The 275,019-nt window shown below is 39.6% G+C and overlaps 21 protein-coding genes and 2 long non-coding RNA genes across 60 annotated transcripts; 6 read left to right on the top strand and 17 right to left on the bottom strand.

Annotated features, from left to right (window-relative positions):
• Positions 1–12,387: 12,387 nt before the first annotated feature.
• On the bottom strand, positions 12,388–21,595 carry LOC103714100 (zinc finger CCCH domain-containing protein 40-like). Its single transcript, XM_008801236.6, has 4 exons — positions 21,454–21,595; positions 19,588–19,857; positions 14,493–14,716; positions 12,388–13,326 (listed from the first exon to the last, which is right to left on the bottom strand). The coding sequence occupies exons 1-4, from the start codon at positions 21,556–21,558 to the stop codon at positions 12,498–12,500; spliced, it is 1,428 nt and encodes a 475-aa protein (XP_008799458.3). The 5' UTR covers positions 21,559–21,595; the 3' UTR covers positions 12,388–12,497.
• Positions 21,596–26,782: 5,187 nt separating this feature from the next.
• LOC148700332 (7-deoxyloganetin glucosyltransferase-like) lies at positions 26,783–29,044 on the bottom strand. Its single transcript, XM_039129842.3, has 2 exons — positions 28,469–29,044; positions 26,783–27,987 (listed from the first exon to the last, which is right to left on the bottom strand). The coding sequence occupies exons 1-2, from the start codon at positions 28,962–28,964 to the stop codon at positions 27,056–27,058; spliced, it is 1,428 nt and encodes a 475-aa protein (XP_038985770.1). The 5' UTR covers positions 28,965–29,044; the 3' UTR covers positions 26,783–27,055.
• A 9,021-nt stretch (positions 29,045–38,065) lies between these two features.
• Positions 38,066–40,102, bottom strand: LOC103699802 (7-deoxyloganetin glucosyltransferase-like). The gene is made up of 2 exons (XM_039129841.3): positions 39,565–40,102; positions 38,066–39,204 (listed from the first exon to the last, which is right to left on the bottom strand). The coding sequence occupies exons 1-2, from the start codon at positions 40,058–40,060 to the stop codon at positions 38,273–38,275; spliced, it is 1,428 nt and encodes a 475-aa protein (XP_038985769.1). The 5' UTR covers positions 40,061–40,102; the 3' UTR covers positions 38,066–38,272.
• Positions 40,103–41,170: 1,068 nt separating this feature from the next.
• LOC103714101 (7-deoxyloganetin glucosyltransferase-like) lies at positions 41,171–43,084 on the bottom strand. Its single transcript, XM_017844497.5, has 2 exons — positions 42,513–43,084; positions 41,171–42,250 (listed from the first exon to the last, which is right to left on the bottom strand). The coding sequence occupies exons 1-2, from the start codon at positions 43,006–43,008 to the stop codon at positions 41,319–41,321; spliced, it is 1,428 nt and encodes a 475-aa protein (XP_017699986.3). The 5' UTR covers positions 43,009–43,084; the 3' UTR covers positions 41,171–41,318.
• Positions 43,085–45,996: 2,912 nt separating this feature from the next.
• LOC103714102 (7-deoxyloganetin glucosyltransferase-like) lies at positions 45,997–48,803 on the bottom strand. Its single transcript, XM_008801238.6, has 2 exons — positions 47,825–48,803; positions 45,997–47,559 (listed from the first exon to the last, which is right to left on the bottom strand). Exons 1-2 carry the CDS (start codon positions 48,318–48,320, stop codon positions 46,628–46,630), a joined length of 1,428 nt encoding a protein of 475 aa, XP_008799460.4. The 5' UTR covers positions 48,321–48,803; the 3' UTR covers positions 45,997–46,627.
• A 9,240-nt stretch (positions 48,804–58,043) lies between these two features.
• Positions 58,044–59,755, top strand: LOC103714103 (large ribosomal subunit protein uL30w-like). Its single transcript, XM_008801239.5, has 7 exons — positions 58,044–58,152; positions 58,249–58,455; positions 58,562–58,659; positions 58,808–58,865; positions 58,973–59,052; positions 59,155–59,257; positions 59,379–59,755. Exons 2-7 carry the CDS (start codon positions 58,276–58,278, stop codon positions 59,592–59,594), a joined length of 735 nt encoding a protein of 244 aa, XP_008799461.4. The 5' UTR covers positions 58,044–58,152; positions 58,249–58,275; the 3' UTR covers positions 59,595–59,755.
• A 4,430-nt stretch (positions 59,756–64,185) lies between these two features.
• Positions 64,186–64,708, bottom strand: LOC148700331 (uncharacterized). Its single transcript, XM_088708255.2, has one exon. It carries the CDS (start codon positions 64,640–64,642, stop codon positions 64,367–64,369), a length of 276 nt encoding a protein of 91 aa, XP_088564381.1. The 5' UTR covers positions 64,643–64,708; the 3' UTR covers positions 64,186–64,366.
• Positions 64,709–66,681: 1,973 nt separating this feature from the next.
• Positions 66,682–76,950, bottom strand: LOC103714105 (metal tolerance protein C4). Of its 3 annotated transcripts, none has more exons than XR_016397981.1 (13): positions 76,373–76,950; positions 76,192–76,243; positions 75,483–75,615; positions 75,255–75,310; positions 74,873–74,987; positions 74,683–74,740; positions 74,491–74,609; positions 74,133–74,252; positions 71,734–71,835; positions 71,582–71,654; positions 70,483–70,550; positions 67,251–67,466; positions 66,682–67,165 (listed from the first exon to the last, which is right to left on the bottom strand). XR_016397981.1 is itself a non-coding variant. In XM_008801241.5 (13 exons), exons 1-13 carry the CDS (start codon positions 76,716–76,718, stop codon positions 67,041–67,043), a joined length of 1,428 nt encoding a protein of 475 aa, XP_008799463.4. In that variant the 5' UTR covers positions 76,719–76,950; the 3' UTR covers positions 66,682–67,040. The 3 variants fall into 3 exon arrangements, 2 of the variants coding, with proteins under 2 accessions (XP_008799463.4, XP_038985767.1); XM_008801241.5 differs by having other exon boundaries at positions 67,251–67,311; XM_039129839.3 differs by having other exon boundaries at positions 67,251–67,311; positions 76,368–76,494.
• Positions 76,951–78,189: 1,239 nt separating this feature from the next.
• On the bottom strand, positions 78,190–78,711 carry LOC148700330 (uncharacterized). The gene is made up of 2 exons (XR_015971818.1): positions 78,574–78,711; positions 78,190–78,414 (listed from the first exon to the last, which is right to left on the bottom strand). It is a non-coding gene; the product is annotated as an uncharacterized LOC148700330 (long non-coding RNA).
• Positions 78,712–78,759: 48 nt separating this feature from the next.
• On the bottom strand, positions 78,760–91,625 carry LOC103714107 (serrate RNA effector molecule). Of its 2 annotated transcripts, XM_008801244.6 has the most exons (13): positions 90,993–91,625; positions 90,728–90,831; positions 87,021–87,075; positions 85,088–85,162; positions 84,822–84,896; positions 84,645–84,692; positions 84,401–84,469; positions 83,506–84,312; positions 83,360–83,408; positions 81,896–82,164; positions 81,623–81,817; positions 78,911–79,020; positions 78,760–78,794 (listed from the first exon to the last, which is right to left on the bottom strand). In XM_008801244.6, exons 1-12 carry the CDS (start codon positions 91,427–91,429, stop codon positions 78,960–78,962), a joined length of 2,244 nt encoding a protein of 747 aa, XP_008799466.4. In that variant the 5' UTR covers positions 91,430–91,625; the 3' UTR covers positions 78,760–78,794; positions 78,911–78,959. The 2 variants fall into 2 exon arrangements, with proteins under 2 accessions (XP_008799466.4, XP_088564291.2); XM_088708165.2 differs by lacking the exon at positions 87,021–87,075 and having other exon boundaries at positions 78,760–79,020.
• Positions 91,626–93,514: 1,889 nt separating this feature from the next.
• LOC103714108 (protein TRANSPARENT TESTA 9-like) lies at positions 93,515–117,326 on the top strand. Of its 23 annotated transcripts, none has more exons than XR_015971812.1 (22): positions 93,515–93,815; positions 97,290–97,341; positions 97,422–97,498; positions 97,577–97,710; positions 97,811–97,907; positions 98,101–98,158; positions 99,547–99,655; positions 99,735–99,858; positions 101,297–101,483; positions 101,587–101,918; positions 103,811–103,899; positions 103,987–104,057; positions 105,530–105,592; positions 106,666–106,776; positions 109,936–110,001; positions 110,405–110,542; positions 112,713–112,818; positions 112,907–112,978; positions 113,118–113,164; positions 114,859–114,936; positions 115,084–115,250; positions 116,728–117,326. XR_015971812.1 is itself a non-coding variant. In XM_088708157.1 (22 exons), the coding sequence occupies exons 1-22, from the start codon at positions 93,763–93,765 to the stop codon at positions 117,034–117,036; spliced, it is 2,619 nt and encodes an 872-aa protein (XP_088564283.1). In that variant the 5' UTR covers positions 93,515–93,762; the 3' UTR covers positions 117,037–117,326. The 23 variants fall into 23 exon arrangements, 13 of the variants coding, with proteins under 13 accessions (XP_088564283.1, XP_088564282.1, XP_088564281.1 ...); XR_015971810.1 differs by having other exon boundaries at positions 113,110–113,164; XR_015971817.1 differs by having other exon boundaries at positions 113,102–113,164; positions 114,777–114,936.
• Positions 117,327–121,937: 4,611 nt separating this feature from the next.
• LOC103714109 (protein SMAX1-LIKE 4-like) lies at positions 121,938–126,231 on the bottom strand. The gene is made up of 3 exons (XM_008801252.6): positions 124,588–126,231; positions 123,670–123,883; positions 121,938–123,578 (listed from the first exon to the last, which is right to left on the bottom strand). The coding sequence occupies exons 1-3, from the start codon at positions 125,859–125,861 to the stop codon at positions 122,058–122,060; spliced, it is 3,009 nt and encodes a 1,002-aa protein (XP_008799474.4). The 5' UTR covers positions 125,862–126,231; the 3' UTR covers positions 121,938–122,057.
• A 20,596-nt stretch (positions 126,232–146,827) lies between these two features.
• On the bottom strand, positions 146,828–174,768 carry LOC103714127 (mannosyl-oligosaccharide 1,2-alpha-mannosidase MNS1). Of its 5 annotated transcripts, none has more exons than XM_089926535.1 (6): positions 173,570–174,768; positions 171,723–171,770; positions 171,355–171,585; positions 171,121–171,257; positions 166,249–166,329; positions 146,828–149,782 (listed from the first exon to the last, which is right to left on the bottom strand). In XM_089926535.1, the coding sequence occupies exons 3-5, from the start codon at positions 171,469–171,471 to the stop codon at positions 166,263–166,265; spliced, it is 321 nt and encodes a 106-aa protein (XP_089782661.1). In that variant the 5' UTR covers positions 171,472–171,585; positions 171,723–171,770; positions 173,570–174,768; the 3' UTR covers positions 146,828–149,782; positions 166,249–166,262. The 5 variants fall into 5 exon arrangements, 4 of the variants coding, with proteins under 4 accessions (XP_089782661.1, XP_089782660.1, XP_089782663.1 ...); XM_089926534.1 differs by having other exon boundaries at positions 171,355–171,543; XM_089926537.1 differs by having other exon boundaries at positions 171,121–171,233; positions 171,355–171,543.
• Positions 174,769–174,921: 153 nt separating this feature from the next.
• LOC103714110 (GATA transcription factor 20) lies at positions 174,922–181,356 on the bottom strand. 2 transcript variants are annotated; one of them, XM_008801253.6, is made up of 7 exons: positions 180,669–181,356; positions 180,447–180,533; positions 180,248–180,360; positions 179,390–179,518; positions 178,405–178,510; positions 176,033–176,104; positions 174,922–175,376 (listed from the first exon to the last, which is right to left on the bottom strand). In XM_008801253.6, the coding sequence occupies exons 1-7, from the start codon at positions 181,077–181,079 to the stop codon at positions 175,302–175,304; spliced, it is 993 nt and encodes a 330-aa protein (XP_008799475.3). In that variant the 5' UTR covers positions 181,080–181,356; the 3' UTR covers positions 174,922–175,301. The 2 variants fall into 2 exon arrangements, with proteins under 2 accessions (XP_008799475.3, XP_008799476.3); XM_008801254.6 differs by having other exon boundaries at positions 180,248–180,342; positions 180,669–181,355.
• A 3,334-nt stretch (positions 181,357–184,690) lies between these two features.
• Positions 184,691–194,386, bottom strand: LOC103714111 (KH domain-containing protein HEN4). 3 transcript variants are annotated; one of them, XM_008801255.5, is made up of 7 exons: positions 193,554–194,386; positions 190,613–191,047; positions 190,250–190,501; positions 187,647–188,015; positions 186,069–186,139; positions 185,856–185,994; positions 184,691–185,310 (listed from the first exon to the last, which is right to left on the bottom strand). In XM_008801255.5, exons 1-7 carry the CDS (start codon positions 194,238–194,240, stop codon positions 185,161–185,163), a joined length of 2,103 nt encoding a protein of 700 aa, XP_008799477.5. In that variant the 5' UTR covers positions 194,241–194,386; the 3' UTR covers positions 184,691–185,160. The 3 variants fall into 3 exon arrangements, with proteins under 3 accessions (XP_008799477.5, XP_038985764.3, XP_038985765.3); XM_039129836.3 differs by having other exon boundaries at positions 187,647–188,018; positions 193,554–194,337; XM_039129837.3 differs by lacking the exon at positions 187,647–188,015 and having other exon boundaries at positions 193,554–194,339.
• A 7,805-nt stretch (positions 194,387–202,191) lies between these two features.
• LOC103714114 (transcription factor bHLH35-like) lies at positions 202,192–206,858 on the top strand. Of its 2 annotated transcripts, XM_008801261.6 has the most exons (5): positions 202,200–202,467; positions 203,047–203,206; positions 203,330–203,551; positions 203,716–203,886; positions 206,566–206,858. In XM_008801261.6, the coding sequence occupies exons 1-5, from the start codon at positions 202,394–202,396 to the stop codon at positions 206,662–206,664; spliced, it is 726 nt and encodes a 241-aa protein (XP_008799483.2). In that variant the 5' UTR covers positions 202,200–202,393; the 3' UTR covers positions 206,665–206,858. The 2 variants fall into 2 exon arrangements, with proteins under 2 accessions (XP_017699987.1, XP_008799483.2); XM_017844498.5 differs by lacking the exon at positions 203,716–203,886 and having other exon boundaries at positions 202,192–202,467.
• A 1,218-nt stretch (positions 206,859–208,076) lies between these two features.
• Positions 208,077–220,338, bottom strand: LOC103714113 (uncharacterized). Of its 4 annotated transcripts, none has more exons than XM_008801259.6 (10): positions 219,908–220,338; positions 217,242–217,442; positions 217,009–217,111; positions 216,847–216,926; positions 216,686–216,763; positions 214,171–214,262; positions 210,943–211,054; positions 210,679–210,796; positions 208,305–208,398; positions 208,077–208,220 (listed from the first exon to the last, which is right to left on the bottom strand). In XM_008801259.6, exons 1-9 carry the CDS (start codon positions 220,172–220,174, stop codon positions 208,337–208,339), a joined length of 1,113 nt encoding a protein of 370 aa, XP_008799481.3. In that variant the 5' UTR covers positions 220,175–220,338; the 3' UTR covers positions 208,077–208,220; positions 208,305–208,336. The 4 variants fall into 4 exon arrangements, with proteins under 4 accessions (XP_008799481.3, XP_038985763.3, XP_008799480.3 ...); XM_039129835.3 differs by having other exon boundaries at positions 210,671–210,796; positions 219,908–220,336; XM_008801258.5 differs by having other exon boundaries at positions 208,077–208,398.
• Positions 220,339–222,878: 2,540 nt separating this feature from the next.
• Positions 222,879–225,817, top strand: LOC149751497 (uncharacterized). The gene is made up of 2 exons (XR_016398113.1): positions 222,879–223,198; positions 223,688–225,817. It is a non-coding gene; the product is annotated as an uncharacterized LOC149751497 (long non-coding RNA).
• A 5,310-nt stretch (positions 225,818–231,127) lies between these two features.
• LOC149751496 (uncharacterized) lies at positions 231,128–234,579 on the bottom strand. Its single transcript, XM_089926588.1, has 5 exons — positions 234,271–234,579; positions 234,064–234,125; positions 232,373–233,714; positions 232,174–232,255; positions 231,128–232,095 (listed from the first exon to the last, which is right to left on the bottom strand). The coding sequence occupies exons 1-5, from the start codon at positions 234,577–234,579 to the stop codon at positions 231,128–231,130; spliced, it is 2,763 nt and encodes a 920-aa protein (XP_089782714.1).
• Positions 234,580–236,477: 1,898 nt separating this feature from the next.
• LOC103714115 (putative sarcosine oxidase) lies at positions 236,478–238,107 on the top strand. Its single transcript, XM_089926776.1, has one exon. The coding sequence runs from the start codon at positions 236,668–236,670 to the stop codon at positions 237,904–237,906; it is 1,239 nt and encodes a 412-aa protein (XP_089782902.1). The 5' UTR covers positions 236,478–236,667; the 3' UTR covers positions 237,907–238,107.
• Positions 238,108–242,415: 4,308 nt separating this feature from the next.
• On the top strand, positions 242,416–246,767 carry LOC103714116 (beta-glucuronosyltransferase GlcAT14A-like). 2 transcript variants are annotated; one of them, XM_008801264.6, is made up of 5 exons: positions 242,416–243,103; positions 243,197–243,935; positions 245,167–245,242; positions 245,337–245,452; positions 245,829–246,767. In XM_008801264.6, the coding sequence occupies exons 2-5, from the start codon at positions 243,434–243,436 to the stop codon at positions 246,365–246,367; spliced, it is 1,233 nt and encodes a 410-aa protein (XP_008799486.4). In that variant the 5' UTR covers positions 242,416–243,103; positions 243,197–243,433; the 3' UTR covers positions 246,368–246,767. The 2 variants fall into 2 exon arrangements, with proteins under 2 accessions (XP_008799486.4, XP_089782961.1); XM_089926835.1 differs by having other exon boundaries at positions 242,416–243,935.
• A 1,434-nt stretch (positions 246,768–248,201) lies between these two features.
• LOC149751495 (B-box zinc finger protein 32-like) lies at positions 248,202–248,639 on the bottom strand. The gene has a single exon (XM_089926587.1). The coding sequence runs from the start codon at positions 248,637–248,639 to the stop codon at positions 248,202–248,204; it is 438 nt and encodes a 145-aa protein (XP_089782713.1).
• A 1,186-nt stretch (positions 248,640–249,825) lies between these two features.
• On the bottom strand, positions 249,826–264,948 carry LOC103714118 (uncharacterized). The gene is made up of 10 exons (XM_088708658.2): positions 264,893–264,948; positions 264,613–264,788; positions 263,901–264,449; positions 258,029–263,764; positions 254,416–255,316; positions 253,603–254,273; positions 253,199–253,331; positions 253,003–253,084; positions 252,800–252,913; positions 249,826–250,312 (listed from the first exon to the last, which is right to left on the bottom strand). The coding sequence occupies exons 2-9, from the start codon at positions 264,661–264,663 to the stop codon at positions 252,814–252,816; spliced, it is 8,223 nt and encodes a 2,740-aa protein (XP_088564784.2). The 5' UTR covers positions 264,664–264,788; positions 264,893–264,948; the 3' UTR covers positions 249,826–250,312; positions 252,800–252,813.
• Positions 264,949–275,019: the final 10,071 nt, after the last annotated feature.

Raw genomic sequence — 275,019 nt, 5'->3', positions numbered from 1 at the left:
TGAATTGACATTTTAGATTTCAATTACAATAATTGATTTGCCAGCACAAAATTAATAATCAATTATTCTAATAAGGTAATAAATATTATAATTCATTGAATTGATAATTTAGATCTCAATTACAATAATTGATTTGCTGGTACAAAATTAGTAATCAATTATTCTAATAAGATAATAAATCTTATAATTCATTGAATTGACATTTTAGATCTCAATTACAATAATTGATTTGCTAGCACAAAATTAGTAATCAATTATTCTAATAAGATAATAAATCTTATAATTCATTGAATTGACATTGTAGATCTCAATTACAATATTTGATTTGCTGGCACAAAATTATTAATCATTTATTACTAATTTAGAAAATTCAAACGGAAAATTTGAAAATTAATTAATTCATAACAACAAATTTAAGTTTGCACTTAGGCTTTTGTAGAAATTGAATTTATTTGATTTCTAATGATTATATCCACTAACTAATAGTGTTTAAAAAAAGCTTGTCAAAAAGACATACGTATCTAAGAAAGGCTGGTACTTAAGTGAGCCTAGTGCTCCACCACCGATCTGAAGCTGATCTGGCTATTATTTTTTGGATATATCAACTGGACATTCAAAATTCAATACAATTTTTGGTGCAATCTTTTAACATATACTTTTTGCCTTCATTCAGGTTTCTGTCCCTTCTCTACAATCTTGAACTTATGGCCTCAAACACTAATGACCACCTTAGTGCCAAACCTAAAAAATTTGATGGCCATAACTTTAGAAGGTGGCAGAACCAAATGCGGTTCTGGCTCACCACATTATGATTGATCTCAACCATAAGTAAAAGCACTACTAAAGTTGATAGCGAGTCCAACCCAATTATTTCATGATATGCTACTCGCCAAAACTTAAATCGGAACTCAACCTCCTGCAACACTGAGCCTTCTGCCTCCATCAGCACACCCTCTAGGACACCTGATTATACAGACTATCATTGCATCCATAGAATCCTAGGTGCCTTTTCTGAGGGGAAGTATGATAACTCTGGGACACTTTAGATAGCAAATATGGTTTTGATGATGCTGGGGTAAAGAGGTTCAAGGCCTCCGACTTCAATAATTTTAGGATGGTGGACTCAAAGCCTATAAATGACCAAATCCATAATTCTGAAATCCTGATCCACCAGCTTAGGGCTAATGGAACCAATTTGGATGAATCATTTCAGGTAGCCTGTCTGATAGATAAACTACCTACTTTCTGGTCTGATTTTACTAAGACTCTGAGCCATACTCAAGGAGGTCTCACCCTAACCCAAGTTTTGAACTCCATTAGAATTGAAGAGTAGCATAGGCTCACGAGTAAAACCAATACTGGACACAAGAATATGCATATAATGTAGAGACCCCACCTAAGAAAAATCATAATCGATCCTTCCGTAAGAATTTCAAAAAGAAACCCTACAACCCTAGAAACCCTAACCACCACTACAATGGGATACTTATTCAATCCCAGGAGCAGAAGAAGAAAAAAGAGGAAGGTGGTGCTCGTTTCTATTATGTGTGTGGTCGGACCAACCATTTGTCTTTCCAGTGCTTCTATAAGAAGACTGCACCTCTTCAATCCAAGAAGAAGGATCTACACACAACTAGCGCTCAAGTCAACATGGTGACTTCTGGTGCTGGATCCTCTAAGACAGTTTTCAGGTCTGTTTTCTTCACTCCTAAAGTTAACATGACTTTACAAGCACTTGATTGGTGGATTAATACCGAAGCTAGTATTCATATTTATTCGGATCGCTCTTGGTTTTCTTTTTACCACGTCTCAAGTGGAGGAGCTATGATCATGGCAAACAGCTCGGAGGCGCGTGTGCTAGGAGTGGGACGAGTGGGCTTAAAGCTTACCTCTGGAAAAGTCCTGTCCCTGTACGGCGTCCAACATATTCCAATTATTAGAAGAAACCTCATTAGTGATTCCTTGCTTGTCCAGCAAGACTATCGTCTTGTTTTTAAGTTCAATAAAGTTGTAATTTCTTATGGTGTAATGTTTATTGAAAAGGGTTCATAAGTGAACGATTGTTTAAGTTGAATGTAATAGCTCCTTCAATGAATGAAAATTCTTTGATTATGAATATAAAACCTCCTTCTATTTGGTATGGTATATTAGGTCATATAAATTATAATTCAATTAAGCAACTTATGAACCTAAATCTAATACCAAAAAGTGATCTTAAGAACCATGAAAAATATCAAATTTGTATAGAAGCTAAACTTCTTAGGAAGCTTTTTAAATCTGTTAATAGGGATTCAGATCTATTAGAGTTGATCTATAGTGATGTTTGTGACTCGGGTAGAACTTCTAGAGAAGGTAACAGATACTTTGTGACCTTCATAAATGATTTATCCAAGTTCTGTTACATCTACCTAATTAAAACCAAGGATGAGGTGCTCAGCAAATTTAAGATTTTTAAGATTGAATCTGAGAACCAATAGAAAAAGAAAATTAAAATTCTTAGATTAGATTGGAGAGGTGAATATACATCTAATGATATAACTCAATTTTGTGAAGATCATGGAATCATTCATGAAGTGACTGCACCCTATTCTTCCCAATCAAATGAAGTAGCAGAAAAGAAGAATAGGACTTTAATGGATATGGTTAACTCAATGCTTATAAGTATAGAGAATTTGTGGGGAGAAGCTCTAGTTTCAGCCTGTTATATCATTAATAGGATTTTCTCTAAAAATAATTATCTAACCCCATATGAAGTTTGGAAATATAGAAAACCTAATCTTAACTACTTAAAAGAAAAAAATAGGACCTAAAACAGTGGATGCGATATTCATAGGATATGCAGCCAATAGTAATGCCAATAGATTTCTGATGATTAATTTAGAAGAAAATGATATTAGTAACAACACCATCATAGAAGCCAGAGATGCAACATATTTTGAAGACACCTCTCCACTTAGGACTAGAGTAGATAGTGGTATAACTAGTAGCTCTAGTAGAATAAAGACAAGTGAAATAGAAGTAGAAGTAGAACTTAGAAGAAATAAGAGATCCAGGGTAGAGAAAATATTTGGAGATGATTTCTATACCTTTCTTATAGAAAACACTCCAACTACTTTTGAGGATGCACTGAAATCTTTGAATTCACCTTTTTAGAGAGAAGTACAATAAAATGCAGTCAATTATCCAAAATCATACTTAGAAATCGACTGATCATCCTCCTAGCTGTAAAACTATAGGGTGCAAATGGATCTTTAAGAAAAAAAACTTAGGCCAGATAGCTCTGTAGATTAATTTAAGGCTAGATTAGTTGCCAAAGATTTTACTCAGAGACCTGGGATAGATTTCTTTGATGTCTATGCACCTGTAGCTAGGATTACAACTATTAGAGTCCTAATAATATTAGCCTTCATCCATAGATTAGTGATTCATCAAATGGATGTGAAAACAACTTTTCTAAATGGAGACTTAAATGAAGAAATTTATATGGACCAACCAGAGAGATTCATAATCCCAGACCAAGAAAATAAAGTTTGCAGACTAGTCAGAACTCTCTATGGCCTTAAACAAGCACCCAAGCAATGGCACTTGAAATTTGATGAAACCATAATGATATTTGGATTTGAAATCAATAGCATAGACGAATGCATATATCATAAGAGAGTTGAATACAAATTTGTGATCTTGTGCCTCTATGTAGATCTCAACCATAAGTAAAAGCACTACTAAAGTTGATAGCGGGTCCAACCCAATTACTTCATGATATGCTACTCGCCAAAACTCAAATCGAAACTCAACCTCCTCCAACACTGAGCCTTCTGCCTCCACCAGCACACCCTTTAAGACACCTGATGAAATAAACTATCATTGCATCTATAGAATCCTAGGTGCCTTTTCTGAGAGGTTGTATGATATCTATTACACAGTCAATAGTGCCAAAGAACTTTAGGACACCCTAGATAGCAAATATAGTCTTGATGATGCTGGGGTAAAGAGGTTCAAGGCCTCTGACTTCAATAATTTTAGGATGGCGGACTCAAAGCCTATGAATGACCAAATCAATGATTCTGAAATCCTGATCCACCAGCTTAGGGCTAGTGGAACCAATTTGGATGAATCATTATAGGTAGCCTGTCTGATAGATAAACTACCTACTTTCTGGTCTGATTTTGCTAAGACTATGAATAAGCATACTCAAGGAGGTCTTACCCTAACCCAAGTTTTGAACTCCATTAGAATTGAAGAAAAGCATAGGCTCAGGAGTAAAACCTCTACTGGACACAAGAATAAAGCATATAATGTAGAGGCCCCACCTAAGAAAAATTAGAGCTGATCCTTCCGTAAGAATTTCAAAAAGAAACCCTACAACCTTAGAAACCCTGGCCACCACTACAATGGGAAACCTATTCAATCCCAGAAGCAGAAGAAGAAGAAAAAGGAAGGTGGTGCTCGTTTCTGTTTTGTGTGTGGTCGGACCAACTATTTGTCTCTCCAGTGCTTGTATAAGAAGACTACACCTCTTCAATCCAAGAAGAAAGGTCCACCCACAACCAGTGCTTAAGTCAACATGGTGACTTCCGACGTTGGTTCCTCTAAGATAGCTTTCATGTATATTTCCTTCCCTCCTGAAGTTAACATGACTTTACAAGCACTTGATTGGTGGATTGATACCAGAGCTGGTATTCATATTTGTTTGGATCGGTCCTGATTTTCTTTTTACCAGGTCTCAAGTGGAGGAGCTGTGATCATGGCAAATAGCTCGAAGGCGTATGTGCTAGAAGTGGGACGAGTGGACTTAAAGGTTACCTCTGAAAAAGTTCCGTCCCTGTACGGCGTCCAACATATTCCAGTTGTTAGAAGAAACCTCATTAGTGGTTCCTTGCTTGTCCAGCAAGGCCATCGTTTTGTTTTTAAGTTCAATAAAGTTGTAATTTCTCATGGTGTAATTTTTATTGAAAAGGGTTCATAAGTGAAGGATTGTTTAAGTTGAATGTAATAGCTCTTTCAATGAATGAAAATCTTTTGATTATGAATATAAAACCTCCTTCTATTTGGCATGGTAGATTAGCTTATGTAAATTATAATTCAATTAAGCAACTTATGAACCTAAATCTAATACCAAAAAGTGATCTTAAGAACCATGAGAAATGTCAAATTTGTGTACAAACCAAACTTCTTAGGAAGCATTTTAAATCTGTTAATAGGGATTCAGATCTATTAGAGTTGATTCATAGTGATGTTTGTGACTCGGATAAAACTTCTAGGGGAGGTAACAGATACTTTGTGACCTTCATAAATGATTTATCCAAGTTCTGTTAAATCTACCTAATTAAAACGAAGGATGAGGTGCTAAGCAAATTTAAGATTTTTAAGATCAAATCTGAGAACCAATAGAAAAAGAAAATTAAAATCCTTAGATCAGATCGGAGAGGTGAATATACATCTAATGATATAACTCAATTTTATGAAGATCATGGAGTTATTCATGAAGTGACTGCACCCTATTCTTCCCAATCAAATGGAGTAGCAGAAAGGAAGAATAGGACTTTAATGGATATGGTTAACTCAATGCTTATAAGCTCAAGAGTATCAGAGAAGAACTTAGGAATTCTTATTCTTCAAAGCCTATATGCTCAAATAATAGGCTCACCAGAATTACTAGCAAACTACACCAGGCCAGACATAGCATATGTTGTAAATAGACTTAGTAGATATACTGTTAATCCAAATAGAGATTACTAGACAGTATTAAAGAGGATCCTTAGGTATCTTAAGGGTACCAAATCCTATAGCTTGCACTTTAGTGGGTTTTCTACTATTCTATAAGGCTATAGTGATGCCAACTGGATCAACGATATCTTAAATGTTAAATCCACCACAGAATATGTTTTTCTTCTATGAGGTGCTGCTGTGTCTTGAAAATCCATCAAACAAACACTGATATCTAGAAGTACCATAGGCTCTGAACTAATTGCCTTAGACACCACTAGCATTGAGACTGAGTGGCTCAGAGATCTACTAATAGACCTTCCTACAGATGAGTCACCTTTACCACCTGTCTCCTTATATTGTGACTGTAAATCCGCAATAGATAAATGCAACCAAGAAAATGCCAATGTAAAAATAAACAGGTACTTAAAAGTGCGTCATAAATCATTAAAATATAAATTAAAGAATAACATTATTGCTCTAAATTTTGTAAAATCAAAAAATAATTTGGCTGATCAGCTTACAAAAGGTTTATCTAGAATAGTGGTTCTAGAGTCGTCGAGGGAGATGGAGCTTAACCCATAAAGATAGATCACTACGGTGGGAACCCAACTTTAAAAGGTTCAATGGATAGAAACAAACCGGAGTGTGACTAAGAGGAGCACTGTTTTATGTTTTCCTCATCCCTATGGCGCTAGTGCTCATAAAAGCAAGTGGTAGGATGAGTTTGTTTGTATAACTCTTAATGAGTCCGAGACCTAAGAGGCATGAGCTTTCTTGCTAGCTTTCTTATTAGGATTCACCTATATGTGCAGTCGTGAGGCCGCGATTATGAGAAAAGAGCTATTTCCTAAAAAGTACATGATAGATACCTGCGCATGCTATATTAGCGCAACCCGCTTAGAACCCAGATCGGGCTATATTATATGTGTTGTTGATTTAATCTGAGCCATGGACCGAGGTTCAAGGTTAAGACCACCTTGGCTCCACAGATGTAATCAATTGTCACTAAATGAAGGTTCAAACCGAAAGGTACCTACACCTATTACATAATATAAGATATCCAGCATTTTGTTTTGATTTTAAAATTATTAAAAAATAATAATTTTTGTGGGGGATTGATTGAAAAATTAAATGCTAACGCAGCCATTCTCAGGCCGCATGCGCAATAGCAAGCGGGCGCCCGCTGCCATTTTTTTTTTCTTTCTTCATTTGAATTTTGCGAAATCACAGTGGGCGCATCAATGGAAAGCGTGGACGCGTCCGCAAAAAGATACATTTGCCCCTGCACAATTACCCCTATAAATACCTCTTGATTTTATCTCTTTCGATATACGAGAAAATAGAAAACAATACTGAAAAAATTCTGGAGAAAAGTTCTTCCTTCTCTTAGCCACTTGTGATTTTTATTTTTGCACTTTTATATTTTATCCTTTTTGCTTTTGTTCTTCGCTGGATCTGCAAGTTCGATTGGGTTCGTTTTGACTTCTTCCGATTAAGGCTGCAAATGGGTCGGGTCGACCCGAGACCCGGCCCGACCCGACCCGACCCGTGTAGACCCGACCCGACCCGAATTTTAGGACCCGCGGGTCCGGGTCGGGTCCTAAAATTGGACCCGAATCATTTTCTGAGTCGGGTCTGGGTTTACCGAAGAGACCCGACCCGACCCGAATGGACCCGAAGAGAGAGAGAGAGAGAGAGAGAGAGAGAGAGAGAGAGAGAGAGGGGGGGGAAGCAAAAGAGATTTTTTTTTTTTTTTTGTGTGTGTGTGTGTGTGTTTGTGGGTTGGGGGGGGGGAGTAGGATTCAAGCGTGGAAGGATAGCAACAAGCATAAAATCCAAAGGAACCTCGGCCCGTTAGGATTCTATCTCCATCTATTACACTGTTGATACCTCTGGTGTCTCGGTAGCTGGCATTTTTTTACTTTCTGTTTTCTGGTTTTTGTTTCTTTTAACTTTTGCAGAGAGGAAGTGAGGGAACACTGAACTGAACTGAATATGGGTCGCGCCAGTTTTCTGCAATGGAAGTGGATTTTGGAAGAAGGTCTGGGATTTTTTTTGTCCTCGTGAGAGGGGAGCTGGAAGACACCAAGTTCCGTCCAATCAGTCATATAGATAAAAAATAGTGTGATATGAAATTTGGCTTGTAGACCGACTTAGTTATAAGTCATGGGTCATCTGTTCTGACCGGAGGTCAATTGCAAGTCATGGGTCACCCAGCATCTCATAATTATGATATGACCAAATTAGATTTGCCCAAATTTTTTTTCTAAAACACAAAAAAATGGACCCGATCGGACCCGAACCCGACCCGACTTGGACCCGAATCCGATCCGGACCCGACTCGGACCCGACCCAACCCGACCCAATTTTCAACCGGGTCGGGTCTGGGTCCAAAATTAGGACCCGAACAAAAAATCGGGTCGGATCGGGGTCACTTAGGACCCGATCCGACCCGACCCATTTGCACCCCTACTTCCGATACGTACCGAAGAAGAAGTTGTAGGGTCGTCGTATCTCAGAGGAGGATTGTCGGAAGACCCGTACATGGGGCAAACACTTCTTTGGGATAGCATCTACGCGCTTCGACCTGCCTTCAATCAGGCTATTTCCTCTAACTTATATTTTTAATTTAATATTAGTAGATATGTAGGATTTGCAATTTTGTGATTTAATTTTATTAAATGAATAGATTTATTTTGTGCTAGAATAGATTTATTTTGTGCTAGAATAGATTTATTTTGATGTCGAATAATATATATATATTATTCTCTATAAAGATTTTCCATTAATTGTAATTTTAGATTCATTTGTTTATTTAGATAATATATTGCTAACACGTATATACGTACGTATGTATGTATATGTATGTATGTATGGATATGTGTGTATATATGTGTGTATGTATGTGTGTGTATATATGTATGTATGTGTATGTATGTATCTATACATATGTATTGGTGTATGTATGTATCTATATGTGCACGCGGATACATACGTACATGCACTCGTGTTTAAATTGAAAGTCAATTGATATAAAGCCAATTAGATATGAGGCCATGTTATTACTAAGTATAATATATATATATATATATATATATATTAGATCAACTGCAGTAACTAAAAAATATGCCAACTTGTATTAATAATTGGAGACTAAATCAAGCATTATGCGAACCTTTAAAAAGAAGAAAAAGAAGAAGAAGAAAAATCCTAATCCTGAGAGAGGTTATTACTTCAAACCTATGATGCACTAGGAGCAATCTCTTGTTATTCCTTACAATGTTAGATGTTGATAGCTTTACATGTGTCTAACATTGAGGCCCACATCAAGGGAAAGCCAATTTGCAGATCCAAGACTTTCATATTCTTTATCATCTGGCTAAGCCAACTCATCTCTTTCCATCTACCATTAATATTTCTCTTCTTGCATAGCATGTGGTGGTACGAAGACTCGTCAATTTGGAGGAGACATGCAACATGCAGAATACAACAGTCAAAGTACACGTGAGATAGAGATTTAGAGATCTGGTTAAAGATTATTGGATTAGACATTATTACATACACATGAATGGGAAACAGAGAAGAAGTTACCAAACAGCTGTATTATGTATGTATGTATGTATGTATATAATATGCGGAGTTAGAATCACTTGCCAGTGGAAGCAAAGTAAGGGTGTATATTTAGGCAACAAATCTAAAATGACAAGAGGTGCTCTCTCTCTCCTCTTTTTTTTTTTTCCCCCTTCCGTGCTGCTGTTGAAGCGGATGTCTCGTATTAATCGGATATAAATACATCTAAAAAAAATCAAAAAATAACAAGTTTCGATGTGCACCGGATAATCTTCTCTCTTGTAGCTCTCTCCAGAAAGCTACATATAAGGCTATCCAATCTACTGCCTTGTTGGCTTTGCTATACAAATGCTTTACCTACGGATTGAGTGCTCTCACCTTTCAATATTCCTTTTCACACTAATGGGTCCAATCTAAGAACTACCCTAGTCTAACTTCATATAATTCAAGTTGTGTATCAAAAAAAAATATAATTCAAGTTGAATCACCGTCTGACAAAGTCTACAGAGTTGGAAATCTCATGCAATGACTCCGCAGTTATATTGTTGCATGCATATTTGTGCTTGGATCATTATAGTGGATTCCAAAATATGTAGGATAAGTGACCGGGGAGCAACTTGGATGGCTATCCTTGGAGTCCATGGAGAAGTGGGCGAAAAAGACGATGAGAACTAGTCTTGTAATTGTGCCCAGTGGAGTTGTACCAAACCTGTGGAATCCTAGCGAATAACACCTCACGGGGGCGTGGTTGGGAACTTGGTGGGGTGCGGCGTGGCATTTATTTATATCGCTGCCCTGCCTCCAGTGCCGTGGCGAGAAAAAACTTGCATCCCGGTCTAAACAGGATTTGATAAGACTGGGCTGAAAAACTACGGCAAAGGTCGTGTCTAGTAATTCTTTTTTTGAACGGAAACATAAAAATAAATAAAAATTATATTTAATTATTTTATTTTTTTATTTTTTATTTTTATTATTTTTTAAAAAAAGAAAAGTTTTGCTTTTATTTTTTTAAAAAATATTTTTTCCAACCTTTTTTCCGTCTAATTTTATCCTCAACTCCGTTTGACTAAGCTATTTTTCCGCCGATGCCAAGCTATCTTTTGTCCCCAACCATGCCACCAATTCATCTTTATTTTTTTTTTGCTGCTTTCTTGACTGCTTTTTCGCTCCAAAAACTCTTATATGCTCGTCTACAACGCTTCATCTTTTCTCTTTTTTTCTCATTGTCGGCCACGCACCGGCCTTTACTGCAATAATAATAACAATAATAATAATAATAATAAAATGTAATTAGAGATATTTTCTATTGTCGGGAATTTGGAAAAGAAATTGTTTCAGTTATTTTTTTTAAAACAAAAAGCGACAGCAAAAAAATATGGTTGCTTGGTCATCATACGTATGCACAAATTTAGCTCTTAGAAAATAATCAGAATTTTTTGGAGGGCCAACAGTCCAGTAGATTTTATCAGAAATATAACAAAATCATAAAAGAATCGAAAGAGAGAGAAAAAAAAAAAAGTAGAAATAAGAGAGAGACAATGAGAAAATGGAGCCAGAAACATCATATTGCCGAGTCTGAGCTTAAAATCATAATTGAGCCCACAATTCACCAGTCCAACTTGGATAGCCAAGAAAGCCTGGCCCACACAAGGGTTCTTCGAAAACAACTGTCAAATTTCAGAAAAAGGTCCACGCAAAGTTGTCTTCCAAGCAAAGCTTTACTATTAATTTCCATGCCTTGAAGGGGAAAAGGTCATCTTGATGATTTGTCAGCTAGTTGGCTTCTTAAAATATATACATACAAGCAGAATTTCAGAGCAGAACTATTTCTTCATTGAGATATTGAATTGTGGCTTTGCATTTCCTTTAACATCAATTAATTAATGATTAAAAATTTCAGGGAATTTGTATAAAAAACTGATACAACACAAGGTGTAGCTATAGGTAATATGATGAAATATACCATGCCAAAAGTTGAAGGAGCCACAAACGAAAACTGCAGAGTACACCATATTGATCTTCGAAGCATAACCTCATCGATTAAATCCCCCCTTCTTCATCCCCAGTGCACCAAAAACTACACTAATTTTTGCATTACTTGGAATTTCACAACTCAAATAATAAAAATTTCTTGCAAAACAACTTCAGTAGGAACATTGAACCACTACTATTCTAGATCTGCTCATCAACCCTAGAACTATACGTATCTAATATCAATGGAGTATGCCACGTAACTTCATGAGAAAAACATCGATTCTACTTTATAATGTAGCTCCCCTAATGTGGCCATGCGTGAGATGCATCGCACCATCCATGCCGTGTGGCTGTTCACTGTAAGATCCAAAAATTAAGTCCTCCAATGAGATTTAGAGGCGGCACCGTACATCCATTCTGCCTCATCCCTAAAAGAGTCCTTGTGCTGTTGGTCTTTTCTCTCGTACCTGGATTTGAAGGTTTAGATTTGGGACTGAATTCGGTGAGGGGATTAGAGGGAACTAGCTGGCAAAGAGACTAGCTTTTGGAAAAGCTAGGCGCCTGCAATGCCGGTGTGACAAATTAGCATCCTACCAAATTCGTTCATTCCTTTTCATTCCCTTGTTTGTCTATAGTTTTGAGGATATTTGATTTGATTCACTATCTATTTGCTTGTTTCTTGATGATCAATGATTTTTATATCATTGTTCTCTAAAATTTTTTCTCCATTTCTCACTTTCAATTGGAAGAAACTGTGTTCCCAGTGGTATTGAGACCTGCTGTCGACATTCTCTGGACATAGCTGAAGATATCCTTCATGATTTTCATCGTGAATAACCTGGGTGACGGGAAACCAAGGATTTTAACGTATCAGAAACCTGGTATCTTGAAAATCCAACCACTGAAATCCACTGCAATTGGCTCAACCACCTCGGAATTGGACGGCAAGTACACCACGGTTCAGATGTATGCTCTTCAAGCTTACTGCACTTCTTCTACTCAAGCGTCTAATGCAGAGAGTTCCTTCAGTCTGGCTGGCAACAGTATATCTCTGGACAGCAAAGATAAACAGCATGCACCATTATCGATTGTAAACCATCCAAGTTCGATCATCTCATAGAGAATCGGCCAGAATTTAGATTTCATCATCCATATATTAACTGAATAATGCAGCAAGCCTGGTTCTATGGGTAGCAAAGAGCACATGAATACAAGGAAAAGAAGAAATTTTGCCAAAAACGATCTCAGCTCTGAGAAGACGACCCAGGCGCACCTGAAGGGTACTGCTGCACTGCAGGAGGCGCAGGTGGAGGCGGGGGCGGAGCCATCATTGACTGGTAAGGAGGATACTGCTGCTGATAAGGTGGCGGTGCTGGGGCCATGTACCCATATGGTGCATAAAACTGTGGGTACTGGCCCTGAAGATGGGGCGGCATAACAGGGTAGGCTTGCCCTGAGCTATTTGGTGCTCGCAGCGGTGGCTGCTTGTCTGATCCCCCCTTGCTGTCGCTGGCTTCCTGAGACGGTACTAGAGCACCCATTCTCTGAGGATCCATTGAGGGGTAGAAGGTTCGCTCCGCTGGGGGCGGCGCTGGAATGTTAAAGTAGTGCAGGGGTGGCTGCTGCTGGTCCTGTGTGCCTGGTGGTTGAGGCTGCTGGTTGCTTTGCTGCTGGGATATAACAGCTCTTGGAAGCATCCCTCCGTGTGCCACGAGCCCTTGCCTTGCAGCCTCATCGTCTGGTACCTCCCCCTCTGGTTTGGAGGCCTGAGGCTTTCCCCACATCAGCTTCAGACGCATCCCTTTAATGACGAGTTTGTTGGCTAGGTCCTCTGCAGCCTTTTCTGCTCCTTCTCTTGTTGTGTATGTCACAAAGGCACATGCTCGTTGGAGCACCATCCTGATTGATTCAATCTCGCCATGGGCATAGAAGTGATCCCTCAGATCCTGCTCGGTGACTCGGGCATCAAGGCCCCCAACGTACAGTGTCCTTATGCCCTCATCTTCTGGGGGCGTCAGAGATGGCATCTCACCTGCCTTGCTTAAGAGCTTCAGAGCGACTGGGTCATTCACCCTACAAACAAGGGATGCCATTATCATGAGAGAACAGCACTTCAATGAAAAAAAATCACAATAAAGAAAAAAAATTCACAAAGTATTCGCAACCAGACAATTAAGAATGATCAGAATGAAGACATGCACAAGACATGCAGATTGAAATGTATCAAAAATCTAGATTCAGATGCAAATGTTAGGTTTTTGTTGAGTCAGTGTTACCTCAACAATATCTAGCCCATTAGAACACTATCCATAAAACCAACTTGCTTTAAACCAAAAACCTTATAGTGGCAATGAGGGAATGACCAGCTAATTAGAGCTTCATCAATACTTATAGTTCATCAATGTCCCCCATGATCCAGATTTGTGCATGAACAGGTCAGGTACAAAATTGCCACTATTCCTAAGTCAGTTCTTTTATTGGGCTCAGGAGGTCCACTCGAAAATGGATTGCAGAAATTTAAGAACTGCTGGACTTGCACGATTTGGTCAATAAGCAACCGATATTCTGGCCAGATGAAACACTTCATATCATCACAGCAAAAGCAATCATCAGGGTAAAATGACTCTAAAAGCATAGCTAGCATCAATTGCGCTGCACTCAAGCTCATAGCAATTAAATTTGAGCTGTATCATTGGCATGCATATATTGCTGGCTAGAAATATAATGTGAATGGAACATACAAGCAAGTACAGTATATGATCTCAAACAAAGATAAGGAACTCTGATTACAATATATTAATACAAATAATACATTCAAGGGGCTATTCCAGGGGTCGCGCCCAGTTTGCTCTCTCTTTTTTCCTTTTTTTCTGAGGAGGTGGTTGTAAGAGCCCTCCAATGCAAGAATTTGATTACAAGCAAATGCTCAAGTTTTGCATACCATCTTAAAACAGTATCCACTATTCATAGGATGTGAGTTAGCACAGCAGTTCTATTGAGCAAAATATAAACAATTCAACAGATACTAAAACATGGCAAATAACCTTAATGGTTTGTGCCAGCAGCTTAATGAAGATTCCAAGGCACCCATTGAAAGAATGCAACTAAGATCAAGCTACCAGCACAAGCCAGAAGGCTTATATGCATCCTATTGATTCCATGTATTTTTTTCTCCCTTCTGTGTACTGAAGTAAACCTACATCCCGAACAAAAAGGTGATGATCAGCTGTCATACATACCCATAATACCGATCTTTTATGTTCTGCTGGGATAACTCCCCAGTAACAGGCATCTCATGCCGATATGGACATTCAGCACCGCGTGTGCATTCACCACGCGCATAAAAGCTACAAACATGTGCCCGATTCCTTTTGTAATATGGTGTTGTCCTTTGAAGCTTTAAAATGGTGTCATTTGGACGCGCCTTTCCATATGAAGACTCATAATCAATGCCAGCTCTAGCCTGTAAAGGAGGTGATATGTCAATAGATGTACATTAGCTGCAGAAGAATGGAAAAGGAGAGATAACACTCTGACTGGATGCTTTAAAAACAAGCATATATGTATACTAGATGAGAGTATATTCTAAATATTAAATCTGTATATGGTACCAGTTAATGTGGTCAATTTTTATTTATTGCCTGGATAAGGTCATAGACACCAGGTCAGTTATAAATTGAACTCAGGATATGTTCCGGCATTCTAGTAAGATCCAGCAGCCACATGGACACACCTCACATCTGCACAAGCTCAGCCCTAAAAACCGTTAGTCTCTCCACATGGAAAATTATATTAGATGTGGGAGGACATGCAGTGGCGTGATTGTTGAGTTGATCAGGGCAACTGGAAAATCTCAGTGTGATCATAAGTAGAGTATATTAAATGAAATCATTGTGCAAGGTATTGTGCCATCAGAATGTATCTCTGCTCCCAAATGGAGGAGCAACACAGACAGAGACTGTTGTCATTAGTGAATCAAATTGAGGTGCTTTTTGTCTTCGTATTCCTTCAAAAAGTAAAGAACTTATTCCTGAACTGCCAGCTATCCCCTAATCTCAAGTTTCCTTTACTTCATAAGCACTTCCCAACTTTTGGCATTGCATATGTGATATGCCTCATTGCAAGGCAGTGCAACAGCTAAAAAGTTTTGAAGTCCTGCCTTAAAATAATTGTTAGGCATTGACTAGCATAGATAATGAAGAGGCTAGAAAGGAAAGATGCATCAGGAAGCCACCACAGGCAGGCTAATCATATCAAGAATGGTACAAATAGGTGACCAGAAAGTGGATGAAATTTGATTTTGAAACCATAAAAGTAACCTTAAGTGAGGTGGATAAGAAGAAACTATCTTACAGATAGCATTTCTAAAATATGAACAGTTGTACAAATTAAATCTTTGACTTGTGACCATACTTATTTTCAGTGGCGACTTCATCAATTCTTGGTGCGAACCTCAAGTAAAAAGTATGAATTTCCATGATATGGGTATTTAAGAAAAGGTGGCGTACGTTGGATTATAAGACAAGACAAATGGTGATGGAATATGAGATGAGACCTTAATAGCTCCCATATTTTCAATTGAGAAAGAGGGTCTTTTTCCCTGACAGATCCGAGTAATTAATTGATGCAGGAGCATCAACAATCAAGGCAAGTAATTGAAAAGACTGCAGTAGAACTAAATTCCAGGGTCAGATTCTCCATCCATCTGGCGCTGCCCTTTTTACTCCACCAACAAAAATACATATATCATTTGCCACTAAGTACAAGCATTCATCAAAGAAAGCAAGCTGACTGTCAATAAATCACAAGAAATATCTACTCCCAATTTAGAACCTAAGATTTTCTTGCTTCTCCAACGAAGTGCAAGATGAAAACAACATCAGAATCCACCAGCTAATCTACATGACCACAAGGGGGCCCCTTCCTCAGTTCTTTGGTGCCCAAAAAAAAAATAAAAAAAACAACTTTGAAAAATGCCACAGCTACCATAGACAATGGTTATCAAGGCAAGCCCAACCAAGAAAATGGATTTTACTATGAGGAAAAAAACAGAGTCAAGGATAATTTGGGATGATGAATAATGTTCTAGTGTTATGGGTTATGTGCCTGTGGCAATTTTTTGGTTAAACATGGATTATAATGTTAGCATCTACTTGAGAGGGTAACAAGGATCAGCAACTTCCACTAGCAGTAGTGCTACAGGCAACTATCATTAATCTTTCATTCATACATGGCATTTTACCTAATTAGTGATCTTTAGGAATGACTGTAAACATAGATTCAGGAGCCGTCAAAATGGAATGGTGCCATCGGTAATGTACCATTCTGATGTAGAATCGATACCAATACTAGTATGTACTAGTATGTACCGGCTCTACCAGTCCATTCTCTATACTGAACATACTGGTTGGTACCAACAGTAGTTTTAATCTTTTTGATGTTTTCAGGTCCGGGACATACTAACGGTTGGTACTGTACTTATACTGTACCATTTTGATGGGAAAAAACATATAAGGTTCAATACTGGTATTTAAAACTTTGATCATAAAGACATAGTGAATTGTCACTAGATATCTTTCTATTAGTCCAAGATAAGACTTTTATGACTTGATTATAGACAAAATCACTAGAGATAAAGGTTTCAATGTGCCGTCTGGAGATTTACACCTATGCATCCCCATCCAAGCAACAACTTTCCTTCTTTAAAGCCTAAGAATATCCTTACCTTCAAAAGAATCATAACAAACTCCTAGGTTTAATATTCATCATGAATGTTCATAGTTTATAATGCACATTGTCCATAAAGATAACCACAGAACACAGGATTATGGTTCATAAAGATAACCACAAAAACCAGGATTTCCTCATATTTTGAATGCAAAATACAGGCGTTGAGGATATACAACACCCCAAATCATTATTCTTCAGTATTTTTCACATGAGTCCAGGATCAGTGAAAGTAACCTCGAACAGTTCTCCATACAAGGGAAGCATGGTAGAGCTACCATCATATTACTTAAAGCATTTGAAAACGCAAGCATTACTTGGACAAGAGGAATTATGGTTGAATAAGGAAAGCATTCACACTAGGCCAAGGAGTAACTTAATTTCACACCAAATAATATTGTAAGGTGAGAAGTTCTCGATAAAAGGGCCGTTATAAATTACGATAAGGCATAACAAAAGGATAGTATGGTAATTGATTCATAGCAACCTTGAGGAATAAGAAAATGATAGATGTTATCATCAACAAGATGCAATACCCGATCCACTTATCAACAATTAGCATGCTTATAAGAAAAAAATCTATGTTAAACTTGGAGAAAAAGACTATAACATCAGAACACTTATTAAGCTTTCCAGTGCTTTTAGTATCCCAATTAAAATCCCAATGACAAAAGTTGTGGTCAACATAATAACAAGTGTTGAAATAGTTATAAGTCCATCCCATCTCCCCCCACCCCTGCAAATTTTGTTTCTTAAAAAAAGTACAAAGAGCTGGAACATTTATCATGGTCTCATGCTAGTCTTAGGAAATGATTTAAGTGTTCGTACACAAGGTGTGCTGGCAAATGGCTGACATGACACGTGACTGGACATGCTGAAACAAATAAAAAGACTTTAAAAACACTTTAATTAAAATAATAAGAAAAACTAAAAGGTACCATGTCAACCTGTTTCAGGTGCCAGGACTGGCCCTGCAATGGCCAATTTTAAGTGGATACCAAATCAAATTTCACTATTTAGGTGTGGATTCAATTTTTCATAGGAAACTTGAAGGCGTTTGATAGACCTTTCAGAAAACCCTCAAACTTTCAATTCAAGAAAGCTAGGATTGGTTAGACTTACAATCAAGCAGTTCTGCCCCATTCTTACACGAAACTCTCTTTCGTAAAAGCTTTAGAACTTTAAACATAGAACTCTGACAACACCAACAGCAGTCAAATATCCCACATCAAAACCCTTCCCTTCGCTATCTACATTACATTTTCCTTCTATATTTTCCTTTCACCAGCTTTGGATGATCAATAAACATCTAAAATACATTAACACATGCTATGATACTCCAAAAATTTTCAGTGTTCATGCAATACTTATCGATAATCATAGGTTTACAATTTTAGAATTTCCTCGAACTAGTACTACAAGTAATGTGCTCTCAGACAAACCTTTCCTTAGCTAATTTTACACTTCAGATGCCACCTTGATTTTTTTTTTTTTTTAAAAAAAATCCTCAAGTATCATTTCTACCTACTATCCTCATACTTCAGCTCTTCTCAAAGTTACCTCAACATAAAGCATGATAGACAAAAGATTGTTTTTTAATCAGCACATAAAATAACTCTGAAGAAGGTGATTGATTTTCAGGATCCTTTAGCACACTCCTGAGTTTTCTTGGCTTTTCTCAACAAATTGTGTATCAACAAAACTTTAGATGTAAATTAGCAGGTTTTGTAATGCTTTGATTCACTTCCATGGGAGGTGTAGATAAGCTTACTTTAAGCCAAACCCGCCAAAAGTATCTTTTCCCAATAATGTGTAGTATTCTAAAAGTTTCATCTTCTTAATCTTTTGGAAGAGAAAAATTTTAGACTCCATAGTCTATCAGGTTTTCACGATCAATGAAATTACATATAGCACCATTGATCATAATGTGCTTTTCTGTAAAGAATATGGAGCAATTAATTGAGACTAGTGATGTTTGCATTGATTGAAAAAACTTTCATCATGCAATTATTCCCAAAGCACCAATTTGGAGTCACTAGAACTAAAAGCTGCTTGTCATGGAGCCCGTTAAGCTACAGACAAATTGCTCTATCAACTAATCCCATTAATGAACTAAAAAAAAAACAATTGATCCCTCTTCTGTTTTAGAGAATATAACCCTTGAATCTAGAAAAGTAATTCTTAGTCTAGCACAGAAGATAGGGAAAAAATCTAAAATTCAATACAATAGTTAAGTCTTTTACAATGTACCTCAAGTACCAAAATTTTCATTTTAGCTTATTAAGTCCTACCTACAGACCTCAATCAATTTTTTTTGAAAAAAAAAGTCTAATTAAACTCTGTTGCATATCTGTGAAAAAACCTACCATGTTCAATACCTACTAGATCCTCTTGCAAGGCACTGATACAAGAAAAACAAATACACACAAAAAAAGCAACACTAAATACCCCAGCAAAACAAAGAGTAAGAAATGACCACAAATTAAAATTGACAAAAAAAGTACCTCTTTAACAGTAAAATGCGGCACAAAAACGTGATACTAGTAAAAAATAAAGTTAAAAAGCAAGTTAAAATAGGAAATAAGTACAGGCTGTTCACCAACACACCCTGCGGTCATGCTCTTCTGCAAAGTACTCCCTATTCACGTCGCTCTTCGGGATTGCATCATTGGAATTGATAGACAAGGCAGTGTCCCGAACCTGAACAGGCAACCCATACTCAAGATCCAGGAGGCAGACCTGGCACACGTTTTTCAGCTTACAGCATGTCTGGCAGATCTCTGTCTTTTTGTATCTTGCATCGCGTCCCGGTCTCCACCTGAAGACTGTAAATGGTCGTGTGCAGATCTTACACTCCTTGTCATAATCTGCCCTTGACTGTGCAATCCAAGCAGAGATACCAGGAAAGTCATTGCCCACTTCCATAATGAAATTTTAATTCAGGATATGAAACAAAAGACCATGACACGAGAACATTGCATATGAAACAAAAGCCATTACCCACCCAAGAGTACAACATTCATATAGACCAAACCATGTGCATGCAATTTGCACATGCAGAAAACTACAATTAGAATTATCTCACTCAAGCTCAAACCAGTTTTGAACATTAAAAGAAGTCAAAGCTATGTTCGATTACTTGTCAAGAATTGTATTCCTATGAAGAAAAATTTTCTAAAGGTTGAAATTTAACTGAAATAAAAGCGCAAACTGCTGAGTTTAATCAGACCAGAGTTTGTAGCCCAAAAAACAAATGCCTTTGCTATTTTAATTAATGAAAATCAACTCTCGACTCTCGTAGTCTTAAGAGAAAATATAAACCTAGGAAGAAATAAAACATTTCATTTGGTGAATGCAGAACTTAATAACTGCTTCTGTTAATTTGTATGACATTTAGGGCTTGCCTCTCTTTTTCCTGCCAAAAAAAGACAGCACAAGTACTAAACCCCTTTATCACCATTCCAATTGGAAAACTTTCCCAGAAAATTTGAACTTTGTATGAAGAAAGGAAAAAAAAATCAACTATATTTAGACGCTATGTTTGGTGAGACCTACTATTACCTAAATCCCTTTATCACCATTCCAATTGGAAAACTCTCCCAGAAAATTTGAACTTCATATAAAGAAAGAAAGAAAAAAAAAAGATCAAATACACTTAGACACTACATTTGTCAAGACATGCAACTCCAGATTCGAAAAGCCAATTTAGCCCCATACTACTCTGACTGACAAAATTCTGGAATGTTAAAAGGTAACCAAACTTATGCAGAAACTAGAACATTTTTTTAAAAAAGAAAGTAAAGTTTCGTATGATTAGCGTTTCAGGTAGTTTAACCTTTGCAGGCAAAGACAGTGGTAGAAAGATCTTCTATCGCAATCGGCAATCCTATTAAAAAACTGGAAGAGATTTCAGTCTTATCCAAGAAAAGAAACAAGACGAATTATACTCCATTGTACCCGACCTAGAATCGTAATCCAGGGAGCAAATCGTTCAAAACGTTCACTTTTCCGGTCATAAGATCATTTCTGGGCGCCAAAAGAAAACCAAACCTAAGCACAAACAACTCTATCGGCATAAAAATCAAGAGAATAAATTTAAGGTTTCTGTTCCTTCGTCCGGAAAGTTCTAGGGTTTCCGCTGGTGTCCTTCTTGAAGAAACACAATCTCGATCACAAATCTAACAGATCAAAGAACTGATCTTTATTTCATAAAAGATATGAACAAAACTCGGTTTATTTCTTAATCCTCCGATGCCTCCTCGATACCTCATTAGAAACTTTCTATTACCTCCCTATAAGAACACCAAACCAAAGATGGAATCAATAAATTGGAAAATAAGACAGGCTGCTGCTCCTTTTGCATCTATGGCTAGGCTTTCTAACTATAAGCTCCTTCGAATCCTCTTTCGAACGAAGGAAGAGAGTTAGGGAGAATAAAGAAAAGAAGAGAAGAAGAGATGGAAGAAGGCGCACCATTCGAACATAGGGGTTGTCGCCAAGGCAGGATTCGCAGATGATGGGGAAGTCGGAGCGCTCCCATCCGTCGGCCTGCGCGTCTCTCAGCAGCCGATGCGCCATTCCCGACGACGAAAGAAAAGGAGAAAGAGGGCAAGCGTTCCACCCGTCGCCGCTTATATAATATCCTATTAGGGCTCCTCGGACGGCCTAACAGGCCTTTGGTCCAACACATGGGCCCTCATGTTCACAGGACTGGCCCATCATAATATGGGCTTCAGGTCCATGTGTTTTTTAGATTTGAATTGTCCCTCCCCCATTCTCTCTCTCTCTCTCTCTCTCTCTCTCTCTCTCTCTGTGTGGTTAGTCTATTTTGCTTGTTTTGTTTCCTGCTTTCTCTCCACTATTGTCCCAATATAGGAGTGCATGTTTGCACAACATAGGACTATAAATTTCTGGATATCCGCCATATCATCCATCTTGAAGATGGACGACAATCGCTTATTTCGAAGGATCTGAACAGTCATTCTCGGTGCCAAACACAAAGAACTCCTGAGATAGTTTGATAGTTGTCCGTCTTCGAGATGGATAACGTGGTGGCTATCTAGTTGTATAATTCTCTATGGTGCAAAACATATACTGCAGAGGATTGCGACTCTCAACTATAATACACATGCTTAAATGTGAATATAAATTGCTCTCTTATTGTACATTGATACACGTTATTTATCTATTTAGAAGCTCATTGTTGGACATCCATGCATATGTATAGGTTAAAAGTCACCTGCACAATGTTGGTTTTGAGGGGCCACTTGAAGAAATAGCCTATGAGGTCCAAACAATTGAGGTTGTATATGTGTGATTCATGGCATATGTGGATGGTTCCAATCTACATACACTCACCCGATAATTAATTATTTTAAAGAAAAGCATTTCACAAGAGTATTGAACTAGACGAATGCAGAACCTTTCATTTTTTTGCTATGGAGTTTTACAATAATTATGTATTCGATCGCTTGCACTCTCATATGGTATCTATCTAGAATATGCATAAAAATGTCCTCCATGCTTGCATATGTTAAACGGACAAAGGCCGGCAGTCGAGAAAAATGATGTTTGGGATGCCGAGCTCCGCCGCTGCTTGCCGTCCGAAGCTCGATATGCCATCCCAAACTGCAAGACTAGCTCGCGAACTCGCCGGCAACAATGCACTCTTAAGCCTGATTATGAGATCATTGATGACAAGAGGCCATCAATGATAACGTATTTCAGAGTGGACAAAGGTGATGAAGCAGCCCTTGCCCCTTGGAATGAAGCATCTTGGCTAGTTGAGGGAGGGTTTTATGTGGTCATGAGCGAGGCAAATGGCATGAGGCCTCTTTGCTTGCCTAGGCTCCATCAGGTAGTAGAAGAGCTCCATGCAATTACCTGAAACTTATAACCGGTTCATGTAGAGTTCCTTTGCTCTTCTCCTCATGTAGCAGGGCAGAGGAGTGTATAACTAAGTATATGGTCTATATTTTGGGCACTTACTGGGAGAAATGTACGCGTTATTAGGTAATAGGTACTGATACACTCACGTGCGAACTGATTTGTGGCTAGGCGGCACGCTCGAGCCGAAGCCTTCTTGGCAGGCTCGGGTCGAAGGTCTTAAACCTACTTGATAAATCGGCCGGGCTCGGACTCAAAGATTTAAGTCCACCATCGACTGATTTTTTTTAATTATTATTTATTTATTATATTCATATATTTAATTGATAATTGGCGTTGGACTTCATTGCTTGTCGTGCTTATATTAGAATTCTATTTTTTTGCTTATCCTAGTTTTCTATTTCAATTTTAGTTGGAATATTTTGTTTTTAGTGCTAATCTATTTTAGTTAATTAGGTTGAACCTTTGGCATGATAAATTTGGATTTGTTTATTTAAGTTGAGATCGGATAGTGATGTTTTTATCTTTTCGTGAGAGTGAGAGTGTGTGGTTTTTATTAAGAGAGTGAGAGAGTTTCGTAAAAAAAAATGGTTAGAAGAGAATTTTTTTCAGTAAAGCTTCTTTGTTAGGAGGGAGCCAAAATCATTATTTCATCTTTTATTTTTTAAAATAATTTATTTTTCTCTCTCTAATTTTCTTTTTCTACAATTATTGCTTAATTTAATTAGTATTTGTTTTGATTCTAAGACGACACGTTTGATCTACCCCGAGTAGTATGCCATTCTACAATGTGAACTTAATAGAATCATAGATATGTTATTATTGAAAATATTTAATTATTCATATTTAATGTTTTGTAAAATATTTTTAAGTATATTTTAATATTTTGTAAAATTTAAAAAATAGTTATGAAACATAGGTCTAGCCTAAAGCTTGCAGCCTGAGTAAGGGCCAGACTTAGGTTTAGAAGATAGGCTTGAAGTCCAGGCTGAGCCTAAGCATAAATTAATTGTGTTAATCTTTGAACAAAGTTTGACTCGGATCCCATATGGCTTGGCCCATGAATAGGTCTAGTTGCATGTTTCATGTGAGTTTGAAACCATGGAGTAATGTCCAATGGATACCATGCAATTCAACCCATAAAAGCTAGCATGTCTTTTTTTCTAAATTTTTTTTTTTTTTGGACAGGCGCGTGTTGGACGTAGTGATTAAATTCGCCACTTGTCAGATGTTGAAAGCCACCGAGAGCAAATTAGCTGTTAAGGTCAGGGTTTCGTTGAACTGCTTCTATAGTTTTGCAGGCGTGGATATAAAAGTAAGTAGGAGATAAGAAAGAAGAAGACTTCAAATTTTAAAAAGCAAAGATAATAATGGTGTCTTTTCCTCCCCATTTGAGCCACTGATGGGAAAGAGATGAGGCTGCGGTTTCGTGTTCCCTGCTGGATACGTAACTCGACCTTCTTCTTTTTTTTTTTCTTTTTTTTTTCTTTTCAATACAACAGAGTCTCAAACAAAGCATGCAGGTGCGAAGACACGCGCCGACATGTGTTTAGTCCCATATCAATTATTTATTGAGTAGATTTTGGATACTTATATAAAATTAAGAAATTCAAATAATACTTTCTGGCTAGTCATTTTGGGTGAAATATTGAATTGTTACAAATGGTATTAGAGCCGATCCAGCCCACAGCCTATATGAATTAAGGGACATTGCAACACGAATCTATTAGAACAGACCACGGACCGATCGTAGTGTTTGTGAATAGATTTGAATGTATTTGAACTCTTAGTCCGACGAGGACGTCAGAACTTGAACGGAGGAAGTATGTGAGGATCCGTACGGGCGTGTGTTTAGTCCCACATCGGTTATTCACTAGGTAGATCTTGGGTACTTATACAGGATCAAGGAACTAGATAATATCTTTCCGCTAGCCATTTTGGATGAGGTCTTGAATTGTTACAGTAGAAGTACAGCTAACAAGAAATGCTATATTATTCCTTTTTTCCTTCAACGCTTCTACGAATCAATTCCACAAGCAGTTGATAGCAAAATATGCAAAGTGTCTTAAGTTAGTGGATTCTTGAGAGATTTGGGTGCAAGATGGCCTGTGACAAGTCAAAGTAATATCATAACAATATAAAATAATGGAAGGATGGAGGACATGGAGGACTAGAAGAATTCTGTTCCCTCCCAGTGACCTTTGGTGTGGATAATTGGGAATAAAGATCATCTTTGGTTCTCATGGAATATGTATTAAAATTGCAAGATGACTCCTCCTAACTTTGCAGCTTGTGAGGGTTTGCAAGTATACAGTGAAGACAGAATATGGATTGATTCACAGTCTAATGGTGATCTGCTGAAACGCTCTTGGCATAATTAAGCCTTCCTATTTTTTGATATTTCCTCTAAAAATTTTAGAGCTTTTGGAAAGAAAGGTTTGTTGCATCTCAGAAAAAAAAAAGAAGAAAAGAAGAAGAAGAAGAAGAAGAAGAAGAAATAACAGAAGTTTAGGAAAATGAGATCATCAACATTAATCTCCATATGGTACTTGACTAATCGGTGAAAAAGAAGTGGCGACATTACTAAATAAGCCCAAGTTGTTATCATTCCCATTTAGTGTTCATGGAAACATATTGAAATCCTCATCATATCTTTTTGCTTATGTATCGGTTTGTGATTCGCATATTCATAGTAGACTCGGTCAAGTAAGACAAGACACTACTCGAAAAATTTATAGAATATTATTAAAGTTACCATCATCCTCTTATTGCAACTTTTAAAATTCTTTTTGACAACCATGTGGTAGGCACTTCACAACAAAGCTGAAATTTTTTGCTTTGATCCAAAAAAAATCAAATAATTATGCATTATTTAAAATATGTTATAAGTTGTGTCCAAGGATGGTAAATGATCTAAATAGCTTGAGCTTGATTTTGAAAAAGCTCAATTCCAGTTCTAAATAAGGCTGCAAATGGGTCGGGCAGGTTGACCTGTGACCCAACTCGAGCCAACGTATTTTGAAGGACCCGTGGGGTCGGGCTGGGTCTTAAAATTGGACCCGTTCCTTTTTCCAGATCGGGTCTGAGTTTACTGAATTCAAACCCGACCCGATCCATTTGAAATTTGGATAATTTTGAGTTTTCAATCCTACCACTCGATCTAATCCGACCTGAATTCATAGAATTATTTGGGCCCATGGGCTGTAGCTCGCAAGGGTGCAAACATAAGTTCTGAAGCCAAGGATAGGTTGAAATCGGATCTGACTCAGACTCGAACCTGATCAGAATTTTTTGAGTTGGGTCCGGATTATACATAAATTCCACCCAACTACGCCCTCGATGTTTTAGATGCCAAATACAAGTTGGGATCCTCTCCTAAGTGGAACTAGAAAGGCCAAATTCAATAACTATGACTACCCATACGTAGAGAAATGGCAATCATCTCTCCCCATTTCTCTTGCCGACAATTTAAGATGAATGCAAGATGAATGGGTCCATAAAATTGATATAAATTAACTGGCATGGTGCACCGGCATGTGGTTCCGATGGTCGAGAATATACTTCCTCCAATGCGTGGCGCCATGGTCATAAAAATCTGGGCTCCGCATTGAGAAATTATATCCTATAAAATGTGCACCACCTGGTCGCGTACGCGGTCAACCACAGCTACTTATTTTAATTAGCGGTGGAACGCGATGATTGGGCCTATGGGTACCAATGGCTGTAATTGGCCGGGTGCAGGGCATGTGGTGCACGCCGTAGAAGATATCGTTTCTCCTGCACATCATTGATTACGTAACTAATGCACGATGTAGGGCCCAAACAATCATGTCATCCCCCGGTACACAGATTGTCAAGATTATATATTTATTTTTTGGTAGATTCCAATTCCACCACACAATAGGAATTAAGGATCTGAAAGCACCAAATACTAGCCAACCATCATGTAACGTGAGATTTAAACGGCATTGTAATGGTCTTGAGGTCCAGAAACCGAACACTCATGCACTCCGCTTGGCACAAGACAGACAAAAGCAAGCAAAGACATAAAAATCACTCCAATTTCTAAAATCCAAAGCAACATGCCAGGTAAAAATTAATCTTCAACAGCGGCTCCAACGCAGGTACATCGATCCAACTCCAAAGGACATGTAATTAGTCTTGAGACTGCAACCATGCTGATGATTGCTCATTGAAGTCCTGAGAATAAGCTATTAAGTAGTAGGTTCATGTTTGAGTAGGAGGTTCCGCCTTCTTTCACAGCCCTCTCCGCCATCTCCTTCAACTTCCCAGCTTTCTTTCTCATATCCTTTGCCTTGGCCCCATCCATCACCTCCTTAATAACGCCCTCTACCTCGTCCCTTTTGACATCGGCACCAATCTCCAGTCCAATACCCCATTTCTTACAAGCAAAGTAACAGTTGGTCGTCTGCTCCGCAAAGGCAGGATAACATAAAACCGGAACTCCGCCACATATGCTTTCCAATGTCGAATTCCACCCACAGTGTGTTAAAAACGCCCCAACCGAGGGGTGCAAGAGAACTTCCTCTTGCGGGCACCAGCTTGCCACCAAACACCTTTCTTTCGTCTCTCTCAGAAAATCTTGCGGCAAAATGGCCTTGGCGCCGGAGACGAGGTCGGATCGGATGACCCACAGGAAGAAATGATTACTATTTGCAAGCCCCCAAGCGAACTCCAGCAAGCGCTCCATCGACAAGTTTATGATGCTTCCAAAGTTCACGTACACCACGGACTTGGGGTCCCTTCGATCCAACCACTCGATGCAACTCGCATCCTCTTTCCACAGATTTGATGGTAGAGACATGGACGAATTATTGGACATCTGTTTGCAAAGCATGGATATCGAACCGACAGTATAAATGGGAGGCAGCATCCGTCCCAAGGCATCTAGAACTTCATGCTCCAAGTCTTCGAAAGTATTGATCATGATTGCAGTGGCCTTGAAGGCATCTTGTGTCTCCCTTATCACGAAGTTAAACAATATATCGTCAGGGTCCGTCGTCCGAAAGAGTGCAGGAAGATCTCTTAGTCGAATGTCCCTCATGCCAGGGATCCAATCCACGGGAGTGTCAAGGAATCCATTGGTGAGATAACTCTCATCTGCACAGTGAAAAAACAAAAAAAACAGCAGGAACATAATATAGTAGTTTATGGAAACGCTTGCATGCAAAAACGCTTATGATGCTGTCCAAGTATGCTAAGGTTGATAAAAAGCCAGGAAAAAAAAATTTGGGCTTGGAAGCCATAGTTATTTGAGCTACAGAGTACATACAGCCAAGAAAAACACTGTTGAAATTAGAAATATCTGTCATCCAGCTTCTCAAGTTCCTTGGCATGATTGCGGAGGACAAATTCACTGTGGTTTATATTAGAGCTAAGAGAGAGGCTTTAGAGCAACTAATTAATGGGGTCAGTAAATACTATAGATTTCAGTTTTCAGATACCTGGGAATTAACTGTTAGGTATAGACTTGTTGTTATTATTAACTTTTTACACAAGCCTCGACCTGGCTTGTTACCACTAATCGTAGGAAATCGATCACCAGGGGAGCGGAGAGCATGCAAGAGAGAGATGATCAGACCTTTCAGTGGCGCCAAGCCCTTGCCAATGAGCTGCGGATAATGGAGGAGGCCCATCAAACCACTAGCACTAGCAGTCCAAAACATGATGTCGGAGATGCCGAGCTCTGCGGCGGCCTTCCGGCCGAAGCACATGAGGCCACCCCAGATGACAAGGCTAACTGGAGGCGCTGATGCAGTACTGTTAAGCCTGATTATGAGATCGCGAAAGGGGACCAACCCGTTCTTGGTGAGGGAATCGCACAGGGTGGGTATGTGCCGGTTGCCGTCGAGATCGGACGGCGGGAGGCCATCAGGGATGGTCTCGAACCGGAAGTCGCCGGAGCCCTTCACGGCATCCGGGCCGCCGGCTTTCATCAGGCGGGCATAGTCGAACTCGGTGTACACAAAGGTGATGAAGAAGCCCTTGGAGTGGAGGATCTTGGCTAGCTTGAGGAAGGGATTTATGTGGCCTTGAGTTGCCATTGGGAGGCAAACTGCATGAGGCCTGGCCGCCATTCTCCCACTCTATGGCTCCCAACTTCCTTCTCTGCAGGCCGTATTATTAACGACTCTGCGTACAGATTATGTAGAGTTATATTATTTTGGGGAATTTCCCGTATTATTTTTCGCGGCAAAGAATTAGAAAAGAAAGTTAATAGTCAAAGGTGATGCCAGGTTGTGGAATAAAGCCCCTCCCCCTAAATCCTTGTCAAACATCCTGCATTCCTGTGGTGGCGGGAGGTACAAGATTTTTTTTTTATCAAACTTATGGATAGATAAAATGGACTGATTGTTATTTCTTTTAATTATCATTTTATCCCTATCCATCCTACAAATATTCAAAGAAGTAAGAAGGCAATTTGATCTTTATAACTTTATGACAAAATTTCAAATTACTGCTAAGTCCAACACATGTTAAACATATTTTTCCTTTTATTTATTTTTTGTGCTAGTTTTAACCAGAAAAAACCAAAATACCTTTTGAAATAGAAGAAATTATACCCAACACCATGTGCACCACTTTGGGCGGTGCACCACGCTAATCACTAGTAGAGGAAAAATTGATCCCAATCTCTCTCTCCCTCGAGAGTGTCTTGCCCATGATATGTAGTCGTGAAACTAAACACAAAAGTCACCTCAAGCTGCTTTTTCTCCCTTGTGAATTTTTGTGAGAAAGTGTTGGTGAAGTTATGATGGGATCCTCCAAATAAATTATAAAGGTTTGATTTAGGAGGATCATCAAATTTAATATGAACTACTTTGGACACTACGAGTATTTAGAAGGACTACTAGACTTGATGTATATTAGTTTGGCCATTATGGATATTCAAATGGATCACTGGACTCAATATGATCCATTTTAATAACTATAGATATTCAGAAGAATCATCAGACTTGATGTGGATTACTTTAACAACTACGAAGACTATGTAGATTACTTAGGCCACTATGGCTAGGGATAGATAGGGTCCAGGAGCAAGATCCATCATATTAGGAAGCCGAATCATGCGCCAGACTTCCGAAGGCCATAACTAAGTCATACGATGCCCAATTGAGATGATTTTTTTTTTTCATATCAGGTTATTTTTCGAAATCTATAACTTCCTAGGAGGTTGAAATGGACCGAAATTTCTTTGGATCCCAAAATAGATTTGTCAAACCAATTTTTTTTTCGCAAAAGACGTTGACCGGATGTTATTTTCCAAACCGACAATTATTAGGTAAAGCAACATAAGTCAAAGTTGATAAAAAGATTTGAGATCTATCTCTTATAGAATTTTACTTTTTTATGATTATTTTTATTAGTCTTAATTACTTTTAGAAATCTACTTCTATTCAAACTTGCAGAAGAATTCAAACTAAATTGTGCAAGAAAGGACCTCACTATTATTATAAATACGCACTATGTATCCCAATTTATGAGGTGTATAAAAATCAATGGAAAAAAAAGACTTAAGCCTACTTTCATGATTCTTCTATTTTCTTCTATTTTTTTGAGAAAGATTTGAGTTCAGCAGGTTGTAAGAATTCTTCCTTCTTTCCGATCAGATTAAGGCTCAATTTTGCACAGGTAGCCTTCCATGATTGGTATAGTGATAGTAATTGGATGATGCCAACATGATACATGAGGCTGGCCCTTCAATTGGCTTGATATCCGGCCAAGCCGGGTCCATGGACCAGCCCAACTCTGAGATGACGCAAACTCATATAAGAAGGGAAGAAATCTATAAAAACCCCTCCCCTATTCCCTCCTCCACATGCCCACACCACCGAACACCAGCACCCTTCCTCTCTTCTTCTCCCTTATGATTTTCGCCGCATTGGATTCATTGTGCAAGCCTTGAAACTTCGCCGGAGCTGAGGCATCATCGCGTCCCACCTCACCGACACCCTCTTTGCTCCGGTTCCTGCCTCCTGTAGCCATCGCCAACTGAGATCTTGCCTTCAATCGTTGGGATTCAACTGGATTCATCTTTCCCTATTTCTATCTTGCTTCCTTTTCTTTCTTTCTTCCGGTCATCGCCGCCCCTGCCATTCACTGTCAGGACCTCCATGTCAATAGGGCGCTGGAATCTCTGCCACCAATGATCAAGCTAAGTATTGAAAGCAGCTCCGAGTTAGGCAGTGAGTCACATGACGCAGGCTAAGGTAAGGTTGCTAAGAATTTCTTTCTTCCTTTCTTTTGGTTCTTGGGCCACCGTTTTTCTTGATTGGAACGAGCGAGCCGTCGAAATCTTAGCGAATAGATGCTCCCCTGTTCGGCTTGAATCCCATGTTTTCTCTCCTGTTTCTTCCATCGTCGACGATCACCGCGTATTGCCGCCCACGAGGTAATGGTCGCCGGCCGGTGAGCCGGTTATGAAAAAGACCACCATTCCCAGTGATGTCGCGGCTGAGAGTCGCCCTTGAGGGTTGCCACCTAGACTGGGCCGCCCTTGGCCGCTGCCACCTAAATGGAAACTCCCCTGCTTTCTTCAATTTTGAGAAGGAGAGAGCTTTCATAGCTTCCTTGTTTCTTGTCTCTTCTCTTTTTCTCTCTGCTCTCTCTACTTTTCTCTCTCTAGTTGATCCAAGGGCTCGTTTGGTTCGCAGGAAAAGGAGGGGGGAAAGTGTGGTCAACGGGAAAGTAATGAAATGCCTCTTATTTAGTTGGAGTTTTCAAAGGAGAGAGATGGGAAAGTTATATTCCCATGGGAATATGATTCCCACATTTCATGGGAAAGTCTTTCCCATGAGAAACATGGGAAAGTTACTTTCCCATGAGGTGGGAATCACTCCTTTTTTATTTTTTCCCAAAAAGACCCTTCAGCATTAAAGAAGCATTAAAGAGGCATTAAAGACCTAATTTCTATTAAGGGCATAATAGGAATTATACATAACTTTCCTAGGAAAGTTGATGGTCAACCAAACATAAGCACTTTGGAAATTTGTCACTTTCCCATGGTTAACCAAACATGCCAAAAGTACTTTCCTAGGTATCCTCTTCCTAGGAATCTAATTCCCAGGAATCATATTCCTAGGAGGAAAAATACTTCCCGCGAACCAAACGAGCCCAAAGTGATTGGTAGAAGCAATTTGAAAGACCCGGTGATGGACTCCTAGTGGATACAACTAGAAGGTTTAGGTTGCTAATATTCATTATGTGATTTTCTTTTAGTGATTAGGTTTGATTCTGTAAGAGCGAAGTCGGCAGCGCAAGAAGAATTTGAGCAGGGTACATAACACCTTGCTTTGTAGATCGTAGTGTCAGATTATACTTACCATGTTGAGTCTGTCACCAGTAAAGATAAGAATCCTTATATATAATTACCATTATATGTTATTTATGAATTTTTATTGTCGGATTTGAATCGCTGGTTTTGTATCATTGAACTTGGATCAATGAATTTGGTTTACATGAGATAATATTGTTTTATATGATTTTCGATATGAGTCTATTTATGTGTATCATACATGGATATCAGCTATTGAAGATATGATTATATGAACTATGATTCTAGTTATCTTAAAATTATAAGAAATATACTGTTAAATTGAAATTGATATGTCAAAAATAATATATAATAATTAGATGGATAAGAAGTGGTCTGTACTAATTTCGTCATAGGGATAGCCTCCACAAGCTTATGCATGGGATAGCCTCCACGGGTGTGTACGTGGGATAGCTTCCGCAGGCTTACATATGAGAATTTTGTTTGAATCATGGACTGGGGCATGATTTTGGTTAATCTAAAGTCGGAAAATAAATTGTTATCAAACATGAAATTGAGATAATGAGAAACGAATGATATAACATATGAAATTGTTGTTGAATTAAATGATTAAATTGGTTGGGATGTGTGACATGTATTTTTTTTTATAAGATGGATATTGATAATATATGTATATGCTATATTGAATGAGTTTTTTGAATAATATTATGGTATTTATTTCTTCCAATATTATTTATTTCATTATCTTTTTCATTAATTTGTTTTATTTATATTGCTGCGATGGTTGGAGATTCTTACTGTGCTGGAAAGTTCATATCCATCTATTGCATTTTATTTAAAGATACAAGATGCATAGTTTCGGATAGGGTGGGTATGGACTTTAAGTATTAGAGATACTAGCTAGTTAGTTTATTTTCTGATACCAATGAACAGTTGAAATTTTGTAATTGAATAAGTTTAGTTATGCGATCATGGTGGATTATTTGACTATTAACTGTTGATTTAAATTTCTAGAGTTATTGAAAATTATTCATCTTGAGCTTTGTATGATCTTTAAGGTACCGCGCGAGGGTTCATATGGCAATATCATGTGGTCGACCCAGCTAGCAGTTTTAGGGCATAATAATTCATGCATGAAGTGGTGTGTTGTCATGACAATGAATCATTAGGTCCACCACCATCCAATAATTTTGCACTCTTAGTGGTCCTATTGTCTACTAGTCCCTAATATGTAATTGACATATCGTACGTAACTTCACAATTAATACTCAAATAGGAGAGAACCCATTGTACCTAGAAGTAACATCAGGGTGCTTCAATTATTGGTAGTTTTTAGAGGAATAAACTGTTAGACTATAATAGGTGAATGAGAAAATAGGCTGCAAAATGACTCACTTGAAATGGTGTTTCTTAGAAGAGGTGTGTCTCTTCAAAAGAGTTGCATCAAAAAAGATGCATCGATTTATTTGAATGGATGCATTTTTACATTGCATCTTTGTATGGATGCATCTTTTCATTTAAAAGACATGACTATTAGCATGAAAAACATGACTATTCACAAGGATGTGTCTATTCATTTGAATAGAAAAGACATGTCTCTTCACTTGGTTTATGTTCTGAAAAATCACCATGAACTCTATAAATAGAGCCTTCCTCCAACCATTCTAGACATCGAATCTTTCCAATTCATCTAGTTTTCATTCTAGAGTTATTAGAGAGCATTAGTGAGTTCATTCAAAGAGAGTACAAAAACTCAGTTTTTAGTTCGCCGAACAAACAAATTGGTGTGCCTTTTGTTTGTAAAGATCATTGTATCCTGGGAGGCAGACGCTCAAGAGATCCAAAGCACCTATGTGGAGGGCGAAATCTATCTTAAGGACATAGTGTCAAACACTAGCCTTGATCTTACATAGTTAAATCTTCATTTGAGATCAGATTTATTTATTCATCTATTTATTATTTAATTTATTTTACAAATTCACAATACACACATCCGACATAAACTAAGCATGAATATTAACAAAATCCCTTTACAACTTTCATAACCAATGTTGTAATATTATAATTATTATTGTTGTAACCTATCAAGTAATGCCTAAGTGGCTGGATACCATGCAACTCAACCCATGGATGCGAACCAAGAGCACCTTCGATCCAGCATCATGATAATTAATAGCCAGTCTAAATATGCAACACTTTTTTCACCCTTTTCTTTGTTGCATGTAGTGCTTGTTGGAAAGTGTTGCTGGAAATTGGACCCGGGGGCCGCCGTGAAGCCGGGGAAGGAGGAGCTCCGCTGCTGCAGGGGGCGGACGGCGGTGCGCCGGCTGGCTGCGTCCTCCGCTGCGGGGGGGTGTGCAAGTCCTGCAAAGAAAACCGGTGGCCGGGCTCCCCGGCGCCGGCCCTCCGATGCCTAAGTCAGAGGGGGCAAGTATGTGGAGAAGAGCAGGGGAGAGAGTATGTGGAGAAGACAAAGAGAATCCCGTGTTCAATTGTGTCTGTGCTGTTTTCTTCCTTTTTCCCCCGGTCTAGGAGGGTTCTCTCCAGCTCCGGGTTTTTTTCTGCTTTTTGGTCCTCTCTCCCTTTTCCCTCCAGGTTTCCTTTTATAGGAGGATTTTTGTTACCTGGGAGGTGACAGGAGGTTTGTCCTGTTTTGTAATAATTGGGCACGATTTGGCCCATTAATGGCGTAATGGAGAACGGGACCGGATCAGACCGGAATCAGGGAGTTGTCACGGTCGATCGGACCTGTTGGAGTGGTTGAACCGCCGGCTGTGGTGGGCCTGGGGTCCGTGGATGGTAAGTGCATTTATTACCGAATGAACCGGCGGTCAGGGAGAGCCATACGTTCTGATGGTTCAGTGATCCGGAGATCGTCTTGGGCCGTGTTCATTAAATGCCTGAGTGCATCGGAGACTTGAGGGAGTCTCATGCATTAATGGCAGGTCGTGCCGAACGCCTGAGGAGATCTTATGCCTTGATGGCTTGGAGATAGTGGCAGGTCGCAAGCCGTAGGAGTTGTCAAGTCCCTTGGACTTTAGGCGGAGGTTGAACATTTGGTTAAGGCATCGGCTCGGCAAGGGTGCCGAGCCGAGCTGATCGCCCAATGGGGCGCCCTGTGGCGGGGCTGCTTTGAGTACTCCTGGTCGGCGCCCTTTAGGCGAGCACCTTCTAGCAGAGCGCCTCGGCGCTGTCTTTGGTCGGCACTTTCTAACCGGGCAGCTTATTTTGGTTGGGCACCTCTTGGCGCGCACTCTGGTCGGCGCCTTCTAGTCGAGCGCCTTCCTGGTCGGCATCCTTTGGCCGAGCAGCTTTCTGGTCGGCGATCTTTGGCCGAGCAGCTCTCCGTTCGGCACTCTTTGGCCGAGCAACTTTCCGGCTGGCGCTCTTCGGCCGACCAGAGAGCTGGTCGGCACTCTCTGACCGAGCAGCTTTCCGGTCGGCGCTCTTTGGCTGAGCGCCTCCGTGGATGTATGACTTGGGGTTTTTTCCCCAACAGAAAGAGTGATCAAACAAACATATGACACATGTTTTAAGTAAGAAAAAGTTGTGTCATCCCTCCCAGACAACTAATTAAGTTGTTGGGTGTTGAAAGCCACCAAGTACAAATTAGCAGTTCAATTTACGGGTTTCATCACATGGCTTCGGTATATACTTTTGCAGGCACTTGCCTTCTACGTGGAACAAGCATGGATGGAAAAGTAGCGTAAATGAGTATTTAAGAGAAGGAACTCGAGGATATACAAGAAAGGAGAAGACTTCAAATCTTATAAGCAAAGATGAGAAGGATATTTTTGCCTCACCATTCTAGCCACTGATGGGATAGGGGTTAGGCTTCGGTTTGGTGTTTTCTGCGGAATACTTAACCAAAGCTTCTTAAGAAACATTCTTTTATTCCCTTTTTCATTCAACACTTTTTGCGAATCAATTCCCCGAGCTGTTGATAGCAAAGTATGCAAAGTGTCGAGTTAGTGGATTCTTGGGGCATTTGGGTGCAAGATAGTCTGGGACAAGTCAACGTAATCATAACAAAGAAGACCCTCCGTAACCATTGTTGTAGATAATTGGGAATAAAGATCATTTTTGGGTCTCATGGAATACGTATTACAAATTGCAAGGTGATTCCTGCAAATATTGCAGCTTGTGAGGGTTTGCAAGTATATATTAAAGATGTGGTCTAAATCAGAATATGGATTGATTCACTGTCCAATGGTGATCTCTTGGAGCGCATGTGGTATAATTTTTTTTTTTCTTTCTGTTTTTGTTTTCAAAAATCTTAGAAGAAAAATGAAGTAGACTTCGGAACATGTATAATTGAACCCTCCTATTTTTTGATATTTTCTCTAAAATTTTTAGAGCTTTTGGAAGCCGGGTTCGTTGCATTTCAGAAAAAGAAAAAAGAGAAAAAAAGAAGGAATAACAAAACTTTTACGAAAATGACGTCATCAACATTAATGTCCATGTTATACTTCACTAATTGGAGAAAAAAAATGATGAAATTATAGAATAAGCCCAAGTTGCTATGATTCCCATTTAGTGTTTATGGAAGCATATTGAAATCCCCATCATTCCTTTTTGCTTATGTATAGTTTCGTGACTCTCACATTCATAGTAGATACGGTCTAGTAGGAGAAAACACTGCTCGAAAAACCTATGGGATATTATTAAAATTACCATCATCCTCTTATTGCAAATTTTAAAATTTTTTTTAACACCAATATAGGGGAGACTTCACAACAAAACTAAAACTTTTTGCTTTGGCGTAAAAAAAAATCAATTAATTATTTGTGGATTACTAAGACATATCATATGTAGCATCCAAAGATAGTAAATGACCAGAATAACTTGAGCTTGGCTCAGAAAAAACACAATTTAAGCTTGGCTAGAAGCTAATGCACCAAGCTTGAACTAACAATCTATGCTTTGAGTTAATTTTTAGCTAGATGGATGGATGAAGGGATGGATGGACAGACATACAGACAGATAGACAAACGGATGGATAGATAGATAAATAGACAAACAGATAAATAGAGAGATAGACAGGCCGACATAAATACAATCTAATGATCCACCCTATTAAGATCATTTCAAAAAATTTAAATATTTAATCAATTTTAAAAATTACAAAATATTAATATAAAATTAAACCAAGCTTAAATGCAAGTATGAATTTATTTTTAGCTCAATTTAATATTTTCAAGCTAATCAATTGGGCATATGTTCAACTCCATCCGAAATCAAGTTCTAATAGAGCTTGAAATAATAGTAAATAAACCAAGTGTGATCTCAATTTCGCCTGAGCTTGAAATTAATTTTAAATCATGCTTGGTTAGATTTAGGCTCAATCAAGCTCGGTTAAATTACATCCCCGGTTGTATGGATGCCAAATACGTGTTGGGACCCTCTCCGAGATATAACTAGAAAGGCTTAGCTCAATAATCATAGTTAAAAAATCATGATTGTCTAGGCTCCACATCATTGATTCCCCATTTAATGTATCACATAGTGCCTATGCAATCATGTCATCCTACTGTAGACAGATAGGTTATGATAATTTAAATATCTGTCGCCTGCCCCACCGCATTATACATGAAATTATATCCTAAATCTTGCGTCGTTTCCATGGATTCCGTAGCATAATGCAGGGCTATGCCGGCGTGCATGGCGTAGGATATAATTTTTCCCTGGCGCCCCATGGCTGCAATCCAAAATATGCACAGAAAAATGCTTTTATACGACAAGGCAGCCTAATTATCTAACCAACTAAGAGTATCAGAAGCCTTTAATATGTGCCACCCGAGCAAGAAAACAAACAGATGAGAATCACTCCTCTATAATCCAAAACAACATGCCAGGTAAAAATTAATCCTCAACATCGGCTCCAACGCAGGTGCATCCAATTCGAAAGGACAAAACCGTCTGGCCTTTATTAGAAAAAAAAAGTTTACATAATTTTTTTTTTTACTAAGATGGATAATTCATACAATACGTGTATGAATACACTCAATAGAAAACAGAATATCACAGAGCTTCCGAAGTAGCTTCCATCTTCTGCCCAAACATGAATTATTTATGTAATTAGTTTGAGACTGCAACGATGTTGATGAATACTCATTCAAGTCCTGAGAATAAGCTATTGAGTAGTAGGTTCATGTTTGAGTAGGAGGTTCCGCCTTCTTTCACAGCATTCTCTGCCATCTCCTTCAACTTCCCAGCCTTCTTTCTCATATCCTTTCCCTTAGCCCCATCCATCACCTCCTTAATAACACCCTCTACCTCATCCCTTTTGACATCGGCACCAATCTCCAGTCCAATACCCCATTTCTTACAAGCAAAGTAACAGTTGGTCGTCTGCTCCGCAAAGGCAGGATAACATAAAACCGGAACTCCGCCACATATGCTTTCCAATGTTGAATTCCACCCACAGTGTGTTAAAAACGCCCCAACAGAAGGGTGCAAGAGAGCTTCCTCTTGCGGGCACCAGCTTGCCACCAAACACCTTTCTTTCGTCTCTCTCAGAAAATCTTGCGGCAAAATGGCCTTGGCGCCGGAGACGAGGTCGGATCGGATGACCCACAGGAAGAAATGATTACTATTTGCAAGCCCCCAAGCGAACTCCAGCAAGCGCTCCATCGACAAGTTAATGACGCTTCCAAAGTTCACGTACACCACGGATTTGGGGTCCCTTCGATCCAACCACTCGATGCAACTCGCATCCTCTTTCCATAGATTCGATGGTAGAGACATGGATGAATTATTGGACATCTGTTTGCAAAGCATGGATATCGAACCGACAGTGTAAATGGGATGCAGCATCTGTCCCATTGCATCTAGAACTTCATGCTCCAAATCTTCGAAAGTATTGATCATGACTGCAGTGGCCTCGAAGGCTTCTTGTGTCTCCTTAGTCAGGAAGTTAAACAAGATATCGTGAGGGTCGGTCGTTCGAAGGAGTGCAGGAAGATCTCTTAGTCGAATGTCCCTCATGCCAGGGATCCAATCCACGGGAGTGTCAAGGAATCCATTGGTGAGATAACACTCATCTGCACAGTGGGGAAAAAAAAGAAAATAGCAGTAAACATAAAATGGGAGCTACAGAGTACATACAACCAAGAAAAATCAAGAAAAGCACTGTTGAAATTAGAATTATCTGTCATCCAGCGTCTCAAGTTCCTTGGCATGAATATAATCGAGAGGACAAGTCCACTGTGGTTTATATTAGAACCAAGAGAAAGGCTTTAGAGCAACTAATTAACGGGGTCGGTAAATATTATAGATTTCAGTTTTCAGATACTTCTTGTTATTATTAACTTTTTACACAAGCCTCGACCTGGCTTGTTACCATGCACTAATCGTAGAAAATTACTAGGGGGGAGGCGAGAGCAAGAGAGAGATGACCAGACCTTTCAGTGGCGCCAAGCCCTTGTCAATGAGCTGCGGATAATGGAGGAAGCCCATCAAACCACAAGCGCTAGCAGTCCAAAACATGATGTCGGAGATGCCGAGCTCTGCGGCGGCCTTCCGGCCGAAGCTCATGAGGGCGCCCCAGATGACAAGGCTAACTGGAGGCGCTGAAGCAGTACTGTTAAGCCTAGTTATGAGATCGCGGAAGGGGACCAACCCGTTCTTGCTGAGGGAATCGCACAGGCTGGGCATGTGCCGGTTGCCGTCGAGATCGGACGGCGGGAGGCCATCAGGGATTGTCTCGAACCGGAAGTCGCCGGAGCCCTTCACGGCATCCAGGCCGCCGGCTTTCAACAGGCGGGCGTAGTCAAACTCGGTGTAGACAAAGGTGATGAAGCAGCCCTTGGAGTGGAGGATCTTGGCTAGCTTGAGGAAGGGATTTATGTGGCCTTGAGTTGCCATTGGGAGGCAAACTGCATGAGGCCTGGCCGCCATTCTCCCACTCCATGGCTTCCAACTGCCTTCGAACCATTTAAAGGCGCACCTAGAAGTGACATCAGGGTGCTTCAATTATTGCTAGTGTTTAGAGGAATAAACTAAGCATGAATATTAACAAAATTCCTTAACAACTTTCATAGCCAATGCTGTAATATTATAATAACTATTGCTGTAAACTCTCGAAAAATGCCCAGGTGGCTTGATACCATGCAACTCAACCCATAGGAGCGGACCAAGAGCACCTTGGGTCCAACATCATGCTAATAGCACGTCTAAATATGCAACAGTTTGTTTTTCTCTTTTTTTTGTTGTATGTGCTTGCTAGAAAGAGTAATCAAACAAACATATGATATGTTTTTGTAAGTGGGTCCAGCCCACTTGAGGAGGCCCAATAGCCCATTAAGGCTTGATCTTTGTTCTTTTTTTTTTTTTTAAGGATCGCATGGGAGAGTGAATGATGAAATAGAAAAAGGGACGCGTGAACCTGAGGCTAGCAGCTGAGAAACAAAAGAAAAAGAAAGGGAGCCAAGGAGTGCTGTGACAAAAGGACAGAGGGCAACTTGCAGCAGCAGTGAATGAGATTTGCACGCCGAACGGAGAAGGAGAAAGGAACTCAAAACATGTTTTTTCTTTCTTTATCTTTTTTGGGTGTGGTTTTTCACACAGTGATTTAACAAATTGGGTTTCTATCTAAGAGTTGTATTTGATGCTATAGGAAGTTGTAGTATTCATTGTTAGGAATCTCATTACATTTTTGGGTTCATCACATTGTGGTGGTTTCGATGAGATCATTGTTACTCTTACAAAAATGATATTGCAGTTTTTCTAATTTATTATGAACTCAAGTTTTGGGTATAAACTTGAGAATTGTAAACTTTATATTTATTATAGTGGATTGATTGGATTTGCCCCATAGTTTTTTACCCTCTACACTGGAGGGTTTTCCATGTAAATTTGGTGTGCTTTCTTTTTGCTCTTCAGGTATTTGATATATTGCCTGTATGAATATTGCTTCTAGTTGGCTTTGGTTTTAGCTTAGTTTATTCCATAATATTCCTGTTTTGCCTGTGTGATATATTTATATGAGCCCACTGAAGGTGCTAATGCTAAGACAGATAAAAATTACTCTGATTTCTGAAATCCAAAACAACATGCCGGGTAAAAATTAATCCACAACAGCGGCTCCAACACAGGTACATCCAATTCCAAAGGACATGTAATAAGTTTTGAGACTCCAAACCATGCTGATGATTGCTCATTCAAGTCGTGAGAATAAGCTATGGAGTAGTAGGTTCATGTTTGAGTAGGAGGTTCCGCCTTCTTTGACAGCCCTCTCCGCCATCTCCTTGAACTTCCCAGCCTTCTTTCTCATATCCTTTCCCTTCGCTCCATCCATCACCTCCTTAATAACGCCCTCTACCTCGTCCCTTTTCAAATCGGCACCAATCTCCATTCCAATACCCCATTTCTTACAAGCAAAGTAACAGTTGGTCGGCTGCTCCGCAAAGGCAGGATAACATAAAACCGGCACTCCACCTCGTATGCTTTCTAATATGGAATTCCACCCACAGTGTGTCAAAAACGCCCCAACCGAAGGGTGCAAGAGAACTTCCTCTTGCGGGCACCAGCTTGCCACCAAACACCTTTCCTTCGTCTCTCTCAAAAAATCTTGCGGCAAAATGGCCTTTTCGCCGAAGACGAGGTCGGATCGGATGACCCACAAGAAGAAATGATTACTATTTGCAAGCCCCCAAGCGAACTCCAGCAAGCGCTCCATCGACAAGTTAATGACGCTACCAAAGTTCACGTACACCACGGATTTGGGGTCCCTTCGATCCAACCACTCGATGCAACTCGCATCCTCTTTCCATAGATTCGATTGCAGAGACATGGACGAATTATTGGATATCTGTTTGCAAAGCATGGATAGGGAACCGACGGTGTAAATGGGAGGCAGCATCCGTCCCAATGCATCTAGAACTTCATGCTCCAAGTCGTCCAAAGTATTGATCATGATTGCAGTGGCGTTGAAGGCATCTTGTGTCTCCTTTATCGCGAAGTTAAACAAGATATCGCCAGGGTCTGTCGTTCGAAGGAGTTCAGGAAGATCTCTTAGTCGAATGTCCCTCATGCCAGGGATCCAATCCACGGGAGTGTCAAGGAATCCATTGGTGAGATAACTCTCATCTGCACAGTGAAAAAAAAATAGCAGCAGTAAACATAAAATGGGAGCTATAAAGTACAAACAACCAAGAAAAATCAAGAAAAACACTGTTGAAATTAGAATTATCTGTCATCCAGCTTCTCAAGTTCCTTGGCATGATTGGAGAGGACAAATCCACTGTGGTTTATATTAGAACCAAGAGAGCCTCAACCTAGCTTGTTACCATGCACTAATCGTAGAAAATTACTAGGGGAAGGCGAGAGAAAGCTAGAGAGACAACCAGACCTTTCAGTGGCGCCAAGCCCTTGTCAATGAGCTGCGGATAATGGAGGAAGCCCATCAAACCACTAGCACTAGCAGTCCAAAACATGATGTTGGAGATGCCGAGCTCTGCGGCGGCCTTCCGGCCGAAGGTCATGATGCCATCCCAGATGACAAGGCTAACTGGAGGCGCTGCAGCAGTATTGTTAAGCCTGGCTAAGAGATCGCGAAAGGGGACCAACCCGTTCTTGCTGAGGGAATCGCACAGGCTGGGTATGTGCCGGTTGCCGTCGAGATCGGACGGCGGGAGGAAATCAGGGATGGTCTCGAACCGGAAGTCGCCGGAGCCCTTCACGGCATCCAGGCCGCCGGCTTTCAACAGGCGGGCGTAGTCAAACTCGGTGTAGACAAAGGTGACGAAGAAGCCCTTGGCGTGGAGGATCTTGGCTAGCTTGAGGAAGGGATTTATGTGGCCTTGAGCTGCCATTGGGAGGCAAACTGCATGAGCCCTGGCCGCCATTCTCCCACTCTCTATGGCTCCCAACCGCCTTTTGTGTACTCGACGCTCGCCAACACTTATCTTCAGTCCAAGTTTCAATTGGGACTGAAGATAAGTTTTGGATTGGAGTATCATTCAATTGTCACCATTCAATGTTTATCCTTTTTAGTATAATAAATAATTTTTTTTAAAAATGTATTTATTTATTTTCAAGCAGAAAAAAAAAAAAGACAAGCCAACTTGCTTTCATTACAACTGCACGTATAAATAATTTTTTGAAATAATTAATTAAAGATTCAAAGATATTGTCGATGCATAGATATGGAATTATTTGACTTTAGAATATTATTTTTTTATTCAAAATCAAGAAATATCCAAAAATATCTATTCAAAATTAAGAAAACAGCTTGGCAGGATAAAAACCTTAGTTACAAGTAAAGTTTTAGATGGTTTACATACATTATCAACAATACATAACTTTAATAATTTCATAATTAAATATTTTCAGAAACTCCTCCAGCCGCTCTCTATCTTGCATGTGTTTCTAATAAAATGAAAATTTTTTGACATGCATTTAGCATGGTTTTACGTTTTCAAAACAAATAATTTTATCAAATTCAACCATTTATCTGTATATTTTACGAGAAGTTCTTAAGACATGGATTGCAGCAGATTTAGATACTAATGTCAGAATTTGTGTTCCACGTGTGAGGAAAGTAAGGATTGCGGTTTCAGACAGGCTCTGAAGTAGAGCTGATCAAAACTCGGGCTGGGCCGGGCTCGGGCCGAGCTCTACAGCAGAAATTAGGCCCGATGGCTATGCCCAGGCCCGGTCCAGCCCGACTGTCAGGCTTAAATTTTTGTCCAGGCCTGATCCTACTTCATAAATCTGGTTCTAGACCTGTCTAGCCCGGCCCGACCCGATAGGCCCGACCCGACAGGTCCGATTTTTTTTATGTTTGAAATCTGGAAATGGGCCAGAATGGCCCGATCAGGCCCAGCCTGATTTTTTTTGGTCAGGCCGCTTTTCTTGCCCAGGCCCGACCCATGGGCCTTTTTTTAATGCCCAAGCCCGAAAAATTTCGGGCCGGGCTGGGCGGGCCAGAAGGCCCGTGATCAGCTCTACTATGAAGGGATACAAACGTATTATTATTAATTAAAGAAAACTTGTGGAGCATCAACACGTAGATGACTAATTTTGTCCCATCTTGGAAATCTCCCATGACAACTACACACTTGACACATTGCCAAATTCGTTACTCCCTCTAATCGAGCATCACGGCATTCCATGTAGTTTATCAGAAGTTGCCACAATAGCCATTTCAAATAGTAGACCAATCAAATTTATCATCGCAATGATGTGGGAGGCAAACTGCATGGGGCCTGCCCTCCATTCTCCCCCTCTATGGCTCCCAACCGCCTTCGAACCATTTAAAGCCGCATCGAGAAGTAACATCAGGGTGCTTCAATTATTGCTAGTGTTTAGAGGAATAAACTAAGCATGGATATTAACAAAATCCCTTTAACAACTTTTATAACCAATGCTGTAATATTATAATTACTATTGCTGTAAACTCTCGAATAATTTCTAAGTAGCTTTATACCATGCAACTCAACCCATAGGAGCGGACCAAGAGCACCTTGGGTCCAACATCATGCTAATAGCACGTCTAAATTAATATGCAACACTTTGTTTTTCTCTTTTTTTGTTGTATGAGAAAGAGTGATCAAACAAACATATGACATATTTTTGTAAGTGGGTCCAGCCCACTTGAGGAGGCCCAATAGCCCATTAGGGCTTGATCTTTGTTTTTTTTAGGATCGCATGGGAGAGCGCATGATGAGATAGAAAAAGGGATGCGTGAACCTGGAGCTGGCAGCTGAGAAACAAAAGAAAAAAAGAGGGAGCCAAGGGGTGCTGTGACAAAAGGACAGAGGGCAACTTGCAGCAGCAGTGAATGAGATTTGCACACCGAACGGAGAAGGAGAAAGGAACTCAAGACAGTTTTTCTTTCTTTGCCTTTCTTGGGTGTGGTTTTTCACACAGTGATTTAACAAATTGGATTTCTATCTAAGAGTTGTATTGGATGCTATAGGAAGTTGTAGTATTCATTGTTAGGGATCTCATTACATTCTTGGATTTATCACATTGTGATGGTTTGGATGAGATCATTATTACTCTTAGAAAGGTGATATTGCAGTTTTTCCAATTTGTTGTGAACTCAAGTTTTGGGCATAAACTTGAGAATTGTAAACTCTATATTTATTATAATGAATTGATTGTATTTGCCCCGTGGTTTTTTTCCTCTACACTGGAGGGTTTTCCATGTAAATTTGGTGTGCTTTCTTTCTGCTCTTCAGGTATTTAATATATTGCCGGTATGAATATTGCTTCTAGTTAGCTTTGGTTTTGGCTTAGTTTATTCCATAATATTCCTGTTTTGCCTATGTGATATATTTATATGAGCCCATTGAAGGTGCTAATGCTAAGACAGATAAAAATTACACCGATTTTTGAAATCCAAAACATCATGCCTGATAAAAATTAATCCACAACAGCGGCTCCAACGCAGGTACATCCAGAGCCGGCCCGAGCCTTAGGCGATCGAGGCGGTTGCTTAAGGCCTCGGGCCAATGGAAGGCCTCCGGGAGGCGAAGGGAGCAAAGAGATTGAGAGAGAGGGAAGTTTTTACGTCGTGACCAAAAGGAAGCAAAGGCCCCATATAAAACGGGAACAAGAGCTGGCTACGAGTCTTCCCCTTGATGGGAGGGAGGTGGAGAGTTTCCTGGCCTGCAGAGGGACAATTTGGGACGTTGGGGACAGTAGTTTTGTTTTGGGTAGAGAGAGGAAGGATTTGGTTGGCTTGATACACGCGTGAAGCCACTCTTATCTTTCATCCCTTCTCTTTTTTGGTTTTCATCTTGGTTTTCCTTCCCTCACATTACTCCTGACCCAGCTGGGCCATCAGGAAGAAAGGGGATTGGAAATGGACTTCTTGGAGGGTGGAGATTCTTTTAATTTTCTCCTATCGGTTTCTTCTCCCCTCTTGGGTGGTACAGAGAGAAAAGGAGGGAGGGGGTTCAATGGCTGCTGTGTGATGTTGCAGTTGCTGCTTGGGTACTCACTTGAAGGGGAGATGGTGGGATGGGACTTTTATTAATTAGATAGAGTGAATTTCCCATAATGCCCCTATTTTTCCCTTATAGGAGGCTTCTTTTTGGACAAATTCTTTTCTTTACCTTGGCTATCAAGTGCCATGGGATGACCCTTTCCTATTCTGCTCTTACTCGACGGGGTAAACAGTCTTGTCAAGCATTATCTCAGTTATTTAATCAGTTTCATGGCCCTTCTTTTAGAGTAATTACTTTTCTGTGCTCCCATTCAAGAATTATATTAAATTAAAAAGATTTTTTTGCCTATTTTTGTTAGATACATGTATCTTGAAATAATGTACTTAATAGCTATCTATTTTCATATCATTTTTTAAGTATTTTATATTTATTAAAAATTTTATTATTAAAAAAAATCTCATTTATTGGATTCGTCTTAGGGCCCCAAATGTATTGGGCCGCCTCTGGTACATCCAATTCCAAAGGACATGTAATAAGTTTTGAGACTGCAAAACATGCTGATGATTGCTCATTCAAGTCCTGAGAATAAGCTATTGAGTAGTAGGTTCATGTTTGAGTAGGAGGTTCCGCCTTCTTTGACAGCCCTCCCCGCCATCTCCTTAAACTTCCCTGCCTTCTTTCTCATATCCCTTCCCTTCGCTCCATCCATCACCTCCTTAATAACGCCCTCTACCTCGTCCCTTTTCAAATCGGCACCAATCTCCATTCCAATACCCCATTTCTTGCAAGCAAAGTAACAGTTGGTCGGCTGCTCCGCAAAGGCAGGATAACATAAAACCGGCACTCCACCTCGTATGCTTTCTAATATGGAATTCCACCCACAGTGTGTCAAAAACGCCCCAACCGAAGGGTGCAAGAGAGCTTCCTCTTGCGGGCACCAGCTTGCCACCAAACACCTTTCTTTCGTCTCTCTCAGAAAATCTTGCGGCAAAATGGCCTTTTCGCCGAAGACGAGGTCGGATCGGATGACCCACAAGAAGAAATGATTACTATTTGCAAGCCCCCAAGCGAACTCCACCAAGCGCTCCATCGACAAGTTAATGACGCTACCAAAGTTCACGTACACCACGGATTTGGGGTCCCTTCGATCCAACCACTCGATGCAACTCGCATCCTCTTTCCATAGATTCGATTGCAGAGACATGGACGAATTATTGGATATCTGTTTGCAAAGCATGGATAGGGAACCGACAGTGTAAATGGGAGGCAGCATCCGTCCCAATGCATCTAGAACTTCATGCTCCAAGTCGTCCAAAGTATTGATCATGATTGCAGTGGCGTTGAAGGCATCTTGTGTCTCCTTTATCGCGAAGTTAAACAAGATATCGTGAGGGTCTGTCGTTCGAAAGAGTTCAGGAAGATCTCTTAGTCGAATGTCCCTCATGCCAGGGATCCAATCCACGGGAGTGTTAAGGAATCCATTGGTGAGATAACTCTCATCTGCACAGTGAAAGAAAAAATAGCAGCAGTAAACATAAAATGGGGCTATAAAGTACAAACAACCAAGAAAAATCAAGAAAAACACCCTTGAAATTAGAATATTTATCTGCCATCCAGCTTTTCGAGTTCCTTGGCATGATTGCAGAGGACAAATCGACTGTGGTTTGTATTAGGACCAAGAGAGCCTCAACCTAGCTTGTTACCATGCACTAATCGTAGAAAATTACTAGGGGGAAGCGAGAGCAAGCTAGAGAGACAACCAGACCTTTCAGTGGCGCCAAGCCCTTGTCAATGAGCTGCGGATAATGGAGGAAGCCCATCAAACCACAAGCGCTAGCAGTCCAAAACATGATGTCGGAGATGCCGAGCTCTGCGGCGGCCTTCCGGCCGAAGCTCATGATGCCATCCCAGATGACAAGGCTAACTGGAGGCGCTGCAGCACTACTGTTAAGCCTGGTTATGAGATCGCGAAAAGGGATCAGCCCTTTCTTGCTGAGGGAATCGCACAGGGTGGGTATGTGCCGGTTGCCGTCGAGATCGGACGGCGGGAGGCCATCAGGGATGGTCTCGAACCGGAAGTCGCCGGAGCCCTTCACGGCATCCGGGCCGCCGGCTTTCAACAGGCGGGCGTAGTCAAACTCGGTGTAGACAAAGGTGACGAAGAAGCCCTTGGCGTGGAGGATCTTGGCTAGCTTGAGGAAGGGATTTATGTGGCCTTGAGCTGCCATTGGGAGGCAAACTGCATGAGCCCTGGCCGCCATTCTCCCTCTCTATGGCTCCCAACTGCCTTCTCTGCAGGCCGTATTATTAACGACTCTGTGTACAGATTATGTAGGGTTAAGAAAACAACTTGGCAGGATAAAAACCTTAGTAACAAGTAAAGCTTTAGATGGTTTATATACATTATCAACAATACATAACTTTAATAATTTCGTAATTAAATATTTTAAGAAACTCCTCCAGCCGCTCTCTATTTTGCATGTGTTTCTAATAAAATGAAAATTTTTTGACATGCATTAAGCATGGTTTTACGTTTTCGAAACAAATAATTTTATCAAATTTAACCATTTATCTGTATATTTTACGAGAAGTTCTTAAGACATGGATTGTAGCAGATTTAGACACTAATGTCAGAGTTTGCGTTCTACGTGTGAGGAAAGTAAGGATTGCGGTCTCAAACAGGCTCTGAAGTGATACAAACGTATTATTATTAATTAAAGAAAACTTGTGGAGCATCAACATGTAGATGACTAATTTTGTCCCATCCTGGAAATCTCCCATTGACAAGCACACACTTGACACACTGACCAAATTCGTTACTACCTCTAATCTAGATTGCTTTAGCATCACGGCATTCCATGTAGTTTCTCAGAAGTTGCCACAATAGCCATTTCAAATTGAAGAGTTTCACATTTGAAACATCTGGCACAAGTGAACAATAATTAGCACGGTGAAGTGTTGGTTACAATAATAGGAAAACAGAGAGGAAGATGAAGATAGAATGAAGGTGAAGATTGCAGAGATTTTTATTCACTGTATTGAGTTGTGATACAGGGTATTTATAGAGGAGAATTGAAGCTTCCAGAATGCAGTTAATAAGCTGTTAGAACACAGCTGCATTAGTTACAAGAAACTGATTCTGGTAGTCAGTTTTAGGGAAGAATGACGTGGCATTCTAACACCCCCCATCAAGCTGAAGGAGGTGTCTGAAGCTTCAGCTTGGAGCAAAGATGACGATGTCTTGGAATGGAGGCCGGTTTGGTGAACAGGTCTGCTGGTTGATCCTGAGTGGCTATATGAGCTAAGTGAATTTTGTCGGAACGGACCTTTTTTCCAGACGAAGTGGTAATCCACTTCGATGTGCTTGGTCCGGGCATGAAAGACTGGATTGTTGGCCAGAGCAATGGCGGATATGTTGTCACAATGTAGAACCGTGGGTGCTAAAGGCAAAACCTGAAATTTGGAGAGAAGTCTTCGAAGCTAGATGAGTTCGGATGCTATGATTGTGAGGTATTGAAGAGAACCGGCTAAGCTCCGATACAGTTCTGGTTTGGAAAACATACCAGATGCATGCTTTGGGACCTCACGCTTGGTGGGTAATGGTGAGGAAACCGGTTTGCAGCCATGTAGTCCAGCCCTCTGAAGAAGTTTGAGAGCATAGTGTTGTTGGCTGAGTGAAACACCATTGCCGGAGAAAGTGGCCTGAAGCCCAAGAAATTGAGAGATATTGCCTAGATCTTTTATATGAAATCTACTCTGTAGCTGTGAGAAAAGAAGGGACATAGCTTGCGAATTGTTCCCGGTGAGTAGTATATCATCCACATGGATGAAAATGTAGAGAACAACTCCATCTTTCTAAAAAATGAACAAAGAGGGATCTGCTGTACTTGACTTGAAACCATGATCCACTAAGAAACTTGAGAAGGTTGCAAACCACTCTCTGGGGGCTTGCTTCAACCCATAAATGGCCTTTTTGAGATGGCAAACATGATTGGGATAGGGAGGATTGATGAACCCCCGTGGTTGTTCCATGAACACAGAGTCCTCCAAACGAACATGGAGAAATGCGTTGGAGACATCAAGCTGTCGAATGCTCCATTTTGAGGTAAGGGCAAGAGCAAGGATAATCTGAATAGTGGGGAATTTAGCTACAGGGCTGAGTGTTTCAGTACAATCTATGCCATATTCTTGCTTGAATCCTTATGCCACAAACCTGGCCTTGTACCGAGCTAGAGAGCCATCAGAGTGATGTTTAAGTCGGTATATCCATCTGCAGCCAAGGACGTGCTGAGAAGGAGGACGAGGGACCAGTTCCGAGGTGTTTTGGACCATCAGGGCGTCAAATTCATGAGACATAGCCCTTCTCCAATTGGAATCTTTAACGGCCGAGGTGTAGCAGGAAGGCTCGGCTGGATCCTCAGTAGTGTGATGCAGAGAAAAAATGCGCTTAGGCCGTAGAGAGCCAGTCTGTAATCTGGTGATCATGTGGTGATGGGGAACAGACGAAGTAGACAAAACGGGTGAAGAAAGAGAGAGCGGGAGTGAAAATTGAGGTGTGAGAGTAGCCGTAGCAGAGGAATGAGCGGATGCATGAGGATCTGTATTGAAATGCAAAGGTAGTGAGGAGGTAGATGATGAAGACGGGAGCATAGATGGTGATGACACATGGTAGTTAGGATCCATTCGGAACCAACAATATTGTGCCGTGTGCCCCCTTTTGTAGCAAATTTGACATTCAACAGGTGATCGTTGATCCCTGCTCCAGGCAGATGGAGTCCAACTCCCTAATCGAGAGAAACCTCTGCCTCTGTTGATATAGGGAAAGCATCCTCGGCCTCTTCCTCTGGTGGCCAGCAGGGCAAAAGCTGAATCACCTGCGGTAGCCTGCTTGTCCTTAACAGCAAGAATAACTTCTTCACTGCATAACAGAGCATAGAGCTCATCTAGAGTAATGGAGGATGAGCGTGTCCGAATAGATGTAGCAAATGAGTCATATGCAGGTGGAAGCCAGTTGAGAATATAAAGGATGATGTCTTCAACATTCGGAATCGAGCCAGCTACAGTCAGAGCATCTACTTTCTCACGAACACCATGGAGATATTGTTGCATGGAAAGTTCATTTTTCCTAATATTATGAAGTTCATTTTTGAGCTGAAGTACATGGGATTTGGTGGTAGAATTCAGACGAACCTCCAAAGTAGACCAGATTTGGTCACAATGATCAAGGTTGATCACAAACGGTAAAACAGTGGAAGTGATGGTACAGTTTAGTGCTGTGGCTAGGAACTGGTCAGTGAAGGACCAAGCTTCAAATTCAATGGATGTGGATTGGGAAGAAGGTTTTGCAGTTCCATCAAGGAAACCAAAAAAGCCACTAGCCTTGAAAATCCTGGTAATCTGAGATTTCCAGGTTAGATAGTTATCCGAAGTGAGATGATTAGATACTAGGGATTGTATTCGTGCGACCAAAAATTTTAGATTGGGAGATACAGCTAAAGTGGAAGAGCTCCTGGCAGCTTCGTCGGACCTGTTGACAGAACCAGGAGATGCCATTGTTTGGCTTCTGAGGGAGGGCAGAACTACTTCGAGGTTGAAGCAATCAGACATAAACTCATACAAAGCTGTAAACCATAGTTCTTATCTCAGCTAAGCAGCATTTGGATCGTGCATGAGATGAAGCGCTAGATCCCTGCTCTGATACCATGAAGAGTTTCACATCTGAAACATCTGGCACAAGTGAACAGTAATCAGCACGGTGAAGTGTTAGTTACAATAATAGGAAAACAGAGAGGAAGATGAAGATAGAATGAAAGTGAAGATTGTAGAGATTTTTATTCACCGTATTGAGTTGTGATACAGGGTATTTATAGAGAGGAATTGAAGCTTCCAGAATGCAGTTAATAAGCTGTTAGAACACAGCTGCATTAGTTGCAAGAAACTGATTCTGGTAGTCAGTTTTAGGGAAGAATGACACGGCATTCTAACACAAATGGTAGACCAATCAAATTTATTATAGCAACGATTTTTTTTTTTCATACCTTATGTTTCAAAAAAACACTCATATAATTATATAATTTTATTATAAATATTTTAGTTTACAAAAATTATATAGCTAAAATAGTTTTTCCAAAAAGTATTTTTCCAAATAAGCTCTATTTTAGAGCTTTCCAAAATAGACATTATTAGTTTTCTAGCAAAATAAAAACAACTTTTATTTTTTTTTACTAAATACTATTATAAATATCTAAAATATTTTTGAAGGGTTAGAAGTACTTTCCGTCGCGAGCGGGCCCGTGCCCACTCGGCCCCTGTCGCGAGCGGGTCCGCGCTCCCTGGAGCGATCGGGTCCGCGCCCTCCGTCGCGAGCGGGCCCGTGCCCACCGCGGCCCCTGTCGCGAGCGGATCTGCGCCCTCCGTCGCGAGCGGGCCCGTGCCCCCCGCGCGCCCTGTCGCGAGCGGGCCCGATGGAGGGGCTGCGGCCTGTGATTGGGGCGCGGGAGCCTCAGCTGTGCAGGGCCCGCCGGCCCATCCTGCAGTGGGGCCGCAGGCCCTGATGCTTCCGGGCCAGGGGGCAGGCCCGCGGGCCCGTGCACCCCAGGCCCAGGCTGGTGGGGGGTCTCAGGACATGACGTGCAGTCCGTGCGCCCAACGAGTCTCTGGCCCAGGGGACAGGCATGAGCCGGATCCTCTGGCCCAGGAGGAGCCGACCTGGGATGGAGGCCCTATGACAGGCCCTTTTCGGTATAGCCCACCCTGTCAGGAGTTGGCGGCTGGTTTGGGGTTCCCTCAGGTCGGAGGTCAGGATCCCCCCACAGTGGGTATGCCGAGTGGGTCTCGGCTATGGGATGCTCATGGGGGTTCCGAGAGCGGGCCGGAGGGGATTTTTCGCTTTGGCCCTCCTGTCCTGACTGCAGGTGTGTTGGAGGATGCTACCCCAGGTAGGTGTTTGGTGGGGGGCCACCCCTCCCCACACTTGGAGGGGAGCATGGCCGCTGCACTGACATCAGGAGTGGGGATGGACCACTCTACCGCTGCCCAGCGGGTCAGGGCAGTTGTTATGGGGCTCGGAGCCGTACCTGGTGGAGTGGAGGAGGAGCGCGGCCACCTGGGCGCCGAGCCTGAGGATGACCACGCGACTCTAGGAGAGGATGAGTCTGAGGCCGACTATGTGGACTGTGATCCATGATGATTCTTTCTTGGAATTGTAGGGGGGCGGCCAAGCCGTCCTTCATGTCTTCGTTTAAACGATTGGTGCAGATCCACTGTCCGGATATCTGTTTCCTTTGTGAGACCCGATTATCTGGTGAGGGGCTTAGCCGATTGAGGCGGCGTATGGAGAGGGATTGGGAGACCTATGCAATTGACTCCCAGGGGTTGTCGGGAGGGATTTTGGTTCTGTGGAGGCGGGGTGTGGCGACGATCGATGTCTTCCACAACTGCTCTCAACAAGTAATCATGGTCATGTCTAGACCCGACGCTGCTCCATGGGTACTCTGCGGTGTATACGCGAGCACGGACCACCGGGTTAGGAGAGTCCTTTGGCAGGAGATCACCAGTCTGATCGCCCAGGGCATCCCGACGGTAGTGATTGGTGACTTCAACTGTATTCTGAGTGAGGATGAGAAGCGAGGGGGCGCTGCTTTTACGGATCGAGTGGACAGGAGGGAGTTCCGTGACTTTGTGTCGCGGAACAGCCTGGTAGACTTAGGCTTTGCCGGTCCACGTTTTACCTGGTGTAATAATCAGCTGGGCGGTGCTAGGGTTTGGGAACGATTGGACAGGGCTTTTGCATCCCCTGATTGGATCATCCGATTTCCCTCTGGTCGGGTCAGCCACCTGCCTCGTATCGCCTCGGACCATTGCCCCTTGCTACTCTCCACCTCATCGGGTCTTACGCATCACAGCCCCTTCCGCTTTGAGAAGATTTGGCTGTCATACCCCCAGTCTTGGGATATTGTCCGCGATGCATGGCGGGTCCCGGTGCATGGCGATGCCATGCAACGGGTCTCACGAAAACTTGAGTTGACTAAAAGGCGTCTTCGCCGGTGGAACCGTGAGGTTGTGGGTAATATTTTTCGGCGATTGGAGGGCGTAGAGGCCTCGATCGTTGAGTTGCAAAGGAAGGAAGACCTAGGGGGTATGCTCCCAGAGGATGATCTGGCGGATCTCCGGGGACTGCTTGCGACTCACCACTCGTTGTTACGTCAGCATGAGATTTTCTGGCGTCAGAAATCCCGGGTGCAGTGGGTAAGCGAGGGGGATCGTAATACTAGGTTCTTCCATCGGACTACGGTTATACGGAGACGGAGGAGCATGATTCACACACTGCGAGATGGGTCCGGACATCGAGTGGAGAGCAAGCCTGCCGTCCGTCAGGTCTTACTCGACTTTTTCCGTACTAGATGGACGGAGGATGAGGAGACCAGTGATGGGGACCGCCCTCTCAGGGTGGATGTGGGTATTCGTGACACTGAGCGTGTATCCTTGATCCGGCCGGTGTCGGCGCTGGAGGTACAGGAGGCAGTCTGGGCCTTGACTCCGGACAAGGCCCCTGGACCTGATGGTTTTCCTCCTTTTTTCTTTCGGCAGTACTGGAGTATTATCCGACCAGCGGTGGTGGAGGCCATCCAGTGCTTCTTTACCCAGGCAGCCATGCCTGTGGCCTGGAAGGCTACCTTCATCACGCTTATTCCTAAGCGTCAGGACACGACCGAGCCCAGTCATTTTCGTCCTATTAGTTTGTGTACAACCTTATATAAGGTTGTGGCAAGAATTATGGTGGGCAGGATGAAGCCCCTCTTACCTGACATCATTAGCCAGGAGCAGGGGGCTTTTGTGGCTGGCAGAAATATTTCTCACAATGTTATGTTGGCCCAGAAAATGATGTGGGATCTTCAGCGGGCTTCGAAGCGGCACAGCCTGATGGCAGTCAAGCTGGATATGGAGCGGGCTTATGACAGGATGAGGTGGCAGTTTTTTCAGCGGGCTTTGGAGGCTTACGGCTTCCCGAGGCAGTGGATTGACTGGGTGATGGGGTGTGTCCGTGGGCCAATATTTTCTATCTTGGTCAACGGCACACAGTCATCCTTCTTTGAGTCCACCTTAGGATTACGACAGGGATGTCCCTTATCCCCTTACTTGTTTATTATCTGTGCTGATATCTTGTCTCGGTCTTTGGAGAGGGTGTGCGCTAGCCGGGAGCTGGAGGCCTATATCCCAGCCCCGGAGGCTCGACCTATCTCCCATTTACTTTTTGCTGATGACTGTCTTCTTTTGACCAGGGCTCGGACTTCAGACGCTCGGGTCCTCCGCAGGGTGGTGGCAGACTATTGCGCAGCATCCGGCCAGAGAGTGAATTTGCTTAAGTCTACCATTTCTTTCAGCCCCAGCACGGTGAGCAGAGTCAGACAGGAGATCAGAGGGATACTGCAGATACCAGAGCAGGAGGGGGCGCTCACCTACCTAGGTGTTCCTATTACTGGCCGGAGACTACGGGTGGCGGAGTGCTCGGGTTTGGTGCAGCGTGTCCAGAGCAGGTTGGAGGGATGGAGAGCGTCCTCCCTATCCATGATGGGGAGAGTGACATTGGTTAGAGCGGTGCTAGGATCCATACCGGTGTATCTCATGGCCAACACAGTGGTTCCGAAGACGATTCTGTTGAGGATCGAGCGCCTTCTTCGGAGCTTCTTGTGGGGGTCATACGATGGAGGTCACGGAGTGCACCTGGTGGCATGGGAGCATGTGTGCCTTCCTACCGGCGAGGGTGGCTTGGGGGTGCAGTCCCTCATAGTAAGGCGCGAGGCGCTCATTGCTCGGCACGCGGCCCGGTTCTTGTTAGAGCCACATGGCCTCTGGAGTCAGGTGATGGCAGCTAGATATGGTCGGGGGGGGGCGTCGAGTCTCCTTCATGTGGCGTGAGATCAGGAGGTACATGCCATCTGTATTGGCGCATACCAGGTATTTGATTGGAGACGGCCAGACTATTGATGTGACCGGCGATTCATGGGTGGACTCCCTTCCCCTGAGTTGCTGGCCGACTATGGTTGACACCGCGGCAGTGGAGGGGCTACGGGTGTGTGACCTCCTAGCCCCAGGAGGGGCAGAGTGGGATGAGGCCAGACTCAGGTTGGTGTTTGGGGCGTACCTAGTTGCGAGGATCCGGTCCCTTCCGTTACCCGGTTGTGGGGGGCCGGACGTCAGGGTGTGGGGCACCTCGAGCCGGGCCAGTGTCAGATTAGGAGATCTCTCCCGCATTATTCAGACGGAGCACGAGCCGGGGCCGGACTGTATCTGGACTTGGAGGTCGGGCCTTCACCCGAGGGTAGCTCTCTTCCTATGGAAGATATGCTGGGACCGCCTTCCGACGAGAGCAGAGCTGAGCAGGCGTGGCTGGGGGGTCCCAGCAGAGTGCGAGACGTGTGGAGCTGAGGAGTCAGTGGACCATGTGCTCTTCCAGTGTACATGGGCGAGGGCGACATGGCAGTGGACTGGGATCCCGCAGGGAGCGCGGAGTGCGCGACTACAGTTTCTCAGGGTGATGCGTCAGTGGTTAGCCAGTTCACAGACTCGCGATGAGGGTATCAGAGCGACTTGCACAGCATATCAGATTTGGTTGGCTAGGAACGCCCGTACTCTTGGCGAGCGCAGGATGTCACCGAGGTTTGTGGCAGAGCTTGCGCGGGCACAGGCCACAGAGATTAGGCCTACCCTACCTACAGATAGACCTTTGATAGCTTGGGACACCTGGGGTTCCCCTCTTGCTTCGGCAGCTCCTCGGATGGTGTTTTTCACCTGGGAGCCCCCACCCCCGAGTTTCCTCAAGGTTAACTTTGATGGGTCGGTTTGGGATGACGGCATGCGTGGCGGTGCAGGTTTTGTCATACGAGACTTGTATGCGAGGGCGGTAGCCGCAGGTGGCTGCCAGTTGTTTGATACATCGGTCCCCGGAGCAGAGCTGCGGGCAGCCTGGGCAGGCCTTCGTCATGCACGGATGGTGTTGCGGGCCAGCTCGATTATATTGGAGGGTGACTCGGCCACTGTCATCGGGTGGATTCAGAGGGGATTAAGGGGTGAGGGCACAGACCACCCCTTGATCCGTGATATCATGGTGATGATGAGAGATGGGATGGCTATCCAGGCCAAGCATGTATTCAGGGAGGCCAACGGGGCGGCGGATTGGGTAGCTGCCTACGTGGCCCACCATTTGGGGTATGCTCTTTGGTCGGGTGAGGGGGAGTTGCCATTGGCACTCCGTGAGTTACTGTATTTTGATCTTATTGGGTGTATTCATACACGTACTGTTTGATGCACCTGTTTTAAGCAAAAAAAAAAAAGCTTAGCCAAATAGGACCAAATCACTGTAGATGGATTTTGAGTAGATTTATTTTATCCTAGATCGACGGTGGACCTGACCCACTTAATAATTTTTGATACAACTATGATCCCAATGTTAGTTACCTCAGCTGCCTCCGCGCATGTGCAGGAATAAGAGTTTTCAAGTTTCAGCTTTGAGATTCCTACACGGCAGACGATCGCACCAACAATTAACCTGCATCATCTGTGGCTTGTGAATCTCAAGGCCGACCAACCGTGGATGTCGTCCCACTCATCTCAGAGCATGAATCATGGCAGATGGACGACCCGATAAGCCATCAAATCTAAACATGCTAGGCCAAGCGGAGCTTTGTTAGGCAACAGTAACCAGGGCCTGGCCCAAAATTATAGGCCCAGAAAACCTTAAGCTGTAACAAGGCCTGGCCCGAAATACTGGCCCAGGACAACCCGGGCTCCGGTACTGTGCTGGGATGCTGTCGTAAGATAGCACGTTGTGATCTTGCACGAGTATTAGCATATTCGGACGGCCAGGATCTGGAGATGGAATCATGGAAGCCGTTGAATACGTTAGCTTATCTGTGTTCCTACGAACACCGCAAACAAATATGGTTCTACGGTCCAGATCTTGTTTGACACCCATGCGGTATCACGACCGTCGGAATCCCTGGGTCTTCGCTCCCAGAAACCCTTAAAACCTCGTCCATCTGCCCCCGCGCCCCTCCTCCCTCGAACCCCGTCGCCATTTCCGATCCAAAGAAGGTAAACGTCCGGATCCGGATCTAGGGTTTTTTTTTTTTTTTTTTTTCCTCCAAGATCTTGCCCCAATTTGATTCTACGATTCCCTTTCTCTGCTAGGGATTCCGCGGAGGGACGAAGAGGGAGATGGCGGAGGGAGAGGCGAAGGCGGTGATACCGGAGTCGGTGCTGAAGAAGAGAAAGAGGGAGGAGGAGTGGGCGCTGGCGAAGAAGACGGCGCTCGAGGCCAGTAAGAAGAAGGACCGCGAAAACCGCAAGGTTATCTTCACCAGAGCGCAGCAATACGCCAAGGATTACGAATCCCAGGTGCTGCAACGCCAAATACTTTTCTTTCTCTTTTATCTCTCAAGCTTCGATTTTTTTTTTGTTTGTTTTTTTGACTGATTGGTGAGAAATGGGTATTGTTTATTAGGAGAAGGAGCTCATCCGCCTGAAACGCGAGGCGAGGTTGAAGGGAGGGTTCTACGTCAGCCCCGAACCCAAGCTTCTCTTTATCATCCGAATCCGTGGGTAAGTCCAAAATTCGATTTTCTCCCTTTTTTCTCTAGTATTTTGGACCCTTAAGTTGCTACTCATCTGTGGTATTTGATCGCTTGGTTGTTTATTTGTTCTTAATTGGATTTTTTACTCTCTGTTTGCTTTTGATCTTATTATGTAGTATCAATGCCATGCACCCGAAAACCCGAAAGATTTTGCAGCTCTTGAGGCTTAGGCAGGCAAGCATGCATTCTATCAATCGTTTCGTTGTTATTTTGTTTAAAGCTTACATTTTGTTTGGCTTTGTTCTGCTTGGTTAATGAAGTGTTGCCCAATTTGTTTGTAGATATTTAACGGTGTGTTCTTGAAAGTTAACAAGGCCACGATAAACATGTTGCGTCGGGTCGAGCCATATGTGACATATGGGTACTAAATCTTGTCATGGTTTTCCACTTAGTTTTTCACTATAAGGATTTGATCATGCATGCGGTAGTGTGCTAAAAACTGGGGAAAATATGATGTTTTTAGGTACCCTAATTTGAAGAGTGTCAGGGAGTTGATATACAAGAGGGGATATGGGAAGTTGAACAAGCAGAGGATTCCTCTGACAGATAACTCAATCATAGAACAGGTATTGTGCTGTTGGAGATTCTTATCTTTTTTTTTTTTGGATGCAAGTGATGTTAATTGTTCAGCTTATGTGCTTTTAGGCTCTTGTTTGTCATTAGTAATTTGTTATTGTTGAATTGCAGGGCCTAGGGAAGTATGGGATTATCTGCATTGAGGATCTCGTTCATGAAATCATGACTGTGGGGCCACACTTCAAGGAAGCAAACAACTTCTTGTGGCCATTCAAGCTTAAGGCACCATTGAGTGGCCTGAAGAAGAAGAGGAAGCACTATGTTGAAGGAGGGGATGCAGGAAACCGCGAGGACTACATTAATGAGCTCATCAGAAGGATGAATTAGACTTTTCACTTCAGAGGTTTTACTGTTGTCTGTTTTTGTTGAAGGCAGGTAACTTAACTTTAGATCCATCTTTTTCATAATTGAAGAAGGCATTTACTTGTAGTGGAGGAATCATGACACTGGTATTTCGGTTTTTTGAAGGATTGAATTTATATTTGACACTTCTCGTCTGCGATTTTATGTTCATTTTGTGATTACACCTGCTGCAAGGTTTCTATTAAATACTACTTGCTGAGTTGGGTGGAATAGCTTGTTGCGGTAGATAATATTTCTTGATCTAAATGTTGTGAACTAGGTGATACCAAGAGGTATGAGGTTCAGGTCTCAGGGTGGTGCATGTCAAAGTACCTGGACCTAGTAATCAAAGACACCTGGTAGTTTTCCCTCCCTGGAAACAAAGGGTGCTTTTAGATGTTGTGATCTCCCCCAGGATAACGGTCACCAATCACAAATGCAATATAGTTTCTTGGAGTAGCATTACCTTATGAGGAACATGTAGTGTGTGGGATAACATGAGGGCTAACATTTTAAAACCAATCAAAAAAGAAAAAAAAAACAATCTGCAGGATGAGGACATTATTGCTCACAACACTAACATTGTAGATCAATGTTTCTAGGCGGTCTAATCCATTCTTTAGTGAGGTAGAATTTAGACATTTCTTCTTGTTGAACATGTTTCGCTTGTTTCTTTGCATGTATGTTTAGATTTGCTTTCCAAGTTTTTGAATGGTCTGTTTTTGTTGAAGGGTTTCAATTATTGATAATCTGGCATAGATGTATTCTCTTTTCCCGTAGATAAAGCATCTATGGCCAGCTTTATAACTTTGTGTTGAACAGGAATTAAAATTGATTAGTTTTGAACAACCTGGTTGGAATCAAGTTTAATGCTATTTAGTTATTTCAAATGCTGTCTTAAGATATATATAGCTTGAATCCAGGGAAAAGGATGGAAAAAATAGAAGTTAATGAATAAGTATTCTTAAATGGTCTTTACTCTTGATGTGAGATCAAAGATCAATTGTGGTTATCCTAACTTCATATAAACTAACCTCTCTTTTCATGGCGACCAATTTGATATGTTACGCCAAGTGTTTATCTTTGTATCATCAATTAGTCTTTTTCATCTATTCTAGTATATAATGCCAACTCTCCTCATGTGATTGTGCATGGGGTTTATCGTTTCCTAGTGGCTCGAGGGATTGACGTGGTAGGGTGGATAGAGTTTGCTATATTGCTTAGAGCAAACTCTAGGCTAATATGAAGTGCATGGATAGAAGTTGTACCTCCCGTTGAGGCATTGGACGACCATAGTCAATGTTGAGGCCCGTGAGGGACTTCGGGTCTACGGTCTTCTTCATCCCAATGGGGCAGGGTGGGATACCATCTGGCTTTGCCAGCTGGTTGGTGATCAGCTCGAGGAGAGGATCCGATCGTTGCCAGTCCCGGGATGTGCCAGTCCACATGTCAGGGTGTGGAGTACGACATGCAGATCCAGGGTCAGGGTGGGTGATGTCTACATCATCCTCTAGAGCGAGCAGCATCTGGGACCGGATTGTAGATCGATTTGGCGGTTCGGCTAGCACTCGAGGTGGCCTTATTCCTCTAGAAGGTCTTGCTTGGAGCTTTCTCCTGATGAGACTTGTGCTGTGTGAGAGGGGATTGGGCAATCACCCACAGTGTCCCGAGTGCCAGTGGATAAGTCTGTGGACCACGCCCTGTTCTAGTGCCAGCATGCGAAGAGGGTTTGGAGGCTTGCTATGATTCCTCTCGAAGTTTGGTGCCATGTGGTGTCTTTCATGCAGGTGCCTAGACAGTGAGGGGAGGTGATGGCTTTATTATTAGAGGTCCGGACTTTAGGATGGTTGCGGCTACGGCCTACTAGATCTTCGACACCTCGGTTCCGAGGGCTAAGCTGAGGGCGGCTTGGGCCGACTTGGGTTATGCTCGGCGGGCACTGCAAGCTAGAACTATCCTGCTTGAGGGTGATTCAGCGATGGTTATTGGGTGGATACAACAGAGCTCGGGCGGTGTGGGCGACTACCACTTGCTGCTTAGAAACATTCGAGCTATGATTTGTAACGGATTAGTCTTTCAGACGAGACATGTATACAGTGAAGTCAATAAAGCTGCAGATTGGGCGGCATCATACTTGGCCAACTACTCTAGGAATATCTTTTGGGTGGAGGAGAGGGAGTCGCCTAGTGCGTTTCAGTATATGTTATTTTTCGCCTTTTTTAGTTGTTTCCATACCTGTACTAGATGATACATCCGGTTTAGCCAAAAAAAAAAAAAAAAACAGAAAAAGACCAGAGGTAATCAGTCGTCCACCCTCACTCCAACGGTTGCATGGTTGCTTCATCAAACTATCTCAAAGGGCTCGCCGGCATCCAAAGGAAGGGAGCAAGAGGGTGGCCGGAAGGAGGAGGTGGATTGCAATCTCGAATGATTTTGGAGCTTGGAAAAGAATATGTTAATATGTAATTAGGGACTTCGATAAAAAAGCCATTGATCAATGATGGTGCGTATTGTTTTTGTTGCAAAACTCAAGCGGTACTGGTGCAAGGGTTGTAACTAGTGAACCAACTAGGATGACCTCACCAAGAGATTTGGCTTGTTTAAGGGTGATAAACAGAGAGAGAGAGGGAGAGAGGGAGGGAGAGAGCGAGGAACTTCATGGTGTTCAGAAGATTTATCTCAAAACGTCAAACACTAAATTCGTGATTCCGTTGAATTTTTGGAGAAGCCAGTTGGATGGGTTAGCAAGGCATGATAAAAGATCAGGATGGAATGTATATTTAAGCCAATTGGATGGGTTAGTAGAATCACGTAATTGTCCCAAGAAGCATTTAACAAAAAGAAAAAAAAACCGAGATAGCAAACGTTGTTTCACAGATGCTAACAGGGGACCATAAGAAATTCCTCTGATGATTAAGTTCATGCTCGTCCGAAACCAGCATGGACCACTTCCTACGAGTATTTATATCGAAATGACACAAGGGACAGAGAGAGAGAGAGAGAGAGAGAGAGAGAGAGAGAGAGAGTACTCTTTTTTTTTTTTGGCACATTAGAGAGAGTACTTTAAAGTCGCAAAATAAAAAGATATCAAGACAAAAAAAAAAAAGCAACAGCTTTTCGTTCAGTTGCAAGCGCACGTACAACCAGCACATCAAATTCAAGACTTTTTTTTCTTCTTTTGGGTAAAAATTCAAGACTCTCTTCGCCATTCAACAGGATCAACTCACACTAATTGCCTTAAGAAAAACGGCATTGTAACGTACCTTAAAGCATTTTTCTTTCTTACTTTTTTATTTTCTAGTTTGTACATAATTATTCTACAAAGATGAAAAATATCGAAATATTTGATGAGACTAATAAAGATGAGCGCTGCTGCAAGTCTAATATGATCCAGCTATGGAAAGGGTTCGCCCGTGTATTAGGAAGCCTGCAGCTTAACAACATGCTGCAAGTTGAGGTGCATGGCCATTGATCATGAGACCAGTTGCAGAGGCAGGAGCTCCATATTCTTCATGTTTCCTTTAACTCGTCCATGATACCATCTCCGAGCACCAGAGATGGCAATGGATCGGACATAGACCGGATAGATCATTATCTATACCTGTCCTATATTTATCTTGGAGTAGGACGGGATGAATAGAGTGCAGAACAAGTAAAGTTACACTATTTTTTCATTTACATTATACAAATTATTATTATTATTATTTTTATCTTGGGAAGGATATTTGGATTTCAGCTTGGGCTGCAGTGCAGCTCTACCACCAACGAGAAATAAACGCTCCCTCCTGCTATCAATTTAGCTCGGACATTTAACCCCTAGGCAGCAGTATAGCCTGTGATTTGACCATGATTTCACTAGTAGAATCACGTAATTGTCCGAAGAAGCATTTAAAAAAAAAAACGAGATAGCTAACGTTGTTTACAGATGCTAACAGGGGACCATAAGAAATTCCTCTGATGATTGATTACTTCATGCTCATCCGAAACCAGCATGGACTACTTCCTATGAGTTTTTATGTCGAATAATGACACAAGGGACAGAGAGAGAGAGAGAGAGAGAGAGAGAGAGAGAGCACCTTTTCTTTTTGGCACATTAGAGAGGGTACTTTAAAGGCACAAAATAAAAAGATATCAAGACAAAAAAAAAAAAAAGCAACAGCTTTTCGTTGTCAGTTGCGAGCGCACGTACAACCAACACATCAAATTCAAGACTCTCTTCGCCATTCAACAAGATCAAATCAAACTAAAAACAAAACAGAGAAATCAATTAATCTAACTATCAGAGATCTCATACCTTTCATTCCTTTTTCTGATGTGAATAAAAATATATAACCGGCTTCAATTCCCTCAATTCATCTTCATATACGGATAAAGAGAAACCAAAGAACACTCTTTTGAGAGAGAAAAAGAGAGAGGAAGAGTTTCCAGAGCCCTCTCCTTGTCGAAACCTTTTTCAGTTTTCTTTTTTTCCCTTCCCTCCGTCATCCAAACAAATCGAAGAACAACAAAATCAAAACCAAATATATATATATATATATATATATATATATATATATATATATATATATATATATATATATATATATATATATATATATATATATATAAACTCATCATGACATAACCATCATACGTTACGACCAACCCAACGAACCAACGGGAAGGTATTCCCATCCTCCATGCTCATAACTGAGATGGTGATTCTTCTTGGAATCATCATCTATCTATCAATCTGAAGCTTCCAGTGCTCCTATAGATTATAGAATCCCAAGGATAGGAGACAGACGTCGATCGCAGAGAGTGCAGTGGAACTTCCTCTTGACCTTGAAGCAGAGGGAAAGGAAGCAGAACCTACACTCGCTCTCGACGTCGGTGGCCGTCACCTTCCCCCCGCAGTAGGGGCAGCTCCCCGGCGCCTGCTGGCTCCCCAACACCCTCTCCTCCTCCTTGCACCCGAACACCAACCACATTCCTCTCTCCCCCTCCTTCCTTTCCTCTTCGCAGCGGTGAGCCCGCGCGGGCCCGGGGCTCATATACGGCGACGGGGAAGCTTCCGGAGTCCTATGGTCCCCATCGGGTTAATTTGGTGCCTTTAAAAAAAAAAGAAAAAAAAAAAAGAAAGGGGAAGCTTCCGCGACCCTGAGGTCCCAAAACCGCCGTTGTTTTGTCCTTTACTACACTTTTCGTGACGACGTGGGCCGAGAGCGGTGGCGCTCTGGTGTTGTCGGCTTCTTATTTTAATTCATTATTTGATCTTGTAATGAATTTTCTCTCTCTGTCCTGAATACGTCATCGGTTTGTGGATTTCGTGTGAGATTTTTGTCGGGTTTTGTCCCGGCTTTGGGATATCTTGTGAAAGCGTCCGGGACCGTTTGAAATTTTTTTAGATTTTTTTACATAAATATCCTCCTAAATACCAAATTTTCAATAAATATTTTTAAAAATTAATATTTGCATGTACTTTTATAATTTTTTTGCTATTTATTATTTTTTAATTTTTATTTTTATATATGTATCCATACTATTTAATGCTGTTAAAAAATTAACAGTTTTAAGTTAAAATGAGTAGATGTGAAAAAAATATTTATAAGCCAATCGTGATGGATAGCAAAAAAAATAATTTCAAAAAATTATTTTATTTTTAAATAAAATAAATATGATTTTTATTAACGTATTAGAAGAATCGTTATATGAGTATTTGTGCAAAAATAATATTTTATGAGGGTACAAAAATCATTATAAATTTTAAAAAAGTATTCACACAAATTTAAATTTTAAAAAGATATTTATATAAATTTTTTTTTATTGATCATTTTCAACTAGAACGAGTCGGTTGCCATAGGGGTTTAAGACGTGGATGCTTGCAACCACTTTACTGAGTTTTTTGGACGTTCCATGTACATGTTATATATGACCTGAGAAATACTGTCGTTCTCAGCAGGGAGAAATGTTGTTGATTTCAATATCAAATTAAAAAATAAAAATTACTAAATTAGATACATAAATTACTAAAAAAACGCCTTACATATATATATATATATATATATATATATATATGATGATGATGATGATGATGATTTCCATGGTAACTACTTATGTATTGATATTTTTTTAAAAAAATATTAAGACTCGATAATCTATAATTTTGTGGAATCATTTATTAAAATTATCATGCATTTCTGATGGCACATAACCTGCTGGTACATAAATTTAATCAGTGCCCACGGATTTCACTCATTCTTTATTATGATTTATTATGACCGAGCCACTTTTGACCGACAACATTTTTAGATAGAAAAGAATGACTTTTTCCGGTTAGCTCTAGGCTCTAATCCAGAAGAATCTAGCGTTTGGAAGAAGAAACCCATGGCATTAGTCATCCATTGTGGCGGCCGCCGCCAGGGTTATCCGGCCGCCGGATCCGGCGGCGAGTAGGGAGGAGGTCAATGAAGATATATAAGCCTGGCGGCGGCCGCCACGATGGATGACGAATGCCATGGCTTCCTTCTACGTGCGTGAAGCAAAAGCCGAGGGAGGAGAGACACTTGGGATGGAGAGACGCAGTGGGTGGGCTTCCCTCACGTTTCCTTCTGAAATAAATTCAAAAAAATAGCGAGAAACAGGGGGAAAGTTAAAAGAACAACGTCAATGAAGATATATAAGCACACTATTATGTGATGTAGATTGCAATTTTCTATAAATATTCGATGAGTCTATGTTGGTTGGACTTTTAAAACTTAACGAACTAAAACATCTGAGTAGCTAAATGATTGGACTTTTCAAACTAAAACATCTAAGTATAAAGAAAGGAAAATCAACCGAGACCCTCCCCGTGAAGAGAAAAAAAAAATGTAATGTAGTTTATTGAAGAATAAGTATTTAATGGAGATGATAGAAAAACTTGCTATGCATTAGTCTGTACATACAGATGATAAATTGTTTAGGTACATCTAAGTTTAGACAGTTTCGATAATGATAGAGTGCAGATTCTTTTTTATTTGGAAGGTGCATCATATATTAGCCATGAAGTAGAATTTAGACGTGAAGCAGATGAATAGAAAAAAGAAAAACATGCAAATGATATCAACCTATATTTCTGATGAAATAATTGGTAAACAGACAGGACATCCAAGTTTGTTTGGTAAAGTATGTTGAGTAAATACATCTCCTCCATGACTCTGAGCTGCTTTATTGCTTGAACTGACTCTGCAATGGCTCCCAAATCCCAAGTACTATTTTCTTTTGTAAATGAACATAGCTTTGTGTGCTCTGCAAAGAACAGTTTTCCTCTGTGATATTCAGCAACCAATGTATCAACATATGGCTCCATAGAAATGAAATTGAAGCCTCTTGAACACGACTTCTGAATAATTTGGCGAACAATCAATCAGATGGAAATGGTCAGTCTACGTGAGCCACACAAACTGGAAACTATATTGACATTCCTTCTGGATTGTGCGCTTCAATATCAACATGCCGGATCCCTGGGACAATCTTCTGAATCTCACTTTCAAGCCGATCCACCTCACTGCCAAGAGCTTCGACAACATCCTCACCTTTCATAAATAAAATATTTATAATCCATATTAGAAAAGCTGCAAAAAAAACCATACAAGCAAAGCATACTCATGTTACACTTACCATAACAAGCCATGACCTTGAGGAGTGCAGAATCATCTTCACTTTTTGCAGCCTCCCGAAACTGATAGTATCAGCGAGTGTAAGTAATTAGTGTACCATTCTCAGTATATCTGTATACTGAATTGAAACTCTTCAAACTCTTCCCAGTGAATGCTCAAGAGATGAATAATGTCTTTCTCAATAATTGTAGCAATGCCAGGTGTTTTGTTTCATGATCTAGCAAAACTAAAATTAAGATGTGCCTGAAAAAGAATTGCATACAATGCATGAAGCAAAAAAATGGTTGGCAAACACTGGTAGTGGCTGTGCCTGGAAGGTCTTTAGCCTGTGAACTGGTAGAGGGATATTCAATTATTCATAGAAGAAACTAGTTGAGTTTCATCCCCCCATAAGTAAAAGTAACTCGATTTACAGATTGTACCGGCAGAATTGAATGCTTAATAACAAGATTCCCAGGAAAATAGAAGAAACAGAAGGAAAGAAATGGTTTTCACATTACATGGATTCATGGTCGTAAGAGTGAAGGATCCAGGTTCAAGCAACAAGTTCAAGAATGAGATGTGATAAGAAAAACGACATGCCAGGAAATCTAGAAGCAAGGCAGCATATTAATAATTAAATGCTGGACAGTTGCCTACTATTTTGTATATCTATGCATTTTCACTCTCTGCTTGGAATAAGGTTCAAAATCTTGGTTTTTTTTTCATTCCAGCAAGATTACAGTCCAGTCTGGTTTTGTTTCACATCGAAAGTTATAGTTTCTGAAAGAAAAATAAATAAACTTAACAAATATATATTCAGATAACAAAAGATCAGCATAGGAAATATATGGTCACAATAGAAGTGTGTCGACAACACTTTTGGTTGTCCTTTCTTGCAATATATTCATAACAAATGAAGAAGATCTTTTTGTATGGGAACAGTCTGCATCGTCTTGCCAAACAACATGCATTTTTGACTATTTTATTCAGATAAAAGCAAACAAATTACCATGTATTTGCTTAAAGTCAAGCCAGCATGAGATCCGATTGGAAATTGCTACCTCAAGCAGACTTTTTGCCCCTTTGGCATTATTCTAATAGGGTTTTCCTTAAAAAAATCACACAGACACATAGGGAGAGAATCTTGCCTCTCCCACATATAAATAGGTAAAATTTTAAAAGAACATATGTTTCAATCAACCACAATCTTCGAATAGACTGTTCTGAAATGCGGGTGTATAAGGCTGCATATGCAGCCACCTATGCATATGTATTCCCTTAAAGTGCACCGTATAACCTATCGGTGGCTATCATATGCGGTCGAGCCGCATATGGATGGAAAAGTTTGTTTGACGCTTTGCATATGCATATACAAGAAGATTAGCATTGTGCCGCCGCATATACAACTTGCTCATCAGCATGCAACTATACACATGGCCTTTTCAGCATTGTGTGACCACATATATCATGCAGGCTCATGTAAACAAGGCAGGTTTAAGCTAATGGTTGGGTTGGATGTGGGCTTCTAGTTGGTCACTGCATGTATATCAACAATGTCAATATGTTAATTATTGCTATTAAGAATCAAGTACTAAATAATAAACACTAGTTGCTAAATGTAATTATTATTGATATCAATGTTATTTATAAAAACTAATTAAATATATTTTATTTATTTAAATATTTAAAATACTAACAGCATATATCCCCACATATGCGGCCGCACAACATATATGCACTGTGCTGTCCCTTGACCTCCTGCATACTGCAGCCACCTTTTAAAACATTGCTTGAATATGACATACAGTCGGACTCTCAGTTGGACTCAGATCCATATAGGTTTGCTCCATAATTGATGATGGTTCCTTGGTTTCATCCATGATAGGTGTTTACGATTAGGCCACTCAACTACAATTGGAGATAGAGATAGAGAGAGAGAGAGAACAGCATTTATATCAGAGCAACATGGCCATGCAAAAAAAAAAGAAATATAGAGGGAGGGATCACTTATAATATAACCTTAGAGAAATTTAGATATGTTAAATTAAAATAGAAGTTAGTCATAATGAAGATAAGTGCCAAATATATTTTCATATACAGATTTTAAGACCTAATTTATCTAACATGCTAACAAATGTAACTTAAAAGCACCTAGACACATTACTTAAAAGAGAGTGCAGCTATAGTTAGTTGCTGCGAATCTGAGCATTGTTGAACAACCATGTGCTAGTACAGACAAAAGAGGCACATGGGTTTGGTATTGTCATCATTACTAGAAAATAAAACCAGATCTTAGATGACATATAGCTCCTAAAATAATGAAATCATAACTGCTGCAAAGCACCATCCCACCTATTTGCAGTCAACCTCAGAATTCCTTAACATTCACAACTTCCAAGTCTATGCAACATTTTACTGTCTCATATGTCATGAGTTATTTTCAGATTATTGTAGGTTATCCCCTCCTCTTCATAACTCTTTTATAGGGCCGTGTGACCCTCTCCTTGACATGCCTGCTATCCTTCTACATGTCCATGTTATAATGGTTCTCTGCCATTTCATCTTGGTGGAACATCAAGGACTCCAGCACATCATCTATTTCATCTCACTGATATTGCAATATTGGAACATTTAGTACATCAATGAATTTTAAATGTACAAGCACTTCATAATGATTTATTCCTTTCACTATCTTCTTTAGCCGCCACTCAACTAGATGAATAGCTTGTACTTCCACTCCGTAGAACTGACCCAGATTCATATGGGACCATGCAGGCAAATGGGTTTGTAGGAAATGTGCTCTGTTATCTTTTCTATATTGCTACAGTTAGCAGTTAATCATCAAGCTCTTCATGCCTTCCAGCCAAGAAGAAATGGGCCTTCTGTATCCCCTGCTACCCCTGATAGTTATGACCACACAGCCAGTTGCATTCTAAAGCATGTGCATCCTATGAGCTTATTATAGTCCAACACTCTATTCCATACAACTCTGAAGACCTCAACATTGTCCTGTAGAAATTCTACTCGAGTCTAAAAGCATGCAGCATGCACAAAACAACCAAAGCCACCCCACTATTGTTATTTTCCTTGCTGCAGTTCTATCATCCAAGGGTTTTACACTTTATGAACCAAAAGATACTAAAACCAGCTCAAATAAATACTGAAAGTAAATCAGCATACTAGCACAAAACCTAGGTACACTATGCAAACTAGAAAAAATGCAGCAATAGTCAACTACAATTATAACATGCCTGTTTTGACCATTCTCCACGTCCAGTTCTTTCCAAATAATTTTGCACCACCATTACACCATTGAAATCTGTTACAATCAAAATCACAAATTAGGTTGACATTCAAGTTCTAAGAAATAAAAAATATTGATGGAAATTAATTGCTAGAATTTTTGGCAAAAAGAGTTTAGAACTGCGTCACTAACAGGACAAAAGTCCAGAAAAAAGGGAATGCCTCTCTTTCAAAGGGGAATTGAACATAAAGCAGGCGCCTCATCCAAACTACAGCAAAAGATGCCTCCAAAGAGTTATACACAAGCAGCTTTATTTTTATTGAAAAATATGAACCCTAAGCTGTGTTTGGTTGCAGGATAAACTGGTATAAGTAACTATGCTCCTTTATTACTAGGAAGCAAAACAGGAGTTGAAAACAAAAATTAACAATTGGGTATTTATCTCTCACAACATGGATAAAATATTCTACCAAAAAGGCAAAACATTTTGCTCTACTTCAACCATCCATTTTTACATCATGTTCTTGCTCATGCCCCCATTAACTCAGACAACTATTCCAACCACATGGGGCCTAAGTTTTGCCATTCATTTGAAAATCCATTCACGTCCCTCCCTCCGTACCCCTTCTCTATTTTCATCTCCTCCAAATATTACAAGAATGAGTTCTGACATGGTTTTGTAGGCACTAAAATAGCCTACGCATCCAATGACTATTAATGAAGGTCCAAAATCTCCTCCAAGCTTACCATCAAAATATGCAAAAAAACACAAAGCTGGTGAACCCTCACTACCTTCAATTTCATGAGAATTTCAGATGCTGTGATCTTACCAGAAAACAAGTTGTGTAAACTCTTCAACCCATTGAATTAAGGGCTTCCAGATCACACTATGAACATAAAAGCATATAACACTATCTAAGGTGTAGAACTTTATAGAAATTATCCATCATTTACCAGCTCCCGGTTTCATGTATCCACTTAAAAGATACATCAGTTGTGGATTTAGACATACAATGATAGTAATCTGGTCTTAGAAAATACCTACAACCTTATCCTTTTAAAATAACACTGTATTACACACAAATTATAAGGGTTGAGAAGATTACCTATTTCTGATTTAAATCTGAAAAATCCAGGCCCAATTACCTCACTTTTGCAATCATACAAAGCATCTACAACCTGTGGCAAATTAACATATAGATTTACAAAGCCCAAAAATGTAAGGAATTATCTAAGACTATTGTAGTATTATCTTCACCGGATCAGATTTCAAAAACTGAAGTACTCTTTCCATGTCATGATCATCAATTGCCCTACCAATTAAAGCATGCCTATTCCTCTGAATGAGAAATATTGCAACCTGCAATAGGAAAATATAACTGTAGTTGCACTACCATGAGGCATGTACTTCAAAGGAATATCAAAATAACTACAACAGATGATAAAAATGATGAAAATCTGTTTTTGTTTAACTAGCACTGTAAAAAAAGCGTCTGCATAGCAATTGATTTGATGCCACTTATCAAAGCTTCTCCATTACATTTACCATTTTAATCTGATTTTCAAGTGTTTATATCACTTTTAAAACAAAATGTTGGCAGTTCATACTTCACATATTATTCCATCAAAATCATACCTTATGCAGCTTAAAATTATATGTTATTCGATAAAAATGGCAAAAAAGTCATGAGTTATATTCAATTTTATTCTTAAGTTTGCTAATACTATCTCGGATCTCCTTTTATCAAACTCTTCATTTATTTTTTTAGCCCCTCCAACCCTCTAATATTTCCCTGACTGACTTCCAGTTACTTATTGGTTTTTCAACCTCATTACTGTATCGTGATATTGCAACTATGCATTACAAGATGTGTTACCTCAGCATACAAAGCATCTGTCAGAGCTCCACCTATAGCCAGCATATCTACCAACTCACTTTGTGAATAAAGAAAGATAATTTGGTAAAGCAAGTTTAATTCCCAACGTAGGAAGCATCAATTAGGTTTTTCTTTTCTTCCTTTTGAGGAGGGGAGTGAGAGATGCACATTAATCCATTTATACTTGCCCATAGCTGTCGTGTTCCTTACAGTTTTACAAGTGCTACCTCTTTAACCATGTCAGTTTTCCTCATAGAGTTAGAAAGGGGAAGGGGGGAATGGAATAAGTTTTATACTAATCCATATTGGCTATTTCAGTACAATTATATCATCCCACCAAATGCAGTTCGGACCTTGAACCAGTTAAAGATCTATGGTTAGTGAATTAGTGGTGATAATTTTCTCAAGGTTTTAAACCTGTAGGATGGGGCAGCCCCTGCTTGCCCACAGAGCAGAATATGCCGCCATCCTGCCCCATCCTGACACTTGGGATAAAAGATGTCCCAAGACATGCTGATCAAGATGCTGAAAAAATAGCAGGACATCCCACCGGAATTTGAGACCATACTTTTTCTAACCTAACCGGGATTGATTAAGTTGGTATAAGCTAAAAGAAACTTTTCATCATTTTAGCATTTCAATAACAAAACCATTAAGAGGTTATATTAGTAATTATAGTTATTATGATTTATGACCTCCTTTTCTTTCTGATTTTCTTGATTTTTCTTATATATTTGCCTCTCGAGCAAGGATTGCTGAATTGGTATCGGGTTCCGTACCAGTCGGCGTTCGGTCCGGTTCGGTATCGGTTCGGACCAAACCGAACCGGTTGGCCTGGCTCACGCATCCACACGCAAAAAAGGCGACGACACGTGCTGTAGCTTTGGGCCAAAGCTCCAAAATAGCCCCGACTCGGTGCGAACCGGTCGAAACCAGACGGTTCCGTCCAGTTCTGTCTGGTACCAGCCGGTGTTATTGTGGTTCCGGCCCCTACCGTTTTCCATAAGCAAACCGACCCAGTCAAAGACTGGGTCGGCTATGTACAGCCCGGTTCGGCAATTCTTACTCTCGATACACCTTACAAAGCTTTTAGTATGCTCAAATCAGGTTCATAGTAAACTTATTGGGCACACCATCCACCTGCTAGCATGACACCTAGAACCAGCATTTGAACCCACAAAAAAGTTCTATCATCTGCCCCTGCAATTAGCCCATGGTTCACTTATTATCATAGATTGACTTCAAAAAGAAACAATCTAGGATTCATATGATATCCTTTAAATCCAAAGTTGATGTACAAGCTCCATAGTCCATATCAAATCACAGTTGTGTTGCTCAATGATGTAAACAAATAAAATTGTGTGGAAATGAACCAAACAAGAAGTGCCAACATCAATACATCAGTAAGTTCTGTTAGCACAACTAAAGCAAACCAGTTTTAAATCTCTGACCTATGAGCTAGGAATAATAGCCAACAGGAGAAAAGAATAAATTTTGGCATATTGCTTAACTTCTCTGGTCATTATATAAAAATTCTTTTGATACTTCAAACAATTCCCTTCACAATAAGAATTTTCATATATACTAACCATCTTAAGTGTCTACTTTTAAAAACCAACAAGTATGTTGTTAGAGATATAATGTAAACAGGTGCTATATAAATCCAAATAGAACAAAAAGTCATTTGTACATAGTTATCATTTGCTAGCATGCACAAGTATATTAACTAACTAAAAATAATTGTCAAGATTCAAATATCGAGGCTAAGAAAAAAACATACCATTCCAAGTAAACTACCGACTATCATGGAACCAATTGGGTCATAAATTGCATTTCCTGTTGTATTAACAGCCACCAATGAAGCTGCAGCAATAGCCAGACCTGTTACTGCAGCACCATCCTGCATAACCAGGACTAGTTGAAAGACCAAAAGATGAACTGCTGAATGAACATATCATGGACAAAGGCATAAAGAACCAAGAACCAACAATCATGAACACTAATTATCTTAGCCGTATGAGAATGATGTGAGTTGTCAAATTGCAAGTAAAAAATGGCTGTGGTAACTAGAATTTTGTGGAAAATATGTATACTTGAAAATAGTAAATATTTTACAGCTATTTCCAACAAAGAATCACCTCTGTCATAACAGCAACTGATGTTGGATCATGACCACGCCAAACATAGTCCCACATTTTCATTCCCTCTGCAGCCGCACCTTTCTTGACAGCATTAATGGCAACAAGTAGAGAAGCACCTGGAAAAGTCATCAAAATTATATTCCTAGACCAAACCAAAAAAACCAAAAATTTGAATGTGCTGAGACATACCTTCAATCAGGAATGATCCACCAATCACAAAAGCAGCATAATGAATATTTTCAGGAGGCTGTTCAAGAAATCCACACTCATAAATGACTGGTGATATTTAAAATTTTGGAAGAGCAATCTTAATCAAAATAAGAGCATTATAAAAGGTTTAAACTTATGCAATCATCTGAGACAGATAAACATGAAATACATGAGAGCTACACAAATTCTGAAATCCATGCACAATTGTTGCCCCAGAGCCCAGGCAAAAGATGCCGACAGCAGATATCAATGACCAGACAAATCTTTCCTTTGAATAACCATAACTGCAGAAGAACAGAGAAGATTTTATTTACAAAGAAAAAATTCAACAGCTCAAAGGATTTAATGATGAAAATTCCTGTACATTTAACTCAGTTAATCTGTTGCTAATCATCAGATCCAAAATAAAATGGCCAGGAAAATGTAAATCTAATGCCTCTCGTTGCTGTTCAGTATTAGCAATGCTTTAAGGCAGATTTTGATCGTGGGGTTGTCAAATAACAGAAAAAACGAATGTTACTGTGTATAGTATGAAGATGGGGTAAACCTACGGGTGCAGAGCATCTGGACCACGCCTCGAGCTATTCAAACCATACGCAAGAAGGACCTGTAGTATCAACAGGAGTCAGTGCTTTGATCTGAATTCTCAAAAGCATAAGTTAGAAGCAAGTTTTGCAGAGACAAATAGGAAGAGAGCTTATAAAATAGTTGCAAGTAATCAAAAGGAAGATGAGAGAAGGAATAACAGATACTGACACCATGTCAAATGTGAAAGATACCTGGTTTGCAAAATCCGCAACTGAGTGCACCAACTCGGCTAACATAACATGGCTGGAAGTTGCAAGCCACACTCCAAACTTCAGAGAGAAGACAAGAAAGTTGCACCATAATGCAGTTGTAACTGCTCGATGGCTGCAATAAGCATCCCATTTCTAGTTAGCCGAGTAACACGAGATACCCTGATGCATGTATAGGTGCTACACCCCATAAATTCCTAAAAACAAAGATATTATGGACTGGAAGATATGAGATTGAAAAGTTGCAAATAGACGTATTGCATCACTCAGAACTTTTGATGGTCTCATTGCTTGATCCTGGTTTGTGAAATTATGATAAAAAAATATAATTTGATCTATTTTTGAAAATAAAAAGTGTTAAAAGGCCGATAGCAAGAGGTACCTCAAAAGCAATTAATCTATTATGTAAAGTTTGTTATAGAATCTATATAAAAAAAAATAAAATCTATACAAAGAAATGATAAATGATGACATCTCTAGCAGTATTTTAGAAGGATGAACTTGGGGAGAGAAGTGCCTTTTTCTGAAGTGTTGCAATCACCAGTGGGGGTTAACGACAGATATATCACACGCAGTTCAACGGCAAGAATTATTTCCACACTGCTAATTCTTTTTTGAGAAAATCTACACTAATAATTCTGACCTAAGAGGATGAAGGTAGAGGAAAAGAAATGTAAGTTTATGGCGTTACCTGCTGTCATCAAATTCGGTCCTTTTAACCTTTGCAACTCTACGAGAATAATCTGCAACAAACCCCAAAATTTAATTTGATTAAAGAAACAGTCCAAGAATACCTATAACTTAGGGGTGGGGGGGCGGGGGTGGAATGATTCTTTTTCCAATGGTAAAAGGTGGGGCGAGGAGAACCCAACTGCGCCCGAAGGAAAGGAGAGCAGCAGAGGAGCTGATCCCAGAAGGCCTCGTTGATGAGGAGAAATCCCTAGAAAAACCTTTCGAGGAAACAGGGAATGAACCGAGAGCCGTAAAGAAGCGAGCGCCGGCGGCGGAGGGGAAGAGGAGAAGAAGCCCACAAGGCGGAGCTTCGTCCTCTCGTCGTGAGGGTGGATGAAGAACGGGAAAAGAGGAGGCGAAGGGCGCAAGGATGGATTCGGATTCGGATTCGGTGGCGGAGGCGGCGCGGGGCGAACAGAGCGATTGTCGGGGAGGGTGGAGGAGGGAGTCGCGTAGGCGGAGCGCCACCCAGCGGGATGCACGCATTAAAGGAATCGCCGCCGCTGCCGCTGCCGACGCAGCGCAGCTTCCATCAAAGTCGCGAACGGACGGGAGGGAGCGGAAGGGGAATAATGCCCGGGAGAGAACTCAGGTCGGAAGGAGTAGAGGGAGAGGAGAAGCGCAGAGGTTTTTCAAGGTCATATCGGCCTGCCCTCGGACCCTCGCTTCTAAAGTCATTATTTCTCTAATAATTAATATCTTTAATTGTATGGTTTTCATAATATTCAAGCGTACATGATGTGAACATTAGCGCGCTTTTACAGAAAGTCCATTGAAATTATCCAGCATCAGGCCAAAAAACAGAAATCCATACTTTATAAATAAGATTATATGCTCCATAATTTAGAAGATAAATTCAAGAAAAGTCAAAATTTTCTTCAAACACGTTATGATATTTTTGTGGGTTTTATAACTTGAATAGTTGTCCACGTATGGTAGGTTGGCTGTGATTTACTCGCCCATACTTACATTACCAGTAGACATATTGGTATCTTCAAAAATGTCGAATGAATCTTGGTCTAAAGTACTAAGCATTGGCTCTAGAAAAGAATTATTGCTCGAGTTTTAAAAAGTTACTTCAAGCCTTCAAGTGAAACATTTTTTTGAAATAATTCAGTTGAAATAGTAATTGCAGTTTACAGGTAGAGACTTAGGATGGCTGTGATTTACTCGCCCATACTTACATTACCAGTAGATATATTGGTATCTTCAAAAATGTCGAATGAATCTTGATCTAAAGTACTAAGCATTGGCTCTAGAAAAGAATTATTGCTTGAGTTTTAAAAAGTTACTTCAAGCCTTCAAGTGAAACATTTTTTTGAAATAATTCAGTTGAAATAGTAATTGCAGTTTACAGGTAGAGAACACCAGAATTCCCCGGGCCAAGAAGATGACACCGTGCTTAAGGTCGAGGAATACCTAGCAGTAGTGCAGTACGCAGGCTGCTATTCTGTTTAAGAACACCAACATTCATCCAAGCCAGATGTAGTGAGCAATATAGCACTTTAAAACGCATAGTATGAATTTTGGAAAGCATTGAGACCCTGCAAGAAGGCTTATATCGCCTCCGGCTGGTTGATGGAAGTATTCATCATAGGCATAGCAGATTCTTTGTACTTCTATTGCCGGTGCATGGTGAAAGATCACATTGATTAACTCTGCTTAAATCCATGGTGGAAATAATAACTGAATTGAGAATGAATGAACTATTAGTTGAATTCTGTCGAATTTCTATGAGAGATCTGCAAAAAATCCTATTCACTTGTGATCTTGGGAGTTGCGGTTAGCATGCTAGTTTTGCACTTGAATTGACCTTTTGTGCCTAAATCTCATGAAACTAGTTTCTGAAGAACTTTAAATCATGCATGCAACAAATGAATATGCCCACAAGCTTTTGAGCTTGTTCATTTAGCTCCTTGAATCAGCTCATCAGCTTTGTGATATATACGCACAAATATACATAAGGCAACCAGCAAGCAAACTGGCTAATACTGTAGCACAAAACAACAAAACCTCCAGTCTGGAACCATCCTTATGACAAGATACCACAGCTCCAGTTGAAAGGGCCATATTATAGAAGATCCAGAGAAGAATTTCCATGAACATATGATTGATTCATCCCTATTAATATCATGCATCCACCCTCATAGATTTATCCGTAGACTAGTACTTGCATTCAAACCTGTTAGTATCAAGATCATTAGCAAACTATCTGAGCTGAAATTCAAGGTGCATGAAATGAGACGGTAGAGGTTTTAAATCGCAACAATATGATTGCTTCACTATGATCTCAAGATTGCAGGTTCAAAATATAGAAACACATGGAAGTACGGCTGCATACATGATATTTCCCGGATCCTGCAATGATGGGCAGCTCTTGCATTGGCCGCCCTTTATGTTACTCAAAACAACAGCATTCAAGTGTTCAGGGTCACAGCCAAGTTGGAAAACTGACTAAAAAGGAAGAAATGGTTATATGATCTGACAATGTACATATTTGGTATTCCATATGCAAACACACCAAGCATCCTGATCAAATTCATTTATTAATGTCACCTCTTCCTGCAACAAACAAGAGCATGACCAAAGGGTCTCATATACCTATGGTACAAACGTGCATCAATTCATTAAACAAAGTCAATTGCAATAAGACTACAGGCATGATTTTGAGCGCATACTCGATTATGGTACAAATATGCTTCCAAAGTATAACAGCAAATGAAAAGTCTACAAGCTCCTGTAGTCTATAACAGTAACTTCATCCTCTGGGGCATCAAGGTCTCGGTAGCTGCAATCAAAAGACAGGATCAGATGAGCATGCATATAGAAAGAAGCAGGTAGTTAAAGAGCACATAGGATTGGAAAAATGCTTTTAAAGTATATAATGCCGATATAAAATATAACAATAGTTAACAAAGAATTGTTCAAACTACATGATAGATGTTATTCAGAAATAAGAAAGCATATTAGTATTTAGGAACACCACCATCTATATTCAAATTAAGTATTAAAATAAATACAACAAAATACAATAACATATTTAATAAATTAGAAACCAGAATTTAGAATAACGGCTGCATCTTATGCACATAAAGCCAAAACCTTAATAAACATATCTTAGATTCAGGTTAAGAATTTGCTGCCGAGAAACAAATATAGCAACATCTTACCATAACCATCTAGCATTGTCACAACTATTTGGTCAGGTTTATAAATCCACATCCACCACGCTGTCCAATTGAGGGCCCCTTTATTGTTACCTTAAGTTTTTATATCCTTCTGACAACTACCAGATGCCGAGGACCACATGACATTTACAAATGCCAAATTTGATTCAACATCAAAGTTTAACATGCTTTTATGATATGTTGTCAACCCTCAACCGTTTTATTCAGGCTCAAGACTCACACTACCAAATTACAAAACACAAGAAATGCATAGAAAGCAATGAAACACTAATATGTGACTTTTGTCCCAAAAAAAAAGGAGAGATATGTATACATGTAGTTAGTAAACCAATTACAACTGCTACTAATTATGAGAGAAAAGTTGGTTCCAGTATTTAGCATCCACTTGCCCAATTGTGACCATACCCATCAAGTCCTTTTTCACCTATTTGCCCAACTGCTACTAATATCTGCTTTAACGATCCACATTTGCTGATCACTCTTAGGCTTCCTCTGAAGTTACTGCAAGCTTTTTCAAACACCTTCGCACAATTGTTCGTCTCCCAAAATTGTTCACATTCTAGTACTCTTCCTTGCTCTAGCCATCTAATTCTTCATTGCACATACTCAAACCATCTCAATGATTACTCCCATTGCTTAGCCCTCGATTGATGCAACTCCCAAGATTTGCTCATTCGGTCGCGGCACAATATATTCATCCTAGATTTACCACAAACAATCGCATTATTCTCGATTTTTGTGACACTATTGTGCACTTTTTACCCTCTTTACTGCCCGACATTCTGAACCAAACAATGTTGTGGATCTCATTGCCATTTTATAGAATCCTTCCCCAAATTGTCAAGGTGTACATCGATTGCAGAATGCCAGAAAATCCAACTCCAATTCTATTACATCCGTCTTCATCTTAATCTCTTTTTGCACAATAGTCCTAGCTACAGAAATCAAACACTGCAACGATTTTTTGTCCATCAATTTTGACTTGAACTTCAATTTTATTTCCCTTTTCACCACAGTTACATCCCATACTCTTATTATCAAATTCTACTGATATTTAAACCCCTGTGGTCAAAGATATCCCTTCAAGGATCCAATTTAGCATTTGATCTTGTCCTCTTCTCTACAAATAGCATACACCATGGTACATCCTCCCAACTATTAGCAGCTGATCCATCTATAACTGGTGTAAAAAGACATGGACTTATAGCCAGTCCACAGTATAAGCCCACAACAAAGACTGCACTAGTTGTGTCACATATACTGCTAACACTCCTCGATAATTTCAATTTATTGTTCACGCACATCTCTCCTAGAGCCCACCAAATTTCAGTTCTTGATACCCCATCATAAGCTTGTCTGAGCCGATGAAGACTGTGAGTCAACCATTATATTTTCTCAATATTTTTTTTGTTTTAATATGTTTGCTCCAATCTTCCCAGATAAATTATTGTTTCAATTTTCAACCATCATGATCTTATTTCTAAGTTTTGCAACATGCAAGAAAGCAGCGAACACCCAGGAGTAACTTAAGCACACCTGATGAGTACAAGTATTCTTATAAATCCTTCCTATTCTAAGAAACCAATACTCAATAAAGCCCTTTATAGATTTCTTTCCTGAGGAAAGTCAAAATAACACACGCATAGACTTGTCCACTTGGAAAACTAGCACACTCTATAATATTGGTACAACTACTACCTACATTAATACCCATCAAGATGTTTTTCTGCAGTTTGTTGTTGGACTGGAAAGAGGACTTGAAGAAACCAATAAACAATGAATAAATAAATGGCTTTTACATCCACACTTTGTGGCCAATACTTGCAAAATACAATCACAAAATCTGCAAACATACAGCAAGAAATGGATGTGCTACAGAGGTTATATTCATTTGTTCATCCGGAGCTCACTACCCTACCAAAACCTATAAAAGACCTAACAATCCTAACTGGAATTTCCCATATCAATTAACTAGTCTTCAAACCTCTATTTATAAACAGTTAATGTTATTACATCCGTATGCTTTCTAGGCATTGACTACATCAAGTTGCAGTCGTACACAACCTATAATCTCGTTTGTCTAGAATAAGCCTGACATATGCAGTCTATATCATTATCAACCCATCACAGGACTCTGTATGTGGTTAATTAAAAGAGCATGATCGATTGCAGGTCGTTATATTTTTATGAAGCAGCAATAACCTTCGAATGCGACGAGGATCGTGTCGAAATGCTGGAGGTGCAGCAAGAATTGGCGCTGAACCACCCACTTGGGGACTAAGCCATCCTTTCCTACCACGAGGGCCACCATTTGCTTCAAATGACGATGGACCACCCTGCTCTCTCAGCATGCGCATAGCAACTTCTGGTGGGGCAGGAACAAAAGGTCCCAATGGACTACAAAAAATACCGGATGATAACAGTGAAGGAAATATCAGGTAGGTGCATATGGAACTCTACAAACTATTGACTTACCCAGCACCAGGTACAGGCATCAATACTGGTGGAGGGGGCACATCGGCAGGAAAAGGACCTCCATGCAGCCCTTGTACACCAAATGCGTCAAACATTGTTTCATCATGGCTCCTCCCTTCCGGCGCACCATTTGCATCATGAGATGGTGAGTGATCAGCCCTATCATATCTGTCATCATCTCTATCAGCCCTGTCATGCTCCCTACGGTTGCCACGTTCATCTCTAAGACGGTTTTCTAAAACTGGTCTGCGTCTTGGTGCCTTGACCTTCTGCAAAAAAGTGCAGTAATACAGCAAGGATAAGTGCACCCAGGCAGAGTCAATTACAAGAAACAGGTATTTTGTACATGCCACGCAAGAGCATGTTACAGTTCTAAGCATTGGTTCCTTTTATTTATATGTATGTGCATACAGGTCACATAAGAGGAAATAATTAAAGGACAAAGCATAGCCACAGATAATTCTGTGAATTATATTTCAGAAGATAATAAAAATAAAAAGAAATAAAGAAATAGAAGGACTAAAAGTCCAAACACCAGACTGGATTAAGAAAACACAAAATGAAAGAAATGTACTGTTGTCAATCATTTCACAAGACTGAAATTTCAACAGGTGATAAAGTTTTACCTATCACACAATATAGGTCCGCTGTTTACCAGATGATAAAGTTCCATGAGAATACAACATTTCTCTCTAATAAAATGACTATGTTCTGCACAAATTGACAGTTTGAAACAAAAGAATGTGGCATCCAATCACAAAGGAGAAAGCAAAACAATCAAAATAGGAAAAACCCGGAGGATATAGAACCTCAATCTTGTAATTTCCAATGGTGAAGAGATATAAAATATCAAAATTCAGAACTCCCAGATAGAACCTTTGAGATACACATCCCATCTCACGAGTGCTTTATAACAGCTGCCAGTCATTGTTGGACAAACTTCTAGATGCTGTTCCATTTCGGCAGACTTTTAACTGCATTATATACTACAAGTTGCTACTTCAGATGCCTAAATATTTTGTTTCTGCATACCATCTTGTAATTTTAATATTGCACTGCTGAGGTCTCTGAACTACAAATGCAGTAACCTCAGACAGCTTGTGCACAGTCAATACAGAGAAAAAGTCCAAACAGCTCAAATTCTGATTACAATATCATTAATATAAAATATGTTAAAAACAAATATAAGCTATTTCAGAAAAATATTCAAAGACCATTTACTGTTATTTGACCTAAAATATAATATGCAACTTGAACAACCAGAGGAAGATATATTTGAAAGTCCTGCACCCAACAAGATGCACCAGAAGTCAAGTTGCAAATGTAACTCGTACTGTTAAGGGCATCCTGAAGGCATCTTAAGGATAGATGTTCAGGATTACTAGAAAAGCATACAAGTGAAGGACTTGTGTGTGCAAGAGTCAAATGCCCAAATAGCATTGTTACTCACAAAAGGAGTCCTACCGGTGCAGATTGCTGCATGACAGGCGTTCCACCAGGTGCGCTTGGATCACTGCAGTGGAGAAAGAGACAAATGACTAGCATATTCTTTTTCAATAATCCAATCATAATTTTCTAGTCCTGTTACAAGATGTTATCGGTTAACATACTTCAAATAATTTTGAAAATACAGATCTTCCCGGACTTTTGAGGTCAGCTCCATCACGAGGTCAGGGTGTTTGAGTCTAAGATGCTTATGAACAAACTCAGCAGCATGGAAAAGCTTTGTGCAGCCCTTGGCTCCACAGCCATACTTCCAACCATATTTTTCATCTCTTATTTTCCGCACATGAGGATCCAGAGCCTCAACTGCTGCTGCATCAATTTTATCCTTGGCTGTCAAAATTTCCAGGGGATCCCGCCCATGCAGTCTTTCCTGCCAGAATGAATCAAGTTTGTTCTCCCAATCAGCTCCACTGGTATTAGATCCATCAAAGCTCTTACTGTCAGCTCTCACATGCCGGAGTCCCTTGGCTTCATTTGTCTCAGACATGCCATAGTAATCTACACCATGGACACGCCACAAATAAGTAATTAGGGTATCCAACAGCTCAAAACCCTCGAGACCCTTGACGGTAGTCAGGCCTCGTATTATTATAATTGGCCCCATAGATCCACCATGGGATTTCTCTCCATCCAATTTATCATGATCACTGCTGGATAGAACATTGTCCTCAATACCCTTCTCAGTGTCAAGTTTACGGACCAGCGCCTGAGCTTGTTCTATGTCAATTTGAATTCTCCGTGGTTCAGAACTAACTGGATGAGCTCTGGGAGCAGCTGAAAGCAGATCATTTTCTTTTGCTGGGCCCCTACCATGCCTTCTCCTTTTGCCACTAGAGTCCATTTCATCCTCAGAGTTTGGATCACTACCATTTCCAGATTTGCTTACTACTGGGGCTGTTAATCCTGGGCCCCTGCATGCCATAGGAGATAAGCACAGAAGGGTCAAACCAAGAAAATGAATGGGCAACCAAAAACTAGGACTGCAAAGAAACATCTTACAGGTCCAATGTTCCACTCTGCAGATCAAGCAAGAATTCCTTTGCAGTTGATCTTGCACGTTCATTCCGCCTGTAAAGATAGCGTTCAAGAAGCATGATTAGCAGGAAAATTACATAAAGAGGATAGAATGCAGTAAGAACTATATAAGTCAGCATACAATATGGCATGGGGTAGAAATCATCTTCCAAATGATCAACAATCCTTATACCAGATTACACCACAGACATGTATACCAACAACTAACCTTTCGATAACCGTCACTAAGTTGGTCGGATGATATTTGTCTTTCAGCCTACACCCAAAGGAGTCAAGATACATTAGGTAACACTTCAAAAGACATGCAACTAGAAAAAAAGAGCACTATAGGTAAAAATCTGCAACCATAATCAGGAAAATATATTATGACCAAAGGTAACAGTACCATTCTTCATCCTTGTGAGTGTCGAAATAAGTACGTTTCTGAGTTGAAATGTACTCTGACCTGTACTCCTCATACCTACACAATCATGACAAATTTCAAGTATATAGTAAATTAAAAGAATACAGCCTTATATCATCAGACCGTGTAGAATAACAGCCAATACCGGCAATAGACTAACTAAAACAATAATGAGAACGTAAATCCAAATGACTGCATGAAATACATCAAATTATTAGATAATATCAGCTGTGCTCTATTTTAGATACCTGCGCTCAGCTTCAGCAGGTAAAATATCATCTTCAAGCTCTTGGATGAACTGCTTGTAGGACATCAATCCTTCCCTGGGAGAAAAATAATAAAAGAACAAATTATATTGATTATAATGTACGCAAGTTGAAGAAAAAAATTGCAAAAGAAAACTCATAGCGAATTTCCCCCTTCAACCAAATTTGAATGACAAGGCCAAATAACCTCCACAAAACCAAACATAGAAATTAGATAGAACAAGGAAAAATAACAAAAAAGAATTTTGATTGAAGTGCATGTATATCCTTGAACAAAGTTCAGCTAAACAAGTAAACAAAGATCCAAATTATTGATGTGATCTTAGGTAGAAGTCATGACTAAGATAAAACTGAGATTCAAAAATCCAAACACATGAAGAGAGAAGGAAAAGTTCTGGGACATCTAGGGACAATACTAAATGATCCTAAGCACATTTGATACCATAGAAACAATATATCAAAAGAGTGGAATGCTAATTTTGAGACAGGTTCACAGAAAATGACAGAGTACCAGCTCCAGGCCTTTCCAGAAAAAATGATGAAGGAAGAGAGGAAACAAAGAACCAGAATAGAAAAATGAGGTAGAAGAAGATTGAAAGAAAAAGGATGGAGAGTGTGAAATCATTTCCAGAGTAAAAATCAGGTTTTGATCAGCAATAATATAACTGATGTTGAAAAAATGAGGTGGAAGAAGATTAAAAGAAGGTTAAGCATGTGATATCATTTCCAGAGTAAAATTCAGGTTTTGATTAGCAACAGTATATCTGATGTTGAAGCAATTAGATGTGGTCATAAAAGCTTGCAAAGGATCACAGATTACCAAAGATCCATGTCCACCGACCAAATGGACACCCAAAGATTATCCCATGTCAATCACCACCTTTTGTGAAGAGTGACAACTTTCATTCGTCTAGCCATCCCAGGCATGGTCAAAGAATCATTTCCACAGAGAGTGAATCGTTGCACTCTTTATCATGAATTCTCTAAAACTTGCTTGTCATCTTCAGGCTTCAAGAACACCAAAATGATCTTCCTCCCATTATAATAAAACATTAAAGGCTCAATGGAAGTTTTTTGTTTGTAGAAAATAAGATGAAACTCCATTTTAACAAATGCTGCTATCTGATAAGATAATGATTTAAGTAGAACGCTTCCTAGTTACTGCCACTTTGGCAAGTGTCTTGAGATGGCAGGGAAATGTTTATAAATTTATTGCCAGAGGAAGATAGAATGGAAAAACCAAAAACAAAAGTCCCAAGTTTATGGCCTCTTGTCGACATCAATAGATTTACGAAAAGAAACTTTGGTGGCAAAGTAAACTTGGAGAAACAAAAAGTTGACAAACCAATTGATTTAATGACAAGAAAAGTTTGTTTTCTTTTAAAGTAGAATACATTAACAAACACTTTCAATAATCCATGTACAAAGTCAAGAAGCATATAAAGGCTAAGACTCAACTAGTTTTGTTTTTTTGTTTTTTAAAAAAAAGATAGAAAGCATAGTGGAACCCTATTTTAATCTTGCTATCTGATTAAATAATGACTTAATCAGCACACTTCCTAGTTACTACCTCTTTGGCAAGTGTCTTCAGATGGCATAGAAATGCCAGAGCAAGAATACAACCAAGGCAGGGAAGAGTTACTGATGTCCTTTCTTCAGCATATAGACTAACCAACACTTGAGACTGATATAGATCTTACATGCTAAGTCAATCATGAAACAAATGCATATGAAAGGAAATTCAAAAGAAAACTAAACAGAGCACCACTAGAAAGGAAAGAGAACATTAAATTAAACAAATAGCTAAGATATTAAACAACTAGCAGAAAGACAAAAAACATTAATAAGATCCCTCATACTGGACTATGATAGAAGCTAAAACAGGTTTCAGTTACATGCATTGCATGTTACAAACCTTTGAATGACCTCTGCTCCATCACCGAAACCACCACGTCCCAAATCAGGCCAATCTGAGGATTGATTTATTTAGGGAAGGAAAAGGATGAGAAAAAGAAATTATTCATATAAGTAGAAATAAGAGAATGCTGATGATGATTCTTGATATAGAGCATTTCTGAAGTTAAAAGAGGAATTCAATTACTTCAATTATTTTATAATATTTCAAAGGAACTTTTACCAGCATAACGGTAGACGACTAAAAAACTGATTATTTTTTTTCCAATTACAAGGGTTGAAAGAGTGACATACAGAAGGCATCAAGAACAATAAAAAAAAAGTAAGAACAACTTTTTCACTAGAACAAAAATTTTCTGCATGAGCAATTCAACAATACGAAACCCAGTGCATTAAAAAAGAAAGGCAGGAAAATAATTGATATAGTTCATTTGCTCCCTAATAATACAGGAGTTTTATCAGCTTCAGATCTCAATCATGAAGGCATGCTACAACTATGCATGCATGCATAGCTTCTTTTTTCCTGTCTAATTCAATACATGAATGATATTTATATTTCAAACTGTTATCAATCTGTATAGTTTAGCAACTCAATTCACCTTCAAAACAGTAATTCCAAAATTTTGAAGTGGGTGCATAGCTGTGCAACTGCCAAAAAAAAAGTAAGTTTAGAATAAAACTGATGTTCCAAATGAAAAGGCACACCAATACAATCAACTTCAGCATTTTTTAATCCAAAAACAGCTATATATGACATCCAAAAATACAATATTCATCACTTGTCTTTTTCAAGGCTAAAGCTATGAGATTATAAGAAGAGTAGTACCAAAGAAATCAGTAGTCTACCAATGAAATGAGCTTAATGGATTGTCAGATTGATACTGTTCATATTTCTAGGTAATTCATACATTCATTTAGTCTTCCTAGTCTCCCCAAGTAAATATGAGCTATCAGTAATGACAAGCAAAGCTAAATGCTGTCTGACAGATTCAAGGGACACTTGGAAAGGGAAATTTACAGTTTTTTTTTTTTTTTGCAATCTGTTGCTTCTCTGAGAATATCAAATGGAAGGGGAGAAGGAAAAAAGCAAAGGCTCTTTAAATCACCAATTCTGGCATGTCTTTTTTATCATAAATTCAGAATTTCATAGAAAGACTCAAGGCAAGACAAGCAAGTGGCCACAGCTGAGTAAATATTTATGTTACTAAAAAAATCATAATTCCATGATGCAATACATCAAAAGCATCAAAGAAGGAAAAGGGGATAAGAAAAAACTGCTAGAGGAAGAAAATATTGACAAAGTACATTAATAGTCAAAAATCTTGACTTCTGGTTTTCTAGTTTCTTTTTACAGTTAATCCAAAAAGCTAGTTGTAACGTATGATTTTCCAAGTCAATAACATCCATAATGCAGTTGAAGAGAAAACTGAGTGTCATTGATGAGAGCTCGTCCCTTTAAATATGCGCTATGCATCTTTAAAAGTCAATCATTTCTAATTAGGACAACATTTTTCTTAAACCTGTTCTATTTGCAGATTTAGGGGTTCTTCACTTTCCTATCCTCTGATCCCTTTTAATACAGGGCAGCAAGATTTCCAGGGTTTGGGTAATGCGGCTCCCTACTTGCTCCTGCCACTTACTTACATCTCGTCTGCATTATTCATTACAATACTTTTCAACTCAGCTAAGATATGAGTTTGTAACACTATACTGGGCAATCACCAATATTACAAAAAAAAAAATATATCCTGGCCAATACTATACTGGCTGTCATATACCAATATGTCCCAATGTATCAGCCAATAGATATCAAAGTATTGGTTGAGATTTCTTAATATCCTTTTAGGATCTTAAATTTTATATTTTAGTTTATTAGAAATTCAAATTAATTTCTTAAGATGAAGGTTAATGGGGGGTTTGCTATATTAATTCAGAGCTCAGAAATATTGATTCCTATAATATCAGCTGAGATCTTGGAAATCTCACTTCTTTCCTATTTCTTTAAAATTTCCTATCAATGTCAAGATAAACGAAGATCTAGGTCCATCTTGGTACTAGACACCTTCCAAGATGGCTGAGATCTTATTAATTGAAAACCTTGATTACAATGCACCATTTATTGCTCATTCTAAAATAGAAATTAATAAGTGCTCTGTCCTTGAGGATGCACTTGTGGGGGTAACAGCCAATGCATCATCAAAAGAAGATACAGCTATTTTACAAGTAATCCAACATTCTAAAAAACGGGACCTGAAGAAGATGTAAAAGGACGACAAATCAAATTTTTGAACCAGATTGGTGTAAGCTGGAGTTGATTTTCTTCTTTTAGTAGGAAAACCACCTAAGAACAAGCTTCCTAGTCCATTAGATGCTTTAATTATTGAGACATCATCCAGTATACTAGAAGAGAGCCACCAAGTTAAACATCAAAGTGAATGATTATAATACATTAGCTAGGAACATGTGGCACCCAATATGTATGATTGTAATCCGGGTGGGCATGTGTTTTGTCCTAGATCTGGTGTACATTGGAGAGGCCTTAGATACTTAGGTGCGGCCAATGGCCCCAGTTAGTAACTTCTAGCTATACCCTTTTAGGCTAGGTCTTGGGTCGTTGCAAATGATATCAAAGCCAACACAATCTGTTACTTATGTGGCTAGCGAATACCAGATCAGTGCTCTTTTGGAGCTAACCACGAGCAGATCATGGTAACTGTGATTGCCCTTTCCTTGACAATGTCGTTGGAGCTTAAATGAGGGAATATGTGAGAACCAAGCATATGTTCAGTTCCACAGTTTGCGTTCAGTTCCACACCATGTGCGTGGGGACAAGTTTTGCATATGTGAGCAAAGCCAACAACCCTGATTAATAACTTTTGTCTAGCCTTTTTTTGGTAAGGTACCAGGCTATAAGAGAACCTTAATTAAGGTTCGCCATTCTGTCACTTTTTGGTTGTGTTTGGTGGCAAAATATGTTATCCTGGACTAAATGGATTGACTAACTTTCTCAACCCACTTTACTTAGAAATAAACTACTTCGTCGCATGGGATGAAATAGTTTACTCCAAGTTAGGTGGAAAGTAGCTTACAAACTTTTTAAAATGTCCATTTTGTCTTTCAAACAAATTGGAAGCTTAGCATTTGGCAGCTTATAATGAACTAAGGATTAAAGTATTCCAACCATCATTCAACCTGCAGCCAAATGCATCCTCAATGTGTATTCTAAGTTTCTAACAGCCACCAATACATGCATTGATGGCTACTATGTCTGGACATAGTGAGTGACATGAGCAGATAATGATGAGTGGGAAATCAGAATGGTGAGTAGAAGATGCTGGCAGTTATGACGATAGAGCACAACTATAGGGAGACAGTAATGAATGTAACAGAGAGGAGCAAGGGAGCAGAGGTGCAAGGCAAACAACAGGCTGGAAGAGGTTACTTATCCAAGACACTTGGAATTTGAAGGAGCACTTCATACGATGTTCAGATACTTAAACACATTCATAAAGCCTTGTTTTGCTCGATTCTTCGTTTTATATTTTAAATATGGTGTACCAAGAAAACATATTAAGGTTGACATGTATGTTATCAAGTGATTCATCAATAGACAACAAAAGTACAGAGGCTGATGGAGGCTAAGATAATTATGCGATTGGTAATAGCATTTGAAGTTAATGTAGTGGACGGAACTGTGTCGATAATTACCTGATGGACGATTTGCGTGACGGCCATAAAGCCTTTCATCAGCATAACCACCTCTGCTTCCCGAGCCACCTCGATCGTACCCTCCACCATAATCGTAGCCATACCTACAAGCAAAAGTAGAGTATCAGCAACAGAAAACAGCATCTCATGGTGAAAACCGGTGACAAGAACATATCTTTAAAAGTGAAATTGGTGTTTTGATACTAAAAAAACCAATTTCCTTACTCGCCAATTTCATACTCAAAGAACCAATTTCTTTACTCACCTTCTGTCGTCTGAGCCATACCCTCCTCTAGGACTACCCCGGCGCCGGTCGTATCCGCCATCATCCCTCCGGGACCGCTTAAAGGGCCCAGGCGGAGGGGACCGGCGGGGAGGTGAGTGCCTGCGGTGACCGTGAGGCGCCGGGCTGGGGCTGTTCCGCCTCCGGTACTCCCGATCCCTCTCCCCCCTCGAAAGCCCGAGCGGCGGAGGTGGCGGGAGCGCAGGCGACCGGTTCCTGACGTCGTGGTAATCGTCCCGCCGGTTCGGAGGCCCGTCGTCCCTCTCGTCCCTCCTCTCCTTCGAATCCCTGTCCCTTCTTCTCAAGGGAGGCGGTGGCGGGGGCGGAGATCCGTTGTCGGTCGGGCTCTCTCGCCTTTCCTGCGGACGGTCCCGCCGGCGATCTAGGGCTTCGGCGGGCATGTCGACAACCTCCGCCATGCGTAAAAGGATTGAAGTCTCAGGAAACCCTAGAGATCGATCGTAGAAGCAAAAACCCTAGAAATCGAATAGGGGCCCGGAGGGAAAAAGAGAGCGGAGCTCCAAGAGCCGACAGGGAGAATAATAGAACCGACGGGCGCTGAGAGATGGGGGAGGTAATGAAATCGGGGAAGGTAGGTAACTATCTAATATCTTCGAGGCGGCAGAAGCCGCCGCATGCAATTCACGAGATGCCGTTGGAGCTGATCAACGGGCCCATGTGCGGTTCGCGGGTTCGCTTGGACCTGCATGCTAAACCGCCTATCGCGAGAAGGTTCACGGATCTAACGGTCGTCGCCGCGTGATATGAGGAGGATGATCGTGAACCGTTGAATTGATTATCTTCGGATGCTTGTTTCGACAGCAGATAGATCGCATGAAGCCCAGATAACAGAAAACTTATCTACAAGTCCCTGATGTAAAATGTAATTTCTTTTGGGCCGGTGGGAGGGGGTCCACCGGCCTTTCAAATTCTCCGATACAAAAAGAAAAGAAAAAAAAATCAAATCAGGTGAGGAGCGCCGAGCTTGAGGAGATTGGTCTGATGACCAACTCCCTGCCGAGACCTCGATGTCCGTCTCGCTTATGGTGGAGAAAACAGAAAAACTCGAAAAAAAATGGAGAAGAAAAAAGATCTGCGCAGCCGAAAGTGGAAATCCACCAAAGATCATCGGGAAGAAATCGGAGAGGGTTCCAGAAGGAGAATCAGAGAACAAGAGCTTCGTTAGGGAAACGCCAAGGAGAGAGCTTGAACTGCTGAGGAGATTGGCAACATAAGCAAGAAGTGCAAAATGAAGAAAGGGGATACCCTTATATAGAGGCTCAAATAGCTTTGATTGAAGCGATGGTTTGGTTTTTCGAGCTGATTCAACCATGTGCCAGTTCAGGATACGATGTGAAAGGCTCATTCGGATTACCACATTAATAGCGCCTCACGACAACACTAACATAAGAATGCTTTGGGGCAACTCCTATATGATGATGCTTCGAAAAAAATCAATCGACGCATTAATACTCGCTTCTAGATGCCCTATTCTCGATCAAGATAACAATACAACTCTCATCGCATGAACTAATATTAAGTTCAGACGGGAAAGTAGGGGCAAATGATGGGAAGAATATTGGACATATCAACTTTGGCTTAAAACGACCTCATTAACTTTAGCTAACCTAGGCAAACTACCTCGGTGAAAATTGAGGTGCAATTTTGCTCAAAATAGTAAAGGTTGATAGTTAAATCAAGGCTGTAGTTAGCGCACATTTGGCGCAGTCATTACCATGCATGGTTTGCGCGGGACGGTTACCATATTGTTAACATGTGACAGATCGTTACTACACGATTAATGCATGTAGCGTTAAACTAGGTAACGAATGCATATTTATCCTATATAAAGGGATAATCCGAGAATACGAGGGTAAGCTCTTGTTTGAAATTCTACTCTATAAATTTTCTCCCTTCCATGCAGTAGTATTCTGACTTAAGCATTGGAGAATTCTCCGCTAGAAACTTTCTAGCAAGTGGACTTCTTATAGATTGGCCTGGGCGGCTACTAGTTTTTCCTCATTTTGGTTTCATCCGACTTCACTTCTCTTCAGTTCTCACCAACTTCAGAGTACGCCGAGTAGCTCTCCGAGCTCAGAATTTAGTGGCAAGAGCATGTATGATATCATAAAATTTCTTTTTTCTTACTGCCCAGTGAAGCTAGCCACGTGCAAATCAAATTAGATTTTATAAGTGAATACCAAGAGGTGTTTTTTTATAGCAACTACCAGCTGGATTTATTCAGATGATCATGGTTCTTCAACCAATACTAAGGAGCAGAACAACGGGTAACCCTCCTAAACGTTTCACGTTTATTTCGATTTCTTGGGTAACCAACCGGTTCACCGGCACCCGGACGGTCTGGCCTATGTGATCCAAACGAACGGACTCGATGCCCTCCAGTGGGCAAGGCGGACGGCAGATCACGAGTCCGCGTGGCCATGCGACACATCGGGACTTTTGTTTTATTTTTATTTAATTTAATTTTAAAAAAGAACATTTTTATCCTCCCATGGGAAGGATCCATCTGTTCCCCTCCGACAGAGAAGCGAGGCGTGGGCGGCGAGGAAAACCAAGATAAGGAAAGAAAACAAGAAAAGAAAAAGGAAAAGAGGAGAGGGGAGAAGAGAGAGAGAGAGAGAGAGAGAGAGGGAAGGAAAGCTAAAGGTCCCGTCTCCGATCGGCGGATGCGATGGTTCTTTGGTTGGATTCGGGCGTCGTGTGATCCGTCGCAGCTCGGATCGCCTTCACGATGTGGTTTTCTTTCTGGCGATCCAGAAATCGCTTCTCCTTGGAAGAGCTCCGGTACGTTGCCGCCCCTCCTCTTTAGGGTTTCTAAGTTGTTAAAGATCCTAGTATGGAATTCCTGAGTCGTTTTCCGATGTTAATTTCGTGCTGTTTGGTTTGGTCTAGAATCTCTTAACCATCAAAGAATTGGGTGTTTCCGGTTCCGTTTATTTTTGTCACAAACTCGTCCTTTGATATCTGGTTCACTGAAATAAGATGGATTATATGCATTTAGGAAAGAAATCCAAGAAGGGTGAAATCTAGATGGCTAAAACAAGTGTGTTAGGCTAACCATAATCCTTATCCGTGCTGTTCGGTCTAGAATCTCATAACATTGAAAGAAGTGCGTGTTCGTTTACAGCTCGTTTTAATTGTTACAAACCCATTCTTCTGTTTGCTACTGCACTGGGATACGGCGGGTTTTATGTATGTTTTTAGGGAAAGAGTGCCTAAAAGGGTGAAATCTTGACGGCTGAAAGAAGAGTTTTGGACTAACCACGATCTTTATTTGTGCTGCTTGGTCTAGAACCTCTTAATTTATGGTTCATCTTAATTGTTAGACCTTGTTTTGTTCCTGCTTTACCTGAATATTGTAGGTTGTATTTCAAGACAATTTTTGTGAAAAAAAGAGCTTAGAGAAAAACCTAAAAAACAACCTTAGAGAGAGGAGCTGGTAGAAGAGATTATTTCATACCTCATTGTTGAGCTCGAGAGCTCTTTGGACTGTGGTACCTCATGAACCTTGGCCTGTTTCCTCTTCTCGATCCTCTTATCATGCTTGAGCTTGGCATGGACGGTGCTTCTCTTCTCCTTGCTCTTTATTATAGATGGAAGCATCTGTAGAGTTTTGGTTTGAGGAGATGGTACAAGGCACCACTAAAATCAGCATCAGTTATAAAATGGTTTACTTTACCCTATGGCCTGGCCTATATTAGAATGGAAGAAAACAAATTTATATGTTAGATTATAATTGTTGTTTTAGAAATTTAATTCAATTCAACGGAATAGAGGAGTATGGTGGAGTCTAAGATTCATGAGGATATTGATTTTATATATTAATGAGAATGATGAAATAGAATTTCATATAATGGCATTGCATATCTATTGCACAAAAAAATATTTAATATCCTTAATGGGATATTATAAAAAGGATTTGAATGGGCTGGGTAATTTTGACATTTACACAAGGATGACCAGGATGGCCAAAGATCCATTCCATTTGCTCTTAGAAGTACTACAGATATGGTGGTGGATTGAATGTATATCTCGAAAACCGAAAAATCCAGTATTGCAGTAGTCAATTAATTCTTCTACCTGTAAAAAAAAGCAAGGAAAAGAACAAGAAGGAAATAGAAAGTCGGCCATGCTATTGTATGTGTGGAGGGTCATCAGAGTAAAGTCAGAAAGAATGGCCAGCTCTCACGTTTCAGAAAATCTCATCATTGGTGATATCTCAGACTACCCTCTTTAGCATCTAGGGACAGCAAAGCCTTCAGAAGGGACTGTCTCCATTCCTGAAGGGTTCCCATTTAATGTGTATTTGCATGTACCTAGATGCCAAATTGGATTGATAACAGAACCACAAGTAGTTTTGGAAAAGAGGATATTATTGAAAATTTAGAATTATTCTTTTGCAGTCAAGATCTAAGTTAGACTTGGATTTGTTTTCCTAGGATTGGAAGGAGGAGGGAGGCTTCCAAAAGGACCTTAGAACTGGTATTGAAGAATGCGAAGATGCTTAGTTAATAAAGATTTCAGATCCATCAGAAAAAGATGCTGTAGAAACCTCATAGTAGATACGTAGGACAAACTCATTCATTGAGAATTCTTTTGTGGTTATTTAATGTAAATTGTTGGATTTAGATTGGATGGTTTTGGAGGTTTGATCCTGAACTTTCTAGCTTGTTCGTAGGCCCTAGAGAATTTCTGCTACAAACAGCAAGCTGCAAACTTTTTTTTTGGGTGATCGCAGGGGTTGCAGCGGGTTTGTGATTTCAGCTTCACAGAGCTGCAAAGCCTCAAACCCTTCCAACACTGACAAAATTCTTGGTCAAGGACAAAATTTATTTTTCTTTTTTAAAAAAATAAGTTCACATTTTTGGATTTATAGTAAACCATAAACTAGTTTTGAATGGCTTGACCTGAAACTTTTGAGACTGTCAATAGGCTTTAAAGATTTTTAACTGGATGATAAGATGTAATTTTTTCTTCTCTTTTCTTTTTTCTTTTTTGAAAGAAAAACTTTTCTAGTGATGATAATGGTTGACATTTGATGGTTCCTATCTCTGCAGAGCTGCAAAGTCTTGAACCCCTTATGCCCTGCCCAAGAATTAAGCATGCAACTGAAACCACGAGAACTGATTTCGGCCTGGTGGTTGTTTGTCATCTAATTATTTCATCAAAAAGTGTGGTTAAACTTCATTAATCTTTAAAATGACAAAATAGTAGATGTTTTCCAAGTAATTCTTTTTATAGCCATTATAATGAAACTGCCCTTGTATGAAAGAAGAAAAGGGTGAAGTGCAGTTTCAACCATTGCTATGAAGTTTGGGTTTAGAATCATTATGCAATAAAACTCATAATGGAGGAAACTTCTAGTAATACATTAATAGAAGATTCATAATCTATTAAGAGGTTGCAAAGTCAACTTCGAAACTACTGTTAAGAGGACTGTAAGATATAAGCTTAAATGGAGGCTTTTTTATTTTGTTGCTATACTTATAGATACCTGTAGTAATAGTAAATGCCAGGGGCACTACTTCTTAGGAAGTAATTTTTCTTTGTTTTTAAATAAAATAAGGCTAATATTGCTTACCTTCTAGTGTTTTAAATCACATCCCATCATGTGGAAGTTTCTTAATGACTAATTATCATATGATGAAAGAATGCTATCATGGCACCATCTTCATCAATGGTCATATCTCTCTGCTAAATTTTTGGAAACCTAACCTGCATGGCCTCTCTTTGTTTCAACGAGCAGAGGAAAGCCCATCTCCGATGATCCGACAAAACCCAGGCATTGGCTATGGTATTCCATGCTTTAAAAGCACCCCTAGGTTGCTTGATATGTATTTGCACTTTGTTAGCTTGCTTCCATAGTCTTGACCACCATATGATCTGTCTAGACATTCTCATATCTGTGCAATATTGTACTGCAAGAACAGCTGCTCAATTGTATAGCTACTTTGCATGCTGGAACCCCTTGATAAATGGCAAAACAACCAGGTTGATCTTTTTTTACTGTATATTGTTGTATGACTTTTGTAGGCATATTTATGGATTGCTAAGCTGGCTCTGATTGCTTGACTTAAAATGTACAAATGTTTCTTCTCAACTTTGAATTAAATGCAACACTGCATGATTTCTATACATGTTTTCTTGCTTCAATGTCTATGTTTCAATATTTCTTTTAGCACTTCCATAACAACACATTACCTCTCTTTCCTTCTATTGTCAAACTTCAGTTAAATAACCTGTATCATGCCAATGCAGATATCTAACAGATCAGCTGCAGAAGATTCAAATCGTGAACGAAGTTAACAAGGTGGATGATCACTTGATATGGTTTCTATTTTTTCGAGCTTTATCTATGGGTCTTTAAATTTCCAATGACTGTTTGTGAAGGATTTTGTGATTGAAGCATTGAGGTCAATCGCGGAATTGGTGACATATGGCGATCAGCATGATCCATCTTTTTTTGAGTGAGTTTCTTTAGTTGCTTCAGTTCTTCCATTTTATTTGTATACATCTATTATCATAATATACTGCCTATTTTTCAGATTCTTCATGGAGGAACAGATCATGAGTGAATTTGCACGCATACTGAGGATTAGCAGGCCAACAAAAGTTGCAGTTCAGTTGCTACAGACAATGAGCATTATGATCCAGAATTTAAGAAATGAACATGCAATTTGTAAGTGAAATAATTGGTCGATTGCTACTATCAACGGGCGGAGATAGTATTCACTATTCTATAGTTTTTGTATGTAATATGATTCTCATGTCTGATGCAGACTATATTTTCAGTAATGAACACTTTAACTTCCTCATAACATATTCCTTTGACTTTCAAAATGAAGAGCTTCTGTCATACTACATATCCTTTTTAAGGTTTGTACATGCCTTTATCTATTCATCATGTTCCTTAATACTATTTTGATTTATGATGTCCACACCCTTCACCCCGTATCCTCCCCCCCCCCCCCCCCCCCCCCCCCCACCCTTCAGAAAAAAAAGAACATTTTTTATCAAATTCATGTCATTCAGTTGCTCATGGAGTTTCGTCGTTTTTAATCTGTTGAAGGGCTATAAGTGGGAAGCTGAACAAGAATACAATCTCATTGCTTGTGAAGACTCAAAATGTATGAACCTGACATCCTGTTGTCTGATCACTCAGAGTGCCATTGTATTCCTGTCTTCCAATTTTTTATCCATCAAGTTGTTAAATCTTGTTTTTTTAAAATTTAGAAAGCAGTATAAAGGGTGCTTTGTAAAATAAAAGAATTAGTATAGTTTTTAAGACACATATTCATGCATACAGAAATACCTATAAGACAGACAGGAAAAGTGATATGAATTATGCATAGATGAGAGACATGTTACAAAATTTATATTTCTGTGTGCTGAATTTCGTTGTGCCTATTTTAGTTATTTATGAAACAAAAAAATACCATGCTTGCTAATATTAGGCTTTGAATGATTGAATTATAAAAAGACACCAAGCCTTGTCAGAGATGTTGCAAGAATGCATAATGATTACTCTCTGAGAAAACTTTCCTTTTCTTTTCGTCCTTTCAAAAGCCGACTACTTCGGGTATGTTATACACATTTGGACTGTATTGGTAATTTGTCTTGAACATCAACTTGGTTAGCCCTTTTAAATGGCCCCTCTTGTTTCTTAGAAAGTTCATTGTACACATGATATACCATATCATCATTAAAAACATATTACCAAGTTCAGAGCACAAAATCAAATTAATAAAACATTGTTAAGATAAGCAAGTCTTAAAAGAAAAGGTTTGGTCAATAAAAATATATTTGTCAACATTCATTGCTACATATTTCTATTTATCATAGGGTTTTTTGCTTATATACCCTTATAAATATTTGAAATTACATGAATACCCTTTCAAATTCATGATTTGCATGTGTACCCTTATAAATTGTTTTTTATTGCAAGTCTATCCTTGATGTCATAGACTGCTTGACAAGGTTAGTTTAACTAGTATTTAATTAAAATATTTTTTGCATGTATACCCTTATAAATATCTGAAATTGCGTGCATACTTACATAAGTTTACTATTTATGTATATACCCTTATAAAACCTTTTGAAGTAGTAATATGGATTTAAAAAAAGCTTTTATTTGGGGACTTAGGTCATCACGTGAAGCATCATTATGAGTTGATGGCTGAGTAGGATAAATCATTGTGACATGAATCACTCTTTATGCATTGTCATAATTTATGGATTTCACTGCATGCACAATTGGCAGTCTCATTATGCTACTGCATGTGTGTCATTTTGTGTCTTTTTTTTTTGTTGTGTTGGCAACAATCCTTTTGCGATTATGATTTTGGTTCATTCAATAATGAGCATGGATATTTGATTTTTCATCGTTTGGCTTCATGAAAACAAAAAGTTTTAATCAAGCAAAACATGTAATGTTGTCTACTTTTCTGGTTAGATGTTGACATGCATTTTTCTTTCTCTTTTTTTATTTAGATAATTCCTTTTTGCTTGTGTTTAGGACGAGGTAGTCTCCTTTCCACTCTATGTTGAGGCCATACGGTTTGCTTTCCATGAAGAAACTATGGTCCGTATTGCAGTACGTGCATTGACCCTTAATGTCTATCATGGTAAGTTCTTTTTCTCTTTCTTCTACATAATGATCACTTATCTAACTGTTTCACTTTTATCTGTTGCTTCCTGTTTCAGTTGGAGATGAATATGTTAACAGATATGTTTCGCGCCCCCCATTGTCAGATTATTTTTTGAATATGGTTAAATATTTCCAGAAGCATTGTGCCAACTTGGATGAATTGATCTCTCAAGCGGCTAGGTGAGTCTAGGGCTTTTAACTTACTAAAATTATTGGGAAAAATTTTTGTTTTTGTATGGAATTAGTATCTTTGTTAATAAAATCAGAAAACCTCAAAATAACACTTGCATAAACTAAAAACTTTTATACAAGAACTGTTATGTCGGAATCGGGGCCTGGACCAGTTGCCTGGCGGCACGGATCGGTACAGCCCCATGCCGTTCCGTGCTGGGCCCGTATCGACACAGTAGAGGGGGCGGGGGAGAAAGAGAACGAGAGAGAGGATAAGAGAAAGAAGGGGTAGAGGGAGGGAGAGAGGAGGGTGCCGGAGGCTAGCGGAGGGCCGAAGGAGGGGCTCTGCCTCCGAGACCCCTATTTCGAACGAAACAAGAGAACTGGAGGCGGAGCCCCTCCTCTGCCTCCTCCGCACAACTCCCTCTCCGTCTCCTCCTCACAGCTGCTTGGCCCTCCGCGGCCCTCCGCCGGCCGGCCTTCACCTTCTTCTCTCTTCCTTCCTCTTCTTCTCCCTCCCTCCCCGCTCTCTCTCACTTTTTCTCTTTCCTTCTCTTTCTCCCCCTCCATCGCTGGTTTCTCATTTTGTTTGCCGAAACCATCCCAGTCCGCCGCCGGTACAGCTCGGTACGCTCTGAACTGGACAGTTTGGGACGATTCCGCCGACTATGCTTTCATGGCTATAGTTACTTTTCATCTCTTCCTTGCACTCTCCCTCCAATCGCGGTATATCCTGTGAGACTGGATGATTTGCACCACTTTCAGCTCCTCCCTCCCACAGTTCCACCTCTCAATTCCTCCATTTTCTCCAAGACAATCTGTTTTAGCAATCCAAGAATGCCCTCCAGAGAGACCATCTCATTTAGCCATTTACTTCTCTGACTATATTTTTATCGATCAACTATTTCCAATTTTCCATCTTCATTAATCAACTATGTCCTCCTATAACTGCATCTTCCTTCAGTCACCAGTATACTGCCTCTGCAACCTCCCACTTATATTCCCACTTTGCTGTTTTTGTCTGACCCTCCTGGAAGACCTGTTCCAACGCCTGTTCCACCTAGTCATCCCTGCTTCATCTTCCACTCCAGCAGGTGGACAAAAATCTCTCATATTGGAAATGCCATGGTGAATGGAGGAGAAGGTGAGGTTAGGGTGGGTGAAAAGGCTGTGACAGAGGAAATGAGGTTGGCAGCTGTAAAGTCTTATGGCCACCGATCATTTTCTCTTACGATTGCACTTTTGATAGGATTTAGAGGGATGCTTATTATCATAAGATGGTAGTGTCACATCTCTGTCATTCAACAAACACAGATGTGCACACAATATTTGAAGATGGATAGTTTTTTTGTTCATAATAGGTCCCATTGTTCATAATATATATATGTCTTGAATATCAATTTTTACAATGTCCTCTTCTAATAAACATTATTGCCTTCTGGGACAGGCACCCATACCCATCTGATTCATCCTCCTCCATTCTTGCTGCAGTGGATGAAATTGAGGACAACTTGTACTATTTTAGTGATGTCATATCAGCTGGGGTTCCTGATCTTGGAATATTAATAACTGATAATATACTGCGACTTTTGGTTTTTCCGTTGCTTCTGCCCTCACTGAAAAAGCAAAGTGGTGTAAGTGCTATTAATTTACTTCCAGACATCAACTTACATTAGTCCTTCTAATGATTTCTGAGAAATGATTTATTTCTTATCATTTGTTACATTGCTGCTCCAGGGTGCACAAATAGGCATCACCACCTCCTTATATTTACTTTGCTGTATATTACATATTTTTAAATCCAAAGATTTGGCAAGTATTATTGCTGCCACACTATTCTACCCACCAGAGGTTTTTGTTATGAAATTTGAATCATCACCCAATGGTTATACCTTCGAGCATAGAGTCTCTCAAGAACACCAGCAGCATGATCCTTTTTCTCTTGATGCTCAAGCAAATACAGAAGACTTGGGAGTTTCTACGCTAGATTGTTCTGGTTCCGCTCAGCATGTTTTGCCAAATCATTGTTCCTCGCGAAGTAATACTTGTGGCTCACAATGTACCTTGAGGTAACTTCATTGATCTTTCCCTCAAAAAAAATTCATTGATCAGATTGCATCTTCAAGTATGATTAATGATGAATAAACTTTTGAGTCATCTTCTGTGTGCATTCAGTTTTGTTGTTTAAAAACTCCTGATTGTGAGATATCTTTATTAAGCAATAAGTGATGTACTTGATGATAAAAGGGTAATCAAAGTGGAAGTGACTCAATGCATTAGTTTGCCAAGTCATTAGCAAATTTAAGTGCATGAAAGAAACTAAGAAACCTTTTGACTATTTGCATCTTTAATTGAAAGATACACTGAATTCTGAAATTTTCTTCACTTCCTTTCTACTGAAGTGATAACATTGTATAATCACCTACAAAAATCTGGCCTTCAAACTTCCTTGGAAGAGTTATTAGTCCTCTTGTCCTGCATTTTTCTTCAAGTTTTGACATCAATTAGGCAAGATATGACAGCATCTTTTCATGTCAATTGTGCATGAATTCCAGTTATGCGTTTTTGATTTAAAACCAAACTTAAAATTCTGTTCTTTCTGGATATGGATTTTTTTTCAGTCAATGAAAACTGTTATTGAGCTAATGGCAGGTTTTCTCCTGATTGTTCTCTATTTTTTTTTAGTTGTCATTATAATAAGCCAAATAGTTTCTTTAAAGTATCGAGAACTAAATATTGTCTTCCTTACATGTTTTCTTGCTTCCTGAATGCCTGTTTAAATACCTTAACTAGTCACTCCCTTGCAGATGCAAAGAAGTTATTAGTTCCCAACTTATCAGTCCCAAAGGTCTACTTGTGTTGATAATACCCACCTGGTCACTGCTGCAAGCGGAACATTTTGTTTAACAAATCATCTTTCTACGATTCTCCCTGTCCTTGATCGGAACACCTATCCATTAAACCATCCTTTCTTCCATAAACACCAGAGCATGATATTAGCGATCATCTAGCCATTTGGGTTATGATGCCTAGCACACCGTTTGTTGTGTCTTCTCACAGCTTGCTATTTTATTGTTCTAACGATATTTACATCATTTTGTAGGATACTTTCTGTACCCTTTTCACTTGCGATTGTTCATTTCTTTCTTGGCTCAGTTTATCCCTTATGAAGGATATGAGGCTTCCATAAGGTTCAAATAAAAATGTAGTGAGAAATTGAACTTCAGCTTCGGCATGTGGATTTCACAGCCTCTTATTGCTATTTGAAAGGATGAAAGAGAATGGTGCCATCACTAGCTATCTTATTGTTGCAGTTTGATATTCTGAATGAAGATTAAGGAGCGAACATAGAGCAGATGTAGGATATACTTACAAATCTTATTCTTAGCAAGATAGCACAATTTGGTAGAATAGTGGCTCAATACATTTATGCTATCATGTGCAGGCTCATACACATAGTAGAAGGATGTGTAAGAAGAAAACACATTAAATATGACCTTATTGCTACTCAAAATAATAAAAAAAGGGGGCTCCACCATTAGATATGGATATACTTTTTATTTCATAATTGTTATAGACATGATTAGCTAGAATTATTTGGAGCCTCATTGAAAACATGGTAGCCTGGTAAAGGGATCTTTTGAATACTACAAACTTAGTCTTTCATTCCCTATATATGCTCCTTGTAACTAGTTATTGGTGTTTGTGTGCTAGTCATACAAGTATACAACTGAGTTCCTTGTTTGGTATAGAGGGTTTTTTTGCTCCTTTTGGATCAGTTGCTGAACTGCCATTTGTATATTTCTCAAGGAGTCGTGAGTAATAATTCTGTTCTAAATTCCTTTCTCATTGTAGAATCTAATTTGTGCCTTTAACAATAGTCATTCTGGACACATCTAGAATTACTTCTCATGTCATTTACTGCCTTTCCTGATCTGGCGGTCATCTTTGTACATTCCAGGGAGGTATTGCTATCATATGTCAGCGGTGGAAATGACTTAGAAGTTTTGGGTTCTTTGAGTTTTCTAGCAACCTTGCTGCAAACAAAAGGTCCGATTAGAACTGTTTCATTTAGTTTCTTGTGCTGCTTAGCTATCTTGATGCATTATTTATTGACATCTATGCCATAATCTAAAGAACTAGATGAATCAATGCTAGATGGACTTGGAATTCTTCCTCAAAGAAAGCAACATAAGAAGCTCTTGCTTGTAAGTCTCCATCATTTTCTGGTAGCTTCCATCATCTCTTGTTTTTTGAATTTTTCTTTTTATCCGATTCTTAGTTGGTTAGATGATATCTTACCAGAAGTTGAAACATCATATTCTGCTTTTACTGCTAGTTGTTAGGCTAATGAGACCAAGGTTTCACACAATGTTCGCTGGACTGGTATTGAGACCTGTACCGATCAGGGTGGTTCGGTACGGTACCAGTTCGGTATGGTATGCTTGGACATACCGGATTCGAACCGGTGTACCCAATTTACGGAACCAGCGCGCCCAAATTTTTTTAAAAGCTTTCTAGCTTTGATTTATTGGTAATTAATTTTTTCAACTTTTTCAATGATTTGAAGTATAATTTAATGTTCTTGATATTTTTTAATATTTCTATGATTCCGGTATAACCTAAATGATGCATCTTCTTGTTTTAAAGTGATACAAAATATAAAATAATTAGTGAGATATTGCATGCTACAAGAAGCAACATGAAATATTCTAAAATTAACTAGTGAGATGAAAAATATAAAATAATTCGATCAATTACATATATTTAAAGTACAGTATACGTACTGATATATAAAATCTAGTTAAGTGGCGATGTTTCTCGTAGATATTCGGATCATTAGCATAGTCAGGAGGCACATTAACCCACCCTTCTAACCAAGCGACGTAGTTCTGTATGTTCATTCCATAAGGAATGCGCTCTAGGTTATAAGTATTCTCGGATCTCTTGTTGAAGTTCTGGCTCTGTGAAACTTCTCAAGTCTTCCTAACTCATCTTTAAAACCAAGAGAAGAGAGAGGGAGAGGGGGACCAGTTCGGAACTGGTCCGACTCGGTGCGAACCGGCCGGTTCGTACTGGTTTCACACAGAACTGGCTAGTTTGGATCGATACCGTGCGGTTGGGACCGGTTCTGAAAAAAAAAGTGGTGAACTGACCCAGTCCCCCGTCGGGTTGGCTCGGTACGGGCCGAACCTCCCGGTTCGACTTGGTTCGGCAAACCATGGTTTCACATGTCAGTGCCAGTACAAGTAATGGTCACCTGGCACATCATGGCACGTGTGCCAATGCACAAAATTTGTGCCAAGCCATGCTGAAACAAAAAAAAAAAATAAAATTACAAAAGTTTCAAAAAGATTTTTTTAACAAATTAAATATGAAAAATGATTTAATGGGTGCCATGACCACGCTTTTCCAGTGTCTGTACCTGCCTTTGGTGCTGAGTGTGGGCTGACATTGGCCAGCCCTTGAAACCTTGAATTAGAATTAGAAGTCACAAAATATCCTGATAACAACAGATATTTTTCTATCTCAAATTGTGTCCTACTTTTGAGAATTTCAAAAGTGAAGCTTAATTGTCAGATGTTGCGACTTGCTGTCTTGGGTTGGCGCATTCCTTTTGTACATTGATTAAGATTTTTTTTTTGTTAACTGAATATATGAAGCATGGACATGTATACAGGAAATGGTTATGACACTATATATGGATATGTTGGTAAGGGAATTATTGAAAAAGTACGATAAGGTACAGCTCTACACACTGTTTTAAAATACAGTGCATAAGGCTGCATATGTGTATGTGGTTCCTAAGCTCGCCACATAACCTATATGTGTCTATTATATGCGATTGGGCCACATATGGGCTCAAAAGAGAGTTTCTTAGCACTTCGCAGGCACATACACAGTAGGATTAGCATTATGTACTCAGTGGCTGTGTATTCAACAGTTATCTTTGTACAAACGTATACATAGCCCTTTTATTATTGTGCTACCAGATATATGGCTGCTCTTATGTAGGCCCATGCAAATAAGGCATGTCCAAGCTGATAGTTGTGGGTTTTAAGCAGGTTGGATATGTGTATTTTAACAATGTCAATATGCTATAATTATTGCTACTAAAAATCTATTACTAAGCAGCAAGCACTAATGACTAGATGCACTAATTACTAGATGATGTTGTTATTAGTATTACTATATTTTTTAAACATATCATTATTATTGTGCATAATATATTTTACTTTTTTAATAATTTATTAACTTCATATGTGCCAGCATATACAAACTGCATAATGCATGTGCTATGCGGACCCTTGACTGTCTGCATGGTGCTGCGACCTGTTAAAACATTGCGCACGCTTGTGTAAAATAGCATCCATAAAGCATAATTAGTTGTTTATGACATATCCTGTACCTTATACAATAGGATTAACAAACCATAGAATCTATCATTTACAGTAGGAATACATCCATAGAATTAAAAATTTGCCTTTTTCCTTATATATCTAAAACTCGAAGTGTGTTTATAAAATAAAAAATGTTTGTGATCTTTTTTAGTGATGATTATGATGAACACTTATCACGGCAATGAACTGGTGTCATCCTGTTCCCAGCTGTTATCATGTGTGTGTGTGTATGTGGCAAATCCAACTTTACAAACTTATGATGTATTCATCAAGGAAAGTCTATTGTTTCTTGTCGTGAAAACAAGCTCCTTTTTTCTGAAGAAGGAAAAATAACTTTGCTTCCAATGCCATTTTCTTCTTATATTTTCCTGAAAGTTGCAATTCTTTCTTTGACTTATTTGTTGTTTGCCTGCAGCAAGCTTTAGTAGGTGAAGACTCAGGTGAGGAGCAGCTGTTTTCTTCAGAGAACAGCATGATGAAAGATAGCATAACTACCGAACTTGATGGATACCTGCACAAACTTGAGGTATTCATGTTGCTTTGATCCAACTTTCTTTTAGATCTTCTTTCTCGAATATTATTTTTGGTTGCAGTGCAGTCTCATCAGATTCTAGCAATCTCTTAATCACTCTTGTTTAGTTCCTTTATAATTTTCAATTACTTGTAGCTTTGCTTATGAATTTCTTCTGCTCTCTAAAGCCAAGTCCATTTTTTTTGCTTTCGCTGTCTTCCATGAAATTGTAAGCTGAGGTTTTGATTTGGTAAATTTATTGGTTGGTGTCAATGTTGAAATTCTTTTGGTTGAGCAAGGATAATAATATTCAGCGGTACCATCTCTGACAGTTGAGGTATTGTTGTAACTAGCAGGCAGCCTGTGTGATGTGCAGTGATTGGATCATGTGGAATGAGCATAAAATGTTATGCTTATAGATCGTTCAAATGGGAGTGCATAAATTACTCATGTATTGGCAAGTTATAGATGTTGTTATCATCATCATCATTATCATAATAATAATAATCATAACAACAACAACAATAATAATAATCAAGGTTTGCTCTTCCGGTTACCAACAATAATAATAATCGTAATGATAGTCATGATGATGATGATGATGATGATGATCATCATCATCATAATAATTATCTTGATATTAACAATAATCATCATGATATTAATAATCATCATCGTCATCATCATCATCATCATAATCATCATCATCATCATCATCATAATAATAATAATAAATAAAAAAGTATAGGCAAGGCATATAGAATCAGGCGAAAAAAATCAGTACAAACAAATACTGTGTTTATGTGGTACTTCATGAATTGCTGAGGACCAACAGCAACCAATAGAAGGGATATTCGAATTTTCAGCATGTTAGGTATCTAGGTGTGCTAATAATTACATATGTCTGGATCCCAAAACAATGGTACGACAATGTAAAGACACTTGCATGCAATGCAAATAAATGAATCTTAATTAAGACCACCCTGAGCAAACCATAATGTACACCCATCATGATAGGATATAAAACTGCACGATGTAAACAAAACAAAGGCAAAGAAGCAAAGAAACCATCCCAAATGATAAATGTATAAAGAAAACAAACATCCTATGTGTCCGATGAACTGATTTCGGTAAACCCCAGTCCAACTCAAGAAAAGCAGTAAAGGTAATCAGTTGATAATCTTTATCAATATTGGATGAAGGGAAGCCCAACATCAGAAGGAGCAATCAATTAATGACCGGAATTCCTTGTTAGTAGCCCAACTTAAAAAATCTACTACACTATTCTTTCAGGTCCACTTTCTTTCCGAATAATTTTTAAATACAACCCTTCTTCCGGTGGAAAAAGGGTGGTGGCGGTTCCGGCATTGACAGTAGCATAGAGGAGTTTGCCGACTTCATTCAGGTGGCCAGTCTGGTTGACCTTCCTCTGGATGGATCTGACCAACAATAGGCAAGGTGAAGCAGTCACCCAGGCTGCTTAGATTGCTCTCTCATATCCCATGATTGGGACATCACCTTTCCCCATCCAAGGAGGTGCCTATCCATCTTTGACCACCCCTGTTATGCTACAAGAACAGCTGACTAAATGTTTCCACTTCTTTAAGATTTTAGATGATGTGGGTCCAGGATCTTAACCTTCTGGGAATGAAGGCCTAATAAGAATCTCTAAGCGAAATCAATAACCAATACAAACATTGCCTTCATTGTACAACAGAAGCAAGCCAATCCAAGATGGTCACAACAGAATAACACCACTTACCATAGCAATTTGAATGTTAGAATGCTTAGGAAAAATTCATCATAGCACTCTGTAGAATCAAAAATGTCCATGACAACAGGAACCTATCATGGAAAAGAACAACACTGCTCAACCATAAAAATCTTAATCCTATAATGCTCAGGGAAAGTTCATCATAGCACTTTGCAGGATCAAAAGTACCCATGGGAAGAAAATGCATTGCTTAGCCAACACTGAGAAAAAACCAGAAGTTTCCTCAGGAAATCATCTCAAAAGAAGCCTGAAGGAAAGAGTAAACTGCTCAACCAAAATAGGTCAAAGCCCAAAGTCTTCTCAGATAATCATCATAACTTCAAAGTTCAAACCAATCCATATCAACATGTCATACAACCAAAGCACAATTATGCTAACCAAAATAACCCAAGCACAATCTATCAAATTTACTTGGTATGCTCACTTTAATTTCCACGCAAGGAAACCCAAACAACAATCAGTAAACACGCAATTAATCAAACATATATGCGCTCAATCCAACTGGCCCAACAGTTTGTGCTGGTAGGGGAGGGTGGCAGAGGTCCAGCTCCAAGCATTAGTGAGGGTACTAGCGGCAAAGGTGCCGGTGAAGGTGGTGGTTGCCGGTGGTGGTGGTGCAGTTGGAATGGATGGTCTGAAGGCAATGGCCTAAGTGTTGGTGGCAGTGAGGATGAATATCCTAAATCAGTTCGAGGATCTGAGGAGAGAAGCTGTGGGAAAGTGAAAGGAGACGATGCACCCAGACCGTGACCATACTGTGGCTAAACCTTGCTAGATGGAGAACATAACCTCAATAGGAGAGGTAAAAAGTGTGAGTTTGCAATGATGGGGACATGTGACCAAGCCTTCTATGCTCAAGGTTCGGCCACCGGCAGAGCCTATGGCTGAATTGAGCCTCAGCACTTCCATTTCTCCTGGTAAAAGCCAGCACCTGTATTTAAGGCACTGATCCAAGGCCCAAACCGAGGGAAAGGACAGGCATGGGATTAAGAGAATGGGAACATGGAAATTCTGTTCATGAAATATTACCAGGTGGATGCTGTCATGGCTTTGATCCGATAGATGTGGATATAGATGACCCCCAAAACCCTAAATCCGAGCTCTAATATTACAAAGGCTTATATCACTACTTGTCTATATAGCAGAGAGGTGTTATTGCAGCCTCATTAGGACCACCAAAACGCATGTTAAAGCAAATTATCTTTGTCACAATCTAATTACAAGATTATTGTGAATATTTTGTTAATTGAGGTATTGTGGTTTGAAATCATGCTCATGCCTCTACCAGGCTCTGAGATACCTGTCAGTTAAAAGTTATTTTCTTTCTGCTGAATTGTTTTGATTTTGGGGCTGACCTGTGTTTAGAGTTTAATCAAGCTTGTTTTGTATTTCTTTTGTAGGATCAGTTTGGGCTATTGAGTCATTGTGCAGAACAAGGGATTAGCTCTCAACTACACAGATCTCAGGTCTTGCTGCTTGACTTTTAGCTTTCTCCTTGGTCTTTCCAACAATAATTTCAATATTGAGAAGCTGTTCTAATGATCTTAAATCAGAAAAAAATATAAATAAAAACTGAGAATTTCACATCTGGTTTTGGAAAAGTCAAACTTAAGTACCTAATATTGGATTGAAGGGTTTTTTTTTTTGTTGCATTAAATGGGCAACCTGTAATGCATAATTTGGGTCAAAGTTGTGTTTGCCTTGGACTACAGATTTATCTGATTAACATCCCCCCTTCCTAGCTATAGTGTTTGAAGCATTTTATTATATTTTACACACTAAACACCATATCATTAGAGTAAAATATAGACCCCGTGCTTTAGGGTGCAAGCAATTGCTATTTACATAGTGGTTATTTTTGTTCTGTAGGTGCTCGATGCATTAGTCAGTCTTTTCTGCAGATCCGATGTATCTGCAGATATACTATGGGCTGGTGGTTGGCTTTTACGGCAGCTGCTCCCACATGGGGAGGAAGAATTCACCTCTCTTCATCTTGAACGACTAAAGGTAAAATCCTAGATTCCTAGTGAGTTGTTTTTTCATTTTTTGTATGTTTCTGGATCACTGTTGATGTTAAATGGCGATGGGATTTAAACACATTTATTTTTGTATGAATGAAAAAGGTTTGCATTTTATGCCATTTTGATAAAATGCTAATAGAGTGAATTGGGAAGCTGTTGCAATTGCTGTTGACTTGTGAAACGTTAAATGTTGCATTCTTCCATCTATGACAATATATCATCTTGCTTCATAAAGTTTTGGTCACTATAACATAAATGTAATTATTCATTACCTTATCAATTTATAAACTGCTTCCACTTGCAATCTGCCTTGTCAATGCCTTCTAATTACATTTGCAATTTTTTAAGGGGCAAGTGTAACATGTTAATGGCTTAATAAGGTGAATAAAGTAGCTAGAGCTTGCATGGTTACTTTTTGGCAATCTGCAAAATGTCTGGCAAGTCTTGCAAGTGATTTTCTATTAAATCAAGTAATTTAAATCAGCAAATAGATGGTTTCATGAAAAAACGATTTCCCCCATTATCAATTTTTGGTGACATAATTATCCACATTATGATTGGGGAAGGGAAGGAATAGCCAAGAGCTTGATATTTTTTTGGAAACTTTGCCAGGTTGAAAAAGGATTCAGGTTATAGCTACTGAGTACTATAAGCTAAACTCTTGTAAGGAACTGCTTAAGAGAGGAGGTATTTCATACCAGAAGACAAATGGTGTGACTAGGTGTCTGTCTTTTGTTGGATTTCTCCAAACAGGTGGTTAATAATCCAATTTGATAGTGTAGGCGATCCAAAAATTGGAATACTGGAGGTTGATTCTGCAATGAGTTCTGTAAAAACTTGGAGTACTGGAGGTTGATTTTCTTTTATGTTGCATCTCATAAATGAGAAAAAATTAGAAAAATTAAAGTATATCGCATTTAAACATCAAAAATTAACTCAAACCTATTTTCCATTGAAAACTAAATAAGGTTAGTTTAAAAACCTTAAAAACAAAAATAAGGAAATCCGTTATTTTTGGTCTACTAGTATGGTTCGTACAATTTGGTACGGTATTGCTACAGTCTGGTCTGGTACGGGTGCTGTACTGCTACTGCACTATACTGGTCTCCTAACGATTCACAATACTGCAATCATTGATATTGTGGATATCAGCTTTCTAGTGGACTACCATATGGGGGAGCTATGAAGGTTGACAATTTCTATATTTTGATGTTAGGAGTGTATAACTGGGTTTAAAAGATGCTGCAAGCTCTAAATTTTCAGATAACCTAACCAACCAGAACATTGGATGTTGAGGGAAAATTACATGGATCTAGAAAAGGGATTTTCTTAGTGGCCCGACCAAAATGTTGAGATGTAAACCTCCTATGGGCAGGGAGGACTCAGGAGAATATAATATTGGGGTTCAACCTCATGCATAATGAGATAATAAATAACAATACTAGACTCTGTGTGCTTTTTGTCGGAATGGGGTTTCACCGGTTTTGATCATAGAAAATTGATGCTGGGAATTGTGATTTGTTTCTTTGTTTTGTGATATAAATTTTAGGTTTTTTTACTTTTTAAAGCTATTAGAGCTATTTTATTGTAAAGTACTTAATTTATATTGGTACTGTTCATGTTGGCATGTCCATGCAGAAAGGTGAATATGGCAACTCATTTTGTGAACTTTTCAGTATTCAAGTGGAAGGAACAACTTAGAGTTTCACTTTAGTTGACTTGACATGCCAACCTCTTTATTTTCAATAAGATTGCATTAAATAAAAGGCCATCTTGGTGGTCCTTTTTCACAAAATGCTAGCATGAAGTTTAGATGTAAAATCAAATGGAAGACATTTTTACATTTTTAAATGTATTAAATAATGTTGGTCAAGAACTAATTCTTCTTATTAAGTTTCTTGATTAACCTTTTTGGTGTCACATAGAACTGTTTCTCCCGTTATTCCATTTCTTTCATGATTAGATTAAAATGTGACAAGATTTCTGTGATTATGTATGCACAGGCATGAATGGATACACAATTTTCAAACTCGTATATCTGTAATACATGCAAATTTGTTTTGTATTACATCTGACATGGAACAGTTTCTGGTTCAGTTGCTGATTCAGTTGTACATGCTTATACATTCATAATATAGAAAGCTTGCTATATACAGGATTCAAACAAGTCCTCCACTGCTTATCTTTTGACGGAAATTAAAGGGATCTGGTGCGATCTGCTTATAACTGTTCTTAAAGATCAATGGAAGAATTGCAAGAGAGGTACTTTTGAATCTTGTTGGGAATTATTGACTGATGCATATTCACATTGTTTTGGCTAATGGTTGTTCTGCCATAACTTTTAAATCAGCAATTGAGGCTTCATCACCTCCAAAAAACCCAAAATCCATTCTTCTTCCATCACAGACACTCTCTTCTGGAGGTTAGATCTATAAAGTCGTTTATGTTTGCTTCTGTTTATGTTTTACATTCTTTCCTGATAATCAGATGTGCTTCACAATTTATTTTAAAGAGAATGCTCACAATGGATGGTTCTTAATATCAGCTTCATAGTATTCCAGGTGAATCCTCTTTTGTTGCTGGTGAAAGAATGCGCGAGATGGTCAAGGTTGGTCACTTTTTATTTGGAGAACTTTCTTTTCCCTATCCAGTGGTGCTAGAAAGCAACATCCAAAATCCTATGGCATATTGTCTTCCCATGATGTGTTATCTTTTAATATAAGTATGGTGCTTTTGGAGTTCTTTCTTTCTTTTTTAGGAAATTTTCTTAAGAATCATGGACACCATGCAAGAGCTTTGTTTTTCGCTCTGCTCAGCATGCTAGAGGAATCACAATCATCCATTCTTCGTTGCATGTGCATCACATTTGCCAAATAGTAGTTGGTATAACCCATGAGAGCAAGTGCATTAAAGCCTTTATTTTTACACAATTGTGAATGTATATGCATGTGTGCATGCATGCTGGTATTTTTCATGGGTAGGTGTTGGAATGTAGAATCATGGCTTGGTAAGCACATACAAAAAACTGTTTGTACCACCATTACCAAACTGTGAAACAGGGAGAAAAAAGAGCCTGGAAATGTCGCAGTTGTCAACATCATAATTAGTAATCCAACAATAGCAGGGAATGAATAAGTAAATGAGAGGAAAATCTGATCAAACATTTTTGAGGTGAAGTCCTCTTTAGTGTTAATAATGGTAACATTTTGACTCATCCTAAGTGTTAACAATGGTAACATTTATATCAGTTTCGTCCCATCTCTTTTGTTCAAGGTTGGGTATCATCCACATAGGAAGTTAGCAAGAATTGGCTGCCACTGATGGTTGGCCTTCTGTGGACCACGGTTCTGTCAGGGAAATGGCTGCCTGGGAAGAGATTGAAAGGGGGAAAGATTTTTTGATAGAAAGAAGAAAGGAAAAGGTGCTAAATTACAATTATAATGGCAAAAAATCTCGTTATAGAATAGAAAGTGTAGCATATAAGGGGTGCATTTGGTCCAAGGTTGGCGAAACCGTCTTGAACCGGACGGTTCCGGTCGTATCGAGCCGTCCCAGTAGCGGACCGGGACGGTTCCGACAATGGAAATGAAACCTGTTAGCGGAGGGGGAGAAGAAAAAGGAAAGAGAGGAAAAGAGAGAGCGAGCGGGGGGGGGGGGGGGGGAGGGAGGAAGGGAGGCCGGCGGAGGGTGGCGAAGGCTGGTGCCCGAGCAGTAGGTGGAGGCCGTGGCCATTCTCCTGTTTCGTCCGACTGCTAAAAAAATTCGTAATTTTTAAGTGAAGTCGGCAAATCGCTTAAAAATCACGAAATTTTTTAGCGACTGGACTCCTGTTTCGTTCGAAAGAGGGGAACAGCTGCAGCCTTTGCCTGCTGCCCCGGCCGCCGGCCTCTGTCCCCTCTGTCGGCCTCCCTCTCTCTCTCCCCCTTCTCTCTCTTTTCCTCTCTCCCGTTTGCCCTCTCCCCCGCCTTCTCTACTGTGTTGGCATAGTCCTGGCCCGGCACGACACGGGCCCGTATTGACCCGTGCCCAGGTAGCCGGTCCAGCACCCGGTACCGGCACAGTAGATCATGATTTGGCTATTATAATTTGTGAAGGTGGACTATTCCCCATCTTTTTAAGCATTTCTGCAGGTACAAACCATTCATAATATACAAACATGTACTTGTTGTCTCTTTTTGATGCATGTGGAATCGATGATTCATTAGTAATGATATTTTCAGGTATTCGTACTTCAACGCCAGCTTCTATTTTTATCATTTGGAGGAACTTTAGCTGACCTACCTCCCATTCATTCTCCCATAGATTCTCCTGTATCTTCCCAAACAAAAACTGTTGGGTTGGATGTTCTAGTACCAAAACCTGGCTGTGAAATTAACTTAGGTAAGCTATATGATTGCTTTCATTTCACAATTCTGCTTAAAATTGGTATTAGTAGTATGAAGTTACCATTACCATGGGATGTCCATATGTTGTTAAATTTTATGTCGAGGTCTTGAATTTGAACCCTTTTTTTTGTTAATTTTGCAGTCAATGCGTTACCTTGTAGAATAGCATTTGAGAGAGGAAAAGAACGCCACTTTCGCTTTTTAGCGCTATCAAGGGGAACATCTGGGTGGATTCTCCTGGCAGAAGAATTACCACTCAATCAGCAATCTGGAATTATTCGTGTCACAGCACCCTTGGCTGGCTCAGATGTATGTATATTTAAGCTTTAATCTTCATGGTTTTTCTTTCTTACCTGAAAATCCATTGTCCTATCAGTTTTGCTGTTGTTTTAGTCCATTTAAATGAGCCTAGGCATTAGCTTTTTGAAACGACCCTCTTGAAAAGACACCCAGGCATAATCCTCAAGACTGGCGGCTTTCTTCATGATTCTTAACTTCATTGACTTGCTGTTTGATTTTTCTCTCCTAATTTAATTAAGGTATACTAATATAGGTAGAGTATATCAGAACTTGGTGGGACACTAATCATTATGTACAGAATAAATGTTTAGGATTTTCATATGCTTCTAATTTAGAACATAGAAAGCACTGCCTCGCTGATGCCTGCATTCCTTAATTTCTGCAGCCCAGTAGCTAATTTCATGTACAAGCAGCGTTATTATATTGTTTACCTTCAAATTTTCAATAATAATGCCTCCTTGGTACTGCTCAATTCATGTCGTAAATTTTTAAAAGTACTGTCCTTACTGTGACATATATTCTTGCATGGCCTTATATCGACTTTTTGACTTGACTTTGCTCCCAGTTTGACCAAATGATTGCTCATGCTGAAGGGATCAGAGAAGCTGACCCCTTCTCTGGAAAAGAAAAAAAAAAACAAAAGCATTCACACCACAAATCTGATGAATTGAAGATCAAACTCCTAAAAAAGCCTGTGCAGAAATGCAATTTGAGATTTGATCAAGTGAACACTCAGTTTCAGGTTATCTCCTGATGCTTTCCATGATTCTACAATAGGTCTCCTAATTGATTATCCCTTTGCCGACTGAAATAATCTCAGATGGTCCAACATATGGAAAAGCTGTTGGGGTTAGAAATTTAATATTCACCCAGCATCCACTGTGAGGTCCCATGTTACAAAATCCACCTACCCATCCTCCATATGCTAAGAACTCAAATTTAACTCACCAAACAACCAATTGTGATACTGTATTTCTCAAACCAATAAATGCCTATGAAACCAAGGAGCCATAACCATTGTAGGATGCACTTTCATGAGCTATTGTTGCATTCGCAAATTGAATAACCTTGGAAACTGTAATGGAGAATAAGCTCTTGAACAAGCATCAAGCCGGAATGTAATCTGAGTCTCATCCCAACCACAATTCAGAGATATCCCTTCAAGTGACATTTTTGATTACCATTTTATCATGATGTAAGGCTCCAGCAACCTTTCAGGTTACAATATGAACTGTGTGTCATCTAGGTACTGCTCCGACTATTTGCTGCATGCAAGTTAACTTCACTGGGATGGTTCCTGACAAATGCTGATTTTCTCAAATCTCTCCCCCTCCTCTCTCCATCCCTTTTTCAACAAATCATGTTCACTGTTGAAATACTTGAGATGAAATATGCAGAAGCATAGTCTTCTTTTGTGTGCCTTTTCAAATCAGAGATGGCAAATAGCGAAATGGTGCTGACTTTCCCTGTTTTCACTATTCATCAGCCGAGGATAGATGAAAAGCATTCAAAGTGGTTGCATTTATGCATTCGCCCATCGACTTTTCCCTTTTTGGACCCTGCGAAGTATGATGCTTTCAGCAAAGGGAAGGCAAAGATTTTGGTTGATGGGAGATGGACGCTAGCTTTCAGGGATGAGCAATCTTGCAAGACAGCCGAGTCTATGGTAATTGAAGAGATAAATCTGCAACGCAGGGAAGTGGAGCAGAGGCTGAAGCCATTGCTTGAACTTGATATACCCGGACTTACTCAAGAACCTTGTACTCTGGAGGCATCAACGGCAGAAGCTGGTTAGTGATTCTTTGTAGGTTCCAAGTGGTGGAATTGTGAAATAATTAGCAGCTTTTCAGCATGGAGAGTTCTGCCTGGTATCTTTTACAAGTACTCACCGGCATCTGTATAATATCAGCAGTGTAGTTCTCCTAAGTCACCATTTTAACACAAAATGTAGAGTTTGAGTGATTTGAGTGCGCGGCGGCTCAATGCCATTCTTTGTACATTAGTTGTATTTACTCTCTTTTGTAATCTGCGTTCCATTATTCATTCTTTAACTAGCCATGAAGCAAAAATCAGCGTATTCACTCAGATCAATTGTATTATGGAGCATTGTGGATGATAGATACTGCAAGCTGGTGGTTGAGTTCTCTTAAGGATTGTCAATCTTGGCTCAGGATCATACAGTATGAATTTGAGCGTGTATGCAAAATTTCAAAAACGAAGAAAAAAAGAGGTTCAGCTGAACATAAGCAAACTATTAGCAGCAAAGCCTTGAATGAATCTATTTGGACTCACTTTTGTGAATCTTAGCCTGTTGCATCAAATATTATATCATTAAGGTAAGCTAGTATTTTTAAATCCTCGACATTTTTTCCATATTTTTGTAAGGTCTTCCTGTTAAGCTTTTGAAATCTTTCTGCACAGCCTTGGACAGGGTTGAACGTGTATGGTGGTTGGAAGAAAAGCCAGTACCTATGCAAGGAAGTGAATTTGATGACTTAAAATGAGAAAAGAAGCAAGTTATTGAAATATTTTGTGGTTGTCAAGAATGCAAACTGTCACCCAAAGCTCAAAAATAATCAACGTGATGATTTTTTTTGTCCCTAAATGACGCCTCTTAGTTCTTATCTTCTGCGTATGTCTAAGTTATGCTTAAATGTTTATGTGCATGGACGGCAGTATGCACGGTAACACTTGCTTGCTGGTCACCTAGCAGGCGTATGTGTAATTTACACTGGTTTTAGGCATATCCATTGTACGTCAGCCCATTGAGCAGATCGAGTATGCGGAAGTTTTCAGTCTCGTTTCAATTAAATGTTGCGTTTGCATTAACGATAGCAGTACTAATAATAGCAATTTAATTTTATAATAAATTTTTAAATAAATTAAATAATTTAAATTAATTTAAAATAAATATATTTGTTGGAGTTAAAAAATAAAATATTGTAAAATTGGATAGAAAGAGGATATCCAAATTCCAAAACTAGATCCGTGTGATTTGCCATGTAAGATCGTACATCAAAAATCTTTGTTGATTTAAATCCTTTGTTTCCTTGTTAGCTGGAGCCTTTCTTCCTTTCTTTTCTTTTTAATACGAAGCCTCACTGGCCAAGTTAAATGCTTCTGGGACCGGGTCTTCCTTTATTATTTTTTGAAGTCTGTGGAGGACGTGACAGAACACGTCGGAGAGAACAACGTCAATGGACAGTGAGTTGATATTAAGACTGTTGCAGCATCAAAAATCAGACTCATGACCCCAAGTTTTCTTTTGATGCCGCTGGAGAGTATAATTGTTAACAATGCAATTGTGGCTTTTAAAGCCGTCTTTTAATTAAAAAAAAAAAAAGTCATGACCCCATGTTTGCACTTCGAGTAGCCCACTTCGGCAAAAACACGAAGTCGAAGATACCTGGACCAACCTAGCACGCAATATCCGATAACTAATATTTGGTTTTCTGTGCAATGCAAATGCTAGGCGTGAACCGCATCATTTTTGAAAGGAACTTAGCCACAGTAATCAAATGGATCTAAAAGTCGGGTCATGAGGCTGGTGGGATGCAGTTAATTCACGACATCCGCAGTCTTTTGAATGAGTGCGTCTTTCATTAGATCACTTATGCCTGCAGAGAGGCTAACAGTATGACAGACTGGGTGACATTCTTTGCGATTTAACATTCTAGAGATTTTATTTGGAACAACCATGTCTCGATTCCATCTCATTTGTATTCTTTTATTCATTTTGACTTTACGGACTGCACTCATATTCGTTGTATGTGAACCGTTGTTTTATTAAAAAAAAGGAACTATCATATTCACGAGGACTTGAAATTTTGTTAGCAATAGTAGACAATTCGGATGCCTCTTAAAAACCATTCCGGACTGCAACACAATCTCGTGAGCTATCATTAATCTAAATATCGCATGAAAAAGATGGATAATTTTTCAGGCCTAAGGGGATAATATTCCATGTGATGCCATTTAAGATCCTTTCGTACCACCTCGAACTCTAATAAAACTGGCAAAACGTCCTTCTCCGACAGCACTTGGACCAACTTTAGAGGTGGAAATCATTCCCTCACAACCATCAGAAGGCTTGCCCTCCTCGTCATTGCTGAGTGTGCAAGGGAATCAGATGCCGCGCGTCTCCTCGCACTTGCGGGGAAATCAAAGATATATCACTCATTGGGTGGCAGCCTTGCTCAACTCAAGTAGCGAGCTTCCCTACTTTTTTTTTTTTTTTCACATCAAAAGAAGAAGAGAGCCTCCCTTCTCTGCCTTTCTCCAAGCTTTATAGCAGGTGGATAGGTCTGAAAAGTGGGAAAACACCACGCCGTTTGGTCCTTGCCATTATTTTATGGGAGCAACGCCCAAGCCTCAAACGTGGCGTGCACTTCCGACTCCCAATCCTACTTCAAAAGTTAGGCTTATATATTACCCTTTCCTGCTAGATTTTTGCCAAACAGGCTGGGTCACAGCGTTTTATTTAGTCCTCTTTTGGATATGCTACTTAGTGGTCAATAATTGGGCCCCATGGTGATGAAATTTGTCATGATAATGATGACCAATTAGCCTAAACTAGAACCTTATCACCAGGAATTCCAGTGGAGAAGAAAGCTAGTTAGAGGATTAAAAAACTAAAAAGATTATTATGAGTCCAATATCTATGAAGGGCCAATGACTGAGCAGACAAAATGCCACAAAATCTAGTGCTTGGAGTTTCATAAAATGCTAAATGCGAAGTTAAATATTGTGCTGTATCTTGGTTACCATAGCCACATGTTCATAACATTATGTACATTTTTTGAAGTAATATCTCTACCATTTTTGGGTGCATCAACTCCATAATCCCACAACTTAGGTTGCTCTTGGTAATATTTGAATCACCATCATTTGATCAGAGTACAAGTCTCTCTTTATCAATGACAAAAAGAACCATGTTTCCATAGAGATGAAGCTAACCAATGGAATGGAAAAGATGGTGATAATAGGTAATAATGACTCTTTATCTTTTGCTAGTAACTCGCCGGAGGAGTAAAAGCTGGGATTAGGACATGGCTGTTCTATTTTTTATCAAGGCATCAAAGTTGGATTATGCTTGCCAGCACTTATGGACAGAAAGCCCCACATCTGCCGTTGGATGCAATGATGTTCTCTCTCTCTCTTATGTCTGTGTGTGTGTGTGATCAATCAAAAGTACTCCTTTGAATGCTCTCTTCATGGATGGGGCTTAGGTCAAAGCAATGATATGAAACATAAAAGCTTCTTTGCCTTTTCTGATGAATAAAGTGTGTGAAGGATCATTGGGCTGATGTAGTGGAGGATTACTCCTGCCTTATCAGCTATAATGACTAGCTTAAAAGTCACCGTATTTTTAAGTCGAAATGGGTGGGGAAAGGTAGGATGGATAAAGCTTGCGAGCGGCTTGTTTTGAGTGAGTTCCACGTCCCTCAAGATTTCCAAAGCCTATATGCTTCTTTTCTTTGGATGATCGTATTGGTTTTGCAAACCATAATTGTTCTCATAATAGATGGTCTATTTATTTATTTATTCGTTTGGTGCAAGATGGTCATCATAAACAATAGATACTACTGTGTGGTGATGGTTGTCTCAAATATGCTCAATAACCTTCTTAACACCATCTTAAGCTTGAAGGAGTTTTCTTCCAATTCTTCCTCCTATGAATAAGAAGAGAAGCCTTTTTTTTTTTTAAATAGCCTTTGTGCCATTCTTCGCCCAGTAATGCTCGAGTTGAAAAGATTGCTTTAGTCTAGTGTTGTAGAATACTCCCTTATATCTTCTTACGAGGATGCGGTATAAAGAGTTGGAGGCACTCATCATTCTAATGCTCCTATTTTTTAAGTTCGAGTGAATAGCTCGACTTCTGTCTTCTATTATTTGCTTTCTTGTTGTCCCGTTAGGCTAGGTATCTTTTTCCTTCGAGAGATGTGAGGATCTGTAAGATCCATTGAAACTCACAAAAATAACCTTTAGAAAACCAGTCCCCTCGCTGCTGAAATACTGTATTTAGAACAGAAGCTCGTTTACTCTACCATTTATACAACTTGTTGATTTTATTTAATATTGGTTGGTTCGATCCATTATCGTTTACAAAAGGGCTGCTGCTTGGGTTGAAAGAAAAGAGCAAGGTAGTTAAGAGCTAACGAAGCAGGAGATGAACTGGAAAAGGACTTCAAAATCACAAACATTCGAACCAATCCAAGCCATTCACCATATAAAATAGATACCTGTATTATAAAAAAAAAGAAGAAATCTATTTGAACCCCAAAAGAAGTACCTCTAACTTCTCATCCTCTAAGTTGAGCTACCTCTTGAAGCCTTAATCATCACACCCATCTCATGGCACTAAACCAGTCAAATAGTAATCAAATGCAACCCACCCAAAGGATCAACAAAGTATGAAGCTCTGTCTAGGAAACATAAGATCCAAATCCATCTGTCACAAAGGTTGAGGTCCGAACTTTAATGGTCATTCCGGCCTTTGCCCCAGGACCATGTCTTTGGCTGCGCTCAAAGACTTTTCCAGCGTGCATGCAAAGCACACCCAAACAGAAGGCATCAAAAGAAGGCTAGGAATTTGTCCCCTGTCATGCCTACTTTCTCACTGACATAAAAAAAAAGGCACTAATAATAATAATAATACTACTACTAATAATAACATTATTAATAATATTAATAATATTAATATTAATGATAAGAGACTAGTCATTTAAAGTGGAAAAAAATGCTAAAGAAAAGTTACAAGATGTCATTTTGGTCATTTCGCTATTTTTACATGGAAGGGGGAGGGACGGATGGGGTTCAGCCAACATGAATTCGGTTGGGGAGGGCCGAACCCTGGAACCCAAACTCCCGCGCGTTTCCCTCTTTGCCCTCCGCACCTAGCCTCACCTTCCCGCCCTTTCTGACCGTTGCCAAGCTCATTTGAAAGACCTCTCCCAGCCACTCGTCGAACAAGCTCTCCAGGAACGAACCAGAGGCCGCCACCAGCTCCTCCACCGCCGTCCGGTCCACGCACAGCCGCCCCATCCCTTCTCCACCTCTCATCACCTCCTCGAACGCCCGGTGGAGCTTCGACAGGAGGTTCTCCGACATCCGGCAGGACCGGTCGGGGCTGGCATCCATGGTGAAGCAAGCTGCGCTCGATTCAAGAAGCTCATACGGGATATTGGGATCGCCACTGTCTGTCTCGTGGGTCAGATCACTGGGGACAGCATCCTCTTCGTCGTCTCTGCGGCCGTCCTCCTCCTCCTCCTCCTCCTCCTCCGCAGCACAGAGGTTCAGGTCAAGACTGCTCTCCTCCGTCCTCAATTTCTTCGATCTGTATGGTAATTCCCTCTCGGACCTTCTTTTGAGATCATGGGGAGCCGCAATCTCAGTCTCTTCAACCCACAGCTTCATCTTCACGACACCATCAGGATTCTCATTGGCGTTGTCGAACTTGGTAGAGCTGGATGTAGTCAGAATGAAGACTCCATGAGCCATGCCAACGTCTCTACCGATTGCGTCCTTGAAAAATCCATTTTTGAGGCCTTCAGCAATCCAATTTATGAAGCTGGCGTGTGCTCGATCAATGTCCTCGATAAGAACAGCGCATCTTTGGTCCGTTTTGCAGGCTTCTGCAAGGATCTCAGCACAGGAGCTGGCTCCTCCAACCAGTTTACTCGTGTTAATGTGGATGAGCCTGTCTGCGGATCCACAAAATATCTCAGCAATTACCCTTGCTACTCTTCTCTTCCCAATGTGATCGGTGCCTCGTATCAGCAGCCAAGTCCCCCTCTTCTCACTTGATCTGCAATCATGCAGTGCTTCAACTATTGAAGGAATGGTTCCAGCTTGCCAAGGGATGTTCTCTTCCAATCTCCGGCTTAACTCTTGCGGGTCTGCCATGGCTCCTCTTCTTTGGTCTTTGGATGTTGCTGAATCCGAGAACAGAGGGCTGCCCAAAGCCAGAGCAGTCCTTACCTCCTGGTTTGCTGGCTTCTTGACAAAAGGTAAACTCACTTCAGAAGGCCAATGCTTTGGAACGACTCTCTCCTGCCAGTTCCCAGTTCCAGTTTTAATCTGGGATGCAAAGCTGGTGCTTCCTCCATTAAGTTTCGGCACAGTCTCGGTGAAGGACATCGGATGTGGCTCGACGAAAAGTTTTTGGTTGTGAGGTAAGCTGCTAGACCACCATGGATGTGATGAAGCTTGGGTGCAGCTCTTTCCAACTGAGCCTTGAGGTAGCAAGGGAGGATGCGGATGAGCCTGTCTATATTTGCCATGATGAAGGCTTAGGCATTGTCTGTTCCATTTCCTCCTCAGCTCAGGCAATGCATCCTGAAATCAATATGATGCAGATGCTACTACACTCAGAAGGTCTGAAGCAACAACATTGTAGTTAGAGGCGAATAATTTTTGAACTTCTTACCTTGTGATGGTTGGCCGGTCTATGTGGCTGCAGCCAAATTGGCAAGTGGCTCGAGCCATTTTCTGACTTGAGAACTGATGCTTCCTTCTCAAAATTGGAAGCGCATTCAGCACAGCATATGAGCTTTTCTTCTTCCTCCTTACATTTAAAAGCTTTCAACTCTAGCATTTGGAAAGGATACTGACCGAGTTTTGTCATCCTTGAATCTAGGCCACTGTAGAGCATGAGAGGAAGAAAAAGGGTACTCAAGTAAGCAAATTAGTCGAGCCTCATGTACTACCTTTCTACTCTCAGATCTACTATTTTCTTCTTTAATATTATTACTGAATGGTTATTCCACAGCATTGCTTTTCTTTGTTTCATTACCTGAATGTAATTTGTTAGGCTCTTTTGAGCCTAACTTTTTCCCAGGAAAACAACAACAACAAAAAAAAATTGCACTATTGGTGAAGAATTTGTTCTCTGGGGGTTTGTTTCACAATCAAGGGACCAGGGTGACTGACCCAAACTGGGGAAAAAGTAAAAAAAACCATGCATGATGCTAGCTAACAACGATTTAATATGTCTCATCTTCGCTCTCACAAGAAGGCCAGGATTGAGAATATCATCAGATTTGAAAAACTATTCTATAGAACTCAGATATATGTCTTTAGGTTTGTAAGAACAGAAGAACTTTGGAACAATGGCTGGTAGTATGTACAGCCAGAGAAAGGAAAAAGAAAAATGACTGTGCCCACGAGCCCTTTCTGAGGTGGTCGTAGTGTAAAACCATGAAAACTAGGTAAGCCAAGAACAAGTAAAAGGAACCAAACAACACCATGCACTGCATCATCTCCCTTCCATAGGAACAACAAAATTGGCACTCGGAAGACAGCACCTAATGATGAAAGACATGAAACTCTGGGTTGGTGGACTAACCTTGGAGCTTGGAGACTCAGTGCAAGCCCACCCGAGGGAACGACCACAGCCTGAAGGGCCCACTGGGTCTCGAGTGATGGCTGCCTCATCTGGCACCTCATGTAAGTCTGGTAGCTGGCAGTGGCCAATAACCACACTTTGTTGTTGTTGTTGGTCACACCCCCACCACCATTGCCGTTGCTGCTCCTAAGCTCAGATAGCAACCTCCCCATCTCTCCAATCATGTGATCCACTGGCCTGAAGCCCTGCCCTTCTTTGGTCTCCTCATCCACAGCCCATCTCAAGTCCCCTACATAGATGATCACACCCTCACCAGCTCTGTCTGATGCTAAGGAGCAAATCTTTCTCCTAAGGTCAGCCACCTTCATGTCCACATCTCCCCTGCTCATGAGCCTGAGGTGAACATAAGATAGCTGGAGTCTGATGAAGCGAGCAGACTGGAGCTCATCAGGGACCTCCCCTCTCTCCACCCTGCCCATAAGCTCGGCTACAAGCCCCTCTGTCATGGAAACAGAGTCCCCCACCACCACAGTGTTGTTCCTCCTCCCCTGTGTCCTGACCATCACCTCCAAGACCACCCGCAGATCCTCTTTCTGGGAGGATGGGGCTGCTGGGTTTAGCTCAGAAGGTGGCTTTAAGAACTGGGACTGCCAGAAATTTCCCTGGCTTAAGATCTCCTTATGGGACTCGAAGAAAAAGGGAGGAGAGGATTGGACTAGAACAGATGTTTCTTCTTCTAAGTTGTTCTTGACACAGGTGCTGGAGAAACCAGCCTCTCTCATCACCCTGCTAACACTTGGGTCATCTAAAATAGAGATGATGAGCTGCTCTAACTCTACTTTGATGGCCAAAAGAGGTTGCTGCTGCTGCTGGGGCTGCTGCTGCTGGAGCTCAATGCAGCCCCTTCTCTGGTGAGCCTGGGCCCTCTTGAGGGCAGCAATGAGGGCATTAGACAGAGAAGGCTGGGAGTGGATCAAGGAGCCAGAGGAGGAGGGGGGAGGGGTTGTGGGGAGCCTGTTGAGTGCCACATTGAAGCAGAGCTCAAGAGCCCTGCACTGAAGTGGGTGGGAGGCAGGGTGGTGGGGATGGGATTTGAGGCAAGCTCTTCTTAGAAGGTTAGAAGAGGAGGAAGAGGAACTCAGGAGGGTGGCGGCAACATGGAGAGGGGTCACCTGGGCATGGCCTCTTCTCTTGGCCAAGGTGAGGGAGAGCTTGAGGACCGAGGCAGCCTCTGCTGTGAGGGCCTGCTGCACTGTGCAAGCTCCTGTGCGCATTACTTAGCCCCCAACACCAACCCCCGCCACCCCAAAGTTGTTGCTCTGTTGAGCTCCTATGGCACTTCTCGCAGAGCTTTCCTCTACTTCTTTGCTAGTTTCTAGCTTCTTTTTCCTCCAACCTCAGAAACACCACTCTCTTCTACTTGGTTTAGGGAAGAACAGTGATTACTACCCTTTGAGGGGATGGAAATGGAAGAGAGTTGGAAGGGAAGGGGTGGGAGAAGTCAGAAGTGGAGGCTTGATGCAGCTAGACTAGCTTCCTTCTTCTTATATCTATTGTTTTTTCTCTCTCCATCTCTGTGTATGTCTCTCTTTCTTTTTTTTCTCCTGCTGTGGATGTTGCTGTTGCTTTCTATTTCCACAGCAGGAGTTGCTCACTTTCTCTTTTTTCTTTGTTAATATTTAATTTCAGTCCCCCCTTTTTTTGGTACAGGTCATTTTTCATTCCCTTGTTGTTTGGTGTCGATATATCGCGATAATTTGAACCCATTGGCTCGAAATTAGTGGCAGGCAATGGAGAGAATGTTTGCTCTGCTACTTTACCACTCCACAGCATAAGCATCCATTCTCTGGATTATTGTGCACCTTTGAGCATTAAAGAAGAGAAGGCCAAAATAGTCAGTAACAAATGAAGAACCCACTCATTGGATGGTTGGGAGCAATGATAGTATCATAGAAGTGACCATTTCCAGTATAGTTCGTTCTTAGAGGAGATCAGTTCGGCAAGATAGTGCCCACTATATATTAAATATTAAGTCATTTTTTGTCTCTCTTTATATATTTTTTTAATATACACGGTCCTTTCGATTTAAAATCTTTGCTTATTCTGAGTTTTAGAAATGTTATCGTGATTTGTGGGCACATTTTCTATCAATTCTAAATGGTGGAAATTATTTTTAAGGAAATTATTGGGACAGGTGACATAAAACATGAAGCATTGTGGGCTAGGATGCCATTGGATAGGATTTCACAATGCTTGCCGAGTCCTCTTCAACACACACACTGTTGTAAGAGGCATCATGCATGGGCTGCTCAATCCCCTTGCAAGCAGCCGAGATGTAGAAAAGCTGTTGAAAGAGATCTTCTCGTCTTACAAGAAGATCATGCAAATATGATACTATTATACTTAGTTATTAGAAATATAAATGTGGTGAGCTTGTTTTTTTTTTTTTTATCGTAGGCGTGCTTTCAGAAAGGTGGCAAAAATGGGACCCACAGTTCAAATGAGTTCAGAGGCCTTCCCTCCTTTACCATGCCAATCTTTGAATGGCCAGACAAAGCCATCAGAAATTCCAAAAGAAAACAAAAGGGAAAGCAGGAAAGAGGTGAAAAAAAAAAAGAAAGGGTGGAAGGGTAGATAAAGCAGCAGGGCATTTTCCTTTAGCTTTATACACATACATATGTCAAGTGTTCTGGTGTCCCACTTCTCTTTTTCATTGGGATGGCCATGAGTGTTATCTCGTTGTCTCAAAAGAAAATGAGTCTCCACCCGCGGGTAGCCCTTTTCTTATGGAAGGTGTTCTGGGATCGCCTTCCGACGAGAGCTGCGCTGAGTAGGCGTGGTTGGGGGATCCCTGCAGAGTGTGGAGCGTGTGGGGCTGTGGAGTCGGTAGACCATGTGCTCTTTCAGTGTGTATGGGCGAGATTGACATGGCAGTGGGCCGGGATCTCGCAGGAGGCCCGGAGTGACAGGCCACAGTTCCTTCACATGATACGACAGGGGCTACCCAGTTCCGGGACGTGTCAGGAGGCTATTAGAGCGACTTGCACAGCGCACCAGATTTGGCTGGCAAGAAATGCTCGTACTCTCGGCGACCGCAGGGTGTCACCGAGGTTTGCTGCGGAGCTTGCTCGTGTTCAGGCCCTTGAGTTTGTACCCACCACCTCTTCAGACAGACCTTTGACAGCTCGGGACACCTGGGGCCCCCCCTCTGCTTCGGCAGCCCACCATATGGTGTTTTTCACCTGGGAGCCCCCACCCCCGAGTTTCCTCAAGGTCAATTTTGACGGGTCGGTGTTGGACGGCGGTGCGCGGGGTGGTGCGGGCTTTGTCATACGAGGCCCGCACTCCAGGGTAGTTGCAGCAGGTGGCTGCCAGCTGTTCGATACGTCGGTTCCGGAGGCAGAGCTTCGAGCAGCCTGGGCGGGCGTGCGCCATGCGAGGATGATCCTGCGAGCCAGGTCGATCATTTTGGAGGGCGACTCCACCACGGTCATCGGATGGATTCGGAGGGGGGCGACGGGTGATGGTACAGACCACCCTTTGATCCGCGACATAGGGAGCATGATGGGAGATGAGCGAGCCTTTCAGGCTCAACATGTATTTAGAGAAGCTAATGGGGCAGCCGATTGGGTGGCGGCCCATGCGGCTCATCACTCAGGGTATACCCTTTGGTCGGGGGAGGAGGAGCTGCCACATGCGCTCCGCGAGTTGCTTTATTTTGATTTTCTTGGATGTATTCGTACACGTATTGTATGAAATATCCGTTTTCAGCAAAAAAAAAAAAAAAAAAAAAAAAAAAAAAAAAAAAAAAAAAGAAAATGAAATCACTCACACCAATCCTCGTAGAGAGACAGTGTTATATTCCTTCTCTCTCCCCTAAGTACCCAAAAAGCATGCCCATGTCTGCTCCTCTTCATTGCATAGCTTGGGTTCTTTTCAGACCTCCAAAAGTCATCTGAATCTCTAAACTCCATCCGTCCTAAACCAATTCCCTCCCCCTAAACCACACACTTGGCTTCCTTACTCATGGTTAATGCAAGAAGGTTTTGCATAGTGAATTAATGAAAAGTGCCGAAAAATTTCACAGCTCTCAGTAGGCTACTTTGAAAAATCAGGGTCAGGAGCTAAGTAATCGCATCGAGGGTGAAGGGAAATACATCTAGTCTGAGGCCTTAAAAGAAGCAGAAGTTTTTAATATGTTGGCTATGGATTAGCTTTAAGTAAGGCATATGCAAAATCTTAGACAGTCTTGACCTTATAATCCTGCTAATACAATGTAAAGTGAGGCTTGAAAGCCAACCAAATGTATCTCTAGATTTTAGAGAAATAATCCTAATGTTTTAGGTTCATTTATCAAGCCGATTGTAAAGAATATTTCCAAAAAAAAAAAATTATTTTGATGTTCATGTTTATTTTTATTTTTTGTTACTATATTGTGAAGTTATTAGCTCACTTGGTGTGACGCCCAATAGTCCCACATCGGAAAGACTTATTTCAGAGCCTGAGCATATGAGACGGATGTCTCCAAATCCTGCAGACACATTTTGGGAGAAAAACAAAACCGGAGAGGGGTGAAGGATGCTTGTATGAAGCTCCAGAACCGAACAATATCTGACAGGGGAGCTCCACGGTCCTCCCTTATGTGGCCCCCATGTGGGCACTGGGTATCAGAGCCGAGGACGGCTCTTATCCGATGGTGGAAACGGTGTGAGGCCCAATAGTCCCACATCGGAAAGACTTGTTTCAAAGTCTAGACATATGAGGCGGGTGTTTCCAAATCCTGCAGACGTATTTTAAGAGGAAAACAAAATCGGAGAGGGATGAAGGACGCTTGCGTGAAGCTGCAGAACCGGACAATATTTGGTAGAGAAGCCCCACGATCCCTCCTCATGTGGCCCCCACGTGGGCATTGGGTACCTCATGTGCCCGGCGCAGGCGGGGGCGCGACACTTGGTTTGCACCTCTTCTAAGGCTTTGCTCTTTTGATAAGTCCAAAATTCAAACCTCGGCAGTAATGCTTTATGATGGATCGATGAAGTGTCATTGGTTATAATGGTAATATACTTACAAATATAGATCTTTTCTTTTGGATATTTTAGTTGGAATTGTTTGCAGTAGTGTTTCCATACCATAAAAAAGGTCAAATTTTCAAAAAATCATCAGTCATGATTCTTCATTTCTATTAAAATATCTTTTCATATAGATTTCTACATCTAATTTTTCCAATTTTTATAGGTTTGTCCATCAAGATGCTGCTGTTCTTTGTCCCTGTGTCATTTCTTGGAAGTTGCTAGCCATGGAGAATACAAAAAGTTTTTATATGCTTAGAACTTAGGCATAGATTGCATACTGCTAAGATATTGAAGAGGAAACATAGTTCAACAAAAAAGAAAAAACTCACCTATTATGTAACCTTTTATTAATACCCGTATTCGTATGCAGGCATGTATCTTATTGCGAATGCATACTTATGATAATTACGACCACTATTTGGATATTCGTCTATCTTCTCCTAATTCTATCATAGTTAATACATATTCATGATATTTTATATTTATAGCAGTATATTGTTGGTTCAAGAATTTTCACGAGGAAATCAAGGATAATAAATCTTTAAAAACCTTCTAAAAAAATCTCTTACCTTGGGAACCCTATTTGTATCAGGACCAATGACATCCAATGCCTCAACTTAGGTGAGAGATGGGTTTATGGGAGACAAGGTAAGAAACCCCCATCCCTTGAGGTGATACCAATAGCATGCATTGGTACTGCCTACCTTTCCAATTAAAAACAAAGAAAAATCACATCTGTCACGGAGTTTACTTGGTGTATGTGAAAAAGTGTAGGAAATAAACGAGCAGCTCATGATGGGATATGGGACTGGGGAAACAAATGGGTATATATTTGTAGTTTGATACCCATTTCTGTTAACGAGGAAAAGGTGAATAGTGTACTTAATTAGTAGATCAATGCGCATGTTTATTAAAGTATGCAGATATGTTTCATATTTCTTCATTCGTTCCTACTCTCCCTCTTTTTTTTTTTCTTATGGTAGCTTTTTGACCAGTCTTTTAAGCTCAGACCGTTCGAAACCCGTGAAAGCGCTCCTCCATGCCCTCTTTTTAGCCTTCCTACAATTGCATGGTACTGAATGGAGTTTGGACTGCCGGGATTGTGGCAGCCTCTCCCTGTTGCCTTCAATGTGAGTGGCCGTAACACACTACAGCAAAGAAAGAAAACAATAAGAATAGGATGTGTGTGTGAGAACTCGTGCAGGCGTGTGTTTAGTCCCATATCAGTTATTCATTGGATAGATTTTGAGTACTTATATAGGATCAAATAACTCAAGTAATACTTTTCGACTAGTCATTTTGGATAAGATTCTGGATTGTTATAGTGTGCAACACGACCTTGAGCAAAGTCTATCTTTAATATTGCAGCCAAGGCTAATTGATTTCTACAAACTTGTAAAAAAATAGCTGCTCACTAAGTCTGTGTTTCCTTAGCTTCATGCATAATGGTGATCTAGAATCATACTATCAGATGCATCTTTCAGAGTGTCGATGGGAACAATACTTGGATGATGCCATATGTATCTGAAAATTCTCTTTTTGATTTTGTTTTTTTTTCCCCGCATTTCTTACTCGGTGACTGAGTGTAAATATTCCTATATTCTGCATTTTTGTTAAGATCTTGCCAATGTTGCTTCCAGCTTGCGAATAACATACAATGTCATTCTTTGGTTCACACCGTAAGTTTTAATGCATTGTCTTCAGGATGTCTTTACAAAAGTGACTTTATGGTAATAGTCACTGTATAATTAATCACAGTTTTTATCTCGAAGAATATATTGATATGATGTTTCTTGAATAGATGGCAGGACTAGTGAATTTGTTAATATTCATCTTTAGTGGTCAATAATTACCTCACAATGAGATTCTAATTATTCCCAAGGGTTTTCTCGCCAGGTTAATGTCACACGAGAGAAAGCAATAATAAGAGAGAATGTTCTCTAATAGCATTAGACGTACAAATCCCATAGCTCCAAATAGTACTATAGCGAATAATGAAAAAAAAAAGTCTCCAACTTGGTAAAATATAGAGTCATGCTTCACTTTTGTAAGTTGGTCAGTGTACTCCCTCTAATCACAACTCACAAGCTGAACATGAATTCTACGAGGCCATGCAACAATTGCACCAGAAACTCTCTCTCTTCATGGCTGACATGCCGCATGGCATGAGAGAGTTGGTGTTGTTCATGATAGAGTTTGCTATGGTAACACAAAAATATCACCATAAAGCTTTCATCTCTCAGATATCATCATTGTGGCACAAGAGCGTTGGTGTAATTCATGGCAGAGAAGTGCTACGGTACGCATAAATCTCACAGGAAAAAAAAGTTGACACAGTTGTGGTGCAACTCTTCTTTGTTGATAGGTTAGAATGAAGAAGTTAGCATAAGCTGTGCAACTTTCTTGTGCAAGCTTAGTTTCTCTTCAAGGCAGGGTTGTGGTACAGAACACCAATCTCCTTGCACCACATGGCACGCCAACTTGGAAGAGATTTGAGTAGAATACAAGAGCTGGTCCAATGGATGGAAGAATAGAGCATAGAGTGAATACTGGTTTTAGTTTTCCCATCTCACAAGAAAGGTATTATTCCTTTTGATCTTTACGGGGCTAAAAGCATTTATTCAAACGGGTGCGAACCGGGAACTTTTGGACATGGCAACTTTTAGGAGCATGTTGGGAAAGTACCTTGAGGTTATTGTTCTCTTTCTTCAGTTCCAACAAAGTGAGAGCACTAGAAAGCAATTGAATAATACTTGAGTGCTTTCACCACAAACACCACAAAAGGGTATATTAACTACAGCTTGCTTTTTGAGCTTGCGAAATCATCATTTAGTTATGCACTCCTCATTAGTTATTGCATAAAGGGCCAAAAAAAGCTGAAGGGTCACCAAAGCTTCACTTTGGATGAACATGCCTATCTGGAAATGGATAGCTGAAGTATATAGACAGGAGTATTCGTTTTTTTATGTTGAGAAATTTATGTTTCTCCCATGAATGAGTCTCTGAAAAAAAAAGAAAAAAAATCCGAGCGTATATCTTTTTTTGTTATCACCATATTTCGATTTTTGAGATCGGTAGGGTTAATTTGCGCCGCCCGACTGTTTGACTGCTGTCTCCAACTGGAATCAAACCTCTGCCCTCTTGTGCAAGTGGCAAAGGGTGCTACCATCAAGAACTTTATATTATCTTAATCCATGTTTAGTTGTCGATTGTGATGATACAATCAATTCTTAAACATGGCCTTACTGATATTAGCATATGAAGACTCTATAGATTTTAGTAAATGTTACATGAACTGACCTTCATAGGTCTCTCAATTGGAAAGAAATCATTTTTTGACATGTGGGAGTGAGAGGAAAGAACCCAGCAGCGGATCTAAATTAAGCTTTGTACCATAGACCCACTTGCTTAGCTTCTTTTGACTCTAGAGCTACATCACCTGCAATTTTTTTTTTCACAACGTACTCCATGTTCATCAAGGACAATTCTGCACATTAATTCTTTTCTCTATCTCTTGGACTCAAAACCAAGATCCTTTCAATCATTTGGGACATGCTACTTGCCAAAGCTTTATTATCATGGTCATGTTTTAACTATCACGAATTGCAAACATTTCTATTATGAAACAGCAAATTAACTTTCATGGGAGGGGCCCATGCACTCCTTATAGACGTGTGCCTCCCTTCAATACTCCTTTATATTAACTCCAAAGCAATTTAGAGAGAAGAAGGATTGTAAAAATTAAATGTTGATATAATGATACCGCTTGGATCAATTTCCAATCCAATGGAAGTGGGAGAAAAGATAAGATAAATTTCTTGTGCAAGGAGAAAGATAACTTTCATTCAAATACTTAGATGCCTTCTCATTACAATTCATGACTATTTATAGGCAAGTCATGGGTAACATGAAAAGACAAAAGAAAATGAAAGATCAAAAGTCACCTTAATATGGGTAACTCACACAATAAAAGACATCAAAACCAACTAAATTCTCTTAGGGAATTTAAAAGGTCAAAAGACACCTGCCTCTTGAAATACCTATAACTTTCCAACCATAACTCGGATTTTAATGTTCTTAGGCTTGTTGGAAAGAAGAGAAAGAGACCTGAAACCTTTATGTTAATAACGTTTCTAAATTCGGCCATTTAATACTCTGAAAATGGCATGCAAGTTGTCTGATGTTCATGCACCTGCATCATACTCCCCCGGTTGAAGCTCAACTCGTCTTCGAGTTGTCCAATGCCTCTTCTTTATCATGATATGGAATTAGATCAGAAATATTGAAGGTAGCAGAAACTCCATAGTCATCAGGAAGTTCAATTTGATAGGCATTTTCTCCAATACGCTTAAGAACTCGAAATGGTCCATCAGCACGATCTTGTAATTTGCTATATCTTCCATGGGGGAATCGTTCTTTATGAAGATGAATCCATACAAGGTCGCCTTCTTTAAATGATGCCGAGCGTCGATACTTATCAGCTCTCTCCTTAAACTTTTGATTGCTCTTCTCAATCTTGGATCGAACTTGCTCATGCATCTTTTTGATTTCATTAGCTCTTGCTTCTGCATCACCGCTAAATCGAACAACATGAGGAAGGGGAGCTAGATCAAGGGGGCCATTAGGATTGCACCCATAGACGATCTCAAAAGGACTAGCACCGGTAGTAGAACTACTTGAGCGGTTGTATGCAAACTCCGCTTGAGGAAGAATTAAGTCCCATTGCTTCTTGTTATTGCCCAAATAACTTCGAATAAGATTGCCAAGGCTTCGATTCACCACTTCCGTTTGACCATCGGTTTGTGGATGATGAGAAGAACTGAACTGAAGTTTGGTGCCCAATTTCGCCCATAAAGTCCGCCAAAAGTGTCCTACAAATTTTGAATCTCGGTCCGAAGTGAAAGTCTTTGGAATGCCATGAAGTTTGACAATCTCTCGAAAATAAAGATCAGCAATTTTAGATGCATCATAGGTCTTCTCGCAAGGTACAAAATGTGCCATTTTAGAGAATCGATCAACAATCACCATGATCGAATCCTTTCCACGTTGAGTGCGAGGAAGACCAAGAACGAAATCAATACTTACATCCTCCCATGGAGCTTGAGGTATAGGAAGAGGAGTATAAAGGCCGGTGTTTTGAGCTCGGCTTTTGGCAATATGGCATGTTCGACATAAGTTGACATGTCTCTCTACATCCTTTCTCATCTTCGGCCAAAAGAAATTTTCTTTGACAAGGATTAAAGTCTTGTCTCGGCCAAAGTGTCCTCCAAGTCCTCCATTATGGGCTTCTTTGATGATTGCTTGGCGAAGAGAGCAATTAGGAATACATAATTGGTTACCTTTAAATAAGTAACCTTCTTGAATTGAATAATCTTCATGAGGAGCATCACTGCATCGAGCCCAAATCTCGCCAAAATAATCATCATTAGAATAGAGATCTTTGATGAAATCAAAACCGATTACCTTAATCTCCAAGGTTGACAACAAAGCATGTCTTCGACTAAGAGCATCCGCAACTTGATTGAGACTTCCGGCTTTATGACGGATGGTGAAGGTAAAAGATTGCAAAAATTCAATCCACTTGGCATGCCTTGCACTAAGCTTGTGTTGAGTATTGAGGAATCGCAAGGCTTCATGATCGGAGTAGAGAACAAATTCCTTAGTCACAAGATAGTGCCGCCAATGACGAAGAGCCTCAACAATAGCATAAAATTCTTTATCACATGTTGAATAGTTCTTTCGCCCATCTCCAAGTTTGGCACTAAAGAAGGCAATAGGGCGTCCTTCTTGACTAAGCACTGCGCCAATGCCCACATTAGAGGCATCACAATCCACCTCGAAAACTTTTTCAAAATCTGGCAAGGCAAGGATAGGGGCCGTTGTCATTAATACCTTAAGCTTCTCAAAACTTTCTTGAGCCTCCATAGTCCATTGATAGGATCCACCTTTCAAACAATTTGTGATGGGGGCCATAATAGAACTAAAATGTCGTATAAACCTTCGATAAAATGTGGCCAACCCATGAAAGCTCCGGATCTCATGAATGGTACGAGGTACCGGCCAACTAGAGATAGCTTCAATCTTCTTAGGATCAACTTTGATGCCGTTGGCGGTGACCATATAACCCAAAAATATTAGGCTATCGGTCAAGAAGTCGCATTTGCGAAGGTTGACATAGAGCTTCTCCTTTCGCAATGTCATAAAAATTTGTCTAAGATGCTCCAAGTGTTGCTCTTGATCCCTGCTATAGACCAAAATGTCGTTAAAGTAAACAACGACAAATTTACCTATATAAGGCTTGAAGATTTGATTCATAAGGCGCATGAATGTGCTTGGTGCATTAGAGAGCCCAAATGGCATCACAAGCCATTCATATAGTCCATCTCTTGTCTTGAATGCCGTCTTCCATTCGTCACCCGGTCTCATGCAAATTTGATGATAGCCACTTCGAAGATCAAGCTTGGAGAAGATGCAAGCGCCGGCAAGTTGATCTAACATGTCGTCTAGCCGAGGGATAGGAAAACGGTATTTGATGGTGATCTTGTTAACAGCTCGGCTATCAATACACATGCGCCATGTTCCATCCTTTTTGGGGACAAGTAAGGCAGGAACCGCATATGGACTCATGCTTTCACGTACCAAGCCTTTGGCCACCAACTCGTTCACTTGTCTTTGCAATTCTTCATGCTCCTTGGGACTCATTCTATATGCCGCCTTGTTTGGTAAAGTTGCACCTGGCATAAGATCAATGCAATGTTGAATTTCTCTCATTGGTGGAAGACCAGAAGGAATTTCATCGGGAGTCACATCTCGGAATTCCTGCAAAAAAGAAGTAATCTTGGGTGGCAATAAATTGTCCTCCGGATTAGATTCCACCACTATAAGAGCATATGCTTGGGAGGCTTCTCGAATTTCAACTTCAAACTCTGCCATGGACAAAAAGGTACTTCCCTCTCCCTTAATGGGTTTGGGTGTGTTGTCCATTTTTGAAGGCCCAAGGGTTATTTTGACACCATCCTTCAAGAATGCATAAGTATTTTTGTATCCATCATGAACAACCCTTCTATCAAATAACCATGGCCTCCCCAAAAGTAAATGGCAAGCATCCATAGGAACCACGTCACACCATATTTCATCACGGTAATTTTTCCCAATTGAAAATTGAACAAGGCAACGTTGGGAAATTTTTACCTCATTTCCTTTCTTGAGCCAAGAAAGAGAATATGGGTGGTGGTGAGGTTTTGTCTTGAGTTTCAACTTTTCCACCATCTCCATTGAGACGCAATTCTCGCAACTTCCTCCATCGATAATAACATTGCAAATTTTGCCATGAGCCGTACATCGAGTATGAAAGATGTTGTGCCGGAGCCACATGTGATCATCTTCGCTTCGTATTGAATTCAGGGTTCGACGGACCACAAGAGCTTCACCATGATCACTATATGTGATGTCTCCTTCAATTTCATCATATATAGAGTCTGACTCATTTTCTTCACTATCACCTTCTTCGGCAAGAGAAACCACTCTTCTATTTGGACACTCAGAAGCAATGTGCCCATAGCCAGAACACTTGAAACATTGAGGTCGAGATGATGTTGGCCGAGAAGAAGATGAAGCATCTTTTTTCACCATCGTGGTTGGCTTAGATGTAGAAGATGAATGAGATTGCGATGCACTCCCCCGGTTAGGAATGCCCTCATGCTTGAAATTTCGGCCTCCAGGAGCATTTGTTAAACCCTTTTCTCGCCGTTGTTGAAGTTGGCATTCCACCTTAGTAGCAAGTTTAATAACATCATTAAGAGAAATAAAAGAATGGAGGTGTACCATATCATGGATGTCACGCCTCAATCCGCTAAGGTAACGAGCTATTGTTTGCTCTTCGGCCTCTGCTACACCACAACGAACCATAAGATTGTCGAACTCTTCAGTGTACTCCTCCACGGTTCGCATCCCTTGAGTGAATTGATACATAGTGAGAAATGCATCTTGAAGGTAATTTTCGGGAAGGTACTTTTTGCGAAGCTCTTTCTTCATTTTCTCCCAAGTACGAATCTTGGTTTTGCCCTCCTTTGCTCTTTGCAACTTGAGGCGCTCCCACCATATTGATGCATGCTTTCGAAGTTTGATGGCTACAATCTTCACTTTAAGCTCATCGGGGACCTCTTTGTAGTCAAAGATCCGCTCAACAGTGTTAAGCCAATCTAGAAAGATGTCGGGTTGCATTTTTCCTTCAAACTCAGGAATGTCTACCCTGATGTCTGAAAATCGAAATTGATGACGATGTTGGTGAGATGAAGAAGAGTTGCTCCTCTCTACCACGACGTAAACTTTGGTCACGGAAGGTGTTGCGATCTTCTTCAGTGGTGCCGCCCTCCTCTTCACTCGGGTTTTGCTCATAACGAGCCAACCTTTCGGTAAGATTTTGGACTTGCCGCCGCAACTCATCATTCTCTATGTCGCGAAGATCTCGCTCTCTACGAGGTTCTTCATCGCTAGAACGACTTTGGTTGCCTCGGCTTGCCATGGTTGGTTGAAGCTTGCGTCAACACCACCACGAGAAATGCGATAGGATTCCTCTCGAAACGTCAAGAGATGATAACCTGACTCTGATACCACTTGATACCGCTTGGATCAATTTGCAATCCAATGGAAGTGGGAGAAAAGATAAGATAAATTTCTTGTGCAAGGAGGAAGATAACTTTCATTCAAATACTTAGATGCCTTCTTATTACAATTCATGACTATTTATAGGCAAGTCATGGGTAACATGAAAGACAAAAGAAAATGAAAGATCAAAAGTCACCTTAATATGGGTAACTCACACAATAAAAGACATCAAAACCAACTAAATTCTCTTAGGGAATTTAAAAGGTCAAAAGACACCTGCCTCTTGAAATACCTATAACTTTCCAACCATAACTCGGATTTTAATGTTCTTAGGCTTGTTGGAAAGAAGAGAAAGAGACCTGAAACCTTTATGTTAATAACTTTTCTAAATTCGGCCATTTAATACTCTGAAAATGGCATGCAAGTTGTCTGATGTTCATGCACCTGCATCATATAATTATCATATGTACTCCATTTAAAATCTCTCTCCGTTTTTTTAATAAAGCAGACGGCTCATACATTCCTGGTATCAATACATCCAACAAAATTCGAAAATAAAATATCATGAAGCATAGTCGGGATAGCTGATATTGTGGTCTATAAAAACTCTCCAAAGTACTCTGCTATATAAAAAGCGACCCCGTTTACTGCTCTATTCGCCTCTTGGTAAATGTGCATCGCTATAGAGCTTAAACACTCCCTCTAGCTCCTCCGGATGTCATGCAGGAGGGGGTGAGGGATCACCATCCCTGTCTAGCCAGAGAGAGAGAGAGAGAGAGAGAGAGAGAGAGAGAGGATTAAGTGAATGTAGCGCATATGCTCAGCCCTCGATCCAAGCTCTACTGGTCGGTCGCTGGTGTCAGTTTTGGTGCAGTTGATGTTAACGGTGTTGTCTTCATATGGTAGGATAAGGGTTTATAGCCTTGCAGTGAAGAGAGGCCAATAGGATGTTTCAGAAGGAAGGGAAGGTTAAATTTGAATCTTAGAAAGTAGATTTGAATCCCAAGTATAACTTGATGGCAGGAGGAGAAGAGTCGGCACAAACCCATGAAAAGCCAACAGGATGAACAGAAAGGCAGACTACTTGTCTACACAAGCATCCCGACTATGCATCATATGCCCATCGTTTTATCCTTTTCATTCTCTTCAAATCTCGGGAAACTAAAAGCTACTAAATTATGATTCCATTTTTGTTTACTTCAAAGAAAATTACAAAAAAAAAAACAAGGAAAAGCTAACCCAAATGACTCCTTTGTATTTCCAAACAATGTTCAAATTTGTGTTCGTAACTAGAGATTATATTCCATGCTTTAGTTTGCTTTGGGCATATTCTAAGAATGGGATACCCATAGGCCATAGAGTAATGCATAGGTAGAATTTGGAAACTTGTTCCTTATTTCGGGTTGTATTTTAGACCGCTAGTTCCTCTTTACTCTTTTTCTTTTTTTCATCCTTGGAAGTGTTTTTTTTAGACTGCTGGATTTTGCATGAATCTCCATGGAAGAAAAAGCGGTTCACTAGCCGCTATATTCAGGGATCCAACAAAATCATTAAACCAGGCAGCTGCTCGCTTGTTGATAAGTGATTCACCGGCTACTAGATTGATGAAGAATCTCTCAAAAATCATCATATGCATTGTTGCATCATATTAAATTATAATTTGTCACTTTTGCACTTTTAGAATACTGTTCGTATGCACCAATTAATGTGATAACGATGGAAAAGATTACACCATAGAAGTTTTTAGATATTTAAGCCTCATATAGTGTTGGTTTATGGCATTGCTCGTATTCACCTCTAAGGTACAACAATAAAAGTTTCGAATATTAGGCTCTGCTTGATAAATTTTTTTTTAACAACAACATGAAAACCGATGTAGAGAATATATTTGTTTATTCTATTTTCTTAACTTTTATTATTTATTGAAAAAATGAAAGTGAAGAAAATTCATTAAAAAGTTGGTTTTCATCCACCTTTTCGACTCTCCTCCTTTCACTCGACCTTGCCTCATTGCCTCTACCCAACTGTATGCTGTCTTCCAACTTCCAAGGCCTCGTCTAGCCCTCTCTCTCTCCTCTTTCTTGGCTGTCTTTTTTTCTGGTGTCGAGCTCTTCCTTAACTTTGGCCACATCACTAGCCTGATTCTCTCTCTCTCTCTCTCATCCTAAAAAAAAAAAAAAATCAAAAATATTTTTTTGTGGTCTTTTTTTAAAAAAAAATCAAATATAAATCCCCAAAGGCAGTCATCGTTGCCTCGGTCCTGCTGCTTTAGATTTTGAGTCCGGTCACAGCTTTTTCCGTGCTTCCACAGCGCATATTATGCTTTGGTCGTGCGCGTGTCGGAAATTCCTTTTCCGTTCCCCCCTTCAAGTCCAAAAGGCGGTTCTGACCTCTCTGACTATACGGTGGGTCCCGGTCAAACACCCAGTCTCCTGATCAATAAGAAAAATACGAATTGAAATTAAAAACAAAGGAAAACAAAAAGCAATATTCCAAAAGCTTGGATCATGTTGGCAATATGCAAGACGCCGGTGAATGATAGATGCCAAGCTACCAAAAAGCATGCTATGATTGCATTCACTCCTGCCGGAAGAACCTTTTTATTCCCCATCGTCACTCATGCCATTTAACTTAATTAGAATATTAACTTGAACTGCCAAAAAAATGCTCATCCATCTATCTCCATGAGAAGAATGGCCGCACCCACCTAATCTATGAAGTATTTTTGATTCAAATTTACCAAATTCTAACAGCAAGCAACTCTAATCTGTGAAGGTAAAAAAGATATAGTGTAAGAACATTTTTGTATATTTTTTAAAATGGTGTTTTTCTTTCATGCAAAAAGATTTTGTTTCCATATTTCGAATCTATAATACTGTGGGATGCCAAGGCTGGCTTGTTTTTTTTTTTTTTTGAGCTGATCTTGTAGCTATGATATGAATGTGCTACCACTTCAAAGCAGAGAAGATGAAGCTTGTATAAGTAATATTAACTTAGAAAAGAGAAATTAGAAAGGAGACGCTTCATGCAAGGACGCGTACTAAAGCTTGATGGTGCGCTCGCAGACATGTCGACACCAGATAAGCCTGAACCTGAGCTGGGCCTGAACAATCAAATTAATTAAGTTTGCCAAATGAAGTGTAATCAGACCTCTAGTCATCTAAAATATCTAGGCAGCGATGCTAAGCCCTCCATGGATAGAATGGCATGCAAGCACTGGGAGGTTCGTACGTGAGAATAAAGTGAGGCTGAGGTGAGAGCGATAAGGCATGGGGTAAAAGCATGCCCCTGGAAACGAGAGCCCTAACCCCTAAAAGCATACATGCAAATATGGCAGCTGCCTTTTGGGCACTTAAAAAAATATAAGAAGACAAACTTTCTTGCCCCGCCCCTCTCTCTCTCTCTCTCTCTCTCTCATACACACACATCTACTCACGTTCCATTCCCAATAGAACCAACTATGCACTGCATGCTGCAACAAAGAGCACAACATGTGACTAGAGCACCATTACAAGGCACAATTCCTTTCCCACACAAGAATAATGATGATAATGATATGTAATAATTGAGTTTGGATACTTTGTGCTGTAACTTTTGTATGACAGTCTTGTATTATCGCGGATAGCCATCACATCATCTATTATGGAGATGGGTAGCTGATGAGATCTAGCTCCTTGGCCCAACCTAGTGCTTGAATGAAGTCTGATCTATTATCCGGCCTCCACTTTGAGATGGACCAAACTTGACCGAGCGGGCATGAGCTTCGTATGAGCTTTGCATAAACGAACTTTTGATGGGAGTCTTCTTGTTTGGTAGACTCCGAGGAGGAGATGGAGTCCTAAGGTTTGTCGAAGGGGCGGAAACCTAGGGTTTATCTATATCAAGAGCCCTTCCCCTTCCTAGGCACCCCTCATTGCCGAATCATCCATCGATGTCCACGGTGAAATCTCTTGGTTTTTGTTGAGATTCATTGTCGTTTATGCCTTGATTTCTCGCCGAAACTGAGGTATTGGACCTCCATCATTAACCATTTCTTCTTCCTCATCTTCCTTGGATCATTATTGTTGGCCAAATTGTCGCCAGATTCCATTGCGATGAACTTCCCCCTATTTCAATTTGTTTCTCCCCTATTTTTGCTTCTAAAGCTACGATTTGAAGCTAGTAACCTTGTCGAAGGTTTGGCCGAGCTTTGGTGACTCCTTGTGACTACCCAAAGGAGCTTTGGCTGTCGGTGAGCAAGCCAAGTTGCTTCGATCCTTTGTTTTAGGTCGATCCATGCATCGGTTCTTCTTTTCTCTTTGTTTCATCTTGCCACTGGTTGTTGTTGCCTCTACCACTATGGTAGCCTTCACTAGAGGCCCAACCTCTAGCAGGCGCGCTTATTGCCGCTATTGTCTTCCCTCCTCCACTCCAGTTCGAGGACTTCAAGCTCTCCCCCTGTTCTCTTTACCTTCTCTTTTCTCTCTCCTTATCTCTCTTGACATCTTCTCTTTTTCTATCTCTACATGGTTCAAAGGAACCAACAAGAGAATCCTAAACTCTTAATGAAACCCTAGTTTACCCCAATAGGGGGATCCTGAACTGATATTGCTATGACCGCCCACCATGTTGATCTCCACCCCGGCTTTCGTAAAACACCCATCATTAACAATCCCTGTCATATCACTTTTGGATTGACTAGTTTCTTGCTTCATGCTCTATTGATCGAGTCCCTCGAATCTGATTCATTCAAGTTGCTAGGCATTCTTATCCAGAGAGCCATGTCCTTCTCTGTCATAATTTTTTCTCCATCGACCATAATCACTTTATGATTTCTTCTGATTATCAGTTTTGGCTATGCATGGATGCAATCAACTAGATGAGAAGATGCTAAGCAAGAGGGTTTTATGTAGGCTCTAAATCAAGGTAAAACCCTAATCCTTTGTTTATTTTAAATAGGGAAATTATGGGTATTTCAAATATTAGGACTTTGAAATTAGGAAATTAGTGAGTAATTGATTTATTGATGTTGGTGGTTGATCACACAAAAGTTAGTTTTATATTAATGTTAAATTAATTGGACTTGTTAGGTGTGCACGTGGACTAGTAAACATTGAGTTTGACATCGGTAGAGGTAAGAATCTCTGTATATGATCACCAGGATATATTTATTTTTAGATTTATGTTGCTGGATTGGAATCGTTGAATTTGTGTCGATGAATTTAGTTTTGCATGAGATGGTATTATTTTATACGATTTTTTGATATGAGTATTATAATATATATATATATATATATATATATATATATATATATATATATATATATATATATATATATATATATATCAATATTGATGATATGACTATATGGATTGTGATATCAGTTATCATGAAATTAAGGAAGATAGTGGTAAATTGGAATTGACTTGATAAGAATTATGTGTAATAATTAGATGGAAACGAAGTGCTTTGGACTAACCTCATCTTGTGGATACCCTCCACGAGCTTATGCATAGGATAGTTTCCATGAGCTTATGTATGGAATAGCTTCCACGGGCTTATACATGGATAGCCTCCATGGCTTTATATGTAGGACAGCCTACACGAGCTTATATACGGATAACCTCTATGGGTTTACGCATGAGATAGCCTCCACGGGCTTATACATGGGAATTATGTTTATCAGTCATGGATTGGAGTAGGATCTTGGTTATTTCAAAGCCTGAAAGTAAATTGTTATCAAATCTGGAATTGTGATAAAGAGGAACAAATGATAAGACACTTGAAATCAATGTTGAATAAAATTATTTACTTGTTAGTATATCGTGATATATCTTTTTTGATAAGATTGATATTTGGTGATATATTTTGATGATATATGTGTATATTGTTTTGAATAAACTATTTGGAAATTTATCTAGTTAATTGAGTTATATTGGAGGTTGATATGAGATTTCATGATTTATGTTTTCACTTTGATATTGCTTATTGCTATTTTCAAATTATATTATTATATTAGTGTAGATGTGTAGAGATTCTTATTGGGTTGTAAAGCTCACACCACCTCTTTCTTTTCTTTTTTTTTTTCTTTAGGGTTGCAGGATGCTTATCACTTAGCTATGGTTGGAATCACGGGCAAAAGAATGAACAAATAGAATATCATTAGTACGATAGGATACTTTAATTTTGCAATTATACAAGTTTGTTATTTGTTATAAATTCGGATCATTATTGTTCACCGATATTGAGGTTGTAACAAATTTTTAGGTCGCATATTCTCATAGGCCTTGCCTTAGAGAGTGTGCGGTTATGTCACATGGTTGATCCGAGTGATGGGATCGGGCTGTGACATGACTCTCATTTATATTTGAAATACGATGAGGCATCGTTAGTGCGATGCATGACATGTCACAGTGATGAAGGAGAGCCGTCCGTCTCCAACATGGATGACACAATGGGTATCCAAGGTGATTAACAACAACAACAAACAGCAGTAGTGGTGATAGTATGTTTCGTTGGAAGTTATCTCACAAAACATTCAAAAGCAAACTACAATAATATAACTTTGGTGGTATGTATAGGTTGGCGGACGCAGTTCCTACGGGACAAACAACTACGAAAGAGAGTCCAACTGAGAAGAGAGAAAGATGTCACATGGCGATGCATGGAGTGGACAGGCCAGGTGGGCCGAGCAAGGTCTTCAATGGAGGCCACGTCTGGTCGGTCCAGCCCGATAAGTCTTCAGACTGCAAATGAGCCAGATAGGGTGGTCCCATCTGGATCTGCTGTGGTCTATAGAATTATAGATATTAGAAATGAGATGAAGCTGCAGAGGGGGCTAATATCAGTTGCCCTGCCCCACCTAATATCAGGTTAGGGTCCTTGATCTAGCATTCAGTATGGCCTTGTAGGTAGACTCTGATGATATCGTGTTGATTTATTAACTCTGCATTCCATGGTTCATAGTTTGATGGGCCTATGCTGAATGTTCTTTCATTGCAGATTTCATTTAAGTTTCTTCATCATGGGATGTGTTCAAAGTATTGAAGCACCCAAGCCCACAATGGTGGCCAAGCCCAAGATGATGAACACAGCATCTATCAGGGAGGATGATCCCAAGAACACAAGCCGACCGAGCTAACTCTTTTTTTTTTATCTTCTCTCTGGTAAGGGACATACTCCAGGTTCAATAATTAGCTGCATGATATGAAGGGACATGAAGCAGAGCAAAAGAGCAAGATACCTATCACACATCTATGTCTTCTGTATTGGGCTCTCTGCACAATGGGGGAAGAGCCCGAGGGGAATGTGATGGAATGTTTTGTAGCCCTGCTCCCTTGAGAAGCACAAAGGCAGGGCCAGGGCACAAGACAAGAGCATGAGCAAAGAGACAAGAGGGAGGGGGTGATGGAGAGACATGAGATTGGGGTTTGTACATTGAGATGTGCTTCTAATGGGAACATGCACGCCAGAGAAGACACTGCAGTTTGATAGATAAATGACATGGGGGGACAAATCAGCTTAGGATGCTAAGGAATGTAGCAAAATGCCAAAGGGAAGGAACCCAAGACCCTGGAATTCCACCACATAAGGTCTTGAGAGGGGGCCCATCCCCTTTTGCAAGCTTGCGCATGCATCTCTCTCTCTCTCTCTCTCTCTCGCTCTAATTGGGCTCTCCTTTTGAAGCACTTTCTACATGGATTCTCTTTTGTCAGTATAAAACCCATCACTCCAATCAAGGGGCTTTCTTGTCTATGGGTCCAAGCCGGTCAAATTCTTTGTAATTATTACTATTATTCTCTTGCACGGTTTAGTTGCATTGCATGGCCATCAAAGCATTTTATAATTCTTTAATTTGTTCTCGCTACCATTCGTTACTTGCAACGATGGTGGGGGCTGATCCTCTCCTTTTTGCTCAACTTTTTTGGTCCAACTATAGGGAATGCTTTCAGCATGGGAATTTTCCATGCGTTTTCTCTCCAGTCCCCTTTTCTTGTCACTGATCTCTCTCTCTCTCTCTCTCTCTCTCTCTCTCTCTCTCTCTCTCTCTCGTGAACCCTATAAGATTCCTGGCTTCTTGAACCTCGTCAAGCCGGCATCCACTGGTAATTTTTGTGTGGGTCCCACCTGCCTAGTCAGCAACAGTACACCAGGGCGCAATTTGACCAGTTTGACCCATGGTCGGATGAGCAAACAAACAATAGCTTGGATGGTTTAGTTCTCTATTCTTGCATGAAGTTGCTTGATCCACTCCAAGAACTATATTGTATGCTTCACATTAGCTCAAGATTTCAAGCAAGCTATAATGTTTTTTGGCAAACCATTGTTTCTTTCGCTTAAATCATCACCGGTATTTGGATTTAATCAACATTCTTCATAGCAATCACTATGTAAAGACCAGCAATAGTAAACATACAGCATTGTCGATCAACATGGATACATGAGATTTCTTTCCTCTTTATTGTCTGCAAAAGCTTCCAGCCTTTTGTACCCATAGCTCCAGACCCAATAAAAAAGGTTGAGCTCAAACGAGAAGAAAAGAAAACAAATGAAAGTATATATCATTTCGATCCTTGTTTTATTTTTGTTTTCTGGTTGGCGGAAAGGTGCAAGAAACCCTCCTTTGCTTTCCCCTCGTACAGACAAAAACAAAAGCATCTCTCTTTCTTTTTCTCTCTTTTTTCCTTTTTTTTTCTCTCTCCTAGAATCAATATTGGCATCATTTCCAACTAAGCTGACGGGCTTCAGGCGGACAACCAGCATTCAATATCTTTACCCCTTAACGAAACCACTCCACAGGCAGCAACTCGGTCAGCTGCAGCATTGCACTCAGAAACTATAGCTTTGGCCTTATAACCAGTGTATTCCAGACTTGGAACATCTACAAAGTTAACTACATAAGTACAATTTGATAAAGGTCATCTTAGGAATACATTGGTAGAGGATGACATATGGGTAAAGGTCTCAGTAAATTAGAAATCATTATAAGTACGTACCTCAAATAAACAGCTCACAAAAGTAATTTTCAGATACATGGTCAGACAGTGAAAACTGTGATGTATTTAACAGTGGAACAAAGGCCAGCTTGTAGCTTCATGTTGCACTACTGTCCTAATCTCTGAAAACGACGAGAACCTCCCTGAGCATGCAAGAAAACAATGATTTTATTCCAGATTTGCATTTTGTTCATCACTATATTAAAAAAATCTTACTTTAGAAATGGGCTAAGAGCTTAGAATTAATCTATTGTGACTAGCAAGTCTTTATTAGATGGGGGACTACCGAAAGAGGTGATATGAATATTATACAACATACAGCCAAAAATTTTGAAGGTCTGGTCATGAGCAGGTATGCCCTGCTTTCTTCCCAAGAAACGAATGGGAGGGCTTTGTTTTGTTTTGCCATCTGATTCATTACTGTTCTCATCTTGACCATTTCAAGGGATGATTCTCAGAGGATGGGCTCTGTGCTGAAAACCCACTCATCAAAGGAGATGAAGGATGGTGGTGAAAATAATAAATAGAGATACGTGAGGGTCTCAGCAAGGAAAAAGCTTTGCATCACGTCATCCTTCACACCTGTTCTAACTGCAGACAAGGAGCATCAAGTCGTACAAGCAGAATCATAAGAAATACAACCAAGTTACGTAATCATTGTCTTGCTTGACCAACAATGTATAATTATCAGATTACCAGATAATTAGAATGATCAAGGGTCATTTAGATACTTTTCTGCCATGAATAGCACCCTCATTGTAATTTTTGAACATTCCTAGAAGCATAAAAGAAGCAACTCATTTTGAATTTTTACAATTAAAATGAAGCAAACGAAAGAAGAAGAAGAAAGGCTAGATCGTGACTCCACCGAGGTTAGCAGTCATGGAAGTTATCCCTCCTCTGCTTTGTTTTTTGCAGGTAAGACCCGCACTCCAGGGTGAGGGCAGCAGGTGGCTGCCAGTTGTTTGACATGTCGGTTTCCAAGGCAGAATTGCGGGCTGCCTAGCCAAGTCTCCCACATGTGCGGCAAGTGTTGCAGGCCAATTCGATTATCCTGGAGGGCGATTCGGCCACGATTATCAGGTGAATTCAGGGGGGGCCGAGGGGTGAGAGCACGGACCATCCCCTGATCTAGGACATAAGGATGATGATGAGGGATGGGGTGGCCTTCCAGGCCAAGCATATATTTAAAGAGGCCAACAGGGCGGCCGACTGGATGGCTGCCTATACGGCCCACCACTCAGAATACACCATGTGGTCAGGAGAGAGGGAGCTGCCATAGGCACTCCGCAAGCTTGTATTTTTTGATTTCATTGGGTGTACTCGTACACGTATTGTATAAAGTATCCGTCAAAAAAAAAAAAAAAAAAAAACCGAAACTTCAGTGGAAAAGTTGATACAAGCATGACAATGCAATACTTGTTATTTCTCTCAAAGACATCACCGGTGATGATGCATTTATTTATTTATTTCATTGTTTTTCAGTGATTGCAGAAAACTTTGAAGTTTTCTCACTTCTCAGCAAATCTTTCCTGCCATATGGAACTAACATTGTGCACGCACTTCATTTCTATAATTTGCAATTCGAAAAGAACTACTACTACTTTGACCATTGAAAAAGCATAAAGAAGTCCTTCGAAATGATACAAATTCTGCAAAGATAACCAGCATCCCACATTCTATATAACAGTTATAGAATGAAAACACACACCATGATGTGTAAACGAGTCAACAGCAGCAGGAGCTGCAGCACATTACATGCATTTTGTCAAGGAACAGAATATTTAGCACCAGAAATGCTACTGGTAATATGGGTCTGGAAGTCATGAAATCAAGGTAAGTCTGGGCAGTAAAGGGCGAACAGGCAAAGTAAAAGAAATTGCCTGACCTAAGTGTGCATTTTGAGGTCCAGGCATGGAGTTATCCTATCAGGGCCCGATCAAGAATTGACCTGACCCCACCACACACTTGGTCTGAACCAGAACTCTATAATAGGCCTAACTGGTGTAGAGCCAAACTATAGAACTAACATGCCTGGTTACAGAACTGATACCAACTTGGTTTAGTAGAGCTTGTACCAAACACAAACAGTTTGGATCAGGTCAAATTCCAAAATGAACTCAATCAGGTCAAGTCAAGGTCATAGCATTAACAGCTGCTAGGATACAAGAAGTACAAAGAGGTATAAAAGAGCATCAGTTTGAGGAATACAGACATCCTTCAGTACAACATAACCAGAACCTCTATGAGAGTTCTTCTCAAATGCTTGGTGTTCCAGCCCCACTCTTGGTATGTTTTTTTCCAGTCAAATGCCAGAGGTACATGAGTAATTCAACAGTCTCCAGCCTCAGTATATTCCATGATGTGTCAACATTCATATCCTGCAGTTGTGTTTAATGAAAATTCAGGCACCCATCATGATATAATCACGAGTTTTTACAGGAATGTAGATGTTATGTCTGGCCTTGATGAAATAAATAATACTCTGCAGCCAATTTTTGAGGAATTGATTGATAGAAATTGTAACAAGTCCAAGCAAGCTGCAATAGCAAACTTCACATTTAAAAAAAAAAAAAGAAGAAGAAAATCAAAACAAGTTACAGAAGACAGGTAATTAAAGAGAAGACATGTACCATGTGCTGCAGTTCAGATATTTACGTGACAGAGCAAAGCATGCACCATAGGATGGTTAATCAATTGCAATAGTTTAGACAGAAAAAGATTTGAGATGCCTGATTAAATGATAATGGGTTGAAACTTTTTCCTTCTGCTGGAAGAGCAATGGAGATGGCACTGGAAGTGTCTTGCATAGACAGTCTGGTCTTGTCAAAAGAATGTCAATAGTCAGTACCATCACATTTTCGACCATTAAGCAATCCTCCACTGGAAAACGATGTGCTTTTGCATCTAATTATACATCACAAACACATCCTTGCTTTTAGGTATCTTACATTCTCAACCAATCAAATTAAGGCCTATGTCTTTTTGATAACTTACACTCTAATCCAATATTTGATCCACAAACCAGAGGCCTCCATCATTTAAGAAGCCAGTGGACTTTCAAAAGAAATCCTAATATCATACTATCTCCGACATCTTGTGTTCATTGGAACTGGAATTTTGACAAGGTGAATGACTAAAATCATTTTCAGTTTCAGAAAATCCAAATTCCTTAAGATTATTCCAAGGATGGCATCAAGATACAGCCCTTGCACCTAAAAAACCCTCATTAAAATCCTTTCATATTATATGGCACAAAAGAAATAGAAAAAGACAATATAAACACCAAAGGATTAAATCACACCACCTCTTTCTCAAAAATGTTAACCATTCCTCCGTTCACTCCACAAATCTATGACATTCTAAACATCTCCCAAGTTCCAATGCAGCTCTCCACAAAGGGCACTTTATCCTGTGTAACCACTTCCAACCCACTCCTGCGAAAATAAAAACTAACCCATATTTAGTTGACTCCAATTTCAATAAAGGTTTTGCTTACAAGTTGAAACAAAGCTACTTCTTTACGCATTCACTTTCTTATAGAATCGTGCATAATTTCCTTAAAGGGGATTCAAAATTTATTAAATCAAATTGCTGAAGCTAGTTCCATCTGAAGGAAATTTTTGTGGCCTAACAAACGAGATGTCCTATGGAACCTTCATCTACTAATGGACTACTAGCTCTTGAAACAAGTTGCATTTGTATTCTTGGAAATAAGTTACAATAAATCGCAACATTGAACTTGCACGCTCAACTTTATAATTAATGCCAATGACATATTTATCGTAATACATTTCATCAAGAAAATCAAATATAAATCTTTTCTGAGAAAGTATTTTTTTTTAAAAAAAAGTTAGGAGAACACATAATATTTCTCTAACTTGGTTGATAAATAACACTATCAATCCATGACCTATAAGAACATACTATCAACATTGTACTAGGACTCAAGGTTTGCCATCTTGGTACCGGACCCCATACTGGTGCCACACTAGCACAGTATCGGTACATTATGGTACGGCATGTTTTTGGCATATTGAGTGTTGGTACGCCTTCCATACTATATACTGGTATGGTACGGTACATCTCGTGCCATCTGGTTCAAGCCGGTATGGTGAACCAAGCCAAGACTTGCTTGAATGGGCTTCATCATTGAAAAGTCAACTCAAATTATTAACTTTGGCATCTTCTAACAATTTAAAGATGCCTCCTAATTTTAAATCATTCCTTTTGACCATCCATAACAACATACACGATTACGCTGCAGAACACAGTTCGTATAATGCGCATGGTCATAAGCAAGAAGGTTTTGTCTACAATTAGGCTGATACACATCAATTTTCTATTATTACATTGCACATAGGCATGATCACCTATCCTGAGTGTAACTATACTTCTGTTTTTAATAAACCTTAACAGACCCTTAATTCTACCACAAACATCTCAAATGGAGGACATGTACTCCTTTCTTATGCTCACCATCCACCACCTATACCACTATCAATTGTCACCAACTGCCAATTAAATCCTTTCCCATCATCTATTGCCTTGGAAAGCCATTCTTTAAAAGCCACCATATGGACAATATGAAATCCCAATTGACAAGCCTTCAGCGATAATTAGAAGTTCAATTGCTTTCCAGTTTCTATTGGTCTATTAGTTGCTACAACTTCAAATGTGAAATTACTATGGTGTCTCTAGCATGATATTTCATCACTCCCCTTTTTCTTTTTGTTTTTCTGAAAAGCTAAGAGACCATTAATGGCAAAAAGAATATATGGAAATCTCTCATATCCTATCACAACGGTGATCTAATAGCTTAGATGGGTGCAGTATTAGGTAGACTTGACAAACTTGATGGCTCATTTTTGTTCACTGGTGCTCACATTCTTGTAAGCTGAGCAAGCAGGTGTGCTCTTGTGTTTGCACTGTCCATATGGAACCATGTAAGGTGACTTGAGCATAAACTTCCATGGCATGTTTCATGTCACTAAAGAAGTAACAAAGTAATATAACTGAAATGATCTTAAAAATTACAAGAAGTACCTCTTCTGCAAGTGATTCTAATCTTTCAGCATTTTCTGAGTCATAATCAGATGACCCTAAAGCCAACATGCCTAGAACAAAGCATGCTAATTCATCCATCTACAGTTTTGTAGAAAATTAGGAAACATGAGATGTCAAAATATCGAACTTATGTTAGGTATTTAAGCAGACCAAGGACCCTGATTAATAACCTTCTAGATAACCCTATAGGGTGAGGTCCTAGGTCATTACACATAGAATATCATAGTTCTTTATTATTGAAAGATATTATATGTTCTAACCTGTAATGTCTCAGTTTCAATCTTGTTCCCTTGTATCCAAGCTGTTGCCCAAGGTGACAAGCCAAGAGGGGGGAGGGGGGGGGGGGGGGTGAATTGGTTTCTTTTAATTTTAACTATCTTACTTGTGTTAAATGAAGAGTTAGTAAACTTAAACAAATCACAATACAAACAACAAGAAGTATAGTGGTTCGGTGCTCTCCTTAGCACCTACGTCCACTCCCCAAGCGACCCCTTGGGAATTCACTATAATCCCGCGGATTACAGTTGGATTGTTTTCCGGGCTCACAATCCAAAAACCTTTACACTTTGGTTTTCCGGGTTCACCAAAAACCTATGTTGGTTTTACGGGCTCACCAACAAACCTATGTTGGTTTTACGGGCTCACCAACGAACCTTTACAATTGGTTTTCCGGGTTCACCAATCAACCTATTCCGTTGGTTTTGCGGGCTAACCAACCAACCTTTACAAGTAGTTTAATAAACAAAGGAAGAAGATTTAAACTCCTAGATGAGCAAATATAACAATATAATCTACAAAGAAGAGTTTAGAGAATATTTATCGCTTGATGTGACTTCTCTCTTCTTTGTCAAGGATGCTTCACTCTTCAAGGGTGGATGGAGCTCTTGATGACTCTTTGAATCTGCTCAACCACTTTCTTTTGACTCTTGAATGAAGCACTTGGATGAAGAAGATTAGGGCACTTTCTCTTTCTTGTGTACTCTTTGATATTCTTTGGAAAGGATGTTCTATCTGATGAATAGTGCCACTTTAAATAGTTTTCTTCATCCATTGGACAAGCCCCAATGGTTAGAATTCAAAAACTAGCCGTTACTCACTGTTGGAAGGACAAAAAGTACTTCTGCAGAACTAGCCGTTATGCTTCTGCCCGTGTTTGGGTCGGCTCAACCTGTCCTTGGGTCGACCCAACTTTCACTTGGGTCGACTCAAACATTCCTTGGGTCGACCCTCTCAGAAACACAGAAACTTGCAATTCAGCCTTCCTTCACTTGGGTCGACCCAACCTTTCCTTGGGTCGACTCAAGGTTCAGTTGGGTCGACTCAACTTCTTCTTGGGTCGACCCTAACAGGGTTTCCAGAGAACCTTTTCTGTCATCTGTTCTGTCTTGCCTTTGGGTCGACCCACTCAGGATTTGGGTCGACTCAAGCTTGGGTCGACTCAACTTCATCTTGGGTCGACCCTCTCAGTATTTCCAGAGAACCATTTTCTGAGTTGTTTGAGAAGCTTGATGTTTGGGTCGACTCATGCTTTCCTTGGGTCGACCCAACTTACTGTTCATCTGTGCCATTTTTGCAGAAGTGTGCCAAATGCTTTCCTGATGTGCCGGGGTCGACCCAATCATCCTTTGGGTCGACTCAATCCACACTTTGCTGCATCTCAAGGTTAGATTCATTCATATAAACAATGAAATGTATCTTTATCAATTTATACAAATATACTGAGAGTAACAGACTTATAAATGAAGTATCGATTTAATTTATAACATACTCTTGATAATTGCTTGTTAATCATCAAAATAACACTATCATCCTCAATCTCCCCCTTTTTGATGATTACAAAATAAAGAGTATGAGCCTATTGATACTTATCTTAAAATTAGTTTTAAAAGGGCTTAACTTGCTGAAATTCAGCTTTTCAAAATATAAGAGTGAAGTCTCCCCCTATATCATTCAAATGTTGCCAATTTGACTTTTTGAATTGCTCCCCCTTTCATTTATAATTCATTAAAGATGAAACTCCAAAAATTTGAGATAAAATATGAGTTTCAGGTTATGTATCGAGATGTGAAAGGGGCGTGCCAAATTCTGAAATTCTATGTGCCAAATTCTGAGATTTGATAGAAATTTTTGATTTGATCATTTTCATTGTTACAAATTGCTCCCCCTTAAATGTATATGCTTTCCTATATGATTTTCAATTTGTTTTACAAGTAATTTCTCTTTTCTTACACAATTTCTTATTTCTCCTTGTTATTTCTCTTTCTTTACTTCAACTTCTTATTACTCTTTCTTTACTTCTCCCCCTTTTTGTTATCATCAAATAGGTGCATGGGAAAAGACACAATAAATAACAAACATTCAAACTTCATTGATCAAAATAGGAACATTTTAGTACATTCATGCCAAAAACAAAAGCAATTACAATGTTCCTTAATCAAAGTTTAAAGATACATGATAAACACAAAATACATATAAGAACTAGATATCTAGCCTAGGCTCTAAACAGAAATGCTAATATCAGCTTAGGGAGTATCTAATGGCTGGGATCTAGTCCTCATCCTCCTAGTGTATGTGGCGAGGGGAGGTCGAGCCTGGTGAGACTGTGTCTGGCGTGGAGCTCGACGAGCTGGATGACTCTGTGCCGAAATCTCTGACTCAGCAGCCTGTGGCACAGATGGTCCATGGGTCTCTCTCTCTCTCCGTAGAGCTCCTATCTGCTGCCTCAGATCACTGATCTCAGCAGACATGATGTCCAGTCGGCTCGTCAGCCCATCACTGACAGTCCTCGCCTGAGCTGACATAACATCTAATCTGCTCGTCAGCCCGTCAGTGATAGTCCTCGCCTGAGCTGTCATAATCTCAGTCATCCTACTTCAGAACTCATCTGTATCTCTCGGAGGAACAGATGACGATGGTCCAGCCTCTGAAGGTGCAGTAGGATGATCCATATGCTCCTCATCCTCAGGGATAGGGTCTCCAATATCTGGTGCATCACCCTCTGGTGCCTCACCCTCTGGTGCCTCACCCTGAATCCCTGCTCCAGTATGAACCCACTGCCCGTTCACTTTCTCATAGCCCATACGTATAAGTGTCCGTGCAGTGTATGTATCAGTATAAAGCAGATACCTGGATACCTCCCCCTCGACAGATATGTCGTGCTGTCGAAAAATCAAAGTGAGTATCATACCATAAGGTAGGGATACTCTGGAGTTGCAGATCACCTTCCTCATCTGCCTCAGTATCATGGCCGGGAGATTCAGGGGAATACCCTGAATAATGTGCTCCATCACTACAAGATCTCGCTCAGTGATGAGATCGAATCTCCCGCTCTTCGGAAATAAAATCCTATTTATAATACTGAGCAGTAATCTCATTTCAGCAGAAAGAGAGCTAGCTATTACCTTCTCGGAAAAGTCGAAGTTTTCATTTTTCATTATCAACTGTAGGGCTCTCAACTTATTTTCAGGCTTTTCTGGAGTGGCTCCTTCGCAGGAAAGATGAAGTAGCTCACTCAAACTCTCCTCGGAAACTCGAACCCTAACTCCTCGAACTTCCGAAATAAGCCCTCCCATTCCAGTTTTAAGGAAGGCATAGAACACCCGAACTAATCCGGGGTAGATCATCACATCTAGGGAGCAAAGATACTCCCAACCTTGCCTTTGGATCCATTCCCTCAAACGGAACCCTTCTTGATCAAAGAACTCGGAATGGATCCTTCTCCCCGTTGTAACTGGTCTTCCCGCAAATCTTGCAAGTATTACTGAGGGGGAAGGAGGAGGAGGTGGCTCGGCACGTGCCTCACGTTGCGGAGACACTGTAGATGGCTCCGTAGCTTGTCTTTCCTCACGTTGGATCCGTGAGACTCTTCCAGATCTCTTGGCTACGGCTCTTTTGGGTCCCATTTCTCCAAGATCTTAAGGTAATCTACTGTTTGGAGATGTTTGGAGGAGTTTGGAGAGTGGGGAATAGAGTATTCAGAAGAGGACAAGGGCAAACAGTGCCCTAACAATGCTCTTGGGTCCCCCTTTTAACAGTGGGGTCCCGACGTTGGGTCGACTCAAGAATTTTCTTGGGTCGACTCAACGTTGGGTCGACCCTATTCTGGGTTGGGTCGACCTAAGTGCAGAATTTTTTCTTTTCTCTTCCTTTTTGCTTCTAAAAATTTTTCTTGCTTCCAATCCTTATAAATTCTTTCTGGGCCAATGATACATGAGTAGGAAATCTATAGATGACAAGTTTGACTCATGTTTCATGGGTTTTTAGAAATTAGATAAATGTATCATGAGACTACTTGCTCCCTTTTATATTTCTTCAATAAAAAGGATCACATATGCCTAATTCTCTCCTTAGCATGCAGAATCTATCTTCACTCAATGGTTTTGTGAATATATCGGCTAATTGTTTTTCAGTGCATATATGTTCAATACATATGTTTCCATTTTGCACATGATCCCTAATAAAATGATACCTTATTTCTATGTATTTGGCTTTAGAATGTTGAACCGGATTTTTAGTAAGATTGATGGCACTCGTATTATCACACTTAATAGGAATATTATCTAGCTTAACTCCATAGTCCTCTAGTTGTTGCTTAAGCCATAGTACTTGAGCACAACAACTACCAGCAGCTATATATTCAGCTTCAGCTGTTGACAGTGCCACTGAATTCTGCTTTTTGCTAAACCATGATACTAAGTTGTTTCCTAAAAATTGACATGTGCCACTAGTGCTCTTCCTATCTAATTTGCATCCAGCAAAATCAGCATCTGAGTATGCAAGCAAATCTAGACAAGAGTCTCTTGAGTACCATAAACCAATGTTCGTAGTTCCTCTTAAATATCTAAGGATTCTCTTAACAGCACTTAAATGTGACTCCTTAGGATCTGATTGGTATCTAGCACATATTCCTACACTAAATACCATGTCTGGTCTACTAGCAGTAAGGTAGAGCAAGGATCCAATTAGTCCTCTATAGAGCTTAATATCAATACTCTTCCCTTTTTCATCTTTGTCTAGCTTACTAGTAGGATTCATTGGAGTGCCTACTCCCTTATGATTTTCATTCCCAAACTTCTTTAGTATTTCCTTTGTATACTTAGTTTGATGAATGAAAATGCCTTCTTTAGTTTGTTTGATTTGTAATCCTAGAAAGAAACTTAGTTCTCCCATCAAACTCATTTCGAATTCTCCATGCATTAAATCATCAAATTCTTTGCAAAAAGTATCATTTGTGGCACCAAAGATTATGTCATCTACATATATTTGTACCACTAATAGATTTTTGTCCTTTCTTTTGAGAAATAGTGTTTTATCTACATTTCCTCTACTAAAGTCATTATTAAGCAGAAATTTGCTTAATCCATCATACCAAGCCCTAGGTGCTTGCTTTAATCCATATAATGCCTTATGTAGTCTAAACACATGATTTGGCAATTCATGATTCTCAAAACCAGGAGGTTGCTCTACATATACTTTCTCCTCAATAAAACCATTTAAGAATGCACTTTTTACATCCATTTGATACAATTTGAAATCCATGAAACATGCAAATGCTAGAAGTAATCTAATAGCCTCTAATCTAGCTACAGGAGCAAATATTTCATCAAAATCTATTCCTTCTTCTTGATTGTATCCCTTAGCTACAAGTCTAGCTTTATTTCTTATAACTAACCCATTTTCATCTAATTTATTTCTAAAGATCCATTTTGTTCCAATTACTGAGTTATGTTTTGGTCTTTCAGTTAATGTCCATACATTACTTCTTTTGAATTGATTTAATTCTTCTTGCATGGCATTTATCCAATTAGTATCTTTTTCAGCTTCTTCATAAGTCTTAGGTTCTAATTGTGAAACAAAAGCAAGATAATCATTTAAATTTCTAAGAGATGATCGAGTTCTTACCCCTTGAGATGGATCACCAATGATTAAGTCTTTAGGGTGTCCATATCCATACCTCCATTCCATTGGCAAGTTTTGAGATTGTGGTGGCACGCAATCATCTTCCTTATCTTGAATTGGCACGTCATCAATATTCAACTTTTCAAAGTCGATAATTCCTGTATCATCATCAAGAATATTTTCTTTCCTAGCAGACTCACTATCAGACTCATCAAATATAATATTAACTGACTCTTCCACTACAAGAGTTCTTTTATTGAATACTCTGTATGCCCTGCTAGATGTGGAGTATCCTAAGAAGATACCTTCATCTGACTTGGCATCAAATTTACTTAGATCCTCCTTGCCATTGTTTAAGATGAAAATCTACATCCAAATACTCTAAGATATTTAGCAGTTGGTTTCTTATTCTTCCAAAGTTCATAAGGAGTTTTCTTGGTTATTGGTCGTATTAAAACTCGATTTAGAATATGGCAAGCAGTGCTTATAGCTTCAGCCCAAAAGTACTTTGGAAAATTTGACTCACACAACATCGTGCGTGCCATTTCTGCCAATGTCCTATTTTTCCTTTCAACAATCCCATTTTGTTGAGGCGTTCTAGGTGCTAAAAATTGATGTGAAATACCATTTTTATTACAAAATTCTTCAAAGTGTTGATTTTCAAATTCAGTACCATGATCACTTCGAATTGCTACTAAGGTGAGCTTCTTTTCATTTATGATGTTATTATATAGTTTCAAGAATTCTGAAAATGCTTCATTCTTATGTGCCAAAAATGAAACCCATGTATATCTTGAAAAATCATCAACAATAACTAGTCCATACTTCTTCCCTCCTAGACTCGCAGTTCTAGTGGGTCCAAATAAATCCATGTGTATGAGTTCAAAAGGCCTAGTTGTTGATACTATATTCTTTGATTTGAAAGATGATTTAGTTTGTTTTCCCAATGAACATGGTCCACAGATTTTGTCCTTTTCAAAAATCAATTTTGGCACATCTTTTATTAACTCCTTCTTGACTAGTTTTGATATTAATTCCATACTAGCATGTCCTAGTCTACGATGCCAAAGCCAACTTGTTTCATTTTTCTTTTCTTCATTAGTAATTAAGCATAATCCATTTTTCTTGCCTAAATCATGAATATCTACCAAGTAAATATTGCTTTGCCTTTGTCCTACAAGTACAATGCTATTATCTTTAGGATTTGTGATTATGCATACTGATGCTTCAAATGTGACTTTAAACCCTTTATCACAAAATTGACTTATGCTAAGCAGGTTATGTTTCAAACCCTTAACTAATAAGACATTTTCTATAAAAATAGATGGAGTAATAAAAATTTTATCCTTTCCAATGATATGCCCTTTACCATTGATTCCATAGGTTACTACTCCACCCTTCTTTGATTCCAAGGTGACAAATTGATCTACGTCGCCGGTCATGTGTCTTGAACAGCCGCTATCTAGATACCATCGTTTTTCCACTTTATCAGCTGCAAGACACCCCTGCAATCAAGATCAAGAAAGAGCTTTAGGTACCCAAACTATGTTGGGTCCTTTAGGGTTAGTACTTGATGTTCCTTTTGGAACCCAAACTTTCTTGAATTTAATCTTTTGATTATTACTTAATTTGTTTTGACTGGACTTTCTATAGTTACATTCATATGCTTTATGTCCTAATTTATTGCAGCAATGACAAGTAATATTTTCATTTTTAGCTTTTACAAAAATGTTCTTTAAGAATTTTTGTTTCCTATTTGTTTTATATCCTAATCCAGCCTTATCATATACAGCTTTTTGACTATCAAGAATCATATTTAATTTGGTAGAACTAAGTGTAAACTTATCTACTAAGGATTTATATTTTTCAGCATCTTCTTTTAACTTGATATTTTCAGCAATTAGATTCTTGATTTTATTTGTAAGTTTCCTACTTAATGTTTCATAGTTATGAGATAGTTTTAACTTATCTTTGATAAGAGATTAATTTTCTTCTTTTAGAACTTTATTTTTATTGATAAGTTTCTTATGTTCTTCCATGAGTTCTAAGAATGCATCATGTAATTCATCAACAGTAAAATCACATTCAAGTTCAGAATCTACCTCATCGTCATTGGCCATATGACACATTTGGGCCGTCTCTTGATGATCTTCCTCTTCCGAACTTGACTCCTCACTTTCACTCCATTCAGCCATGAAGTTCTTCTTTTTCAGTTTTCTTGCCATCCATTTCAAATTTGGGCAATCTATCTTATAATGCCCGGGTTTGTTATACTCATAGCAAATAGGAGTTTCTTTTTCCTTTTCTTTGTCCTTACCCTTTTCTTTGCTTGAGCTACCTTTGAGGAAGGGTTTCTTTTTATAAAATCAATTCTTACCTCTTATAAATTTTCTGAATTTTCTTCCAAGCATAGCCATCCCTTCTTCATCAAATTCATCATCATCATCTGAATCTTCCGATTCAGTTTATTGTTTAGGGGTGGTAGTCTTTAGGGCAATGGGCTTTCTTCTCTTGACCTCATCTTCCGAATTTTGCCTCATTGTCAACTCATGGGTCATGAGTGATCCTACAAGTTCCTCTAATTGTAGTGTGTTGAGGTCCTTAGCTTCCTGAATTGCAGTTACCTTGGCCTCCCAAATTCTTGGTAGAGACCTGAGAATTTTTCGCACTAATTCAGAGTTAGTGTAAGACTTTCCTAAACTCTTAAGCCCATTTATAATTTCAGTAAAACGAGTAAACATATCAGTTATGGACTCAGTAGATTCCATTTTAAACAATTCATACTTGTGTACTAATATGTTTATTTTTGACTCCTTAACTTGATTGGTCCCTTCATGAGTGACCTCAAGTTTGTCCCAAATTTCTTTAGCAGAGATGCAAGTAGATATTCTATTAAATTCACTTACATCTAATGAGCAATAAAGTACATTAATAGCTTTTGAATTTAACTGTGCCAATCTTCTATAACTTTCATTCCAATCCATTTCTGGTTTGGGTATGATAGTGTCCTCTATATTAAGTGTGGGTGTGTGAGATCCTCTAGTAATGATGTACCATAATTCATAGTCTAAAGCTTGAATGAATATCCTCATCCTAGCTTTCCAGTATGTGTAGTTTGTGCCATTAAATAGAGGTGGTCTATTTGTGGATTGCCCCTCACTCATAGAACATCCCACTTGGGTTGTCATGATCTTTAACTCTTGATTGTGAGATCAATGAGTACTATTGGAGCACCTTGCTCTGATACCACTTGTTGCCCAAGGTGACAAGCCAAGAGGGGGGGTGAATTGGTTTCTTTTAATTTTAACTATCTTACTTGTGTTAAATGAAGAGTTAGTAAACTTAAACAAATCACAATACAAACAACAAGAAGTATAGTGGTTCGGTGCTCTCCTTAGCACCTACGTCCACTCTCCAAGCGACCCCTTGGGAATTCACTATAATTCCGCGGATTACAGTTGGATTGTTTTCCGGGCTCACAATCCAAAAATCTTTACACTTTGGTTTTCCGGGTTCACCAAAAACCTATGTTGGTTTTACGGGCTCACCAACGAACCTATGTTGGTTTTACGGGCTCACCAACGAACCTTTACAATTGGTTTCCGGGTTCACCAATCAACCTATTCCGTTGGTTTTGCGGGCTAACCAACCAACCTTTACAAGTAGTTTAATAAACAAAGGAAGAAGATTTAAACTCCTAGATGAGCAAATATAACAATATAATCTACAAAGAAGAGTTTAAAGAATATTTATCGCTTGATGTGACTTCTCTCTTCTTTGTCAAGGATGCTTCACTCTTCAAGGGTGGATGGAGCTCTTGATGACTCTTTGAATCTGCTCAACCACTTTCTTTTGACTCTTGAATGAAGCAATTGGATGAAGAAGATTAGGGCACTTTCTCTTTCTTGTGTACTCTTTGATATTCTTTGGAAAGGATGTTCTATCTGATGAATAGTGCCACTTTAAATAGTTTTCTTCATCCATTGGACAAGCCCCAATGGTTAGAATTCAAAAACTAGCCATTACTCACTGTTGGAAGGACAAAAAGTACTTCTGCAGAACTAGCCGTTATGCTTCTGCCCGTGTTTGGGTCGGCTCAACCTGTCCTTGGGTCGACCCAACTTTCACTTGGGTCGACTCAAACATTTCTTGGGTCGACCCTCTCAGAAACACAGAAACTTGCAATTCAGCCTTCCTTCACTTGGGTCGCCCAACCTTTCCTTGGGTCGACTCAAGGTTCAGTTGGGTCGACTCAACTTCTTCTTGGGTCGACCCTAACAGGGTTTCCAGAGAACCTTTTCTGTCATCTGTTCTGTCTTGCCTTTGGGTCGACCCACTCAGGGTTTGGGTCGACTCAAGCTTAGGTCGACTCAACTTCATCTTGGGTCGACCCTCTCAGTATTTCCAGAGAACCATTTTCTGAGTTGTTTGAGAAGCTTGATGTTTGGGTCGACTCATGCTTTTCTTGGGTCGACCCAACTTACTGTTCATCTGTGCCATTTTTGCAGAAGTGTGCCAAATGCTTTCCTGATGTGCCGGGGTCGACCCAATCATCCTTTGGGTCGACTCAATCCACACTTTGCTGCATCTCAAGGTTAGATTCATTCATATAAACAATGAAATGTATCTTTATCAATTTATACAAATATACTGAGAGTAACAGACTTATAAATGAAGTATCGATTTAACTTATAACATACTCTTGATAATTGCTTGTTAATCATCAAAATAACACTATCATCCTCACAAGCTTTGAGCAAATACTTATAGAAACTGTAATGCATTGACTCTTCACATCAGAACCAATTTGTCAAAGATCAACCATTAAACACTTAACATATGAGCCAATATTTTAAAAAAGAATAGTTCTACCTATCACCCATTGCGCCAAACGTAATTGTCAAGCGCAATGTTGTCTCTGTGAGAGGACTTATGTAAAAGAAAGCAAACCATCGCTAGGAAATGTTTTCTGAAGTTGCATGATAACATTCTCCGCATAAACAAAATAATATGTTTTCAATAAGAAAAGATGATAAAATAAAGAAAATAACAATGATTGAATTAATTCATAGTTTTTTTTATTACATAAGTTTTGAATGAACCTCTTATGTTCACAACATCAATTTGGCAAAAAAGAGGAATTTATAGCATCACTGCCGGTCAAAACATAGATGGTACCATTTGAACACCAAGCACTAGTAGAATTATCAGTTCATGACTTTGCTAACAATCATGATAGCAACCCAGCGCATACATGGGTATCCAGATACCATGCGCCTGCACATCTTAAGGTTAAAATTAATGCAATAGTATAATAAGAGATATCTTTTGCTGGCATTTTGGATCTCCAAGCCTTTGTGACAAATCTATAAATTCAAGCTGCTCAGTGTGCCAGAATCGGCTAGGATGCTACCACCCTGTAGAGAAACATATGGATATTTTTCATTTTATGAATGTTCATGATTGACATCATTTGGATTTAAACAAGGTCACCACCAAAGGTTAAGCATGTTGAGCAGGAATGGTAGAAGTTGCAATATGAATTAAGAAATACAATGTCAGTGGTAGTTGCAGTGATGCAAACTTGGATATCTACCAAGAAATTTTGATGTAATCATTTGTAGATTCTGGACATATTCTACTTATGCTGCAAATAAACACAATGATAATGTCCAGAACTAGCAATTTATGAAGTTCTCCAATAGTGCTATATACTGCAATTATGGCTCATTTCTCTCAGTCACAAAAATTTCCACATTAATTGGTCATTCAAAGCAAATCTCACTTTTTTTTTCCAAAAAAAACTTATGTCTCTTACTACAAAAAAGCAAGACAATGAAATTCAAGAACGTAAGACTTCTGTCAAAAGTATAATCTGATGTGGCTTCCACAACTTAACAGTCGACATGCTCGATAATGTTATAAGTTAAGGCTCTAACTGGATACCTCCGCTCTAATATGACATAAGGACCTGTTCACTAGGATATTCCTGATCATAAATTTTAAAAATTTAGTTATCAAACAGTTTTTATTGCTAAGGAGATAAATATAGCTACAAATTATAATACAAAAGCCACAGTTGCAAGACATCCTATTTCAAGATGCAACAATGCATATGCAATTGGATCATGTCTGGTAGCAGCAGGTGACAGCATAATCATTTAATTTTAACATAAGTGGCACCAAAAATTTGATGTGCAAGGCCTTGAAAAAACCGCCCTTCTTTCTTTTCACCCCATCTCTTTTCATTATTGGGCTGCAGGGATGTGTTTTGGAGGTCCCAAGGTTCTGTAGGAGAAAACAAACTATACCAAATGAATCAAAGCCTCATCCCACCTCTACTATTTTTTGTATTTTTCACAAAGAGTAACTAAAGCTGATTTTTCTTTTTGAAATTTCTAAGTAAATAGCCAAATATAAGATGTTATGATGTAATATGGTTGTAAGTGTAATGGCTTGATATACATTTCCATCCCCTAACAGCTTAAGCTTTTAGCAACAACGTAATTAACACGGTACCAGAGCTGGAGGACATGCATTCAAATCCCCTCCAAGTCAGTTTTTCTTTAATTTGCTCATTTGTTATGTTGAGTCTTATGTTACTTGGACACTTCATTTTTAAGTTGTCTCCAAGTGTTGAAACTTATGGACACTTGGACATGGCACGACACGACACGACGCCATTGGACGCCATTGATGTCAACAAGAAGTTTCTGACGTTTGGCACTTTTTTTAGAGTGTCATGCAAAGCTCTCTTAGTTTTAAGTATTGGACACTTTTAAGTATCCTTAAGGTTTTGTGGGCACTTTGAGCAAAGTGTACTTATGATTTTAATATAAAGTTACCGGTATTGTATGGATACTACAACCGAAGAGTCACTATGTTTTTAATATATAAAGCTATTACAGCTATATGAAACTTTAAGCAAATGCATTTATGTTTTAAATATCAATATATCATGATTAACCATCAATTTAAGTATCTCACACACCTTAAATAACTAAATGAATCTATCAAGTAAATAAAAAATTTGTAAACTCATTTCTGTTTCAATTAAAACATAAATACATGTGTTTATGCAGATAATATAATTATATATTTTATATTGTGTATATATATTCTGTCTCCCTGTGCCGAGAATTTTGGAGGCTGCCGTATCCAACACTTCAGGACACTTGCACACTTGGCATTCGGGAGCCTTGTGTCTACATGACATTGGCTAGGGCATGAATTAAGGATCAAACCTAATGATATTAGGAGGTTTGGGTTCCACTCAAGATCCTTCCCCAAAGCTCCACATATCTTAAAATAACCTGACAAAATGTAATCCATTCATGTTATAGCTTTTGCATATGAAAGTAACATGGATCATTGGTGCACTTTCCCTTGATTTATTAAGTTTTAACACCAACATGTCTTTTATTAGCGATTATTTAGAAATTTTATCAAGTTTGTCTTATATTAACAATACCATTCAGAGACACATTGTTAGTTGTATAAGGTATCTTAATACATGATATCGTAGTTTCCTACCTAATCTAGAATAAAGATTAAAATATTAATTAAAGAAAAAGGAGAGCAACAATTTCTCAAGCTACAGCACATGCTGACATGCCAGGGGCATGCTGGCATGAGCTGGGAATCAGCTCAGCAGAGCACACAGTATGTGCTGTGCCCACCAGTTACCAGCATGTGTAACAACACCAATACTTTGATCGCCAAAATAACAACTGGAACAAGTAAATAAATAGATATTTACCCCTGTCCAACTAGGATTATGTGGATTGCCATGAGCCAAATTGATTCTGTCATAGGGAATTACAGGTGTATCTCAGGCAGGAAGTAATCTATCAGCAATTTCGTTTGCCTTATCAAGGAAAAATGCATCACTGTAGAGATCGTATGCACTCAGGAGTCCATAAGAAAGAATGTCTAGGACTTCTAGCAAGCCATGCCAAACTCCCACCATATAATGATGCAAGCTATTTGGATAAAACTTCTTCCCTTGATAAAGAACATAATAAAGTGCCATAAATTAAACCTTTCAGTGAAACCTTATGGATGTCTCAAAAAAATGCTTGCTACATAATCCTTGTTGAAATTCAAGAAGTTTGCAGCCCACCTGCCAATTGTCATCAAGCAGCAATAAAATTTAAAAAGAATTATGTGAAAAGCTGGAAACCCAAGACATGTGAAACAAAAGCTAGAACTGCATATGAATACGTAAAGAAACACAGTCTTTAGTCTCTGTTCTCTAGCTTGTAGCATGGCATAATCAATAAATAATGCAGATCTTATGGGCAGTCTTTCTCGGTGGAGCAAAAAAAAACAAAGTACTTGGTGCTTAAATGTAATATTATTTTAGAATCCACTATCAGATCATGATAGCAAATCAGATAATTTTATCTCATCATGCAGTAATCAGGCATATGTTGTCTTGTTTCGTAATCCCATGGATGTACCACATTATTTCAAAAAACATTGTCGGTATGTGCTGGTAGTGAGTTAACTCTAATTATGTGATAGGAAGAAGATTAGAGAAGCTATCATGTTAGATCTCACAGCCAGCATGCTGACTTATTTGGTGACAGAGACTCAAGTTTTGCAATAAGAATTATTTTGGTCAACAGATTTACTGAATCCAACACAGTTCTCATTAAACTTTGTTCTCCATTGTTGCAAAGGAGGCAAGAATCTTTAACTGGCTCAGGTCAAGTTGGAGTTTATTGAGCATTAGATGAAGCACATTTTTAATGATAACATCTAGCAAAAAATTCAATTCTTTTGATGAAACAAAGTGAATTCACTTTCTGAGTTTAAAAAAAAAAATAAAAAATATAAACCTGAGCGGTATTCCACTACCATCTCCAAATAGGGCTGGAAATGGGCTCGAGCCAGACCGACTTCGGGCCGGGCTTCAGGCTAGGCCTGAACAAATTCAGACCGAGTTTGGGCTTAAATGTACAGCCCATTTGTTTTTGGGGCCGGGCTCGGGCTATGTCATTGGCCCGGCTTGAGCTCAGGCTATGTCATTGGCCCGGCCCAAGCTCAAATCTGAATAAGGCCCGAAATGAAGCCCAAATTTTGGCCCGAATCACTTTATTTTTATATGTTGTTATTTAGAGAGAATAATAAGGAAGTAAAGGACAAATTAAAATAGGTTTAGCTGAGAATAAAGTATCATGTATCATTTACTTGTGTTATAGGAGAGAGCCTAATTTTTAACTAGCTCATTTACTTATGAAGTAATATTATAAAATTTTAAACTTTAATCGGATTTGGGCCAGACCTATTTTTGGCCCAAATAGGTAATTCGAGCTGGCCCAATCAGGTTTGGCCAGGCTCGGGCCTGGATTATCCAAAAATTTTCGGGCCTAAACTCAGCCGGAAACCTGAAAAAAATCGGGCTAGGTTCAGGTAGGGGCAGGGCCCAGCCCACTTCCAACCCTTTCTCCAAATCTTCAAAAAATTTAGGTTTTGGTTGCTAAAAAAGTGAGAGAAAAGAAAGTTTTTCAATCAAGGATTTTTTCCAGTTGGTAGGCAATGTGGAGAAAAATCAGGGAGAAGAATATGGAGAAAATAAAGGGCTAGAATTTTCTAAATTAGACTATATCTACTAAGAGAAAGTGATGGAGAGAAGACAGCAAAAGGGAAGTGGAAATGGCAAATTGGTCATATCCTTACAACTACTCTGCAATTTTTTTTTAACCAGGCAAGGAAAAATTCTTAAATTTCTTTTCTTACTTTTTCTTACAACTACTCGATTTTCTTTTCTTTTCCCTGCCTTTTCAGCAACCAAACAGAACATCAATAATACGGACCATAGCATTGCATCCATAAACCCATATTGCTACAAACTTATGTGGCTAAACCTATCAAATGAAGTGGTACCAAATCTAAAGATTCCACTTTTCGGCACAAAGATTTGGGATGGTTCATGATGATCTGCTGAACTAATGAAAAAACAAAACGAATAACTGTGTTGTCCTGGAGGGTTGTAAATTCAACATGAGAATAAAACCAATATGTAATCATCAACTCACATGCTTTTCTTTTTCTCCACTTGGAACAAGCTAATTGTTTTGTTGGTTAATACCCAGTATGTGTCATAATACACTGCCTTATTCCTTTACATTGAAATGTCATCATGTACAAAGCAACAGCTTCATCCAAATAAAAAAAGCTTCTTTGCCAAAAATATTTTGTGATCTTATTCGATGATATTCAGAACCTTCTGCGCATCAATTTCACAAACAGCCCATTTTTTAAAATCTTGCACTGAGCATCCAGATATTATTATGTGATTAAAGAATAATAGTTCAAGTACCTCATTTTTATAATAGCAGTCCTTTATGGAGATGAGTTGTATTAACATAGACCTTATTCCTTAGCCCACAAATTGCTGTTAACTTTATATACCCCATCAAGGTTGGCAGATCTAAAGTTGCTGAAATTAATAACATCACTCTCTTGACAATGTGTGTTAGAAGTGGGTCAGGTGGCATAAAACACTTTTGGTGAAATATTATTACAAGTTTTAAGAAAAATCCATCACAACATCCTTCAAGATATGCCAAAAACCATATCAAACATCTGAGCCGAACCTATCTCTGTTTCATTCTATCAATTTCTTGACTATGAAATCCAGGTTAATGTTAGATTGGAAGTTACTTGCAGAAGTTCTCAAACTGCAACTAATCATGCATGCATAGATCAAGGTAATGTAGAAACCAAATTGAAAACTATAATAAGTAATACATGCATACATTATATATATGCAAGCAAGAATGCATGCATTATATATATACATTATACACACACACACACATATACACATCATATATATACATTATATGTATATACATTACATATATATGTTATATGAATACATTATATACATACACATTATATATAAAGTGAGAGGAGAGATGACTTTTGTTCCTCTGGAAAGACGAAGGTATCTACCCCTTTCAAGTTCAAAATCGATAATGGAGTATTCAAATTAAAAATCCATACCATTGATAATGAACTATACCACTAAAAATGCTTAAAAACGAAAAATCAAATATTTTGATAGTTTGTAATCTATACATCAAGTGGATGCAGAAATGAGCATTAAAATGATGCCAGATCATGTTTTGTCATGATCTAAGCAATAAAATATATTGATTTCCAATCTATATATGTTTTAGCATGCATAGATCATGATCAATAAAATGGATTCTCAATTTAAGTGCTTCGTCATCTATTTTAGCTCACTGGCACAGTTGTAACCATCCATTTCCTTGTGCATGTGATCCATAGATTAGAGACCATCAATATATATATATATATATATATATATTTGATTTTTAGATATTTTAGTGATATAGATCATAATACATGGAGTAGATCTTCGATTTAAATATCCCATTATTAATTTTAGATTGGAGAGAAGTACCTCTCCTTTCGAGAGAAGCAAAGTCCATTCCGAAAACATATATCTATATATATGGATACACATATGCATGTATATATATACATATATATATATATATGTATATGTATGTACGTATATATGTACGTATGGATACATAGATGCATGCATGCATCTATGTATATATGTATGTATACGGATGTATGCATATATATATGTATGTATGCATGTATGTATGTATATATGTATACATACATATGTATATGTATGTATACATACATACAAACATATATACACATACATGTATAAGTATGTATATGTACATATGTATATGTGTGTATTTTATATATATATAAAGTTAGGTTGCATGCTTCTAGTTTCTCATGGAAATTGATGAAGGGCCTCCTATAATGCAAATCAACACTATTGGTCATGATCTATGATGTATAAGATGGCCGGAAACCATGGTCTTTGACTCTTACATAAGATGAAAACAAAATTAACAATCTCAATGGTGTGATATCATGTTTTGACTTTATCTATAGCTTAGAAATATCCAAGTTAGCTGAAATTTAATTTTCATATATTTAAAAATATTTAGATTAAGATGAATGGTTTGGAATTGCAAATTAAACAGTTTTATGTTATGTTTTGATCACTAACTATATTGCAACTTTTCATTTTTATTTGCTAGATGAATATACAAGAGATCTTCAAAGTAAATTCTTAAATCATGACTAATGTTGCTCATTTTCATTTCACGAGGCCCTTCGTTGACTTATACTTGGAAGCATTTGGAGGCAAATAATTTCAGAAGCATCATAACCTAACTTTTTCAACAAAAAAAAAGCCCATTACCTAGTTATAGTCCCGGCAATGGTTCACTGTACCAGCCTAATTCGGATAGCATAGGGCATACCGTATTATAACGATTTAATACTGGTATCCGGTACAAGTATCGCACTATATCGGTTCGGTACCGGTATCCGGTACAAGTGGCGTACCAACTTAGTATGTTGAAAAAACTCCATACTATACCGTATCGACATGGTGTTAGTATGGCACAAGTATATGGTCTTGTACCGAGACGGCAAACCTTGGTCCCGGCAATTCAATATCGGGGAGGGCAGGGGGGATAGACTATATCATCCCAAGTCTTTTACCGTTGCATCAAGCAATGGCCCCATAATCACCAATTATTCAAATATAAACGAAAGAGAGGAGCAGATGCAAGGTAGAAATAATAGCAAAAAAGAAAAAAACAAGCTTCTAGCATAATTTCTAAAATATAATTCGTGAAAAGTTCGAAGTTAATTATGACTAACTAAGAACGTTAGTAAGACATTAAGAAAACACATTTTATCAATTTCTGTCAAAACTAGGAAGAAGCTGTGGAAAAAGAGCATAAACATGATGAAACTGCAGAATCACTATAAATATGTGAGCACAAATTGTATATTAAATAAAGCATCCTGACATTTAAAAGCTGCAACTCACTCTCCAGCCTTCTGGAATTGATCCTTCAGGCCCAATATGCAAAGTGTATCAAGAGACTCCACAAGGATAGCTCCAAGACCACCAAAAGTATCGACCCCTTTCATTAATATTGGCTGGTTAAAAAAATCACAAAATTTCTGCAGCATTGAGGGTCAAAATAATTCTATTGAAAAAAAGGATTTTTGGTCAAATAACTTTTTCCAATCTTTGACTGTTACAACATATATAACAAACCTGAAGTTCATCTTGGCCCCCTGCATATTTTTCATAAGAATTCCATGCATGAAGCATAGCCTCTTTCACTTTTTCTCTTCGCTGATTGTCAATAGGATCATGGTTGACAAGATCCATATTGCTCAATTTACCAAGGTTGCCGATTATGCCTTCTCCAGAATTCCATTAATTATCTTCTATTTTCCGCAACTACAGGTAGATGATAAAACTTCAATAGAAGACTATCCCACACTACCAATGCAAATAGAAAGGACTTATAAAGTTTCGATAATGCCACTTTAAAACCTTCTCCATTTATGCTAAAATTTATCAAGAAGCATAAGTTTATTAATTTGGTAGCAAACTTTCTGAGAAAATATATCAAATACCTGATCTTGCAACTGAATCAGTCCCTCATTTATTTTCAAAACTTCTACCTGTACATTTATGGAGTACATCAAACTTGGTTAATCATAAAAAGCATAATATGCTTTTTTTCTTCCAAAATATGGATATTCAGAAAGACAAAATGTAAGAAATTTCATTTGCACCTTAACATAAATAGATAGATATAACACAGTATGCTACTACTGTATAATAAATGTGTTTCAGGAAATTTCTGATTTCTATTTTGGAATATATTTTGTAACTCACGAGATCAACGTTATTTCCTACACAAAACCTTGAATTTTGCATTTAACATCTAGCTTCTCTTGACTCCTCTGGAAGTGCACCAAACCTTCAAGTATTACTCATGATGTAAAGGAGCTTTAAACATGTAACCAACAAGTTAGGTAATTAGAAATGAAAATAGTCTACTGGTATGAAAAATGAAAAGGTTTACTTTTAATGGAAAATGATAAGACACACTAAACCTCATTCCTGTTCCACATGTTGGAAAATAGGATCCTTTGGGTATTGATTTTAACTTTGGGGTATCTGCATAGTTTTAAGCTTTTAAGAACGGTAAGTTATACATGATCAATAGCTATGAACTTAACAAATGTCACGTTCTCATTATTTATTTTATTCATGCTTACTTTCACCGTCAAAATAACTGATCAAGTTTTGAAACTAACATTTAGATTTTATTATACTGAAAGGCAACGAGTCTAAATCGGAATTCTGTTGATCTAGGCCTTCTTAATTGACCAAATCATAAATTCAGAACTATATTTTAACCAAAGAAATACCTCTATTAGAACATTGTTTCCTATAAAATGATAATGCCAATTGCAGCATCTCTATGGCTCCTTTATCAGACAAATCTGCAAATAGTGGATCCAAAAGAGCTCCTAGCGATGCTTGCTTGAGTCAAAGTTCATAGAGAAGGAGGTGATCTCGCAAATAGAATCAGAAGGTGAAGAGTTTTTTTTTTTTTTTAAAGACAATGATTAGCTCCCTCGAGTGCCTTCATTTCCCATAGCCAGTGAATGGTTCTTACATCAGTGTCCGGAATCGCTACTCATTAGAAACATCCTTACCGGTTATAAGCTTGTTAAAAGACAAACAGATGTGGACAAGACGTTTTACATGTGTCTTTCGAAGGACAAGCTTATCTTTTTTGGAACAGTTCTCCACTCTGTCTACAAATAAAACTATAGTTGCTGAATAATTTCAAGAGAAGAAGAATAATATCTCTGATGAGAACATTCTTTCAGCCTTTTATTTGTAGAAGACCAAGAAAGCGAAGCAAACCCTTTTCTCGACAAAACCTTACGTAAAACAAAAACATTCAAAAATTTTCCTTCTATCCAAAAACAAGGAAAGAAAAGAATTCTCTTTTAGGCTTTAATTTTATAGAAGAACGATATTACGACCAAGTCGTTTTCTCAATAACTTTGTCGACAATACATCGGAAAAATAACAATGTCCAAGATTCTTCTTGCATCGTAAAAAAGAAAGAAAACGAACGCTCTCTCCCTGTTATTAGGCTTTTCTTTGTAGAAGAACGAAACAGCGAGCGGATCCTTTCGTCAGTGATTCGTTAATAAGACACAAGTCTCAAAAAATTCGTCATATGGATAGCCGAGAATTAGAAAGAAAAGAACCACATTCTCCAAAAAGAACGCTCTTTTAGGCTTTGTATGTAGAAGAACAACATCTAGATTCTAGAGCAAATCTTTGTTCTCGATATCACCTTACTACGAAAGAAAGAGAGGAAAAGACCACGAATGGAAGCCAAGATCGCAAATTTAGTAAAGAAAAATGGATGGAAAAGATTATCGTTGCCTACCTCGTGTTCCCGGACCATGGATTGCCGATCCCAGAGGCCGATGGTGATGAAGAAGAAAACAATGAGGACCAGCGCCATCTGCCTCGGCCGCTTCAAATAGCAGGAGGGGCGAAGGTTCCACCACCTGCTCGAGGACGACCTCCCCCGGCACATCTCTCCCGCTTCTCACTCCCAGATCTCCTAAACGCCGTTGAAAGAGCTCGGGGGACGAGGACAAGTTTTTTGTTTTTTGTTTTTGTTTTTACTACTACTACATCGGCGACTCATAAAAGACGGGACGAGACGTGATTATTTCAAATAAAACCGCCATGATGAGCCGCCACCCAATCCGCCGACGAGGACAGTTGTTCACCAGTTGAACAATAGTGTTCCAATAGTCAACTTGAGATTGATGTCAACATCCGAATCATCATTTAGTCATTCCTATGATCTAGAAGAGACTCTAAGCATGGATTCATATCTTCGCACTGAACTGTCGCTGCATGGCCTGGGTGCTACAGGACCCGAGAAGCATGAGATTATAGATAGCCAACCACACAACTGGCTGAACCACATCCAATCAAAAGTGGTACTAGAAATGTTAGAACTAGTAAATGAAAAAAAAAAGAAGTAATAAGCAGTGGGCAGTCCGAACCAGAAAACAAAGTTCTATACTTAATGTAAGCATGGATTAAAATTCAGTTGGAAAAGAAAATCCAATTAGACATAAGCTGCCCATATGCATCATGGCATAAGGTAAGCCTCCATTCCTACGCCAAAAGCTTTTGCACCAACCACAGCATGCAAAAGACACCGAACTTCCTATCTACCTGAAATTGCGTAAGATTAGAGGAAATTGCTGCACTACAAGAAGCATTGCAAATCCTGACCATCCTTGAACAGATGATAACTACGTAAACACTTGAATCCCAGAAGTTCTCAGTCATGCACAAATTCGATCCATGCAACTTAGAATGCCTTGAGATGATCAAATACCACAACCATATTGATGTTTCATCCCACCAGATTCACATTCAGGCCATAGACCAAATTCAACAAATGCACTAAAGCAGGGCCAACAATTGAATACTTCGTTTGATGAAGAAAATGGTAACCCTACAAATCCAACGCAGGATTACTTAGTTTTATGAAGAAAACGGGAGCCCCACAAATCTTAAGCAGGATTACAACTTCAGTGCAAGAAGACTGATCTGCAGGGTTCTCAAAGCACAGGATATTTTGACTATGGTGAAAGCAAAATATACCTCCCCAAAAGCTTTCGGCTTAATCTAAATGTACACCTCGCAAGTTAATGTCCAGGTCTGCAGTGAAAATAATCAAGGAATGATAAACGACAATAACAATGTCCAATCTTGATGAGTCAGATAACCATTCCATTTTTTTAATAATTAACTAAAGTGAAGAAGAAAAAAAATCCCTGTCTTGCATTGCAACACAGACAGGTACTGGCTAGCATTCTCAGACAGCACTGCAAAAGTCTGCAGAAAATCTAATACAGACACAAACATAGGTTTCCCCTTTACCGGGCAACAATGTGCGAGACTCCAAGGTAACTAAAGCATTGGAACATCGACTGAAAGCATCGCCAAGAGCCCGAAAAAGAAAGAAAAATTTGTATCTGATTCTCTAATAACATATAGTACAGGCATCTATGTAAAATGTGGCAAGTTCTTGGAAACCCGGCAACGGGTACGTCCCACCATCAATAGCCATCTCTCAAACCAGGATCCTCTCACGATGATGAACCATGACCATTAGCTGTAACTGCAAGAGGCTGCTGCTCGCCTACTACTGAGCTGGTTCCATTCTGGGAAAAAATGAAGGACAAAGTTCAGGAAAAAAACCAAGAGAGGGAAGAAAAAAGAAACAAAGGGCATACCAACAGTAGACATGTTTGTAAGCTGTTCCTGTTTCATCTGGAAGAAATTATCCTCAGAATCTCGCTCATGAACATCACTCAATTCGCTCATGGAATCACTCAAGAATGACGTCACTCGCTATGTGCATTAATCAAACCAACATGTATGGTGACAAGAAGCAATTGAAAATGCCTCAACACTTCAAAGAATAATGTCCATGGATTTGAAAACTGCTGGAGCAGCAGTGCCATACCGTTCCAATGCGAATCCGGCACGTGTACAAGTGCCAATACTTACCAGCCTGACTGGGGCATGCCAGTCTGATACAATCAATACCATTGGTTTTCCATTCTTTTTGATGTTATACTGTTCCGATGGAAAACTATACAGAGTTCGGTGACTTTATTAAAAACATTGACAATGCCGATCTTATGTTGGAGCCTTGGAGGTTTTGCAAGCATAGCCTTTCACCAAATTAGTAATTTTGTATTGTTTCATCCCAGGTAAACTAGGGTTGAACCTAATGAAAGCCCAGAACTGGCTGACCTTACATCCCTAAATTATGCAAGCAGTGCTTTCTTTCAGCAATAACTAAAGAACTCACCCTTTCCTTTGGCTCCGATGAGGCATTCTGAATGGCTGCAGGTGGATTTTTTGATAGGTCCCTCATTGTACCCTGCAAGACAGCACCAAAAAGCAGGCCTTGAATAATCTATATAAAATGTTTAAAATTTCAAAACACATGCCACTGACTTAACAATTCAAAGGAAATTCTCATTTGGCTATCGGTTTGGAAGGACATCTAATTCAAGGCCAAGCAAAGAGAAAAATATTCAGAAAGGATTGGCATTTCCAACAAGCATAAGTAAGAGCCAGCTTTCACCAGCACAAAGAATTCAGAGAGCCCCCTTAAAAAAGTACGCACCACAATGCAACTAACAATTTAGCTACAAGTTTTTATCAGAAAATACCCAATAATAAAGGACACAAACGAAATGTGACATCAAAATGCATCATGAAAGACCAATAAAGCCATTCCAATTTTATAAATCAATCTGATGAATCAAACTACCCATCAAAATTTGAGAATGAGAACATTTTACAACTGGCTCTAACTTGATGTCAAAACTTGACTAACCAAAACTTAGCATAACTAAATAGGCACTTTATTAACCCACAAAAAGTAAGATCTATAGAATACTGATTAAGTACATACAATCCACTAGCACTAATAATGGAAAAAAGTGAACCACTAAAAATAGCACCTCGCATACCTAGACATGCTACAAAAGCCAATATATATGGCGTCAATAGATTAAAGTCAATATGTAGAAACGATGCCACAGTTCAATGCTTTTAAGGCCTAACAGTTGATTTGCAATGAAGAGCAGTAAAAACAGTTACAACTCAATAAGTGTCATTGTGAAATCCTAAAATATGATAATACTTCCTGAAAATATTTGCATCTTTGATAATCCATTTATTCCACATTTGGTAATAGCAAAAACAACGCTAAGTTAACACTGTACTAGTATTAACTGTTTATGGTAATAGATTCCCATATCATACCGAGTATAACGTTAAAATGAAAACATTAAAATGTATATTTAGGAGCAGCATTAGTAAATTATTATCAAACGAGTATAACGTCAAATCTGGTTCTCTTTTTTCCTTTTTCGATAATTGCCAAATCTGACTCTTCATTTCCTCAAACAATTTAAAGAAATATTTTAAATACTAGAATCCTATATATCATCCAACAAATAAAAATTTATGGGGAGCACTAGTCATCTAAAGGTGGGCATAAAAAATTCAACAAGCAAATGAATGAGTTTGACCCATCAAAAGCAGAATAACAAGCCAAGATACATGTGTTATCACATAGCATTATGTCCTGGATTATCATCAACTACCCATTGGAAGGAGGAAGCAATACTGACAGAAATTAAATTGCATTTTAAAATCAAGGATATTTTTTTTCACAGAGAAAACTGTTGATGCAACAACATACCATTAGAAGATTCAATATTGATTCGTTTGACTTTATTGGTAAAAGAATCGCCTTGTGTTTAATCAAAAGCATCACATCTTTAGCTGGGCTTAATGGTTACCTTCTGAGAAAAGCAGCGACCACATCCCTATCTTCAAGTGATTTTATCAACCCACGAGATTATTCCAACAAATTAAGGTTCTGTTATTTTTGGACATCCCCTATGCCCACTACAGCAAAATAGATCTATCATTGTATCTGGCCTAAATCAGATATTAAACCATATAAGATATCTATGAGTCCCTCTTATCAATTACAAACCTATCTACATATTACAACATCCTACTCCAAAAATCTTATTCTCCAAAATTAATTCCATAAAGTTTTTAGTAATACTAAGACTGCTATGGAAAAATTAGTCCATAAATTCATGATCATATAGAAATATTATTATCTTGATACAGCCATTGAAGAAGTCAATTCCTTGCATACCCATAGCAAGTACCTCTTCTAAGGGAACGGATAATAATTTAACACCTCTCTAAAGTATCACCTACTATTGTTGAATTTTTATTAGTAAACAAGACTTTATATGAAATATCAGGATAAATATAGGCAACTAATAGGCTTTCTTTATGCTGTTTGTGAAAAGAGAAAACTTTGGACCAACGGTTCATAACACCAACTCTGTGGTGTCAATTGAACTACTTGAGCAGCAGCTAGGGATGCTCCACCAAAGTGGCACCAAGTTCTGGTTATGCAAATAAGTTGGACATGGCAGCAGCGGATTTAGTACCATTAGGCATAAATACATAATGCCACATCAATGTCCCTAAAAATTCTTCTGGATACTCCAACAAAACTGAGCTTGCACACACATGCGTGAGAAAGGGGGTCAAAATGTGCAGCATGAGGTCAGACAGAAATATAGTGGTTGATCTAATTAAGTACAATATTGTTCTAAAATGATTATATAACATAACTACCTTATTTGCCCACATAAGCCCACAAGCGTTGCATAAAGTCCTTGGTCCATCAGGTCCACGGCGCATCATTGGTGTAGCCCTGGAGCTGGTGCCACAGTGATGGCATCTGAACAAATTTGAGGCAACATTAAACACCAGATATTAAACATCATGTTGTATATACTGTAAAATAGGACTTGCTCATGATAATGAAAGCAGGCAAACAAATATAACCCAGAGGGGAAGAGAGATAAGAAGTTTTAGATGGATTAGTCAATCCACTCACAGAAAAGTCCCCTTCTTCTAAAAACACATCCAGCTCCTGGTTCTTAGTGAACAGGACAAGTACTCCCTGCCATCTGACTTAAGATTAACTTTTTTACACTCTTTCTTTCAAATGGCTATCATTAACGTGACCAACTAAAACCTAAAAGGATTCTTCTTCCAACTTCCTACAATAGTTCTTTCGCTTCTCACTTTGGTAATCTCCCTACCATCATATAGGATTTAGCTCATTGGTTCCAGGAAGCCAGTATTGCATCATGCATGCCATGGGGGTTGTTGGATCTCATTCAATGTGTGATTTGGCACCTTTTTTTGCAGGTGACACTTTTTTGGTGTCACAACATTCATTTAATAGAAAATTCCAAAGGTGTTGAGTTGTAATCAGTACAAAGGAGTTGTTTTGTCCCGTCCAAAAAAAAATCAAGAGCTGGATGTCCAGGTCAAATCCCTAACAAATATCTTGGAGACATGTTATGAATAGGAGATGAAGGATGGAAAAGTAAGGATAATGTGCTGGCAATGCCACTTGTCCTTGACCAAACACATCCTAATTTGGTTTTCTTCACACAAAGATACCGTATTTGGAAGTTAATAATTGCCCTAGTACCTTCATACTAAATTTAGAAACTGCCAAGTTACACCAGATCCCCACCAACAAGCAGTGTTATTTAGATTCTCATCTGTGAAATCTCAAATAGCCAAAATTAAATATAAAACTTACGTGGCAGATGATTCTGGTCGACCTTCCACAGAACCCCATCGTTGGGTGGCATCCAAACTTGTAGCACCTGCAGTCACATCTTCAGGCTTTGATTTTGAGGATGTGAACTGACCCCTATTCCGCTGCATCCTGTTGACAAAGCCAAGAACATGATAGGCAAAAAAGAGATGGCAATACATGTACTGCCAAAAGTTTGTGGATTGTGCACCACATTAGGCAACTATAAAAACCAAAATGAGATGAATGCATTGAGGTTTCATCAGGGATCAGCGCTAATAAAGATTTTCAGCTAAAAGGGGCAAAACTCAAACATAAACTCTCAAAAAATCACATGCAAGGACAGGTTGTGTGCCACACATCTAAGATTGGCATCATAAATGTCTCTTTGCCAAGGGCTACACCCCAATCATGAAGAGACCAAATATTAGATAAAAATCAGCTCAGGACGAGAACTATGCTTTGGGCTCTAGTCCTTATAAACACTTGTCAACCAGACATTAACCATCCATCTTTTTCCAACAGACTTGGAGGTAGTCACATGTGCACATGTTATTCTGAAATCTTAATTCTCACTAAGAAACCCTATAATCTGAGATGCTACATTACAGGTTACTTATAAAAATAATGGGGCAATTTTGAAAAATATTCAACAATTTAAGGTAATAAAAAACCAGACGAGCCGAATGGTTGAGTTAAGTGCGACATCCAATATCGATGCCATAAAGAATGTTTCATAGTTATGAGTATCTTTGTTCAAAATCTCAAGACCACTTCAAAATGCCAGGTTGATATCTATATCAGAATGAAAGATTTATACTAAGCAAAAAAAGAACCAATCTCATAATATCCACTTCTTACCTGAGAGCAACCTCTTTGCGGACATTGTAACGTATCTTCTTGTCAAAATTACGTTCTTTCCTCTTCTCTCGGAACCTCATCAATGAAGCAACTCGCTGAGGAAAATTCGAACGCTGTGAAATATCAAAAGAGCAATTAAACAACTCATGAAATTTATCCTTCGTATCTTACTAAAAGCCAGTGGCGGTAAGAACTATACCTTGTTATATGGATTTGAAGAAGATGGAATCGAGGCCAAGCCCGTGTTTATCTCACGCCCTCCAAGTAACAAAAGAACAGCTTGAACCTACGCGGTGTAATACAGGCAGGTCTATCACAATTCTAAAACAACATTATCTCTAAAAGAAGAGCAATATGAATTTAATAAAATCCTGCCACTATCCAGAAGAGGAAGTGCAAAGAAAAGGGGGAAAAATGTCACCTTTTCCGGGGAGACAGAGTCGAACACATAGACCTCCCCCTGAAACGAGAGGGTTAGCTGATTCCCCGGAACCTGAGGCGCGACCACCTCATGAGGATCCCCCAGATTGGCGTGGTCCGAGGGCACGTCGCCTTCCATCCCTTCCCCCTCCACGGCCCCATCGTGATCCTCCTCCATCCCGTCCCCATCGCCGCCATTGTGCTGGTCCCGCTCCGCCGCGTACCGCTGGATGGCCTGGGCGTCGGCGGCCACAATCAACTGACCCTCGGCACCGCCCCCTCCACCCCCGCCGGGTACTTCGTCGATCCGCCCCGGGATGAGCACGGCGGGATGCGCGGGGGCCGGATGGGCCGGGTAAAGACCTCCGGCCAACGGCTTCACGTCGGCCGGCTGGCTAGGGTTCTCGCTCATCCCCCTCACGCACTCTCTCTCGCGATCAAAGAAAAGATTTTGGGGAAAAAAAACTACTTTCAGAAACAAAAATCCATAAAATTCGGGAATCAAAACTTTGGAATCCTCCGCTGGAAAAAGAGATCCGAAGAGACCTTGGACGCGGAGCCCATTACGACTGAAGGTCTTTCGAGAGCGCGGATCGAGAAACCCTGAATTTCTGAAACCCTAGAATTTCAGGCCTCTAAGGGAGAGCCAGTGGGACAGGAGAGAGGGAGAAGGGGGAGGGAGGAGGACTAAGACATGGCAGAATGTGTGACGTCAGCGGGTCTTCCGGTACGGTGTCGCACGGTGTGGAGAATTAATCAGGGCCGTAGGATGCGGACCGCGGGGCAATCGCTGGGCTTACTTTAACGATGACGATTAGCGGCCACGCCGATCACGGGAGATGTCGTACCGTACCCGTCCGCCTCCAGTTCCTGACAGGTAATGACTGAAATGCCCTTGATTGGCCTCTCGGGCCCAGGTTTCTAATATTGTGTATTTTTTCCTTATTACTTGATAGTTCGAAGTTCGAACTAAAAGAAACTAGAACATAGCGTTAATCTTGCTCTTCAATAGGGTTCTCTATTTTGTTTGGAAAAAAAATTCAACTAGATTGACATAAGTGAATGTTTTGCCAATGAGAATGGAGGCACATACCATAGGGTTTGGGTTGTTTCTTCGATGATGGCTTTTTTTTTTTTTTTCACGGCAGCAGCCATTGGATCGCGTCTTACATAACTTTCGAATCGCTCTAATCCCTTTCTTCTCATTGGATCGCGTCTTACACAACTTTCGAATCGCTCTAATCCCTTTCTTCTATCCACAACATAGATTGCGAAACTGACATCGAAAGTTGTACAAAATACGGTCCAATGATTAATGTCATGAAAGAATATTAACCATTCTTTCGTGCAAAAAATACAAACCAAACTCCACTATTATGTATAAATGCTATTACGACTTTTAGATGTAGTTTGGACCATTTTGTTTCATATTTTTTATTTTTAAAAGTTAAAACACAAAATTCGATAAAAAAAACATTTTTTTATTTTTTAAAAAATAAATTTTATAATTTATGAAAAAAGTGAGTGAAAGTTTTTTTGCTTCTATTTTTTTAAGATAGCCTCTTTGAGTTGTGAAATCATATTTGAGTCTTAGCTTTCACAATTTGTTTCTCTCTTCCACCCTACCTACATTCATCTCACCCTCCGGGCTCTCACCTCCTTCTGCCATTTTCTCTCCCTCCGCTACCTCCTTGCCTCCACCATCTCCTCCATGCCCTCGCCCATGGTCGAGCCTAGCATAGGCCCATGAGATAATCCCAAGTAACTCTAGTGGAAGACCTTCTTCCCCCCTCATTGTTGTCAAAATAAAAATAAAAACAACAGTGATTACCAAGCATATTTTTGTTGTCAAAAATTTAGAAAAAAAATAAATTTTCTGTTTAAATTTTTTTTTAGAAAAAGACAATGACGTCCTATGTAGCTTGATCCTTTCTGATAGTCAAAGACTTGAAAAATGATAATGTGACAGTTATTGTTTACAAATGTTGTTTAAATTTATCCAGATATATTTTTAGAATTAGTTACCCAAGAATGTTATAATACCTCTTTTCATGTCATGGCCATATTTATTCAGAACCATGGCACTAACTAAATCTAGTACCAAGTACATGTCAGATGGAGAATACCGATGTTTTGAGCCATTGAAACGAAGAATACCAACAATGTCTAAGAGGACCTTACTCAAAGAAAATAGTAGGAGATTGTACCATTAGATCCCTAGTTGCTAAGGCCCGTTTGGTAGGTCGATTGGCAATAAAATTTTTAAAAGTAGAGTTTTTTGAAATAAAGTTTTTATAAAAAACTATTTATTATTTGATAACTATATTTCTAAAATATATGGAACATTAATATGTATTTGGCAAACAAACTAAGAAAGTATTTTTGATATGACAAAATGATTATAAAAAAATATTACATAGTATTATACAACAAGACATAATAAAATATAATATACATTAGTACATAAATATATACTATAGTATAATATTATTGTAATATAATATAATATTATTCTAATATAGTTAATAAAATATTGTATGCTATAGTGTAGTAATATAGATATTATATAACATAACATATCAATATATCATGAGATAATGTAATATAATATTATATTTTATAGTAATATAATATTTTGATAAAAATATTATAATTACTTTTTTAGTACTATTACTATTTTTAGTATTATTTTTTATTATTAGTATCACTACTATTATTAGTTTATTACTATTTTTAGTATTATTACTATTATTAGTAATACAATTACTATTATTAGTTTTATCACTATTATTAGTAGTATTGCTATTATTAGTAATATTACTATTTTAGTATGATTGCTATTTTTAGTATTATCACTATTGTTAGTATTATTACTATTATTAGTATTATTACTATTATGAATATAATTACTATTTTTAGTATTATTATTTCTAGTATTTTACTATTTTTGTACTATTACTATTATTAGTCGTAGTAGTATTGTTATTTTTAGTATTATCACTATTGTTAGTATTGTTACTATTATTAGTATTATTGCTATTTTTAGTATTATCACTATTATTAGTGTTATTACTATTTTAGTTTTAGTAATATTATTAACATAATTACAATTTTTAGTATGATTATTATTTTTAGTATTTTAGTATTTTTGTACTATACTATTATTAGTAGTAGTAGTATTACTAGTATTAGTACTACTGCTATTATTAGTATTATTATTATTTTTAGTATTATTACTATTTTTAGAAGTATTAATATTATTATTATTATTATTACTATTAGTATTATTATTATTAATAGTACAATATTACTACAATGTAATATAATATTATTATAATTATAACATAATATATAATAGAATAGAATATAATAATAATCTGATATAATACAGCAATATAATGTAATATCATATATATTTAATAATAATGTAATATAATCTAATATATTATCTTTTATATTATTATTTGTATATTATAATATTATTATTATAATAATATCGTATCTTTTCATAATATAACTATCATTATTATAATAATTCTAGTATATTAGATCTGAGAGGCCTAGCTGCTCAGTATTTGATCAATTCCATCATGGCTGTTTGATGTCAAACTTCATGCTGCCTAAAAGAATTCCAATTCCATCTAACAATTCTGGACCTCTGAAACACCACCACTGTGGATTGGGAAGGACTACTCTATCATCAGAGATCGGTTGCATGAGTATCCATCATCATATGTTGGTTGCATCCATATACCGACACCGACGGCCTTCCCAACCAAAGCCCTCTTTTGTATGATGCTTGTAAAGTGCTCCATAAATTTCTTGATGTCATTGTTACCAACCAGGGAGACCAATCAGCTTGACTCTCCAAAACAAGTCTTCACAAAACTGAACATGGGATCTGCAAGAGGGATTTTCCAATATTTTCAAGAACTTTTGTTTTTGAGTGAAGCTCATATTTGTTTCACTAGAATGTAGATAACAAAATAGATTTGCAAGCAGAGGAAATAGACCAACAACAACTGATTCGTCTCAACCCGTGTCGGTGAGTTTTCAAATCTTATTTAAGGTTGTGCTTGACGCAATTAACAGTGCCAAGCACAAGTACTCAGAAAAAAATGGAAAATTAAATCTATTAACATTCAATATGTTATAACGCTGATCGACTAAGCGTACACTAACATTTATGTACATCTTTCTAAGCTACCTAAGATAATATATGGTGCCCAAAGAACGCAAAGCTCATTTGCATATGCTTTTACGCTCCGCCAAAGTAAAGGGTGCGGCTAATGAAAAGCCTGAGCGATGCAGCAGCAACATCCCACCTCCCTTTCCTGCTAGATGAAAAGAGGCAAAGAACAGCTTCACAGCAAGCACCTAGCGGCAGAAGCAACTCCAAGCTGATTGAGAAGGTCACAGACAGCAGAGACATCATTGCAGTTCTCGTCCCAAAGGATGGAAGCATGGAGAAGGGTCTGACCCATATCATCTGATCAAGCATCCTTGATATAACGTCCCCACATGATAAAAGCATGCATAAGACTTTGGCCCATTTTCACCTGCTGAGGGGTTCCAGATATAACGACCCTTCCTGCAGTCGCCCCAGGCAATGCATCATGAATCTTGAACTGAGCACCCGATATCTGAGCATGCAACAGGACAACATTGGTCAGAGACACCACTGGAAGGGGTTCAGAGCCTTCATAAACCAGAAGGTTCCAAACAAATATTCTGGATGATGTTCTGATATCTATAACAAATGGATGAAACTAAATCATGCTATGGAAGTTGCGAAACATGATAAATTCTGTAGTGATGAGGGATGGTGGGACATCATGAGATGATAAATGAAATGATAACTACGATATGTGCTACTGAAGCAAAACTGCACTCTCAGTTAGAAAACAACGCAGAGCATTTATTTGCTCTGGAGTATCATTAGACGGGTAGATCTACAGCAAATTTTACGGTAAGTTGCAATTTCATTTCATCTTCTTTCTAAACCATTTCTATGATTATTTCTGTATTGAAATCAGAGTTCTAAACAACATAGTTTAACTTGCTTTGATACCATGAGCATACAATAGAAAAAGGGAACATAACCAAAGGGCAGCCTGATGAAAGAATTGAAAATGATTGTTTCAAAAAATTCAATAGATCGGTCTTATTATGAAAAAGAAGCTCATACCTGTCTAATCTCAGAAAGGTTGCTGTTGTTCTCTCCGTAAACATATGTCAGATCCTTTTGAGGAATAATATGTTCAACCATTCTGCTTGTTTCGAGAGGTTCAACTGTATTGCCTGTTGCTACAGGTGTCTGACCTCCACTGCACACCAATATTTTGAATATAAGAAGGTGAACGTGCATCTTGAGATTTCCGGATCAAGAAATTAACCATACCTTCCCATCCCTCCACTTCTGAAACCGGTTCCCGCATCAGGAATGCCTCTTGGGGTTCTAGTGCTTATTATCTGCAGAGCATAAAACACCTTACTTGCATTTTTCCATGAATACTTCAGAGTCCAAAACCATCAAACCCGCAACCTATTGTGGACAAGTATGGTGGAGATCGAGAAACCACTACACATTTCACAAAATTAATTTATGTACATCTACATACACACACAATAGAAAGACAGAGTAAGGGGGAACAGGATGATCTTGAGTGCATTAGGCTCCAACTTCACAATGGAAATCAATGATGCACCTCTCAATGAAAATCAACAACGTTGACCATGATGTATGATGTACAAAATGCCTATGAGACTAAAAAACATTTATTTTAGATGTCTCTTGTCTATGCGTCAAGTGAACATAAAATAAATCGCAGCAATACAGCTAGTGACCTGAAGTATATTATAGATTATATAGATTGGAAACCTAAATTACTGATCTTGATCTAAATACTTTAAAACATATACAGATCAAATTTCAGCTGATTTGGATGCTTCTAGGCTATAGATTAAATGAAAATACAATTGAAATTGTTCATTTTTTTAATCGACTCAATGCATGGGTGAAAGATCTCAAAACTGCATGATTTTTTGTTTCAAGGAATTAGATAATGAATGCACATCAAGTCGTCAGGGATAAGCATATTCAGCAAGCAAGTTTTATAGTTTCTTTTTGGACAGCAATGTTTGAACATTAAAATAGCTACTGAGGTCAGATAGAGAGCACAGCCACAGGAAGAGAACTTATGTCATCATAAAAAACACTATTATAAACAAAGATTGCCGAATCGGTACCGGGTGCCGTACCGGTTGATGCCCGGTCCAGCTCAATACTGGTTTGGAATTGGCCCGTACCGAGAGAAAACTAGCCGGAGCCAGAGAAGAAGAAGAGAAAAAGAGAGCGAGCAAGGGAGGGAGGGAGAAAGACCGTCACAGACCCCTGCAGAGGGCTGCGAGGGTGCGGCAGAGGCCGAGGACGCGGTATAAAATTTGAAAAAAAAATTCTGTGGTCGCGTCCTCGGCCTCCGCCACGCCCCTGCAGACTCCGCCGGCCACCCGTGGCCCTTCATAGGCGTCTGTGACGCTCCTCCCTCCCTCCCCCGCTCTCTCTTTCTCTTTGTCTTCTCCGGCTCTGGTAGCAAATCAGTTTCAAAGCCGAAACCATACCGATAGGCCACCGGTACAGTTCAAAATGGGCGAAACTGTCCAGTTCAGGACGATTTAGCATTCCTTGATTAAGCACAACTTCAAGTCAAAACTTCACTGCTGACAAAAGTCAGGTCTCAACATGGCCTAACATCCAAACATTTGGCAAAATCATATCATTATTTAGGGCACCCATGTAGTTCAATTATGGGATTTATTGAATGATGTGCAATCATCTCTTTAATACTTTATGGCCATAACTATACAGAATCATATTCTTACCAATCCAACATGAACGACAAATCTTTGTCTTGTTTAGCAGGCTTCAAATACTATGAACCAGCTTACTCCTTAAACCACGAAAATCAAGTAGGCTTACCTCAGGAGCCCATGACCTTGGTGAAGGATGATCAACAGCAGGACGAGGTCCTGTAGTGTCAGGGCCATAAGACATGGGAATGCGATCAACCGCAAGACGATCAACACCATGCAAGAGAGGAGGCGGCCGATCTGGGATATTGGAGAGACCAACAGAAGGATCAGCACCATGAAATAGTCCAGCTGTAGAGTAACGTCCCGGAGGGGTTGGCTCATGTATTGGTCTCGGGAAAGGAGGGATTTCAGATGTTGTAGGCGAATACAGAGTCATGCCAGCACTAGAAAAAGTTTTCATTGGAAAGATTGTCTCTCGAATCCTGCTTGTGATATGAAGCAATGCATCCAGAACGGATTGAAAACTACCAGTCACCTGCTAACAAGGGAAAAATTGCTTCCTGTAATATTTTATATAGGTGTTTGCAATGTTTACTTACTATTTTGTAACCACAAGACCTAGGGCTCATTGTGTACATTCAATTTCCAGAGGACCATCTAGAATGCATGCTAACAGTTCATCATTGAAGCCGAAACACACTATGAAAGGGCAACATACTGGACATTGCAACTTTATCATAATATGTTGCAACGAGTCTCTTTCCCCTTTTACCTAAATAACGTCAAACAATATTCTTAAGATACTTGTGACAACCAAGAAACAAGAGTTGATTACAAGGATCAACCATGAAAATATACTAACTAGGCAAATGAGTATTGCCACAGGTCAGACAATATACAGTTGTGGGTATGCACCTAATCAAATACTATTTTACCATTACCACATTCTAGATTGCTTCATCAAATGTTGGAAGACATGCTAGTTCGCAACAAATTTACAATTTGTTTCTCGCTCGGCATGATGGTTTTCGGACATTTAAGGGATTGAATTTAAATAAACCAAATAGAAAGAAACAATTGCAGGACATCCAACAGCTCCAGATAATTAAATTATTGAGCACTAAAGTACAATACAAAAAAGCACAGCTTGAAATAATTTTGGAGCTCAATGTTCAGATAATTACAAACTAATCTCACCTTAGGTTCCGACTGCTTATTCATTCACCTATTCAAGGATCACGCTCAAGTCGCACAAATATGGCATCAAGCAAATAATATTACTCTTAGAAAGCAAATATTCTTCATAAATACTTTTCATTAAAACCAATTAGGCAGAGAATCATCTTGCAATTGACCAAAGAAGAATAAAAGTTGCATCATTTCCAATACCAGCATCTCCGTGCCAATTGTGCAAATCCTGCCCTTAAAATTGATTCTTACACTCCTATGCCATTGAGCAGCATAGAAGCTAAATAAAGCAACCACAAACTTCCAATCTAAAGAAACCATCTTATCTAAAAATGTAGGTCTGAAAACAAGGTTCTTATTGGTGTTTTCCTTTTTCCTAATGGATTTGCACTCTAGACATAGAGACAAGTGAGAAGCATGAAAATTACTGTTACCAAACTCATCTGCAGATATGAACCTCCAAAAACAATAAGTGTGGTATGTGATAATAAAGGTGCACTTCAAAGGCATGTATTGGTTCTTTTTTTTTGTCATAAATAATTGGACAATACTAATGAACGAATGAGAAAAATAATGATATGGAAGAATTACAATTTAATGCCAAACAATCATAGAAAGAACAGGTCACAATTTTGTTATTCTTTCCAATGATTAAATGTAATCACACAAAACCTATGCTTACACAATATGTCACTGAGAAAGAGGCTGTACAGTATCCTGTTCAAGCACTTTCAGAGGGATGAAAGAACTTAATTCTATATTGCATGGTTGAGTTGTTGTATCCTCACAAAATAGAATAGGGCCATCAAGGATTTAATATGGAACAGGTTACAATTTTGTTATTCTTTCCAATGATTGAATGTAACCATACAAAATCTAGGCTTACACAATATGTCACTGAGAAAGAAGCTATAAAGTATCCTGTGCAAAAACTTTCAGAAGGATGAAAGAACTTAATTCCATATTGAATAGTTGAGTTGTTGTATCCTTACAGAATAATATAGGACCATTATAGACCTCTTCAATAATGATAAACCTTAATCACAGCATACCTAATTTATCACTATCTCAGGCATCAAAGTGAATTAACCAATCTAGTCATAACCTTGCTTAAAATAATGTGAGCTAAATAACTAATTCAAACTATCACTGCTCAAAAAAAAGCAAAAAACAAGTGACTAATGCAGATGGTCAATCACCCAATATGACCACTTGAAGAAATAGGAAGTTCAAGGAAAAGCTGAGAACATCCATTTGAAAAATTGTACCAGGTGAATAATCATGTAACTCAAAAAAAAAAAAAAACAACATAGGAGCAATGAAGAAATTGATAGCATCAAATTGCACAAAAGTCTGCATTATCTCCGCTCAATAATTAATTCAAATAATTATCTCTGCACAAAGCAAAATATGAGTGAGTAATGCAGACAGCCAATCAACCAACATTAACAGCTTGAAGAAATAAAAAGTCTAATTGAAGGCTGAAAACATTCATTTGAAAATGTATATCAGGTGACTAACCATATAAACCCCAAAAAGTAGTGCGTAGGAAATTAATAGCATCAAATAACTGCTTCATACCTGGACGAGCTCATCATTTGGTTGAGCACATTTTGGAACTTGTTCCTTTACAAAAATCCGGATACTGGCCCCAGTAGCCCTTCGCATTTCAGCAATAATGGTGCCACCTTTACCCAACAGACAACCAATCTGCTGTGCAGGAACTAGAAGCCTTGCAGAAACAGCAGAGCTTTTATCAAATCCTGCCTCTGCAAGTCTAGAATGGACACGAAGGACAGCATCTTGTGCTGGAGAATGTCTTAATTCTGAAGTCTGCACTACTCAACCATAACCAACATCAGAAAAGGCTCAAATTTTTCAATAAAATGAATAATTGAACTTCAATTTCTAAGCCAATCATGAAGGTTTTGATTTTGCACACACCTCACGTGCAGATATCACAATAGCCTTTTCATCTGAATCTGGAACAGGGTCAACAATCTTGATTGTTGCACCAGTTTCACTTTGCAAGGCCCGAATAATTACACCACCTTTCCCAATGATGCTACCAACTTTGTCATTGGAGCATAATATTCTGAACATAACATCCTCTTCTGGAACCTTTCTGTGGCCAGGTGCAATATTGTCCATTCCTGGATTCGATGAATATCCCCTGGAATGATACTCTGGGACATGCTGACTAGGCAATAAGCTTCTTTGAGCATAAGGATCCATCACTGTAGGGGGACCAGCTCCATGACTGTTTGGCCCATATGGTTTTGGAATGCTAAAGTTAGTTGGCTCTGTTCTGGGGTTATCCTGTAGACACCTCGAAACAGATAGCAGTGCTTTCTTTACAGCAGAGAAACTCCCAGTTATCTACCAGAAAAGTTTTGTACAAAGTCAGTATCACTTCAAAAGAACGAAATCAAATTAGCAAATGACATTATTCAGTTGTTGATGGCATTAGCATTACAAACCTTGAAATAGGCAATGATAAGATAGTATAGTATCCATAACTGAAAGGTTTTGTAATTCAGGCAAAAGAAATAATTCCCATCACAAGGGCCTAATTCACCAATTCAAACATTTTTTTGTTGAAAGATAGTATAGTATCGATAACTGAAAGGCCTTTTTCATCTAGATGCTCAAAATGGTTCCGTAAGTCCATCATGAATAACAAAGCTTAACTCTTCATTGTATTTCAAAACAGTCTCTTATCTCAGTTAAAAAAAAGCACCAGCCACTTGTGTTGCAATATAAAATGTATAAAATGGCTTTAGTTTATATTCTTTCTCCCCATAGAATCGCCAGTATACCTATAAAGCATAAGGCTCTCATTATTTTGTGTTAGAAGGATAAATAAACTCAGATAGCGACCATGACACAACAGAAAAGGAAGGGAAAAGCTACGCCTTTTGCATTGTTGATCAACGGAAGAAAGCACTGATTGATGTTGAAAAAACATCAATTGGAAAGCACTTTTTTGGGGGAGAAAAATCAGCACTGATTGATGTTGAATCAACCCAATATAACAAATGTCAGCCAACTAAACAAAATCCCTCTTCTGCCTCTCGATCCCCCTCAACCAAAGGTATCTCTTTCTTTGATCATCACAGAAGATCATGCAAAAATATTTGTGTAACAAATATATACCAAAAAAGAATTTTTGGAAAAAAAATGAGCAAAAATTCCCAAATCAAATGCAAGGGATTTTCTATTGTGAATCAAACCGCTGTAGAGAATGAAGGAAAGGAAAGTTGGGGTTTAGGGGTGCATTTGTCGAAGGTAAAGACAGTACCAAGGCCAGGAAAAGATTTCATAACTGATTGAACTGGTTTTGATTTCTCTTGCAAATAATTTCTCTTAAAAAAACCATCTTCTTCAGATTTTTGGGGGCACACATAGTACTTCTGATACACCCAAGACACTCCATGATTCCCTCTCTCTCCCTCCCTCCCCTATTGATCTAGTGTGGAGAGTGCAGAAACAAAGTGACATGTGCATTGATTTTAGGATGGATTTGTTTGAGAAGCAGGTATAAAAAGAGAAAGGCAGAGGAACAGGAAACAGGAGAGGAACACACAAGAGCAGAGATGAACGTTGGTCAAATAGGAGAAATTAATCCAAAAGGTTGTTTTCTTTAATATATTTGGAAAATGGAGAACGAGTCAATCGCCCTTCCTTTCAAAAAATGACACAGATGACAGCACGATCCACCAGTTAGAGAGCATATGCATGTATCATGGTAAAATATTCCTTCCTATTATGAATGATCGAAATAGGTCATGCCATGAAACATTTAATTTAACTTCGTATAATCCAAATAGGTGCAATGACATTGTTTATTCAAACCCATACACCTGAACCATACTAAAATTCACATGGAAAGAAGAATGTCATAACCAGTTCTCAAACAAGGGCTAGTGCGCAAAACCAGCTTTTTCCATATAGAGCTGAGCTGATTGGATGAAATTCAGATAGAAACACAGTAATTTCAATGTTACATATTATTTTTGAATTTCATCTGCACTGCATCTTGCTTGCACAATTATGGCTGTAATATCATTGTCAAGACCCTCTACTAGTTATACAACTTTGTTCTAGTTTATGGGGTTCCTTCATTTCCATATTTGACACCTTTCTAGACAGCCATGTCCCACATTCGATTCTCATACCATTACAATGAATTGTTACCATCCTGCTAGCTATCAGGGAAAAAATATCACTAATAAAGCTCCATCATCAATTAATTATCAGAAACTTCATGCAGATCAAAGAGCTTTTCTATATTTGAGGACGACTTTGAAGTTTGCATATAGTGGAAGAAAAAAAAAATTTAAGTTATTTCTTTTGCACTATTGGATGTGAAATTGATAGCTCTTCTTAACCTAATGGTGGTTAAGGGTTATCATACGATATTTGTGGTACCATGACTCAGATGAATTTCTTGCTAGATTCACTGAAAGGATTGGAGTGCCTAAGAACTTCCGTTTGGTTCTTTTATTTGAGAAGATTCTTGTTCATTATATGAATGAAAAGAGAATTACAGAATAGAAAATTTCAAGTCAGCTATCTCTAGTGCACTTTAAAGGAAAAAAAAAACCACTACATCAATCACTACTGAGAAATGAGACATATGAAACTATATCGGAAGCAAACAGGAACTTTAACTGAATAGCCATGAAAATATAGCACTATGAAAACCACATCTTTATTACTTTTCCATGCTGCGATGCCCAATAAAATTCCACTGCGATCCAGAGATTGTGTACAGTCATAATTCTCAGGTTGACGGAAGCATATCTATGTCATGCATGCATAGTCGGAGCACCCAAAAACCAGAAACGAATCAAAAAATGGATAAAGATCCTTGATAGCTTACATGGATCAGCTCGTCACCAGCAACAGCACACGGTGGCACCTGATCCTTCCCAAAAATTCTAATCTGAGCTCCGCTCTCTTGTCTGATTTTCTCAACGATCTTCCCTCCTTTTCCAAGAACACACCCCACTTGGCTGCTGGGCGCCAGGAGCTTGCACACCACCTGCCCCTGTATCTCCTTCTCCTCCCCTCCTCCTCCTCCTTCTCCTCCTCCTCCATTTCCTTCCCCAACCCTCTCACCCTCCACCCTCAGCATTCTCTCGAAAACCCTAACAAGGGCCCTCTGGGCCGGGGAGGGATCGTCCTCAGCCGCCTCGCCTCCGTTCCCTCCGCCGTCCTCCCGCCGCTTCTTCGGCGGTGCCTCGGCGACGATGATGATGACGCGGTCCTCGGAGCCCAGGACGGGGTCCTCGATCCGGATCTTAGCGCCGGTCTCCTCGCGGAACTGGCGGACGATGGAACCGCCCTTGCCGATGACCCCGCCGGTCCGATCGGCGGGACAGAGGATGCGGAAGAGGGTTTCGTTGGTGGGGGACTTCAGCAGCGGCGAGAAGACCCGGAAGTGGGCCGCGGGCGAGTGCGGGGGGCGGCGCTTGGCGGCCGCGGCGGCGGAGGAAGGGTAGGGGGAGGGGCCGCTGGGGTCGCTGGCGGACTCGAAGGGCCGCTTCACGGCGGAAGACGCCTCCATTGCGCGCGCGCGAGCGCTCTCTCTCTCTCTCTCTCTCTCTCGCCGGCGTCTAAAACCCTTCTCGCTTCCGAAATGGGGGTAATCAGCTCATGTGGAGAAACTTCTGTGTAATATTAGTTCTGTTGAGGGGTTATCTGTAAGAAACCTGGCATCTACGCCAGTTTTACATATAACTAGAAATTGTGGTTTAGTTGGTATTTTTGACTTCTTTTTACACTAGTCTCCCACGTGTGATGTGTGGGGGACTGATTCATATTTCATAGTTGATACATGTGGGAAAGTAGAATGAACTCCTCGCATGATATTGGTAATTCTTCAGTAACGTTTGGAATTCCCTTTATATTCCCATTGGAGCATCAAATGTGCATTTGTGCGCAAAATCGGATATTTGCATATGCTAAAGGGTACACACAACATATGGGCGCACCTTATAAGGTACCCCTCCTCTCCTCCCTGTTGATCAATAGAGCTGCATCAGAGCCTTTTCCATCTTCGGTTGGATAGTGCTTTTTATCGCCCTATCTCTTTATTCTTTGTGCATATGTACTTTTTTTCATGCTCAAGTAGGCAATTTCAGTCATATCAATCGGGTCCTTCTTGTTCTGTCTCTTATCTCCTTTTTTTTTTTTTTTTTTTTTTTTTTTCTTTTTTTTTTTTTTTTTTTTTTTGCAGTTGACTGTATTTTGGCCGCAGGCACCCTAGTAAAAAATATATTGGTTTTCGACATGCGAGGCAGGTGTTGCAGGCCGGCTCGATTGTCTTGGAGGACGATTCGGCCACGGTTATCGGATGAATGCATGAGGAGCTGAGGGGTGAGAGCACAAACCATCCCTTGGTTCGGGATATAGAGATGATGAGGAGGGATGGGGTGGCTATCCAGGCCAAATATGTATTTAGAGAAACCAATGGAGCGGCCGACTGGGTGGCTGCCTTTGCGGCTCATCATTCAGGGTACACCCTCGAGGCAGGGGAGGGGGAGCTATTATTGGCACTCCGAGAGTTAGTATTTTTTGACTTTATTGGATGTATTTGTACATGTATTGTATGAAAATCCATTTTCAGTATAAAAAAAATAAAAATAAAATATGTGGGTTCTTTGCAAGACTGTAGCAAATTATCGTATGATCTTTAGCTATTGAATCGGTAACATGTGTAAGTTTGAGGTGAAATTTAGCCTCATGATACTAAATATGGTGCTTGGTCACTTCATGTCCCACCTCAAGCCCCCAAAAGAAGTCTACTATTTGGAAGGTAGTGGAGAGTAGCGTCCTTGGAGATATAGACTCCATTCCAGCCCATATCCACTTTAGAGCAATTTGGATGGTATCGGAGAGGAAAGAGAGGACTTTATTAGAGATCATTTCACACCTCTGCATCAGGTGGCGTGTGGAATCGTTGCGTTGGGCTGCCAAGATCCAAGCATTCCAACACAATCTTGATAATAAATTCTTATCTTTAGGAGCCATGGGAACATGAGGTTACCAATCTATACCTCCTCCAGCGGTGAGTTCATTCTCCAACAAGGAACCCCCAAATTAGGGTGTTTTCAAGGTAAATTTCGAGGGCAACGCTCTGAATCCTGGGAACTTATGGTGGGGCAGCTTTATCATCAGATACCATGTTGGAAGGATTTTGGCTATTCGGGGAGGAAGTTTTTCTATTCTATAACTCGTTTGGTTCATGAAAAAAAAAAAAAAATTCTCATCAAAATATTTTTTTTAGAAACTTGATTCATGAGAATATGATGTCTGAAAAAATAATTTTAGCATATTTAGTTGATCATAAGAAAGTGGCCATTCCAAACTGATTTATGTTTGATTGAACATCTACTTTTTTTTGGAAACATTGGGTAAAATATCTATTATATCTTAATAAAGAAAAAAATTTATCTATGGGTTTTGATGACTTAAGAATAATTTTGGAAAAAAAAGCATCTCAATTTTCAATCGGTAGAAAAGTAGCTTTTCTATATTCTTTATAAATTTTTTTCTCATAAAATATGAAATCTTATTTTTATAAAAATGTTGCTTTTGAAAACTCCAACCTTTTTTTTTTTTTTTTTTTTTTTTTTTGCGAACCAGTGAGTTAGTCATGCCTCTATGGCAGAACTTTATAGAGCCATGAAGTAGAGAGATTGGCTGGATTAATAAAATGCCCCCAGTGATCTTAAAAATAAGTCCACCTCCTATCAATGCTAGGACATTTGGCAGCCATTTCAAGGCTTCACATATATTTATGGATAGGGGTGCAAATGGGCCGGCTAATTGGGCCGTTTGCGGACTTCTCTGGAGTTTTCTGACTGTGCCCGACGGATTTACACTCGATACAATTATGCTGTAAATCCATCAGATTTACAAAAAAAAAAAAAAAAAAAGGTACAAGAAACATTTTCTATATTTTTATATATATATTTTAAAATGACCCTTTTGTCACCGGAGACTGTGTTCCTAAAAATTCTTGCGGGTTCTAAAAATTAATGATTAGTCGTACCAAAAGAAAGGGGATAATTAGTTGAAGTACAGAACTTATGTATAATATTAGTAATGTTTAGGGCTCATTCGCAAGAAACCTGGCCCTTTTTTTCCTCTCTACGTGCAAGGACTAGTAAAGTAATTATGTATTAATAATCTTCATATGTAACAACCTAAAGAGCTAAATGTTTGTGATTAAGTTAGTCATGTCAATTCTCATCTTTATAATGGTGGACTGGTTCAAAGCTAATATAGGGAAACTAGACGACTTTCATGGCAGTGTGGATGACAAAAAGAGCTTATTGTGAAGTAGGTTTCGTCATCATGGATCATAGTTGTTCATTTTTTTTTTTTGTTTTTTTTGGTAAGTCGAATGCAGGTTTTTGACACTGCTATCTCGAGATAAACTGCATGATGCATGAAAAGGACTAGTATTTGCTATAAAGATTTTGTGGGCATCCCATATCATATCAGATGAGAACTCTAAAATTATGGTAAAGTGGTTATCAATTTTGACCTCCAGTGATGGTAATTCTCACCCTGGTACTTTTGGTGGAAGGTGGCCACCCTAAACTTTTTTTAAGATGACATATGTTTACAAGAAAGTCATCTCCCTAATGCATCCTTTCTCTCTCTCTCTCTATCTATCTCTTATCTCTTTTTCTCCCTCCGTGCATCATAGCTAGACTATGCTGGCAAGTAGGTCCAATGATCTCCAGATATATCGGGTCGAATTGGACACACATGGATCACATAGCTACCGGGCCAAGGGCCGTCTCAGGCCCATTATTGTGATGTCGATTCAAGCATGAATTTGAGATGCTAAGCAAAATTTTCTGCTTTATGTTCAACCAAGGTCCATCCTAAATCTAGTCCGGTCCGGTCTAGGTTCGGGTTAAATCTATCATGCTTTCACGAGTTATTATCTCTCTTTAAGAGTTGTCTTTTTTTCAAAATAAACATCTACTTCATGATGATCGGTTGGTTGCAAGAGTCCATTCCTTCTTCTCTGTGTTTTATTTAATTATTGGATTTAGAGAGGATTGTGAAAATGAAAGTTGATTGCTAAAGTTCAGCTATATGTACACACATGTTCACACACACACACACACACACACACACAGAGAGAGAGAGAGAGAGAGATCAACATCATGATGATATAAATGATAGACTGCTGCCGTTAGTTCAAGTGGAAGCTTGAACCTTATCTCGAGTGCACGGCAGGGAAGCGCCCTTTCTTGAATTTTCCCGGGCATGCGATAGTATTTGTCCCAAACGACCCATCTAAGGCTTTGAAAAGTCTTTCCTACCAATATTTTCGTAGCTGACGTCACCTTAGGTGATGAACCCTGAGACGTCACAACCCTTGCGTCATCACCATTAGTACGTGGAGTTGACCATTAAACGGGCACGTGCATGCGTGGTGGTGCGGTGATGACGACTGATGGCTGCAATGAATCCACCTTCTCCACTCATTAAATACTTTGGTGGGAGTACGTCACAACCCTTGCGTCATCACGGTTAGTACGTGTGAAGCTGACCATTAACCTGACACGTGATGGTGATGATGATCGGACGGCTGCAATGAATCCACTCATTAAATACTTTGTTGGGAGCCTGCCGGGATTAAAATGATGTTGTCTGTAGATGGCCCCACCACTTAGCAAGATTTTTTCCTTTTAAAGAAACCATACCCATTCGGGCCTACTATTTACCTTCCGTTACACAAGATCATCAGAACCATCTTATATTGCTGGAAGAGGTTATTTGGATAAATTTAGTTTATATTCTACACTCATTATCATGATTACTTTCATTTGATCTGTCTAATTATATTTACATTAGAGTTATATAAAATAAAAAATTATTTTTTAAAAAAATCGTATCAACCGAAAAAATAATCTCAGGCGCACTCCACCTTTTTCTTCAGTACGACCGCTTCCTCTTCAATATTACTGCATTTCTCTATTTTTTAAAAAGAATATTTTAAAAATTTTATAAAGAGGCCCCTCAATATGATCCATCCATTTATCCAAGCATTAAATCCCATTGTTGTTGTTTATGTAGGATTTTTATGACTAAAATACGCCGATCTTTTAGTGGTAGTGAGGGATAAACACCAACTTTTTTTTATTATTATTTTAATTTTTATTTTTTTTTACGGAAACGGATGTATCACACAGAACGAGTACGAATATAGCCAAAAAAAATCCGAAAAATAACAATTTCTGGAACATACCAAGCAGCTCCTTCTCTCCAATCTAAAGAGTGTTACTGAAGTCGTAGGCTACATATGAGGCCACCAAGCCGCTGCCCAATTGGCTTGCCAGTACACATGCTTTGCATGAAAAACCATCTCATCACAGATCATAGTCCGAATATTTTTAAACAGTAGGTGGCAGTCGTCTACACCACCTTCACTCTACTGAATTCAGTCAATAACCATCGCCGAATTTTCCTCCATCATAATAGCTTTAGCTAGCGCGCCGTGCGGAGAACCTGTTTTTTACGGCTGCACCATTAAAGGCTTCGATATCATTAAACTTTTAACTTAAAGATGGCATGGATCAACACGTGGTAGATAAGCATCATCTTATATGTTGATACAACGGTTTTGTCCAACTTAAACTTGCTTCCAAGCGGTATCTTTCAATAGCTTAGCGGTGAAGTACAAGTTTTAAGGGATAAGAATCACCAAAGCCCACCAATTGTCTATTTCTCGATTAATCATGCTTATTAGATATTTTTACTGTAGTTATTATTTTGGTTGAAAAATATCTCCCCACATTTTGTATGGAATTGCAATTATCTTCTTCATACTAATTGCTGCAATGTTAAACTTGCATTTGTCACATTGTTGCAATATGGTCCGCCCTCCTCCCAATTAGGATCAAAGCTCACCGGTGGTGCATGCATGGCAGATGACCTAAAAATAGTTCATCGAAAGTGCCTATTTGTCATCGTCGAAAAGAAGGTCCTCTCCATCCTCATCTGATCCCTCCTTTTGGCAATGCAGTCCCTCCACTCCACATCCGCTGACAATTAGACACTTTCGGCAAATTACGTCGATATTACCTGCCATCTAGGCACCACCAATGAGCTCTGATACCAATTGGGAGGAGAGTAGGCTACATTGCAATAATATGACACATGTAGTGGGGATTATTTTTTGTCTTTTCACCTATTATTTTTCATGAAAGAGAATCCATCTTTTCTTCTTCTTTTTTTCCGCTATACCACTTGCTCACACTATATGTGTATGCACGTACCCAACAAAATTAGAAAAGAGTACATAGTATATGGAAGCAGACACCCAGTCCCGATCCATCCAAATTACGTCTCTCGCATGATGTGCTACATGGGAGGCAACCCAATCTCCTGTGTTGTTTGCCTCCTTATAAACATAAGAAGCTCAGAAGGTGCCACACTCTCCTGCGAGTTTGCGTACATCTCGTAGGAGTGGGTACCGGTCGTCACTGGTATGCTGCCCACAGATCCACTCTATCATCGTAGCCAAATTACCCTCTAGGTGGATACTCACGGCACCGAGTACCCGTCTCATGTACCTAATCCCCTTCCAAGCCGCCTTCAGCTCGGCTCCACATCCTGCCTCATTGAAGATGCATCGTCTCCTAGTGGCGACAAGCTTGGCATTGCAATCTCTCGTCACAAACCTAATTTCTTTCTCTCTGTGTTGGAAAATACTGCCATCAAAGTTTATCTTGAGAGTGCCAGGGTGGGAGGCTCCCAAAAAAACAAAGATCATCCTTATCGCCAAAGTGAGAATTGACCACAAGCTTTGTTGCTGTTTCCCAACGCCAATCTCGTGATGCCTTCCTTGTTCCCTTGTTCGGTTGTCCAGCTCCAATTTGTCTTGGTAAAAGTATTTGGCCGGTGGCCATCACCCCACCTCCCCTCCAAGGATCACATGACTGAATGACTTTCGAGTGGGAATTGACCTCTTCTCATGACCCAAGCAAGTAAACGCAATACCATGGCTTGAAGGATTTCAATGTGGTTTGGCCAAGGAAACAAGTTATTATTGGTTGGACCAGATCTACCGTTGGCTCAATAGTAGAGTAGTTTCGAAATTCACTCGGCTATATATCCGCAGGACCTGCCCGTGATGTTGACTTATCTGACCGCAAAAGAATGCCTACGAGCACCGACAAGGAGCAAAATGGGGCATGTTTATGAGCTTCCGTTTATGGTTGGAGTGGTCCACCATTCAGCAGTAGACCTAGTCCAACTAACAATTTCCCCTTCCAAGCTCATCTGAACGGGTGACCGGTTGTTGCGGCCAATTGAAGCACTCTTTGAGGCGGGACCTATGAAGACCATGAAAGGGAAAGGGAAATGGAAACAAATTAAGGGTGATTGAAGCTGAAGCAGGCTTGTCAAACTTCTGGAACCAGTTTACAGTATGCCGCCGATGAGTGTCTTCTTGGTTTGCACCATTTTTTTTTTTTTTTTTTTTGAGAAGAAAACAAAAAAGAGGCCTTGGAGGTTGATTGTCCAAAGAGGTGCCTTTCTTCTCATATTATACTCAAGGACGAGTGAGGCGCACCAGGAGTTGCTGGATTTCATCTATGTTCACATTTCCATGTGGTTATAAATTGCACAGATTAGAGTTGCTGATAATTTGTAACGTAGAAATATAAATGAAGCAATGATATGTTTTTCTAAACCAATCAGAGAACTTTAATTTTTCTCGTATAAATTAAGACTCTTTTTGGATGCTCTAGCACCATATTCTGCAATAATTCATGTTTCAATCTTTATCCAGTACTCTTCTAATAAAATTGGGAGATTTTAACCTCCTTGCTATATACAAGTAAGGATACCAATATACAATGAAAGATATCGGATTAAATTAGATTTGGGTCTAACCAAGTAAAAACAGCAATATACAAAATCTTAACCTATACTCGGGTCAAGATTTCTTAATCCATACCCGTGACTCATTTCAGTGCAATACGCAATCTCTAATTGATCTAAGCTACTAATCAAATCCAACATATACCGTCAGTTAATTTCCAAAATGATTTAAACGACACCAATGTCATCATCCAATCTAATCCAAACTATTTCAAGTCAAACGGTATATATTGTAGGCACACACAAGAATAAAAGTCTTTTAACAAAATTCTTCAGAGAGGTAAACAGTACGTACGCATAAGAAACTTAGACTAGTTTCCATCCACTACTCCGTGTTTATTGGAGAATGCGGCTGATTGAATGACGATGCATATGACTAATCATATAAAAATAATTTTTATTTTTTGATTTATATGGACATATTTTTACTAGATTGATTTAATAAATTAATTTGATGGACCACCTACAGTGGGACCAGAGGAAAAGGAGAGAATAAAACAAGGCTCCATGGGACGTGTTCATATGACCAAAAGCCCAGGGCTGGACTTGTGGACTCTTCCCACTCCCCAATGGTCCCTCCCGCTTCTGCAATCTAAACACAGGGAAGTAAAGCGATGATAGAATTGAAACCAAGAGAGCGACACCTTCTCTCCCTTTTCTCTCTTTTTTTCTTCTCATCCCCTTCCTTATCTTTATATTTCCCACGCCCTCTCCTTGTGTTGTTGCGGCTAGCTCTCTACGTATAGGAGTGGACGCCAGCTGAGCTCCTCCTCAGCCGCAGCTCGATTTCTCCGGAGCAAGAGGATGGACGACATGGAGGCCGAGTACAACTTCTATTGGGAAACCAGGCGCTTCTTGGAGTCTGAGGAGCTCGACAGGTTGTTCCTCCCCCCCATACATAGTTCATGCCATGCATGCATCTTTCTATGTTTCCATCTCCCTTCCTCCCATGGTCTTCTCATGTTGGTAATGGTGGCCGGGGCTTGAAACCTCCACCACCTTTCTATCAGATAGTAGCCTTTCTCTCCTTATGTTACTGGATGTAGTCCTGCAAGAGCTTCTACATTTCGGTGATTTCTGATCGGATTCCGGTATTCCAGAAATTATCTTGGTTTATGGGAGATGATGAGTTGCCTTGTTTTGCTTTGTCTGCCTTTCTCCAGCAAGACTGGATAGGTTTCAGAGTAGGTCGGACTCCACCTGAAATGTTGAGGCAATGGATTCGGGTATCTGATGGCTTTTTTGAGTCAAAAGAATTGCATGCTTTCTCTTGCTCTTGTTTGTGGTTTTTTGCCATGTTTCAGATTCCCACTAGATGGAATCAGATTGACTCGATTTTGCGTTCTCCCCTCGCCTCTTTCCATCCGAATCTTTTCTATATGGAAGTGGATGTCTCTTTCTTTCTGCCAAATCTTTTTTCCTTGTTCTTTGACCGTTGTTCTCTCAAACTGAAGCAGCTGGGGATTGGATGAAGCTATCTCTGGATACTACGATTCGAGCTCCCCTGATGTTGCGTCATCGACGGCCGCGAAGAACCTCGTCATGGAGAGGAACCGGCGAAGGCAAATAAATGAAAGGCTTTATGCTCTTCGAAGTGTCGTCCCTAACATTACAAAGGTGAGATGCCGCAGCAAACATATGGATTCTTGTACAGAGAACGCTTTTATCGATTCGAATTCTCGATTGAAAGCAACGGTCCGATTGTGGTTTATTCGTTGCTTGCTAATTGGTGGCCTGCAGATGGACAAGGCATCGATCATCAAAGACGCAATCAGTTACATCCAGGAGCTTCAAGAGCAAGAAAGGAGGATACTAGCAGAGATATCTGAGCTCGAGTCAGGGAAACAGGGGAGACTACCAATTGGCGACACCAAGCGCGACGATGCACACTTCATGCAAAGGAATAAGAAGACGAGAACTTCACGAGGCTCTCCGAGCTTCCCATCGATCGAAGTCATCGAAGTAAGCTCTCTTTCCACTCCCACCTTACTTTTGACACCCTGTTTTTTTTTTTTTGGATTTGAGAGTGCCAATGGAGGCCAGGGATTGGAAGGAGAAACAGATCTTTGAATATATTATTAAAAGTTGATCTTTTTTTTGCCATTTTTGCTTGGGACGAGATGCAGCTTAGAGTTTGTGAAGTAGGCGATAGGACTTTGGTTGTTAGCATCGCTTGCAATAAGAAGAGGGACGCCATGGTCAAGGTGTGTGAGTTCTTTGAGTCTCTCAATCTCAACATCATCACCGCAAGCATCACCTCTGTCTCCGGGAACCTCTTGCACACTCTGTTTGTTGAGGTATCCTCCCTTCCTCCCTCCCTCCGTCTCTATGTCCATGTCTGCGTGCGTGTGTGTTGCATCACCTGCTGAGGTCATGGGGTTGACAAGGGACCAGCTGACTTTTATTTTATGCTGACCGAGGTGACACCTAAACTTGGCATGAGGAGTCACATCTAAATTTCAAGTACCAAGTAAAAGTAATAATAATAATAATAAAAGTTTATCTCCTCCACAAAGAGATTAGTTATTTTAATTAGCGGTTGCTACTTCTTTTAGCCCATGTTTTCAGTGTGAATTCCTGTTTGTAGGGGACATAGCAGCTGATTCAGCTGTTCTAAGCTACTCTTCATATGCTTTCCCTCTGTATTTTATTCACAATCCAGCACATCTGGAGCCAACTTATTTAAAAACACCACGGTAGATGATTTCTTTTTTTTTTTAATTAACTACTGTCATAAACTAGACTCTGATTTTGGAGATCTGGAGAAATCTCTGTTGACCTATTCAGAAGTCTTATGGAGACACCTCATGAAGCTAATAATTCTACTATCAGGTGTGCCTGTGACAACTTTCTGCAACTTTTATCTCTGAACTTTTTGTGGATAAAGAAACCGGATGGTTAAATAGAAAAAGAAAACAAAACTACCGTCATGCGCTAATTTGGGTTATTAAATTCTTTCCACCTTGTTCATCTTGTTTGTGAGGAAGCCAACAAGTTTGCTTCCATGTTCCAGTTTGGCTTATTTAATCGTTTCCACGTTGTTGTTGCTGTTCTGCTTGTTTTCACAAAGGTGTGCTTCCACGCCCAACATAATTCACACATAATTGAAAGAGACTTTGTCTGTCCGTGGCCAAAAGAAGACTTTGCCTGCCATGAGGAACTTGTCGGATTGGTTGGACGTTGTAGTGAAAAAAAGATGAAATCTGAGTTAATATGAGTAATCTATCATGTTCCGCCTTGGTAACAACATCATTATCAAGAAAGGACATATGCAGAGATCAAACATGGGAATGATATAATGCGAGAGATCGCCAAAAAGGAATTCATATAGAAATCTCATCTGATTAAAAATCCATTCTTATTTGAAAGCAAATGAGCACAATTAGAAGTACCAGTATCTATATGTTAATTGTTTTCATTGGGATGATAGTTATTTGTGATTTAGGAATTGAAAGTGAATTCTGACAATATTAATTGTTTTCCCAGCTGTGTTCTTTGAACCAAAATGACAATAATCCACAAGTAAATGAAACTACTTGCAAAGTTTTAGAAGCATATTCTTTGATTATTTAACTATTCATTAGTTGATCGATAATTCACAAGTACTGCAACTATTTTAAATCAATGGGTTTTAGCAGTTTGGTATTAGCTGTTGAATACTTTTCCTATCGCATCTCTCATGCTAGTTGTCTTTACATGACTTAGTATAAAATTGCAGGTTTTTATCTCAGCAATTTTTGAATATCTATTCTTATTTCTTTCGCGTTTCTGGTGAATTCACCATTTTCCTGATGTTCTCATGTAGTAAGGGAAGGCCTGACATTGGTTTCAAAGCGAAACTAGTTAAGTAACAATCCAAGTTGTCAAGCACAAGTTAAGCTAAATTTAGAAGTAAGAAAGTAGAAAATAAATTATAAAAACTAAAGGCTAAGGAAAATTAAGGAAATAAACCATCTCAGGATGATTATATCTTACTGTCCGCCGTTGCCCAGTACCAACTAATGATAGGGTCAACTTAATGTCCTCAAAATTAAGTTAAGAAATAAGCTCCTAAAGCTTTTACTAAGTGTTTTTGCCATTGTGAGATTTTAGAAGAGACTTTCTTTCGATGATGAACTAATTAGATTTGGAAGAGTTTAGATGGCAATTATGTTGTCATCGGACACCATCAAAGGTGATAGGTCGACCGTTAGATGCTTGGCCTCCGTCTTCAATTCGTCTCGGTGATCTTAAAATGGTGCTTTGGGATCTTCAGATGGTTGTTTGGATTGGTATTGGATATAATGGAGTCCATCTCGGATTTAGTTGCTTCAGGATCAAGCCATCTACAAGTTCTCTTTCGACGGTGACTTTGGTGCCGTTGGTTGTTGCACCACCGTCGAAATAGTATTAGTGGGATTTAGACCCTCTTGGTTTTAACAACGAACTTGGAACCATTGGCTGCTTTCATGCAGTGAATACTAGATCATCGGATGAGCAGTGACGGCGATCGTCTTACCATCGGTTTAGGGTTAGGTTTATTTGGCTTTACTGGTGCCATCAAACCCTTCATCTTGATTATTGAGAATTCTAAAACATAGAACTAGATGCAATTAAAGCCAGGATCGGTGAACCATAGGGTCTCTACCCTGTCATCATATTCAAAATCCCCTAACAAGTTATTCTTACATTCTACACTTTCTGTCACTATGGTCACACTTTATACTTCTTATTCCAGATGTTCAATAATATCATGACAAGGTCGTCCTCTGTTTCCTCTGAAGACTTGAGCAATTGATAGGGTGGCTTGACCCATGCCTATAAAAGATTGATTTGAGCAATGCTTCTTTTTGTTCCCTTCCCAAAAGCACTAGATAACATGCCAAGATCCTCTAACCTTCTTCTGCCCAATCTTTTATATTACTGATATATATTGAGCATGTTAAGTACATCCTTCCCATAAATTAGCTAACTTAAACAAATCCCTTGCGTTGCAGACTGATGACATGGATCGTGCCGAATTGAAGGGAAAGATCGAGAGCGCCATTGCCGAACTTGACGCCCACAGAAGCCCAGTGAGTTCAATGAGTTCCTAGTGGAGATGATCCACTGAAGCTACCCTTGCCTCCGTAATTCTCTTTGTTCTTCTTTCTCTACCGTTTAGATTTATGTAATGGGCGTTCAGTAAACTTCTGTTTTCCATACTATCTGTAAGTCTGTAACGGGCTCTAGAGAATACTTTACTGGTGTAGTAGTAACATTATTATCCTACAAGTACGCTATTCTCTCATGCCTCCACCTTACAATATATTGCAAGAAGAAAGAAAAAAAATGGCAGTGTACCATGAAGTCAAATAAAAAAGAATATATATTAGCAAGAAAAAAAAATATTTAATCAGCTGATGCCGTCTTCTCTGGTGTTTTCAGAACTTTTGCTGACAATGTGCACTACATGCTTAGATTTTCTTACCCAGACTCGTGCATTCTAGTTCTATAAAAAGGAAAAGAATAGGGATCAAGTAACAAAAGTTTCCTTTTTTGGCGACGATGGTCATTTCCTCCTTGCCCTACAACCTAGGAAATCTAGCCAAGAAACTAAAACTTGCAATTTGAAACAATCATTGTGAAGCAAACAAGAATCATATTGCACTGCTACATAACTCTGAAGAAACTGTTAGAACTAAAATAAGAAAAAAAATAAGGGGCCGGACATTACAATTGTTCATGGGCCGGGTCGTGTCAGACAAAATCAATACAATTCTCTTTGGTCTGTGCCCGGCCCGGCCCAGCTTTTTGACCTAGCCCGAACTTAGCTCTTACTCGAGCTTCAGGCTTACGGCCAGGCTCCAGGTTTCATGCTCATTTTTAATATTTTTCTAAAAATACTAAAAATTGCTCAAAAGTATTTTTTGAAAAAATATTAAATATGAATAATTAGATATTGCCAACAATATACAACACATCTATCATCTTACTCAGTGCACAAATCAAAAATAATTGTCAATTAAATGTACAAACACATCAAACATAAACAAATAATACAAGTAAAATAAGAAAAAAAAAATCAGAGCTTGTCACACACTCATCTCTCACTACGCCCTTTCTCCTCTCTTCTCTAGTTCTCCTCTTTTACCTTGAAACAGAGAGAGGAGCATCAGACTGTTTCTGCTCTTTTATCTTGAAACATAAGAGAGAAGAGCGGCAGATGCTTTTCCCTAAATAATTGAGGGGGTCCTGAATCAATACAAAACGCCCTAAGCCAGGCCTAACCGATCGGAACCTACCAGTTCTAGATAGTTGGGTCCACAATTACAGACCAGTTTGCAAAGGTTTGGACACAAGCTTGAGTTGTGTCGATACAGTTACCAATATCGACTGTGAACCTGATAGTTTGGTTCGGTACTGTATACCTTGCTGCCTAAAGCAGGGCGGACCTGCACTTCATCCCCAATTCATCAATGCACCCATCAACACAACTAATCTCACTCTACAAACATCCACGGAAATACTCAAGTATGAACTCATGTCAACCCAATCTTATTTAAATCAACAAAACTTCATGCATTGATTCTAACGTCCTGCACTGCTCAAATATGAGGTTGGAGACACGTTTTTTGTGATCGCGATCAGCATATCGGATCCATTTTCATTCCTGCAACCAAGGACCTTATTTTTCATCCTTTTCTTTTCATAAAACAGTATTTAAAAATTCTTATGTTACGTCATGTTGACCCACAATTCCTCTTGATTATCTTCTGAAGTGCTTTCTTAGCCTCCTCCAAAGTCTCCACTCCATGCTCCACTTCGAATGATAGCCTCTGAATGTTGAACTGCATAGACAAAGTTTCAGTTTTTTTTTGACCATTTAAAATACGACCAACTATAAATTTACCAAGACTTCTGCTTCCTTTGTTTTATCTCATCTTTTTGCAATGAATAGCCAAAAGCATAAAAGCATATATTAATTTAATTCCTAGACAAGCACGATAACAGGAAGATATGGTATCTTGAAAGCAGAAAGATTGAGATTAATCAGCAATACAGAAAAAAGACAATGCGAAAAGTAGGGTTTACAAAGACATGCCTTTTTAATAAGCAACTCCATACCCCACGAGTTAAAAAATGGATTCAAAACGCCCAAAATGGGACAGTATGATTGGTACCATACCGTTCCAATACAAAACCGGTACCATACAAGTGTCGAGATGCCAAAAAACTGTGTATCGGTACGTAACAGCTGCACTAATACTTACTAATAGCAGTATACTTGATCGTACCAATGCATGCCAAAATATTTCCATTATTTTTAAGCTGTCAGTTAAATTACGTACTCATCAGTACCAGTTTCACATCATTCTAATAAAAAATGGTACGGGATTTGTTACTAGTATTAAAGTCTTGAGTATAAGTATCTTATTGGGTGGAAGAAAAATATAAGAACGGGAGGAAACATGAACGTCTGCATATGCATGCGTTCAGGCGAACTTATTATGAATAATAGCATGCTTTTTAAATTTTAGTAATACGAATATTTTAGTAGTAGCTCTTAGGGGTGCAAATGAGCCAAGCAGCTCGCAAGCTGCTCGAGATCGACTCGAATCCAAGCTTGACTTGACTTAAGTGTTACGAGCTCAAGTTCTTCGAATAGTTTTTCGAGTCAAGTTCGAGTAATAGAATACTCGACTCGAAAATTCATGAGCCTAGTCAAGTTTATATATATATATATATATATATATATATATATAAAATAATATTATATTTTATTATATATATTATTAATTCAATATTTTAAAATATAATATTGTGTTATATTTTGTTTTAACTACATTTTTTAATTATGACCATGGCTCAAATTCGAGCTCGAACTCAAGCTCGAGCATGGCTCAGTTGATATTCGAGTCAAGCTGAGCCGATCTCAAGTATTACTTTTTTTTTTATTGGGTCGAGTTTGAGCTTAGCTATTAAAACTCGATCAATCTAGAGTCGAATTTCGAACTCAAATATTTTGAATCGAGTCGAGCTCAAGCCTCTAGCTACTCGACTCGGCTTGGTTCGATTACACCCCTAGTAGCTCTAGACACTCGAATTCAGAAGTATATTGATCTAAAGTGGCTAGCCAACAAGTCACAATCTTACAAGAATGTTTTTTAAGTCATATGCATCACATATCTAATATGTCAAGGACCTCTAAAATGATGGGAATATATTCATCCTTGAAGTTGACAACTTGATTTTACTGACTTGCGAGTGGACATATTAGTCTTTGGAGATCTGCAAGATAACCCCGTACAAGCAGCATATTCAGTTAAAAATGCCTATAAAAAAATTATCTATGCCTGACTTCCATAACATATAAGCATGACACGAATAGTGTCCCAATGTATGTTTCCCGCTGGAATGATATACAGAAGAATATGGTACAAAAGGATAAGAGAGTTTTTAGAGTTGGTGAGATACTAGTCTCCACAGAGAAACAAACAACAAATAGATTCCACATGCTGGACTAAGAACAACTTTTGGTGTACAGTTCCTAAGGCAACCAATTCCCATCAATTTGGGTCGCCACTAGGATTCCAATACATTGCATGAATAGTTCGTCATGAGCTTTGATAGCATTCAGTCACCTAATCCCCACTTTTGGATAACCCTAGTTCAGCAGTGAATGACATGGCAAGTGTTCGCAACTGTTGACTTTTGTAGGCAGCTGGTATGAACCAAAGTTTTTCAATGGTGGTACCCCTAATGAGCAGAATTTCCTCTAAAGATCATTTCTTGAGCCCAAAATCAGATTTCCATCTAATTATGCTTAAAATCTAATCACTAAACCACATATACTCTTATTTTTTATTTGTCATATGGTTTCTCATTTATCACATGGATCTGATCCGTCGCTGAGGATCGTGATGTCTAAATGTCAACAGTAATTGACAAAACATAACATCCATCTGCTATGAAATAAGTTCTGATAGCAATCTGAATGATTGACAATTTTTGTCACCATCTTGAGTTCAGTTCAATAGAAGAATCCTAACCATCACCATAACAGATTACAAAACAAATGCAGCAACAACTAGCTAAACGTTTGATGTTTGCATCTCGTACCTGCGCACCTTGGCGAACACGTATATCAGTCCCTTTGCTGTCTATGGATATAAGAGCTGCATCATCTATCTCTACTTCCGTAGATAAAAGTTCCTTAAGTGGTTTTGAGAACATTGCATTCAGCTCCTATCCACAACATAAATATCAGGTTGCACATTAATTAGATATTAGGAGGTTTTTGATTATTTCAAGATCCAAACCAGATAAACAGACAGAGTGACAGTAATAACTCAAATTCTTTGATGCAGCAAAAGCAGCACTCACAAGAATACCTTTAGATTTTGTTCTCCACCATCAACAGCAATTTTGTCGGGTTGAATGGCCTCATATTCCTTGACATCTACCCATTGAACAGTACCAAAGCCTCCGATGAAATATATATCACTGGTAATAATTATATGCAGGATCAAGACCATGTATACGATCATGTTTGTAGCAGACAAGTGTAACAAGAAAAGAATAATCATAATTTGCAACAAATAAAGTAGTATAGGACATACAAAAAAAAAAGGCAAAGGCATTAGAATCATGCAACGGTCTCAAGTTTGAATTCATTTGGGTAGTAGTCCCCTGAAGAACTTACACTCCAGAGTTGAAGTGGAGGTTATATTTGTATCATAATACATAGAATATCATGTTGGGCAGTGGGCACATGTATCTCCACAAGTTTGTAACAGTCATAAAAGGATTATTGAAATCTGATAGTTCAGCATTGAAATGCTAAAATAATACAATCTAATAGTTGACATTTTCCAATAGAATCTGCAGCAGCACTGTCAAGATAGGCATGTAATTAATTAGAGAGAGCATTAATCAATGGGTACCCTCAATGTAAAGGAACTAAACTGGATCAACTGCATCCATGGTAAGCCTTCTGCAATCGAAAAGCAAATGATCAATTTAATACCTATGATTATTTAGTGAACTCTATCCAACTAACTTGTAGCTATGAAAGCTATCATATGTCACTCCCTCCTTAGAAATCAGATAATTGCATTTGAGAGAAATATTGCTTGCCTTGCCAAAATTATCAATCAACTTGTTTATGTCACCAAGAATCTTTGGGAGAACAGAATGGAAAACCCGCCGGGGAAGATCCTCCTTACCCTGCATCTATTTCTGTTATTCTTTTCTTCATCATGTTCGTCCAAGGTAAGTGGTCCTATCTTCATTCATCATTTTATGTTCCAAATTTCCAGCCTCAGTCATATTTACCCCTCTTCCTGTTGTACTAGGAGTGAAGCTATTCACATTTTCACCAAACTTAAAGCTGGCTCCTCAATCTCAGCCAAATTAATACGGTGAAACATCCTGCAACATGCAGGCTTATTGAAACATAAACTTTCCTGTCACCAAGCACTGGACCTCTCACTCCAAGCTATTATTTCTTTTTTGTTTAGTGATTCGAAGTTGTATATTTTGCAGCCTCTCCACTGCCCCTTCATCTTTAATCAGAAGCACATCATCTTCTCTTAAGGCAGCTTGTGTAGTTCTCAACATATTTTCTTCACAAAGATCCTCATTTTACATTCTTATTACACTGTTCTAATTGAAGTTATATACACACATACATGTATTTACGTAGATATTTTCTTCCATCTCCACCATTACTCCCTTCACCAGTAAAATAGGCAGCATATATAGTCGGAGCACCAGTTGTCAATGGAGGAGCGATGAAGCTATGGAAGCTGCAACAGTGGAAGGTGAACAGAAGCAAAGGAAATACTCTGATGGTAGTTGTGTGTCACCGAAGGTTGAGATGGAAGGTTTGGAGTCCAGTTAAAGCATAGTACCAAAAGTATATTAGATTTCTCCCTCTTTCAATTTCTTATTAAGCTGATAACTTCACCAACAATCACAACCAAAATCCGCTGTACCGGTACCGGTCGGCATACCGGTCCGAACAGAGCCCGGACCGGTCCGTACCGGTCACATACCAGTCCGAACCGGTCCCGTACCGGTTCTCCAACAATAAACCATCGATACCGGATTCCACGCTGATCTGGTACCGGTCCCAGGCCGAACCGGTACGTACCGGCCGGTACGGACCAGTACGGCAGACCATGATCACAACTACTATTTTGTACAGGTGAAGATGTCATGTTACTTATGCAGCAGTTGCATCTGGCAATCAAAATGGTTGATAAACACGGGAGAGGGTTTTTTTATGGTCTCAGATCAAGAACTCCTATGGATATTTAATATCTAAAGATTCTTCCTGTACATACAATCAAGGACTACAAGATCTCTTTGTTTTCTCTGAAACAAGAAGTAATCTTAAAAGGACAAACTTCATGAAACTATTATGGTTCATTTGAGATGAGTTTTACCATATGCTATGATACTGAATATCCTCTGCAGTTTGCAGATTTAGCATCTAAGGTTCATGCTTTTTTTTTAAATATTGGTCCTAGACAGCTCTTTAAATACCCTCAACTGAAATACAGTCCAAATCTGTATTATTATTATTAACAGCAACTTAGTCATTATCCCTAAGAAAAGAAAACAGCATTAGTTTACAAATCCACATCTGAGCTATTTCATTATTTCTTAACAATATAAGTAGCATGAGGGAGCATAATTCTACTTAAACTCAAGATAATTCTAATTGTAATCTAACCACATTCACTCAAATAACTTAGGTTTTTTCTTTTTGGGGGGGAGGGGGGGTTTATGAGTATCTGAAATTGCATGTATGCTATTGCAAATTTACTATTTGCGTGTATATCATTGTAAATTATTTCTTTTTGCATGGCTTTCCTTATTAAAGGTATACATGCAAAAAAATAATTTATAAGGGTACACACAGATGGTAAATTTGCAAGGGTACATACAATTTTAGATATTTATAAAAGTATATATGCAAAAAGAAACAATTATAAGGGCATACATGTAAATAGAAAATTGCAAAGGTATACATGCAATTTCAGATATTTATGAGGGTATACACACAAAAAGAAAATCTTTTTTAAAATGGTACAAACCTTTGTGGTGTTTTGAACTCAGTTTGCTCCCTTAGTGGGCCAAGCTATCAAACCACTAGAACAAGAGGGGCTCGACTAATGAATTAGAAGCACTTAAACACCAAGAAAGAAAAAGTATTATGCTTATATTATTCTACTAACCCAGAAGATTTATTTTGCAAACTCTTAAGAGAATCCCTTTACCCTTAGATTTATTATAGCATATTTTCTACTTGTGATAGAAAAATACAAAATTTCAACATATGCCTAAGCCCAATATTTTTCCCCTATTTCAATATGTTTGATAGGACCCTGCTCTTATATGAACTATGGTGCACATGAGGATGCAAGATCCACTATCAGCTTTTTATCCTCTTGCCACCAATGCATGCCTAAGCAAACAGAAGTCATCCATATGTTTGCTTTCCCCACATCATCATTGCTGTCTGTTAAAAAGAACTTTTGTCCTTATATATCTTGTTAGATTGTTGTCATGATGCAAGAGTAAACACCAGCACGAAAAGTTCAGGAGCAAACCTTATGTTCTGCATCCTATAATAGTAAAAGTTTCCCCATTGCTGGGATGCCCATTGTTGGTGTTTGGCAATATATTGCTTGCGAGCCCACTCCTGAAGTAGGCAGAAAATGTCATTTTAAGAAACATTCATGCATCGTGCATCTAAAAAGATCTAAAAGAATTATTCGGTAGCATGCCTTTCATTAAAATTGAAGTTCAGATTTGGACATGCAACATATCATTAAAAAAGTATTTACAACCACGAAGCAGTTGAGCACTAAACTGAAAGTTCCAGATAGTTCCAAGCGTTATAAAATGTTGCTCTCCAGAAAGAGCACACCATAGATCATGCAAGCCCACTAAAGAGACAAACTCTTCCATACGACTCAGACGAAAAACAATCTCACAGGTTCTGAGAGTTCCAAGGAGTGTGTGAGGCAGTCATATGATCTCAAATAATAATATGCTATCAAGCAAGTTGTACTGGTCAAAATTTGGGCCACTTCGCAAGCCCATATAAGTATAAATTTAGCATTCCATCTAACTGAACCACATTTCTTTGGAAACAGAACCACATATAATGCGAGACTTTGCAAGCACCTGTACTAGAGTCTGGTACTAAAGGGTGTCGGAGCATTGTTTCATACATGTGCTACATGCATTTACTTTCACATGTATTATTAATTCTTGTCTAATAGCACTCAAGTGACAGAAAAAAAAAATGCTATATAAAGCTGTAAGCAACTTTACCATTATAGTATGCACTACTGTTCTTCAAGAATTATTGCAAGACAATGATGATTTTCCTACTACTAACACTTTCGAGAATCTTATAAGCATCAGGAAGTCCTTTATGATCATACATCAGGCCAGTAGATTTACTATATTGTAAATATTCTTATTATTAGCTAATAAGAGGAGAATAGAGGTTTAACTTTGTTGCCACTGCTATTTTCTAAAATAATTGAGTATGTCATGACTAAGATATTTCAGTTCCAAGCAAGAGACTACATTCACTTTTAAAGATTTGCCTCATTCCAAGGTAATACTGGTCTGTTGAAACAATTTGTGAAGTGATTAATATCAGGTTGAGAATTGTGAATCTGATAAATCCTTGTGTATAGACTTTATGATTTGTGTTTTAATATATATATATATATATATATATATATATATATATATATATATATATATATATATATATATATATATATATATATAAAGCTTGGTTTTTGTTATTTTTTGTTGCATACTACTTTAACATCTCTATGATATTCTTGAATAACTAAGGTGGCCAAAACTTAAAGTGGTATTACTAAAGCAAAAGCATGAGCACAGATGGTGCAGCAACCAGAAAATGACAGGCTTAAAGAATGCAGAGATGGAGAGAGAGTTTTAACTTTTCTAGAACACATGCTTGTCAAGTGATTGGAAAATCTACATACATGAATTACCAGATAAAGAAAATCAATTAACTATAAACATAATCAGATATAGGATAATACTAAGACAAATTGTATGGTACCAAAGTCTTCTAGTAGAAAATTGTGAAGCTTGTTAACTTTAATGGCATGAGATCAAGTCAAACAACTTGAAGATTGCCAGATTTGGGTTACAAATCTTTGGAAAAAATTCTTATTTATTTATTCAAGTTTGTTGTTCTCCAATAAGAAGAAAAAAACCCTCTATCTTATTGGAGCACTTCTTTATTCTTTTATTTTAAATGCTACCATTGCAGTAGAATCTAATTAAAGTAGTATGCTAAGGATGATGAAGATGCCTTGATATGAATAGCTTTATCTAAGATACGCGTCTCGGTACCGGGCCCTACACTGGCGCCATGCCATCACTGTGTCGGTACAATATGTTATGAAGTTGATTCGGCGTACCGAGTATTCATACACCCCTCCCCCCATACTATATAATGGTATTAAACTAATATGGTACGGTACACTCCGTACAGCTCGGTTTGGTATAGTATAGTGCACCGTGGCTTTATCCTTCTCTCAAAAGCCTCCCTACTCAACATTGCACTCTCATCATAATCTCCTAGTCTAGTTGTCCTCATTATCCTCTTTCATGAAATATAGATCAGTTTTATGCATCCTTGCAAGCAACAGTAGTAACTAGCTTGCAGTCCTTGGAATAGCCGATCGATGAAGTCTAATAAAAGAACACCTAATACCTTGCCCTTATGTTCACACACACACACACAGAGAGAGATAGAGAGAGAAGAGCACGAGCTCTAAGAGATAGTACAAGATGATGAAAACCACTGACCACTTAGACTTGATATGGGTTTCTTCCGTTGGGTGTCTAAACATGTCAACTTTATATTATCTTGACTAGCATATCAGGCAGTTAGATCTGGTTGAAATACTTAGAAATAACTAAGATAAACTTCCTTTCTTTGGGTGTGTGCGTCTATGTGTGCATGACCGGCCATAAGCATAAAACTGATACAGCTAAAATATTCTTTTACCAACTAGTATGGTAAAAACCAAAATGAAATGAGTTATATAGTTTGTTATGAACCTGCTGGTCAGCTGGAAGAGGGATAACATCACCAAATATTGTCACACGTGCATTTGATAAACCGCTCCATCCAGGTATCTGAAAACAAAAGAAAGCTAAAGACCAAGTGATAACAGGAAAAGGGGTCCTCCAAAGATTATTCTAAGCATAAGAGTCACAACCTGTACAACAAGTGTGCATCTTGGATCTGCCAACAGATTCCGCGTGTGTATGGCCAATGGTGACAGTGAAAAGATTGGATCTGTATAGAATTGTAAAAGATAGCATATGAGATTTTGGAAATAGATATTACACGTATGCAATAAGATTCAAAGCTAACTTACGGCCCATTGAATCTGTTGCAAAGTCAACTAGAGAACCAAATGGATATCCTGCACGATGATGATGCATCCGAGACATTACAGTGCACAAATGAGCAAATCTAGCCTGTTTTGTAAAAAGAAACAGTAAAAGTAACATAGTCAACTAAAAAGGAACTAAAAGGCATTGAAAAGCACTCAATAATTAAAATCAAAGCACTGAATTAACTAATAGAAAAAGAGAAAGAAGATTATACCTGCTCCATCAGATTACGAACGGCCAAGGCTGGCGGAGGTAAATCATGAGCAGAGGTTGCACTTTGCACACCACCAGAAATAGGTGTTCTAAAAAGCCCAGCTCTAGATCCACTGGTTCCACTTCCACCAGCAGCAGGCGATGCCATCTCTGATTTGTCAGTGATGCCAGCTTCATCGCTATGATTGTAACTCAGATTATTCTTTAATAATACAAGAAAAAACATCAGGATAATCACCTATCAATCATTTCTCATTTCTAGTTGCTAAATAAATGATCTAGAAATCAAAGGTTGTAATATAGATCAGAAAATGTATAAAAACCTTCATCTGATTTGAGGAAAAAATGTTTCCTGATTTATTATAAGTCGCAATGTTTACTTGCTTTAACTTCTCCTTCACCTCAATGAGCTTTGAAATACACAAGAGGCCAATTCAACATTGTTCCAACAATAGACAACCTATCTATACAAGACATGAGCTCACAAAAAAATAATATAAAACAAGTAGAAAACAATAGTAAGAAAATATCTTATATTGCTCAATAGAAGAAACTACAGTTTAAGAAGTTAAGCCCTTGCCTCAATTGTCAGCTAAGCATCATGTGGTCTTTTGTCTCATACAGTATCATAAGATTATAAAGTACAACACAGTTTACACGGCTAGAAATGGGTGTTTTGAAGACCAATGCACTATATCCAGTTGCTTCACTTACTTATGTAGCAAGATTTATTTTTAATGTGGTCAGAAGAATATAGGGATAAAGGGTCAGATGGACTTTCTTTGTGGATGGGTGGGTTGGGAGGGGTGGGAAGTGGTTGCGAAGAGAGAAGGATAACCTTAAAATCAGACGAGTTAAAACCATAAGAATCAACAGCTCCAATTACAGCAAGTTGATGAGGCAACTAATTACAGACCTATTTGATCTGGAGGTTTTTGTCAGACTCAAACAGATCAAAGAACGGAACTAGGGGTAGAAAGGCGCTAGGAATAATATTGCTTTCTTTCAAAAGTCATACAAGGTTGCGGAGCAGGACACACAGCTACCTTCTAAAAATTGTGGAGGCAAAGTAGAGATTGATAGGTTATCCACCCTTATATTCCCAAAAGAATAACAGGGTAGAGAAGATAGAATGTTTTAAATCTATTAGTCATTGAAATGAGGTTAATCCAGAAAATTACTAATATTTTTAGGGCTCAGATAAGTGATCAGGGAACACATTGATCAGTCTCTTAATGTCATTCATCAAAGGGGGAATATAAAAGAGTGATATCTTGAAGGCCTTGACAGGTTGCCCATTCGACCAAGGTGTACACTCTTCAATAAAGAACACAGCAGTGCAACTTGTAGAAGAACTCTAAGCCATGTGACTCCCTTTTCAACTTTGCCTCTTGTCTTTTCCCTTTTTCCTTTTGTTGGTCAAGGGGCTAAACAGAATGCTTTGAAGGCACAATAAACGAGGATCTCAGAAAGCCTAGATTAGCTAGAAAATTAAGGGTATTATCGATTAGAAACTTGCAAACAATGTTCCTTTTTTCTTCATTTTCTTTTTCTTGGGGACTGAACTTGGTTCAAGCGGTGATGTTGGGATTTTTTACTTTTACTATTTCTAAGATAACTCAAGAAAGGAAAATCTGCAACAAGCTTGACCTATAGGACAGTTACTTATAAAGCACTTGCTATAAACCCTGCTTCGACGTTCTTGAGTCTTTATTCATTTATAAATTCCAAATTTTATGACCCAGTTGCAAGTTGAACATTATTTTTCTCAAAGACAACAACTTAAAGAATTTAAACTATAATTTGAGGTAAAACTAGGGTGTCTAGCAATCCACCAAAAACCATTCTTAGACCAGACCTTGCAAATCAAGATTCCATTCTTACCTCAGCAGTCAAACTGTAGAAACAAGAAACCATCTCATATAACAAAAGATCAAATCTTAAGACTGAGCATTATTTTTCCCAAAGACATCTTTGTCAAGAGTTCAAGCTATAATTTGAGTTAAAACTAGGGCATGTAGCAATCCACCAAAAACCGTTCTTAGATCAGACCACCAATGTAACTGTTATAATCGAGATACCGTTTTTACTTCAGCAATCAAACTATAGAAACAAGAAACCATCTCATATAACAAAAGATCAAATCTTTAAGTATAAGGCAAGAAGAATACCTCAACCTAAGCAAACCCTAGTTGGTCATGAAGCTAGACCTGTTCCTGAGCGCCCCAACCTCTCCATTTTCTTTTTCTTGAGGAGGATTATAAAAAAAGAGGGAATATTGGGATTTTTTTCTATCAACTGGTTTATCTTTATCTAGAGATGAACTTTATGGGCAAATCCACACAAGAAGGAAGGAAATAGTTAGTTACTTGCATATCACTCGCTATAAAGCCTACTTCCAGGCTTCAATCATTTATAAATTTCGATTTCCTATGAACCCAAATGCAGATTGTGCACAGTCAATTACTCCAACAATTCAAACAATAAATTTGCGGTAAAAGTAGGGCATCTAAAGATGCACCAAAGCCCTTTCTTGGACCATCAAACCATCAGTTTTACTCTCGCCATCAAGATTCAGTTCTTACCTCAACAATCAAACTAGAGGATCAAGAAATCATCTCATATAACAAAAAGATCAAATCTCGAAGGATGAGGCGCGAAGGATACCCTTTCCGGAGACAAACCCTCGTCGGCAATGAAGCCAGACCCGTTGCCGGAGACGTCATTAGCGAGAGCTCTGAACCTGCCCCAACTCCTCCGAGCGCTCGATTCCGACGATGACGACAGCCTCAGGAAATCAAAATTCTCGCGGGCTTTCAAGAACCCACCAAGTCGAAAGGAAGGAACTTTGAGCAGGGGAGGGATCGGAGGTTGGTGAGAAGGAGAGATTTCGGCGAGCCTTGGAGGAACGATCGAACTCGAGAGAGCTTCCATGGATTCGAACCAAGAGAAGCAAGAATTCTACAAGGTATTATGGCCACCAAGAGGAGGCGCTGCGGGGCTTTGGGGAGGGAGAGAGAATAAAAGAGGGGGAAAAGGGAATAGAAACGGGAGTAGCGAATAGGAGGGCTTGGGACCCAGAACGGCGTATGGTGAGGTCATGGGAGGGTTTTATAGGAGGTCCGGGGGAAAAGTACCAGGTTTTAAGAAAGAACTCAGATCAGATGTCTCCCATCCTACAGGAAACAGCATTATTTACCAATAGCTCTAATTTTTTTCTTTAAAACAATAGCTCGATTTGCAGAGACCTCAATATGCCTGACATTTTTTTATCCACTCATAGCGGCCGCCCTTTGCTGAAGCTTTTTTCCTTTCATATTGTTACCTCTCTATCCTAACTTAGCCATCGAAGGATCTTCTGCTGGAATTTCTTTGGCACGCGGATTTTTTGTAGGCCATCTCCGAAGGAGATCAACTTTCTATACCATGTCCACCTCAATTCCTGCTACTTCATTACCATCCGAGCCATGCCCCAACCTAGGTCTGAAACTCAGCAATAACACAGACAGTTACAGCTTTTTATTCCTATGCCTATATAAAGAGAGTCAAAGGACCTCAAAAGAGGGACTCGTAGTCATAAAGAGACTCTCATAGTTCAAAGCTCTTATGGTAAGAACTCTCAACCTTTTGTCCATCATTCTATTCTCTTTTTCTTGACTCGTTAACAAGTCTATGAGCTACCCACGGCCAAGGTAAGAAGGCCAACCAGAGAAGGCCGACTAGAAGAAGACAATACTCTACATTGATCTTTTCTTTTATATTTTTCTATTTTTTGTTGCAATTCCAAAGCCCTTTTTGACTTAAGCATCTGAGGATCTAGCCGAAACTAATCTGGCAAGCCTTTCTATTATTCTTTTGTGCATAGATCAACATCTTTCTATAGATAGACTGGCAGTCTGGCACCCTCCAAACCTCCACAGCTGGACGAGATTCCGTGACAACACATTCAATCTATAGAAGCTTTGCTATTAGATGCTAGTAGGCATTAAAGAGATTTTAGGCCAAAATGGGATCTATAAGCTTGGTGCGATCGCGCTGCTAAGTAATAAAAATAAGTTATAGCATTTGCTACAATAATTATATTGAAGCAATAATTGGTTGAAAGTCAGGAAGCATTTCAAATTTGAATAAGATTATTCATATGTTTAATTCAGCCGATCCATCAAACATATAAAGCAGATTTTTTTATATGAGAAAATCTAATCAATAATTTCTTTATACCCTTCCTTCTAAAATCAGTATTTTCTATATAGTATCTTATAGAGATAAATGATAAGGATACAATATAGAATCAAACTAAGAAAGCAATTAAAAGGCACTTTTATTTTCAATAACTGCAAAATATCAGAATACATATAATTAATTCTAATGAATTATCTTGAAATTTTAAATTAAAAAAAAGAGCTCGTTGGCACCTAATTATTATGTCATAATAGATTTGAGAAGGGTTGTATAATTTCTTTCTTAAAAACGACATATGTAGAGATTGCACAGAGTTTGTTGCCATTATATATATGGAACTTATGAGTTATAAATGTTTAAGCAATTTAAGAATGGGAAAGGTATCAACAAACAACTCTATCAGCAGCTTCCATATAGAGATTAATCAAAGCTGCAACTTGGGTGGGTAATTAGGTTAAGTTAAAGGACTAGATGTAGCCCAACCTAGTCTCTTTAACTCACAATCCTAACCTAACCCAACTAAGTCCGAGGTTGGGATTCCTCCAACTTAGCCCAACCTGATCTGATCTTATACTAAATTTGAATTAGGCCAAGTGAAGTGGATCATGCTTGGTTGTGCCATATTAATTGGACTAGATTAAGTTAAATTAGTATGTTGGATTAATATCTCAAATTCATCAATTTTAATGATATATTTGCATATAATTTAACAAGATCATATATGTAATTTTATAAATATATAAATATCATATAAAATATAAATATACTTTATTTAAGTTTGGTTGAAAGCCAACTCTAACATAATGTACTTTTGGTAGGGTCATTTTAGCCCAAATCTAATCCAAATCTCTTCTATTGTATCCGAGTAATTTCCATCAAAGTAATGATCTATGCATAAGTCTAAACGCATTCTACATGGAGACTGCGAACGATTTGCAGCCTCTATATGGGACTTTTGCTCGGCGATGTTGTAAGGATTTTTTGCATAGATACCTTTCTAAATATCATATTTTATATGAATATCCTTCCAAAATTTATATTTGCATGTATATCCTCATCAAACTCTGTTATTGTACAAATGCCCGTAATATAACGGTTGTTCTAACGGTCTTAGAAAAAATTATATTTATATTAATTAAAAATAAAATAAAATTTAAAAATTATGCTATTATTCCTATCTTCTTCTCCTGCTATCGGGATCGCGATCTATTTGCATGTCTACGCATTAAGAATATTTTAATTATTTTAATTTAAAATTATTAATTTTTTAACGTCGTTAGATAGCTTGGGTACATATGAAAAATAAAAATAAAAAAAAAGTATAATGATAAAATAAGTGTTTTACAAAGATATATATATAAATATTAATTTAAAAGAGTATACATGCAAAATTCGAAATTTAGAAAGTATTCATGAAAAAAAACCATTTTAGTAACGGCTTCTCGATTCACGGACCAAGAGATAATTTTCGATTCTATCGATCCAGGCTACGACGAGAAACGGCGGCCTGCCCTATCTTCTGTACCCATTTCGTTCTCTCCCGCCCTCTCTCTTGCTTCTCGTCTTCTCGAAGCAAAGGCGACCTCCGCTCTACCCCAATCCGGATGGATTTTTTTATAGCATAATTTGGGTGGACAAAGGAATTGGAAGCAACTGAGCCCAATCCACAAGGCTGAGGGTGAGGTGGTGAAAGAAAGAGAGAAGGGTAGTAGGAGGAGAAGTTGGAGGCCAGAATTTAGCTTCTTGAGGTCCTGGGATGTTACAATCCATTATTAGGTACAGTAATTTCTTTTAAAAATTCAATCTTTTCTTGTACCGTTGCTTAGCTTTGGATTTTTTTGATCGGTTCTTATTTTTCTCCTAAAAAAACATACTATCTTTCTCCACTTCGTTCGTGCTATTTGATTTTGATTTCATGGACAAGATGAACCCAATAGCTTCTCAAAACTTCATCTAATTTATACTTTTTTTTGTTTCTACTGTGTTTGAAAACTATGAACTTGACTCTGTAATCGTATTTTATTCGGCGTAGTTGGGATTTAAACCAGAAAGATGGAAAACACAACTCTTCTTGTTTAGTTGAAATGCTTTCCAATTTATGTTGAATCTCCGTCTGAGGTGAAACCTGTTCACTGTGAAGTGAAGAGAATCCAATGCAAAATCATAGCAAAATCAAAAGACTTTCTAGATAACAAGAGTAGATGAAATATCAAATAATTGTTAAAAGTTAATGAGATTGAAAATTAAAGCATCGTGACTGTTCAGGAAATAGTGTACTAGTTCATGAAGCATTGCAACTCTACGCGAAGGGATGCACCTATGATTGAAGCATTGCAACTCTACATGAAGGGATGCACCTATTCATGTCTACATATTACTATAAATACTCACATTTGTAATCGTTTTTAGCAGAGAAATTAGTTATCCATTTTTCAAGCTCTATTTTCATAGGAGTGGAACTTTTAAGAAAGTTCATATTCATTCCAACAAAGTGGTATCGGAGCGGGTTTTCATCTACAATGGAGAAGCTATCGACGTCAAACTCATTAAATACTCTCTATCCAATTTTTAATGGAGAAAACTATGAGTTCTGGCGTATTAAGATGAGAACTCTTTTGTTGGCAGAGGGTGTGTGGAATGCCATGTAGGTTAAATTCCAAGAACCAGAACAAGGAGTGCAACTAACAGAAGAAGCGAAGAAGCAAATAGACAAGAGTAGAATGGTAGATGCTCGGGCATTGGCTCGTATTCAAGCTGGAATTTCTCCCACAATTTTTCCTCGAATTATGTATGCATCTACAGCAAAGGAAGCCTGGGATCGTCTTTGCCTTGAATACCAAGGAGATGAGAGACAATCTGCACTTAGATTACAAAATTTGCGCAGAGAGTTTGAAATGCTGCAGATGAAAGAAACAGAATCTATGTTTGATTTTTTTTTCTTGGGCATTTGAGCTCGTAAACCAAATTAAGGCCGCAGGAGATAATATTACTGAACAACATATTGTGGAGAAGATCTTAGTAAGTCTTCCTCCAAATTATGATGATTCAGTAATCTTGATCGAAGAGACTAAAGACCTGTCAACTCTCATAGTCCAGCAACTCATGTATTCTTTGCATATGCATGAGCAAAGAAAACTTAGAAGAGAAAACAGATCAGTAGAAAGTGTGTTCTCGTCAAGAACACAAAACAAAGGGAAGAAGCCAAAATCTTCATGGAAAAAGAACTCTGCAAAATAAGATAGAAGTGGTCCGGCATCAGAAGGCAAGCAGTTGACTTGTAAAATTTGTAGAAGAAGCAATCATAAAACTGAGGATTGTTGGTACAAGGGTAAACCCCAGTGTCGGTTTTGCCAAAAATTTGGTCACATAGAACGTGACTGCAGGAAAAAAAAGAGGAGAAGGACAACAGGCCAAGATGACAGAAGCAGAAGAAGAAAACTTTCTCTTTGTTGCCGCCATGACAACCAAAGTAGAAACTACAGGACAATGGCAATTAGACAGTGCCTATAGTAATCATATGAGTGGTAAAAGAAGTCTGTTTGTGGAGCTAGATGAATCCATCAAGCCAAAAATACAAATTGGAGATGGGACTTTCTTAAGAGCAAATGGGAAAGGCGCAATCAAAATTCAAACCAAGCAAGGAAGCAGACATATCAGAGAAGTTTTATATGTTCCTAATTTGGCAGCAGACTTGCTTAGTGTGGGATAACTCATGCAAAATGGATATTCTCTTTCTTTTGCCCAAGATAAGTGCTTGATATATGACAAGCATCAAAGATTGCTGGTTTCTGTTCAAATGACAGAAAAGAGATATTTTCCTTTCCAAGTTACAACAAACAACTTTGGATTAGTAGCAACTGAAAATGAATCCGAGCTATGGCATAGAAGATTTGGCCATCTAAATTACAAATCTTTAAAGCTTTTGAAGGAGAAAAATTTTGTGCAAGGACTTCCTTATATTGATGACTTGAAGGAAGTTTGTGAGAGCTGTGTTATGGGCAAGCATTCAAGAGCATCTTTTCCTAACAAAGCAAAATGGCATGCAAAAGCCCCTCTTCAATTAGTTCATACTGACATTTGTGGCAAGATGTCAGTCCCCTCCCTTGGAGGTCATTTCTATTTCTTAACCTTTATTGACGATTTTTCTCGAAAATGCTGGGTTTATTTACTTAAGTAGAAGTCAAAAGAAGGCAGATTGAAAATTAAAGCATCGTGACTGTTCAGGAAATAGTGTACCAGTTCATGAAACATTGCAACTCTACACGAAGGGATGCACCTATGATTGAAGCATTGTAACTCTACATGAAGGGATGCACCTATTCATGTCTACATATTTCTATAAATACTCACATTTGTAATCGTTTTTAGCAGAGAAATTAATTATCCATTTTTCAAGTCTCTGTTTTCATAGGAGTGGAACTCTTAAGAAAGTTCATATTCATTCCAACAAGATTCAGTTGCCTGCACAAGCTATGTAATTCCTTCCGTGCAGTTTGGTTGTTATGAGGCTTACATTGAGTCTCGGAGTATTTGCATATTGTAGTTTCAAGCTAGGTGTCTGATTTCGAATTGTGCAGGAGGCATGTCATTCTAATCTTGCAAGAAAATGCATTTTGAAACAAGATTCACCGTTTCGGTATCGGACACCGTACCAGTGCCACACTGGCACAATGTCAGTATGATACGATATGGAATTTTATTGGTATACCGATACTTGGTATATTATCCATATCAAGTACCAGTACCGAATAAGTATGGTACGCTCCGTACCATTCAGTACGAGCTGATACGGCGTACCTTGTTTTGAAATATCCGATCATTCTCTACCAAAAAAAAAAATCTAGTCATTTGATTTGTGTACCAGGTGGCACTCATTTTTATGTCATTTTTAGGTATCTTTGTGATGTTTAAGAGGTTGGAATGGTGTCGTGCAAGAAATCTGAAGGAAGCCCAATATTTTTGAAGCAGACTGTTGTTTCTTACAGCATTAGGGAGCTAGAATTATTGAAATTTTGATATGATACCTCATCTGTTGAGGGTCTGACTACTCGTACTGGGGTCATTGATATGTTGAGAGTTTCTGGAAATGTTTCAGATTTTTTATGCCCATTTTATGATATTCACATTTTTTTAAGGGAATGTAGCAGATTCCAAAACTTGTTGAGGTGGAATATCAGAACATGGTAGGTTTGAAATATGTTTGTCTAGGAGGACAAAGAAGATTCGAATTTCCTCTCTCTCTAGTGAATCTGGTAGCTCCTTCGACATTTAGCATGGTCTAGTTGGTCATATTATGTGTTAGCCGCACCTTGTTCTGATGTTGTCAACTATGTTTGTTAATCATTCAGAGAAATTACGAAAACAGCATGTATTAGCCACCATCTATTGGTAGAAGTTATCTTTCTTGAAACTCTGTCATTCTTTTAGGGAGATGTTCCATTCCAGGGTGATTTCTCTGGTTAGCGAATCATGGGAGGCACATATTGCACAGATATATGTATGAGCTCTGAACAGGACGATTTGTTTTCTTTATGCTGTTCTCTCTAATCTAATATTCGTTTGGAATATTATGTGTTTCTATTGTAGATAAGTTATCTACATGTAAAAGTTAACAGAGGCATTCTTATATTATGTTTCTTCGCCAGGTTATTAACATATTAATGGTGAAATGTTGGTTATAAATGCCTGTTGGGATCTTGGCGAATTATTTTGTGTTTTATATGGGTATATCTTGATTCTAGTTTCAAAAGTGGAGTTTGGACTTTGGACTGGAGCAGCAACTTTTGATCAGGACCAGTTCTATTATTGGTCAAAGAAAATTTAGATGCGTTTTTTTCCCCTTGTCTTGAATCTTGAACAGTTGAAGGGATCGATCTTGTTGGAGAGAGAATCTTGAACGATGATACCTTTTGGTTTTGTTCCTGGCCATTAGGAAACTGCAGTCTTTTCTAATTATCATACTAATTACACTAAATGGTATATAAGGAAATTCAGCTATGCCTCAAACTGAAAAGCAAGAAACAAGTGCATGAAGGTGTTTTTTTTTTTGGATTGTAATGCATGAAGGAATATAATGTACATAATTTGAGGCTTGAAAGCAATAACATTTTTCAGACAGTTCCATAGTCTTACTCGTACCCTAATGTAGATGAATAGAAATTGGAAAATGAGACCAAATTTTTAGCCTCATCTGCCATGTAAGATGATCTTGCAAGCTAAATTTATTGAATGTTCACTGGAACTAGAATTTTGAAACCACCTTGTTCAAAAAAGATCCAAGCATTTCTTCCATTATCCACGACTGGACCTGTCAGCTTTTCTTTCTTCTATTGGACATCTGCCTGCTAAATTAGAATGCGAGGAATCAGAGAACAATTGTTTCTCAGAGGAAAGTAGTAAAAGACATGGCTTTAAACTCAGAACAGAGCCTCAACGTTGAAAAAAGGTTGTGGGGTTATTATAAAATCAGGGCCGTGTGTGGATGTGCCACAGAAATCTGATCGCAATAGAGATTCATAATTTCATTCAAAATTCTATACTGTGTAGTAATCTCAAATTTATAACTTTTCCTCCATATAATCTTACCTTTTTTCCAATTTTAGATCTCTCTTTTGGAAATTTTGGAGGAAAAAAACCTACTCCACCTGCATTTTTGGACTTTGCTAATCTTCATATTCCTCAAACTCAAATGAATGCATGCATTTAGCATAGTTGATGCACATATATTGGTATTGGATGTATGGTTAATACAGATTAGTTGCACATGTAAAGATGTTCTTATACAGGTAGAGGTACGGTGAGCCACCGAAGTACAAAAAGAAACCTCTCTAAGAAAAAAAAATAATTTTTTTTGTTGCTGAGATGGGTGATTCATACAAATCTAGTACGGACACATCCTATAAGATCAAAAAAGGCATCTCTTTTTAACAACCAAACATCTCTTAAGAAATTTTAACCTCAATTTTTAAATTTTAAATCAAGAAGAGTGATGGAATGACGATGTCGAAACTAAAAACCTCCGGTACCAGTCTAAGAAACATTAGAAGATGTATAGAGTTTTTTTTTTTTTTGCTAAAACGGAAGTATCATACATAACATGTACGAATGCAATCAAGAAAATCAAAAAACAAAATATTTCGGAGCGTACTAGGCAACTCTGCCTCTTCCACCTAGGTGGTCCTCTGAATGGTTGGCAACAAATGAAGCCATCCAATCCGTAGTTTCATTGGCTTCTCTAAACACATGCTTCGCTTGGATCACCTCATCCGCGTGAAGAAAGGATTTCCAAAAAGTATAAACAATGATTGGTTTGATGCTGCCGTCCATGTCCTGGGAAAGAAATCTATTGCACGTGATCTTGCTACATGTGATACTGAAATCTGAGGCAAGAACGACCAAATAATGTAGTAGAGATAGGATAGATCCGTTTGTGATGGTGGAAGGTGACAGCCAGATCCTGACACCTATTAAGGACCAGACTTGTGAAATTACTGCAGATGCTTACTAGTTACCTCATCATATGCCTTTTTCTTATTATATAATTATATGTTATTTATTTATTTTTGACTAAAAATAAAAGTCCCACATAATGTGTACGAATACAACAAAAAAAAAATCAAAAAGCAATATATCACGGAGAGCAGTAGGCAACTTCGCTTCTTCCTCCTATAGGTGGTCCTCCGAGTGGTTAGCAACAAAAGAAGATATCCAATCTGCCACTCTATTAGCCTATCTAAATGCATGCTTTGCCTGAAGCATCAGCCCGTCAGACATCATGGTCCGGATATTTCTCACCAGCGGATGGTAGTCACCGAGCCCCCTAGAAGCCTACGGGATCCATCCAATGACCGTCGCAGAGTCATCCTCCAGGAGGATGTCTCTCTCCTGTAAGACACGCCGAACATAACACATTATTTTCTTAGCATACATCTTCCACCTTGTTTGTACTCATCATAACCAAAGAATTATGTGTCATGATTTCATAAAATGACAGCACTTGAGAACATATTAATTTGTTTATATATAGAGACAAAGAGAAGCTTCAGTGAAACAACCAGAGTTTGTTTTGGATCTTATGCCAAATGAATGACCTGTATTCTTCTGAATACAGTCCCCACAAGAGCACATGGAAGAAATTGGCAACTTGGACTGCAAGCACGACTTGGGTTCTGAGACACTCGTGTCCTTCTCACCCAGGTCAAGTTGTGCCATGTTTTTACTAGCCATGCCATTCCTGGTCTTCGACGTATCGCCATCGAACTCTTCAGTCAAATGCCGATGCTCCCAGCATTCCCTACTCTTTAATTATGAGTCTTAGTTGGAGCAGACTCGCCATGCATGATAGTGCTCGAGGGGAAAAGGACATCAACATGGTGATTCTTGCAGTAAGACTTCCCTCTCTTAGGTTTTTTTCCTCCGAATGTTTAGAAGAAATTATACCCTATATAGGCTCTATACATCATGCGTTCGTCTTAGATTACCATCCTGCGCACCACTGGGGTGGTATGCATGGTGCAGGATATAACTTCTCAATGTTTACACTGCTTTCACATTCGCTTATTTTATCGATCTCATTCATCAAGCACTTATCTTGGTGCACCATCATAGGAATAAGCAAGTGTGATCGGTCTGGTGCACCGCCATGTGGTGGATATGATATAGGATATAATTTTTTTTTTTGGTAAAAACGGCAATTTCATATAACTCTAACGTGAGTACATCCTGCCATATCAGAAGAAAGAAAAAAATACAGAAGAGGCGGAAGCTCTACCGTGGAAGTCTAGCAGATCTCCCCTGAATGCCGTGCAACGTAAGAGGCGACCCAATCTGCTGCTCTGTTCGCCTCTCGGAAAGCATGTACTGCCTCAAAACTGTCCATCTCCAAAGCCAGCCTGCGGGTCTCACGAATAAGAGGATGGCCATCACCAAACCTGTCCGCACTCCGGATCCAATCGATGACTATAGATGAATCCCCCTCGAGGTGCACTCGCCTAGCACCAAGCACCCGCCTTGCGTAGGATACGCCCTCCCAAGCTGCCCGCAGCTCAGCTCCCACTATGTGAGCCCAGGTGTACACCAGCCACCCGCAGCAACCAGGCGCCCAAGGTGATCTCTGATGACAAATCCAACCCCTCCGGACCTCCCCTCCAATGCCACGCTACCATCAAAACTTACCTTGAGATAACTATGGGGTGGGGGCACCCAAGAAGCAACGACAAACCTGAGCGTTGAAACAACACAACGAGTACCCCAGATGTCCCTGGCCGTCCCAAGAGAACACAAGTCGAGACCGGAGGAAACCTTCCCAGCCTAAAGCACAGCTCTATCCACCACCATCCTCGTCGAGAACCTCCTACCCTCAAACAATCGTGCATTCCGGTCCAACCAAATGTGGTAGGCCAGATATGCTCTAAGTATCCCCGCCTGGGCAAATCTAGGGCTCTGCATGGATACTCTCAGCAGATGTAACAAATCCTGTACCGACTCCACTGAACAAGAAAGAGGGACAGGTGACCTCCTCCATATCTCCCTAGCCCTGGGACACTACAACAAGACATGCTCGATGGTCTCCACAGCGTCTGAACACATCTCATAATACTGAGGGATCCACACACCCCGCCTGAATAGCACACTCCTGGTAGGTAGGCAACCCCAGGCCTTCCAGATGAAGAGTACCACCCACGGATGGATCCGCATCCTCCAAATCTACCCTTCCTCAATCTGCCTGACTAGCTCCCCACTGAAGAGAGCCAGAAGATCCCTAGCTCGCACCTGCGACCGTCCCGATGGCACCCAGATCAACCTGTCAGACTCCCCTCTGGTGGGCACCGGAAGAGCCAGTATCATCTCTGCCAGCTGCTCCCCAAACACCTCTCGGACCAGCCCCACCCTCCACCTGCCCTCATCTGGGATCATCAGATCGCTGACCCTACAGCCTGTTAAGCGTCCCGAATCCACCATGGTGGGCAGGCGGCTGATCGGCTGCGCGGTCACCCAACAATCCTCCAACACATCGATCGAGCGTCCGTCGCCAACAGCCCATCTGATCTCCGGCAATACCGCCCCCACTCTGGTGCACATCTCCCTCCACACTGGAGAGTGATGACGGGCTGCTCTTGCTCCGAGAATCAAAACTCCATACTTAGCCCTCAACAACGAGGACCATATGCTGTTAGACTCCATAACAAATCTAGCAACATGGCATGCCGCTAAAGCCTCCCGCCTCTCCAATAAGGACTGCACCCGTAAACCTCCCCATCTGGTCGGCTGACACACCACCTCCCATGCCAGCAGATGAATACCATCTCTACCACCCTGCCTCCCCCTAATGAAACTTCTAAGAAGCTGCTCAATGGTCCTCAGAACCGCCACTAGGATGAAGGAGGTGGAAAGTAGATAGGTAGGGATCGAAGAAAGGACTAACCGAACCAAAGTGATCCTCCCCATCATAGATAGTGAGTGCCTCTGCCAGCCCTCCACCCTTTGCCTGATGCTGGCCTCCAAGAAAGTACAATCCCTGCCGCGCAGTCGCCGACCAGAAAGCGGGACCCCCAAGTACCTCATCATGCCATCCTGCTCGGCCACCCCCAGAATCTCCATGATAGAGTTCTTCTCCTCTTGTCTGGTCGACGAGCTAAAGCAGACTACAGATTTCGATAAGTTAACTCGTTGACCTGACATAGCACAGTAGTCCCATAGAACCCTACTCAGAACCCGGGCGTCCTACCGAGCCGACCGAGCCAATAGCAAACAATCATCCACAAAAAGCAAATGAGAGATCGAGGGAGCATCCACTACTGGCCTGTAAGTCTCTAGCTCCTGAGTAAGTACAGCCTGATGCAAGAATCTAGATAAAGCATCCGCACAGACAATAAACAATAGGGGGGAAAGCGGGCATCCCTGCCGCAATCCTTCTGACGACACAAAGAAACGGGAGGGTGTGCCATTTACCAAGATGGCAAAAGAAGGAGCCCTGACACAACCCATAATCCACTGAATCCATGTCTCCGAAAAACCAAACACCTGTAGAGACTGATGTACAAAGTTCCACCGCATCCTATCATAGGCCCTCTCTATATCAAGCTTGACCCTCATCAAGCTCCTCCTCATCGGGGCCCTCCCCGGATCGAACATGAACTTCTGTGCTATCAGTACATTGTTGGAGATGCTCCGACCGCCTATGAAAGCATCCTGCTCCGGGCTGATCAGCCTCGGAAGTAAATCCCTCAACTTGACAGCAAGAATCTTCATCGTTGCCTTGTACAAAGTGGTGCACAGGCTGATCGGTCGGAAATGACCCGGGTCAGTAGCATCCTGCCGCTTCGGTATCAGGGTAATGAAGGTCCTCTGCCGGTCTGATGACATCACAGTTGTGGTAAAGAACTGTTGTATAGCCGCCGTTATATCTTGTCCTACTACCATCCAGTACCTTCGGAAGATCAACGGTGGAAAACCATTTGGCCCTGGTGCCTTGTCCCCCTCAAGGGACCACACCGCCGCCTTCATCTCCTCCTCTGATACCAGCCTAATCATTACATCTGTCTCCTCCTCCGATACCCTCACAGTAGGCATCGGCATCTCCACTCGACGCCTCCCACCTAACGGCTCCGTCCACCTCGCTTTGAAGAAGCTCTCCATAATCCTCCGGATCATGTCAGGGTCCTCTGACATCTGCCCGTCCTCACTCCTGATAATTCTGATCTTGTTCTGATGCCTCCTGATCATTGTCGCCTGATGAAAAAATCTAGTGTTCCGGTCTCCCTCCAAGATCCATTGGATCCTGGACTTCTGTCTCCATAAGGTATCCCGTTGCCTAAGAAGGGAGTCATGTAAGGCCAAGTGCGATCTAAGCTCTCCCATCTCCTCCTCCGATAACCCTCCTCTCTGTGCCTCCTGAGACTGTAATCTGTCAATGGCCGCCTCCTCCTCCTCTGTTCTCCTGAAAATGTTCTCCACCTCCTCTCGGTTCCACCTTCGCAGCCGCCTCCTGGTCAACTCCAGCCTTCGGGACACCCGATACATAGCATCACCCCTAACCGGGGTACTCCATGCCTCCTGCACCATCTCCCAGGACCGTGGGTAGCACAGCCAAAACTTCTCAAACCTGAAGGGGGATCGAACTGGGATATGTGCCTCAGTACTCACCAACAATGGATTATGGTCCGATGCTATCCTCGGCAAATGTCTGACATGATGATCAGGAAAGCTCTGGATCCACCCAGCTATAGCACATGCTCTGTCTAGTCTCTCCCACACACGTGCCCGCCCCTGCTGATTGTTGCACCATGTGTACCTAGGCCCGAAAAGCCCAAATCAATCAGACCATTGGATGTAAGAAAGTCCTGAAACTCCTTAATCTTCTTTTTGTGGGAGAAAGGTTTCCCCCCATCTTTTTCTGAGGATCAACAATGCAATTGAAATCTCCTGCCACCAGCATAGGATAGCCCTGACTAATCATTTGTGAGACCTCCTCCCACAATGTCCTCCTCACCCTATAATCAGTGCTAGCATACACCGCTGACAGAACCCAAGGACTATGATTTTCCTCCGAAATCACCAAAATCACCTCCTGATTGCAAACATTGAAACGATCCAATCTACACGGCTATGTCCCCAAGTAACAATAATGCCTCATGACAAACCTTGGGGTTCCACAGCATAAAACCCCCACGATCTTGGAATCGCCCTTCTGGCCTTCTGCAAACTGCCTTCCGAAAGTCGGGTCTCAAATAGTACACAAATATCCGGGTTGTGCTGTTGCACCAACCTGCGAAAAGCCGGGGTAAAGGATGGTTTCCCCGCACCACGACAATTCCACAAGATAATCTTCATAAATCACCCGATGAAACCGCACAGCCCGTATCTCCTGAGCTGTTGCTGCCACCTGTGTCCACTTCCATACCCTCTTCATCACCTTGAGATTCCCTATTCACTCCCTTCGTTGAAGCCATCATTTGGAGAAGAATTTGAAGATGCTGCCCTCCACTATTCCCTTGTGCCATATGGCACACAGTGCCCATGGAGCCTGTGCCACAAGCCACGGACCCTCCAACCACCCTCCCACTGTCAGCCGGGTTGTTTCCCTCCACCGAATCAACCAGTTTCCCCTTCCCCTTGTTTGGCACCAAATCGGGACTGGAACTATTCAACTGCGCCATATGGCACGGCAGGGAAACGGAGGATGAAGAGCTTACCTCCTTCTCCCGACCACTGTTGATTCTGCCATCCCCATCTACCCGTCGCGCCGCCGTCTCCACCGGACAAGACCCGAGTGTCGCCACCGAGGCTCGCTCCGACAGTTCCACCGCCACCGAGAGAGCTCGGGTCAATCGTCATCCGTGGGGTTCCACCACCCCATGCCGCGAAGTACCGCCGCCCGGCACGACCGGATGCTCCGCCTGAGGAGGTCGTCCGTGCACCGGCGCGAGGGGCGGTGGCGAGCTCTTGCTCCTCCGACGGACCACCATCCATCCGCCCTTCGTAGAGGAGGGCGTCTTCCCCCCGTTCGGCATCGATGGGCCACCAATCGAGCCCTCCCCCGATTGATTCCTCGGTGGGCTCCTGGACCGCTTCAACGGGCTCAGGCCCGGCCCACCTCGGCGGGGCCCACCACTAGAGCTGGGCCTCACCTCACTCCGGCCCTGATAAGGTGCAGCCCGACTCGAGTCCGACCCTGCCCTTGACTCAGCGCCCAACTCGGATCCCGAACCGAGTTGGCTCGTTCCCCCCGTCGTCACGCCCGCGCCCGCCGCCGAAACATCCTTCTCCAGCGTTCTCCGGCGGGCCACCTTGGACGGGTTCTGCCAACCTTCAAGGTCAACCGGAGAGGCCGTCGTTGCCTGATTGTCTCCCGTCAGACTCGGACCAGGACTCGAGGGGAGGGTACCGGCTTCTTCCTCGCACCGCTGCCCGCCGCCTCCTTCCGGGGAGCCCTCAAGGATGGCCCGATCTGGTTTGTCATTAGCCATGGTCCGTAGAGGCCTTCCTCCTCGGATCGCTTACCATCCCTCATCACTCGATTCGGGACATTTGCAGCAGGCTTCTCCGTTGCACCCTCCTCAGATCCAGATGTCTCCACCACCGGGTCTGCTCCCACCTCCACCGGAGAAGAAGACTCGCATACCGCCGCCGAGTGCCCTATCCGCCCACATTTGGGACATGGGACTGGCAGGTTTTCATAGACGAAACCCTGCCAGAACTTTACCTCTCTACCCACTGATCTCCCCATCACCATCGTCCCCGGCTTGAGTGGAGCGGACACATCCACCTCCATCTTCACCCTCGCAAAACCAAACGTACGCCTCTTCTCCATGCATTCATCCAACGCCAGGGGATTTTCAGCCCGCGCTGCGATCCTAAAGATCGTCTCCTTCTTCCAATAGTCCAGCGGCAACCCGGGTAGCCGAAGCCAGACTACCACCCACCCAACGCCCTCGATCCCCGGAATGAAGTTAGGGCGCCACCTCTCCATGGCGGGCAGCTGACCGGCCACCATCCATGGGCCATTCGCCATTGCAGACTCTCGATCTGATTCGTTGGCGAATCTGACAGCGATGACGCTGTCCACCAACGTGAAGCTTCCGACGTCGTAGTCCAGCTTTCCGGCCCGTCGGACCTCCTTCGCCACCCAATCCGCTGGAACATTCCTCCCCATACTCCTCACCAGAACCGTGGAACTACGCCACTTCGACCGCATCTCCTCCAGCTCCTCTTCCGGAACCTTTACCACCTCCGAGAACCTCTCCTGCAGCACCTCTAGCTTCCGGGGAGAAATACGGTGACTGGTCCACGCTGATTGCCTCGGGGCTAGTTTCGCCACCTCCGTCCACGTCGGACGCTTAACCGGACTCCTCGGGCCATTGTTCCTCGGATCTCCAGCCAGCCCCGGCTCCGACGACGCTGGCGACCCATCCCCAGGTTCGGCCATGTCACCCAGCCAGCAACCGTTCGACAGAATTCCCCAATGATCTCCCCCCTGGAGCCCCTAGGATATATTTTTTAGACAAACAAAAATAAAGAAGAGAGGTGGAGAGGGTTCTAGTTCAATTAATAATTTATGGTGAGTCGCATAAGGAATCTTTTCGCAAGGTAAGTGCATGTGTGCTCCGTTGGTCAGTGGAATCTCAGCTCTCTCTCAACATGGCCATTCCTCTGTCGTTCCTTCATTTTTTACTTTTTCTTTTGTCTTTCTTTAACAGCCGTCCGTCGACTTGAGTTTAGAGAGAGGGTGAGGAGGAGGAGGAGGGATGGAGTTCTCCGGCGATCGGTTCGATGTCGTCGTCGTCGGTGCCGGGATCATGGGGAGCTGCACGGCCTATGAGGTGGCGAAGCGCGGCGAAAAGGTGCTCCTCCTCGAGAAATTCGACTTCCTGCACCACCTTGGCTCGTCCCATGGCGAGTCCCGGACGATCCGAGCCACCTACCCCGAAGACTACTACGCCTCGATGGCGCTCGAATCCTACCGTCTCTGGGAAGAGGCAGAGTCAGAGATCGGCTACCGCGTCCTCACCAAGACCCCGCATCTCGACATTGGCCCTGCGGCCAACAAGAGCCTCCAGTGCTTGATCGCCAACTGCGAGCCGAATTCGATCCACGCTCATCTTCTCGATCGAAGCCGGCTTCGCGACATGTTCTCCGGCGCGTTCCAATTGCCCGAGCAGTGGATCGGAGTGGCGACCGACGCCGGTGGCGTCATCAAGCCGACGAAGGCGGTCGCCATGTTCCAAGCGTCGGCCATCCGAAGAGGAGCCGTTCTCAGAGACCGCATGGAGGTGACGGACATCAAGAGAGACGAGGAAGGAGGCGGCATCTGGGTTTCAGCAGCCACCGGCGATCGCTTCTGGGGGAGGAAGTGTGTCGTCACCGTTGGAGCCTGGATGAAGAAGTTAGTTAAAGCAGTTAGCGGTCTCGTCCTTCCCATCCAGCCTCTCCACACAACCGTTTGTTACTGGAAGATCAAAGCCGGACATGAGAAGGAATTCTCGCCGGAGGCCGGATTTCCGACGTTCGCGAGCTACGGCGAGCCGTACATCTACGGCACGCCATCTTTGGAGTTCCCCGGGCTGATCAAGATTGCGATGCACGGGGGCTACCCTTGCGACCCCGACCGGAGGGACTGGGCGTCGGGCTTCGGCGCGCCGGTGGACTCGGTCATCCCGTGGATCGAACGGGTGCTGCAGGGGCGTGTCGAGGCCGGAAAGCCCGTCGTGGAGCAGGCTTGCATGTACTCGATGACCCCCGACGGGGATTTCATCATCGACTTCCTCGGCGGGGAGTTCGGCAAGGACGTGGTGGTCGCCGGAGGGTTCTCCGGTCATGGGTTCAAGATGGGTCCTGCGGTGGGGAGGATTCTGGCGGAGCTGGCCATCCATGGAGAGGCTGCAGGATTTGACCTGAAACACTTCAGGCTGAGGAGGTTTGGGGAGGACCCAAAGGGGAATGCCAAGGAGTTTGAGGACCAAGTATCCTACCCAAACCATGAATGAATGAGCTTCCTTCTATCCATTTCTTAGCCCCCTGCTCTCCATCTTCTCATGCCAATTGATCGGTGTAATCTTTAACTGTTTAGAATCATGTGTTCTTGGCTTATTGCTCTCATATCATCATGGATTAAATTAAAAACAAAATTGTAAACCCACTGGGAGATTGAAGGTTAATTAAGCTACAGTGTTTTTTTGGCTTCTAAATACTGGACTTGGGATGAGTGAAATCAAATGCAAATAACAAGAAGGGATGTGGAAAGATTCCATGTCCATATATATCCTTGTTTGATGATCGCTGATTGGCTGTCAAGACAACCAATCCCTATTTAATATTTATTGGAGATGAATATTTTCTTTCTAAACTGACTTATTGCTAAATTATAAGCATTAATTGTGTTGCCAACTGTAGATCTCAAGAATTCAAATATTCATAAGAAAGATTTTTGTCGGACTAAGATTCTCTGGTATCGGAACAGGATCTACATGCATTATATTAATTCCATGATTCCAAATTTCTTCTTCGACTCTTTTGTGGCCACTTGTCGTCCTTCTATTTCCTGTTCCACCCATGTGTGGTCCAAGTGACTCATCTTGTATCATTGATATAGAAGAGATAAGCATCGCCAACCTTAGCTCTATCTCATCTTAATTGCTACCTTATCCAATTGATTGGAAGCTGAAACAAACAAATACTGACGTTTATCCGAGAGGAAATGCCGAGATCCAAGGTATATTACCTAGTATACAGTGGGGACAAGGACAAGCAAATTGAACATCAGAGACTATGTTACATAATCACTTAATTTATAGTTCTCCCTGATGTATACAATCCTAAGGGCTAAGAGTCTTGAGCACATCATGAGTGAGAAAGATATGTGCCTTTAAATTAAGCAGAAGCATCTTTTGGAAAAGAAGAAAGAAGCAAACAAAGGCTAATATATAGCCTGCTTGAAGTCTTTGAGCTCGTTTTTGAGTGGCCCAGCCTTCCCTCTTGGATACAAAAAGATGCCTAAAGCCCACAACCTACCCACCGCCACCCCCACCACCCCCTAAAAAAAAAGAACCTGAATCCCACCAATCCTTTAGCGGAGGATCCACCACCCAAGGCACTTTAGCTCATTCTTTTTGACATTTAGAAGCGATAAGACTTTGTTGGCTCAAAGACTCTCAGTCATCTAAAATGGTAACCGTTTCACAAAAATTATACCCTACACTGCATGCACCATATAGCTATGCACGCCTTCAATCACAGCTGCTCATTTCTATGAGCCTCATTCACCAAATGCTCATCTTTGGCGCATGGCTATATGAATGAGCGGCTGTGATTATCAACATGCATGGCTAGATGACCCATGCCGTGTAGGATATAATTTCTCGGTTCTTCACTTCTATGGCCCCCTCAAAAAGATTATAAAGAAAAATGTGGGGAAGCAATGGCCTCCTCTTGCCCCCTACCAACTGGAACTCAATAATTCCCAATATCTAACAATATCTCTCAAAAGTAGATATATGAAACTATCTTCACATCATGTTTTTCTCCATGGAATGCAATGCAAGAGTTGTTGTCACAATGTGAACTACTGGTTTATTTTAGCTCAGTCTTTCCCTGGCAGGCTTTTTCTTTTTTAACTTTCTAGTAGATAAAATAGAGCTTTGGACTTTTTTAGATAGGCCTTCTAGAATGGACAAGTGACCATCTATTGGGCAAGCACCACATTTCATTAAAATAACTCTTCTTGCTGCCTCTGTACCTGCACATTTACCATGTTGTTAGGAGGGCACATTTTGACTGACCAAGTGAGTGAACCAACACTAGAGCTCCCACCATCTTACTTTCTATTAATATTATTGTTTTATAAGTTAGGAGCTCCCACCATCTTGTCTAAAGGAAAAGATTTGGTGAAGCCCATGAGCATGATGTCCATCATGGTCATCCTTATCTTGACAAGAGGAGTGCTCAACCTGGCCGTGAGCAAAATGCTCTTTCCATGGATGTACGGGAATTCGCCTGCATTTTGAGATCGTTTGGTTCGCGAAAAAAGAGAGCGAAGGTGTGGTCAACGGAAAAATAATGAGATGCTTCTTGTTTGTTTGAAATTTTCAAAGGAGAGAGACAGTAAAGTTGTATTTCCGTGAGAATATGATTCCCACATTTAATAAAAAAGTCTTTCCCATGAGAAATATGGAAAAGTTACTTTTTCATAAGGCGGAAATCACTCCATTTTTATTTTTTTTCCAAAAAGATCTTTCAGCATTAAAGAGGCATTAAAGATCTAATTTTTATTAAGGGTATAATAGGAATTATACATAATTTTTTCAGAAAAGTGGATGGTCAACCAAACATAAGCACTCTGAAAATTTGTCACTTTTCTATGATCAATCAAACATGCCAAAAATACTTTTCCAAGTATTCTCTTCTTAGGAATTTACTTCCTAGAAATTATATTCCTAGGAGAAAAAATGCTTCTCGCGAACCAAATGAGCCCTTTGTGAATCACAACTGGTGGGATTCGAGCACTTAAGCTCTCTCTCATATTGCAATGTGATTCTTAGAAACCTGCTCCATCCTCATGTATCTCCATAAATTATGTATCTCAGAGAGAGGGCAAGCCGAACGTTATGAAGAAAAATTTGCCTCTTTTATAATATTCCAAATACATCTTTCGCACAAATTCAGATCACACAGTAGCCACTTCGAGTCCTATGCACATGGATAAATAAAGAAGTTTGATATTGGGAAAGAAGACCGTGTTGGAGTTTTAATATTAAAATATTTTTTTGTGAGATGCCTCTTTAAAAAGAGTTATGATCCTTTGAAAGATTTTGCATCTTCAAAAATCTCTTTGATCTTCACACACTGTGCACGTAAGGGCGAATCACATTTTTAAGATAGTGCATATCACACGCCACGATCGAAGCAAACTTTTTTCAATTTTCTGAATTTATTTCAATAAATTATTTTTTTATAATACTATTATAAAACAATAATATAGTATTTTCTAGACAAAATATTTTTAATAGATCAATCATTGTTTCATGCGGAAGATACAATCCTAATGACAAGAAGATTCACATTAATATTTTTTTTTAGCAATTCTTTTTTTTTGGCTTGAAAATGTCACATGTGGCTTGCTAGTTATATAAAATCCATGAATTCTACGTTGGTTGGATGTTTGCTGGTGACTTTAATTATTGTTGTTGTTGCCCCATCGGAATTCTTAGCCAATGATGAATCCCTGCATCTCTCTTTTCATATCTTTTACACTGCTAAATTATGGAGGCTTTGATCTCGTGACTTCAATTACAGTTGGACCGTCCAATTCAATGCACCCTGTGACTGTTGTGAAACGTGAACCACCTCCCAAAGATTCTTTCCAGTGAAGCAGCAGGAGAGGTTTTTGTCCATTTATGATAACCCCACTCGCTTAAAATAATAAGAGAGAAGAATGAAGGAAGGAAGGAAAGAAACGTTCCTTGTATTTACTCTTACCTCCTATCTGATTCAAGCACAGGAGATTATTTTAATACGTCGGCATGTGAGACAGAATAATTTCCTCCACGACCTACTTATCATACCAAACCTAATCGCTAATCTTTTAGAAGATTAGGGCGAAAAGTAGCGAATAGCCATATGTTTTGATGCCTCATGATCCATGAAAAATGTATGTTTTCATGCCATGCTTGTACACCATAGCTGGTTGTAGCTTTTTATGGATCTCGATGTGTGATCAAGGATCATCAACAAAATACAATTCATGTCCAATATCGGAATCGATCTTTATCAAATCCATTAGTAATAACGATGATTTAAGTGCATCTTAAAAAAATCTTTTGATCGTGACATCTATAGACTTGATCAATCCAACTTGAACACTCAATCTTTTATCTTTTCAAAAGCTTTTACTTGCAAGGAAACATTGCGTGAAAATGATGGTCAGCCTTTCTGCCGAATAAGTTGAAATCCAGGGTTTAGATTTTGAATAAGTCATCTTCAAGTACATGTATTCCGAATGGAATGGATGGCCAAATAATATTAAAAAAAATTACCCGATCTTTCAAACAAACTCTTTATCATATAATTTTTTCTCGTAGGAGAATTTGTTGTTAATTAATTCACCAAACTTAGTAGCTATGGCATCATAACAGCCTCATCATGTTCACATCGATAAAAATTAGTTCACTTGTAATTTGTCCAATGTGGACTTTTTTTTTTTTTTTTTGCTATCCTTCTAATTTCAAAGTCCAATCGGACTTGAATCGGGAGAGGCTCGAGCAATCCAACTTAACTCAAATTTATATTTTAAATATTTCTTGATTTGAGTAATCCCTTGTGCAATGTAATCCAACATATCTTAATCCAAACCTAGCCGATCCAATCCAGTTTGATCCAAGTCACATGAGACCCAATTTAACCCATCACATCCTTAGCTATTTTTATATGAAATCTTATGCTATCTGGGTTGTCCAGAAACTAGATTTTAGATAGTATAGAAACTAGATTGGATATGGATTGGCTACAAATAACCATCTCCAATAATCCCCAAATACTAAGCAAGACAAAAAAACAAAAAAAACAAAAATCTCTCCTCAGATTGACACGCCGAATCTACCGTCCGAGGTGCTGCGCTTATTTCGGGCAATCCCACCAAGAACGGCGGCAAAAAAAACATCCTCGACGTCTCCAGCGCCCGTACAGTTTCCTCCTCCATCCCACTCTCGCCTCCCAGATCCCAAATTTTTCAAACCCTTCCCTTTCATGTCGCCTATTTTATAATTTTCTCTCCCCGAATTCGGCCTCTTTCCCCCCCTCTTCCCAGGTCCCAACCCTCAAAGGATTCCCTCGTACCCACCCCCCTTTGCTCTGATCTCTTCCTTCGGTTCGTCCCTCTGGCGTTGGATTTTCGTTGGTGGGCGGTTCGAAAGTCCACGGCTTTCCGCGTTTTTGTACCCCAGATTCCACTCGTGCCCGCGTCCGTCTTCCAACAAGATTCCACCTTTCTTCAGCTGTTGCGTTTTTTTCCCCCCAATTCCACCTCCATAAATTTCGTGATGTCGGAAAAATCCAATCTTTAGCGCTGTTTTCAAGTTGTGGCGTCGACGGTTGCCCCTCCTTTCTTAAATTAAAGTGCGTTTTGTTAATGGGACGCCTGCAACTGCTCTTCTCGGATGCATTTAGTTCGCGAGTTGTTGGATGTTAAAGGTTAGAACTTTATGTGTTCTTAAAGTTCTTTTTAAGTCCCTCTGAACTTCAGCTTCTCCTAATTTTCTTATATAGAAAACTCATAAATTTTAGAAACTCCTCCTGGTTGAATTGAGGTGAGGTCCTCCAAGATCTGATTTTTTTTGAGTTTGCAATATAATTTCGGCTAGCTTTGATCAGAATTAAGAGTGCCGAGGTGCTGTTTGCTCTTGGTCGAAACCGAATTCATCCTACTCCATAAAAGATCAAGTTTGGTGATTAGTGTTGCAAGTTTTGGATGTTTGAGCAGGTATATGGTGTTGCAAGATTTGATGCGAAAAAGGTAGAGCAATGAGGTTTCTTAGATTTGCTCCATGGATCGGGATTGCAGCATTTGTCATTGGTGCATTGGTTTTACGAGTTCTGTCTCATTCTTTTCTCCAAGGAGGAATTTGGGCTGCAGACCAAGGATTCGAGCCTGTGGCCCTGTCAAGGGGTCCTGGTGATCCTCCAGTTTTTGCTTATTGGATATCAGGAACTGGTGGTGAAAGTGACAAGATTTTAAGGCTCTTGAAGGCAGTTTACCACCCGAGGAACCGCTACCTTTTGCACCTCGATGCTGATTCCACTGCCACTGAGAGGAGAAAACTGGCACGCTCCATTCAATCTAGTAAAATTTTCAAAGCTTTTGCGAATGTTGATGTTGTGGGAAAAACTTACGCAGTCGATCGGACAGGTTCATCAGTACTTGCTGCCACACTCCATGGAGCTGCAGTTCTGCTCAGGATCAACGCAGACTGGGATTGGTTCATTAACTTGAGTGCTTCAGACTATCCAGTTGTAAATCAAGATGGTAAGCTCTCTTTCTTTCTTTCTTTTTTCCACATGATGTTAGCCCTCCTGTTTTGGCTGGAATTGGTTTCAGACACCTCTGTCAGTTTCGATGATTTAAATAGCAACTCCTTGTTCTTAGGGAATCTGATAGTCGAGGTACCATAACCAGTTTGGTCTTCGATTTGAATGTTAGGAACGCAGGATTACAATGGTCTGCCTTCTGAGCTGATTCCACTCGTCTTGCACAAGAACATGATGACATGTCTTGTTAATATGCTGCTTTTTGAAGCTATGGCATCCACATAAGAATAATTTTGGCTTCTCTGACTATTTTATCTCAGTAATGATAGATGGTATTCAGATCAATAAATAAATCAGTCCAACTCTCATTCTAGACCACTTTGAATTTATAGCTTTATGCCACTTGAGCCCTCATTCCTGTGCCAATGTTCGTGTATATGGTATCCATGTAAGCAATAATAATTCCGTATGGTCCTTCACCGTGCTTGTGATTGATTTCTGATTTCTGACCCTGTGACACTTGCAGTAATGCATAGGTGAAGGTTTCTAGTTTTCTTTCTAATTATTTCATGGTTTCTGAAGATTAATGAGGACACTCTACAGGTCTCACCCTTATCCTCATCATCAAAGAACAGATTTATCTCTTGGTTGGATTGATAGCTGAGGGTGGAGGCCATAAGTAAAAGAAGAGGAAAACTCTGTGATAACTTTCTGCTCAATGGAATTTCTATCATGGAAGTCTTACCCAGAAAGAACCCATAGATCTGATGTATTCATTGTCCACATTTACCTTGATGCTGTTGTTTCAAGTCGTTCTTATGAGCGAGCCTGAAGTGCTCCCATCAATTCTCAATTTTAATTTAATCAATTTGATTCATTCAACATTAACATGTGGAAAAAAACTTCTGTCAAGTTCTTTTTGTTTATTCTGGTAAAATAAAAATTTGTTTTTCTTAAGCAAGGAAATGGCCGTAAAAGGCTTAATATCTGATGCTACATACTTTTCGAGTCGTAACAACGATATCATCAGCCTTAAGGATGGGAAATTTCAATTAGTCTATTTTTTGATTTGGAGAATGAAAAGTTGCAATTTTGCCAAAAGTGGAGCATTAGCAACTCCTGCATTTGAATATTCTTAGTGGTAATGATCAAATACCCATTCCCGTAAATGTTTCTTGCACCTCCATTTATTCTATTAACAAATGTTGAAAAAACATCTTTCCATACAGATCTTCTTCATGCTTTCACTTCTTTGCCAAGAGATCTGAACTTCATTGATCACACTAGTGACCTTGGATGGAAAGAGTAAGCTCAGTTGGAAATCTTATTATAGTTTTTATGATCTTTTTTGTATCTTTTAAAATATCTCATTAAGCTAAGCTGAGTTATTGTCCTGCAGGAAAGAGAGATTTGATAAAATAATTGTGGACCCAAGTCTCCATATGGACAAAAATACACAATCCTTCTTTGCTTCAGAAAAACGAGCAACACCTGATGCTTTTAAATTATTCACAGGTCTGTATTCTGTAGTCATGAATATTTTTCCACTCTGTATTCCTTTTTTTTTTGGGCGAACCACTCTGTATTCCAATTTTTTCCACTCTGGATTCCCTTTGCTTGTTCACAAGTGTTTGTTTTTTGTCCAATAAACCAAATTTTTGAAAAACTAGGCAAATCAACAAGTTAAGATGAAAACTGATACAGGTTCCCTGTATATCGAAAACCTCCATATATCTTGGATGCAAATCCAATTTACCAAGCCAAGGGAGATTGTTACAATTACTTGAAATTTTATCAGCAAGATCCATCGAAATTGAATGAACACAAGAATGTGTTTCCGTCTCGTTATCGAGACTTGGCTGAAATTTTTCATTGCTTTACATGGAAACAGGTTCTCCATGGTTGATTCTCAGTAGATCCTTCGTGGAGTACTGTGTGCGTAGCTGGGATAACCTCCCCAGGAAACTTCTCATGTATTTCGCGAATGTCGCCTACTCGATGGAGTCCTACTTCCAAACAGTGATCTGCAATAGCCCTGGGTTCCAAAACACCACTGTCAACAATGATCTAAGATTCTTTGTTTGGGATGATCCACCAGGATTGGACCCTCTCTTTCTCAACCAATCACAGTATAAGGAGATGATAAAAAGTGGAGCAGCTTTTGCGCGGCGGTTCATGGAGGATGACAGAGTGCTCAAAAAGGTAGACAAAAAGATACTAAGGCGCTCATCAGATGGAGTGGGTGTTGGAAAGTGGTGTCTAGGCCAGCTCAGCGGTCGGAAAGGGAAGGATTTGGAGGATGATCCATGCTCAACCTGGGGTGATATCAATGTTGTGACACCCGGTTCATCAGGAAGGTGGCTCAGAAGTTTGCTGTCGGATCTCATTTCAGATGAGAGGCTGCGTTCGAGCCAGTGCAAGTTCAGCTGACCTGATCCGACCATGGATCGTGAATTAAGCCATCGGCGATGACTCTGCCGACATCCATTTTATCAGTCTATAAAAGGCCAGCAACACTGATGACGCAGCTGCCGGCAATTTACTTGGGGGGGTGAGATTTAGGTTTATTTCACTTCCATTAGGTGGATTATTGAGCATGACTTTTATAGGTAAGAGAAGTAACATTGTAGAGGTCTTTCAATCAGGAGGTAGTAGGAGTAGATCCTTCAGTAAGTTGATAAAGGGGGGGGTATAGAAGATGTCCAATATTACATTGTTGCCATCTGCGGAGATTCCATTTTCTCTTGTAGCATGAGATACGATTACAAGTATAAAGCATCATGATTTCTTGAGATGATCAAATATATATTTTTGAGATTGAGATTCTGCAGTGGGTACTAACTTTGGTGTCCAGTTTCTCTCATAAGATAACCCATAGTAAGGGTGACCTTCCTTCACTCAGTCAAAGCACCAAGCCTTCATTCTTATATGAACACAGGAGGACCACCAACCTGATGGCTACCATTGCAACTCTCATATTTCTCAGTAACCCCGAAGGCAGGTCAGATCAAAAGCCTTTGATGTGGTAGGAGAGGAGAGAGCTTTGCTTGTCACTGTGGGAATTGGGTTGGGCTGGAAAAAGAGCAGTACCCAAACACTTGAGTTGGGATGCATTGGGCTTTCCAAACCAGTATTCCAGTTTTCCAGCGGAAATTTGGAACTGGACCGGCTGCACTACAAGCAGCAAGACAAAAATTTCTCCATCACCTGATCAAGAAGGCCTAAAAAGAAGCAAATGGAATTAACACCTACCAAGTGTTTCCCTCTGTCAATGTTTCCCCTTTTCTTTCTTTTTTTTTTTTTGATGGAAGTGGGAGGCAAAATGCCACCCAGAATTTATTGAAAGAGTAGGAAGTAGGGAAGAAGAATAGTGAAACAAGGAATAATCACTACTCTTGGAGGAATTTACAGAGATAGAGAGAATCGAGACAGAAGATGGGAGTCAAAGGACGCCCAGCTATTGTTGTTCCTTCTTAGTTTTGCCGGATACCATCCAATTGATGTGATAAAAGATGAGCACCTTCTTGTGTCCGTTTCAAAGGAAACTTTTAACGCACCAGGGATCCAAGGCTGTTCCAAAGCTTAGCATGGCTGTCGGCCATTTTAGCAGGACATAAATGCTCCCAGGAGTGAAAACTAAGCAGTGTCTTCTGCAGCATAGCATAGATCCAGAAATTCTGTTTGGTAAAAATAAATTCTAGTATTCATTTCCTTCCAAATTTTCCAATGTAGAGCTGCACACAGTTAAAAGTCATGAAAAGGGGCATTTTAGGATTAGGTGTGAGAGGGATTCCATTCTCGAGGCACAAAGAGCACAGCCAAAGCCTGCTACTTTTTAGACAAAGCAAGTCTATAAAGAGGCCAATGAGGTTTTAAATTGAGTGGCCTCGTATATAACCAACCATTTCGTATCGGAACTGTATAAATCATCTGTTTCAGCATATATAAAAAAAAAAAAAATCATAGTTGCCATTTTTTTTGGCAAGAATTTCATCTAGATGACTCTAATTTTCTCAGGTATGGACACTCCAAATCTATCGATAAATCTATAATTAGAGTCAACTGAGAAAATGCCATTATGAGTGAGCATTCTCAAGGCCTCTAAGCTGGAGATGCATGGTATCACCCAATTCTCAATGTCCAAATTTCAACTATAGAATGCAATTGTGCAAACAAGCTGCATCTGGAAGATGGTAGGACAATAGGCCAGTTTGCACCCCTTTTTTTCATTGCACTGATAGGAGGCAACAACAATTATAAAGAGTTAAACATGGGCAAGTCTTTTGTTGTTTCTATGAAATGTCGCCGCCGCCGCCGCGCGCCGCCGCGAACCTTCGTCCCCCAGCCCCATCCTCCGGGCCCAATTGACCAGAATCCCCTCCTCCTGTGCTCCTCTCCGGGGTGATTCCTCGTCGGCGGTGGAGACGCACGAAGAGGAACCCGAGGACGCGGTTTCTTCCTGGGGACGGCGGCGGCAGGAGCGGCAGAGGGAGCGGATGGGGGGAGATCCGGCGCCGGCGAGGATGCGGGCTTCGTCGAGGGCGTGGCACTCGGCGCAGGCGATCCGGCGGAGGTGGCGGGCGACGAGGAAGTTGGCGCCGTGCACGCGGGCGTCGCACGGCCAGCACAGGAACGCCGCGTCCGCCTCGCAGCACACAGCGGCGCTGCCCTTGCACAGCTCGCAGCGCCGCCGTCCCTTCATCGATCCCCTCCAAACTATAACCCTAGCCCTACTTCTATCTAAATCTAACCGGCGAGCGAGCGAGACTTCTTTTATCTAGAAAAGATCCCAAAATATCAAAGCTAGTTTTGAATTTAAAAAAAAAAAAGAAAACATGGCCGATATGAGTTGGTGGCCCTAGTGCATTGTCCCATGCATGGGAAGCCAATTTTAATTGTACATACACGCAATATCTTGCGACGAAGGGAATTTAAGATCGCACGTTTGGTTCACAATCAAGCAACTCAAAATTACGAGCTTTGCTCTGCACCGGTACGCATCATAGTAGAAGTTTGGTCTCCGCTGAGACCACGTAGTTTGGATCTTATGGTTGTGGACATTGCACAAGTGCTAATTAGTTTTTCCTATTTGGAAAGCATAACTACTTGATCCGTAATAGGCCGGTTAAAGATTTTTGTGTTGGTAGTTACTTGCGAGGGATCACCCTTCCTAAATCAATAGCAAGTTTCAAAATCCTAAGAGATCGGACCAATTTCACCGGATAAAGCTTATCAGCCAAAGTTTGACAGAGTAGGAGAGTGGAGAGTTCTTGATGCTAAACGTATCATTATAGTGATTACGGTACAAAAATAATTCATTATTGTGCCTCAGAACTATGAAAGCCACCATGAGCCTAATTGTGCAGGCCAAGGTAGATGGATTAGAGGATTAAGAACGTAACTTGGTGAATTTTAGCTTCAGGAACGAACTAGATTGGAGTCAGGAAAGAATGAAAGAGACCTGCAAACGGAGACAAACATTGGGGTGATACAGAAACAGACATAGCTGTCAGCTTTTTTTTTCTCCACAAACCATCTGGAGCAATCAGAAGTTCCAACAGTTAGGTGGCAGGCAACGAAGTGAATCCCTTCGTGACCACGTATGCCACCCAAACACCAAGCCACCATAAGACGCCACCTCTCCGTTCTTCTCTTCGCTTCCTTGTTTTGACTACCACCAGAAATTCTGAGGTTCACAGAAGAGCCAGTACCAGACCTGAAGGCACATCCACAGGCCAAGACCTGCAGGCCGAAAGCTCAGCCACCAGTGAGGAGAGGAAACAGACCGCCTCCTAAGAGCTCTACACAATGATTCTGACTCCTATAGCATGGTAAATTATATTGTATGGAAAAAAGAGAAGAAACAGCACTACAGTTGAGACGCATCATTTCGTTAAATCACTATCAGTGACCTTCTAAAACTGATCACAAAAATTTTCTTTTGACAACATCAAAACATTTGAGGACGGAAACTAGTGGTCACCAAACTGCCCAAATGTCTTGCTAGTGTTTTTATTGTTTTCCTGTGCGACATATGATGATGAGGAAAGCTTTCGTCTATACAGAAAAACAAAAGAATGATTCTAGTTTACAGGGGATGCCGGGGCTCATTCTTCACAAGCTTCTGTGTGCTGGGATGTTGATTGCTTTATTGAATGCAACCAAGGCCAACTGGGATTCAGAATTCGAAAAAAAAACTGGTGACGAAACCACAGCTGCCAAAGTAGCCAAAAATAATTGTATGGTAGGCTGTAGGTGTTGTCTGATATTGCAAGGAAAAAAGAATCAAGAGCCTATACAGAGCTGAATGCATCGTCGCTGATGGCCTTGGGAGGACAATGGCCATTGACTTGCCATGTATATTATCCAAGAGAACTGCAAATCAAGATAAGAAGTCACCACATAACACAATCAGAGAAATACAGGTAGGGTATTTTTTATTTGATCATGTAGTACTTCATCAATCAAAACAAATAAGATAATATCCTGCTCTGAGAAAAAATATTGATAATATCCACATACCCACACAAAATATGTTTATTGTAGCAATGTTGACAAAAATGAATTACACAAGGTTCAAACAGGGAGTTTCAAAATGTTTGACAAATCATATATAATTTCAAACTTTGCTATCTAAGTGTTGAATTAAAATTCTTTAAAGCTGAAACTGATTACCCATCATTCATATGAAATCTCTCATCAATTCATTCCACCAAGACAGGATAAAATAAGAGAATATAATATCAATCTTAGACTTCAGCATAAGCTATTCAATTACTCTAGAAAATCTCCCCCACTTCTCTCCTGAAAATTAATTTCTCTATAAGGCTCAGGCAACCTCATGGATGAAAATGGGAAAATCAAATTGATTTTCTAATTGACATCTGACAGTATAATTCAACCAATAATACTTGCATAATTTTCATTTAAAATTGCTTATTAACCAACACCATGCACAAAGAGATGGGAATTTGTTTTCAATCATACAGTTTCATCAAAATAGACACCATGCATTGGCAACCAGAACCTCTGAGACACCAGAATATCTTTGAATCTCATTTTTGGGTTTAATTGTGAAGTGCTTCCTTACTATAAACCTTTTTTTAAAGATTTGGTGTTCCCCATTATCACAGTCAAATCTTGCTCCTGCTTCAGGTAATTTAGATTGTCACCAGCAAAAAAAAATTGATTTTGGCAAACATTTTTCACAATCCACTTACTCTTGAAATCCCTTATTAACCAACACCACGCAAAAGAAGATGGGAATCTGATTTGAACCATACAGTTTCATCAAAATAATCCCCAGGTATTGGCAGCCAGAACCTTTGACACACCAGAATCTCTTTGAATCTCGCTTTTGCACTCAGTATTGCATCGACAAGGATACGCGAATCAGATTTAGATGCATATCCAAATGTTTGACTTGGCAAGGAAAAAAAGGAGATATGGGATTACATAGGACAAATTATGATTTTAACTAAACTATATACATTTTTTAATGTCAAAAAAATTAATAAGATATCATTTGTTAAGGTCTTTCGATATATGTGTTTCTAATTCAAACTTCCTAATTACCTCAAGGATATTACAAAAACAACATTTTGCAAAGCTATTTCAATATCTACATCCTTTGCCAATTACTAAAGAGAATGAATACCCACTTCTAGAATGAAAATAGGAAGAGTTCGACTCTCCACCAATCTTTAGAAGTGACAATCATAGAACTCCATAAATATTCGAGTGTCTGGCAAGTATCTGACTAGGATACATATCAAATATAGATTTTTGGAGCTGGATGGGAATGTCCAGGTAATGTAGTTTGTACTTGTGAAGTGCTTCCTTACTGTAAATCTTTTAAAAGCTTCGGTGTTCCTCATTATCAGTGTCAAACTTGCTCCTGCTTCAGGTAATTGAGATTGTCACTAGCAAAAAAAAGTAAACTTTGGCAAACATTTTTCACAATTCCCTTCCCCTTTGAAAAGTTTACTCATCATATGAATACAATGCTCTAAGATACACGCACGCACAAACAAACACAAACTTCTTATGGTTGTATCCAAATACCATCTTGATATTGGCGGACCTCTTTATCCTTTACACATAAGTTTTATCTCAACATCATATCATTAAAAAGACCACGTATGACCAGAGAAACAATCATTCCTAGACATTTCCAACACTACTTGTAAACAATCATGTTGGTAATCATGCAAACCATCATCAATAGCTTATTCACCACTCATTTTTGCTTCACTCATCAGACCACATAACTAGCACCATTTTTTTTATTAATTCTTGCTAAGACCATTTTCATCATCCATCTCATAATTCAAAAGCATTGTAATTGTATGATCAATCAATCTCCCCCCAGTACATAAGTTACTTCTAAAGTTCCATCAATGCATTAAATTACAGATTCTACTTCAGGTTTATCAGACAGTCATCTAATCAATCCAAAAGTTTGATACAATCCCCATTATAGTTTAACATTGGTATGCACATGATTAGTTTCTTATTAATGTTTTCAGTCTCTATTTAATGTCCTCAGAGTATAAAACACGAAACAATCCAAGCACAAATCACTGCATTAGTCAAGATGCAAGAAAATATTTGAAAGATATGCCACTAATAATCCTTTGTTCAAGACATGTTGCATGTGAAAAACATCTTTTTGAAGTAACAACACAGCATAAACATAAGCCTAAATATGCCACTACACCAGCATAATAAACCTAAATATGCCACTACATCAGCATAGATAAAACAAACATGAAACTTCATCTATAACAATGATTAGAGCAGCCATTCAACATAAACCCTATTAAAGTAAACAAAAATAAGAATGACGTATCCATCACTTACTGATGGCGTTGCTATCAGATGAAACTAGCAAGTAATGCATGCAATGCAACCCAATATATCAAAAATCCAAGCCGTAAGGTAGGTTGCCTCATAAGCAGTCTTTCTCCTGATACCCTGGTAGATTAACAAGGAAAAACGTTTGTTCAGGAACATATTCGAGAAAATCATCTCAAAATGAAAGAAATGTAAAAAAATATACGTACCATATCCCATCAATCCTGTCTGCAATAGGCCGAGTACATCTTGGAACAAAGCGAGACATAGTAAGTGACTTGAAGCCATGTGCTTCAGTGCGGAACAATAGACAAAATTAAGGTTAATAACATTTTCATCACTAAATTGAGAAAGAAATCGAGCATTGAAAAAAGTGAAATAACAGGATCAGAGAACTAATGTCACCTTTATCATCGTCCTCATCAACTAACATATTATTATCATTTTCTGTATCTATAGCTATGGCTATTTGGTCACTATTGACTTTGCGCCCACCACGGACATGTGTAACAAGCGCACCTGAGCTCACTTTGTTTTTCTGCACCAAAGGGGGGAAAAAGAAATCAAACAATCATCAAAACTAAAAGCAGATTATAATTGAGGCATGCAAACCAACAGAGAAAAAGAATTTTCATTTCATCCCTCCACACCTCTGATTTTACTACACAAAAGGTACTACCTTATTATTAAAATGTAAAACAATGCAAGGAATAAGAATATGATACTTTAAAGCAGAAATAATTCAAATTCACTAAATGAAAAAAGATGAGCTGGACAGTGCAATTAATGAGTTATACATGTAAACTTACCATTTGCTCAATCTCTAGAGACAGTGGGGAGTTCATACTAGAAAGCTGACCAGAGTTTCTACCTTCTTGTAAAATCTCTATCTGTGCTTCTTTCTCATGTAAATCAGATTTGCATGATAATTCTTCCACTCTACCCCTTTCAATTTGTAACAGAGCATCTTTGCTTTTAACTGTTACTCGTAGATCATCTAATTCAGTCATAACAGACAAAATTTTCTTGTCCAAAACATCAGTGTAGACTTGAATTCGCCTGAACTCCTGATCATCAATATCTATGTGTTGTAACCCAAAACGTGCCACTACCATATCAAACCATTTTAACAACTTGCTTATTTCACATGAGTACTTCGTGTTAGTCTCCTCTGAGGCCAGAAGATCATTGGTATACCTAGCTATCTCCTGACGCAAGAATGAGATCTCTGAATCCTGCCCTCGCAATTGGGCCTGAAGATTTTCCACCTCTGCAAGAAGGCTCTCTGACAGGTTATGCAACTCATCAAACTTGCTGACAGTCATTGAAAGCTTTGCCACCACCTTCGCTCGAGAAGCTTCAAGACCCTCCAGTGCTAGGTTCTTTTCTTGAATTATATTCTCCAGTTCCTTGTTCTTTCTTACCAGGTCCTCCATTTGGGTCTCTTCCTCATCAAGCGCTTGCATGAGGGCTTCAATTTCTAAAATTGGAAGGGGAAAAAAAACTCTAAGATCAATAAAGAGGCTTTGCATATATTACCTCATATACATGAATTACATCATTAAAATTCCTGAATTTTAAAAAGAAAAAGAAAATTCTGCAAAAAACATAGTTTAAATTACCTTGATTTTTAGCAGTCAATGCATCAGTTAAAGATTTAATTTTCCCTTGTAGCTCATGTAATGAATCCCCCAAATCTTTTAGCTCATGCACTCTTAGCTCCAATAATTTCTTATCCTCCTCCATCACTTCAACATGCTTCTCTAAATTATGAATTTTTGTTTTCGCAGAATCAAGATCTGATGAGGATCGCCTTGTAGCAGTTTCAGCATCCCTTATCTGAGATACAAGATCTTCACAGATTCTATTCATTTGGATATCCTTTTCCTGTAGTTCTCTCTGCAAATCCAAGATGGTGGCTTTCAGTTCCCTTTGGTTGCCCTCTGCCATCTCATCTATAATGCCTGTGCCCTTGACAGCAGATACTAACTTATCGGCCATCAATCTGATGCAATCATCTGTGAAGGAATATGTATATCCATCAGGATGCTCTTGCTTATTGGTGTAACTTGGCAATTTCAAGACTGTTCCAGTTTTTTCTAAGGCATGCTCCCCAGAAGGTAGGCTATTTTCAACTATTTGGGCTTTTCTATTCTCAATCTCAGAAATTGAACTGCTACATGCTTCATAAAGCAGAGACAGATTTCTATACATTGAACAAATCTGATTCTCCTTTTCCTTAATCATCAGCTCAAGTCCAGTTAAATCTCTCTTCAGAGAATCTGAACCTTCCCTCTGAGAAGCTAATTTTCTTTGTATGGTCTCCATGATTTGCAACAGGTGTGTGGCTTGTTGGTCAACTGACAATGAGTACTTATGAATATTTCTCTTCAACTCATCACATTGCCTTAAGCATTCACACACACTATGACCAGTGATAGCAAGATGTTCTGCTATGGAACTGTCATCAAATTTTTCTTGCATCCTATGATTTGACAGAGGATTAATGACATGGAACTTCTCCTGAAAAAGCAATCCGTTGATTGAGTTAAAGAAAGTTGAAGAAACGATGGAGCCAATTTCAAGAAACAATATTGTTCCAGAGAAAGTGATCTAACTTCTAAAAAAAGAAATCCATTGCAAGTATCTGTGAAAAACAATAGAATAAGAATAATGATGCCTGGTGCATGCAGAATACAGGGATGATTCTCTAAGGATTCATTGTGTAGAATGAAGCAACCTGAGTCCAAGTCAGCTAAACAATTAATGTGAACAAAGGAGCATGACAAAGAACTGAAGATTGCAGGTCCAAGTCTTTCTAGTGTTCCGCAAGTTCATGATTCATGCAAATATAAGAAAATCAGTATATTGTGAGTTTATGAATAAATATACCAACGAGGGCCTGGTGCAGAAAAATCTAATCAGAGAACAACCTATACTACATCTTGCTTACTACAAAAGAGTGAATTAATTGAAAGTAAAACTGTTATAAGTTACATATCATTTTGGGACACCACTTGAATTACTCACCCTAGCAGATGTATGTATGCTTATAAATAAGAATATACAATATGTATGATGCAAGTATGTATGTATTGTGTGCGTGTAAACCATCTAACTTAATCCCATAATTGTAAACAATACAGCATGAACACACATACAAGATATAGACATGACATGTTACATATATGCAAATATGGTAAACATTGAAAATGTAGGATGCAACATTGCTAGAATATGTGCATATATGTAATATAAGAAAGCATCCATAAATCATAATGAGCTATCAATAGAGCATAGTACATGCTTCATATTATACTTTCAACATCGTAAACTCCAAAATTGACCATTCACTATTAAAAGGTTAGCATTCGTAAAAAGAAAGAGAAAGAAACTGCCCTCCCACTCCTCCCCTCAAGCATCATATAAGTATCTTAAGCGTATCAAAGAACTAACCGGAGTGCATTTTTAATTTTCAAAAAATAGGACAATAAGCAAAAGTATAAAAGGCATATCTTAGATATATTAGATGAATATTGATTTCCGATACATATACAATATGAACAAGGCATGCAAATTGAAGTGCCCATGCTTCCTAGCTAGTAAGCAGTTTCTTTTGCCACAATCTCCCTTCTATTAAATCTTTCCTGCATATTTTGCTTTTGCTAAAATTGTTCAAGTGCAACACTATCTACTACTATAACAAAAAAAGAATACATTGGATTTGTCCAATCATATCATCCTCACAGAAACAAGGAAATAGGTGCAAATAGTGCAAGGTAATCTTAGCCACATTAATCATGCAAGAACATAATCTTTGTCCCACTCATGCTCTCCCAGTATTGCTAACTAAGGTTTAAAAAACTAACCTCACCGCATTATGTAACAATCCATACAACCCTGTATTGCGGTAGGTACCACATGCCATACTGCTCCGCATCAACATAGAAGGAGTACATACAGGGGCATACCACAATATGTAACCTTACTGCAGTATGGCTAACCAAGGTTTGAAAAAACTAACCTTTGACCTTACTGCAGTATGTAACAGTCCATACTGCCCCGGACTATGGTAGGTACTATGACTGCCCCACATCAACAGACCATTAGGCATTAGTAGATATGGGGGTGTAGCACAGCATGCACAATGTTGATAAGTGATCGGTATGCCCCAGTACCGTGGTATTCGAACCTCAAAGCTAACTAACCCTGTATTACATTTTCACCCTACAAATTTGTATTATAGATGATATACAGATCTCTTCATCAAACCTTGATCATACGGTCAGAAGTCATATAGTGACCTCATTGGCCTATCAAATAATAGTCTGTAGGTACCGCACAACAAGCATAGAAAGAATAATATAATGTTTTAAATTTGAATTGCTGTCACCCTTGTCTAACTGATTGCATGCGGAAGCTTATCAACCATGGAACAACTTGTAAATATCCATGTATTTCACAGTAGTAGAGATGTCATGGGCAATCATGCGAATGCTTAAGTCGCTACATAAGGGCCCATGTAGACATAAAGTATCATATATTTCACTAATAGAACCTTAAATTATATCAGCAACACTATCAGTAAAACTGTACTTTATAGCTTAAAGAATATCATAAAAATTGATTTAGAATAGCTATCTCTCATGCTTACATCCATGTGTCATCACAAGCTAGGATTTGCTCTCGTCAAACTCGGGTTTTTTTTTTTGGACTGCAAGGGTTTTCCTTACCTTTGCACTTCATCATCCTCTCCATTACCACCTCCTACACCAATGAACCTTACCATCCCTTTCATCCATGAGACTCTCAGCCTAAAGTTAGAGCATTCGTGGTCAGGGCAACTATTGGTTGCTAGTGGCTACTCAGGACACATATAGGCAGTACCAACAAGATTCTTGCCCATAGTTGTATCTTTGTTTGCATAATTCAGCAGAAGAGAGTGGCACAGAAGATCATGCTACCAAATAAATAGCCGAGATAAACATGATTTTTGTTAGACGTAGAGTTGAAGAGGGATCATCAATCATCCTCTCACAAGAGAGAAAAAATAGAGCATTGTAAGGATATGTCCACACCAATATTCCAACTTTAGTCTCGAGTTTAAATTAAAACCAATAACATGCTGAAAATGATCAATGAAATATATAAACTGACATAGAAAGATGAGAACAAGCATTAAAATCTAGAAAAAGTATGCACTTAGCACAGAATTGCAGCTGGCGCTAAAAATACCTCATTTACTGGATTACTTGACAGCAGGCTGCTAGATGAAAGAACAGGAAGGTCAGCCAAATGAGCACAGTTCATCTGTTTCTCAATAGATTCCATAAAGTTCTCCAAATTGCAGAAGAGGTTCATATCTCTGGTAAAAACATTAGCAAGAAGACTTGAAAATTCAAAGCAGACATTCCTTAGTTGGCCAATGCCCGACTTTAACTCCAGTAAATTGTCAATTTGTTTCTTTCTTTCCTCTGAATTAACTAGAATAAATTGTTCTAGGCGATTAAGAGCATCAATTCTTGCAGCCTCTGCAATGTCTTTCTGTCTAGAACACTCTGTAAGAGTGCCTTCTGCCTTTGCCAGTTCCTCCATGAGCATGTCATCTCTCTCCTGAACTTCATTCAACTCAGCTAGAAGAAGCTCAGCTGTTTGTTTAGATTTCTTCGCTTCATTCTCTGAAGAAACTAAAGCTGAACGCAAATCATGACTGAGTCTCCCAATTTCTTCCATCTTCTGCACAGGATCAGTTACATTAATTTCACAACCAACATCAATGCCATGCAAAGCAGTTAAAAATCTATTAAAGGCCTGGCTACGGTCTTGCAAACTTTGATCCATTTCTGTCAACCGATTCATTAATAACGATTTCTCAGATTCTAGGGCTTCTACCTGCTGGTTATGCTCAGTCCTCAAGTTATCCAGCACAGAATTCATCTCTTCAATTGCTTGTTTCAGGCTATCTCTTTGTTGTACCAGTGCCTTGCCTTTTCTAACAGCAACATTTAGCTTCTCTCTCACAGAGGCAGACTTTTGCTCCTCCTGAGTTAGCTGTTCTTGCAAAGCATCCCTCTGTTTGCTTATTGCATCTAATTCCAACAACAAAGATTGATACTTCTCCATGTAAACAGTCTTCTCCTCTAGCAATATGTTGTTCTGTTTGCTTATTTCCTCAACTTCCAACATCAAAGAATGGCACTTCTCCATGGCTTTGTCTCTTTCCTCCTTAACTGAAACTAGATTACAGCAAGCCTCATCAAGCTCTAACCTCAGATTCCACAGTTCCTGATCTTTGCCATCCAGAGCATTTGTGGATGTGTTCTTATCAGGAGACAAATTGCTTTCCTCTAAAACAAATTCTTTCTCACTAACTTTGTGCACAGATTTCTCTGAAGCTAGGTTTGCATATTTATCTATAAGCTTCCTCAACAATCCTTCCAGACATTCAGTAACAGTACCAGCAGAGACAGCCTCAGACCTATCACTATCTGGCAATGCATTGCTAACCAAATCAAATAGTTTCCAGACATCATTTTCAGTATCATGATAATCCCTGTTCTCAACCTTCTCAGCCAATTTTTCCTGCAAGCTAGCTAATTCTTTTCGCAAATTCTCTCTCTCGATCTCATCATGAACAGCTTTCTCCGAGAGTCCGAGATATTCAAACCTGAGCTTTTCCAAACTCTCTGAAAAAAATTCTTTCTCGGATTTAATAGCCACAACCTCTGCACTGAGTTCAGATATTTTTTTGTGCGACTCTTCCAAGTCAACTATGAGCATATCAGAAGAGTCTTCAAGGTTCTCTATCTTCAGTTGCAATGCATCTCTTTCATGTTGGACCTCAGAAAGCGCATTCCCCAACCATTCAGTCTTATCTTCTGGCTCCAATGCCCTGAACTGTGGAGGCATATCAATTCTGTCCAAAGCTTCTTCCCATTTCTGCACAAGGCTATTCCTCTCCATTAGGGATTGTTCCAGCATATCATTGTGCTCAGCCAAACCATAAAACTTTCTCCGAAGCTCCTCGTATTTGTTTTTTAATTCATCATATCCAGGATTTGAACTTGCCTGTAGGTCATCTTTCCAGGCATCTGCATTGGAATGAGAGCCCCCAGCAGAACTCCTTTGATCCCATTCAGTAATAGGAAAACGGGGATTCCCAGCAACCATTCTGGACAAGAACTCGATTTTCTCTACTATATCTTTAGAATGGAAATGCTCTGGCAAATCCAGATCTTCTAAAACTTCTTCAATCCTCTGAAGAACAGAATCTTTAAGAAGAAAGGAGTCTCTCAATGCAGCAGTAGAATTGCGGATGTAAGACAGTTCAGATTCTAGAGCTTCAATACGATCTGCTTCTGAATAAGACCTCAGCTTTGCCTCAACTTCCGTGAGCAATTCTTCCTTTGATTGTAATTCCTGTGAGCACTTTTCAAGCTCACTTGACTTCTCCATGAGAGACTGCTTAAGACTGTCCCGTTGCACAATTAAACTTTTGCCTTTCGCAACAGCAATACCGAGTTTCTCTCTGACAGAGGAAAGTCTCTGCTCTGACTGCTCAAGTTCAGATACTTTCAAATACAACTCTGAACGAGATGCTTCCAGACCTTCTTCCATCTTATGCAGACTCTCCTTGAGGATTTGATTTTCAGTTTCCTGTTGAAGATTTAAGGCACTTAAGGAGTCCAATTTTTCCTGTAACTCATGCAACTTAGGCATGAACTCCTGACTAAGCAATGTAAGCAAGGGCAAGGACCAGTTGTCAGATGAAATTTTTGGTATGATGTTAACTTCCTCTAAGTATTTCTTTGACAAGTTAATCTGCTTGATTGCCTCTTCATATTTCTGAAGATGGAAAGCAACCAATACCTCTAGTTGTTGTAATACAGACTCGCACAAGTCATTCTCCTTGTTGTCGGACTTTGCAATAACTTTGTTCATTTCAGCCAGCCCATGGAAGGTAATTGGATCTTTATTCAGTTCATGGTCATCCAACTTCTTGGCTAGAGCAAGACATCTTCTGTTCACTTCATCAAAAACTTCATTTTTACTCATCAAAATCATTTCGAGCTCATCTTTAGCATAACACAAGTCATCCAACTTCTTATCCAAAGCACTACACCTCTTGCTCAGCTCCTCAATTTCTTCATTTTTGCTCAATAACCCTGATTCTAGCTCCTTATTTTTAGATGAGTAGAGAATCCGCTCATCCAGCAACTTCTGCAGATACTTGATAAGCAGTTCGTGCCTTTTTGGTAGAAGTTCTAGCACTTCCTCGGCATGAACATCCATCTCAGATTCATCAACACTTGGACACAACTTCTGTAGGCTGTTGTACAATTTATGCATCTGCCAAATTGCCAACTCATTCATTCCTCGAACATCATTATAGAGTTTATCCAATTCCATGTATGAAGTATGGAGTGTCTCATGGTTCAGATGAGCAACATTTAGTTTCTCATGCAGGCTCTCGATTGATCTTATGGCAGCATCAACTGAAGCCGAGACATAGGAGCCAATCTCTAAGTTATCCACAAACAGCAGTCCATTGGTAGAGTTAAGCTTTTCAAGTGCCTCCAAAATCATGTCTTTAATAGAGTTCTTGTCAATCACATCCTTCTGCAATGATTGTATTTCACTTACGAGCCTCTCTTTCTTATCAGCAGCAAGATCAGAGGTTAGTAGTACAGTAGATGGGAAAATCTTTTCAAGTGCCTCAAAAATCCCCTTAATAGAGTCTCTTTCATGCTGCAGAACAGACACCCTGTCATTCACTTCCTCCTGCAACAACTTTACTTCACTTAAAAGCCTCTCTTCCTCGTCACTAGCACTTTGCTGAATTTCATTAAACTGACTCTGTAGATCATCTATTCTGCTTATATACTTGGACAGCTTCTTAACAAGCTCATCAATCTTTGCCTGGAGGATGCTATTTTGTTGCCTTTGGGCTTCACACTCTATCTCATACTTTTCAAAGATCTCCCCGCTATTATATTCTCCCATTACATGTACTTCAGCCTTTCTGACATCCAATTCCATCTGCTTTAATGTATCTCTAAGGAGGCCCATCTGTTCCATTGTTAGTGTATATAAATCATCTGATTGCCCTCCCTCAGCCAATGGCACCTTGTCTGATGCATTGTCAGCATGATGCATTTTAAACTCAAAGGATTCAATAAGTTTTGATACTCCAGGTGCTGTGGCTCTGCCACCCACCCTACTTAAGGACACAGAATAGGAATGCATTCCTTGAATTGACTTTTCGAGATTTTGTAATATTCTTTTTGCCTCTTCCAAGTGCCCCTTCAGTACTCCCAATGCAACAGAACTGCCAGAGCCTTCCTCATCAACCTGCTGAAACACTACTGAATTCCTCATACTGCTCCCAGAATCTTCAACTGCATTATCAGTAGCTCTGCATTCCACATGAGAATTGTTGTCTTGATCTCTAGCTTGTTGGGCCTGGAAGGGCCACTTGATATGCCCATCATCAAGCTCCTTTATCTTAGCTTTATGTATATCTAAACTGCTAGACAAATAAATATTTTCCTCAGTAAGTTGGTCAAAGCAGGCCCCTGTTTCTCTTAGGTTGCACTCAAGTTGCTTTTGTTTGTCAAGTGCAACAAGCAACCTCTCTTTTTGTTCAGACAACTCAGAAGCAAGTCGCATATTCTCACTAGACAGGAGCTGTTTCTCCTCCTCGAGGATTTTCCTTGCATCCATTTCTGAACTGATGCTTGCAGTTAAGTTCATGTTTTCGTTTTGTAAAGCTTCCACCAAACCCCTGCAGTTAGCTAAGTCTGCTGAAACAAGTACCAATTCTTTTTGTGATTGTTCAAGTTTGTTCTGCAACTCAGAGGCCCTGTTACTGAGGGACTCAATTTCCTCTCTTGTGGAAATAAACCTGATCTCAAGTTCCTCCTTCGCAATAGTCATAACCTGGAGATCAAATCGACACCGAGCTAGCTCCTCACTAGCCGTTGCCTTGCTTTCCTGAGCTTCTTTAACCAACCCCAAGAGTTTGGACACTTCATGAGAAGACTGCCGGTGAAAATCTGCAGTCAACAGAGTCTGTTCATCTAATTGCATCTGGAGAAAATCCCTTTCAACAATTGTTAAGTAAAGGTGTCTTCTAATACAATCCAACTCATTGGCAAAGCTACCTTCCTGCAGAACTCTTTTTAGGATATACCACATCCCTGTGGAAGAAACTGGATCTGTCGACTTAGATAGGAAAAGAGGATCATCTTCCTTAAATCCCTCAACCTTTTCTGCAGGTGCAGTGGCCCCTTCTTCTTGAAGTACCCCTACTGATTCACTCTCAGCACCAACAACCTCTCCAATAGAAGGTTGATGTATGCCTCTTTCCTCATTAATACTTCCTTCCTCTCTGGCATCAGCTCTAGCTGAACTTTCTTCCCTTGTGGTGTCAGAAGTAACATGAGATGGAGATGGCATATCCACATTTTCTTCAAGTGAACTACTCCTGTCGGAAGTAAGTTGAGATAGCATTTTCAAACTTTCTTCCCTATTAGGAATCTTTAGATGCTCATCAGAAATTTTTGTTCCCATGTCGGCAGGAAAGGAAACCCCATTTGCTTCTTGAGGCCTCCCAGGTAGCAGACTTTCAAGGGCAACAGTTTCTTCCTTCACCCCATATTTCTCTGCATCATGATCCACCTTTCCATTTTGTATCCCCAAGAATCTTGTTTCCATGCTCCCACTAGATTTCATCAGACCATCTTCTCCCTCAATTCTTTCTTCGGTGGGAGCAGACAATCTGTCCACCTCTTGAGCCACTTCAACTCCCAAACTGGAGTCTGCAGCAGCGGGATCCTCCTTCGACCTGTCAGTGTCCAGGACCACAAAAACAGTACTTCCCCCAGCCTGTTCCCTTCTGTCCTCCACCATCAACATCCCAATGCTTGAGCTCTCACCATTGCATTGCTCCAATCCCGAATTTTTAGCTTCCTGCATTGCCCCTACCCAGCTACAAATGAGAATTGAATTATAAATCAAACCTGCAACTATTTATTTTATTCAATCCGACCCCTCACAAGCCATTGAGAGCAAAAACGAGATTAAATCGCAAAATGAAGTCCCTTACCTGATGATGTACCATAACAGCATATCTCGAGCCTCCATCATCGATGGGGAGGTCAACCGGAACCTCTTCAGAATCTATCTGATCTTCCTGAACTCCTACACCACTCTCTCCAACAGCAGGCATAGGTGGCAAAACCACATCCTGGACCGCCACTGAAGGATCCAATGGATCAGCAGTCCTTGCCTCAGCCTCGACAGCCAAAGTAGGCCCAAGCTCAGGCTCTGGCCCCTTCACCATATCATCAGCATTGATAGCCGAAGTATAATCCAGCTCAGGCACCTTTATTGGCCCATCAGCATCGATAGCCAAACTGGAATCAAGCTCGGGCACCTTCGCCGGTTCATCAGCTTGAATGCCTGAAGTAGGCAAGGTCTCGGACACTGTCAGTGATTCATGGGTAACAACAACTTTAGTATGCGCCAGCTCTGGCTCAGTAACCATTGTCAGTTCATTGGCATCGGCATCCTCCCCAGGCTTGCTCGCTTTGTTCAAGGACTTCGCATGGCTACCCCCGCCCTTGTGATCCTTCTTCTGTCTAAATTGTTGGAGCTAATATTCCCCCCAAAAAAATCAAAATAATCAATAAAATATCCCAAAGGTTTTTTATAAGCTATGAGATCTCATACAGTGCACATCCATGTCCTGACGTCACCGCAAAAATCTAAAGCGAGAATACAACGAATAAAGAAGCCGAAGGGGGAAGAACGAAGACCTTTTTTCGGCCGGCGGCGAGGAGATCTGTCCGGTTCTTGGTGTTATCCATCGGATCGGCGACAGCCCGGATCAATGATCGGTGAATCAACGAACCTCCAGCGGCATCGATCGCCCAATTCTTCTCCAGCAGCCGCGGCGGCAACAAGAAGATGATGAAAATTGAGACGCAAAACCCTAGACCGATCGAAGAACTTCGTGGAAGGAAAACACGAACCTAATTTCAAAGGAAAAATAGAACAGAAAAATCGGAGATCGGAAGAAGAGAGAATCGAACGTACCTGGATTCGAATTCGAACCGACAGAGATTGAGAGAGAGTGGCGGCGGCGGGCGGGCGGGCGGGCGGGCGGGGGGGGTGGGGAAGGGGGCGGTGGTTTGGAGATCACGATTTTTTTTTCCTTCTGCTTTTATTTTTTCTTCGTCTTCTTGACGCGCAGTTTGGTGCGTGGCGTCGAGGTGTCAGTTGCCGCCCGTTTGATGAGAGAGAATGAGGGAGTTTTATTTATGGGTTTGGCTGCTTTTTTTTTTTGAAAAATTAAAATAAATCATAGCTGTCGATTCATAAGGGTAGTGAAATAAAATAATAGGCAACAGCCAGTAACTAGGGCTGCAAAAGAAGTATATACTCTTTAGAGTATTTAAATAAGAATCCATCGGAAAAAAATAATGAAGTATGAAGGTAAATACAGCCAAGTGAAAATACATTAGATAGGATAAGATGTAGTTGTTGATATAAAAAGAAGGAATTAGTTTATACAAGAGTTTCTCCGTATATTGGGAAAAATATTCAAAGTGATGGAGAAGGAGATTTATATTTAAATTTTTAGATGGGCCTAGGTTGAGTTTAGGTCAAGCTGGACCTTTTTTTTTCTATTAAACTAAATTAGATCTGGATAATATACATGCTAAGTTGGATTGGTTTAGGATGAAAATATATGACCCAGAAATGATGTGTGATAGGATTGGATTCGATTCTTATAGCTGACCCAACCCATAAGTCTTCAAATGCAAATAAATTTGGATATAATCGAGTCGGGACTAGGTCAAATCAACTATCGACCCAATTGATTTGCAGCCCTACTAATAATCTCCATTTTCTTTATCTTGAAACCCGTCATCACAATAACCTAACCAATTGGAAGCCTTACTAGTACCTCTTTCTTTTGTCATGAAACTTATGGTCACAAAAACTCTCCCATTCTCTTAGCCTCATTGGCTGCCAGCTCAAATACAACCCCTCTTCGATCCCATCTCTTCACACTAACCAACTCCTTAACTTAACCTTCTTGCCAGAAACACTAAACACCTTGTCATCATCCTCGATCACCTCCTGAACTTCCTCCCTGCCACTATGTCTCTAGGACAACTAACCCAGAATGTGTCGATCCCCATTTTTAGGCGGCTAGCATCCGGCAAACCTTAGCCTCAAGGAACATCGAGAGGTCTACCTCTAGTAGAGCCTTGACGGAGAAGAAGAAAAACTAGACTTCTCACCTGGATTTCAGAAAAAAGGAGGTTATTTTCATTCAATCATTCAATAACCCTAAATAAGCGCATGAATCCATATATATATAGGGTCAAGAAATAACAAAAAGATCCCTATAAAGAAAACAATCCTATAAAGACCCTAAAATGACAATATGCAAACAAGCCCAATCAATATATAATAAAATAACATAAAATCAATCCAGCCATAACGAAAGTGGCTGGACCATCCTCATGCGACGACCGTGACTCTGCATAACAGACAATCCGGTACTGATGTCCGCACCAGGTACTTAGCAAAAACCTAGACATCTATAGGCACCAATCGCAAGCCCTTCTTCATCTTGATTGGCATCAATAGTGGCGTCCGAAATTGGTGATCTCTTTCCTGTATCGCCGCCGCTACCATCCCAAATTATGACGGCGAGACAAAGATGATGGCAATTACTTCTATTATTTTAAAAAGACCACAAAGTTTGAAGAATTTATGGAAGTATTACTGAAATAAAAATAATTTCAGAAGCATCGCAGCAAAACCTTTTATTTACGGTTTCTAAATTTAAATATTTTTGAATTGACATCAATCTTTCGTGATCCAATCCAACAACAAGCTTTTGTTACTGCAAGTACTAACGTTAGCATTCGTTAACACTTAACAGTATATGATATAAATGGGCCATCTTTATGCATTCTCTACCCCTGAGTGTGAATATTGCCACTATTGTTTTACTATTTTTCACTTTTTTTCCTCCAAACCTTACAAGTGGCAAGGGATAAACTATAATGACAGTAGCAAATCCTCCTCAAGCTTTCCATTTTTAAGAAAAAAAATATTTTGAATTTTTTTAAAAAAAATCCATAAGAGAGTTCGGAAAATATTTTGAAAAGTTTTGGATTGTAATGGTTTCGGTCAAAATTACTTGGGATGCTTCCATAATCATGCGCATTAATCATATGCACTAAGCAAAGATAGTTCTTAAACGCTATATTTTTAGTTTAATCAAACATCAACATTTGATTTTTTTTTTTCGTAGTAATTATGTTCGAATCCCACCTAAACCTAATTGGGTGGATGGTCCTTTTTTTTTCCAGAAAAGAAAACTACTTTTTCTTTACCAATAAACCAGTTTTTATATTTCATTGCTCTTCACAAAGATGTCACCGGCTATAAAATCATAGAAAAAAGCAAAAAATAAATTGATTGCATGTTAATGATGAAGATATATTTTAAAATAAATCTCAAATTTTGCTGGATTCTGCTTAAAGGTAATTTGTTATTCTTCCATTTGGACCCTTGACCAAAAATGGATAAGACTGCTTTGAATATTTTAAACTTACTTGTGCCATACAAAATTATAAAAGTAACAGAGTTACAACCTTTAACTATTTCCCTAATAATGCTATCTTTTGGATCCACTCCAGTGGCAAGTCATTATTTCTGCAAAAGAAATGCAAAGACATTACTTCTGCAAGCCACCCTGAATTTTTATAACTTTATTTTTTTCAAAAGAAAGTTATAAAAATCAAAAATCAAAAATAAACTTCTCCAAATGGCATAAATTTCTCGGCATGTGTTTCATGCTTAGAGCTAGAGAATGAGGGGTAAAACAGCAGGACTCACTAAATGCATTCTAAGTTTCACGCCATAATATTTATCTTCGTGGACTCAAAATCAGAATGGAAATCAAAATGGCCATATATTTGGTTTTTGATTGAAATTGGAATGAAATTTGAATACTAAATGAGAGCCGAGATTGAATTTTGAATGATTGGGACACTCCTATTCCGATTCCATCCCATTCCTCTCTAAAATCGGAATGTAAATGGGACTTCGTCCAACCAAGTAGTCGCAATAAAAGTCACTCATTTTCATTCCAAAGCTCAACTCTTCTTAACCAAACATTCCCCTAATGTTTTGGAGGATTTAGAGTAGCCCTCGCTATTAAGCCACAGGTTGATTGCTTGTGTATTGCTGTGAGATTGATATGGCACCTTGCCAAAATTGCAAATTTAATACTTGTTAGGTACACTCAAAGAGCCCATGGGTGCAAAAACACACATATCTACATTAACCTCAAAACCATGATGGTTGTGTTGGATGAAGAAAAAAAAAGGAAAAGGGTCTTGGTTATTCTGACTTCCCTCTCTCTCTCTCATTCATGTTGGATGCATGATAAGGATTCTCATAAGAGAGAATGGGTGAAAGTGGGACAGTTGGGTTCCACATTTTTCTCTCCTCTCATTTGTGAGCTTCTTCCAGCATTTGGGAATCAAATGCTTTTCACTTCTGCAATGGTCTGAGAGCAGGATATTTGCCTCATTGTAGTATCTTGGTGGCAAATGCAGATGAAAGAACTACATGAGTTGCAGATGGAAGGCCTCCTTGAACTGCAATAGTCATCAATCCAACCTCAGCTATAAGAAATTACGCTCACAATGTACGTAAAAAATGAAAAGTATGACAAAACCTACTCCCATTCAGAGTAGACTGATCAAAATCGTAACTTTGGAAGGAGAACCACAACCTACTGCATCCCAGTGCATCCCACCATGATTAAATTATCAGAAGCTTATAACCCAATAAACAAATTATCTTTCAGGAGAAAAACTCATTTTATCGTCACACTATGCCACAGATCCATCAATTTAGCAGGCAAGAAGAGATAAACAAAGAATCAATCCTATCAAAGAAGTATTCTCGCTACTCACTCTCACAGAGTAATTTCATCAAATATCTGGCAGTATATCTTATTAACTGTGAAAAAAGTTGACCCACAAAAAGGAGGAGGAGGAGAGAGAGATTATTGTGCTTTCTCACGGATTCGGGCTTGCCGATGATCTTGGAGACGGCTTTTCTGCAGTCCTTGAGGATGTCGGAGGCCACCACGGCGTCCACCGGCACGTTGGTGCTCAGGTTCGGCGTCGGCAGCTCCTCTCTCTGGTTGCTTGCTCGGTTCTTTCCGGAGAGGAGAGAATGCCATGGGGTTGGAACGCGGTGGCCGCCGAGCTCAGGTCCAGTGCACCTCAGGTTCCGAATTGAGACCTGGATGGCTAGGTTTGGTTCGCGCTCGAAATCAGAATTGGAATTGATTCATGGTTGAAATCAAAATTGAAATCAAAAGCATAGTATAGATTAAAAATCGAAATGATAATATTTTCTATTATATTTGGTTCATAACTGAAATCGAAATCAAAATTGAATTGAGATTTAAATATCGGAAAAGAATTAGGATTGGGACATTTTTATTTTCCACCAAAATCATAATGGAAATGAAACTTTCTCCATCCAAACAGGTGGAATGGAAGTCGTTCATTCCCATTCCGATTCCAGAACCCAACCCTCTTCAACCAAACATGTCTTGAGTTCAATTATCATCTATTTTCATATCAAAAAAAAAAAAGCATGTGGCAATATATGTCGCAGCAAATATAGATGCGGCTTAGAAATTTTTTTGCCAACCTTATGTCCTGGAATGTAGTGTTTTTATGCACATTCAGTTTGGGTGAACAAAAGAATGCTTCTCAATTCTGATGATGACAGTAGTTTCCTCAAAGATGACTGATTATTTGTGATTGGAGGCAAATAGCACCGTATAAGCCAAATAGCACTGTAAAAGTCACAAGGAACAAGAAAATTGAATAACACTAATTACCACATTCTCAGCCATTCAGCCAATATTAGAAGAAAATAAAAACTAGAACATTGTACCAAACAACCTAGCAAGATAACAGCTCTCACTTTTTTCAAGCTCTGGGAATGATGATTTATTTATAGTTCAATAGCATAAAAATTGCTTCAGCAGAACAGACGTGTACAAGTACAGCTCAGAATTCTCTCTAATTCTTCACCTTTTTTAACATACACATAAAGATATATGTATATCATGACAAAACAAGCATCAAAACTTATTTGTATTAAGGCCTTTTGGGCTCCCATACAACTCTACATGATACAATAATCAATGGCACCAACAAGTTTCTGATTAGTCTATCAAAATCTACTTTACAAACGCCATCTATTACATAAATTTCAGAAGGAGGAGAGATCTTTTCTTGCATTCTATTATGGTTGCAGAGAGTTATTTGAATAATTTTCAAAATCTTTTTCACAAATTCTATTCGCCGACCTCTAGCTTCACAGATGCCATATCAAGGAGGGACCTTTACTCTCATCATAAATAATTTGATTTGAAACCATAGAGAGAAAAAAGAGAGGAGGAAAAACATATGCTAGGGTTTCCAATCCTACTGCTTTTCTCGTTGATCGGGAGGCGATGCTAGTAGGTCCAAGCTTCAAGCTTGGAACTTGATGGCAGCCATCGTGAACTCCAGGAGAAGTGGAAAATGGCCAGGGAGAGATGGAGACACAAAGGGAGGGAAGGGGATAAGCCCACCATGTCGAAAAAGAAAATTAGCTCTCAGTTCCTAATGAAATCTTAAATTACAAACAAGTACTTAATATTGTCGCAACCCTTAACATCCATTTAGTTTAGTTTTTGATTCCTATCGCTACAAGTTTCATCTGAGGCTTGGCTCGCCATTCTTGTACTCCACATAAAATTGATGATTCACGACAACTTCATATGAAACCTAGAACAAAATCACGTTGATGTGCTGTAAAGGAGTCCTTAACTATAAATACAAATCCTTCGACTAGCGATCGCATAAACAGCCATTGTGCGATCACTGTAGGGAAGACTAAAGATGCGGACGAGATTATTTGTAGGTCCCCAAATAGGCATCAAATATTTACAGATTTCTATTTGGGGACTGCTTTATTTTTCGATCCATATGGACCTAGACTACGTTAAGAGGGAACAATATAATGGGCTGGGCTCAACTGTACATTATATAATCTTACACACTACTAGCATCCAAAATTCATATTTGTTGCTTAATTCTCGTTTTGGCAAACTCAAGATTTTATAAGGCTTGATTCATGCTCTCTTGCTTGACAAATCCTCAAATGAAAGAGTTATGTAGAATGTAGAAATATACAAAAAATATAACAGGATTGGTTCGAAAGTCATTCATCATGTTACCCATATTATGATAATAGCATTGGATGGCCTAGATGAAAGAAACACATTTAAATATTTTCCTTGCAAGATCTATAAGATGTAATGATGTAATAAAAGAAAGAGGCTAAATAAATTTTAGAAAGATATGTGGTGACTTCGAGAACAATCATAATTATCTAAACTTTTGAAAAGCAGGGCAAAACCACAAAGTTTCTTATGAGTTTAAGAATTTGAAACCAAAGAGTGTAATAAATAAGCATTATTTATATATTTATTTTGGTTTTTTTTAAAAAGTACGCGCACACCCATACATAAAAGTCACAACATTGTCATGATTTAGATGCATATCGAACATGCATGTAGCGACTAACTGTTGTACCAACAATCATCTATGCTCTTCTCAAGAATTGCCCATCTTAGTGAGCTACATTGTATAGGTAATTATAATTAGAAAATGTATCAATATATTAATTCCATGTTAAACATTATATATATATATATATATATATATATATATATATATAGAGAGAGAGAGAGAGAGAGAGAGAGAGAGAGAGAGAGATGGAGAGTTATGTAGGCTTAGCTATAACCAAGTGGATCTTTACTTTAATCTGCTTAGATCTAGATCGAATGATGGAGATCTCACATTGATGATTCGATCATTGGATGTGATTTATTACCTCTAAACTACTTATACATAAAAAATCACGTGAGTTGGAGACCTCTAACCTCTATATAAAGCGGTCAAAATATTAGACAATTGAAATAACAAGAAATAATACATATATTTTTTTTGACCATATAATGTGTGGGCTAGAAGTCTACAAATCACATGATTTTTGGTGCATAGGCAATTTAAAAACAGTAGAACGCATCCAATAGGTCAAACTATCAATATAGGCTCTCCATCATCCAATTTGAACCTAACCGGATCTGAGTCGAGGTCTACTAAAATACAACCAAATCTGTCTCTTTATATATATGTGTACACACACATACATATAAAGTTGGCAACCTTGGTATCAATACGTACTATACCACATTGAATCATAATGGTACACCATTTTTTTCTCTCGATGTTTTTAAGTTTATCTTATTTAGTTCCAAGTTAAAAATATATATTTTTTAATTTCATTACCGACATTCAAACGTAACATACTCTATATTTTTTATATAATATACCTAAAGAACAATGTGTCTGTGACCATACAATATATGTTAAATTAACGAAATATAAGATTGAAAATGTAAAGTACTTATATTGATATGATTTTTCTACCTCTCCATCTCCAATGGTTTTATCTGGATGATGTGGTGTTATATAAGTGGCGTACAGTGCTTAAATTTGAACACAGTGGACACCACCGAGACTTTATCCCCAATGTTTGATGTTAATTAGTACAGCAAAAAGTGGCCCTGGCCACAAAATTTCTCTGATCAGATAAGATCTAGGATTTTTGTGCAGCTGAAGAAACCAATTGGAACGAGGGGCTTCCATTTGGGACCATGCCCGGAATTATCCAAAGCGATGGTGGATTACAGAAAGAGCAACGTGTCCGTGCCGGGGACCCCAAGCACCATATCATGGAAGGAGATAAGGCGACCTCCGTTTGCGACGCTGACCTTTGGAGCTTCCTACCGGCAACAAGTCATGGCAATTGGATTTTTAGAGGATATGCTCGGACACATGATCTTATTGTAATAAAACCACAATTTACCAAAGATTTCTGTTAAAATTGAAGAATGAGAGAAGAAAATTGTATTTCTGCCTATCTATTATAATGTATACGAGAAGCCTTTATATAAACTAGGAGCATGATGAAGTTTGGTAAGACCAGCTAAGCTTAGAATAATCAATCAACCAATAGATTCTAACAACCACAAAACCAAATAAATAAATAAATACCAATGTTGTAGACTGTGATAGAATTTAACAAATAAGAAACAACAAGCTTGGGTCCATCGGAGTCTTATAATTGGAGAAGCAGAAAAAAAAAAAATCTTTTAAGGAGTGTAGCAAAGTTGAACATTTTTTAGCACCTCTTTGGGTTTGAATGGATCTGCCTTAATCTGGACAAAAAATTTTATTGATCTCTCCCTCTCCCTCAGGTAAAGAGAGAAGTCACATGCATCATGGAGGTAGGAGAAATAAGTAGTACTTGAGAAGAAGTTTAGGTGTTCAGAAAATTGTTGCTTATCTGCAGTGTATTGGATGGAATACAAGCTTAAATGCAGTCATATTTGGCTAAGGTTACACTTAAAAGGCTGTTTTTGATGGTAAATGGGGCTGGGGCTGGGGACTTGCAGTTAGTCAATAATGGTCACCAAGCCTTTGCATTTAATTAACACAGGATTAGTAGATTGATCAAATAATCCTCTATTTTTTGCTTTAAACAGGACTTGCCTTCCTATTTTGAAGTAGGGTTTATTATTTAGAAATTGATGTTAAATTAATTTTTTTGTTTATTCTAAGTAATAGCACATAAGGAATAAATAAAAGAAAGTTATATCTTAGGTCCTAGATTGTAAAGTCTTAGATGATATACTTAAAAGTTCTCCATGATATTTTGCATACTGTTTTGCAAACCAATCAGCAATGCTTCAAAATATCTACAGTTGAGACACAATAGATAACTTTTAGAGATATCTTGCAAAATATCCAATTTAATTTCCTTCACTGACCAACCAAAAAAATCCTACCCCTTGCAGCTTGTGGAGGTGAAAAGCCTCTCATCAATAGTGATTGAAGCCAAGAGTCACAACGTATGACCCAAAACAGCCACACACCAAGGGACAAAACACGGCCAAGTTGCTGAAATCCCTGACATCTCCTTGCGAGATCCGAACCAAGATATATTCACAGCCTCACCTCCATTCACGAGAAAGGCTGACAGCCAATAAAGAGCAGGCCACGTAGACTATAGAATCCACTCGAGCTAATGAGAGAGTGCCATGTCATCAGATAAGCAAACCTCCCTTAAAGCGCAGGATAGTGTGAGATGATGGGCCAAAAAATCCCCAGTGAATTGCCCCTGGAGTTTGGGAGAACTGCACCCAAGCAATATTGCTGCCTCCTTGTTTTGGCTTGTTTAGAAAGACCTAAGTACCCATACATCCAATCTCATCACACCAAATTCTCATGAATCTCATCTAAATTGGTATGTTTACAGGCAGCACTTCTTCTTTTTTTTTTTTTGTTGGTTGTGATTGGATAGATACTTGGATGACTTTTTCTTATGGATTAGTGATGGAATCAAACATTTTATTTTTATCTTCATTTTTTTAATCAGATTTATATATATATATATATATATTATATGAACTTAATATTCAGTAGCATACTTCTCTTGAAGGATCTTTACGAAATAGTTGTTTTTTGGCGCTGCTTCAGTTTATATATTTGATGGTTCATCTAGACTTTATAAACTCCTTAGTAGGTCTGAAGAAATTAAAATGCTAGGTTGGTTGAAATTTTAGTTTCTCAAAAAAATACCAAGATAGATCCCATCATATGTTTGTAAAATTGAAACATCTATAGAATCAAGTAATTATATCGGGGCTTTGGAGGATTATATTTGAATTAAAAATAAAATTTGGGTATTAGACCGAATAAGCTACTACTATGGGACTTCCTATATAGTATGTTGATAATGAAAGCCATGATTTTTTCCAATATTAGATTATATCACTTGTGCTGCATTCCATAAACATCCCATAATGCACAACGTATTTGTTAGAAAATATTTTTTTCATAATCACGTGGTACCGAATATAAGATATTATTATATAGGAATGCCAAATACATCAACTCATGCATTGCTTATTACATAAATCTCTTTTTTTGATTATCTTTTACAATACCAGCTAAATTATACTTTATAGAAAGCACATAGTTTCTATA

Source organism: Phoenix dactylifera, chromosome 12 (assembly GCF_051530095.1).
Source record: "Phoenix dactylifera cultivar Ajwa chromosome 12, Ajwa_hap1_PhDact_Kaust_v1.1, whole genome shotgun sequence".
NCBI classification, from domain to species: domain Eukaryota; kingdom Viridiplantae; phylum Streptophyta; class Magnoliopsida; order Arecales; family Arecaceae; genus Phoenix; species Phoenix dactylifera.
The sequence above is the reverse complement of the archived record's forward strand: the minus strand, read 5'-3'. Positions and strand labels throughout refer to the sequence as shown.

Coding starts and splice junctions, on each gene's coding strand:
- LOC103714100 (XM_008801236.6), bottom strand. CDS start 21,558: ATGGCGCATCGGCTGCTGAGAGACGCGCAGGCCGACGGATGGGAGCGC. Junction 19,858..21,453: donor ACAACCCCTATGTTCGAATG/GTGCGCCTTCTT, acceptor TGGATTGCACAG/TCAAGGGCAGATTATGACAA. Junction 13,327..14,492: donor ATAAAAGATCGGTATTATGG/GTATGTATGACA, acceptor CCTTGTTTGTAG/GGTGAATGACCCAGTCGCTC.
- LOC148700332 (XM_039129842.3), bottom strand. CDS start 28,964: ATGGCGGCCAGGCCTCATGCAGTTTGCCTCCCAATGGCAACTCAAGGC. Junction 27,988..28,468: donor GGGCTTGGCGCCACTGAAAG/GTCTGATCATCT, acceptor TTCACTGTGCAG/ATGAGAGTTATCTCACCAAT.
- LOC103699802 (XM_039129841.3), bottom strand. CDS start 40,060: ATGGCGGCCAGGCCTCATGCAGTTTGCCTCCCAATGGCAACTCAAGGC. Junction 39,205..39,564: donor GGGCTTGGCGCCACTGAAAG/GTCTGGTCATCT, acceptor CCCACTGTGCAG/ATGAGTGTTATCTCACCAAT.
- LOC103714101 (XM_017844497.5), bottom strand. CDS start 43,008: ATGGCGGCCAGGGCTCATGCAGTTTGCCTCCCAATGGCAGCTCAAGGC. Junction 42,251..42,512: donor GGGCTTGGCGCCACTGAAAG/GTCTGGTTGTCT, acceptor TTCACTGTGCAG/ATGAGAGTTATCTCACCAAT.
- LOC103714102 (XM_008801238.6), bottom strand. CDS start 48,320: ATGGCGGCCAGGGCTCATGCAGTTTGCCTCCCAATGGCAGCTCAAGGC. Junction 47,560..47,824: donor GGGCTTGGCGCCACTGAAAG/GTCTGGTTGTCT, acceptor TTCACTGTGCAG/ATGAGAGTTATCTCACCAAT.
- LOC103714103 (XM_008801239.5), top strand. CDS start 58,276: ATGGCGGAGGGAGAGGCGAAGGCGGTGATACCGGAGTCGGTGCTGAAG. Junction 58,866..58,972: donor AGCTCTTGAGGCTTAGGCAG/GCAAGCATGCAT, acceptor ATTTGTTTGTAG/ATATTTAACGGTGTGTTCTT. Junction 59,258..59,378: donor ATAACTCAATCATAGAACAG/GTATTGTGCTGT, acceptor GTTGAATTGCAG/GGCCTAGGGAAGTATGGGAT.
- LOC148700331 (XM_088708255.2), bottom strand. CDS start 64,642: ATGAGCCCCGGGCCCGCGCGGGCTCACCGCTGCGAAGAGGAAAGGAAG.
- LOC103714105 (XM_008801241.5), bottom strand. CDS start 76,718: ATGCGTGCATCCCGCTGGGTGGCGCTCCGCCTACGCGACTCCCTCCTC. Junction 75,616..76,191: donor ACCGAATTTGATGACAGCAG/GTAACGCCATAA, acceptor TGCTTATTGCAG/CCATCGAGCAGTTACAACTG. Junction 71,836..74,132: donor TCGGTAGTTTACTTGGAATG/GTATGTTTTTTT, acceptor TTCCTATTGCAG/GTTGCAATATTTCTCATTCA.
- LOC103714107 (XM_008801244.6), bottom strand. CDS start 91,429: ATGGCGGAGGTTGTCGACATGCCCGCCGAAGCCCTAGATCGCCGGCGG. Junction 90,832..90,992: donor TATGGCTCAGACGACAGAAG/GTGAGTAAAGAA, acceptor TTTTGCTTGTAG/GTATGGCTACGATTATGGTG. Junction 79,021..81,622: donor GATCCTCGTCGCATTCGAAG/GTTATTGCTGCT, acceptor TTTTGATTGCAG/CTACCGAGACCTTGATGCCC.
- LOC103714108 (XM_088708155.1), top strand. CDS start 93,763: ATGTGGTTTTCTTTCTGGCGATCCAGAAATCGCTTCTCCTTGGAAGAG. Junction 101,484..101,586: donor CACTGAAAAAGCAAAGTGGT/GTAAGTGCTATT, acceptor TTGCTGCTCCAG/GGTGCACAAATAGGCATCAC. Junction 114,937..115,083: donor TGGCTGTGAAATTAACTTAG/GTAAGCTATATG, acceptor TTAATTTTGCAG/TCAATGCGTTACCTTGTAGA.
- LOC103714109 (XM_008801252.6), bottom strand. CDS start 125,861: ATGCGCACAGGAGCTTGCACAGTGCAGCAGGCCCTCACAGCAGAGGCT. Junction 123,884..124,587: donor CTGAGTCTCCAAGCTCCAAG/GTTAGTCCACCA, acceptor CATGCTCTACAG/TGGCCTAGATTCAAGGATGA. Junction 123,579..123,669: donor GACCGGCCAACCATCACAAG/GTAAGAAGTTCA, acceptor TATTGATTTCAG/GATGCATTGCCTGAGCTGAG.
- LOC103714127 (XM_089926535.1), bottom strand. CDS start 171,471: ATGGATCTTGTCAACCATGATCCTATTGACAATCAGCGAAGAGAAAAA. Junction 171,258..171,354: donor GGGGCCAAGATGAACTTCAG/GTTTGTTATATA, acceptor TCAATGCTGCAG/AAATTTTGTGATTTTTTTAA. Junction 166,330..171,120: donor CAATTCCAGAAGGCTGGAGA/GTGAGTTGCAGC, acceptor GACAATTGGCAG/GTGGGCTGCAAACTTCTTGA.
- LOC103714110 (XM_008801253.6), bottom strand. CDS start 181,079: ATGAGCGAGAACCCTAGCCAGCCGGCCGACGTGAAGCCGTTGGCCGGA. Junction 179,519..180,247: donor CGCAAAGAGGTTGCTCTCAG/GTAAGAAGTGGA, acceptor CTTTGTCAACAG/GATGCAGCGGAATAGGGGTC. Junction 175,377..176,032: donor CATCGGAGCCAAAGGAAAGG/GTGAGTTCTTTA, acceptor ATTTTTTCCCAG/AATGGAACCAGCTCAGTAGT.
- LOC103714111 (XM_039129836.3), bottom strand. CDS start 194,240: ATGGAGGCGTCTTCCGCCGTGAAGCGGCCCTTCGAGTCCGCCAGCGAC. Junction 188,019..190,249: donor CAAATGATGAGCTCGTCCAG/GTATGAAGCAGT, acceptor TTCCCTTGTTAG/CAGGTGACTGGTAGTTTTCA. Junction 185,311..185,855: donor ACCTTTCTGAGATTAGACAG/GTATGAGCTTCT, acceptor TTGCATGCTCAG/ATATCGGGTGCTCAGTTCAA.
- LOC103714114 (XM_008801261.6), top strand. CDS start 202,394: ATGGACGACATGGAGGCCGAGTACAACTTCTATTGGGAAACCAGGCGC. Junction 202,468..203,046: donor GAGTCTGAGGAGCTCGACAG/GTTGTTCCTCCC, acceptor AAACTGAAGCAG/CTGGGGATTGGATGAAGCTA. Junction 203,552..203,715: donor CATCGATCGAAGTCATCGAA/GTAAGCTCTCTT, acceptor GACGAGATGCAG/CTTAGAGTTTGTGAAGTAGG.
- LOC103714113 (XM_039129834.3), bottom strand. CDS start 220,174: ATGGAAGCTCTCTCGAGTTCGATCGTTCCTCCAAGGCTCGCCGAAATC. Junction 210,797..210,942: donor GTGGAGAACAAAATCTAAAG/GTATTCTTGTGA, acceptor TGTTGTGGATAG/GAGCTGAATGCAATGTTCTC. Junction 208,399..210,670: donor GTGTTCGCCAAGGTGCGCAG/GTACGAGATGCA, acceptor TTGTCTATGCAG/TTCAACATTCAGAGGCTATC.
- LOC149751496 (XM_089926588.1), bottom strand. CDS start 234,579: ATGGCGCAGTTGAATAGTTCCAGTCCCGATTTGGTGCCAAACAAGGGG. Junction 234,126..234,270: donor CAGGAGATACGGGCTGTGCG/GTTTCATCGGGT, acceptor TTCGGAAGGCAG/TTTGCAGAAGGCCAGAAGGG. Junction 232,256..232,372: donor CTCCTTCTTTTGCCATCTTG/GTAAATGGCACA, acceptor TTCTTGCATCAG/GCTGTACTTACTCAGGAGCT.
- LOC103714115 (XM_089926776.1), top strand. CDS start 236,668: ATGGAGTTCTCCGGCGATCGGTTCGATGTCGTCGTCGTCGGTGCCGGG.
- LOC103714116 (XM_008801264.6), top strand. CDS start 243,434: ATGAGGTTTCTTAGATTTGCTCCATGGATCGGGATTGCAGCATTTGTC. Junction 243,936..245,166: donor TCCAGTTGTAAATCAAGATG/GTAAGCTCTCTT, acceptor CTTTCCATACAG/ATCTTCTTCATGCTTTCACT. Junction 245,243..245,336: donor AGTGACCTTGGATGGAAAGA/GTAAGCTCAGTT, acceptor ATTGTCCTGCAG/GAAAGAGAGATTTGATAAAA.
- LOC149751495 (XM_089926587.1), bottom strand. CDS start 248,639: ATGAAGGGACGGCGGCGCTGCGAGCTGTGCAAGGGCAGCGCCGCTGTG.
- LOC103714118 (XM_088708658.2), bottom strand. CDS start 264,663: ATGGATAACACCAAGAACCGGACAGATCTCCTCGCCGCCGGCCGAAAA. Junction 264,450..264,612: donor TCGCCGCCGGCCGAAAAAAG/GTCTTCGTTCTT, acceptor GGGGAATATTAG/CTCCAACAATTTAGACAGAA. Junction 253,085..253,198: donor TGATGAGGACGATGATAAAG/GTGACATTAGTT, acceptor TCCGCACTGAAG/CACATGGCTTCAAGTCACTT.